The sequence below is a fragment of the Sphaeramia orbicularis genome, chromosome 9 (assembly GCF_902148855.1).
Source record: "Sphaeramia orbicularis chromosome 9, fSphaOr1.1, whole genome shotgun sequence".
In the NCBI taxonomy this organism is placed as follows: domain Eukaryota; kingdom Metazoa; phylum Chordata; class Actinopteri; order Kurtiformes; family Apogonidae; genus Sphaeramia; species Sphaeramia orbicularis.
Genome location: NC_043965.1, coordinates 30876647 through 31165004, shown reverse-complemented (window position 1 = coordinate 31165004; position 288358 = coordinate 30876647). Strand labels below are relative to the sequence as shown.

The following is a 288358-nucleotide window of genomic DNA, read 5'->3' as shown; positions in this document are numbered from 1 at the left end:
GTCACTTAGACATTGATTGCTCCCATAATGTCCGGCTTATCAACAATGGGCTAATGACAATTATCAGAAAGAGACCAGGAAGGTAAAACAACTGTGTGTATTCTTAGACATTTGATTGCTCATTGTGATAAATTGTTTGAAAATTATTATAACCTAATATTTTACGCAAATCTGTTGGATTCATGTGTTCAGAGCTGTGCTGACTTGGAATTCACTACAATAAGATTAGACTGCCTGAAGAGTTTTAACTTCATAAAATCATATAAAAAAAGTAATGATATTTAGGATTTTACACAATTGACGAACAGCTCTGCAGAGGCACAAATATGAACTCAAAGCTGAGGTGTATGGGTTTTATATGCATAATATATGTCCAATCGCACCATATACACTAATTAATTACTAATATGATGACTCTATAACGTCAGTTCCTGAGTCGAGGTTTGGCCTAAAACTTTATGTGTTACTTTCAATCTGTGTGAAGGAATTTTCTCGTTGTCCTGTGAGCTTCAGAATATTCACTCCCCATTGCTTTTGCAGCCTGATGCTGGCAGATTAGACCTGGAATTACAAGAAGAGTTGTCCCCACATAAACTTTAATGACAGTAAATCACAGAGCCAAGCCAAATGGGCACTTACTAGCCAAGGGGAAGTTATTGGCTGCGATATGGAAGCAATTGCTTTCTCCTGTTGTGATGTGAATGTGTATCAGTGTTGTCAATAGCATCATATTTTAACTAGAAGGACACTTGGTAGAGAACATAGCTCTGCCGAGGCCCTGTAATTTGGGCCAAGACCTATTTTGCAATGTAAAAAAAAAAAAAAAAAGAAGAAGCTATGTTTCTACCCTTTTCTATGCCAAAATGCAAAATGTGTTTGGTGTTCTTTGGTCCATGCCCTTTAATAAAACTGCATGAAAATAAATTGGTAGTTTTTGCATAATCTTGCTGACAGACAGACAGACAGGGGTCTTGGTAAAGGTATGAGCTGTACCAAGTGTTCTTCTAGTTACCTCTGAGAGTTCTTTTATGTTATGTTGGCTTGTTTATCAGGGTTTTTTTTGTCTGTCTGATTAAACAAAAATTACTGAAGCTTAATGGAAGGATGTGGGCTGAGGACGAGCTCTTCATGTTTAGGAAAAGATGCAGGATTCTTTTGGATTCTTACATTTTTCTACTTTTTTTATCTTTTCAGGGCTGCTTGATTAAATTATAAGACTGTTACATTAAATCACATTAACTCCTTGGCTGAGGTAATCAGTTTTTCTTGCGGCCCACATAGTGCACTAAACTAATTTAGATTTTTTTGTACTCACTCCAGCAGAAACTTCCCTTACATGTGATGTTGTTTTTGTTGCATGTGTGTGCTCTCTATCAGGTTAAAGGTTAAGATATGCATTTTACTTCATATTTGTTGTTTTTCATATTTTCTGCCAGCATACGCTTTCATCTATCAGCCCTAAGTACGAAAAAAATAAGATGATTGGTTGACCATGATCCCTTGTGCATTCATGTACAGAAGGTTTGGCCATTATTTTAGGTACTTGGCTTGTGTGTTTGGACAAATACAACCACATCTTTGTGTGTGTTTCGTGTATAATGTGCAAAAAGCTAACTACACAAGCTGTTTTGTAATGACGGTTACCCCAGTGCGCCAAGTGAGACATGTGGGGCTGAGAAATGAAGCAAGCAGTTAAAGTGAAAACAAATATTTGTTCACAGACCCTTTTTCAATTTTGTATTGAAGTGATGAATGCCAACTTTCCACATAACAAGCCAGAAATGTGGATACAGAGGGGTGTTACGTTAATCTTGGAATTGGTTTAGAATGAATGTGTAATTCTGCATAAAAGTCCTTCCCACCAACAAACTGAGGCATACACTGCCAAGAGTCTGTAGTTCAAATCAAATAACTGTATCTGGTTATCCTGTCTATTGTCATACCCCTCTCAGCCCTAATGGAATGGATGTTGAAGCCCATGTACCATTGTGAGTGTGTGAGAGAGAGGGAGGAGAGCACTGACGGAGGCAAGTTCAACTGGGGTTAATACCACAAACAAAAGTTCATTAACTATGCCTCAGCGATTCCTCATGCATTTTTAGAAAACCCACTCTTTTAGTGCAGAAAAAGTTAATGCAAGGATTTTTACTAAGCCATGGGAAAGAAGGTGCTGAACTCAGTTGGTCTTACCTCTACTTATTTTGGATCTCCTAAAAAACAAAAAACAAAAAAACAAACAAAAAAAAAACAAACATGGAACTTCAGAGCTTGTTCTAATGTTGATGAACAAACAACAACATTTGCATTATTACATGTCTTGTGCTCCTCTCTTACTATTCTGATCTCCCAGTGTCTTCTAATTGAATTCCTACTTTATCTGAGAGCAGAATCACACTTCCTTCTTGAGTTAGAGTTTCCTAGGTTGCTGCCTGTTTAGTTGTCTCCGGCGCTCCCCTGTCCTCCCCCACCATGATGGATCCCTGGCGTACAGAGGACAGGTCCGGGCTTAGATGCTGAAGAGGTAGGCTGAGAGTTACTGAGAGAAATATTTGTCATAGTTTGATGAGTTTTATAGTTTTGAAGAAGTAGCTGAGTTAGACAGTATTTAACTAAAAAAATCCAAATGTGTGAGCTATTTCAGGTTTATACGTCTGAAGGGTTAGGTTCTGACAAAACATTCCTTCACTTTGAGGTCACAAGCAGTTTCACTCGAGATGCAGTTTACTGCCTGATGTTGCATTCATTACATTCTTCAACAGGTGTGAGACACATTTGATCTCAGTATAGATTGTGACTATCTGAGTTACCGATTAACTATTTTAACATTTATTTTATTCAGTAAGACATTGGGAACACTTGCCAGGAAATATTTACTGGAAGAAAGAGGAAGAAGAAGAGGAAACCCATACAATGACTATAAATCAATAAAACAGAGCAAAGTCAGTAAATCAAACAGAAGTAGAAGATGCTCATAAGTCAGTTCTTACAAACAGTTAATTCAACTAAACTAAAACCTTTACATGTGGTATGTTTTGAAACTAACTCACAAAAGAGAAAAGGAGAAAGGATGAGTCATATTTAGAGGCCTTTTCTATGTATTTCAGGATTCAGTCATTTGTTGTCATTATATTTCTTACAAAAAAAAACCAACGAGAAATCAGCAGACTCCAAATTCCAGACAGAAAGAGTAGAAATAAATACGAAGAATTACGGAAGCCAAGAACGGCCGTGGATTTACATATTATTTTATGGTAATTATTTCGTGATAACGAATTAATTAATTCGTTATCTTAAGAAAAGAAAATTAATTTTCTTGAGATAACGAAATAAATTAATTCGTTATCTCAAGATAACAAAGATCGTTTTCTTGTGGTTACTGTAACTTACTGGTCTGTGCAGCACATGTCAGCGGCAGCCCTTGAAAGCAGTAATGTGGTACCTGCTCGCATCTCACTTCTGTATATGCTCTCTATTTTGAAATAATGAAGTAAATTAATTTGTTATCACAAGAAAACAATCTTTGTTATCTTGTGATAATGAATGAATGAATTCGTTATCATGAGGTAATGACCATAAAATCATTTGTAAATTCGCAGCCGTTCTTAGCTTCCATAAAGAACAAAAATGTAAACAGCAATAAATAAGCAACAAATAAGAAGACAATGATGATTAAATTGAATGTGTGCATGTCAGTTGAGATATTACTTATAATAGCCATCTCAGACAGGGGCTGCCTCATTAGAGCATTAGAAATTAGCGTAACACAATGGATATCATGATGAGTATGCAATAAGGACGTCATAAGCCAAGAATAGAGGGAAATGTGTTTTACAGAGGGCTTTAATACGTGTCATAATAAGGAATATATTCTATGATCATCATGTGTTATTTTATGTCCTTAATTAATATTGAAATTCATAAATACTGCTGCTGCATAATTGTTAACACTACACTGAAACTATGTTTAATTCACAACAGGTGGACCCTCTGGAGCCAGTCATTGACAATATCCAGACCACAGGGAATCAAGTTTCCTCTCTGAGCTTTTTTTAACACTGACTGTGATCATGATACAAAGGAAATTTCCAGTGCTGCATGTCGCTGTGTTGAATGAATGGTGTTGCCATGTGTGCTGTGTAAACTAGGCAGGTAGAGCCCAGATGGCAGGATCACTATTGACCACACTTTGACCCATAAGCCTACCCAAAAACAACCAACTCCAGGAATAAAAACGTAATTTCACTCTGCACAAAAGGTGCATTCAGGAGAAGTGATAGACAGTTTTGCATTGCTCATTGGTCACTTTTCTGGAAAGCCACTATAACAGAGTAGGTGAGTTATGAGGCCGGCAAGCAGCAACGACAGCTCTTTCTTTTTGGCCTGGGAGACATCACAGTCATAGTGTAATCGAAGAATACATGAGTGGACATTACGTACATTATCTTGATTGATTTTACAAAAGTCCATCGAGGCAGTGTATACATTACACACTCCTTAGATGTTGAGCTTATCCAATAACATATTAATGTTAGCTTCAGTAAAGACAGAGACATTCTATTGGTCATGCAGCAGAAATAGCAAGTCTTTGATCGGGCAGCAAGACTATCCTCGGCCAAAAACAGCTGGGGTTGTTGCATTGTGTGTGGTCTTCTTGAAAACTGCTTAGTATTTGCCCCTGTTGTATCGTCCCTTCTGGTGTTTAGGGAGTGACTTGGGTCTGTGGGATGGTATGCTGCCTCAGTCAGGCGCCGTGTGTAAATCTAGACATATTACATCAGATGATTAGATTCCTTTGGGCTTTCATTTCAGATCAGATAAACCTGTGTTTAACCTTTTACCTTCTAAGCTAAACCTCACATCCACCTGCAGCCTGTTTGTGTTTCAGTTCGAAGGAAAAAAAATGAGTCGGTACCAATAAATCCTGATCTGACATTATGAAAAACCATTGATCTCATGCTTATTAGAATGTTCATTGTGATTACAAAATAAGATGAAACTATGATTTCTATGAATAACAAACAGTAGAGGAAAAGCAGGGAGCAGCTTAGATGGATCTATAAAGGAACAGATTTGTTTTCAGGCTTGAGTAATAAGTTTCACACTGATAGTGGCTGGAAAGTACAGAGGCTTTTCTGGTGAATTTAGTCCATAATGGCTGAACAAACAGTGTTGCATTTGCGCGACTAGCATTATCAGCAGTCCAAGAGATAACAGAGGCTGTTTTTACTGGAGGAGACAATGGGAAATGAGGACTTGGGGTGGGGATGGTGGGAGTAAGGGGTGGTGGTATATGAGACCATTGTGAACTTCAAATGTCTGGGTTTCTTTACACCAGCGTGATTACACTCTCTCACCCACACCCACAGAGACCCGTGGCCTATGGGAGTTTGTGGGAACCTAACTCGGACCAATGGGAATCTTTGAGACAATTGCATTCTTCAAAGACCCATTCCCTGGAGATGCAAGGTATATACTCAAAAGAGGGTGAATAGGGATACTTGTATAATCCTATATATTTGTTTACAGTGCCTTTGAGGTTTATTTGGAACCCAGTCGTGCAGTTTGCGTTTCTTGCAAATTGGTACATGGACATTCCAGTCTTGTTCTCAGGCCCTCATGTTGTCGGTACATGACCATCCCCTGGGTCAATGCCTGCCACAGTGCAGCCACAGTTAAATCCAGTTCATGTTTTGCTGCATATCCACTACCCTTGCAGAGCTGGTAGACTATTCTCAATTAACTAATTGAAATGGATCAATTTTGATACTTGTGCTTGTTCAACAATATACACTGCCCAGACAAAAAAAAGTCACCCACACAATATTTTGGTGGAACACCTTTTGCTTTGATTACAGAACACGTTCAGTGTCACAGCATAGTTTGTGTTACACAATGCTTATGCAATGTCACAATAAATGTCACAACATTTATATCAGTCTGGAGTTTCTTTAATTTTTCACCAAGATCTTGTATTGATGATAGAAGAGTTAGATCACTTCACCTTTATGAAGTCTTATTCAGCACACCTCTCCCTCAATAGGGTCCAGATCTGGTCTCTGGCCAATCAATATGTGAGAATGGTGTGTCATCGGGGCCGGTTCTAGCCTGTTATATTAGGGCAGGCTGGTTGAAATAACACGTGGGCAACTTGGTTGGTATTTACAGATGATAGCAAAGCCCAATAATGTCCTGAAAGCTGACAATTTGAATTGCAGTCCTGACTGCACTGAAAAGACGTGGTTTGGGGGCTTATTTAAGAATATGAATCATTTTATTGATCCTCAAAGAGGAATTCAATTGTCAGGCAGCTCATCTGTGTTCATTTAGTCTTTATTATAAAATAAAAATGATTTTAAAGTCCTTCATGCATATTTCTTTTCATTGGATGAGCTTGGAAAATAAAGGAATGAAAACTAAATACTAACTAGAAAAGCACTCAGAGAGCGCAGACCTCCGCCAAGGCAGATCAGTGCCCCCCCCCGGTCACCACCAAAATTTAATCATTTGTTCCTTGTGCCAGTATGAACATTTCCTGAAATTTTCATCCAAATCCATCCATAACTTTTTGAGTTATCTTGCACACGGACAGACAGACAAACCAACACTGGCAAAAACATAACCTCCTTGGCGGAGGTAATAAAACAAATTATTCACTGTGGCCAGAATTTATACAGAAAGAAGGCAATCTACTCTTGTTCAAATTCAGACTGAAAAGTGGCACAACAGAACAACTGCACAAACAAATGAAACTTGGCCAAAAGTAAAAATAAAATTTCTAGATTATATTTTGTCATATTTCACAAATCAAAAAGGTCTTATTCAAATTCAATCTAAAAAGCGACAAATGAAAAAGAAAGCAACAAATCTTTCTTTTTTCATCTAAAACCCTGAACTTTAGACTCAAATATCAGTAGATCTGTATACATTTAAATCAACATGACAAAATTATTATAATAATGAATATAATTTAGTGACCGAGTTTGCCCCCCCCCCCCCCCCCCACACACACACACACACTCGTATTTATCTCAGTCAATCTTGGCATTGTCATCTTGGAACATGGCCGTCAGAGAAGAAAAAATCCACTGATGTCTAAACTTTGTCATTCAATGTATGAAGCAAGTCAGGTGACCTCATTTTTGGACAAATAACATTGTTGAACATAGACCTGATCACCTGAAGCAACCCCAGATAACACCACTGTCCCCACAGGCTTATACTGTAGGCACTAGGTATGATGGGTAATCACTTCTCTTACTGATGCACCCATCATTCTGGAAAGGGTCAATGTGGACTCAGACCACATGATCTTATTCCATTGAAACACATCCCAGTCTTTATGCTCTCAAACTCATGGTTGTTTAGGAAATGAGAAGCTACACACTGCATCCATAGGGTTAAACAACTTGTCGTAGCGGAAACATACTGCATATCACTGAAGTAGCCTAATTGTCCAGTGGAAGGCTCTAAGTTATTTGCTTTGTGAAATGCAATCTATGATGTAACACAAATGACAGTGTGGCTTTTTATTTAAAAAATTACAACTGAATCTATATTTTTCAGAAATGTTAAAGTGACAGAGCAAAGTCCACTCTTAACTCTACAAACAGCCTCACATTCACAGTATTATTTTTGACTGCTGAACCACCACCGACTGTTTTGTTTGTGTTCATAACTCCAGCTGAGGCAAACCATCTGGCACTCAGTGAGCAGTACTTACACATCTATCTATCCATCTGTCTATCCATCAGTCCGTCCGTCCGTCCGTCCATCTATCTATCTATCTATCTATCTATCTATCTATCTATCTATCTATCTATCTATCTATCTATCTATCTATCTATCTATCTATCTATCTATCTATCTATCTATCTATCTATCTATCTATCTATCTATCTATCTATCTATCTATCTATCTATCTATCTATCTATCTATCTATCATCAAGTTAAATAAATAAATCCTTGGATATAAAGTACAAAGCCATTAAGGTGGGGGGTGGGCTCATGGACTCCATCAGACCCATGTTATTGCAGCTGTAGTAACAGGCTTTTCGTGTATGACGATCATGACTCCTCAGAATTACATGACATTCATGGATGTGAGTTCACTATGTAACTGTTAAAAGCAACAAACTGGCACATCACCGGGGCTGTAGTGTGGCTCAGTCCCAGTGGCCATGTCTTTTTTCATAACAACTGGCATGATTACAAGACACATTAGACCTTCTAGATTAGATTGGGAAATGGTATTGTGAGGGCTCTTGAGTCTCTACATAGGCGCTCTTGAGTAGATTGGTTTGGAGGAAACAATAGTGACCATGTACGTCATTTGTTGTCAACAACTGAAGGCAGACTGAAGCCCAGACTTTTGGTTGTAGCCCAGTAACTAACATTAATGATGTGATGATGTGCTGTGTGATCTTGAAGTCAGAGAGCAGCACATATAATGGGATGAAATGTGTTGCCTCTTTTGTGGTGATGTGAATTTCTGCTGCTTTCACTCTCATGGTGGCTCTTCTTGCACTGGGTACTCAGCCCAACCTCATACTTCATTAATTCTTTCCTAGCCCGATGATCTGTGGGAAAAGGATTATTTCAAATTATCATCATTTTACCCCCTCCTCCCATCTGGTTCTGTGATTTATAATCCAGCACAGTGAAGGAAAAGCACAAGGAAATTGTTTCAATGGTTTGGTTTGACACAGTCTGATGGCTTCTAAGGGAAACAAATACATCCTTCTATCAAACAGTAGTTAATACTCAGAGACAATGATTTATTAAACCAGGTCAACCAACACAGAAACAAAATCCCTCCAGTTATTTTCTATCCCTTCTCCTAAAGCCAGTGAGTATTCTTCCATATTTCCTCTGGATCAGTCTTATCTGTCACACTGATGAAAATTGCTTAAAAATGTGGAGGCAAACATGATCTTCCAGAGAGTCACTTTCTCACAGAGGAACCAAACACACTGAAGTAATTTGTTTCCCACATAACCCAAAATAACAAATAACTACTCTTAACACTGGCTTCACTGGTTCTTTAAACTCATATAGGTCACTGTGTCACATCTGATGAAAATATTAATATTCAGCCAATGTGACACTGTGTATCCTAAAGTAGGTGTTACAGTTATGTCAATTTTATTTTATTTATATACAGAAACAAAACGTACTCAGAGGGTTTCAGCACCACACTCAATGGCAAGACATATTTCATGTTTTGATCGTATTTATAATCAGAATCTCATTTATATATGATGTTCCTCAATTCAAATGATAATTTTCAAGTAAAGAAAGCTGTGGTTTGCATCTCTCGTTTACTGTGATATACAACATTAACACCAAAAACGGTTTACTGCTGCACATCTCACTCCGTTCTTCAATAAAGAGTGAATATTAAAACTTGAAACTTTGACCTGTTGAAAGTCAAAGTTATAATGACTTACAACAAGCTGATTTTAACAAATTGCAAAATTAGCTTTTAAATTATAGTTAAATGTTGCTGTGTGATTTAAGTGGACTCAATTCTTGCTCTCTCATGACTAACTTTCTACATATTTTTTTTCTGAAAATAAGGTCCCATGTTAGTCCAGTATATAGAACAGGGCTTTGACTTTCAATGGGCCAAAATCACTAATCACAAATTTACAATCTGTACAATATACGGTACGACCCTCAGTTCGAATAAGGAAAAACTCACCCTTATAACACCTTTAACCCATAAAGACCCAGTGCTACTTTTGTGGCAGTTCTCAGATTCATTTTTCTCTAGATTTCATCTTTCTTAAGTGATTTTTCACCATTCATTATAATATTTACCTCTGTATTTTGCTTTTTTTCAAGTGAAAATCATGTATTTTCCTATATTCAATTCACTGATCATGTAGATCTACATAAAAGCTCAAATTAAAGCTGAGGGTTATTATATCAGACACAGAGAAAACGGAAGAAAAAGGGACTTCTTCAGCAAAGATATAAATAACTGAACATAAACCCAGTGTCTCCATCCACTGTCACTGATCCAACTCCATAGGTTTTGCTGATGAATCAATGTTGTAGAAGATGACAGTGTTTCCACGTTCACTACGGAGCCTTTGAACATCCAAATGGGCCATATCTGATGACCATGAAAAGATGACAAACTGCATTTTACACCAATTATTTACATGGATTGATAGGATTAGTGGATCAACAGGTTGTGTACATTTTAGATCAGTAGATGGTTTTGGTCACCCGTGTCTGTTTGGGTCTTTATGGGTTAAAGTGGTCAAGTGCTTTAAAGTGTCATGTGAACAGAAATTTCACCATTTGTACAGTAATTATATAATGTGGTCCAAGAGATCTTAAAAGTTTTTTTGTCTTTCCTTGATGGGACTTAAAATGTAGGGTATTTCCAGTTAATAACAATTTTAGCATCTTTTTTCTTTTTTATTTATTTATTTATTGCCATCACCATGGTAACACTGACATAGCAACATGGTAAAACCACTACATCCTGTTGTGGTGCCCCAGTGGCTGAGGGGTTTACCATAAACCACAACATGCCTGATTTAATTCTGGACAAGGCTCTTGTGTGTCACACATATCATTCCAAATCTGTCTCCTCCCATATTTTCTGTTATCTCTCATGTGTCAGTGTAAGTACAAGTATAAAATGCACATGAAAATGCAGGTCGCTAACAAGCCAGAAAGTCTTGACAGTGCAGAGCTACTGTAAATGTAAAAGGTCAAAGGTGAACCTGAGAGTTGATCTTTTTGGATATTTGGGTAACCCGAGGATCTGTTAAAAACCTCCCATCTGGACTCATTTTTACTATAGAAGAACATTTTAAATATATCAAATGACTCTGAAATAATTACAAGCATTAAAGTTTCACACACCTGCCAATTCTAGTACCCGTAGCCAAACCTAATTTTCCAGGCCTTATGTGTTTGGATGATTTTTTTTTAGGTTATCAAGTTGTCTAGAGTGACATATAGATGCTTTCACAATTCCAGAACAAATGTAAAACAGATGATTAACCTGCTCCAGATGTCACAGATACTGACGTTTTGTCCTGTTCACCCCTTACATCTCTGTTTAGTCTCCTCTATGGCTGCATTTTACACAGGGACTTTGAGACCAAACAACACTGGGGTATTCAGCTACAAAGGTAATATAGGACCTAACCCTAGCAGATGATGGCTTAAATCCCACTCTTGTCACGTCAGCTATGCATGCTTGCATCCTACAAGGAACACTATTTTCTTTTTCATGAACCCCCCCCCCCCACTAAAATACAGGTGGACTTTAATCATACACACGGAACATTTTTCTTTTTGACTGAAAATATTTAAAAGTTTACCCTGCACACAAATTCTTAACTGCTGTATTAATTTTCTCATGCATCCTTAATTCTCCGTTAGCCCCTGGCATCCTTTGAAATTTAATTTTAGCTCTGATAATATCTAAATGTTCTAAATGTTCAGAGAGCTAGCGAAAGCATTGTTGTTATTGATATCAGTCTGTTGAAAAGTAGTTAAAAATTAAAATAATAATAGAAAAAAACACTTTGGCCCAGTCTGCCATGAGAACATGTAATAACACTTAAAGGATTTTGTAATCAGGCTCAATGCAGGAGAACACATTATCCGCCTACTGCCATTCAGTTTGTTATTTCAATCTGGACAGCTTCGCCTGCCAGAAACCTGCGTGTTATTTTGGAGACACACATGAGATGTCAGGCTCAGGAAACACTGCTGATGCATATGACAACCCCCTTAATGCCTGCTTCAATTCACACCATCCATCTCATTTTACAGTGACTGCTCATTTGTCTTATGTTTGTCAACCTTTTCCCTCAGCCAAGCATGAAGTAGGCTTTGACTGAGCTTTCCTTTAGAGGAGCTCTGATCTGCACGTACGCAATGAAGGTTCACTGATGGGCATGGATCTATCTCATAACCTGAAGAGTTATTCGCTGAATGTATTTAAAGACCTTAAGTAATCCAGGTGAAGTATCGAACTGTATATCATTCAAGTAAGCACGACCGGATAAAAATATCGCAGTCACCTCAGCCCGGTTGGAAAAAATCAGTTTGATTATACTGATGCAGGCAAGAAAATTTACAGTACTTTATACTTTGGTTTTGAATGGTTAGAGCTCCTGTTTCTGGGTATTTTAATAGGACACATTTAGAACTAGAAAAGCACTTGGAGAGCGCAGACCTCCGCCAAGCGCAAAAATTCCCCACATAATCGGTGATACAAATCCTACATTTATTTTTTAAAATAAAATCCGCCTTCTGGATCAGATCCGGATCACCCTTTGAAATGTGATAGAGGACCCCATTGTCAATTCCTGAGTTAAATTTCATGAGTTTTGGTCAATAATTAAGCGAGATATTGGGAAACGAAAATTTTGGCCCCATTTACCACAATGTTAACGAAAATTTCAAAGTGATCCAGAATCCAGGATTTCTTCCGGATCACCCCCAAAAGTTAATCATTTCTTCCTTATCCCATTCCAACAAACCCTGAAAATTTCATCAAAATCTGTCCATAACTTTTTGAGTTATGTTGCACACTAACGGACAGACAAACAAACAGACAGACAAACAAACCCTGGCAAAAACATAACCTCCTTGGCGGAGGTAATTAATGCTCAGGCTGTCATTTTTATTATTAGATTGAAACCCTATTAATGAGTAATATTATAGGGGTGAGTGCAGGGTTTACATTATTTACTAACAATATACTGTTAAAGAGGCTATAAATAATTTCTGTAAAATTATCACTCAAGTGTTTAGAATAAAGAGCCAAAGTTGTGCCAACGATGCCAATTTATTGGATTCAGTTTCAGTTTATTGTCATTGCTATAAAAAGAGACAATGAGATGTCGTTAGACCACCCAATAGTTGGCATCACACCCTAGTGCAACCAGTGCAAAAAGATTATCCCTAAGTGATTATAGAGATACGCGCTGAATTTATTTACACTGATGGGCTGGTGGATTTATATGACCACTAGAGGGAGTCATGAGTCACTCTGCTGGTCTCCCATAGTGAGGAAAATCTAAATCATGGAGCCTGGAGGAAATGAAGGGAGTGTGATGCTGAAATCACAGCATTTCGTCTACATGGGTGAGTTTAATTATATGATTTATGTAGATATAAAGGTATTATGTAATGTTATTATGTTTGCTAAGTTCACCGTTGACTGTTGATTTGTGGTTCAGATCAGAGTGGGACAGATCTGACCTTGTTAAAACAGATCTTTAGTGGAGCTATAACACAAACTGTACAGAAAACTGAGGTGATTTGGGATTTTACTGTGTTTCTAAAAAGGGCTAAAGTAACAGAGCTATAATGTAAACTATCAGCTGACACAACATGTGATGATTATAAGACAGAGAAACTCAGTATAATTTTGACTGATTGCCAAAATAAGTGCTTATGTGTTTGTGTCTGAAGAAGAAAACTTCATACCACAATACAGAGATATGTAAACAATGAGCTTTGTACTTTATTCAGTGAGTGATACAGTCTGTGGACATACAGCATTAGGTTGTTGGTGGTTTTGTGACTTCTCCTGATGGTGGGAGGTTGGAATATTAATACGACAGAAGACATGCACAGTCAGCTTCATATTGTAACCAGTTATTAATGTAATGTTTTGTATTATATTTAAAGACTAATAATTTGCATTAAGTCAGTGTTAATTTAATCAATTCACAATTAACAAAGTGGACAGCAGAAATATAAGCAGCAGCATGGGGAAAAAAGCACCGTAAATTGAGACTGTACCAGTCTGAACGTCCATGTCACCACGGCTCCAAAAAACAAAATTACTCAGTACTCATTCAAAATCAACAGATGTTCAATCGTCCAACAAAAAAAGAATCAACTTTTCCATCTCATTTGATTTGATGGACTTTCATCTTGGAGGATAAGTCCACAATTTTGACTCCAAGGTGTTTTTTATGCCTTCTATTTCACTGATGCCTCTTTATGGGTGATTAAAAAGCTTTTCACTGGAAACTTTCTGTCGACTAAAGTTAAATTTGCTGCTGCTATTTTCTTATTCTGAAGATACAGTGTGAAAAGATTCATGCAGTATAGTAAAATAATGCTTCTTCTCATCTTAAACATTTTAAAATAGGTGTTGTTTTTTGAAAATCCTTAGTAAATACATTCTGTTTTGACTAGATATATATAATGTTCTTTGAGAAAAGAATACATTTGAAGAAGTAAAAAGGAGAGCTCAACTGGTTAAGGTTTGTTTTTAAGGTGGTGTAGAGTTTTTGATTCAGTCAGTGAAACATAAGTGTTTCAATTCAACAAAGTAATGCTGTTTACCTTGCTGTTTCTTCTACATAACCTCAGTGTTTTTCTTTTCTCTCATCATAATCACCATTCTGCAGAAAGATGCCACATACTGTTTATGACAGCTGATTTTCTAAACCAGCCATGTCACAAATGGAAAATGTGAAACCCATCATTGTGTTGAGGCAGTGCCATCAGATCCATTTTGCCATTGTTACTGCCACTCAGTGCCCTCGTGGGACACAGGGGTCAAATCCAAGGACTCTCCTGACTGCTCATTAGTGTGGTACTTTGGTCCACCAGGGGTTTGTAGTACATTTGACAAATGCAGTCTCTTGTGCCAGGTGGTGGGATGAAAGTGGTAAGGATATCTGTTTCACATACACTGCAGAGCAGGCAGCTTTTCATCTACAAAAGTGGAGTCTAAAAGCAGTATGCACTCTATTCCTTCTATAAATGAGCCATCATTGACATTTGTTATCATCTTACCTTCTCGTGTTTTAGTCATCAAACACAAATAAATTATTATGCTGCCGGCAACTCCTGCACACAATAATAGCTAATATGAAATGATCGAATACAACCTCATAATTTGATGATAAAACACGGAAATTCAATCAGAGAAATCAAACCCTTGGCAATTATCAAAGTGCTAATTTTATTTCCTGAAGACATAACTGATGATGAATAACAAGCAACTGCTCTATCTTTTTTAATACTGAATTGCAAATACGACATCTTCAATTTTATATAACACACACACAGACTCATGTTGGCAACATCATTATAACGGCCAACAACATCCTCCCTGGATGCAGATGCAAGGTTCCTATGAACAATGTTTACACAGTCATCAGCAAAACAGAATGCTTACCTTGAAGCTGCATTTATTGTTCCAGGTGATTTTATGTTTATGTTTATGTTTACGCATTTGGCAGACGCTTTTTTCCAAAGCGACTTACAGGGGAAAACCAATGTAAACACTCAAACTTAAACTCAGTGCTCCCAAAATTTCATCAGCATGTCCCCCTGCCCTCCTCTATTTGGTCAGACCACCTTTCTTTGTTTCTCACCCCCAAGTACACCCCACTCATCAGACATGTGACGCCATCAGTGACAACCATCAAAGTGTGGGGACAGACTCTGTACTACAGGACAAGTTCAAACACACAGACTGGAGCATGTTTGCTTCCCAGGCTACCTGTGGCTGTCACATGAACATTGACATATATGCTCTACTGCGCTGGATTACAACACCCCCATCGTCTGTGTTACAACACAGAAACACATCACCACACACTTAAATCAGAAACCATGGATGAACAAAGAGGTGCGGCCTAGTGCTGAAGGCCTGCAACACTGCCTTCAGATCAGGTGATGCACAGGCGTACAACAGATCAAGGGCTAATCTGAGGAAGGGGATCCTCAAGGTCAAACACAGCTACAAGCGGAGGGTAGAAGAACACCTTTCCAACTCTGACCCCAAAAGCATGTGGTAGGGCATTCAGGCCATCAGTGACTACAAGCCAGCAATTCCACCATGATGACCACCACAGACATCTCCTTCCTGAATGAGCTAAATCACTTTTATACTCAGTCCAGCAGGAGCAGTAGGGAAACACTGACCACAACCAGACTCCCTGCAGACTACCAGTCTCTCTCACTTACCCCCACAGACGTCCATGTCACACTGAACTGGATCAACTCACACAAAGCTGCTGGTCCAAATGGCATACCTGGATGGGTGCCTGGAGCAGTCCACAGGAGTCTTCATGGACATTTTCAACCTGTCCGTCACCCAACCAGTCATACCAGCATGTTTGAAATCCCCCTGCATTCTGCCAGTGCCAAAACACTCCAGCCCAAAGTGCTTGAATGACCACCATCCTGTAGCTTTCACACACATCATGATGAACTGCTTTGAGCAACTGGTCCTGGCTCACCTAAAGAACTGTCTCACACCCTGGACCCATACCAGTTTGCCTCTCCCAGTAATAGGAGTACAGCGGATGCAGCCTCCACAGGGCTGCACTCAGTGCTTACACATCTGGACAATAACAGCACATACACATTATTGATTTTACCTCTGCATTTAACATTGTCATCCGTTCCAAGCTAATCACCAAACCTGGAGGTCTGGGCATCAACACCTGCCTTTGTCACTGAATAATGGACTGTCTGACCAACAGACCTCAACATGTTAGGTCAGGACACACCCGCTCCACCTCCATCACACTCATCACAGGAGTACCACACGGCTGTGTGCTGAGCACATTCCTCTTTTCTTCTTTACCCACAACTGCAGGCCTATAAATGGATCAAATGCCATCATCAAGTGTGCAGACAACACAATGGTAATTAGCTTCATCAGCAACAATGATGAGACAGCCTACAGGGAGGATATAAAACATCTGGTCGCTTGGTACACTGATAATAATCTGCTCCTTATCACCAACAAGATGAAGAAGCTCTCATTGTGGACTTCAGGGGTGAGAGAGGAAACACACATGACATTACTGAACCTCTGCCCATCATCATTTCTGAGAGACTACCTCTATAAGATGTACTTTTTAAACCCAATCTTGTTACAGAGTTGCCGGTTAATGCAGTTAGTTGCAAAATGTTCCTCTAGCTATGGTTGTACCACTTATTTTTAAAGGCTTTTGTTTTTGGCAGTGTCTGTGCCAACAAATTTAGCATTTTTCCACTATGAATGAAATATGAGTTTATGTGATCTGAAAATCCTTGTATCTGTTTAATTGACATTTTCTACAGCATCCCTATTTTTTGCAAATGGAGTTGAAAACTGATTTGTGATTACTATTTTTAACTTATTTGCTGTGAAGCCTTTACTGATGCAGATGCCGAAACACACACATTAATATAAGAATGAGAGAGCTTCTTCTACAGATAGATAGTGAAATGGTCTTGCTTTGACAGTTTCCCTCTGGGACAGTGATCTCTGGGTCATCACAAGAAACTCTGGGAGAATCTGCTGTTGCAGAGATAGTCAGCAGTTTCTCACTGATTTGCTCAGTAATCCACTCTAATGGATACAACAGATCCCAAACAAACAAGACAAGTAAACACTGGGGAATATGCTTGAAAACAAATTATTATAAACATTGCAATTATTAATAGTAGATGATGATATCACATAAGTATAGTAGACTCTTGCTAAAACACAGTGGCCATCAGAAGAAGTGAAAATGTTCTACAAAGATGATTAGACATATAGTTCCTTCCAACTCTGTTTTTACATACCAGATTAAATGTACAACTTGAAATATAATAAACCAAAGCACCCAGCTGTCAGTGTATCTCTAAGTTACACACACTGTGGTCTACTCATCAAAAGGTAATTTCCTAATTCCTGGAAAATCTGGCATCTTATCTTCTGAAAAAGCTGAAATACTGTTTACTAACAGAGGGAAGTATTCTTGCTTAGTGTACTGTGACTGCAAGTAACTTAAAAAAAAAAAAAAAAAGAAACAGTGTAAAATGCTCCCCTCTTCTGTCTGTGAGAAGCACTCCACCCTTTACTGTAGAAAAGAGTTGCATTCCACAGGAAGTTTACATGTCGTCTCATCCCTTCATCCCTCACTCTTCCTGCCTCAACCAATCTTTGCTGATTGCTGATGGATGATAAGAGACACTGATGAGGAGGGAGACCCTATACATTTTAGTAATGTGAAACATTTTAACAGACCAAAAGCAAAGGTTTGACTTTTTTTTTAATTAACACTACATGATATTTTAACATTGTAATGTAATCAGAATTTTTCTGTCAGTTCACAGAACAGTAAGTGCCTTTCTCAAAATAATCTGCACAAACTACAACATACATTAGATTACATGTAAAAGTGTGCAATTTGCTCAAAATACTTTTTTTGTTGTTGTTGTTCATTTTATATATTTTTCATTGAACATGTGTTAAATTATTCCCAATTATCTAGACTGTTTTCTTTCTTAGCTTTTCTTTGCTTCCACTGGTTCCAGTAGTGTATGTGATTGTCCAATCATTTGTCCAATTGTGCTACAGCCACCATTTGTTGCCAAGCAAAAACAAATCTGTCTTGAGGAGTTCAAAATCAACAGCGCAGCCTCTGGATCTTCCAATAGATGGAAATGAACCTGTTGCTTTAACCAATTACGTTTCATGTTAACATCAACACTGTTGGCATTTTCACATCATGAACAGTTTGAGCTTATAGTCAGCTAGCAAATTACATCTGTAGTGACTTGCATGAGCTAGAATATGTTGGTTTAGATTTAATAGCTGTTTTCCCAACACATAGTGGCTGACAGAGGAGAAGAAATGGATTTGGTCGCAGACATACTAAAAATTACAGAGGAGTTTTGGTCATTATAATGAAGGTTATTAACATTTTTTGTTTTTGTCTAATTTTTTAATTAAATATTGATGATTGTGCTTGAGAATGTGAATGTGGTGCAGCTGTAGCTGTAGTGAAAGGAGGACTGCTGAATAGTGTTAACTGAGTTTTTCACTTTAGTAATGGCATTCAATCTCACTATGTGAGATACACGTCTGTGTGACTATTGTATTACATTTTTTGTGTAGTATTGTTGGTATATTATTGATATTAAATGGTTTATTAAGTCAGGAAGAACACCACTGAAGGCTTAGGTGTGAAATACATGGCCCACCGTTGTCAAAATATTTAGCCATGTTGTCAGTATAACCGTTTACTCCATAAGCATTTTCTAATGAGAGCTGGATTTTGGCTTTTGGGAACACTGAGTGAAAATGTCCAAGTCAGCCCTTTTATCTGCTTTGCAATGCAATTTCAAAACAAGAGTTACATATACTGAGTGGGGGAATGACTGGAAGATACAGGATATGAGTCAGACTTAACTGTATTGTAATGTGCTGTTTGTATTGCAAGACTTTTACAGCACTGCAGTACACAAAGCAAACATAGGAAGCATCCATTTGACAGGGTTAAACAGTGCAGTGCATTTATTGATCTTGGAGTTACTGTCCCTCAAGCCACAGACTTTTTGCTAATTATTTAAATTGTTAAATTTTTTAAATGAATAAATATTGTTTTTTGGGGGGACAGCTCAACAGAGAACCTGTATAATCTATTTTGAATGACATGACAGTAATAAAAATAGTGGACAAATGTTCGAAAGTAATGAGACACTGATTTTATGATGTGCACATGTGAATAGCTGAGGTAGAGGCTGAATGATTAGATTTGAGAATTTCAACTGTGATCTGAAAATGCCCCAAAGCAGCTAAAAAAAAAAACCCCAAAACAAAACAGATAACCACTGTACTTTATATACAGTGTTGGTTTCTGTATAAATGATTGCCAAAGTCATCAAGACAGGCACATTATTGGAGTTGCAGATAATTCTGTGATTGTGTCTCCCCAGCAGTGGTGACTGAACCTGGTGTGAAACATCCTTAATAAACGTCAATGTGGAAAAAAAAAAAAAAAAGAGGTGTGCATTGATTTTTATCACTCTGCCGTCTACCATCTACCCTGTAATAATGAGCAGTTAAGCTGTTGAACTGATGGATCAATACAAATATTTTGGTATGGTGATCAACAACAAACTAAATAGAGACATCAGCACATGTATTTTTAAAACAATCTTTGTCGTTTTAATATTGACCCCTTTTTTTGTTTTTTAACATTCTATTTTTGTTGTATTGAATCTGCTCTAACCTTCTCTTTTATCTGCTGGTAGGGGTCATTCTATTAAAAAGAAAACCGACTTGCAGGATATTGTGACGTGCAGCAAAATCACTGGTACATGTTTGAACAATGCTCATGACCTGTAGAGGGCAAGGTACTGGAAGAAGGTCTGATCTATCCTTCCCCTGTGCTGTGAGTTTTTGTTGACGCCAGCAGGACACAGATAGACTCCACCATGACTCAGAAAGTCATTTACACCTATTGGTTTTGGCTTTGGAAACAAAATTGTTTAATTTGGAATTTGCGCCGGTATTTGTTGTCAGTGGATGATTGTTGTATAGTTGCTATTTGTTTATTTACTGCTGGCTGTAAATGGCTGTAAAGATACCTTGTGGTAAATGATGCATAGATAAAACGTGAGCCAAAAAAACAAAACAAAACAAACAAACAAAAACAAAAAAAAAAAAAAAATATATATATATATATATATATAGATATATATATATATATGTGTGTGTGTGTGTGTGTGTGTATATATATATATATATTTTTTTTTTTTTTTTTTTTTTTTTTTTTTTTTCACGTGTATCGTGTTTGCAGTGTTCCTTAAAGTACAGAACATGTAACCAGCTCATTTCAAGTCTAAGACCAGTACAGAGCCTCATTGAGATTTCAGCTCAAAAGGCTTTGTGATTTGATTTGTTTTGATTCTTTTTTTTTTTTTCCAATATACTGTTTGACCAGCTGCCACAACTTCTATCACATATCTTGATTTGTTTCCTGTTTTGTTACCATGGCCATCAACACCATGCCCTCCTGGTCAGCACACCTGCTGTCACTGCAATCAGAAGGCTAATACAAAAGGTGCCCTTGCATTGTCTGGGGTTGACAAAACAGCTGCCCGTCACCACAGACCTGCAAGAAGAAGCACATCCCAGTGTTAAAAACATTACACACATGTTCAGTATTTTGGTCGGCGGCTGGTCAGTGTGTTTTTATGCTGTTGTTGACACACTAGCATACACAGAATTCAATTTAAGAATGCACATCCATCATCCCAGGGGCTCAGTTTTTAGAGCTGCTCACTGTTCGTGCTTACATGATTTTCTTCTGCTTGACCCATGCATGTCAAGGGGATTAGTGCGTGTGAATGATGTCTGTCTATTTTGAAGTTAACAGAGTGTGTTCCTGCCTGCTGATTCTCATGTTCCAGGTAGGACTGCATACAAAATTTGTGAAACACCCAGGTCTCAAAACAGTTTCACTGAATAGAACTCTGAAGGTTATTTCAGACGTTTCTCTAAATGGTGAAAAGCAGATCCTGTGAAAGAAAACCCTGTGTTGTTGGTTAAGGTTAACTCGCTCTATTATATCCCTAGGGAAAGTCAGAATCTCTGCATTTTACCCATCCTAATACACACACAGCCACTAGCATCAGCAATTCGCATTTGTAGATGGCACATTAGGAGCAGTGAGATGCCATTCAAGGTGCTTGGGGACCAACTTCAGACCTTCATCAACCCCATGGTCAGGGGCACTGACTGGAGAATTAACCTAAATGTACCTGTTTTTATTGATTTGAGTGGGCCAAATCAGCTGAAACTGTGACAGGCATGACCATGTTGTCCTCAGTGGTCACAGTGTCAGTATTACAGTCAAAGACACTTTAGGATCCTGCAGCATTCTGAATAGAATCAGTGAATAACTAGCTTAAATATTAAAGATAAAATATGTAAGATTTTAGGGCTATTGTTTATACCCTTTTGTCTTGGCTCAATGGATGAGGGATGGAGCAGAAGTGGTCAAGTGAGTGAAAGATGTAAATGAAGAAACGGAGCACCCTTATTGAAATAACGGGATGAAACAGAGAAATAAAGTGTTACTTTCTGATTGTTTCACAGTATTTCCATTAAAGGGTTCCTAGTAAATTTTCATTGCTAGCTATTTCAAAAGATCATGTATAATACTAGCGGTTCTGTCAGGTAATTTATGTTATAGCCCATTATCAAGTATGCATGAGTACTAGCCTAAGTCACTGCTCCGTCAGTCAGGCATGGTCACGGACATGTTGCTTCCTTCACGGGCTGTTCCAGCACCGGTAGTGATACAGACTCATTGGGTTGTCTGATTATCTGGACTGTGATGAACTAGTCACTGACCCCATGCAGCAGACACCAGTCCAAGATGACACATTATGGGCCACCGAACATTCAATCCATTCAATCCCGTTCACTGACTACTGTCTTTTTACTCGCACTCGATCACCCGGAATCAACGCGGGTACATCACTTCCAGCTGCTCCCCATAGGCTCCACCCCTGCGTGAAATTCACACAATGAAATGGTCCAGTGTGGTACATTTATGGCAATTTTTTACTGAAGTTGTGTCTCTCTTGCTTATAAGTAATACACAAAGCACAATTAACGTCCTAAGCCTGACCAGTGCAGGTACATTTTAAGTACAACACTATGGGAAGGTTCTGAGTGAATGCAGTCGAAGCACATATAGACAGGTCTATTTAAAGGGGTCATATTTTGCTAGGCCCACTTTTATTAGTCTTTGGTACATTTATTTGTGTATTTTGGGACCCTAATAGTTCAAAAAGTTTGAATTTGAACCCTCCAGTTGCCATAACGCCATAAATGTTTGTCAGCAGCAGCGGTTGTAGTCTGTACTGAAAACATATCCAAACTTCAAGCCGATTACCTAAAATGTTCAGTTGTTGGTTGTATTAACGAACACAAGTGGCTGAACAGGAAAGAGCAGCACGGTCAACACTGTGGAGGGGGTGGGGTGTGAAGTGGCTCATTTGCATTTAAAATTTAAAGGGCCAGTGCTCAAAACGACCTTTCTCATGGTATTGGTCAGAAACAGGGTTGAGGATGGGTATGTAGAGTTTAATTATTGAAGAAATCAGACCTAAGCATATTTACAGTTCATGTAGATCACAGGGAAATGTATTAAAATGCATAATTCCATTTAAAATTAAAAAGCAAAATATCACTCTTTTAACTAAATACAGGTAGAACAAAGTGTGTCTGCAGGGAAACACAACTCACACTTCTTGGCAGTCGTAAGTGAAGATTGAGGGAGATTATGTGTCTTTATTTTTAATAACATCTTACATATCATGCTTCTACCCATGATCCTCACGAAGACTAAGCCAGTCAGAAAATGAATTAATGGAAATTGTGTTTTTAATAACTGGTGGAACAGCGGCTGAAGGTGAGCTTTTTTCTGATGAAGATGTATGTGAATTACACAAAGCTACTAATTTACCTCTCTAGGGTTCTTCAGTAAATTTTGTATCAAATTAGCAGTTCCACAGTGAGAGGAATGAAAAGAGTATTAGCTTGTGTTGGCTGATGATAAAGTGTTAGAGGAAAGTATAGGCATCACAGCCAAACTTGAAATACAGAAAGGAAATCAGTTTTCTGCTCTGTTATTTTCTGTGTTCACCTCTACTGAAATATTTTCAGGGCAAAGAAGGAGGAAAATCAAATAAGAGAAGAATCACAAAAATTCTGTTATAAAAGACTCAGGTAAAGGGTCCCGACCACAATCCATGAATGATGCTGTAATATTTAGAGATGGACTAGTTATTTACATTGCAGGGAATTAACATGAAACTGTCGGTTAATTGAGGGTTACACAACAAAGAATGATGCAGAGTGTAAAGGGATTGTACTCAGGTTAAATGCCTTATTCTATGATGTGAACCATGACCTATTAAAGGACGAGATCGCCTCACTGCTTGAATATTTTCATTTTGATACTCAAGATACAGCAGTGAACAGTATTCTTTAAAAGGCCAGATTTCCTTCAGAGTGTGTCTGGTTAATCTCCAAAGTCCAGAATCTTTATATAATGTCATTTGGACCATACCAAAGGAAATCTTTACGCAGCTGACAAATGGTTACAATCATTAAAGTCTGATTCTCTCCGTTGCAAAATCCCAAGAAAGTGAAGAGTGTTTGCACAGGTATGTGATGATTGGCTTTCATTAATATGAGGATGAGATCCAGATGGGTTGTGTGTCTGCTACTGGGGTGGATGAGGACAGTCTAAGTTTCAGCTATGGGTATTTTTATATGTCCACCACAAGTAATAATCAGTCACTCTGAAAAAGAAGCTAATGCCAAAACAAACTGGCTGATATGAAGGAATCTGGCAGCCTATCTACAAACTATCATGTGATATCTGTTTTTTTTGTTGTTTTTTTTTTAAATAAACATCCATCTATAGGCATCGGTAGAAAACGCCAGCTTTTTTGATTGGGATCTTACATATGAATATGTCTCTACATGACATCCTTTTTCATCTACCTTAATGGAGTATACAGTACAAACAGATGGAGAGTCTTGATCAGAGTCTTGATTGTCTGTGGCAGGTATCTACATGAAGTGTATTCGGTTTAATGAAGTTCTACTTTAAAGAAAAAAAAAAAACCAACACCATATTTAATAGATATAAAAATCATACACTAGAAGAACTTTATTTTAGTAAGTGTTGGCAAACAGGGGTTTTGACAGGTTCAACGGTGCAGTGAACAGTAAAAAAGTATAGCAAAAAGTGCTGAGAGCAAAAAGGAATAGAAGAGAGAAAAAAATAAAAACATAAGTTGAAAACAACAATGAATAATATGATGGCCATAGCATATACTACTACTACTACTACTACTACTACTACTACTACTACGAATATATTCATTATCTGAACCCGCTTTATCCTCACTAGGGTCACGGGGGTCGCTTGGAGCCTATCCCAGCTACTTAAGGGGCGAAGGCAGGGTACACCCTGGACATTTCGCCAGTTCATCGCAGGGCTGACATATAGAGACAAACAATCACTCTTACATTCACACCTATGGGCAATTTAGATGAACCAATTAACCTATCAGTGCATGTCTTTGGATGGTGGGAGGAAGCCGAAGTACCCGGAGAGAACCCACGCAGACACGGGTAGAACATGCAAACTCCACACAGAAAGGTCCCACCCCTGTCAACTGGTGTTGGAATTGAACCCAGGACCTTCTTGCTGTGTGGCACTAGTGCTATCCACTGCACCACCATGTCACCCTACTACTACTACTACTAATAATAATAATAATAATAATAACAATAATAACAAGAAGAAGAAAAATTATACTTATCACTACAACATTATTGTTGTCAACATGTTATTATTATTACAGTATTATATAATAGTAATTATAGTAGTAGTACAAACAGTGGTACTAATTAACGTTATCATTAATATTAACAAGCAAGAAGGGTGAACTGCTGTTACTATTTTGTGTGTTATCCTTGTATGTACTGTATGTATGTATGTATGTATGTACAGTATATATGTATGTATTATCAAGAAGTCTTTTCAAGTCTCTAGAAGGTCAGATGTTTTTAATTCACTTAATAATGTTTTTCATTCATCTATGTGTTGTCACATACTGTCCTCTCTGTTTTTAACTTGTGTTTAAATGTTTCTATGTTCTTTGTTGGGCGTGTGCTTTGTGGTTATGTGGTTTTATTCTACATGTGTTTGAGAGTCACGTTGGAATTCTGATGTACGTATGAATGAACTTATATGCATGTTCATTACTGTGTTATACTGGTAATTTTTTTTAATTAATGAATTGTATACAGCATCTACTGAAACAGTCTGGAGGTTCTACGTGACATTCTACATCCAGTGATTTTCAGATTAGGTTGCTATGACTAAGGGGTAGTGTTTGTATATTGCCTGAGATAGTGGCATATTTACTACAGTCACCATCCTGGATGTAAGAACTGTGACACCCAGCTATGACAGTTAGACAATGTACAATAGAAAATAAACTGTCTGACATTACCCTAATAGCAAAAGATAATGAAAGGTCATTTCAAACACAAAAAGGCCATCTTGATGAGAACAACTACCTGGAATCAAGGAAAGATAAAGGTCAGGCTGTGTCCTGAAGTGGTTTAATTTTACTTAGCATCCTGCCAGGCTTACACTGCTCCTATAATTAAAGTATTTTCCCCACAGAGAAATCCAATATTTTTTTTCTTGCAGGCATTGATGTGATGTTGTGATAGAAGCGTGAAAATAACTTGTAACATTTTAATTGAACTGAGCAAAACATTCATGACCATTTGATTGCATGACTTGAGAAAATGCTTTGGGTTTTTTTTTTTTAAATCAAAGTTCATGAAAACACAAGTCAGTACAATTGGTCACAAGATGACACAACATATTATTAAGAGCCTTTTTCCAATCAGAGAATGAACAACTCCTCCAGCATAGCTTCAGCTCTGCTCAGTTCACAGACACCATTAGAATATGTTGTAATATCATTGGTATGCATATATGATGGTTGCCTTTTTCACTTTGCTTTTTTACTTTATCTACATCCAGACACCAAATTGTAAGGATGTTTTGGTTCTCATGGGACCACACAAAATGAGAACAAAGTATGTTTACCTTTTACTATTTCGGCCAGTAAAGAGTTAGCATATTGTAAATGAACAGAAAGGAAAGAATGCATCAGTGCTTTGTCATTTATCACCAGAGCACAAACAACACTGTAGCTTGAATAGCTTAATGGCTCAATTATTTTAGCAAAATGGTCACCACATGTTTAAATGTGTGGATACGTTCAACCCAAAGCATTAGCTGTACTAGAATAAATGATCTGTACTCTGGGAACAAATAATAATGCATGCATACATTGTCAAATAAAGGAATGAGGGCATAATATTAATCAACAGCCATGCTTTTTTTTGACCGTTTCATGGTACATTTATATTTGTTCCATTGCTCAATTATTTGTGATGCAAACACTATATATGTGAGGAAATACGGCCCCTGTGGAATTTGACCTGCCTACAGCCAATAAAAAGAACAATTTCAAACCATAAAGTACATGTCACATGTCATTGCATAACTACCTACACAGAAACATTGTGAATGTTGCTATTTAATGGCGCTTCAACACTTGGTACAGTATGCATCAGATATTTATGAGAGAAAAGTACAAAAATAAAAAAATAAAAAAGTCATAGTAGTTTCACCCATTTAGTGATGAACAGTGACCCCTGCAGGAGAGATTCCCTCATGGAATATGAACTCTATTAATCAGTGATGTATATTTTGTGGCTTTGATAATATTTTCCATTTTTTGTCAGTGTGGTGAACTTATTGAAGCATCTGTTGTACTTAAGTAGAAATGTAATGTACTTTACAAAATTCTACTTCACTGCATCTCAAAGATAAAAATTGCAAGTTTTTTTTTACTCCATATTGTTTAACAGCTTAAGAACTTATTACACTATTACAGATTTTTTATCTTTCCTATCCAGTGAAAGCCTCACATCTACAACTGACTTCGTTTCAAATGTTTGAGATAAACTGAAGTCTGTGTTTCTAAAAAAAAAAAGTAAGTGCTCTTATGCTAAATAAACACTAAAATCGCTCTTATGTTGGCTGGCAAATGCATTGTCACAACACAGAAAATTGATTTTTTTCTGCAGTTGTAGAAAGTTATTGTATATCATTTTTACAGGGCATGTCTTTTGAAAAACAATGCATTAAACAAAATAAAAATGTAAGAGTGTAACAGCAAACCACTTTGTCACTATTGTTATAAGATTTTCCTGATGATTTGACAATAAGTGATAAATATCTTCTGAAAATCTTAGGTGCTGCAGCAAAAAAAGCAGTCACTCATAAATGGCTTCAACTTGATCCACCGGTGCTGGAGGACTGGTTGAAAAGTGTTGATGAAATTCACAAAATGAAGAGATTAACATTTATGCTGAGGCTGCAAGATGAACTTTACATAATAAGATGGGGCAAATGGATTAGTTTCTTTAATAACAATTAATGTGTGGTTTGTCTCATAGTCCTGTGAAATGCCATATAAACTGCTGCTCTAAAAATTAATTGTGTAACTTGATTGCTATTTCATAACTGCAACCTAAATTATCATGACTATTAGACTGTGACTATTATATGATGACAATTGTTGTTTGTTATGTTCTCTATGACAAAATGATAAATAACTAATAAAAACTAAGTGTCAAAAAAAAGTAAGAGTGTATTAAGTAGCAAAAACTAGCTCCACCTTACACATGCACAGTTATAACATGCAACATTGGCTACACATCAATGCAGCAGTAATAACAATGAAAAAAATCATATAAAATAGTTGCTTAAACATTGACTGCAACTATTTAGTGCACAATGCATAATAGAGAATGTCAATGTCACTTCTCAAAAACTGCTAAAATACAATTACACTGGACTCTAACAATTGCTGAAACATTTTTGCTATTATTTTCTTGCTTAGATAGACTGTGGCAGCTTACACACTGTGCACCACTAATCTTTCTTATGATCAATATGCAAATTTGCGGATACAGCCACAGGAAGTTGATTTTCTTTGGCCAATCAAATCCGCGGAAGTCCAGCAGGACGGAGTATGCAGAGAGGAGCTGTTTGAAGACTCTGCCCTCAAGCATCGATACTGTTTGTAGCTACATTAGCTCAGTTATCATGTTAGTTGACCAGCTTGATACAACCTCTGGACGCGAAAAGAAGCACTGAGGACCTGATAAGTCTGTTAACAACGGACTAACAGTGGAGCCGGTCAACACAGGGATATTTTGGATGGATGATAACAGTGGAGATGTGTAATAAGCGACGTTGGACACTGGGGACCTACCTGGCTGCCAGTCTATCAACTGACAGCTGTCACCATACCTAGCTGCTTAGCTAGCTGGCTAGGTGAGCTAGCGGCTAACAAGTGTTTTTTTCTTTTTTCTTTTTTTCCCCAAGCTTGTAGACTGGCTACTTTTAAAACCAATGCTGCTCTCGGTTCAGACCGGAAAGCAGTGAGTTCTGGATGGACAGTACATCTTATTGTTTTTCCGACAATATCTGACTCCGCCTGCTGTTCAAATAATGAGCTAACTTGGAGCGTCGGCCAGCGAGGTTTGGGATATTTTGGAGTCCAGCTAGTTAGCTAGCATTAGCATAGGGTTAGCTAGCTGCATTCATTCAATTACTTAAAACCGCTTTGCGCTAGAAGAACTGCAACTGAGCTGTTTACGGCTCTAAAAGTCGATACGAAACTAATAGAATCGAGAAGTGATCGTTCTTAGGATAACATTGTGGGGAAATGAAGAAATTTTTTGATTCTCGTCGGGAGCTGGGGAGCTCCGGGCCTGGTTCGGGAGCCGGTGGAGGAGGCGCTGGTTCCGGCGGCGGTGGCAGCTTCATCGGACGAGTCTTCACCATAGGACGGTATCAAGTAACCGTCGAGGAAATTGTTGCAGAAGGTGAATTATGCTTTTTTTGTAGTGTAAACACGTCAAACAACCGCTAACCATAACTACATCTTATTGATCTTGAACACACATGAGCCACATTGTTTATGATGGACAGACAAGAGAAATAAATGAGACATTATTTAGTTCAGATTTGGCTCAAGATTACTAACATACTGGCGTAGTACTACTTTCACTGACTTTATTCATAGGTGAGACATGAGTAGTCGTCATCGGTTCAGGGACAAAGCTCATACAGTTTTAGTTTTTACTGTTGAGATCACCTGAAGTAGCTCTAAAATGTCAGCTGCTGTTTGATTTAATCTATTTACTTTACAGATTACCTTGTCCCAGGCAGACTGTGGACTCTGTGCTCACCTGTCTATGAAATTACCAGTAACATCAAACTGAAACTCAAATGTGGCAGACAGTGTGTTGATTATTCAGTTTTCAGCTTAACTTCACTTTGAATTACAGTCCTGTTCACCTGAAGGCTGGGAGGACATGGTGCGACCAGACTAATGCTGTGCTGAGTCACCTGGGTTTATGTTTACTGAGGGAGTGACACATTAAGTATGAAGTGTGGATGAACATGGTCTCATTGATCAGCTGGTTTGCCACATACTCAAAACATGACAGTTTATTAGGGTGGTGCAAATGTACAAAAAATCTGGTTGCATTTAGATTTTTTTTTTCCTATGAGCACAACTTTGTCTTTGTAAGCAAAGCCATTTCACCAAAATACTTTTGCCTTTGTCATGGAGGCTACAGGTTTCCCGTGGTCATTTGTCTTTGCAAGAGTCTGATATGCTCTGTTAGCTAAGAGCACATGTTGATTAATAATATATGAAAAACACTGATTAATTCATGAAGACTATGGATGGGCACCATCTGTTTGGCCACATTGGCTTCATGAATGACTTCGACATCTAACCTCATTCCTATCATGATAGGGATTTGGTGAACTTGTTTATTTCAGTCCTGTCATTATACCTGTGAGAGTAACACTAGTAGTTTATTTACTTATCAGTTCTCAAAAGTCTTTGGGCCACATGCCGATATTCCCTTGAAAAAGACAACCACTAATCGATACACCTTATACACAAGATTTATGCAGATATTAACTAAATTCCACAAGATTATAAATCTCTTAAAAATTGGCAGTTGGAATGTTTTCCTACAGGTCATATTTTCTTACCACAGCAGTCGACTCACTACATGCAATGTGATTCCCCCATTGTGGCTACGCCTATTTATTCAGATGGTTTTAGTTTTAGTTCAGGCTATTGGTTTCTATGTGTTGGTAGGTTGTTCCATTTGGAGAAGGTTTTTCTTTTCTCTGCCTGCTGTCTGCTCTGTCATTGTCCCCTTTAACTTGAGTAACAGAGTTTCCATAGTATACACACAACAGCAATGTGAGTGTTGCTGACTGTTGTATTTTTTTAAGATGAATACTCTAGAGGTACATGCTTGTCCATTTTCTTTTTGCAGTTGTGTATTTTGTGTTGGGTGTATATTGAGAAATAAAGAAACACAACTGCCCAGAAGGAGTTTGTTCTGTGTTGATATAGAGTTACAGCTCATAATATGTAACCTTTCTGGGGGCATGACGCACACTGTATTTATGTTAATGTTTCAGTGCAACTTGTCATGGTAGTTTTTGCTATTCTGTAAATTGGCTTAGAGTCTGGTTTTGACCAACTCTATATATAAAGTGTCACGAGATAGCTTTTTTTGTGGTGATCTGGCGCTATATAAATAAAATTTGATTGATTGAGTGATTTGATTGGTTTTCCCCTGTAAGTCGCTTTGGAAAAAAGCATCTGCCAAATGCATAAACATAAACATGAGGCCATACCATAGATACATACACATGTATCTTTGTCTACATGACATGGACCTCAGGTGAATTTACTAGTAAACAGAAGTTGGGCATTTTCTAAACACAGACTCAAATAAGCTACCATTGCAGTTCTAATCTTGCAGCAAGTATGTTTGTAAACAGTGTAGTAGGGCATGTGCGATGGTGCAAAGCCAGGACGGTAGTTATATAAGTTCCATTAAGATGATGACAAATTGTCTTTATAACCTTCCTGTGTGCTTTTCATAGCAGTGCCTGAAGGTGTTTTGTGTGCTTTTCCTTGAGCATGTGCACTATGCACGAGCTACTAGTGTGGAATAATCCTCACTATGAGTTACGTCAAGGGGCAGCAACTATTTGTAGCTGTACTTAATGTTATTTGGTCTCTCTCTACTAAGAGCGTAGACCACTGCTATGTGTTGCTCAAGAGAGCTGCTAATCCTTCTAATTTACAAGCATCTTAGATTAGACTAGGTGAGACAGCAGGGATTCCGATGTGTGAACTCTGTGGACCTACACACTTCCAGTAAACACTCACACAAGTGCTTCTCCAATATCACGTCTGTTGTTGCAGTGACGTTTTGCAGACTTTAACAGGTCATGCTGAATTTCCAGTCACAGGAAGTGTCAGTCATGACGTATGTGAGAATGTTCTGTGTTATTGCCCATGGTGATGTAGGACACAGCACCTAAGACACACATTAGTTGTTTCATTGGTTTATTTTGGTGTATAATATTTTTTTCCATCATTGATTCTTTCTCATAGGTCGCTGTAATGTATCTTAAGGCAACCCTAATCAAACACCAACCACAGTGATCACATGACTCTGTTTTTGGATTAGCATGCCAGCTGGATGAGTCAGCCCAGTGCATGGCATTAACACAAGCTGTCAAAGCAAAACTGAAGAGCAGAAAAGCTGCAGAATTCAGATCTCTGTTGTGAAAACTGTATCTAAGGAGACAATTGGAAGCTGACGCCAATCAATATCCACAAATTAATGATGTCAACAGACTTGGCTTGATCACACAGTTGTGAAAAATGTGACGTTTGAGTTTTAAGTATGAATTCTTTCACAGCATGGCGTACATCTCTGCAGTTGATGTGGATTTCAGGTGCAAATGGAATAACGCAGTCATCTTGTGGTTTTCTTGTTTGTCAGCAACATTGAGACTAAAGGTGGGATGATGAATTCTCTCACTTCCTGTATCCTGTGACAGATTCATCCACTTCTTGCATCCTTCCCTTCAGCACATCTGCTGAGTCACATAGTGCTGTTTCAAGCTCATCTCAACAGTCTGCCAGGCAGCTTTTCTTTGCACATTTAGTCTCTCCAAGTACACTTCAACTGCCGCTTAACTATGATTACATGAATATCTTGGCAGAACAAATTCCTTCAGTCAATCTTGGTAACTGCCATAACTGAAAAAAGTTGTCAGACATCAGGATAAGGTCACATAGATGCAATAGATGTTTGGCTTGAAGAGACTCTCAGAAAAGATTAGATTAAGTTGTTTAATTTTGTTGTCACAATCAATTGTTTTTGAGATACAGTACATCTGAGCAGTTCTTGAATAACCTAAAGGGAAATCTTGTTACATCAAAACCTGAATTAGACTTTTATTGAAAGTAAAATTAATGACTAAAGACCAAAGAATGGCAGAATGGTGTCTGCAGTTGTTACAATTGTTAGATGCTCAGACATACAGTTGGACAGTTCATTTTGAGACATATAAATCAGGCGGTGTTCACTGATGTCGTAGATTTTCAAAAAAACATGTTGATTTTCTTTTCTTTGTCCTTTTCTGTCTTGCGTTGCAGGAGGTTTTGCCATTGTTTTTTTGGTGCGGACTCATCAAGGGGTCCGTTGTGCTCTAAAAAGGATGTATGTCAACAATGAACATGATCTGCAGGTCTGCAAGCTTGAAATCCAGATAATGGTGAGTAAGATGGATCAGTGACTGACTGATGATTATAGTTGAATTACTAGAAATAGTCTAGTAGTAGTAGTAGTAGTAGTATTTTCAGAAACATGTGGATATTGTAACATAACGGCATTCTAAAGATACATTAAACAGTACACATGGCATACTTCCTTAATTTCCTGAACTATGCAGTTTAAAAAAAAATGACATGTAAGAAGCAATATGCACTTATACTGATCTGAATTTACCCTTTACCTAAACATGCGGGAAGCTAAGGAAAGAAGTTGAGTATTTAGAAATAACTTATGTATGTTACAAACTCCCTTTCCCATTCATTTCCTACAAAGAGTCTTTACTGGCAGTGAAGTCAAACAGTTCCAGGGGCCACACCCTGAGTGGCATGACTATCACTGGATTGTTATCATCATTACTTCCCCCAATGTCGTCATGATGATAACAGTACTTCTTGGCAGAAAGTCTGGATGTCTCTATTTCAGATAAAAATAAACTGTAAAGTTACAAGAATGTATGTTTTTGGTGTTTTTACAGGGCTAACAGTTGAAACTTATGTCTACAGTTGTTTACTGTTATTCCACTCTGTATTTGTTTACACAGAGGGACCTAGTGGGCAACAAAAACATAGTTGGTTTCCTGGACTCAAGCATAACAGCAGTTGGTGCTGGTGATGTGTGGGAGGTCTTAATCTTAATGGACTTCTGTCGAGGTAAATCTGCCTGCCCTTTTATTTTCTGGTCTTTTCTGCTTCTCACAACATCCAGCTCCGTTCAAGCACAAATATTTAGCCGTTAGCAATCACAGCATTGTTGTAATTGTATTGCCTCTGAAGCTTCTGGAGAATACAGCAGTTTCTTACATAAATGTAATGATGATTGAAGAAAAGATTGCAACAGCAGACTCTAAGATGTCATAATTCTGTTTTTTAGGGGGACAGGTAGTTAATTTAATGAACCAGCGGCTACAGACAGGTTTCACTGAGGCTGAGGTGTTACAAATATTCTGCGACACATGTGAGGCTGTTGCTCGTCTTCACCAATGCAAAACTCCAATCATTCATCGAGACCTCAAGGCAAGTGTCTTGTTAATTTTCACACACTAAAACTGGCTGGGTTGTGTATTATCACTTAGTTCACATTGTAGCTGTTCTGACCATTTTCATCTTCCCTCCTTCCTGTAGGTGGAAAATATTCTTCTACATGACCGGGGACACTATGTGCTCTGTGACTTTGGAAGTGCCACCAATCGCTTCCAAAACCCCCAAACAGAAGGAGTACCGGCTGTGGAGGAGGAAATCAAAAAGTGAGTTTAGTTTTGGACACTTCATACATGAATTAAAACCAGAAACTAATTATTGTCTTTTAATTATCACCAGGTACACTACTCTGTCATATCGTGCCCCAGAGATGGTCAACCTTTATGGTGGAAAGGTCATCACAACAAAAGCAGACATTTGGGTAAAACTGACTGTCATTATTTCTGTGAGATCATGAAGGCTCTTTTGTAACATGTTGCCCTGTGATAATGGAAGTTGCATAAAAAGCGTGGTTATCTGTTGTCTGTACAGGCCATGGGTTGTTTACTCTATAAACTGTGCTACTTCACGCTTCCTTTCGGGGAGAGCCAAGTAGCCATCTGTGACGGTAGCTTCACTATCCCAGACAACTCTCGCTACTCCCAGGAAATGCACTGTCTCATCAGTGAGTAGTCTTTTTTGTAACGCATGTGCATCCTGTGTCTGTTTATTTACATGTGATGTGATCTTGATATCCCTTGTTCATTTAATTCTCAGGATACATGCTCGAACCTGATCCAGATAGGAGGCCAGACATCTATCAAGTATCTTACTTTGCCTTTAAACTGGCCCGACGAGAATGTCCAGTCCCAAATGTACATGTAAGTCACTGCAGCGAGAAATGTAGGAATTCTAAAAAGAAAATATGCAGCCAGATGTGAGTTTAATGTTAAATACTCTGCATGTTTTAAATAGATGGAGTCTTATTGTGTTTCTCACATAGGGTAGTTTCACTTGTCTTCTTGCCTTCGACATAAACTGCAATCTAGAACATAATGATAGTGTACAGAAGATATGCCTCGTCACCTTTGCCAGTTGGCCTCCCTCCATTCCTCATGCCCTTTTCCAATATGTTTACATAGAAGCTCAGCACTTTATCTTCTAATTCTGCCAATTCTGACCTCACCTCTTGCATATGATTATATATAAGTGGGCAATTGAGGTGAGTCCATGGAAACAAATAACTGATGGTGGTGTTAAGTGTCAGAGAATGTTTTGTAAGATGTTTAAACTCTTCCTTCCAATCCTGTATCTTCTTATTGTAGAATTCATCCATTCCTGCAAAACTTCCAGAGCCTATCAGAGCCAGTGAAGCTGTGGCCAAAAAGAGTCAAACCAAAGCAAGGTGAGTGACAAGAGAAGCAAAGCATTTGAGTGTTGTTCTCCCAATCTTGACTGAGTAGTCACTGTTCTCTTTGCCTTTCATCAGACTAACAGACCCCATTCCTACCACGGAAACCTCAATTGCACCCCGGCAACGGCCCAAGGCTGGCCAAGCTCAGCCCCAGCCAATATCAGGAATTCTTCCTATCCAGCCTGCTCTCACGCCACGCAAAAGGCCCAATGTGGCCCCTGGAGCAGGTATAAGTTATATGTGTTGTGTTTGTGCATGTGCAGTCTTAGTGAGGCAGTAGAAGCTGGTCATTTACAGTGACTGTAATGTGGAAAACCACACATTCACATGTCTTGTATCTAGTCATAATAAACTGTTCAGTAGTTTGAATTTAATCCCTACAGAGACCTTGAGTTCATTGTGGTTCAATTACCCTGTCCCTAAACAGGTACTTAATTGTTTATGATCCACTCTTACAGAGACACTGACAGTATCATCTGACGTCTGTGAAGAGAGGAAAAAAATGAATGGCATTAATGGCTGGAGCGTGCTCTCGTGTTTAAGTTATCATTCTTTCTTTTATTTGTTTATTTGATGAGGACAATGCATATTAATGAACACTCAGTACAAAAAACATTACTTTGTGTAAATTTTCCATTCGTAGTCCTCAACATTTAAAGACCGACTAAACAAACAACACAATACAGTATATACAACACATTATTACATATAACTGAGTACAAGTGATATATAAGTGTTTATCATACAATACATTGTTAATAGAATAAATACAGTATAAAACTACCAAGAAGAATAATTATTGAGATGGAAATTAAATGCTGATCAGACATCACTTGTGTTCACAGGTTTGATTAGATTTTAACCTTTTTTTTTTTTTTAATGTAGAACAGGTGGAGATTTGCCAAATAGTTGTTGGAAGACTATTCCAGCTCTTATTGCCTGTAACAGAGATGGTGTTTTGTCCTGTTTTTGCTCATCTGGATGGCACCTCACTGTCCCCTCTAGAGATGGATCTTGTACTCACATTAGCAGTTCATTTGAATGTTGCGGTGTTGAAAAACATTTAGATGTGATATATTATATTTCTTTGTTGTCCTTCGTGTTGACGTCAGCTGTTTTTCTCTTTTTACTCCCCTCCAGCTGTTGGTATCGGTGTCCCACCTCCAGCTGCAGCTGCTGTCCAACCCGTCCAGCCGGCTTCTGCTGCACAGGCTGCACCACAGCAAGCTCAGACCCCCAACATGCAGCCACAGGCTACACCGCAGCATCAGCAGCTCCTCATGAAGCAGCAGCAGGCCACAACCTTCTTAAGCCCCCAGAGTAACCAGCAGGTAGGCATTCTTGCAGGACAAGAAGGGAGATGTGTTATTTGGCTGCTTTTGTATATTTGAAACTCATACAGGGTTGGTTACAGATGTTGCACAGTACTGTTATGGACAGTGGCCAAAGTCAGTGTTTTGGATTCACTTTATTTTTTGCTTTAACATTATAATTTATCGTCCCTTTGGAACAACAGAGTTAGCAATGCACTGAGAGCCTAAATGTTTGATGTCAAATGATGGATTAGTTTTTATCTCAATATTTGCAGGTAGAGTCTGTGAGTTTTTTTCTTATGATAGTGCATGCAAGCTTTAATAAGCTGGTATTGACCTGTAGTCTTAAACATACCAACATGTGCTGTGACTCTGGTCAGTTGCATATTTGTTTGGTATCTTTTTACTTTGTTCACTTTGATTTTGTCTAATCAAGTGTTTAAATAAATACAGGTCAGAGTGTATAAATCCATAAATCGGAATCAGAATCTCTTTATTGTCATTGTACTATGAGCAGTGATATATCTGAGTCAAGGTGTTTTTTGACAACCTGTTGGTGTCTAATTTAACCCATAAAATCTCAGTGCTACTTTTATGGCAGTTCCCAAATGAATTTTTCTCTCTACTTAACATTTCTTAAATGATGTATCACCATTTATTAGAATACTATCCTTTTTAATTTGCTTTTTTTTCCAATGAAAATTGGGCATTTTTTTATATTTAATTTACTGATCATTTAGATGTTTATAAACGCCATGGGTTTTACTGATGAATCAATGTTGTAGAAGATGACGGTGTTTCCACATTCACTATGGAGCCTCTGAACGACCAACTGGGTCATAACTGATGACCATGAAAAGATGAAAAACTTCATTTTACACTAGTTATTTACATGTATTGATAGGAGTAGGGGATCAACAGGTATTAAACAGTTTAGATCAGTGGATGATTTTGGTCGACGGTGAATGTTTGGGTCTTTATGGGTTAAAGAAATTATATTAAAACTGCTTAAGTTGTTACTGCAAAGACATGTACAGAAAGTCTTTTATACATGGGGGCTTAAAAAGTCTTAAAAGTCTTGAACTTACAAATCTGCATTTGATACCTTAAAAAAGTCTTTAAAAGGTATTAAATTTCATATGGTAGGTCTTAAGTTATATTGCCATAAACTTGTTTCTTGTATTGTGTTTAAATGTGTCTGGGAAATGTCCAAGCTGCAAAGAAAGTAATGTTAGTCTACTCAGTTCCAACCTGATAATTTATATAGAAATTAGGAACCAATTATCTCTAACTTTGCAGCACCTGGTGAGAAATGACTCAGAACGGTGGGAATTAAGGCCTTGGAGTAAATAAAAGCATTTACCTAAATTCTAGGAGTCACAAATTTTTGCCAGTATGGCCGTGAAATGGGCATTCAATTCTGTTCTAGGTAGTCTTAAAAAGGTCTTAAAAAGTCTTAAATTGAACTTGTAGAAACCTGTATGAACCCTGTTATCCCTATTCGATTATGCATGCAAGCCCTGTTCTTAAAGAAGAGTGTTATATGTTATAGCAGCACTTACCCTTTCCATCCTTTGTCTCAGTCAGTCACAGTCTTTCTCTTCCATTGTGTGTCTACTACCTTTGTGTGTCGTTTAAAAAGGTGTAAAATAAATCAGGATGCATGTGCTATTAAAAACAGCTGCACTCGTCCAAGAGAATTAAATCATGACAAACAAACTAGGGTTCCTTGGATTTTCTCACAGTTGGATATGTGGTATTCACATATAGCATCTTGTGATACAGACCCTCCACCATCACAAAACTGCTTCTCAGGCACCTACTCTCCTGCAGTCCAAAGCTAAGACTGTTCTTCCAGTTGTCCATGAATCAGCAGCTCTGCATCTGACCCTCATCTCTGAATCTGCAGCCATTGGTCCAGGAGCTGACCAAGAGGTTGTGGTAACATCCTACTCGAGCTGCTGTTTGCTGTTCTTTGGGACGTGGTTGATTGCTGACTGCTCTCAAAATGAAATCACCACCAGATTTCTACTTTATTTCTACTTCTTGGGCTATAGAAAATTATCTGTGGTCTCTCAAAATATAGTCAATGAGGAAATGGGAGTGTCATTCTGAAATTTTCTTTCTTCAATGCTGTCTATATTTTCAAGCTACTGTTCATAAAGCCACTGTATACTTAATGCATTAACCAAATCATTTAGTGCCAATCACACTCATCACTGCTCATTTCTGCTGTCACTGATTTCCTCAAACTTGGTTATAGGGGTAACTGCAGTTTTCTCCTTTTGTCGAGAGTTGTGTTTTTAGAGGGATTTATAACCACTTTGTTTTGGTTTTTTTTTTGTTTTTTCAATGAATCAAGCTTGCTTCTTTTTTGTATTAATCTATCATATTGGTTTGTTACTTTTTATGTACTAAACAGATGTGTTACCCATGTTTTTCCTAAAAAAAAAATCTCACTATTCTCTCTTTCTCCCTACAGTCAACAGGTCATAACGTGCACAAAGTTGGCTCCTTGACACCCCCATCCTCACCAAAGATGGCCCCTAAGAGTGGCCACAGACGTATCCTGAGTGATGTCACTCACAGCGCTGTTTTTGGGGTCCCTGTGAGCAAGTCCACGCAGCTACTTCAAGCAGCCGCAGCTGAAGCCAGCCTCAACAAGTCCAAGTGAGCAGAATGTGCTACCTTTAGTGATCTGAGGATGAACAGTACTTTCATGACACTGAGGGCACTTAGAAAGGCAATAGACAGTTCATTCATATCATACAACTGCAAAGGAGAATAAACAGCATCTCAGAGAATCCATCTGAGGAGGAACCACTTAATTCAGGCTGTTTCTACTGATCATTTTCATTCATTGCGCACCTGCAACCTGAACAGAATTCAGGAAAAGCTTAGGCTCACTTCACTTTTATCCCTATGTAAGCAGTTAGCTATTTTATGTCTAGCTGTTCTTGTTTAAGCTAATTAATTTGGCTCATATTTTAACTGCTTTCAGTGTACTGAACTATATTGTAAAGGAGTCCTCTAGTTCAAGATAAAGTAAAGGTTTAAATGCTTCATTGAATTTGCATCCATCAGGAGGGCAGTATCCCCAGGCCAAACACAGATGATCAGATTTCCCTATGTACTCTTAACTCTGCCCATGTTAACACTTGTCAATCCTTTAGGTCAGCCAGCACTACTCCCTCTGGTTCCCCCTGTTCATCCCAGCAAAGTGTGTATCATCCAGCGGAGGGTGATGCGGCAGCAGCCCATACTGCAACCAACAGTCAGCCCAGCTGGAACCCTTTTGGGGATGATAATTTCTCTAAGCTAACAGCAGAGGAGCTGCTCAACAAAGACTTTGCAAAGCTTGCAGAGAGTAAGATTAACTTACCCACTGCATATTTGTGCTTCTGTTAATAGCAGATACAGTGTTTGTATGACGTAAAATTATTTTCTGCCTTTCTGTTTGTGCACAGCTGCTACACCAGGAGAGAAGTTGACAGGCTCAAGTGAAAATCTAATTCCAGGGCTCCAAGCTTTTCCAGGTAGTTCCTCTCATATTTTGGCAAACTATTTTTCAAAGGAGGCTTATACTCATAGAGTTAATTAGCTCTTGTCTATTTCCATACACCCATGTTGGATCGTACATTATGAGCTCAACATTTCTCTTTGTGTCGACATGCGAAATTCTGTGTAAATAGTTCAGCAACTTTCCTGTATTATGTCCACCTCATGTGCTGTTGTCTTGATGTGTTGTCCAAAGTATGTTGTGTGTATTTTTTTTTTTTTTTACTCATTTTCACCTTCTTACATCCCATTCACTTTCCTCTTGTGGTCTTCACACTCTCTTGAATCTCTTTTATTTTATTCCCTCTGCAATGTAAAGTTGAGAGATCTGCTGACATTCTGGGTGCAGGTTCAGCGTTGTTGACTGTCCCGGATCCTTTTAATACCCTCTCCCTCTCTGACACCCCAGGTAATTTGTTTTTTGTCGTAATGCATCTTGAGAGCAGTGCTTTTGATTCTGTCAGCCCTGGGCTCTTCAACACATGCACGCTTAGGGCTTAGGAGATATTTCTTGAATTTACTGAAGTGATTTCCTGGATATCATACTTCCCAAAGGACTAGGGTTAGTTAATGACTGCTAGTTTTGTGTGATTTGGGTTTGTACAAGGTGCTATCTTGTTGACATAGTAGGCAGGCAGCCTGACAGTGGCCCCTTGTCACTTGCCATGAATAGGGGACATAGCTGCAGCTAGATCACATCTCATTTGCTGATCTGTGCTTTGGCTGTTGCTTAGTAACATGAAGGACAACTTCTTCTTTGTTAATTGGATTGCCTCACTGCTGCAGGAGCTTGCTTACCAATGGCTCTAAGAACGAGGGGAAAGTTAAGTGTGGTGTCTTGTTAAAATGATGAGCCAGCCTTTTATGTTCTTCTCAGCCTTTAATCTTTTTTGAAACGTGTTTCTTACTATGTCATCTCCTTTGTGTCGCTGCTGTTTCAGGCCTGAACTGAGAGGATAAAAATGTTGAGGCTATTACATAACCAGGGTGTGGTTAATCTCATCTACCCAGCCTAAGCTGCCGGACTCTCTGTATCTCCACTCATGTGTACTACACACTCAAACACTTTCTGAGCCCATTCAGAGTTCATGTTTTACCAGCTGATTTTACAGCTGCATTTTGGATAAGGATGCTTTTATTAGAATTAAGTAAAGGTATATAATATGCTACAGTATAGATAGTGTTTAAAGAATCACATTTGTTCTCTACTCTATTAACTTCATAAAGATGACTTAACTTTTTGACATTTAGGGATTTGTAAAAAAAAAAAAAAGATTGTAAAGAAGATTTTTATCAGTATTGGCCTCTTTCCTCTAGTGAAGGGAGCAAAAGGTCACATCTGCTGTGCCATTTTCTGAGCCAACACATTCCTCCTCTAAGACCCCCACCCCTTTTTACCCCATAGCAGTTTCCTGTAAGTATGACCTGCAGTTAAAAACATTTCAATTTATCATTACAGCATGGGCCACAATAGCCTCAACTAATGAGTAATTAATTTACTAATACTGAATTGCAAGTCTTAAATATTGCGTATGATGAAGATTCTGTGTCAAAGTGCACTGTGTCAATTTAATCCTAGATGAGTTGAGATGTTTGGTATGTGGACCAACAATGCAGTTGGATGATCTGTGGCACTGTGAAGAACTTACTCACTGGTTTGTCTGTTCACTGAAATGTTTGCAGTTGACTATGTACTCACAGTAAAGTGTGTTCAAAAATTCACGTTTTCATCTAGTCTTACTTTGCATAATGCTAATGAAAAGCTTGTTGAGTTTTGTCCTTTACGTGATTTACATTTCACTTCACTAACTCATTGTGGAGTGTACAGCCTCAGTAGAGAATGCTTTGCTGTATTTTCCATTAAGTATTGCAGTTTTATTGACCCTTTAAGAAATATGTAGTTTTCTTTATATACAAAAAAATTTAAATGCCCAGATAATGGTTTTTATTGTCATTATCATGTCATCTTCTTTTTTTTCCTTTGTTTTCTATAATCAAAAAGAGTTGAGGTTACAAAATAAGTACGCAAAAATACTCCACTGTAACCCAAACATTTTACAATGTACAAATACTACTTAACTCTGCCTTAACATAATACTTATACAAAAATTACGATGACAATTCTTTTTTTTTTTTTTTTTTTAATTCTTTTTCAGCCTGGATGCCTTAAAAATTCAACAAAACATATTTAAACACATTTGGTCATTTTAACATTACTATTACTTCATAAGTGTAGAATTTTGCATTACTTATTTTATACATTTATTAAAGTATAAAATTTCCCACTATATATTGTCATGTAGTGATGTTTTCTCTACATTTCCATTTCTGTCTGCTGGCTTTTTACTTGCGTGCAAAATCCTTCATCACCCTTTTCTTTCTTTCGCTATCTGTCCATTTCCTCTGCATCTTCTCTCTCTGGCTCACTCACAGAGAAGCTGATTGAGGGACTGAAATCCCCTGAACCCTCTTTACTGCTCCCTGACCTCTTAACCCTGGCTGACCCCTTCAATAATTCTGCAGACAGCTCCACCAATGGTACCTGCTCTGGTCTTGTCCCTTGCCTTGCTCTGTCTGTGCTACATCTGTTTTGTTTTGTATTGTTTTAATTGATGCCATCCTTTCCCTTTTTCTATCACATGGTCGTTAGGTTTAAAGCCTTGCAATTAACCATTTTGTTTTATAAAACCATTCTTTCCTCATTTTGTCTGTATAGCAAAGGCAGAGGTGTGTGTGGACTCACTGATTCCTGGTTTGGAAGCACCCCAGGCTCAGCGACATGCAGGGCAGCCAGAGCTCATCTCTGCCAGCATACCAGGTTAGCATCCTGGACCACTGAGGAGAAAATCAGTCTTTAAAGAAATGAAAGCATATTTTCAGCCTCTTGATCAGTGTTGCATGTTTTTGTTAGGAGTCCACCAGTATGTTGTTTTCATGGCCAAGAATAATTATTGGTTATCAAGGCAGTGCAGACAACTACTGGCAAACTCAAAATGTTAATAAACAAAAGAAAATAGTTCCCAATGTTTTATAAAGTAAATTGAATAAAACTAGTAAAAAAAAATGTAATTTGGAATGAAGTCTCAGTTTAGCAGTGCCAGACTCTTGTGCAGGAAAGCTGTGACAACAGATGGATAAAGGAGGCTGCATCAGACCCAAAGTACAACATTTCTGCTTTTATTACATTAGATAGCAGATTTTAAAAAACGAAAATCATAAAAATGCAGAGACAAGACGCTCAGCTTGACCAGTCATTGGACTCCTTCAGGGGAAGTGTAGTGATAATCTCATGAACTGTCACTAACAAAATTCTGCTCCCTAAACTAACAATTTCACTTTGACCCTCTTGTCCTTTTGACTTTCCTTCATCCTGTCTCAGACTCTCTCACTGGGGATGACTCTCTGCTGGGCTGTGATCTCTTATCTCATACTCCTTCTCATGGAAACCAGTCTGTCTCTGCTCTACCTTCCTCCTGCTCCTCTGCTCCTCCTGGCTCTGGATCCTGTCTGGAGGAGCTACCACCTGGTCAGACGGCATCTGGTAAGACCCTCCCCTTTGCAGCCTTATGTCTGCTCTGTGTCTGGGCCAGTAATACAACCATAGACCACAGAGTGTCCCCCATACCAGGACGACAACTGTGTGATATGAAAAATTGGACACATTGAATAAGCTGCAGCAGACCCTTTACTCATTTGTAAAAGAGCCAAAAGCCACTTAAAATGCATGGCTTTGAACTACTGTGACTGCTCTGGTTCCATCTGTTTTGAATCTACCTGCATCCTCCTTTCTTTTTTGCTCTTTTCTTTGCCTGAGCTGACTTCTTTTCCCCCTCCTTCCATCACTCCTTCACATCCTCTTCCTCCACTGCAGACTCTGCTTTCCTCATCTCGTGTGGGGAGAAGGGCAATGATGACGAGTTTGACCCTATTCCTGTGCTCATCTCCAAAAACTCAAATCAAGGTAAGAGTAACAGAAAACCGAGATGAGCACTCACACCTGCTGAAAGCCAGACTATGAGCCACCCCTCCTCAGCTCACACCAGTGCTAATAAATTGCGTAACCCTTCATTAGAAGTAACTGTAGCTTGTGCTGTGACTGCTGATCTGAGACTTCTTGTATGGGTGTCTTTGTCACGTTAAGGCTTTTCATCCCATCAAGCTCTCACATTAGCAAGCGTTTTTTTTTTTTTGTTTGTTTGGTTTTTTTTGTGGCCTAATGTTATACTGCCAGTGAACCTCCGCTCCCCAGGTGTTTGGCTCTTTGTAGTTTATCTTCAGAGTTAGACTGGCAGTCCCTTACTCTCTCCCTATAATGATGCAGCTGTATAAAGATGATCCCTGCTCACTTTCTGCCTGTTTGTTTCTCTCTTTCTGCCCCTGTTCATGCATCTCTCTGCTCTGCCATCACCCCCCCATCCACATCAAACCCTCGCTCTTAATTTTTCCATACAATCTTTGTTAATACTACTTATTCTTTTGCTTTCCACAATCTCCCACGGCTCTTCCATGTCCATCTCTATCTCTCTCTCTCTCTTTCTTTCTTTCTTTCTGGCACGTTTCAGGTGGTCACTCGCGCAGCAACAGTGGCAGTTCAGAGTCCAGCATCCCCAACTTGGCCCGCTCCCTTCTGCTGGTGGATCAGCTCATCGACCTCTAGAGGGGGTGGGAGAGGTCGAAGGGGCAGTGTGCAATCCTATCAATCCTAACGGGGTGGGGGGAGGGGTAAAGATGGGGGAAGCGGGGCACTTAATGTAGCACCTTATGAAGTGAAACAGATGAGCCAGTATAGATTGGTTTAGTCCCTTTTTGTGCCTCCTTGGCCTCAACTCCATCTCTAGTTGCCTGATCAGCTGGTTTCATTTTCGTCTGCTGGCTTTTAACATTCCCATGCTGTTTAAGAAAAAGAGAAAAGAAAAAAAAAAAAAAAAACATCGATGCCTGAACATATCGTCTGCTTCTGTCCCAGCTACACCATGGTCTCATGCTTTTCTCATACTTGCATTGATATCCCCCGTCGCGTGCACTACCATGGTGACTGTCACGCACATTTGAAGCTGCTTGACCACAGCTGCATTGTGTTCACTTTGTGTATCTGTTCAGGGTTGAAGCTTTATTGAAATAAGCCACTGTTAGGCATGCTCATTTGTGTCAGGGGTCTGACCTACGAGTGAGACGTGAAAAGAAATCTGTGGACCTACTAGATAATTTGATGCACTTTCTTATTTATGAAAGCTTTGAACATGTAATATCAGCAAACGTTGGCTCTGAGTGATCCTTCGAGGGCTGTTTGCACTGATCAGACCAACATAAACCAAGACTGACCAGTACAAACATATACGTAACCTAGTCTAGAGTAGGATTTTGAGTTGTGCTAGAGGAACTGGCTGTTTTTCAGATTTGTGTGGAGGAAATCACAGTGGATACATAAGATCTGCGCTGCTTTAGAAAGTCTTATCAATGTTTTCCTCCTCTGAGAAAGAGAAGTAATCCTGTTTCTAACTGACATGTGCAGTTGTTTTTTTATCAGTTCATCTACGTGCATGGTATTCTTTTACGTGTAAATCTGAAATTGTAACAGAAAATCCCTTAACTGGTGCAGGATTTTATTTGTGTTGGATTATCTTCATCTGTGTTCAGACTATTTTTGGTATGTTTGCGATTTATTTTACACCTTTTTGCTTGTAGGTTCATGAACCTACTTTCATATCTTGAACCTTCTGTCAAGAAAAGCACAGCAGAAACAAAAGTGAATGAAATTATGTGACCTGTAGCTGTGCCTAAGATAAGGGATATATTTTATTATTATGTTGTTTGCCACGTGTCGGCCTGCTCAGTGAAGATAAGTCGTACACCACTGTTTGAAAGAGGGGATCTCACTATAAATTTTCCCCCTGTGTCTGTGGACTGACTTTACAAAGCTTTACAATGAATCATTTTGTTGTGAACAAGTGTGGCACACATTCTCCCTTTCCCACTGGCATCCTCTGTCTTATCAAGTTAACCCATTCCTACTGCATACCTTTAGGCCAATGTGACATTCATTTCAGGCCGAGGAAACACTCCTTTCTCTGTACATAAAATCACTGTTAGGATTCCCTCATTTTGCTTTCGTCTGCAATTGTAAAAGTAGATTTTTCGTGTGTGATATATAAAGGCATTTCATCTATCATGGTATGAGTAAATGTGACTATTGATAGTGCTTTAGACTGAATGTATGAACTGAGTATTATTGTGAAATATGTAAAATTTATAAGATTATATAGATGAAATAATATTTGTGTATGAAGCTGTATTTAAGAGTGCTAAGATGTTCACCTTTGTTGTGTTTAAAGTCCTTTTGTCGAATCTTTCCATTCATCTCAAGCTTTCACATAGTCTAGTGCTTTTGCCATCAGTGTCACATTAAACTACATGAAACTAAGTGCTTATTACTAACCTGACTAGGGCAGACGTTCACAACTGGGATAGATTTCACCCTCGTCAAACTCAAACCAGAGCTCATGACGGAGTTTACCTCCTGATATCTCTACAGCACCTTCCTCCTCTGATAAGTGTTGTGCACAGAGTCCACAGCTGCTACAACTGGCTTCGCATTATGTTTTTAATGAAAAAATCTCATTTAGTATTACCTCTGTATTTGGGTTGCCGCTAACCAGGGAAAAATCCATTTCATAGGTGTGCTGTAAATCTGTTCAGACATATCATCTCAGATGCTGTATATAAAGTACTGCCAGTCCAGTCATATACATACAGAGCAGTGTTATCTGAAAATGTCTCCATTATTACAAATAAAACTTTTTTTTAATCTAATGCACAAAACAAAACTGCACATTTCCATTATGCCACCACATGGTAATTCCTAAACATTTCTCTTTTTTGTTCTTAATTTGATCCTCCAAGTACTGCATACTGTAAAAAAAAATATAGCCTGTAGACATCAATAATACTGTAAGAATTAGTCTGGGTAAATAAATCTGCTTTTTTTTCATTCTCCATCTAATATTTGGTTAAATTGTTTGCTATTTTGTGGTTAATCTATGCAATTCTCCGATGATGCTTAATGTTCTTACCAGACACTACAGTGCTATATCCTGTAGGGTTCTAGCCTTGGCCGTAGAGTTTTACTTGTGTGTTGCTGTGTGAAACCATTTTAATTATTGTGCTGGTTGGGTTGAAATGGTGACAGGTTTAACAATGAACTTTGATTATATCAAAATTGTTGACACGAGTTGGGCAGCAGATGTCAAATCATTATCGAGTGTGTACTTATATTTTTATGAATTAAGGTTAAAAAGTGATACAATGAATAAAACTCATAAATGTGAATGTAACTTAAGTCTCTTTGGTCATATTATTTGGGTTTTATATGAAAGAGAGGAAGTGCTTGCCTTCTTTTTTTTTTTACTTATTACCTTGAGGAAAACACCTTTGAACCAATTTTTTGTAGTTTTGTAGTGGCAGCCTATTAGTATTCTAACCAAGTTATTCAGGCTTTTATTTCTGTCTTTCACCTCTCATCTGTTTCTGCTCATGTAAAATTTTATTAATCTGAACTGATACCACAAGGCCGCAATCTCTGATCATGTAGTTTGGCGTCTGAACGGTGTTTTTTTTTTTTCTTGTTTTGGTGCCTTTAGTTTGATTTTACAGCTGCTATTTCTCATTGTAACATGAGCAATCTCTCCATTTGGTGTTTTGTTTTGGTCAGTTGACAGATGATCTGTAATAAATCTGTCCGTTAACTCTGTACTGAATGATACTGAAAGGGAACTGGGCTGTGGTAGACTCAGATAGGCCTTAGTGAGTGCTTAGTAATGGCTAATGGCTGCAACTAACATCTTCCTGAGAGCTACCTGTTAACAGCTGCTGTCGACTCTGCTGAGGTAAGACTGATGTGTCTGATCATCTGTGCAAACCTGTCTGTCTAACTACTCCTCCCTCTGCTGTGAAGGCCCTTTGCCCTTGTTTCCACAGACCTACTGACTTGATCTGAACTCCTCCTACTTTTACAAAATAGATCCTGACTCAGTTACACCTGACAATGTTTATCCCAAACATGAGACATTGTTTGTGGAGGCTGAGGAAAGATGCAGCTGCACTGAAACCGATTTGTGGAAACAAGGTTTTTTGTTGATGTTGTAATGGTAGAGCTGGCTAGTTTTGTATGTCTTATGTTGTTCAGAGTAGTATGTGTTTGTACTGTTACTGTTATAGTCCTGTGCTGGTTCTTCAGTGTTGGGTTTATTGTTGTCGATACTTCAGTGGCTACAATACAGTAGATCCAGTGGTCATACAGTATGTTGTGTAAATGAGGTCTGAATATCAGCTAGAGAGGCAGGACTTAACATGGCAATGATTCAAGTAGGGCAAAGCTTTCTTTGACAAAATTTACACTTGGACTTGTTTTTGTTTGTGTCTCATGTTTTCCTCTTTCTCTGCTCTCTCATCCAGATCTCCAAGGGGAAAGTAATGGCTACTCTGTTCTTGTTGAGGGACAAGAGAATGAACCTTCAGATTCTCAAACAACTGAAGGCTGCGTGCACTCCAGCGATGAAGATGAGGAGAAGGAACCGAAGAAGGAAGGTCAAGATGACAGAGGAGCCCTTGAGAGTCATGTAGCGGCCCATGACTGCAGCGGCTCCAGACCTCTGCTGCTAGACTCCGAGGAAGAAGAACAAGAAGAGCAGTTAGGCCTCTGCTCAACAGCACACTCCAGCGCACAACTTCCTGCTAATTTTCATCAACCTCCTGCAAGCTGCGTAGCTCAGAATCATTCCCAGCATGCACTTGAATCAACAAAGGGGGCCGACGTCGCTGCAGATGTCTTCTCAAAAGCCCCCTTTCGGATTGCACAAGAAGATGTAAGTGATGTTTTCGCCAATGCTCCATTTCCACGTGCCCCCCCTGCAGCTCAGCAGCCCCTCGATGTATTTGCTCAGGCTCCATTTGGAAAAAGAAAGGAGGCTACAGGAGTGGCCGGCGTGCCTGCTCACCCCAAGACCTCGTACCCTCATGCAGCTGTTGCCCCTGAGCAAGGCGTCTTGGGTAATGTTGCCCCGCAGCCGTTCCGCCCACAAGCTCTGGCCAAATATTCCCGACACTTTGAAGGGACCCTTCCCCAACAGCCTGTCGCGGCTCATAGAGTCATATCAAATGTTAGCAGGCAAGCAGCTGTGGGATCTGTCCCTGTTGGACCTTTACACTCATGGACCTCAGAAGTGGGCGCTATAGACCCTTTTGTCTCTGCACCCTTTCACCTCAAAGCTCCGCAAGAAAAGCCCTGAATGACTCGGAAGTGAGAGTAGGAGGGCTTCGGCGCAGCTGATTTATGCAAACTGTATCAGGCATCCTGCATGCTGTCACCAGCGCTGCAGCTGGACTGCAGGCCTGCATGGATCTCATTCTCAACTGGCTCCACTTAGTTATGATAGTGCAAGGTCATCTTCACACTTGAATGACAACTGACATCATTCCCAGAGTCTTAGTTTCTTTTTTTTTCTTGTCATGTCGTCGTCCTTCATCTTTATGGTACGTTCAAACACAGCTCATGTGGTGGTCAAGCATTTGAGTGTTTTCTTGCCTACCTCACACTTTTTTTTTTTTTGTTAGTGATAAAATGTCACTTAGTGAGGGATTTTTTTCTGCCACTTGGTCAGGTTTATTTCCTCTACTTTTGAGCTTTACTGTGAAACTGATCTGCCTTGACGACATCTCATTCCCTTCAATTAGTTCTATATTTTGTTTACTAGAAAGGGTAGATTCAACTTCACAGAAACTTAAAAGTGGAAGAGACTAGCAATATTACTTCCCTTCGGTTTAATACAAGCCCTTGTTCCTGCTTAATGCTGTTGTGAAATATGTTTCAGAGAAACTCATCTCTATCTACATCAGATGGAAGGTTTTCTAAACTGCCTTACTGTAATGTGTTCAATGACTACTGCTTTAGACAATTGTGCCTGATAGTTGTTTTTAAGCAGATGCTGGATAATGATGCACAGGACTTTCAAGGATGAAATTTAACTGTTTTTGTTTCCATCCAAAATGTTTGTCTTTTTGTTTTGCATATTATGTTTGTTGGGCACTTCTGTGTCTAAGACAAAAAAAAAAATCTGCATTTATTCCATGCAGTGTACGAACCTTATATAGATGTTAGACATAGAAGGACATTATAGAAGCTCCTATTTTATACACATGTAGAAGATCCACTTTCCATTATTTGTATTTGATTTATAATTTGACATGTTTAAAGCCTTACACTCTTGCAGTACTTCCATTCATCACGTCAGACAGCATTCATTGTATCACTTTTGCCTTTTGCCCTCCAATAAACTGCTGCATTTATATCATTTTATAGCGCTTGCATTTAGCACCAAATACTCTGCTGTCTGCAATATGCACAAACCACCACCAACACACCAACATTTCTGTGCAATTTAATGCATCTCTGTTGTAAACCTTACATGTTCACATTGTAAACTTCACACAAACTGTGACTCAAGCAACTGAACAACTGAAGTGAAAAATCCTACAAATTCAATAATGCTTTCCTGCAGTCACATAAGAATGTCTACTAGCACTTAGTTTAGCAGTTCCATTAGGGATTGTGACAATAGTATCTTAAAATACAGATCATGAATGTTCACTGATTGATGACATTCCTTTTGACTTTATTTCCATCATCATTTGGAAATATTTTGTTGTGTGCTTTGTAAAATCATGGAACAGTTTAGGTTCCCACCATGGCACTTTTAAGAAAGGGGATCAAACCTTTTTCAATCCAAAGTTCAATTCATGTATTCCTATGTTGCAATATTTTTTTTTTTTCTCTTTGAATTGTACAATCTTTTTTTTTTTTTTTTTTTTTTTTTCTTTAAATGTTCACTTTCCTCACCTAATGTGTAAAAATGAAGGTTGCACATTGTCACTGACACAGAGTCGGGGTTCTCTAAGAATGTGTTGTGAATTTAACACAGCTGTAAAATGTACTTCAACCAGTATAGGAACTCTATGGAGGATTTTGACATCTGATGATACTGTGGGACAAAAAAAGCACTCGAAATACTTGTCATGCTGCAAAGCCTGCCTTTAAAGTCTATATTGTAAGTCATGAAAACGATTAAATGAATGTAAATCAAAGTGTTTTTTTGCAATTATTTCTATTGAATATTCAGCTGCAGGGCATAAGTTCATTTACATAAACACTGATTTATTGCGCATTAGTGTACATACTTGCACTGAACTCTTTCACTCAAATATTTTTATGTTCTATACATTCAGAAGTTGGTAGTTCTTATATATCTGACTATATCATGGAACACCTAACAGTAAGTAGTAATATAATAATAAATATAGTAATGTATAATATAAATAATAATATAGTAAGACATAATATAGTAATATAAATATAGTAGCTAAAATTGGATCCAGCTGAAAATTTCTACAACATGGAATTGCTGGTTGCATAGGTAACTAACTTGATCATAATTTATATTTCGTAATTAGCTAAATTATCTGCATGATGAGTACTAGTTTGGTATTTTGTAAATGGTGTGAATATTCAGAACTGAAGATATTGCTTCCTATCAGTGGTTTATGGATTGATACTGTAATAAAAAATATATATATTTTCAGCATAAGTCAGTGTCATGTAATGGCTGCAAAAAGTGTTACACATTCGTCTAAGCGCTTTTGTTTAGGGTGTTATCTATATCTGGTATTAGTTGATTTAATTAGGTTTGTGGATAACGAGGACAATTGACTCCACATTCAACTTTTTTTTTTTTTTTCTATCAACAGTTGAACCACAGAACATCCTTTATTTTTAAGGCTTTTACCTCTGCTTAGAAAACAGTTACTACCAATGCAATTGTATTACACAAAATAGTGATATAAAAATTGTAAATTATGACAATGAAAACTCGGCTGATGAAAACCAGACGTATTACATTATTTAAAGCTTGTAGATATAAAATTATTGCAAACAATAAATGTCATCTTGCACTGTGAAGAAATGAAACTGGGTATTTATTCATTTATCCGCTAGAGGGCGCATAACAGGAACAGACTAGATGTCAGACGCAGCTACACACGAAGAAGAAGAAGAAGTGGAGCGAAGAAAAAAATGGCGGCACCGTGTGGTCATTATCGGGGCTTATAAATCCGCGCTATTGTCTTCAAAGTATGCTTTAGAAGCGGTCATTGTTACAGTATGTATACTATTATTCTGCACATGGTATATATGAAAAATTATTAACGTTGTAAAACGTTTTTATTGGTTATTTCTGTTTTAATTACGCGCTAATTGAAGCTATAGAATGCTAGCTCGTTAGCTCGTGTGTTTTGTCTGTTTTTATAGCGAGGTCCTCTCACCTGAATGTCGTTTTACGATCATTTGTCTTGGACAGGGAACCTGAGGTGTGTTACCTTTTCCTGACGACGATGGCCACTCAAAGAGTGTTACCTCAGAGCAAAGAGACTCTGCTGCAAAACTACAACAAGCGACTGAAAGATGACATCAGGTCCATCCTGGATAACTTCACCGAGATTATCAAAACAGCAAAGGTACAGACTTTTCTAACTACTACTACTGTTTATCTACTTAGTTACTCTATGTAGTTACATCAGCCTTGTTTTACTCACTGCCCCTGTCGGTTTTATTTGTATTACAAGTCAGGATGCATCAATGTAGCTAAGATATAGGCACGGAACCAGGTGGTTGTGGTTCCGTCCTGAACATGTGTAGCATATTGCAGGAGTTTCAGTAATTACGTGATTAATGAAAACGTTATTTTAAAACAGTATGATACCGCTTTCAGGTAAACAGTTCTTCGTGGATGTAAAGTTCTTGGCTAATAGCCAATGCTGATGTTGTGTATATCATTCATTTAGCCAGATACAGTTTTCATTGAGGTTAAAACTCTTTTTGAAGAATTTGGCCATGAGAGCAGTAAATAGATCTATTAAATCAAGAAACAACTTTCACACACTTCAGATAACTAAAATACCTATAAATATCTAGTTATACATATTAAAAGATCAAGATAAATTAAGCATGACTTCAAGTACGACTTAAGCGCAAATGTTACTTTCTGTTTCTTTATTTTGTCTTTATTTATTCCCCCCTTAACAAAGTAACGTTCATTATCTAAATATAAAAATAGTATCACATTATATTTGAATGAAAATGGATTCAGATATATGTATGTATGATAAGAACTTTAATGTAACACAACAGATAAATATCTCCCACATGTAAAGGCATGTTATATGCCAGTACAAATACTGGCTAATATCAGCAAAAATCAGCTAATACCGACATCCAGATGGTATATCTGTGCATCCCAACTTCTTCAAATTCATTAGTTTTGTATATCAATCACAAATAATTATTCTGTTATTTCCACAGCAGTTGTTAGAAAATTCTGAGGGAAAGGGATCCATGTGGCAAAAGCTTGAGAAGAATAAGAATAAAGTGAAAGTAAATCACAAGTAGAGGTCGACCAATATGTTTTTTTCCAGGGCCTATGCTGATTCTGATTAGTAATCATGAAGGCCGATAACTAATATTTGGAGCCGATATATGTTTGCTGTAAAAATGAAAGTCTTGGTATCAAAAATTTGACTCATACAAACATCAACACTTAACTTTGTTTAAATGCTGTTCCGCATGTTTATTTTTCATTGAACAAAACTAAATTGGGGAATTCCCAGGCTCAGCAGCATATCGTAAATTCAACTGAAAATAAAGAAATAACTCTATACTTTTTACAAGTAAATAAAGTCATCATGCAGTTCATTATAACTGAAATGTTCTCACTTAAATTTAAGAAAAAGAAAGGAAAGGCTAAGCTTAACAGCCCTCCAATAACCAACCTGAAATTATTGCAGGTTTTTACTCTCTCTCAGACACACCTTTCAACTATCATGAACTATTTCCCTATCATTATGATTACCGGGCAGTCTCATAGTGATACAGGCAGAAGAGGTGGGGGTACTCAAAGCTAAGTTACAGGGTAAAAGCTAGTTGCTAAGCGTTCCCTTCACAGTGTTTTTACTTATTGCGTTCATATATTGGAACTTTCAGTAACATTATTTGGAGCCATGGGTTAAGATGTTTATTACAACTTTGGCAAAATCTGCTGCCTGAACTTACCTTCACATAAGCCTGTACACCTGACTCGTAGCGGCTTCTCCCCTGTGTGTTTGCTCAGTTTTCACACACACACACACACACACCCACACACACCAACACGCACACAAAGAGAGCTTCCACTGCTGATCGGCATGTGCCATGTAACGAATCAGATGGTGCAGTAGGAGGGACAATGCGAACAACACAGAGAAGTGAGAGCAGACTGGAGCTGCATCAGAGCCAAAATAACTCTGTTTTACACTTGACCCATCATATCGGCTGTCGAACACTTTAAAAAGCCAATAATGATAATGGTCAAAATGATGAATTTTGAAGCTGGTAATCGGCCAGGCTGATAATCGGTCAACCCCTTATCACAAGTGTATTTGTTCATTATGAAAAGACCCCACTGGTGTTTCTTTAAGAGCTAGAGGTGGCACAAACTTTGGCGAAGGAGGCCACCTCATTATTTTCTGTGTAGTTAAAAGCTTGGATTCAATATCAACATCATACACTTTGTTTTTCTCTGCCAGTGGTGGAACATAAGCAGGTACTTTCACTCGTACACATGAACAGAAAGTAAAGTTAGAATTAAAAACCTTTGACTTTACTTTAACTTCACTACATTTATCTGTCAGCTTTAGTTGTAACAAAACTTTTAATTAGCTGGAAATTGACTCATCACAATGCTGAAAAGTTTGGCTTTTTACAGACATGTGGCTGTTCCACTGCAGTAATGCTAGAAACATAGGAAAATCTTATGTAATATGATGCATTGGTGGAGATTACACGATTAGTAGTATGTGAAGTACTTAAAATGTACTTAATTATAAACATGGACAGTAGGAAAATGGAACATGCACATTAATGCAACAGTAATATGAATCCAAAAACACAAATAGGGATGTTTTACGACTCGCCATTAGAATGTTTTTACTTCTAGTATTTTAAATACATGATCATATTTACATACATTTACTTAGAAAGGTTTTGATTGCAGAGTTGAGTGTTTTCACAGTGTTATTAGTCCTTGTAGTGACATAAAGGATCTGAATATTTGTCAATCCCAGTGTCATATTAATATTGTAATATTGCTTCTTTCGTCTAGATAGAAGATGAGACGCAGGTATCTCGACCGACCCAAGCAGAGCAGGACCATTATGAGATGCACGTTAGAGCAGCTAACATTGTAAGTATTTAAGACACACTGTTGTTTTCTTGATTTAAAAAAGTAGGCACCCATTGCAGATATTCTGTAAAATTTTTGGACGAAAAGATTCCTTCAGAGTACAACTGTCCTTGTCCTTCATTTCTAAATAAATCCTCCCTCTGTCATGTTGTTACTCTGGCAGGTGCGTGCTGGTGAGTCACTGATGAAGCTGGTGTCCGATCTGAAACAGTTCCTGATTCTGAACGACTTTCCCTCCGTGAACGACGCCATCAGCCTCCAGAACCAGCAGCTGCGATCACTGCAAGAGGAGTGCGACAAGAAACTCACATCGCTTCGTGATGAGATCGCCATTGACCTGTATGAGCTAGAGGAAGAATATTACTCCTCCAGGTACAAGTAGGCTCATACTTGCCCCCATCCCACCGCCCCTCTGGTGTCCCATGCCCAGCACCATGTACTGTCTCACCCTTTACTTTCACCAGAGAACCAGAGGACAGGTTTAGCTCTGCCATTTTCTAAACCTGACAGCTTAATGGCTAAATTTCTCTCATCTTCATTTGTACATTCAAACTATACCATTCATCAAAATAATTCATTGCTGATGATCATTTTAATATTGATGGATTCACACCATAAGCAATGGAGCTCTCTTGACCGAGTCCCTCAGGCCAGTCAGTGACTTATTTTTTAAATCTTTATAAGAGATATGACCTTTTTTCTGCTTATGATTCAAGTCCGACTTGTCCAAGGTAGAAAGGACTTTGGCTTTAAGCAAATTCTGGATCAATGAATATCAATCTTGCGACTGTTGTCAGCTGTTGAACTAGTTTGTGGGACATTCAGTGCACTTTACAGACATAGCAGGTGACAGGGATGTATTTTATATAATGTAGAATCAAAGACACTGATTTATTGGTGATCAGATGTTTGTTTCCCCGGTCGACAGCTTGCAACAGGCTTGAATTGTGTTTATTGTATTTTTACATGTTTTTACATATATACTGGTACATAAGAGATGTAGTTGGATAAAAATGAAAGGTAATAGTTTTAATTTCTTCCTAGATTACATAGCTGTACTTTGGAATGCAGTTGAAGCACTTAGTATAGCAGACAGTCAGTTTTATCTTTAACTGATTTGAAAATGTTTATTTAGAAATGTTAGGATGTTTGACTGCAAAGCCTTTTATGGAAAGTTTTCAAAATATCCAGGAAAATATCTGAACATATATTTTATAAATATATCCCTAATTCCTCATTATTTATATTTGTCTATTTAGCCACTAATAAAAATTGAAGCCTTATGTATGTTTGACAATAGATTTAATGGATAATAGGAACATCATGTCCATTTCGACACATGGCGTAATTTCTCGAGGACGATGATTTTTCTGTAAAAACAAACTCTTTTTGATTCCGTCCTTAAGACCACCAGCAGCTCAAGCTGTAACTGTGCAAACAGTGTCAATTCAGAATAATGAATAAAATAGACAAATCACTGTAGTAGTGTTGTCTGGTTTTTCAGTTATAAAGTGCTGAGAAGTGTCTCTGTCCTGTTTGGAGCATGCTGGGTGTGAGCCTTCTTTCCTCACTGCACTTGCTCTGCTTTCTCCTCCATCAGCCACTAACCGCACTTACTGAACAAATCCCTAGATCATACATCTGACTAGTGTCTAGTTAATATAAAGCTATTTTATGTGTTGATCCAGGGTTCGCGTTTCCAGTGCTTTTGTGCAACTTTCATGCTCATCTGTTCTATTGTATGTGTGTCTTAATGTGTTCTTCTATGTGTATGACTGTGCTTATTCTGACTTGCCGCTCTCGTCTGCTCCTCTCCTTCTGTGCTACGCTGTGATTCTTTGCATCCTTCTGGTTTCTGCTCTGCAAAGCTACAGTCTGTGGGACAGCACTGATCTGCCCTTGTGCGAGGCCTACCGGCGACAGGACAGCTGGGCCTCTCCAGGCAGCAGCTGCAGTTCTACACCAGGTGACCGAGAGGACGTGGATGGGCCTCCCTCACAGGAGACAAACCCTCAACACCATCTTAACGGACACAGTGCAGCATCGATAGAAAAACCCTGAGGAAACTAAATGCTGATCGAACCACTTCTGCCCTATTTGGACTGTAGTAGTACAGCTAATCTAGTTTCCCATTTTGCATTGTGAAATATTGCAGATCACATACTGAATCAACTAAAGACTAAAGCACTGGTATTTCATGACTTTCAATTTGCATAAAGATATAAAGAAGAAAACAAGAACTAGTTTGGACAAGAATCTGCGGAATAATTCACAAAAATGATTTATTTAAAACTTACAGAAATTACATTCCCTCCTTTGTTTTCATACTTAACATGGATGTAGACTTTTACACTGACCAATGCTGAGGGCATTTTTGTAACATTAAAAGTTTTATTTTGTTGGACTAAAATTGAATATGTATTGTATTGCATTTGTAAAAGTGTCATTTTTTACTTTGTTTTTTTACTCAAGTAACAAGTTAAACTTGATTGATGTAATACTTTAAAAAATAAGGTCATGAAAACAGTTCTACAGCTGAAGGGTGAAATGGGAAACATGTATTACTCAAGTCTCAAACAAGACATTTTTTACCAGTTCATACATTTTTTTCCTACTGTCAAACCATTTCTACTGTCAGTGTCCCCCATCATTACATTACAAATGTACTGTAGACAAATAACCACATGGAGCTACATACAGTATTTACAAAGTACAACACTTTCTCCTGAGTTCTCTCATTAAATGTATTTTGGTCAGTCCACAACTTATTTTATGTCGCATATGGAGTAATTCATTCTGAAAAAACGGAAAACATCCAGCAGCTCAGTATCGTCGATTCATCTTCTTAAACTTCTCATAATGATAGTCATCAGTGGCCTTTTCATTGTTTGGACGTTTGCGGAAGTTAGGTGGTGATGATGCTGTGGATATACAGCATAAAAAGTTAGAAACTGTACATTATAATTACTGGTAATATTTTTTATTAGAGAAAGCCTTATGCTAACAGTATTGTGCAGTCTAATGGTTGTACCGTGACCCGCTACACTTGACAGAGCAGACAGTGACTAGTGGTTACAGTCTTACCTTCTGGACCTGGTTTTTCAGTGTCACCAACACGCAGTGGCCGTGCTTTAGGCTCTTCTCTGTGTCTGTGGTGCCTTTGTGGCGCATTCACATCCTCATGATAGACTAAGAGAAGAGATTTGTCTCATTAGCAAACTTTTAAAATGCAACATTTGATTATGTGCCACCACGTAAAATCCAGAATTTATTGATGGACAGAACTTACAGCGGTTGTGTTGAACATAGTTGACAGCAATGTTGGTGGGTACAAATGAAGTACCGTGATCTTTCTTCTTGTTCCTTTGTTCTGCCAGTAGCTTGGCTTTTGCCTCCTCTGTCTGAATAATGTTCTTGATTTTTGCACTGGAAGGGAAACCACAGAAACAAGTCAGAAATGGTTCATCTTTTCTGCAAACCCCTTGTATCATAGCTTCGTCTGGCATGTTTTCAGATTATAAGGGGGGAAAAATGTATTAATTTGATCAATTAATGGTTATATTTACATACTCAATGCCCAGATCGACCTCAGGGATCCCACTCAGCATCTGATTGGACAACATTTCCTCTGTTTTCTTGGCAGAGTTGACTCTGATATTCTCCGGCAGCTCATACAGATGATCTTCAGCATTCTTCACCTTAACTCTCTGTTCCTCAGCTTCCACCAAACCCTTCTTCTTTTTCAGCTCTGTCTCAATATATTTCATCCTGTGAAGATAGAAAATTATTAAACCAGACATGTATGAAGCACTTTATGAGTACCTGTGTCTATAATTAAATATTCTGAACTTCTATGAATTCATTATCCACTGATCTTTTGGATTTCAGTGGCCCCCTCCAGCACTCTCTGAATGCCAGAGAGAAAATAAGCATGTTAAAAGTAAAAAAGCACACATACATGTCTGCATCCTCATCTCTTCTGTTTGTCTCAGCCGAGAAGGAGGTACCAAGGTTGAGGTCTGTCTCATCTTCTGTCCTGCAAGTAGAGCAGAGGTAATAAAGGTCATATTAAAGTATTCACATTACCATTTTTGTAATTACGACCGAATGCATGCAAAATATGTTAACTACACTGCACCAAATCTCATGTAATCAGTTACAGATTTACTTACATGTCTCTGTTCCTGTCTTTAACTTTCTTCATGTCTACAACACCTCCAGTCTTAAGTTTAAAGGGGTCATTCTAGGAGAGAAATGCAAGTTAATAACACCACAAGAGAAAAATACGGCTTGCTTTAAACAAGTAGTACGATTTATAAAAGGTGACTTACATCAATTTCAGCCTCTGGTGGCAGTTTCTCCCCTACCAACAAGGCGGTCACACTAAACAAGGATAAGTATTAAATATGTATATACACATTTACAGTAAATATGAATATTCATAAGTTAAGTGCCATACTGTTTTTGCACTTAATTTCTTAATATCATACTATTTTACCTGACTCCGCTCTGTCTTTTACGCAAACTCTGTAACTCTTTAGCCTCTTCCAGTTTTGACCTACAAAACAAACAGACATACAAATTACCAATTTAATTAGACCAATAAAACCAAATACCATCGATCCCGCCAGTTAACGCTCGAAGTGTGTTGTGTTTTTCTTTTCCATACCCACGCTAAGCTAACGATACCAGACTCTTTAGTTACCTGACTTCTTCGGTTATTTCATTCTCCTCCTCGTCTGATGAGTCCTTTCTCCTCCTAAAATTTTTTCCACTCGGCATTTTTGGTACTTTTTAACTCCTTAATTGTTGTTGCAACAAAAGCAGACGTGAGAGATGTCCAAACACCGGGGGACAACTTTCACAAACGTACAATAATAGTACGACACTTCCGCTATTACGACTGTGTTACGCGATTTTCGGTCCCTTTTAGGTTATCAAAACAAACATGGCGACTTACAGACAGGTCGGCAGGTTGTTGGGTATTTCAGCAAGACTTTTGCGTCCGTAAGTTTGTCTATTGTACTATTGTGACAATATTACACACAGTCTTTTTGCATCTTAATGAATGTGAGAATGGTGGACTTTAAAACGCCGAAGGCCGTTGACGTTTAATATAAGCAGCTAATGATAGTTAGCCAATTTAGTTTGTGACGCAGAACTAACGGAGCTGTCAGAGCAGCGGCGTGGTTGAGCAGTGCAACAGTAAAACATCAAACTAAAGCGATTAATAACTACATCCATACTGAATGCAGTAAAAAAATTAAATTAATGACCGATGTCACTCCTACAGGTCACATCCGCCGTGAGTCTCTGTGGATGCATGTGTTATCCTGGTAGCTTTTTGGTCTCCCTCTATAATTCCATAATAAAATTTTATTAGTATGCTAACTGTAACGGCACTAGACATGTTGTTACTTAGTGGTAGTGAATAAAAATCTGTGTAACAAGAAGTCCGAAAATGCTGTGTCATTGTTTATTGAGCTATTGATTTTTGCATCCTGGGCCTGGCCAAGCGAAAGTGAACATCAGGGTCAATGTCTTAAATTTTTGATTACTCAACTCATGTTTCTGGGTTAATATTACTGCTGCAGTAATGTAGATGTTGCATTTGACTGCTGTAGATGTTCACCTCAGATTCACCCCATTTTAACTACATACAGGTTGAGTGGTTTAATGTACCCCATTACATCATATTCCATAAGCTCATCAAATGTTTGTAGTGTCTTTGTCCTCTGAGAGCCATGTTTCAAAGAAGTCAACTTTTAATCGAAAACGGGCTTCTTTTCAGCTTTTTGACAATGTATTGTTCAGCTTAAGCAAGAGAGTTGTTAAAGAATTAACATAATTCAATTAGGAGAATTTTCTCAAACCATAAAGACCACTCAATCCTTTGTTTTTTAACACATTTTAAAAATCAACACATTTGTTGTTAAATGGTTTTACCAGAAGGAAAGTGGATGGAAAACTGTAATCTGAAAAAAGTAATAGTAAAAAAGTTGTCAGATAGATGTAGCGGGGGTCCAACACAAATGTATAATATATTGCTTAAGATGTATCAGTGTAAATTTGCATAAACTGGTAATCAAGTAAACTACAAGTGTATCATGTTTGTTCTTAAGCACGGGACCCCTTCCTACTTATCACCACTGTAATAACTCAGATTACATCATTATAGGAAAAGCAGCAATTGTCACATCAGGAATTAACATTGCAGGGAAGATTTTTACACTAGTCTTTGAAAAACCTACTTTTTTTCCCAAAGTGATATTCATATTTTATTCTAGTATAATGGCGGAAACACCATTGACTTGTTTTTCTTGGTAGTTCTCGGTTCAGCTGGACTGGTTTGGCTCTTTTGAAAACGTTTTGTCTCGCATCCAAGAGACTTCTTCAGTTCTGAACTGAAATGTTTTCAAACCAGTCCAGTTGAACTGAGAAGAACTACTGAGAAGAATGACAACCTGGGCAAATGAGAGTCCGCGCAGACATTGACTTGTTTATGCACTAATGTCCTACTTGTTAGCAACAACAAATTTAAGTGTTACTGATATATTTTTTTTTTAATCTGTTTTTAATATGTGCTGTCTCAGGCTGGGTAATAATGGACACATGGGCGCTGGATTGCATTGGCCTTCACATAACACAGGAATCACAAGCAGTTGGCCACAAAACCCCCACCTGGTTGTTCCTGGTTGGTATTCCTGCAGAAATTATGCTGATTTTAGCTAGGAAAAAAATGTGATGCAATGTTTATTTTTCCATTCTTTCTCTTACATTGTGTCTTGACAGGACGAACCATGTTTGTGCAAACACAGGACACACCAAATCCAAACAGCCTGAAGTTTATTCCTGGTCGCATCGTTCTTGAATCAGGAACTATGAATTTTGCTGGCCCTCGTGATGCATTCTGCTCTCCTTTAGCCAGGTATATTATTCCTTAAATACAAGGCTACAGTGTAGAGAGTAATGGAAAGTTCTTACAATTGATATAATTGAGGTTTGGCTATGTTTACTATTACGGACACAAATGGAATGTAGATATTTTTACTACACCTTTAGTCAAGCTTGTGTTTGCAAAGCACCCATTAAGATTTTTTTGCTTGTCGCATGAGCATTGTACAGGGTGTTTGCACAGGTTTTGAAAGTCTTAAAAAGTACAGAATTTTAAAATGCTGTTTTTAAGACCTTGAAAAGTTTTGAATTTTGGATGAAAGTCTTAATGAAGTATGGGAAAAAGTTTTTCTTATAGTCTAATTTTAGTGTATGCCCAAAGGCACATAATCTTGTAAAATAAGAAATACATGAGGAAAACATATAAAAAAAACTTGATATGATTTTGCTAACCGGTCGGTACTGGAATGATTCTAGTGAAACTTGCTTGTGTGATATTCATGCACTTTTGTGATTTTCATATGTTTTGAAACCGTTTCTGTCAGTAAAACATAATTTACTGTGAATTATGCATTAATTCATTCATACATTTATTGAAATGAACTTTTCTACCACACACAACAGGTACAATCTCAACCAAAAAAGTAGGCATGCAAGTATAAAAGTACACAATGTCAAGGTCTTGGGGGAAAAAAATAGCAGTTTTGACAAAGTCTGGAATTTTTATTTGGATAAAGAGCAAGGACGCTCTGCGATGAACTGGCGACTTGTCCAGGGTTTACCCCGCCTTCACCCCTATGTAGCTGGGATAGGCTCCAAGTGACCCCCGTGACCCTAGTGAGGATAAAGCGGGTTCAGAAAATGAATGAATGAATGAACAAAGAGCAAGGACCCTGTTGTAAGAACAAACAAAAAGCTTGTCTTCACAAATAAAGTCCATCACTTTTGAAACAATGATAGACTAGCAAGACTTAGATTTACTTAAATCTTCAGCTGTCGGTAACCTTAAAGTAGAGCATACTTGGTCTTAGTTAGTTTCAGCTGTTGCTTTAGGTAAAACAATGATACTGTTCAACAAAGCAAATTTTAAAAGATCAAATGTTAATTTTTCCTATATTTAGGAGAATATAAACCATAGTGTAACTGTATACACATTCATAGACGACATTAAGTCATAAATAACTTTTTATGTCACTTAAATGTGACACCTGCATCACACCTGTAATATTATACTTTTCTAAAATAGTATATACGTAGAGCATGTATTTAGTTTCTAATGGGTACATTGATATTTTGTACATATTCATTTAATACAGAGTGTACATTACTGTTTGTTTGTGCTTTTTTTGTTTTTAGACAGCTCTTTAGGATTGATGGTGTCAAGAGTGTCTTCTTAGGCCCTGACTTTATCACAATAACAAAGGTAAATATAGTTCATAAAGAAATGCAGTGTTAAAAATCATAATGTTAATATTGTTGAAGAATTGTTGTCTTTCTCTTCCTATTTAGTCTGATGATAATATGGAATGGAAGGTAATCAAGCCTGATGTGTTTGCGGCCATTATGGACTTTTTTACATCAGGGCTTCCTGTGGTGAATGAGGACAGTAAACCTAGTGCAGATACAGGTAAGAATTCAGGCTTTGAAATGATAGAACAAATGTCTGTGAATGCTAAGGTATCTACACATCTCATTTCAGCACCATCAGACGATGATGACGAAGTAGTTGCTATGATCAAAGAGTTGCTGGACACTCGAATAAGGTAGCTCCTTCTTGTAGATACTCTTTATTTGCTGTTTTTGCATTTGCATGTTTTCCACAGTATTATGTTCTGTTTCCCCAGGCCCACAGTGCAGGAGGATGGAGGTGATGTAGTTTATCGGGGGTTTGAGGATGGCATTGTTAAACTGAAACTACAGGGCTCCTGCACCAGTTGTCCCAGTTCCATTGTTACACTGAAGAATGGTATTCAAAACATGCTGCAGTTTTACGTCCCTGAGGTTGAATCTGTGGAAGAGGTTTGTGTTTTTACTGGACGCTGTAAATATACTGCAGGATTATGTTCAAGTGGTGTAGAATTGTCAGTGATGAGACACAAATCATTTTTGAATCCCATTTTAAACTATGCCACCGTTTACAGATAAGATGTTTGTCAATTTAAAAGATATTTGTACAAGCCAAGAAAGCTGCAGTTCATGGCCAAAGCAGAAAATAAACATCTAGTTTTGTGTTAAATAGATTAATGGACTGAGTCTCTCGTCGCATGTGATACATGTCACCAATACCAAAATGGCTGCTGCTTTTCCAATTTAGTCTTTGAGAACCTAATGAAAAAGTCTTAGATGAGGTCAAAATCCGTTCATGTTCAAGTTGCAGAAATCTCTGAATATCACCTCCATGACTTTTGAGTAGTAGTGTTCTATTTCAGTATTTTCACTGTGGGATAGTTCAGTTTTACCACAAACTACAACTTTATTTACTTTTAAAGGGATCTCACAAGTAAATTATTGCATAATACAGACGGGATCAAAAAATTACTTCTCTCTCGCCATTGACAGTAACATCGTTTCTTCATAAGGTTCCATGGGGGGCAGCTGGAGGGACCCAGACTTTGGTTCTATATTTATTACCTCCGCCAAGGAGGTTATGTTTTTGCCAGGGTCTGTCTGTCTGTTTGTTTGTCTGTCTGTTAGTGTGCAACATAACTCAAAAAGTTATGGACAGATTTTGATGAAATTTTCAGGGTTTGTTGGAAATGGGATAAGGAAGAAATGATTAAATTTTGGTGGTGATCGGGGGTGGGGGGGCCCACGGGGGGGGCCACTGATCAGCCTTGGCGGAGGTCTGCGCTCTCCGAGTGCTTCTAGTTGGAAATGTATTGCTACAACATTTTTCTTGTTAACAGTTATCAAAGTGCAAAATGTTTAAAAGTTATCACTTCTAACTTCTATACTACAACTGTGACTACTAACTAAATTACAACTAGAAGCACTCGGAGAGCGCAGACCTCCGCCAAGGCTGATCAGTGGCCCCCCCCGCGGGCCCCCCCACGCCAAGGAGGTTATGTTTTTGCCAGGGTTTGTTTGTTTGTTTGTTTGTCTGTCTGTTTGTGTGTCCGTTAGTGTGCAACATAACTCAAAAAGTTATGGACAGATTTTGATGAAATTTTCAGGGTTTGTTGGAAATGGGCCCCCCCGTGGGCCCCCCCACCCCCGATCACCACCAAAATTTAATCATTTCTTCCTTATCCCATTTCCAACCAACCCTGAAAATTTCATCAAAATCTGTCCATAACTTTTTGAGTTATGTTGCACACTAACGGACAGACAAACAGACAGACAGACAGACAAACAAACAAACAAACAAACAAACAAACCCTGGCAAAAACATAACCTCCTTGGCGGAGGTAAAAATAAAATATAAAACAATATCATTGCCCCTAGAAAATATCATTTACCAGTTTTGTGCTTTTTCTTCCACAGGTGAAGGACGAAGAAGAGGAGGCTGCTCAAGTTTAAATTATAGTGTAACCAGAACCACATTTACACATTCCTCCTCCCCTACCCCCCACCTACACTTCTTTTAATACAAACCATTGTTGCAATATGAGTGGCTGGATAATGTGTATCATAGTTGTGTTGGGGAAGTCACAAACAAGCCAAATGCTATGCAGATACAATGATTGATTTCTAACGGTTTTATGTGTACTCCCAACAGTATTTCAGTAGATTGGAGCATATGAACAGATGAAGGCTTGTAAGACCGATGTTTGCAGAATGCAATAATTTGTGATTAGCATTTGATACTGTTACATAAACCCAAAATTATACACAAAACAGCTTTTAGGTGTAAACATACTGTATGTATGTAAATAATGTGTAATTAAATATTTTATTAAAGTGTGTGCATGTCTCTGTTTACTACTTTTGTGTGTGAAGCACTTTCCCTGATTAATAAAAATACATCAGTCATTTCTGCAACATTGATTGACCATTAAAACCCATATACTGTAGTTGGACAAATATCACTGTTTGTAGGCACTTTATATTTATTTATTATTATTTGTTTTTTTTCCCACTTTTTTTTTTTTGGTTCTACTATAACCACTTAAGTTCCTCCAGGCGGTTATTTACATGGTCAGTCAAAAGGTCAGTAAAGTCAGTAGAAAGGCAAATACATAATTTTCACAGGAAAATGTAAAGTATAATGCAATAAATGGTGATGAATCATATAGTAAAGGTTAGATGTGAGAAAAATTCAACTAAAAGTAATCATATAGTTACATGACTGATTATATGCTGAAATTAAGACTAACCAGTGAGGACAAATATACTTGTCCTTTCAGGATAAATCAATTGAGGAAGTGACAAGCTTAAAGTGAGATAAGTTTTGAAGTATTACGCATAAGATATTTAAGAGTGGACGTTATGGGATTTGTTCATTTTCTGTTGACTAGTGATAAAAATGTGGGTGTATAATGCTGGAGGATCCTGTGTAAATATTTCCAGTACGTTATACATTCATTCACGGTTGGCATGGAGCACAGAGCGGTCATTGTCCGGTCCTTCTGGTATTTTTCGTGGGTCAGACTGGGAGTATCGGAGCAGGATGTACTGGCTGCTCTTATAGGTCTTACCCACGGATCTGCATCCTGATGCCACGTCAGAACTGCCTGCGTCTGTAGGCGCAACATGACTGACAGGCGCCTCGGCCAATCAGCTGGCGCTACGGAGTACGGCAGTTGGCTCTGATTCAGTGAAATCAGAGGAGGGGGGCGAAGCTTATTTGACAGGCGTTCCCCGGCTACCCGAGTAGCTGAAGCTGGCAGTCAAGCAGTAGACATGTGTGGTGAGTACTGAACTAAATACGCATTTACAGGACCCAGCGGGGAAAATGCCTTAATCTACATTACCGGAAGAGCAAAGAACGCATATCCGAATGATAGTTAGCATCATTAGTTTCAGTTTGAGGGCGTAAATCATTTGAAATTAGCTAAAGGTGGCTATCCATAGTTAGCGAACATGGGCTACTGCTGCTGATGCTGTTAGCTAGGTACCTGTAAATTAGCCAGATATGAATTCTGCTGTACATGCTGTATGTGTTATCTGTGATTTAAAGTATCTACCGACCAGTCTGTCTCTTAAAGGCGGCTGTCAGAGTAGCTCTATTACCGGGTATCTTTCCGCTAACGTCAGATAGCTAACCAAATGTGGTTTAAGGTGACACTACGCCCACTGCGTACGATAACTTTAAACCTTTCCTGTTGTTTGTTGACCGAAATATTGCGCTAGCACCGAGACCACATTCATGCGACGTTCTCAGGATTAGACAACGTCATGCTTCCATATACTTGTTAAAAAAAAAAAAAAAAAAAAAAAAAAAAAATGGGAACAGCAGTACAGTAACTACTGCCTATGCTGCGTCGTCATTAACGTCATTAACGGGAAACTTTCCTCAACAGATTACTTATTATATGTCGCCTTTGGAGATCTAGTTAATGTGTTTTTTAGGATCACATTTTCTACCTTCCTCTCTGACACTTGTACTGTTTCTCATCACCGTCACTACAATCTCTGACGACACCCACAAGACCAGATAGACTAGTTTAACTCTATTCTAATTACAGATAACAAAGACAAACTACTTTCTAATTATATCACAGCAGTGTATGGCTTTCAGACTGATGTTCAAACTAGTCTGATCAACTGTGAGGCTCTTGTTATTTTAGCCTCTTGCTGCAGCTCTCTCTGGCATTTTGGCCCCAACTCCATCACCTGCTCCCTTGAATGAATGCTCTGTTGAATCTTACTTTATTTTTGCATCTATCGCTCAAGGCTTTGCTGTGTTAGAGCTAGATTGTATGTCCTCCTTTGGCTATTTAAGGTCATGTTCTCAGTGAGTTATTGGCTAAATTGGAATTAGGCTTTTTGTAAATGCCAAATATTTGTCGACAGAACTATTGCTTTTTAGTGGTTTTTGTACATAAAATGCTTAACTGTTAATTTATGTCAGCCTGTCACTGCACCACTTTAGTCTGATGGTCGATTGTGTAATAATGTGTAATTGTGCATAGTCAAACAAATCTTGGTGTAATTTACTCAGTGACAGTGTAAATATAATAAATATAGAGCTGAGAGCTAGTTATATTTGGTTTTAGTTGTGTAAGAGGATCCCCTCCCAGACAAAGTGCTAACTGAAAATGAGGCTAGAGGTATCACTTTGTGAAATGCTAGCTCTGTATCTGCAGTACTCTGTTCCTAAATGTGAAAGGGCTAGGTCTGTAGATTCTAAAATGTTAAACTGTACCTTGATTTTTCCATTGCTGTTGCCTGTATATGTATTTTTAGCTACTTCCTCAGGCACTACAGGTTTTTATGTCTTGTTTTGAGTAGGTTTTATGTCATCTTTGTTCCATTTCAGGCATTTGTTGTACTTGTATGTGAGGGGTAGTCAATTAAAAAATGGCTTTTTAGAGATTTTTTTAAACTCTATTTTACACAACAAATTGACAGGACTTAAATTTCGCATAATGAAAGTGTTGAAGAAAATCTTATCACTTTTTTTTGTCCTCCCTAGGAATCTTTGCCTATCTCAACTACCATGTGCCAAGGACTCGCCGGGAGATCCTTGAGATCCTTCTCAAAGGCCTGCGACGTCTGGAGTACCGTGGCTATGATTCAGCTGGTGAGGGGATTGAGTTGTTGGTTATCATGTCTCTTTCCTGATAAACGGTTGTTACTGCCACTTCACTGTTCGCCTAAACAAAACCTTTCTGAAAACAATTCTGATAGTCTTCCAACAGCTTAGATTTTTTTTCTATTCCAAGGAAATGCCCATATCTGTCCATACACAAATCCCCTCTGTCTCCCTGAAAGAGTTTTGTTTGGTTTTGTATGCTTGTTCCTTTCTGTATTTGTTTTTTGTTGACTTAAACTGTGACTCAAAGGACAGTGAGTGATGAATATTGTGCAAATACTAAAGCAGTGATTGGTACTATTGGACTATATGAATAGCAATGCTCCACTAATAGTGAAATATTTAACAGGCATTATCATGTTAAGTAACACTTCACTGCACTAATGGAGCTAATTTACTATATGTTAATTCATTTACATTTCATTAGGACTCCAGAGAACTATGCAGTTCTAGCTTTAATGGAGCAGCAGTGTTTAATCATTATCTTCTAACCTCAAATTAATTTGACAATATTTTTCTCTTGTTAGGTGTGGGGATTGATGGTGGTAATGGCAAAGAGTGGGAATCAAATGCCAAATCTATCCAACTGATCAAGCAGCGAGGAAAAGTGAAGGCTCTTGATGAGGAGATTCATAGTGAGAAGTCATTTAAACATCACAAGGCATTTTTGATAGCTTGTCATGTGTTTTGTGGTACCGTTAAAATGGTAATTTTGTTGTTTTGTTTTGGCCTACAGAACAGCAGGATATTGATCTGGATGTGGACTTCGACGTTCACCTTGGCATTGCACATACTCGCTGGGCCACCCATGGTGTGCCAAGCCCAGTCAACAGCCATCCACAAAGATCTGATAAGAACAATGGTAAGTTGTGTTGGCACTGGATCATTATGGGATGTGCTGGTCCAGGGTAAAGGAATACAATATTTAAATAGAAAACCATTTAAGTTGTTGGTATCTTAAGGTGGTTATTGTTCTTTGCAGAGTTTATTGTCATTCACAATGGAATTGTCACCAACTACAAAGACCTGAGGAAATTCCTGGTGAGCAGATGTTGCTCATTGTTTTCTCTGTGAAACTTTTATGGCAGTGTCTCATACTTGACAGGACTTGTCCACTTGCACCATTTCCACAGGAGAGCAAAGGCTATGACTATGAGTCTGAGACTGATACAGAGAGCATCGCTAAGTTGGTGAAGTACATGTACGACAACAGAGAGAGTGACGACATCAGTTTTGCAACATTGGTGGAACGGGTGACCCAGCAGCTGGTAAAAGCCTACTCATGTGCACCACTGCTCCTAAGGTTATTAGTGGACAAAAGATCTATCTCATATGTTTGATCTTCTACCCGACAGGAAGGAGCTTTTGCTCTGGTCTTCAAGAGTGTCCATTACCCTGGTGAAGCAGTTGGCACAAGGTACGCAGAAACTACCTTACTCTTGTTGTTGTAGAGCTAATATTTTTGACTGGTAAAACATCTTTAAACATCATTACCAACATTGAAATATCCTAATCAGTGTTTCAATTCTGCTGTGGTTTGAGATACTAGTATATTGTGTTCTCATGCTTTTTGTGTTTGTTTATTTCCAGGAGGGGAAGCCCTTTGCTGATTGGAGTGCGGAGTGATCACAAGCTGTCCTCAGATCATATTCCAGTGCTGTACCGCTCCTGTAAGTGGAAAATATCCAATTTTTTAAAAGTTATTATTTCTAATTTGTCACTATATGGTCAGCTCAATGTGACTGAGGTCTGGTTTATTTCAATTAACAGCCACTAAAGATAAGAAAAGCTGCAGTGCTCTACCAAGGACAGACCAGGACACTTGCTTGTTCCCAGTGGATGAGAAAGCAGTGGAGTACTACTTTGCCTCAGATGCCAGGTAAGCATGATTCTGTGTTGTCGTGCTGCCCTGTGTTGTTTCCTGAATATTGAAGTTTAGTTTCAGTTTGTTCCTCTTGTCTATGAATTGTAACAATATGATGTGGTCTGTTTGGTCATGGCAGTGCAGTGATTGAACACACAAACCAGGTGATCTTCCTGGAGGACGATGACGTGGCCGCCGTGACGGAGGGACGGCTGTCCATCCACAGGATAAAGCGCACAGCCGGAGACTACCCAGCCCGTGCCATCCAGACTCTGCAGATGGAGCTTCAGCAGATTATGAAGGGTGAGTGGTAGGTCGGGCTGTAGTTTGCCTTTGTCCTCTTCACATGTTCTCCCTTCACCACATTTCGATATAAATCACTGGTCTCGTGCCTTGTAATTGTGTGCAAAGCCATGTTATTATTGCATAAATCTCAACAGGAGATTGTATGGTTTGGACAGCTTTTAACCTGCTGCCTTGAGGCCATGCTTTTCATCATTCAGATAGCTGCAACTTTATAGGATCGTTCATACCCTCAGGGAAACCACTGTCAGTCTTGTTATGCTGTAACTGCAGGACTTTTTACTCAATCCCCCCTCACATTACCTCTGTTTAAGGCTGTCACAATCATTTAATTTCAATCAGTGACACTAATTCTGTATTGGGTACCATTTAACCATAGAAGAATGATGGGAATGCAACTAGATGAGGGCCATTCAAAAGTCAAAAATTGGAAAATGGCACATAAATGGTGATGGGACTATGGAGTTTCTGTTGGCTACTCATGAAATGATTATGACTATTAAAAAGAATTCTAGATAGATAGATAGATCTACCTATCCTATAACAAACCTTACAAACCCTCAGTTCAGTTCATGCAGAGCACCAATGTTGTATCAACAGGATTGTGACATCATTATTATTTTAGCCTTAAAATTGTGTCTCATCACCCTCATTGAATTTTAATCTTTCAAAATATACCCTATTTTGAGCCTGCAGCGGAGTGAATGGTGAACGTGACTACCAGTTGTGAGGAAAAAACCTGTGAGTGTTTTCACAGGGATTTTACTCCAGAGTACACACATACTCAACCACACTGTCCAAAACTTTCATCTTCCTGCCTGGTCTGTTTGTCTGTTAGACCAACAACAGGCAGACACACGCATGTGCTTTGTCCAGAGTTTTGTCTTTCAGACTGCAGTCCCTGTAAAAGTATAGCGGTAAATAAGAGAAGAATGAAACAGTTGTTGAGAGTTTAATTCTAAAATTGTTCAACTAGCACATGCTCTACAATACGTATAAACATCATAAAACAAGATAAGAGGAAAATAAATTTTAAAAAATGTAGCAGAGGAATCTCTGCAGGTACATACACCATCACACACCGGGTCGGAAGTAATGATTGCAAGGGATTATTATTGTATAATTATATGAGTGAATTTTTGTTTATACATCACATTTGCTCTCAATGGGCTTCTGTTGCAACCTTTGTTAAGACTTTTGAGACTTGTTGATTATACAGTTTTCATACTTTTTGTATATAGATACAATAAAAAATAATGCTCCCAAATTATGTGAAATTATATATTTTATTTTTGATTGAAAATAGAAAATTCCTCGTGGGAAGACCCCCAACTAACTAAACTTAAAACCCTTTCACCCACACAGCACCTATGCCCTCACAAAACCTTGCAAAAATGCTGGACTTTATGTTTACTCTTGTTGTTAATGCTCTTTAAAATGCAAACGAAGACCACAAAAAAATCTGTCTGACAGAGTTCTCCATTGACTCCACAGTAATCCAGCAGAGGGCAGTGGTAAACTGTTGTTGGCTGGATTCAACATTCCTTTGTGGTCCTGTCATTACTCAGCCTCTCTCCCCGTCTCTCTTTCTGGAGCCATTCTGCTGAATAACCTAATTCGTATGACCCAAATTGCTGTCAGGAGCAGAGTGGGGCGGGGGGGGGGGCTTGCATATTTTGCTGTCACAGTATGTTGATATAAAAACATTATCTCCTTGTTGTCTAATGTTTTATTTACTTTAAAAGATGAAGACCCCAGTAAATCAAAAATATGTGAATAATGTAACAAAACTTACCAATCGACTGTAACTCCCAATGTTTTCAGGAAAGCCTGGTTATCAGTTAAAGTCAGGAAAGACTTTTCTTACTCCTTCAGGAGCTTGTGGTTTGCATTTTCAGCAGCTTAATGTGTGTCAACAAGATGTTTTCAGAAGGCTTCATGTGGGCTCACACTTTATAAAAAGTCCGTCCCCTGTGTTCTCAAGATGCATTTACGTTTTTTATTAGTCTTGGAAATGGTCCTGTGATTCTTTATCCTTCCATTACAGGCAACTACAGTTCTTTCATGCAGAAAGAGATCTTTGAGCAGCCGGAGTCTGTAGTCAACACCATGAGAGGAAGAGTCAACTTTGACAACAACACAGGTTGGAGAGGGTTCTCAGTGGAGTGCCAAGAGTCTTTGCTTTCCAAAAAAATAGCAGTAGACCTTATTTTTCCTCTCTGCATTTTGCTCAAACATGTTCAGTTGTCTTCATCTCGACATTTCTAAATGCAAAAACACAGTGATTTTAAATGCTTATACATAGCTGTATGGGGAAAAAAGTTTTAAACACAGGGCTCTAAAATTTGATCTATTTTTGCTCGCTGCATTTAAATGAATAAAAAAATAAATATAAGTTACATTTGTTAAATCACAAAATAAGCAAGACTCCCTTGTGTGTAGTGTTATGGTCAAACTTTTTTTTCCAGTGCTCTTTGTGTCTGTTTTTTTAAATGAAGTGAAAATGAAGCAGTGACTGATTTGCTGTTCGGTCTGTTTTGCAGTGACACTGGGTGGACTGAAGGACCACATCAAAGAGATCCAGAGATGTCGGCGCCTTATCCTAATTGCTTGTGGCACCAGTTATCATGCCGGTGTAGCAGTAAGTAGCTTCTAATCGAGTGCTGCTTCTTTAGTGCAACGAACATCGTGGAAACACATCTGGTGTGTTATGTGACGTCTGTATTGTGGACACAGGTGGAAGCGTTGTGTGCATTCCCTGCTCTCATTTGAACTGGCTTGTGTTACCGACTGATGCTAAGCAGTGCTCTGTTGCTCTCCCAGACTCGCCAAGTCCTAGAGGAGCTAACAGAGCTGCCTGTCATGGTGGAGCTGGCCAGCGACTTCCTAGACAGGAACACTCCAGTATTCCGAGACGACGTCTGCTTCTTTATCAGCCAGTCAGGTGGGAAGGCCGATCTCTGCTGGACTTAAATCAGTTCACATTCCCTATTCATCTTCCACGTTCCATTCTCTTAAAATATTCTACTTCTTCCTGATTTATTTTTAATGCAACTGTCAAGTCAGACTTTTGCCGCATTGAGTTTTCTCTACCTAAACAACTGTTTCACATCAGCAATATCCTAACAAACTAATAAATCAACACCATGATTCATGTTGTAACTGTTGCATAGCACAAACTCTTATGTTTTCAATTAACATCAAACCTCTAGGGGAGACTGCTGACAGCCTCATGGCTCTGCGCTACTGTAAGGAGAGAGGAGCTCTGACTGTGGGCATCACCAACACAGTGGGCAGCTCCATCTCCAGAGAGACCGACTGTGGAGTTCACATCAATGCAGGCCCAGAGGTCGGAGTAGCAAGCACCAAGGTGAGTCCACTCACTTTGGGTTCAAGTAACCCTCCACTCATAAATTGACAGTCTTTTCATGCAGAATTAAAGTTTGAGGTTTGTACATAATAAACAGCATCTGTGACATCACACATATTTTGGACCCAGTTGGAATTCATTTGCAACTTTAACAAATGCACTGTAGAAACCTGCTGCAGTTTTGAATGCCATTGAACGTCCTGGGTGAAGACCATAGAAGAATCATACAGAATGTTATAATATGTTAGAAAAGGAATGGTTTCAATCTTTGAGGTTTGATGGGATTTCTGCATCTATCACACACTATCTGAAAGACCCCCAGTGATTGACATGGTGTAATGGAAAATGGCATACAGGATGTTACATTTGGTTAATTTTGTAACCCTGTGATGCTGACCTTGATACGATACACCATTTTGTTGCATCATCTCATTAAATGAACTCTACACCCACTGACACTGAATGAAACCCAGATGAAAACTCCATTGTGTGTCTGGTTCCGCCTCTTGGAAGCTGACACTTTTTTCCACTCTGAACCCACGGAGAGTCGAAGAAGCCTGATATTCTCATCCCAACTCATGTAAAGTCGGGCTCCACGATCCCCTCCCCCACTCCACCTATCGTAACCAAAAGGATTTGCCAGTTGGGATTTGGAACAAAGCAGAGAAGTAGAGGAGCCCCAGTCCCAGTAAGTGAGCACAGAGTGAAGAGGGAGAGGGAATGAAGCAGGTCCCTCCCTGGCCCGACCCTTGGTCTTGGCTCAGCGTCTCCTGAGCTGCTCCAAAGCCCGAGAGCACGCCTCAGAGACGCCATCATTTACTGCCTGCCTGGCTGGCTGGGCCACACACCCACACCCAGCACAACCAAATGCTGCAGAATGTGGCTCATCAACTCAATGGAGAACATGTATCACACCCAACTGCAAACTTACTTGCCCTAAATTAATCCACGTGTCCATTTTTTAGTTTGTGTAATGCTAATTTGAGTTTTTTTGTAACTGGAAGAGAAAATACACCTCTCTCCAACTTCTATGATCACTATCACGGTTTATGGAATTTTTTTTTCCTTTTCCAAAGCTTGAGTCCAAATATTTGGTGCTATCCTTTCATCGCCTTTTATAAATTACAGTACCTATTGGAACTTTACAAGGTCCATATTTGTTTTACTAGCAGGATAACAGTTGGCATGTTCTCCAAAAAACACACTTCATGGTGCACTATAGAGTTGATGACGTTAACCCAGAAAAATACCACAGTTTACTCTGTGGATTAAACATGTTGCCACATCTTAGCTGAGTTCTGAGGCAATGTGGTTAGCGTGCTGTCAGGAGAAAAAACAACAGTGTAAAGGTTTTACAGTTATTTTCTTGGCCCTACACACTGGCATTTCAGAGTCCAGAGGGTCCTGTGAAATGACTTGGCTTCATTTGAACACTGATTAAATCTCCCAAATGGGCATGGAAGACCTCCTAACATGCCTGAAGATGAAGAAACAGAAAGAGAGTGGGCGGCAGTGACGGCAGGCATCGAGTCTCACATGTGCCTGTGGCTGTCAGCAGCAGTGACATTTTCATAATGATCTGAGAATAGGCTCTCTGATGGGATGCTGTGTTTTCCAGGATGAGCAGCACTAGCTTGACTGAGCTGCATGCATTTTAATGCTGCTTGGCATGTACTTAAACCACGGTCTCCCTCAAGTTCTCATCTGGTGCAGATTATTAGTTGGAGACAAAGTTCACTGCTCTATGGTTTTAGTTTGTGTTGCAAAATAGAAAACCAATCAATCCTAAAATATTCGTGTCACGTTAATGGAGTATCGTGACAGTTTTCTCAGTGATGCACATGGTATCCAGGTGGAAACAGTGTATTGCTGTTTTCTTTATGATAAAGATCAAATGAAACAAACTGACTTAAGTAATGAGATTTAAATTTCTGCTTGTGATCTAACACAGATGATGTCCCTTGTTATCATTATTTCCTGTTTAGCTTCATCACCTCTCTACAGTGCTGCTAACATTAATAACGCATATGCTCTTGTGTGCTCTGCAGGCCTACACCAGCCAGTTTGTGGCCCTGATCATGTTTGCACTGTTGATGTGTGATGACAGGATTTCCATGCAGCCCAGACGCCGCGAGATAATCCAGGGCCTGAGGGTGCTTCCAGGTAAAATTCAAGACAGAAGTATTCTGCTTCAGCCAGGGAAATCCTGATCACGTTAGATTAGAACGTATAGGAATAGGGGGTGAATTACACTGCAATCAAAGATCAAGTACATCCGAGGCCTGTTTTCTTTTGGTTGTTTGTTCAAACAATCTCTTGGAAGAAGAAGCACAGTGATGAGAGAGAGAGATCACAAGAAAATGGAGGAAGGAGGGGGAGTCAAGGGAGCTGCTGGCTGTAGTCCCTCGCATGCTTCTCAGGATCTAAAGCATATGATGGCAGGTCCCTAATGGTAAACTAATGAGCAATGTCTGGCCAGTCTGCTGCTCCCTACCCAAAATTATGAGGCTATCCAGTGCAGGTTCCAGCATGTGACAGCAGGAGAATGTTTACACACTATTTTAAAGCCTGGTTCCTCCAGAATATCTAGGTCTAAAAAAAAAAAAAAAAACTTTCACATGTTCATTATTTTTCATGTTTATTAGATCTGATTAAGGAGGTCCTCAGTTTGGATGATGAGATCCAGAAGTTGGCAACAGAGCTATACCAGCAGAAGAGTGTACTGATCATGGGCAGAGGCTACCATTATGCTACCTGTCTGGAAGGAGCTCTGGTAAGAAAAAAAAAAAGCATTCCTCTAAATGCTTCCATGATTCATCTCTCCATTCTAAATAATTTGATAAACCTGCTCTTCATTTTTCTTGTGCAGAAAATCAAGGAAATCACGTACATGCACTCGGAGGGCATCCTGGCTGGAGAGCTAAAGCACGGTCCACTGGCCCTTGTGGATAAACTGATGCCGGTTATCATGATAATCATGAGAGACCACACCTACATCAAATGTCAGAATGCCCTGCAGCAGGTTGTTGCCCGACAGGTAAGATCTGTGCACACACTCAGAGTTCGGGAGTAACTAAACCCAGAGTTTTGGCTCAAGTGCCTGGAATGTGCAGGGCTGAGAGGGGAGCTAAGACATAGTCAGCCACACACAGATAATTCATTTTTCCTCTGAAACAGAGATGTGGAAATGTTGCCATGTTTGACAGCTCAACAGTCCCCTGTCAGATCCATTCCAGCACAAGCCAGTAGGTTATCTAGGTCAGCAAACACCTGATTAAAACCACAAATTAACCTTCTAAATGAACAGCTCAAAGAAAAGTGGCTTTAAGATCTAGTTACTCTTAAACCAGATTCTAAATGTTATTATGATTGAGGCTAATGTCACTACAGCACCAAAAAAATGCCACATTTGCCTTGATAAATTAAATCAACAATCTATTAATGCATTAGGATGCACTCAGTATGCACAGTGGAGATGAGATTAATTAGATTTTATATTGTGTCTTTTGCTTCATGTAAAATGTTTGAAACTCTGAACAGTTGGTGACCAAAGCACATGTCATATGTTAGGTCAGTCTTTGACAGTCCTGTCTCTGCCACACCTTTGATCCTTCACCTCAATAAATATAAGGGAGGGGTGGGTGTGTAGCATGACATCACCACTGCTCGTAATCTGTAGCAGATGTGGATTTAAGAGGTGTGAAAGTTAATTGAGCAGGAGAAAAGTATCTTTGTCTCTTTTTTTTTTTTTTTTTTTTGTGTGTGTGCAGTTTTTTCAACTAATGACTGGGTTTAGGCTCTCATTGACAGATGATGTGCTTAAGGTTTAAAGTGTTCTGATGACTTCTAGGGCCGTCCCATTGTAATCTGCGACAAAGATGATTACGAGACCATCAGGAATTCCAGCCGCACCATCAAAGTGCCTCACTGCGTGGACTGCCTGCAGGGCATCCTGAGCGTCATCCCTCTGCAGCTGCTGTCCTTCCACCTGGCTGTCCTCCGAGGTTATGATGTGAGTACTTAACTTAATGCTCTTACTGATATTGATCATCAATTAGTGATAATCCTTGGGTGTACTGCCAGGTGAGATTTATAACTTCATTTTATTTCAGGAACCAACATTATACTGCTCTTTCTTCAAGTCCAGCATTTCCCCTTTTGTCCATCTGTATATATTAAATCCCATATGTAAGATTTAGTGGGATTTAGGAGAACCTAATACCAAAAATGGAATGTAATATTCATAATTATGTTTTTCATTAGAGTATAATCACATGAAAATGAGCATTGTGTTTTCATTACCTTAAAATGAGCTGGTCATATCTACAGAAGGAACATGTCAGGTTTGTTGAGTCTGTCATTCTGCACTGCCATGTTTTGCAGAATCTCTAGACTTCAGCTATGCAAGAGACACCCAGTGAATTATCAAGTCCTTTTGTGGCTTTTGCATCCACTGTAGTCATGTGTGGAGTTATTCAGTTGCTTGCAAGATTCTACTTCACGCCAGATGCCACTAAATATCACACACTGAACTTTTAAACCTTAATATAAGCACTGTTTTACATTTATTGTACACAAAGAAAAGCATAATGTTTACAGCTTTGAGAAGAATTTCAAAGTTGAGAAACTGCAAACTGAAGATAAGGGTGATGGCTTTTTACAAGCAGTGTAGTTTAGGCCCAGTTGTCTGGCACTGTACTCTTGGACTGCTTTGTAGGCAGATGCACAGAGGCCTACTGCCAAAACTAAACAAGTAGTGTTTATATGTGCAGATCACATCCCACAGAATATTGAGCTCAAAGTAATTCTGTGATCAGGACAAGACTGTCTGGGACTGCCACGTCAAAAAGATTTCATAGATGTAAAACTTGATTTGTTCATTTCAGTGCAGTCAAAAAGCTATGTCTGCACTAATTATAAAGTATTAATATAATCACCAATCCGCATTTGTAGGATTATTGTTTAACTTTCTAGTTTTAGAGGTAGTTTACTATTAAACATCGGTCAGTCTTGACACTGATCTCTGACATCGTTAATGACATATTTGCATTACATCTTAAAACTGTAGCCAATGCCGATGCTACTTCAAAAGCTCTTCACTTCAGAGGGACGTCCTGACAGCAGCACCCAGTCAGCCCTGCCAAAGTGCAATGTTGATCTGACAGAGAAGCAAACATTTATGTGGACACAAATCCATTGCACGCCTACTCTCCAGTTTTCTGCTGTTGTTTTTTTTTTAAGTACAGCCAAGTATGTCAAGTCTTGGTAATGGGAAGGGTTCTGGACAATGATTTGAGAATTGTAAGAGCAGCAGGTTTTTGTTAAGATTTTGTCAAACCCCACTTGAAAGTTTGTCAGTTTGGTGTATGTCAACAGCAGAAGCTCTGTGTTACTTCTCGTCCGTTCATTAGCTGTCATTTGTCATACGGTAAATGGGCTCCTGTCTTTGAATACAGGTGGATTGTCCAAGAAACCTGGCCAAGTCTGTGACAGTGGAGTGAATCGCACCATTCATCACCCAATGAAAGCGTGGCGGGCACATATTCAAACACACGTACAGACAGCAGGGGAGCGTCTGTGTGAAGATACCAAGAGAAGACAAAGTCCTGTTTATGTGTCTTGTGTCATGGCTCTGTTAAGGCAATCTTTTCCTCAGCAGTTGTGTGTATCACTGTTGCATATTATCTGTATCTCACTGTCTGGTTTCTCAGAAATGTTAGGGATTATCTTTTTTTTTTTTTTTTTTTTTTTTTTTTTTTTTATTATTTTGTGTGTAGTGGCAAGGTCTGGGCTGACACTAACATACTGTATACCTGTACGAACTGACACACGTCTCTAGTACTGAGCTACAATCATTTGAATTATTCACATCTAAGCTCAAAATACACGAGTCTACTTTGTATGTTTATGTGAGCTGATTAGTCGCACTGGGAGCTTTTTGGAGCTGATTTTAACTGTTGATAGAGGTTTGGTTTTAAATGCCTTACTGGCTCATTTTTCTTTAGTGCAATGATTTCTAGTGTAGATATTTTTCTTTGGCAGCTAATCTTTAGAAGTGTCTTTACTCTACAGCTGAAGTAAATGACAGTCTTAAATCATTCCAAGACCAAATCACTTCTTCATAACTGCAGCATCATAAAGCATTTTATCTGCAGTGTTTTTGTCTGCCTCTCCTTTGGACTTTCCTCTAAGTGAAGACCATTTACGAAAGTAGCATCTGAAGTGAGTGATCGAGGGATCACAGCAAAGCTGATGAATATTGTACACTATTGTAAATGTGTTTTTGCGTAGCTTGTTTCAAGGTACAAAATGTGCTAAACACACTGTTTGCATTACACACTCTGGCTTTGGTTAACAAGAAAACATCTTGTTTACTGAAAATCTACACCAGAGTATGGAGACTATCATCATCCTTTGCCTTTTACTTTTTTTGTTTTGGCCTCTGTTGCCTGAAGAAAGAGACCTTATTGCTAAAATCTGATCTGAACAGATAATGAACTGAAGCTAATTCAGTAGATGAGATGAAGTTACCAAATGTACATGAAGTAGAAACTGCACAGACTTGTCAGCCCACATCTTGCCACCCTGTTTGCTATATTTGCAATACTGGGACCATTTCTAGGTATATTTTCTGTCTTTAATATTTTGTTTTGTTTTTTTATATATATATATTTTATATTTTGAGGTTACTCTGACTTAAAATGTGAATGTTACACTCAATTTAAATTATCCTGTCAAACCAAAAAAATCTCTGCAATGGCTTTGGCAGTTGTAAACCAAAACATATTGTATATGTTAATCCTATGTTAAATTTATTTGTCACCAAACATTTCTGATGCTGGTAGATTGTCTGGAGTCATATGCCAGCCATGGGTGTTTGTGTGTTCCAACATGTTTAAAAGCCAAGGAAAGGGTGATGCTGTACACATAGGGTTGTGTAGTGAAGAAACGGAGCTGCTTGTTTTTCTTTTTATATAAATATATAATCTGTTACATGTTTTAGGTTTATATTTATCTTGCTTTTCAAAATTAAGCTTTCACATTTACCTTCTTTTCCCTGACGTTGCACCTATCCTGAGCCAGTCTAAGGGTTGAAAACTGGACAATGTTGCAGGTACTTTTGTAACTTACATCAAGTTGTGATTTCATAAGTTAAAGCATTGATATGGATGCTGCACTGTAATCTTAGAAACACCCGAAAAGCTGATGGGATACTGAGGGAATGGGAATTGTTAGCAGAAATGATGCAATAAAGTGTCAGTACTTCTCTTTTTACGTGTCTGAGCTCATTTGATCAGCAACTGCAATAATACATGTTTCACTGAAAAACAGAGATGTGCAAACACACTGATAGTATTACATATTGTCAACAAATTATTCATTTTATTAATGTTAAAAAGCAACATTTGGAATGACAAAAACAGCACCTATAAACCGGTTGGTAATTTTAAAAAAAATCCTAACAACCATGGTTTAACCCAGGACTTATCACATATACATCAGACTCAGAGGCTGCTTAGGAGTGATGACAGATCCCAAAGGATGCAGAGTCCATGTGCAGAGAAATCAGTCCCAGCCTGTGAGGTGGACAATACAGTTTGGATATATCCACACAAAGTCATGATGGCGGAGACAGTTGGTCTAATTTTCCTGCACAGAGCTGACAGAGTCAATCGTCCCAGATGGATGAGAGCCAGGACGATCATCAAAACACATAACAGATATCTCCAGAGTGCAGGCACCATATGAAACACTGATGAAAGCCACTTCACAGATCTCCCTCCTCTGCAGCAGTAGTGTGTTGAAAGCCAGGAGAAGCAGCTTTGGCATCTGTGTTTGTCCAGTTCCTCATGTGAGAAAAGTAGCCTCACCAACATCAGCCTGAAAAATGCATTCAGCCTCACCATGGCTGAGAGGTAAAAGGCTAAAGTGTTTGTGACAGCGAGTGCACTTTTAAGAAGGATCTCATTGCACTGTGTAACCACAACAACTGTTTCACATGCAGCTGTGGAGTAATAACTGAGAAGGGCCACGGCTCTTAAAAATGACAGAATCCATTCTCCAGCAACACGGCACATTGAGGGCAGTTTTTCTTCACACTGAAATATTTCAGGTGGCACAAGTCCTTCACCAGCACATACAATCTAACGCCTCACAGCAGCTTTAATCACAGTCTGATTGTGAATAACCATTAACAGGTGTGACTTGGAGCCAGTTAGGCTCAACATGACTGATTCTGGATGGCAGTTTGTGACATTTATTGCAGCATGGACCTCATTCACGACAAAACAGGTGTAGTGAATAAAATTAACAATGACTCTGTTGTGTTAAAGGATAAGAGTCCAGTGAGTATGTCTTACTCATTGTGCCTGGTGGACACATTTTCCAACACTGGTTCTGTTAAGGCAATCTTCTCAACCAGTTGTGTAATCTGTCTATTTTCACAGAAACCCTTAGGGATAGCTTCATATTACTGGTGGGTGTGTGAACCAGTTACATACTTCCTTTCAAATATATATGAAATAATGTCTTTTGTGCTTTTATTTCACCTGTTTTTTTGTTTGTTTTTTGTTTTTTTGACAGGTTCAAATACAGTTTTAACCCATAAAAACCCAGTATATATTATTTGTGCCGGTTACCAAATGGATTTTTCTCTCCATTTAACCTATCCAAAGAGATTTATCACCATTTCGTATAGTATTATCCTCTGCATTTTGTATTTTTTTCAGTGAAAATCATCTGCTTTTCTATATTTAATTCATTGATCATTTAGATGTTCACAAAACCTCAGAGTAAATTCAAAGGTTATTGTATAAAACAGAAAAAAAGAAGAAAAAAGATATTTTCAGTAAAATATCTCATTTATTGAACATAAAAACAAGTGTGTCCATCCACTGTCATTGATCCAATTCCATGGGTTTTACTGGTGAATCAATGTTGTAGAAGATAAGTGTTTCCATTTTCACTACAGAGCCTCTGAACGTCCAAATGGGTCATATCTGATGACCATGAAAAGATGATAAACTGTATTTTACACCAATTATTTACATGTATTGATAGGATTAGTGGATCAACAGGTATTAAACAGTTTAGATCAGTAGATGTTTGGATCTTCATGGGTTAAGCTGCAAGTAGCTCTTATGGTTGTTTTAAGACATAAATAAAAACATTTTTTGTCTAATCTGACGTTGTCAGATATCTTAGTGTAAACCCTATAACTAAACACATCCAGATTCTAAAATGTCTCCACTAAATGTATGCAAATGATAATTTATGTCTGATTTTTTTGTTTTGTCCTGTTTAAAATGTTGCATAATTTCCATAAATGCATTTGTCAAAACACACTTAATTTAACCAGCATTGATGGTTATATAGGACAGATCTACAAAATATTTCTAATTTGTTAATGTGTTTATAGTTGTGTATGTTAAACATCTGGGCTGTAATGGTTTAGACAAAGTGGAAACAAAATCTGGCAAATCCTTGACACATCTTGCAGTTTTGCAGTTGAGTTTTGCTGACATGAGAAACTCAGAGCAAACAGCCAAGTATAAAATATCCTCTTTGCAGTCTGTCAACTCAGAATGACAAACGAAGCAGAGTCCTAATTAAAGTCATGTTTATGTTTTTCAGAAAGTCAGAAGCTGCAAGTCATAATTCCTCTGCTGTCCTGTCCACTGTCCCCAAATTATGCCACGAACGATTAGCACCAGCACGCCTTTCCTGCAGCCTGTCCACATTTCCTGAGGATTAGATGGTGTCTCATATTTTCCTAGATAGATCACTTCATTCGTGAATGTGACATAATGCAACATATGAACATCTGGATGTAGTTAACTACGCTCTGCATATCTTTTCTCTTTTTTTCCATCACAGGCAGTGACTGTACTTGTTGCAAAGCACTGTCCACTGTGTGAACTCACTGAACACAGTGGCAGAGAATAAAAATAGAGCACTCAATCAGGGCACATTTTCATATATTTGATTTTGCTGCATGTGAAGGGCATAGAAGATGAAGTTTGGACAGGGGGAGTACTGGCTGTTGAGATTTAGAGATGAAAAGTAGCTTAAAGAATCACTTTCAAGGGCCACCTGTCAATGTTTTTGAAGGCTGTTGGAGAAACTTGTTGAATAATGTTTCATATTAATAATGAAAAATGTATCTCCACCCAATTTCATTCTCTTATGTTAACTTTCTGTTAAAAAGACAGATATAGGTGTCCACACACCACTGTATAATGGTGAAGGTATACATTGTGCTGTCTGGATGATATACTATAATTTTCCCCATGTGATATGATTTCCAAATGCTACAGATGGGTTTGCAATCTGCTCCACATTCTGCTGAGACTCATTTGATTACCATCAAAGAACAGCCATACATTTACATTACATTTAATCTACACTGAACTTTATATAACCCATACACATCATGCTTTCATCATCTCATCTTCTGTGCTTTCAGGTATTGTATGCTAAAAACAGTTTACTTTGTTAAAGTTAGTAAGACTGCAGTCTTAGGTGTGTCCATTGACATTTACTGTACATAGGGAGGGATGTTACAGTCGGGTGGCTGTGCTTCAACCGCTCATTACATTCAGTGGAACAAAAACCACCAGTACTGGTCTACAGAGATGCAGAAAAAAAGTGAAATTGATAAGAAAATGGTACAAGCCTGAATGTCTGACCACTGCAGTGACAGAGTCTGGTGGCTCTCTTATGCTGTGGGGGCCGTTCGCTGACATGGTTTGATTGTACTTGTCCTCCAGAGGAAAGGGACACTTCAAATGGATACAAAAATTGTTCTGAATGATTAATTTTACCCTGAAACATTCCTGTCTTGGTGGGATTGATCTTATATGTGACACAGCTTCAATCCACAAGGCACAAGGGCTAACTGAAGATTTAATGAGTAGGAAAATGATGTTGGCCTTCACAGTCTCCAGATCTCAACCCAGTTGAGCACTTTTGGGAGATTTTCTAATGATGTGTTAGACAGTGTTCTCTGTTACCAATATTAAAAAATCAGATGAGGGAATATCTTTTGGAAGACGGGTGACCATTCCTTCTGTAAAATTCACAGACTGCAGAATAAAAGCCAAAGCACTTCAGTGCTGACCTGTTTTCTTCAATTTTGCAACCCATCCATATGTCAAAATGATTATTTACAGAAAAGCCATGCACAAAGCTCTTCCCTGATTCTGACTTTATTTTTTTATTTTGTTTGATTTTTTTTTTTTTTTTTTTTTTTTTTTTTTTACAAAATCATCATAAAGCATGTATGTAACAAAGACAACTGCAGTCATGATGGTCGCATCAGTTTTAGTAATTTTAGTGTCTTCTTCCCAATTTGTTTACCAGATGTGCAAATAAAGTAAGCTAAAACTGACTCATCTTAGACTGCTTCCTATAGCAAACATTTCAAGGACAAAAGTTGCACAATATTATTTCATATTCTGCATTATTGTTACACATTGCATTACATGTACATTACAAAGACATTTGCTGGATGTGTGCTTGTCAGCAATGATGGTTTTTGTAACCAAAAAAGTAGCACTTAGAAAATGTAGTCAACTATTTAGCAATTAAAATACAAATAGAGAATGTATTTATGTTGCATAAAACAATGTAGACATGTAAAATCATATAAAAATGGTCTTCAACACTATGGCATGCAATTGATCAACATTCATGAGTACAAAAACAGGGATCACACACCTCAAAATCATAGCTTTTGCTGTGTTTAGAACATATGAAATGTGCATTTTTAAAAAATTTCTTAACAGGATAGATAGAAACCTTCAGCATTAGAATAATTTTTGATCATTTTCTCACGGTGATAACTATCCTCCGTATTGGGGGCTTTAAACAGATCCAAGTCGCTGTTCCTCTACGTGGTCAGGATTCATTCAGGTTTTATCCAGACTTGTGTGGTCATGAGGAGGACAGTGGGGCCTGAAGCAGCTCCAGGACAATGACGAAATATGTTTTTGTACTGGCCTACATGACCACATCTATAGGGAATGTCTGTGAAATTCAAGCATCAGAGCAATTGCACTGTTGGGCTAGATGCATACAAAAGTCAATGTAGACAAATAGCTGAAAATCAGGTCCTCGCTGATCCACTTCATTTAGTCAGGCTACAGCCCACTGTGGACGAGGCACTCACATGTCCTCGCTTGTAAGTTCAATCAAGGATGGTCATGCGCTGATCATTGTTTTAACCTTTTTCAACCCTGCGCGGCTCTCTCCCGTCTGCTGACAGATTTCTACTGGCCAGGACGAGGCGGAGGGCGTGCAGGGGGAGGGGCTCGTCCGGGAGGGGGTCCCTGGGGTGGAGGGGGCAAGGGGCTGGTCGGAGAAGCTGGGGGTGGTGGGGTTGTGGGTGGTGCAGGTATAAGTAGGGTGGTCGGTGGAAGAGCACGAGTGGGAGGTGGGGTGTAAGGGGGAGGTGTAACAGGAGGGGAGGGGCTACTGGAGGTGGGGGGAGGAGTGGGAGGAAGAGGTGGAAGGGTGGAGGAGAACGACAGGGTGGATGGGGAGCTGCTGGGAGTCGGAGGAAGAGTGCCCTGTGGAGCAGGAGGACTCTTACTGGGGGGGTTGTAGATGGGTGAGGGATGGTGGTTGTAGTTGGGGTAGCGAGGAGGCGGAGACTTGATGCGGGTGAAGTTCATGCATCTGCCCTGAAATTAAACATAAAGCAGGCAGTTATTAGCATCAAGTGAACAATGAACTTTGTAGCAAAAACAAAGAAACTTTCAGGTAAAATCCATTTTGTTTCATCCTGATGTTATGGGTTTATTGTCTATAAAAATACAAGAGCTTTGGATAACATGGGACCTTTAATAGATAGTGATACTGTAAATAATAAGTGCAGTCTTATAGCTCCTATAAATGAAGGTTTTACTCTTATCATCATATTCATTAAATATCAGTTTTCCAAAACAATACATGGAAGACTTCTCCATAACTCCTCTGTCCTGGTGGTTTGTCATCAAGGGGGCATAACCTTAGGTTTTTGGAGACTAGGGTCATCCAAGTCATCCCATCACCAAAAACAGTCCCCACCTGCATTTAACTAAGCAAATAGGTAAGATCCTACTGTGGTTATTAATAAGTTCTTTAACCCTAACTGATGCAGTGAGTAGCTTCCCATTTCTTAAACAACCATCAGAGTCTCAAAGCATAAAGACTGGACTGTATTTCAATGAAAAAAGTGCATGTGGTCTGATGAGTCCAGATTGAGGGTGTTCCGCCGTGAGAAGAGTAAGAGAGGCAGATGAAGTGATTACCCATCATGCCTACTGTCTACTGTACAAGCCTGTGGGGGCAGTGTTACGATCTGTGAATGCCTCAGTTGGTCAGATCTAGGTCCAGGAATGTTACATGTCTATAAAAATAATAGAAACAATGCCAGTATTAGAGTGTGGTAAGAGTGTATGTTTATCTTATTGTCACTTTTCATGACATGTCCAAACCATCATCGGTGTTTACATCTACATCTCCATGGTTCATCCACTGTATCCACCACATTGCCAGTCATTACTCTCTAACCATGAGAAACAAGTTTTCTTTAAAGACCAGCATTCACTTAACACTAAATATAACTTAGTACCTTAAAAAGTAAGTTAAGTTAATGCAAACTCTACTAACATTAGTCAGTTTATGCAAATAAAAATAATAATGATAAAATTATGCACACGGTTTATGGCCATGTCCACAACAAACAGTCAAAGGTGTTGTTAAACATGATGTTGCATATTATGCATTTCTGATAAATGAACTACTTGCACAGTTGAAATTGGAAGACAGTATGAACCTTTACCAGACGAATGATAAAACTATTTATACTCAAATCAAACTAATTACAATTCAACTGAAATCAAAAACCAAAATGAAAGACTAACTAACAACTAAAGATAAAAATATTAAAACTATAATAATGCTGGGTACAATGGTTTTGTTGTTCCACTTACATAAAATAGATGGATTTGAATATAAAACAGATTGTTGATCCATCATGATCTCTGCTCAAACTTAATTATAAGACTATGTATTTATGTATTCAGTGGTATTTTAACCTGATAATAAAGCAGTGCACAGTGTAGCTGCGGGGCCGTACGCCAGCAGCAGTGGAAAAGAAACTACTTGGCCATCGACTCAACTTGGCTGCACATCCACACCAACATATAAACTATATATTTAAAATGTTTTTGGCATTTTTGTAACATGAAGTAGGATGTAGTGTCTAATTTGTCATTTATATTCTGAAAACTATACAGAATGTCAGTTACCGTGTTTGTTTTTACATGTATTTAATTATTATGATAAAATTTCAATTGTACAAACACTGACTCCCAGATTTAATAACGGGTTTTATTTCTCTACTGAGGTGCAGTAGTTAACCTGCCTCCATCCATCTACATTCAACCCACAGTGAGGTCATTCTGTCTGTCATATTCTAGACGGGTTACACCCCTGGAGCAGCTGCTCCGAGGGGATCAGGGAGTTTCAACGGCCTGATAAAGGATGACAGCACCACATAACCTTCTCATTAACCAGCATGAAAACGATCTCTGAAACAAAACCATGCAAATCAAAGCATTTCAGTTATGACTAAAATGTGAAAAGAAACCCATCTTGTATTTTCAGCCTCTGCCTGAACACTAACTTTTAAAAATCTGTACTTTAATCATCATATTACTCACAACTGGATGAAGTACAGTATATAATATGGACTTAAAGAGTCACATACTGAGTCATTAACTACTGTACTGTGGCCTGTGGTGGTTTTTATTAAAAACATACCCGCATTTAAAGGATCAAAAATGTGACACTGTACAAGAACCCGATGTGTTTTTTGTTTTGTTTTTTTCAGATGGTGGGTTAGAGCCTGTGGGATTAAATGACCCCCTCCCTCCCACCACTCTGTTCATTTAAGGGAAGTTATAAAAGCAGGGCTTTAACAAGACACTTCTAATTGCAACCAGAACAAGGTTGTTTACTACCAATCATCAAGGATACTCCAGCCCAATCTGTTTCTGCACTAATGAAAAGGCTTTTAGTGAAATGAACTCACTTGTACATTTCTAATTATGGAGCTGTGTTTGCTCTACTCTACTTCCTCTATTAAAAACATAATTAAATCTTCTGAATATAATTCTGGATATTGTTTTGTCTTTACATAAACTATTGACCTTATAAAGGATAGACTGATTATTGTATGTTTTAATAAGTTTTGGAATGAGTTAACACACCTTTCAAAGATCATCTTCATCTTTTGCGCAGTCATAAAACCCATCACATAAAATACATGATAACAAATGAAACCTTTTACAAACTGACAGAGTTTCAGTTTATTGTGCAAAACCTATGCATTGATCGATAATTTAACAGTAATAAGTAAAATTCTAATAAAAATGTACACAGACACTGCAGTAATCTACACATACAGAGATCTCTGTAACTTAATCATTTTGTTTCAGAATATACTTCACTGCATATTATGATAAAATTGAAACACTAGTTTTTAGAGGTGTGTTTCTACCTCTTTCACAAAGCCTTAATAAATGACATGATACCTCTGGAAACTGGACCTTGTACGGTTTCCCCTCCTAAAATAGCAACATGTGAGATGATGGCATCATCCTCTTGATTCAGATGTATATTTTATTAAATCAATGGGACGGCAACACAGCTGTTAGCCACACTGTACAGCTTTGTGAAATGAAATGGACCAGCTCATGCTCACGGTATATGTAAAGATACTGTTTGCCAATCTATACAGCTGACGTTAACTTAAAGGTGCACTGTGTAACACTCATGTGCCTCCGTTTACATGAAGTACGTGTTGGGGAACGTCTTGTGTTGGTGTTAGTGCTGCACTGATGCTGCAGTAGAGGAGCACAAAGGAGGAAATAAAGAACAAGAACAAGCAAATTCTGCTAATGTCTGACACATCATCTATTTTTACATCTTATGTAAGAATGTATATAGTCTGTAAATTATTACTAAGGGTTGTTGTTGGTTTTTTTGCATTTTATGCTGCATTCATTCACAATTTCTTTTCCCTATATTTTGTCCTGATGCTGCTTTAACTAGTGAATTGCCCTGTTGTAGGAGTCTTATCTTATCTTATCTTATCTTATCTTATCTTATCTTATCTTATCTTATCTTATCTATATACCCATTTATTATAACTTCTTTTTTTTAATGAGGCACCAGTTAGGCTACAGAAGTGGCTTTATTCGTTCATTTAACTCAAATAAAATGACTACTTTCCATAGTTAGTGTTTTACCTGCAGTAGATCACTAAATACTGTTTGATCTCCTGATCCATTTCCATGAGTGCATTGTTTCATTTCTTGCTCAGCTGTGTGTTATAAGTGTTATAAGTGTGTCATAAATCATTGTTTTCTTTACCTTCTCCTGAGCTAGACAGCACAAATAAGGGGCTGAAAAATGAAACATGAAGTGTGCGGATGTGAAATACCACATAAAAGCCGTATACTTTATCAGTGGAATCCATTATGATCAGGTTTGGCTGATGCAGTGGGAGCTAATATTAATTAACTGATATGAATTAACACCAACTTTTCTCCTCAAACATGCAGGAGTTGTTTCTTTACTCATTCCCATCATCCAGTTTCTCTGCTCTTTATCATCACATGGAAAGTGGAAGAATGACAACTGGATGTGTTTTATGGACTCAGGGACACAGAACTGCAGCTGATTAAATACAGAGGAATGAACCAAACTGATCCCAGAAGTATGTCAGAGCTTTACAACCGGATAAGCTGCTAAATGGATGGAAACAGCTCAGATCATTTTTTAAAGTGCTGTATGTTACGATGAATTCAAATATTAAAAATATAGATAGGATCATGAAGAAACATAAAGTAAACGCTCTGTGAATTCTATGCATCAGGACAGAGCAGAAGAAGATAAAGATGATCGAATTCAAAGAAAAATATACTTTCATTTTCTCAACTGTATTTATATTTCTTAACATATTTTACATGTTGCACCATTAATATACACTAAATAGTAACAAAAAGAAAAATTAATTCTACAAGGTCAAAGTAGTGAATTTTAAAGATCTGCTCTAACTTTGAGCTTAGTTCCTGCCATTAGATCAACAGCTTTATTTCTCATTTGAGGTAAATAAAAGCATTATATAAAATCTTGTTATCTCATCAGAGAAGATATGTTTTTATGTCTTATTTGTAAGTAGAATTACACAAAAGTCACAGCACTGATTTTCATGTGACATGGTGGAAGGGTAGGACATGGACCATTTTATTTGCTAGCCCTGTTCTCAAGTTTAATGCTAAAAAAGTAAATCTTGTGTCTCCCTGGTACCCAATCTTACAATAATGCATTATGCAAGACATCCACATAACATCTAGATTTTTGTTGACTCTGCTCTTAATAAAGTGTCAAGTTTGAGAGAAGACAGTGCATCTAAGAATGGCATCTGTTATGAAATGCTCTGAAAGAAGAAATGAATGGATGGACCCAGTGAAATGGGCCAGAAGCGTAATTATTAACACAAGAATAATAATACAGGGGTTGGACAAAATAATGGAAACACCTTCACCTCAAGATGATAATGCCCCAATCCATACAGCTAGAAATGTTAAAGAACGGCATGAGGAACATTCTAATGAAGTTGAGCATCTCGTATGACCGGCACAGTCCCCAGACCTCAACATTATTGAGCATTTATGGTCAGTTTTAGAGATTCAAGTAAGACGTCGATTTCCACTGCCATCGTCTCTGAAAGAGTTGGAGGGTATTCTAACTGAAGAATGGCTTAAAATTCCTTTGGAAACAATTCACAAGTTGTATGAATCAATACCTCGGAGAATTGAGGCTGTAATTGCCGCAAAAGGCAGACCTACACCATATTAAATTATATTTTGTTGATGTTTTAAGGTGTTTCCATTATTTTGTCCAACCCCTGTATATTAGAATAAAAGGAAATATGTTTATTTTAAACAGCAGTAAAATGTGTTAAAGGGGTCATATTTTGCTAAACCCACTTTTATTTGTACATTTATTTGTGTATTTGGACCCTAATAGTTCATAAAGTTTGAATTTGAACCCTCCAGGTGCTGCGAAACTATCTTTATATTCATTCCGGCAAAAATTGAGTGGATTTCTACAACCTGTTTTAATTCCTGCTTAGTTTGTTACGTCTATAACTAGTTATGTCACAACATTTGCACATAAAGGGTGGGGAAGCAAAATTTACAATATTTTGAGGCAGGGATTGAAAGACAGTGTATGACCAATTAGTTTATTGAAAGTCATGAGAATTTATTTGCCACAAGAAAATTTACAGAATAGAAAATGTTTTTATTCTATGTGTCCTCCTTCTTTCTCAATAACTGCCTTCACACGCTTCCTGAAACTTGTGCAAGTGTTCCTCAAATATTGGGGTGACAACTTCTCCCATTCTTCTTTAATAGTATCTTCCAGACTTTCTCGCAATAGTTTTGCTCATAGTCATTCTCCTCTTTACATTATAAACAGTCTTTATGGACACTCCAACTATTTTTGAAATCTCCTTTGGTGTGACGAGTGCATTCAGCAAATCACACACTCTTTGACGTTTGCTTTCCTGATTACTCATATGGGCAAAAGTTTCTGAAAAGGTATGGATAATAGTGTTAGGTATGATTATGACACCAATATATGTTTGGTTTCAAAACAATTGACGTAGTGCCTGCTGAGAAAAAACAACTAAATGTTCATTGTAAATTTTGCTTCCCCACCCTGTATAAGGTCAAAACTTCCGACAAACATTCCTCTGAGTACGACATAATTGTTTGTCAGCAGCAGTGGTTGTAGTCCATACTGAAAATATGTCCAAACTTTGAGCCGATTACCTAAAATGTTCAACTGTTGGTTGAACGGGACAGAGCAGCACAGCCAACAGCCTGGAGGGGGTGGGGCATGAAGTGGCTCATGTGCATTTAAAGGGCCAGTGCTCAAAACGACCTTTCTGGTGTCATTACTCAGAGTTTAATAAACAAAGAATTCAGACCAAAGCATAGCATGTACAGTTTATGTAGACCACAGGGAAATGTTTTAAAATGCATAATTCCGTTTAAAAAAAAAAAAAAAAGCAAAATATCACTCATGTAAGTCCATATTTTACTGAAAATCCTATGTAAATTTTATGCTTAACCAAAAATGCGTGTTTTACATTTGTTGACGAATTTTATAGAATGTTTCGAGAGTGATGTGACGTGTGCAGAGCAGTTGGACAGACAGTTCATAAAGAATGGGAGCATTCAGTTTTCCCATGTGATTTGATGCATTTAAGACTTTTTCTGTCATTAAAAGTTTATAAACCTGATTATATCTCCTGTCATCATAATCATACTACCATGCTTATAATTCATATATGTTTTTTTTTTTTTTTTATGTACAGAAGGAGGCCACTACATCAAGTTTGGGAAACATGAAACAAAGAGTGTTACTGGGAGTCACTGGGAGTGATTCTTAGGTTTTTTCCCCTGACTTTTTCTTACACCATAGGGCATTTGATTGAATTACAGAATTGCGGAGGTACGCACTCTATCTAGTGCCCTTCAATTTGTATGAAGAATTCCCAGTGTCATTTTTTCAACATTTCTTTCACCCACAGACTACATTTGCTGCCAAAAGAAGAGGTCAGCATGCTGTTATCCCCCCAGTACAGCTGGCCTTTGAGGAATTACATTTGCCTTTTGATAATGACTTCTGCAGACTTCTTTACATTGCAAGTCACTGTAGCCAGACACTGCAGTCAAAATCCCAACTCACCGCAATTTTTCCCATGAGTCTCTGTGCACACTTCATTACTCACAGCTGGTCCATTTTCTCAGTTTTTTTTTAGACACAAAAAGAATCTCTTACTTTGCCAAACAACAAAGTATAGCCAAGACCTTACGTCAGTTGGTAGAAATCAGGCTGAATAAAAGTTCACATTTATTGCCTACCTGTGGCGCTTTAGATTCTTACCTTGTCTCCTGGATGAGGTCTCATTACAGACACGCGATCGTATCCTTTCCTTAAAAGTACCCACAATGCATCCAATTTGCTCTATGAAAACAGAGAACAGAGACAAGAAATCAGACTTTAAAAGCTCTGACAATGATTCTATAGGGAAAACTACTGCTTCGACTAGTTACTTGCTCAGGTTTCTGGTCTATAGGAGGACTATAGCATCACATAACTGCTCCTCACTCTAGCCACGATTCTATAGACTATAATAGACTAATTGCATTACCCATTTCAAAGTGACAAACTCAGATGGTTTCAGTTCATTGTTCAGTGACTCTTCATAGTTTTAAACAGAGCAAATATTTTGAGAATAAGGGCAGAAAATGCAGCTGTTTTTCCTCAAAAAACTGCTGGCTGTGCAGCTCTGCTCCCTGGAGGTCAGTCCAGCAAAAGTCTGGTTTCTATTAGCAATCCCCTGCTGACTGGGAAAACTTCAGTATGACTCCTTTAACCCCATGCAGGCCCAGGAGGAAGGGACTGTGTGCCAGTAGTCACTGAAGTGTTATTACCTTAACACATCTCCTGATTCTTTCACTATGATATTTTAATAACACTGTTACTTACATATACTGTCATTTGTAACAAATGGTGAAATTATGTTTCATCAAAAGTAGAAACCTTTTTGATTATAACCCACAACTTGATTAGGACCAAATTTACAGCATACTTACCTTTAATAATGGTGTACAAATACATATTTGTAGGTAACAGCTAGGTGACCTATTGCTTTAATGTCACCACTTTATACTGTATAGTAGTACATACTATATTTTCTTCAGCTAGAAAGTGCTTCAAACAGAAATACGTACCCTCTTATTCCCTAAATTTGTTCCTTTGTACCTGTAATGTACATATTGTACATGTATTTCTTTATTTCTCATTCACAGCTTATTTATCTTATGTTCTAGTTGAAACTTTCTGCTCATGTCAGTTTGTCTTTTTCATTGTCAGTATTAAGCATCTGTGGACCGAACACATTCCCTTCCTCATTCCAAACACATTTCCTCTAGGTTGGTTGTTTGGTCTCATACCTTGATGGGTGAGTACCACTTGCGTGGCCCGGGGGGTTTATGCATGCCATTGTTGAGAACTCGTGTGGGGGCAAACACATACTCCTGCTCTGGCATCTTTACTTTGGCGTTTTTGGCCTTTTCCAGCTTTGCTCCCTCCTCAGTGGAGCCTTTCTCACCCCAGCGAACCTAAAAATTGAGAGATGCAGCTTTGTCAGTGCGCCAGGCAGTAACTAATATCTGTGACTGTGAGTGTAAATGCTCCAAATGATGTTAGGTGTAATCAAAGTGATTTCATTTCAGCTGTCATGGTCACACAAACACATTTAATTAAAGATTATGGAACTGTTACAATCTCACACCCACATGTCTGATAGGTTAGCAAGTTCATTTTAGGTCATTTTAGCTAGTAAATAACACAACACACACCTAGTATGAGTCAAGATTTAGAATATCTTACCTCCATCCTTTTGATTCCCCCAACTCCTCTTCCTCCATAATAAGAAGCATCAACTGTCGGCCATTTCTTCTTAGGGGCTTCAAAGTCTTCATCATCCTATAATGGAGCCAAATTACACAGGCATTACGAGTGCAATTCAACAGCGTTTCCTTTTGAACATTAAGGAGAAATACTATTGTTTTGGCTAAATGTCCACACAACACATTCATATTTAGGTATTCACTTTCAGGTCATCGTGTAGGTAACTCAGGAGCAGCTTGTGTACTGGCTGACCTACATAACACATTCCAACCTACAATGCCCCCTCTGCGCTGCATGGTAGATCAGAGGAAATTACAAAGCCCACCAGCCAATTTGTGGTGTTACAGCTCTTTGATACACCCTGTCTGACTAATAATCCTCCATAGAAAACCATAATGAATCCTGGAAGTTATCTTTGAGGTCATGGTTGCCACTGGAGTTTGTTTTCAAATAAAATTACTGCTTAAACATCATTTTTAATTTAATTGGTGTAAATTAATGATCTGATCTGCAGTGGTGTGCTTACTGTTATTGCACTGTAAACCTCTAAATGTTTTTGGGCACACAAAACATATTCTTTTACATAAATTCAATGTTCAAATTAATGTGAAATAATGTCAAATTCCAAATGATCATCCAGGAGGAAAAAAGAGCAGCCAAGGAAGTAATTGAAAATACATGAATCATACTTTTGAACACAAACAATCTTCTTTAAACTAACAGTGAAGGGAAAAACAGTAAAAGTCAGAATTTCACTGTTGTTGTTAGAGGGCGTTAACTCTCTGCACGCTTGATGAATTAGCCTACTAAAGGAGAGAAATTACAGTTTCATGCCAGAGAATGAGTGAATGGTGCTCCATGGTCATTGAGGATTTGTTTTTAGCCATAAGAAACAGATCAAGCGTTGATGGTGGAGCTCTTACCGAACTCTCCTCCACAGGTGGCGGTGGGGGCTCGTGGATGATCTGTGAAGAAAACATACACACGGCATGAGAAGAGAAGTCGCAAACACATGTATCAAAAATGTTTTTGCACAATATTCATGTCGCAGCAATGTGTTTTTTAGGTTACACAACAACACATGGCTGAGGAATTGTTTTTTTCCTCTGAGTCTCTACAACTTACAAGAGCAATGCGCTGACCTAGAAATCTGCTCTCCAGATTTTTGGACTGAGGTTGTCGATTAGGAGGAGAGAAGAGAAGACTAACACACTTATAAATACTGTATTCTTTTCCCTTGAACAGCTAGTTACACAATATATGAAGCAACAAAGCTCTTAGAAATGAACTAAAATCTGCAACACTGCTTTGCTCTTAGAGTATTTTTTTTAATAAAAGCACACATACTTGTTCTACTTTCTGTTGTTTTGCTCTTGTGCCTTAGCCATTTCAACCCACATGTGTCACCACAAGAGCTGTCAAATGTGGCTTTTTTAACCAGTGTAATAAAGACAGCTTCATCTACATTAAATGCACTCTGCAAATTAAGTGATCCTGATTCTTATTGGAGAAATTCTTCCATGCTTCTCTAAATCCTGGAACGCAACATGATTCCCCATGGTAACACAGCATCGCTTTCCGAAACATAGCTGCACAGACCTCATTTGCAACCAAATGGACATGAACAGAAAACTAAAAGGAGGCACAGCCATGTTGTAAAAGTTGACATCTTTCTTTGGCGATTCTCAACGTTCCCGTTTCCAGCAGTGGAAACTTTGGAGTGAATTTAGAAGAGACACCACGGTCTTCATATGAAAAGAGAAATACAGATTTTGACAGCGACTGGCCAGTAACAAGCATTTGCTGCAATGTTGTGATGCTGGCAGTTTATCCGTTGTGTAAATAATGGCACAGGCTTGTTTTTCCAAACGCATTTCCTCTGTCTACTGTATCCAGAGCAGATGGCTGTCATAAAAAAAGTCAAAGTTATCTTGCTTCTACCATCTCTCAGAGTTAAAATGACAACAACCCAAAATATTTAACTTACGTGAGTTTTAGTTTCCACATCAAAAACTGGAAATTTAAATTATTCACTCCCATTACCAAACGGATAGCATGTTAAGTTTTACCAACACATCTTCCAATAAATACACCAACGTCATACTGAGAGGTGCTTCAGAGGTCACATGGTCTGACCCTTGGAAAGACAAATTATTTCAACAGCAGCATAATTACTTAAACACACATTTACCCAGTGGCCTTGACCTCTTCTGGTCCTGGACTAAGTTCAGCTGCAGGGATCCAAAAGGGTAATATACCCTTATTGACCCTAACCTTCTCACCAGGGGAATGTTGTTTAGGTTAATAAGATGCCTTCAAGGGCGTTAGCCAGACAAGACAGACCTGGAAAAGTCATTTCTCTGTGTCATATTGTCCACAAACAGTATCACTTCATTCCAAAAATATTTGAAGCCATGTACAGTTTAAAAAGAGCAGACCAGTAGCTATCAGTAAAGCAGGAAAGTGCAAGGTTGTTATTACTGCATTAGTGTTTTAGAGAACTCACCACAGTGCAGCAGAGGGGCCAGAACCACCAGAGGAGGGCCAAGATCAGCAGCAGCATCAAGATGAGCAGAGCTATGGCCAGAATGGTCCCATCAGACTGTGACAGAGACAGACACGTCAACACAATCCGTCTGTATATGCAGATGTAAACCACTTAATGCCTGTGCAGGAAAGAAGACCTCTTTGTTTTTATCATGCATGTTCAGGCCCAGTCAGTTTCAGGGTTGCATTTGTCATTTATGCATTGCACTTGTTTGTATTGCTTGTATTGTTTTGTTATCCACTGTTTGTTTGAGTGTGTATGTTTCCATAATGATGCATTCATTATATTGCACTCACGCAGCCCACAGTGGTGATAGTAACCGAACTGGAGATGAAACTGAGCCCTTCATTCATACTGACATAAAGATTTGCTGCCCTGGAAAATGAAAAACACAAACGTTTTAGATATCACTTGATGTGGTGCAGAGCAGAAGGAGTCATGTTTAACCTCATATTTATCTAAAACAAGTATTTGACTCACATTCCCTCATCTTGAAGCACTGGTGCAGGACAAAGTAGGTATGTATCCTCCACTATCAAAGGCTTCACCACTAGAGAAGAAAAAACAGCAAATGCATCAGCCAAATATTCCAGTCTGGTCTCATGATAACAGTCCAGAGTATCAACTGACTCTAGGTTTCACCCAAAAATCATGACCTGAAGTATGTTGTACTTTTTGTCATTATTTGATCTCAATGGGATTTATTATTGCACTGTTTGACGCAACTCAACTATAATTCAATAAGTACTGAAAATGAGGGAATCATACACATGTTGACAGAAGTTGAATGAGGTAACATGTGACATTGTGACTTCATTGACAAAGTTTCTCAGAACTTTCCTTCTTTAAACAAGTGCTTTTTGTTGGTTTCTGCCTCAAGACATCTGTATCTCTCAAAGAAAACCAACACAAACCATTTAACTACAGTTTTTGTTTTTGAGGCAAATGTAGGTCCTTTTCTAGTCCAGCTGGCTTTTAGGAAAGCGGCTCCAACAAGCATCGTCGCCCAAGCCAGTCTATTTATTCTGGCAGTGGGAGAGCATACCCCAGGACTGAGGAAATCAACACAGGAGCCGCATGGGTCGCGGCTGCTCCTCTCAAAAAATGCTGTGTAGGATGAAGGCGAGGGGGGAGATTGACGCTGACAAATACAGCACACGCCAACACAAACCGAACCCACCCACCCCCTCCCTCTTGCACTCAGAATGGACCTTCTATTATTAAAGCATATCACTGAAAGTCTTCTGCAGCAAAAACAGGAACAAAAAAGTCCAGCAAACAATGGTTGAAACCTGCCTCACTACAGTCATCACATCTCCTACAGTTAAATCCCTTGAGTCTAAAATTCCTGGCAAACATCCCAAGTTCATGTCAGGATGTTTTATTGGAGTGTTTACTCCCGAAGCATAGAGAGAGGTCATGTTTTATTGCAGGGTGCAGATAAGATACCCGCAGGTTCAACTTTAACCGGTAAATTATGCAGAATTATATCTTAAGATGATGCCAGATGTAGTCTATTCACTGAACGGGTCAATATGTAATAGATTAAGGGGAATTAGCAGCAAAAATCATTCTTTTTTTTTTGTCTGTATTTGTCTCTGTATTTGTTCTTTGATTGTCATTTAGTATTAACTCCGTATCAGTTTACCCGTTTGATGTATGTTTGTCCCTTGGCTGTTTATTGTAAAGCGTCTTTGAGTACTTAGAAAAGCGCTATATAAAACCACTGTATTATTTTTTTATTTTTATTTTTTTTAATTATTATTATTATTTTAGCTTATTATACTTACAAAATACTGTAAATAAGGTCTTCTTCTGGGGTTAACCATTAGTTGCAACATCTGTCAGTTAAACAATGGATAGTCAAGGATAAAACCTGCCAAATCCCAATGTGCTTGACTGTATTTGCTGCTACTTTTTCCAAGAGATTTATCCTCAGACATTCATTCATCTGCTCAACACATGTAGTTACATATCACTGCTTTCCTTTTTACCATTTCACTATATTTGCAAAAAAAAAAATCCAGAGGGCTGCACCAGAGAAGACAAAGGAAATTAAGATGTATCATATGAGATGTGGTTTTCCTTATCCAGTTGCATACAGTACGTATCTGCCGGCAAACTAAGTGTGGCCTAATTATTTTTTGTTTAGAGTTCAACCCTGATGTGTGGTAAATAAGTTCCAGAGGATTGCATGTAAACAATTTAAAGAGTTGATGATCTGGAGAAGGAGAAGACAAGTATAATGGAATTGACATCAGGAGATAATTTTACTCAAATGGTTTCCATGTCTGCAGGAAGTTGTATAATGCACGACCAATTATGATTCTGAGAAATTGTTAACATTTGATTAATACCGAGTGGACCTCATTGAATAATTCAAAGATTGCTCTGTTGACAACATTACCAACATACCCATCATTAGAGTAAATAAAGTATTTTCTCTAAGTAGGTCGATGCCAAACAAATACAATAGTGGCTACGTTGATGTGAATGCTCAAAACAAACCACTTATCACCATACAAAAAGACAGATCATACAAGGAGAAAAAGATGACAATGACAGTGCATTATTAGTATATCCTCCTGAGACCCAACAATGTATTTTTGTCCTCTGTAAGGGGACAAGAGATTCACAGGTTTACTAAAAAAAAAAATAAAAAAAAGCACTGTCCACTGCAACAGATATTTACATTAAAAAAATAAAAATAAAAAAAATAATGAAAAATGTATCTGAAAAAATTGTTGTATCACGCTGTTTCCAAACAGGGCAATTATTTAAAGTAAAAAAGCCAAGTCTTTTACTGTCTAGGGTCTCAGGAGGATATGACAGATACTCTAAAAGGATGGAAGATAAACATCACCGCTTCTCATTTACAGGCGTTTAGGCATTTTGTTTGTGCTTCAGTGCTGGATAATATCCTGCTTTGTAATTTTACCAGCACCTCCTCCAGCTTCTGTGGCGTGCATAGTGTATCGGAAGTGGTTTTAACAAGTCTTACAGTAAGGCACTATAAAGACCGCAGGGAAACTGAATGTATCCTGAAGGGTTTTTCCTCCTCCTGCCTCGTGTGTGGTATACTACTTCTCCTTTATCTCTCTTTTTTGACCTTTTATTTCTTTTTTTTTTTACTGTGTTCTTTGAAATTAAGCACATGTTACCAGTAACACCAGCTTGTTCCATCAAACATGCTTCCAGCTGCGTGGATGACTTGGTGTTCAGCTTAGTCAGGTGTAATTTAGACTAATTTCACAGTTTGCTCGCTCATCTGTTTATCCCAGCAGATTCTTTTGCAAATTAGCTGACCGATCCACGTTGAAGTTTAGACTAAAGCATTCAATAAAGTCAATGCTTGTGGTGATCGACTTAAGCTATGTTTAGATTTACTCACTCTTAGTAACGGTGTCGTTGATGCGGAAGCTGCACAGGACTTTATCAACATTGCGGGCATGAAGGAATCCATTTCCTCTCACCACCACCTGAAAGGACTCTATATGAGGAGAAAAGAAACACAATGTCATCTCAAGAGATTAATAGAACCTTTAAATTAGGTTGATTTGTCATTAAAAAGTAAATACATCAGTACAGCTCTTCTCTGTGACCACTTTTGGGCTGTCAGTATAGTCTTTTGTTTACAGAAGGACTTAAAGTACTTTGTGGATATGATGTTCTGATGTTCTACTGCATCTAATACTCATTTTACAGTTCTTCCCCATTAAAAACTAGAACCATACATAAAACAGTGCATTATGAGTCCTTAGTACAAATACTAGGTACATATATTTGCACCAAAATGATGGAACTATTGTTGGCAAAGCGTAATTTTCCCATTATTTAGGAAACGCAATAGATCAGGGTTATTATAGTTAATGAAAACTAAGATTAAAGCTAAAATTAGCAGTGAAAAAAACCTAAAAGTTTCAAAACCATGAAAACAACATAAAAACTGTAATGAATGATGCAACTACTATAAAACAACAGAGCTGCGGGTAAAATCAGTTTCATTCTGTTTTCTTTCTCAATGTGAACTGTTGTTCTTACATCACTTGTCCTAATGACTCAGAAAAGGCCAGCTGCATTTTCACTATTTTACTATTTCTAAGTCATGTTTGATGTCATCATTCTGCTTCCATAAATCCAGCTTTCCTCATAACACTAAAACTAAATTAAAACTAGTCAATTCATCAAAGTCAAACTACTTACAAACTCGAAAGCTAACTAAAACTAAAACGGCAGATGTTTTAATCTTACCTCCTGCACAGATACTGGAGGGCTCTGCAGCAAGGATTTCAATACAGGACTTCTTCAGGATCTGGGCAGATGAAGACAAAAGCATCATTGTTTGAGTTTGTCTTAGGAGATGACTCAGTTCTGTTCATTTTCACAGTAACTTCTTTATTTAATCCATTTTCCCCTGCATGAATGGCCAGTTTCATGCATAGTAATGACTTGATACAATCATTTTGTAACCTGGTGCCCCCTCAAGGTGCTGCTAAGCTTGTGTTTTTCAGGTGTACTGTATCTATACCAGCTGCACACCAGGCACATAGCTGCTGTTATCCTCAAGAAGAAGAAAAAAGCTGATTTACAACCCACTGTCCAGCTCACATGAGTAAAAAGCAACAGCTTTCTTTTTGCTGTTAATCGGCTCCAGATGACAGTGAGACAGACAGATGGCTGACTGACCTTTAACTCTGCCCAACATAGCCTTCTATCAGAGTGTCAACAGTCACGACAAACTTGATTTTAATGATTTGAGTTTGAAGATACCCAAATAGAAGTCAACACCGTGTTAAGAGATACAGCATATACTTTGATGGTGTTTGGCCAGACATCAGCCGCACTGATCAAAAACAGTAAAGTCACAGTCACAGCAGGTTTTCCTGGAATTCTGTCTCCATGGATGGAAAAGTTTATCGTGCCTTAAACCACTTTGTCTTGTTTCCTGTGTGCTATTTGATCATTTTGTTGATGGATTAAAGAAGAAGTAACTGAGATGGGATAGATTTCATGAATTCCATTTCTACAAGATGATTTCCTTTGGGTTTTCAGCACTGAATGTTACAAAAGTTAAAGGTCCCTTGCAGTAGATTGTGATTATATTCAAAATAAATGCACTCCAGTGCATGTGTGATTAAATACTTACAGAATCAATAACAGTTTGCAAAGCCTCAAATCCATCATTGACAGGGAAGACGTGGTCCTTACTGTCTGCGATCTTTGCCAGCTGAGGAGCACAAAAGGTGCAGCACGGGTTAACGTAATCAGTTACAACTGCACAATCACAGATTCAACCCAGTCTACTTGGTCACTTTCTCTTCAAATTTCTGACTTGTAATTACCTAAACCTGTGGTCAATTTTGCTTAGAAACTAGTTACATGTAACAACATTACATATACAAGATAAATGTCATACAATATAATCGTTGAGGAAAAATACGTCATTAAACTACAGTTACTGATCAAATGTTGCAGATTACAAAAGTTGCCTCATCCAGATGTCTTGATTTAGGTGAAAATATATGTAGAATGTAACATTGTTCTATTGCTTTCCATTATTTGGTCATGTAGGAGGGCCTTCTTGTGACAGATGTCCAGACAGCCTAGGTCAACACCAGCAAACACCATGACCATCATCAATTGTCCAGTTTAAAGCATTTGTTAGAAAATTAATCATAAAGTAATCAGTTGTAATATGTACTTTTCTGGATGAAGTAATTAACCCCATAAAGACCCAGCGTCACTATTGTGGAAGTTCCCAAATCAATTTTTCTCTATATTCAACCTTTCTTAAATGATTTATCATCATTTATTATAATATTATCCACTGTATTTTGCATTGTTTAGTGGAAATCATGTATTTTCCTGTATTTAATTTCCTGATCATGTAGATGTTCATAAAAGCTCAGACTAAAGTTGAGGATATTATATTAAAAAACAAAGAAAACGGAAAATGTGACTTTTTAAGCAAAGATATAAGTATCTCCATCCACTGTCATTGATCCAACTCCATAGGTTTTACTGGTGAATCAGTATTGTAGAAAATGACGGTGTTTCCACATTCACTACGGAGCCTCTGAACATCCAAATGAGTCATATCTGATGACCATGAAAAGATGACAAACTGTATTTTACTCCAATTATTTCAATGTATTGATAGGATTAGTGGATCAACAGGTATTAACCAGTTTAGATCAGTAGATGGTTTGGGTCACCAGTTGCTCTTTGGGTCTTTATGGGTTAAAATAGTTACAGCACTTATATTTAGCAACACAACATTTTAAAAGCAACTCTGGATGCAGCCTGTGCTATAAACATATTGTAGATTTAGGGGTTAAAAAATAGTTTTGACTAATAAGGGCTCAACAGCACAATTGTTTTATTTGCTGAAACATAAAATATTGGTTTTAATGTTTTAATTTCAAATCTTAGTATTCATCATGGGATGTTGAGGCTTAAACTCTGTGAAAAACACACCTGTGTTTCATTGAAGTCCTTCACCCCCACACAGTAAACTGAGGCACCCAGACTCCGGGAGCGGTTGGCCTGTCAGGTATGCACAGATTCACAGCAAAAACAGGAAGAAGCTCAACACCTGGCATCAATTACACCTCTGCTTTTCACAGCACCATCCAAAACACAGTCAAAAAAGATTTTATTTTTCTGGGTTCTAACAAGGCTTTACAAGAAGATGGGCAACACCATGTTCATGCTGAAGAAAATTATGTTAAACAAAACAATAGAAATGTCAGGCAGATGCATGAATGCAAAGCAGAACACTAAAAACACTTGTTCTTTAATGTCCTAGTAATCAAGTGAATGGAAACAGATCCTGGTGTTAATGCCAAATGACAGCTGCCAAAAGGTAAGGTGTTAAACTACTGGGGACGTCAGTCACATTTCATCCCGGACGTCAACATGTGTCTGAGGCCATTCGAAGCTAATGAAAGAGCCTCGGCCTCTCACACACCTTCACCTACTGAGGACCGAATAAATCACCAGGGCCTATTGAAGTAGGATGTATAATCCCTGACCCCATTTTCTCACTAAAAAAAGGGTTGATATATTGGGTGGCAGTGTTTGATCTGGTCCATCACGTGTGCAGTCACATATTTCATCTGGTTATAATTTGTGCAACCCATTTAACCTCCTCCTCACGCTCGCTCACCTCTCTCTCAGCGTAGTAAAATAGATCCTCGTGCAGCTCTCCATCTGTGAGTGCTATGATGACACTGGCAGTGCGATAACCTGCAAATCGAACACGTTTGGTCACACCTGGTACAGATTTCACAGTAGTAATAACAGCATTACCATTGTGGAGTTACAGGATACAAGATCTAATATGCTTCACTGATAAATTATTGGGTAATTTAGCTGTCTCAAAGATAATTACAGGTCAAAGAGGCTAAATTTCCAAAATGCCACTCAATGCAAATAACCACCTACAAGAGACAGATTTATTCCTTTTCTGTTCTGGTAACAAGTAGCTGATGAAATAAAAGAATGACCCACACACCTTCAGTGTTTCCGTAGTATATCTGCTCACTGGCCTGCAAAAAAAGCACTAGAGTAAGACAAAGGACTGACTATGACAGGGTTTATTTTATAAGGATAATATAATTAGGTGTGTATTTTAAAAATTAGTCATTATCATATTTTATAAGATAGAAACTCGTGGGGAAACTGTGAGTATTTAAATTGGAAGAGTGATATGTCATAAGAAAAAAAGTGATGTGACATGAAGAAGAATGTTGTGTCACTAAAGCATTTACAAAATGGATCTGGAAGAACACCCTGTGCCTCAGATACTCATGATCCAGATTACATTTAGTACTAGTTAAATCACAAACATAAATCTAGTGTTTCAGTTGCATGCATTTAATAAATCATCCTGTTCCTACTGTGAAGACAACAAGCATTAAAGACACCAGAGAAATACTGCAGATGCCATTCGGTGTCATGCAGGTTACTCACCCGCAGGATGCCCTCATGCATGAAGGTGTCTCCTCCTGGATGAACCATCTGCAGCTCCTCCAGGCCTTTGCGAATACGTTCCCTAAACAGACACACAAAAGATGTCATGGCCTGCATTGCTGAGAATCTAGTCTAATTGAAAGTGTTATTTTGTCATGTTAATTTGTGGACACACTTTTGACCAAAAACAGACTCTACAAGGTGTGGCAACAGAATAATACATTCCATGAGGCCAATTTTACAGAAAATAGCAATGTGTAACAGATGAATGAGATAAAGCAGTATTGGTTAGTATTGGCTCAAAAAATTGTCACGGAGATCGACAGGAAATGAGCCCTTTTGAGGAATAAGATATGAAGGAAGCAGTGAAACAATGAAAAGGTTTTGTGGCTGTCGAAACACTCTGCTGAGGAAAGATTAGACATCCTATGCAGTCTGCAATGTGTCAGAACCACATGATGAAATATTAGTCGTACAACGCAACACATAGATCACAGGGAGGGAAAGTATCTGTCTGGATTTTCTTCTTGGTCATAAAATTCAGATGGATCACAACTGTGTGTGACCTGTGTCCAAATCTGGTATTACATTCACTGCTTTCAGCTGGATGACAGAAAAGCAGAGGATTAAAAGCTGGTTTGAGGGGATATGCACCCACCTGTCTTCTGTCAGGCTCATTAAGATTCTTCCCTCAGTGGAGAAAACAATGAAGGACATCCGCAACTGTGGGCTGATGCAAAAAAAAAAAAAAAACACACTCCAGTGGATCAGTAATCACTTCATTTCACCTCAGACGTACAACAACATCTTTACATTTATGTGCAATCTCTGTAAATCATTTTTTGCCCCATGAAACACTTTTTTACCTTATGAATTTATGAGCTAGATGTTCAACAAAGTTGTAGATTTCAGTCCAGTGATTCTGCACACTCCCCGATCTGCAAAAAGAAAAATGAATGTCATGTGGTGATCTGTTTTTTCAACAATCCAAACCTGATGAACTCATCTGTGTGTTACTGCTTGTAGTACCTCAAAGTAAAGTCTCTTCTCCAGGAAAATATTGAATAAAAGCTGGTTTAGGCTGACAAGTAGCAATGATGTCACACTCCTCACATTTCTGTTTACAACTTTAAATGCAAACATATTTCTGTACTGGAGTGAGATTAATGATCTCATGATAGAAACTGATCACTATTTGACTTTCTTTCAAGGCCTTTAATAGCACTATAAAAGGACTATACCATGTGGAGGAATCAGGTATAGTAAAGGATAGGTATGAAGTCAGGCCATCTCTGCATCCACTCTACAAGTCAGAAAACTGATTTCTGGAAATCTGAGGAACCTACAGTGTTTTATACAGGGTGGGGAAGCAAAATTTACAATATTTTGAGGCAGGGATTGAAAGACAGTGTATGACCAATTAGTTTATTGAAAGTCATGAGAATTTATTTGCCACAAGAAAATTTACAGAATAGAAAATGTTTTTATTCTATGTGTCCTCCTTCTTTCTCAATAACTGCCTTCACACGCTTCCTGAAACTTGCGCAAGTGTTCCTCAAATATTCGGGTGACAACTTCTCCCATTCTTCTTTAATAGTATCTTTCAGACTTTCTCATAATAGTTTTGCTCATAGTCATTCTCTTCTTTCCATTATAAACAGTCTTTATGGACACTCCAACTATTTTTGAAATCTCCTTTGGTGTGACGAGTGCATTCAGCAAATCACACACTCTTTGACGTTTGCTTTCCTGATTACTCATATGGGCAAAAGTTTCTGAAAAGGTATAGATAATAGTGTTAGGTATGATTATGACATCAATATATGTTTGGTTTCAAAACAATTGACTTAGTACCTGCTGAGAAAAAACAACTAAATGTTCATTGTAAATTTTGCTTCCCCACCCTGTATATGGCTAAACTAGTACTGTAATCTTCTACAATGTTAGAGAATCTGGCAACTTGATCTAGCTGTTAATGGTCTAACCAGTTAAATATGCCACAGTGTCATATGTTAACTCCTTGTAACATGTTAAATTACAATCTTCTCTTTAGTGTTGTTTTCCTTTCATTTCTGGTTGCTGTATTTATATACCATACAATAAACTGATAAAAAAAAAAAAAAGTAACAAATCACAACTGGGCCAGTATAGAAGTCTCTGATTTTATTCCTTGCTTTTATCCACATGTTTTATTAGAGTGTAGAGCATCAGCCAAAAAACCCTCTGTATTCTGAAAGATAAAGATTTATGAGAAGCATCTTGCATGTATTTTGATTGTTACTTTTATTACTACTGATGATACAAATATCCGTATTTCTACTTTGCTTTTATAACCCTACAAGTCCCTTCAACATTTCTCGAAACACCTATTTTTCCATTGTTACCATGACACACGTCCCGGCACAAACAGTGCGGCCAACTGTCTAAAGACAGTGGAACATCTGGAGTTAATGGAGCAAAGGCAGTGCAGAGAAGAGAAGAGAGACTAGAGATCAGGCAGATGCTGCAAGAGGACAGTGAGGGCAGGTGGAGGACATCAGCGCTGATGTCACAAGATACATTCCCAGAAAAGAAGACGACAATAAAAGACTCAGCTAATGAACTGAATTGATGTCACCAATAAACGCTGTCAGGTCACGCATGTAATATAAATCTGTGCCGTAAAACATGGCTGCCTTTAACAATTACTCTCAATTACACACAATTGCCTAATTTCCCTTCAGCAGTTTGCCTGGAGTTGGCACTGACATGCATTATAGGAAAACTGGAAAATCCATCACCATCTCTGGAGGGAGGGACTCAGTTTCAGTGACGTTACAGAGGAGAGATGGCAGAGTCTCACCCTTCAACTCAATCTTTGAGATAAGAACCACAGTGAGTTCAATAGGTTGGATTAATATATTTGCTGTTGCATTAGTTGGATCAGGATTGCAGGAAAAGTAATAAAAAACATCACTTTAAGCCAGGTTTGGAAAAGACAAATGATATATTATAGTGCTCCGAGGAGTCCAAATTCAACATTCTTTTTTTAATCTTTGAATATGTTGAGATAGAGGCCACACTTGCAATAATTCTGAGAAAATAAAAGTAAACAGAGCTAAAAGAAAAAATCTAAGATCTAAGAGATGTGGGAATTACAGCCAAGCAAGTGTTTATCATGGCAGCCATTTGTCAGTGTCAAATCAATTATGAGCATATTAAGCTAAAATAGATGAAGTTTTCCCATTAGTGTGTGTTTAGGCCATTTAGGTTTTGTAAAACTCATCAGGTAAACACTGTAGTCTTTCCGTAAGCCTGAAAGTCTGTTTTCACTTTACTGATGAGACTGTTCACTTTCTTTTTTGCCAAATTTGCAAAACAAGACAAATAAAGATTAACTTAAAAATGCATCAAGTTTAAAAATGCTGATAATAAGAACTCAGCAACAACCACATCATTCACTCACTCAAAATGTCATTAATTTCATTAACTGTTCCTTTGAACATTTGCTTATGTGGCAAAACTGAAATAAAACAGACAGAGATCACATGAACCAAGTTGAATAAACATGGAAGCTGTCTCTAAATCAGTTCCAGTCAATGCTAGTGACTTGGCATTTCAGGAAGAGCCAATATCCTGTGCACAGACACACAGTATTAAGAGTTTAAGAGGAAAACAGAGGATGTAATGGTGCTAAAATGTATGCACTCATGACAGGAAACTGAAATGCACTTTGTGATGCATCGTAGGGTAGGAAATTGCCCACCAGCAGTGTGTAAATATCAGACACAAAGTGTTTACAGGCTGCAGCTGACTGATAAATGAGGCAACCCCCAAAACACCACTGATGTTTACCATCTGCAGACAGAACACTATGCCACAAGGAAATGAAACGTCTACAGCTACTATACATCCAGGTTTCTAGTACATGACATGACACTAGGGGGCGTTGTAATAAAAACAGGTATGATGATATTTAGAAAACATTTGTGAGAGCTTTGTCAGAAAGAAAACCAGTTCCTATAAATTAAAGTATATCTCCTTTGTCATTCTTTTCTTACAGTAGGTATTTAATGCAATCTGCATAAGTTTCATTCACAATGCATGATCACCAAATTCTAATGAAATCATCAAATAATATATTCCTCTTATTTGATCAAGTATAATAACCAATGCATATACAGTAAGCTTCATTATGCATGACTTTTACTCATACACAGGCCTGTTTCTTGTCTCTGAAAGTAACTGCGTGTGCCAGGTAACTCACTTGTCCAAAACAAAGTAGAGATCAAATCCTCCAAAGCATGAGGACGACCCAGCCTGCCGTCGGTCCTGGTTTGGTCCTGCATTCCCAGCAGTAAAAACAACCAGCAAAGCACCAAGTACCACAGCAATCCAAAAGTTCCGACTCCAGCAAGAATGCATTATTCCAACAGATGAGAAGATAAATAACACCACACTACAAAAGCAGCTTGAACAGATTCTTTTTCTTTAAAAAAAAAAAAAAAAAAATTAAAAAAAAAAAAAAAAAAAAAGGTCCTTTAGCATTAGTTATAATCCAAAGGAGACAGTGAGTAATTCAGAGATGCAAATGAGAAGAAGGCATGGCTTGTGTGGTGGGACCCTCTCATCACTTGGTCCAAGAGAGTTTGCACCAAGATGCGAGGAGCTCCCACAACCTCCTTTACCACTGATCCTAATTCATCACAAGGCCATGCAACAGACAGATCCTCAGAGCCTGGAGGTCTAACTTTGCAAAACTCTTCTTGTGTTTTCAGCTCTCTCTCTCTCTCTCTCTCTCTCTCTCTCTCTCTCTCTCTCTCTCTCTCTCTCTAGCTCTCTCTCTCTCTCTCTTTGGAGAAGGTGTTGAAGACAATGGAAAAAACCGTAATCCTTAGGTTTGATTCGCCCCCTAGTGGTGACGAGTGGTTGTTGTTGAACCACCAGACTATTACTAACATGAATTTAGTGACCGGAGGTGGTAAAGATACACACATCGTTTATTCAGAAGTCTGTGGGGGAAAAAAGGCTGTAGAAAAAGTACAAGCACTGATTTCTTTACTTATTTTCTTATGTTAAATAAACAAAGACATTTCCATCAGCTCTGTCTGCACAAAGCTGATTGAACCTCAGATTATATTAATACTGTATGCATACTGTTAAATCGTTCTAACTCCAAATTAAAGAACAATTTGCTCACGATGATGGACACTATCTTTGCAACGTAAACAAATCAGTTTTTAGCATCTGAAAAAATAATATTCCTTGGTTTGGGGTAAGGTAGATCTAATTCCAGATCTGTGTTCAGATTAAAACATACAGGATCCCAGGCCACTTTCAGTGATTTGCAGCAGTGTGGGGGGGGGGATTAGATCGTCTACCCTTTAAAGTTTGCACATTCTCAAATATTATGATGAAATATTTGCAGAAAAATCTTTGTGTTTCAAAAGTTGTGGCTGTGTCAGACAGACGAACAAACTTTTTTTATTATTAATTTTTACTGTTCTGAAAAAATTGCAAAAATAAATTATTGGTTTCAACATGTCATGACCTGGATGTGTATCAAGGGGCATTATCTCACTGCAACATCCAGTTTTGACCTCAGAAGAACAGTGCACATGTGGAAAGGAGCAATACTTGACAGAGTTCGAGGACATAGGAGTGATTCTTAATGCAATATTACCACAAATGCATGGAGTGTCGAAAACATTTTCCCACCACTGCATGTTCTCAATCAGAATAAATAGGCAGATGGGTGATTTTTTTTCCCCTATATAATAAAGTACAAATACACAAAGCCATAACAAATACAATTTCAAGTAAATATTGAAAGCTATTTATCAAGTCAACATAAATTTGAAATAATCCTCAAAGACCGAAACAGCTCCCTGTAACCAAAAATATCTACTGATCTATAATTTTTTAATAACTTTTGGATCACCAATCCTATCCATGCATTTAAATAATTCAGGTAGAATGTAGTTTCTCAGCTCTTCAGTGCCATCAGATAAGGCACAGAGACTGCATAGTGAACATGAAAACACGGCACTTTCTGCAACATTGATTCACCAGTAGAAACCACGAAGACAGTGGCTGTAGATGCTAGTTTTCACATTTAATCATTCAGATTATGATTTTGTTGAAAATCTGTCTGATACAACCTTTGGACTAAGTCTGAGTTTTTTCTGATCAACATGGTAAATAAATTTAATATATAAATGCCTGATTTTATCCAGAAAAATGCAAATATTACAATAAATGGCAATAAATCATTTAGGAAAGGTTAAATGTAGTGGAAAAACTGAATTTGAAAGTCGTCACAAAAATAGTTGTTCTTTTAGTGTTAATGCCTTTTCTGTATTTGTACAAATGTGACATTTTTAAAGTCAAGGAAAACATGAACCTAAAGTGTAACACCCACATTTCAGTTATGTACATATTCTCATAAACTCATGTAAACAATAATCCTGAGCCCCTGCACTGAAACATTGAACACAAACCACCCACAATGCAATGTGAACATACACACAGTACTCTACAATATCAAACAACCATACAGTTATAACACATTTACAGTATTAAGGGGGAGGATGCATCTAATCTGAGCAAAAGTAGAATTTAGTCATGAAGGCCTCACATCTTCATTCTTACTGGTTAGTCTGAGGGTCTGGAGAGGCTTAGCAGGTGAAAGGGCGGGGTCAGTAAATGTGACCCAGCTGAGATGGAGGTATGATCAAGAGGACTGAATGAAATAGGATGAAATTGTGATATAACAGCAACAGAACTCACAACTCCATGAAACCTCAAAGAAAAAGACAGAAAAACAAATAATCATCTGAAAACTCAAAGCTTGTAATTTTGTTCTGACATCTTTGTCCAGTGATGGAATACTTCTAAAAAATTTTTAGGATGTTCACGTGGTTTTGACTGAACTACAGTGGATTCTTTTTCTCCAACACAATTTAAAATTTACAGTTTGGAAGTAGAAAAAGTAAACATCATGATTTGTATTTCTTTAATTTCCTGTTCCAACTGTGAGCCCTCACAGTGACAACTCAGCAAAGACCTGAATGGCTGATGCAGTACTCCATCCCCCAGGGCAAAGGAAAAATATTTCTGGAAAAAAAAAAAAAAAGCACAATAATGTTGATATTCTTGATTATCTATTCATTTGCAACACAGTGATATTGACAGAGACAGTACAGTACTGTGTCATTTACATGGCCTCGGCTAAATACAAATAAAATATCTAAATATTTTCATCAGGGGCTTTAAGCTGTAAATTAATTACTTTGCATCTTATCTGGACAAACTAAAATATTATTAGGTTTATATTATTAGGTTCACTGACACAGTGAGCAGAATATGGGTAAAATACCTGCAATCACACAGTTCACAGTAGAGGAATGTGGTACAGACTGTATTCAAAACTTAAAAGTATCAGAGTGTGAAAGTGGAAAAAACACAAGTGTGAAATGTATTTGTTTCTTCTCAGTACACGAGTCCATCATTTTCCTATGGAAATGTAAATGTCACATAATGTGTTGTTGTCATCCCTCTTGTGCACAATGTATTCACAAGCCACCGGGTCAAACACGGACACACAGTCGTCCGGAAAATCTCTTGGTGTGGCATACCTGTAGAGGAAACAGTCACATGTAGATACACTAGTGACAAACAAATGCATTCTCCGATTAATGAATACATACCCTGTACAACATCCAGAGCAGGTACAGTCCATGCATTTGCTGTTTCTCCATGACGATCCTACTTCATGTATTGTACCATCAGCATCATCTACACAATGAGTCATACCTATGGATGAAGAAGAAATGATAAACATTTAATAGTCCATCTGTAATAATATCCTGTGTAAGTTTAATATACTGGTGTTTGTATGTTACCTAGTTTTACTTCTTTTCGATAACAAAAAGCATGTGCCGAAGCTGCAAGTGCACACAGCAGCAAAGCAAGAATGAAGTATTTCTGCACAAAAAGAGAAAATTAAAGTTATTTAATCATGTGAACCAAACATACAGTTGTTACGAATCTGTCCAAATGAATGTAACAAAAGACAACACACCCATTTCCCTAAACAAAGAAAATGACCAAATTTGAATAAATGTAACTCAAATTGCAGTATATAGATGGCAGATATTTGTCATGTAAAGCATGTTTGGATGAGTGAGGTCTGAGTGGGTGAATCTAATAAAACCAAGTAACAAACCAAACAATACCATCGAGTTAGCCATGATGTCCGTAGGATGATCAGTCAGAGAGAACACACCTGCTCAAGTGGCCTTTTTATAATCTAAAGCCACAGCCTTAAGAGGTGTGGCCAAAGACCACGAACCTCTGATAGAGAAACAAACCATTTACCCATCAAACCACTCACTTATTTCCCTCCCACTCAGTAACTTTAGTATCCAAAGAAGCAAATTAAGATCAGGAGGAACAGAAGAACAGCTGAACGCTGTTTTCATCATCTCTCCTTTCAGGATGATATGCAGTACACTGTGCATGTTTAATCTTCAGCTTTTTTTTAATATCTCACACTGCTACACAAAACGAATCACTCAGCAAACAACTAATAAATACAGTTTTGTAATATTAAAACTTACCATAGTGGCAGCAAGTCTTGTTGGATATGAGAGTAGAAAAGGAAAAAAACAATCTGTATTTGCAAAACTGTGTTTTAAACAGTGTGTTGGCATGGATCTCTGGAAATGGGGAGGGGCTGCTACTGAATTTCAGCTTATACTAAAAGGGGTCTCCTCCATAACCAACTGAACAGAAAGGGTTATTAGCTTAAAATGTAAGTCCTACAGTGGACATAGTGGGATACTTTCTAAATTTTTGGATGGAATTTTATGTGGATTCTATCAGAAAGTAGCCATAATTGTATTCTTTCTTCAATTTTGTTTTCCAAAGTATTCTCACACTACCTTGTATTTTATATTTATTTTATAGAGATATACTGTCGCTGCAGAGGGACTGATACTGACCAATCCTTTGCAGCCTGAGCAGTTCCTCTAGATCAGGGGTCACCAACCTTGGTCCTCCAGATCCACTATCCTGCATGTTTTAGATGTATCCCTCTTCCAACACACCTGATTCAAATGGTAAGTCTATCATCAATCTCTGCAGAAGCCTGATGACCATCAAGTGTGCTGGAAGAGGGAAACATCTAAAACATGCAGGATAACAGATCTCGAGAACTAGGTTTGGTGACCTTTTATCTAGATGCATTGGCTACAAAATGGAAAGGTTTATGATATGAAAAAAATCAAAAGTTACAAGGTCCAATGGATATTGTGAAGAAATGTGGCTGAATAATCAAGACATGGAAGTCAAGGGTAACGCCCCCATTTCAGCTACACACATAATTTTCTCATAAAACACAATAACCCTTAGCCGCTGCACTGATCACAGAATACAAAACATTGAACATAAACCACCCACAATGCAATGTGAGTGCACACACAGCACACTAGAACATATTTGCAATATAAAGGGGGAGGATACATATAATCTGAGCAGAAGTAGAACTTAGTCGTGAAGTCCTCACATCTTTATTCTTACTGAGGGTCTTGAGAGGCTTAGCAGGTGAAAGGGGCAAGGTCAATAAATATTGGGTGTGACCCAGCTGAGGTGGAGGTATGACCAACAGGGGTGAATGAAACAAGATGAACTTGTGATATAACAGCACTCACAACTCTATGAAACCTCAACGAAGACAGAAAATAAGTAACAGTTCTGAAAATTTGTATAATTCTTCCGACCTCATTTTTCAGCAATGAATCCAGGCCATTTACTTGGTTTTGGCTGAACTACACTGGATTCTTTTTCCCCAGCACAATTTAAAACTTAGTATAGAAGCAGGTAACCTCAACATGATTTACATTTCTTTAATGTCTTGTTCCAACTATGAGCCCTCAAAGTGACAACTCTGCAAAGCTCTGATGGGGATAGAGTACTGCATCCCCAAGTGTGAAGAGAAAACAATTCTGGACAAAGAAAATGCACAATGACGTTGAGATTCTTGATTATCCGTTTATTTGCAATGCAGTGATAGTCACAGAGACAGTACAGTACTGTTTCATTTACATGGCTTCTGCTAAATACATACAAAATATCTGAAGAACCTTTTCATCAGGGGCTTTAGGCTGTAAATTATTTTACATCTTCAGTATTTTATCTGGACAAACTACAACAATCAAGTCCACTGACACAGTGAGCAGAATATGGGTAAAATACCTGCAACCACACAGTTCACAGTAGAGGAATGTGGCACAGACTGTACTCAAAACTTATTAGTATCATAGTGTGAAAGTTGGGGGGGGGGGGACAAAAAAAACACAAGTGTGAAATTTATTTGTTTCTTCTCAGTGCATGAGTCCATCATTTTCCTACAGCACTGTAAATGTCACATAATTTGGTCTTGTCATCCTTCTTGTGTACGATGTATTTGCAAGCCACCGGGTCAAACACGGACACACAGTCGTCTGAAAAATCTCTTGGTGTGGCATACCTGCAGAGGAAACAGTCACATGTAGATACACCAGTGACACACAAATGCATTCTCCGATTAATGAATACATACCCTGTACAACATCCAGAGCAGGTACAGTCCATGCATTTGCTGTTTCTCCATGACGATCCTACTTCATGTATTGTACCATCAGCATCATCTACACAATGAGTCATACCTATGGATGAAGAAGAAATGATAAACATTTAATAGTCCATCTGTAATAGTATCCTGTGTAAGTTTAATAAACTGGTGTTTGTATGTTACCTGGTTTTACTTCTTTTTGATAACAAAAAGCATGTGCCAAAGCTGCAAGTGCACACAGCAGCAAAGCAAGACTGAAGTATTTCTGCACAAAAAGAGAAAATTAAAGTTATTTAAACGTGAACCAAACATACTGTTGTTACAAATCTGACTTAATAAATGTCACAAAAGACAACACACCCATTTCCCTAAACAAAGAAAATGACCAAATTTGAATAAATGTAACTCAAATTGCAGTATATAGATGACAGATATTAGTCATATAAAGCATGTTTGGATGAGTGAGGTCTGAGTGGGTGAATCTAATAAAACCAAGTAACAAACCAAACAATACCATGGAGTTGGCCATGATGTCCGTAGGATGATCAGTCAGAGAGAACACACCTGCTCAAGTGGCCTTTTTATAATCTAAAGCCACAGCCTTAAGAGGTGTGGCCAAAGACCACAAACCTCTGATAGAGAAACAAACCATTTACCCATCAAACCACTCACTTATTTCCCTCCCACTCAGTAACTTTAGTATCCAAAGAAGCAAATTAAGATCAGGAGGAACAGAAGAACTGAACACTGTTTTCATAATTTCTCCTTTCAGGATGATATGCAGTACACTGTGCATGTTTAATCTTCAGCTTTTTTTAATATCTCACACTGCTACACAAAACGAATCATTCAGCAAACAACTAATAAATACAGTTTTGTAATATTAAAACTTACCATAGTGGCAGCAAGTCTTGTTGGATATGAGAGTAGAAAAGGAAAAAATATGTTTTGCCAAACTGTGTTTTAAACAGTGTGTTGGCATGGATCTTTGGAAATGGGGAGGGGCTGCTGCTGAATTTCAGCTTATTTTCCAAAGTATTCTCAGATTACCTTGTATTTTATATTTATCTTATAGAGATATACTGTTGCTGCAGAGGGACTGATACTGACCAATCCTCTGCAGCCTGAGCAGTTCCTCTAGATCAGGGGTCACCAACCTTGGTCCTCCCGATCCACTATCTTGCATGTTTTAGATGTATCGCTCTTCCAACACATCCGATTCAAATGGTAAGCCTATCATCAATCTCTGCAGAAGCCTGACGACCATCAAGTGTGCTGGAAGAGGGAAACATCTAAAACAGGCAGGATAGTAGATTGAAAACCAGGTTTGGTGATCCCTTATCTAGATGCATTGGCTACAAAATGGAAAGGTTTATGATATGAAAAAAATCAAAAGTTACAAGGTTCAGTGGATATTGTGAAGAAATGTGACTGAATAATCAAAACAGGGAAGTAAAGGGTAACGCCCCCATTTCAGCTACACACATAATTTTCTCATAAAACACAATAACCCTTAGCCGCTGCACTGATCACAGAATATGAAACATTGAACATAAACCACCCACAATGCAATGTGAGCGCATACACAGTACGCTACAACCAGACAGTTACAGCATATTTAGAATATAAAGGGGGAGGATACATATAATCTGAGCAGAAGTAGAACTTAGTCAAGATGTCCTCACATCTTTTTTCTTACTGGTTAGCCTAAAGAGGCTTAGCAGGTGAAAGGGCGGAGTCAATAAATATTGGGTGTGACCCAGCTGAGGTGGAGGTATGACCAACAAAGGTGAATGAAACAGGATGAAAATGTGATATAACAGCAACAGAACTCACAACTCAATGAAACCTCAAAGATGACAGAAAAATAAGTAATTAACAGTTCTGAAAATTTGTATTTTTCTTCTGACTTCATTTTTCAGCAATGAATCCAGGCCATTTACTTGGTTTTGGCTGAACTACACTGGATTCTTTTTCCCCAGCACAATTTAAAACTTAGTTTAGAAGCAGGTAACCTCAACATGATTTACATTTCTTTAATGTCTTGTTCCAACTATGAGCCCTCAAAGTGACAACTCTGCAAAGCTCTGATGGGGATAGAGTACTGCATCCCCAAGTGTGAAGAGAAAATTCTGGACAAAGAAAATGCACAATGACGTTGAGATTCTTCTTGATTATCCATTTATTTGCAATGCCGTGGTATTCAGAGACAATACAGTACTGTTTCATTTACATGGCTTCTGCTAAATACATACAAAATATCTGAAGAACCTTTTCATCAGGGGCTTTAGGCTGTAAATTATTTTACATCTTCAGTATTTTATCTGGACAAACTACAACAATCAAGTCCACTGACACAGTGAGCAGAATATGGGTAAAATACCTGCAACCACACAGTTCACAGTAGAGGAATGTGGCACAGACTGTACTCAAAACTTATTACAATCATAGTGTGAAAGTGGAAACAAAACAAGTGAAATTTTTTCGTTTCTTCTCAGTGCATGAGTCCATCATTTTCCTATAGAAATGTAAGTGTAAACGTCACATAATTTGGTCTTGTCATCCTTCTTGTGTACGATGTATTTGCAAGCCACCGGGTCAAACACAGACACACAGTCTTCTGGAAAATCTCTTGGTGTGCCATACCTGTAGAGGAAACAGTCACATGTGGATACACCAGTGACACACAAATGCATTCTCCGATTCATAAATACATACCTTAAACAACATTCAGAGCAGGTACAGTCCATGCATTTGCTGTTTCTCCATGACGATCCTACTTCATGTATTGTACCATCAGCATCATCTACACAATGAGTCATACCTATGGATGAAGAAGAAATGATAAACATTTAATAGTCCATCTGTAATAGTATCCTGTGTAAGTTTAATAAACTGGTGTTTGTATGTTACCTAGTTTTACCTCTTTTTGATAACAAAAAGCATTTGCCGAAGCTGCAAGTGCACACAGCAGCAAAGCAAGACTGAAGTATTTCTGCACAAAAAGAGAAAATTAAAGTTATTTAAACATGAACCAAACATACAGTTGTTACGAATCTGGCTCAATGAATGTAACAAAAGACAACACACCCATTTCCCTAAACAAAGAAAATGACCAAATTTGAATAAATGTAACTGAAATTGCAGTATATAGATGGCAGATATTAGTCATGTAAAGCATGTTTGGATGAGTGAGGTCTGAGTGGGTGAATCTAATAAAACCAAGTAACAAACCAAACAATACCATGGAGTTGGCCATGATGTCCGTAGGATGATCAGTCAGAGAGAACACACCTGCTCAAGTGGCCTTTTTATAATCTAAAGCCACAGCCTTAAGAGGTGTGGCCAAAGACCATGAACCTCTGATAGAGAAACAAACCATTTACCCATCAAACCACTCACTTATTTCCCTCCCACTCAGTAACTTTAGTATCCAAAGAAGCAAATTAAGATCAGGAGGAACAGAAGAACAGCTGAACGCTGTTTTCATCATCTCTCCTTTCAGGATGATATGCAGTACACTGTGCATGTTTAATCTTCAGCTTTTTTTCAATATCTCACACTGCTACACAAAACGAATCATTCAGCAAACAACTAATAAATACAGTTTTGTAATATTAAAACTTACCATAGTGGCAGCAAGTCTTGTTGGATATGAGAGTAAAAAAAGGAAAAAACAATCTATATTTTTCAAAACTCTGTGTTTTAAACAGCGTCTTTGCATGGTCCTTTGGAAATGGGGAGGGGCTGCTGCTGAATTTCAGCCAACAGAACTTACAATGCTATGAAACCTCAAAGAAGAAAGAGACAGAAAATTAACTAATAACTCTGAAAATTTGTATTTTTTTCCAACTTCCTTTTTCAGTGATGGAACACTTCCAAAATTTTACACTGTTTACTTGGTTTTGACTGAACAAAACTGGATTCTTTCCCCCCCAACGCAATTTAAAATTTAAACTATGGAAGCAGATAAACTCAGTAAACAACATGATTTATATTTAATTTCTTGTTTAAACTATGAGCCCTCAAAGTGAGAACTCAGCAAAGCTCTGACTGGCTGATGTAGTATCTCCCAGTTCAAAGAGAAAACAATTCTGGACAAAACAAAATGCACAATAATGTTGAGATTCTTGATTATCCGTTTATTTGCAATGCCATGGTATTCAGAGACAGTACAGTACTGTGTCATTTGCATGGCCTCTGCTAAATACAAATAAAATATCTGAAGAACCTTTCCATCAGGGGCTTTAAGCTGTAAATTATTTTACATCTTCAGTATTTTATCTGGACAAACTAAAACTATCAAGTCCACTGACACAGTGAGCAGAATATGGGTAAAATACCTGCAACCACACAGTTCACAGTAGAGAAAAGTGGTACAGACTGTACTCAAAACTTATTACTATCATAGTGTGAAAGTGGAAAAAAAACAAGTGTGAAATTTATTTATTTGTTTCTTCTGAGTGCACGAGTCCATCATTTTCCTACAGCACTGTAAATGTCACATAATGTGTTGTTGTCATCCTTCTTGTGCACGATGTATTCACAAGCCACCGGGTCAAACACGGACACACAGTCTTCTGGAAAATCTCTTGGTGTGGCATACCTGTAGAGGAAACAGTCACATGTAGGTACGCCAGTGATAAATGTAACCAGCAATTAATAAATACATACCCTGTACAACATTCAGAGCAGGTACAGTCCATGCATTTGCTGTTTCTCCATGACGATCCTACTTCATGTATTGTACCATCAGCATCATCTACACAATGAGTCATACCTATGGATGAAGAAGAAATGATAAACATTTAATAGTCCATCTGTAATAATATCCTGTGTAAGTTTAATATACTGGTGTTTGTGTGTTACCTGGTTTTGCTAGTTTTTGATAACAAGAAGCATGTGCCGAAGCTGCAAGGGCACACAGCAGCAAAGCAAGAATGGAGTATTTCTGCACAAAAAGAGAAAATTAAAGTTATTTTAACATGTGAACTAAACATACAGTTGTTACAAATCTGTCCAGATGAATGTAACAAAAGACGACACACCCATTTCCCTAAACAAAGAAAATTACTTAACTTAGTTATTTAACTTATTGAAATTCAAATTGCAGTATGTAGATGGCAGATATTAGTAGTGTAATGGATGTTTGGGTGAGTGAGGTCTGTGTGTGTATTGAACAAAACCAAGTAACAACTCAAACAATACCATTATCCTGCCCACGTCATCAGCGGACTGATCAGATAGATCAAACCACACCCTTAAGAGGTGTGGCCAAACAACAGACTGCCCACAGTCATGAACTCCAGCACCCCCCAGCAAGTTAGACCCAAGGGAACTATGAATACATTACCAACATACATACTATCATTAACCTCTATCACAGAAACAAACCATTTACCCATCAAACCACTCACTCATTTCATTCCTACTCCCACTTAGTATCTGAAGAAGCAAATTAAGAGGAAGAGGAACAGAAGAACAACTGAACAGCGTTTTCTTAAACTCCCCTGCACATCCCTCCCCACTGGGACGAGGACAATAGGGTTTCAGTATGTTAACATGACATAAATGTGTGGACGTTTGTTGGCTGGGGGGTCAAATAATTCAGATCCAAAACCTTCAGAGAAGGGACCAAAATCTTACCTGAAAAGGGGAATCCAGGACAGAGAACAAGGCTAGAACCTCAGACCATAAACAGTGTGACCAAACACAAGATCATTTGGGCTAAAACCAGTACTCTCCTGTGTAACTTCATGACCAGCTAACATTAGCCACGGGAGACCTTCTTCCCAGTCACAACCAAATTCCACACAATAAGGCTGTAGCAGTGATTTGAGGGTCTGGTGGATGCGTTTGAGAGCTCCCTGACTTTCAGGATGATATGCAGTACGCTGTGCAGGTTTAGTCCTCAGCTTTTTTTAATATCTCACACTGGTTAACAAAACTTGAATTATTTGACAAATAACTAATGAATACAGCTTTGTAATATTAAAACTTACCATAGTGGCAGCAGGTCTTGTTGGATATGAGAGTAAAAAAGGAAAAAACAATCTGTATTTGCAAAACTCTGTGTTTTAAATAGTATGTTTGCAAGGACCTTTGGACCTGAGGAGGGGCTGCTGCTTAATTTCAACCAATACTGAAAGGGGTCATCTTCTGGTAACAAAACCAAACAAACAAAAATGATTATTAGCCTAAAATGAAAGTCCTACAGAGGACATAGTGGGGAACTTTCAAAATTTTTGGATGGAATTTTATGTGTATTCTGTCAGAGAGTAGCCATAATTATATTCTTTCTTCAGTTTTATTTTCCAAACTATTCTCAGACTAACTTTTATTTTATGTTTATTTTAAAGAGATATACGTTCACTGCAGAGGGAGTGATACTGACCAATCCTCTACAGCCTATGTAGTTCCTTCTGATGCATTGGCTACAAAATGGATAGATTTATAATATGAAAAAATGAAAAAATTACAAGCTCCAGTGGATATTGCAAGGAAATGTGACTGAATAGTCAAAACATGGAAGTAAAGGGTAATGCCCCCATTTCAGCTACACACAACATTCTCATAAACTCATGTAAACAATAACTCTGAACCCCGGCACTTATCACAGAATATGAAACACTGAACATAAACCACCCACAACGCAATGTGGGTGCATACACAACAATCTACAACATCCAACAACCAGACAGTTACAACATATTTACAGTATAAAGGGAGAGGATGCATATAATCTGAGCAGAAGTAGAACTTAGTCGTGAAGTCCTCACATCTTTATTCTTACTGGTTAGTCTGAGGGTCTGGAGAGGCTTAGCAGGTGAAAGGGGCGAGGTCAATAAATCTTGGGTGTGACTCAGCTGAGATGGAGGCAGGGCCGGACTGAGACTCATTTTCAGCCCTGGAGTTTCATACCTCAGACCGGCCCACTTTAGATCACGACCAATTATTATTAAAATCATGTAATTATGACCTTACATGTTAGGTCTACACACTGTTCTGCAAAGCCTGAGACAAACAGAGCAGTAGAGACAGATTTTTTTCACAGTAAGTCAGCCACTTGCAGTTTGTTCCATCTTTTCTATTAAAAAACTTTTGGTATAGTGATATTAGGGGTTTGACGAGGATGATAAGAAAAAAATGTCTGTATATCCTATGACTGAGGGCAAGCAAAGTAATCAAAGTTAACAACAGACTCATCTTCATTTGTCTCATTTGTGCCAAGTGGTTCAGGGTTGTGCTGCTGAGCTGCTCCTCTGTCATCAGTAGACTCTGCTCTCCCTTTCACACTTCCTCCAGTTTCCCTAGACTTGCCTGCACCTGTATCACAATAAAAAATAATATCTACAGACATTTTGACTTACTTAACCAATTAAGATATTTACATTGGCAAAATATGCTGGCTTATTTGATATTACTTTATGCTATTGCCTTTCAATTGTGGGCTTTGTGTATTTACTGTCTCACTTTTAATAATAAAAAATAAAATAGGTCAGGGCTATCATTTGGGTATAGAAAGTGGTTTTACTGGAACTAATGCTTGTTCACACAGTCTGCTCCAACAGCTCACCTTTTCCTTCCATCCTGACAGGAACAATCCCCTCATCACTACTGGCTCCTGGCTCTGCTTCTGACACTAAAGCACATTTTAAAAATGCTCATAATTCTCAGCACAAATCTGACATGTCAGTTTCATTCATGTAGTGCTGATTCATCTAGCATCTCAGAGCACCTTTCATATTGAACAGGCCTACACCATGCTCTTCATTGGAGCCTATTTATTCTAATAATCTTCCCTCTCTGAGCAGTCCTACCTGCCCACTCTGGACTTGTGGGCTCATGGCTGGTGTCTGCTGCTGGATGTTCTTTCTGACTCTGAGGAGCTACAAGACAAAGTTTTCCAGTTATGTGGCATCATACTATTATTTAAAATGCATAACGTTATGTTCCACGCCACAGTGCCACACAATTCACTGACTCGATAATTAACTAACTTGAAAGGTGGTTTACCCGGTTCATTGTCCTTATTAGTTGTTTCCAACCGGGAGGTCGTTTTTGTGAAAAAGTTGCAGATTTTGTCACATTTGGCTGCGTTTGCTTCCAGAGCTTTCCTCTTTTTAATTCTTGCCTTCTCTGCACCACCCTTGTTCTTTCTATTATCCATGTTTCAAACAGCAAACACAGCTGACCGCCGACAGCCTACAGAGCACAGATCGTATATGCTCCACAGTACAGAGCTACTAACTGTATGCAAGGACAGATTACGTCAGGTCACGGCGCGTCTGCAAACAAGAGGAAGAAAAAAACAAAAACAGTTTGCTAGTAGAGGGGGTGGCGGCCCAGTAACAGCAGCAGCAGCTTACGTGATTAACACAGTGCTATGACTGACCACCCCCGCAAAAAAAAAAAAAAAAAGATAAATAAAATATTAAATATATATTTACAGTGAACTCCGGCCCTCGCTGCCTAAATATTTATACCGGCCCACCGGGAATTGTCCCGGTCCTCCCGATTAGCCAGTCCGGGCCTGGGTGGAGGTATGACCAACAGGGGCGAATGAAACAGGATGAACTTGTGTTATAACAGCACTCACAACTCAGTGAAACCTCAAAGAAGAAAAAGACAGAATAATAACTAATGAACAGATCTGAAAACTCTGAATCTTTTTGGTATTTTTGTTCTGACTCCGTTTTTTAGTGTAGAAATGCTTATAAAATATTTTGCAGTTTTCTTGGATTTGACTGAACTACACTGGACTCCCCACACACCACCACCACCACCCAAAAAAAAAATAGTAAAATACTAATAACTAAAAAGACTAATGAATAATGAACTTTTCTGAAAACACAGATTTTTTTTTTCTGACTTCTATTTTTAGTGAACCCATACCATACCAACTTTATTTATAAAGCACTTTAAGAAGTTTACAGCAGGCCAAAGTGCTGTACACAAATCATAAAACAAGAAATTAAATAAGTAAATAAGTAAGTAAAAACAGTGATAACACAGGTTGCAAAGCGAACAAGAAAATACAACCATCACAAAAACAAAAACAATTTAAAATCTGATTAAAAACAGCATAAGAAATGTAAAAAAGAAACATTTCACTCATTGATTAAAAGCCAATGAGAAAAAGTATGTTTTTAGATGTGATTTACAGACAGGCAGAAACTGAGCCTGTCTAACATCTAAGGGCAAGTGGTTCCACAACTTTGGGGCAACAACAGAAAAAGCTCGGTCCCCACGGAGCTTCTTTTTAGTTCTTGGAACCACAAGCTGCAGCTGATCTGCTGACCAGAGAACACGAGAGGGGGCGTAGGGGTGGATGAGGTCAGACAGGTAGGAGGGGGCAAGGCCATTCAAACATTTAAAAGCAAATAAAAGAATTTTAAAATCAACTCTAAAACACACTGGTAACCCATGGAGTGAAGCTAAAACTGATGAGATATGTTCATGTTTCCGTGTCCTTGTTAAAAGCTGAGCTGCAGCATTTTGAACAAGCTACAGTTGGGAAAGTGAATTTCACTGAACCTGGTATAAAGTGCATTACAATAGTCAAGTCTAGCAGTTGCAAAAGCATGGATCACAGTTTCAAACATATCCCCAGGCAGAACTGATTTTACTTTTGCGAGCTGTCTTAAGTGAAAGAAACCAGACTTGACCACACCACTAATCAGTCCCTCCAGGATTTCATGGGATTTATTTTTTTTTATTGTTACAGCCTAAAATGGCTGATTTTGCGGCAGCTTTTCCAAAAAATTGCTGTGAAAGTTGTGATGATTTGAGGCTTCTTTTATTAAAGTCACAGGAACATGGGCATTTGCAAATTACCTAGAATAGTCTTTTTTTGAGTTTTTAGCCTTAAAAAGCACCAGGAAGCAATGATTTTAAACAAAAAAAGGCTTTTTTCATGCATTCATTTATTTGATTTGAGCAGCCAATGAGAGCGTAGCGTCACAGAATGCCAGCCAATCAGAGCGGAGCGTCACAGAATGTCAGCCAATGAGAGTGGAGAATCACAGAACGTCAGCTAAAGAGAGCGCACCGTCATGGAACGCCAGCCAATGAGAACGCAGCGTCACAGAACATCAGCCACTGAGAGCGCAGCGTCACAGAACGTCAGCCAATGAGAGTGGAGCGTCACACAATGTCAGCCAATGAGAGCGGAGCATCACAGAACATCAGCCAATGAGAGTGGAGCGTCACAGAACGCCACCCAATGAGAGCGCAGCGTCACGGAACGTCAGCCAATGAGAGCGCAGCGTCACGGAACGTCAGCCAATGAGAGTGCAGCGTCACAGAACGCCAGCCAATAAGAGCGCAGCGTCACAGAACGCCAGCCAATGAGAGCGCAGCATCACAGAGAGCCAGCCAATAAGAGCGCAGCATCACAGAAAATCAACCAATCAGAGCGTTGCATCACAGAACGCCAGCCAATCAGAGCACAGCGCCATGGAACGTCAGCCAATGAGAGTGCAGCGTCACAGAACATCAGCCAATGAGAGCGGAGTGTCACAGAACACCAGCCAATGAGAGCGTAGCGTCATAGGACGTCAGCCAATGAAAGCGTAGCGTCACAGAACGCCAGCCAATGAGAGCGCAGCGTCACAAAACGCCAGCCAATGAGAGCGCAGCGTCACAAAACGCCAGCCAATGAGAGCAGAGCGTCACAGAACGCCAGCCAATGAGAGCGTAGCATCACAGGACGTCAGCCAATGAAAGCTCAGCGTCACAGAACGCCAGCCAATGAGAGCAGAACGTCACAGAATGCCAGCCAATGAGAGTGCAGCATCACAGAACATCTGCCAATGACAGTGGAGCGTCACAGAACACCAGCCAATGAGAGCGCAGCGTCACAAAACGCCAGCCAATGAGAGCGCAGCGTCACAGAACATCAGCCAATGAGAACGCAGCGTCACAGAAAATCAACCAATCAGAGCGTTGTGTCACAGAACGCCAGCCAATCAGAGCACAGCATCACAGAACGCAAGCCAATGAGAGTGGAGTGTCAAAGAACGCCAGTCAATGAGAGCGCAGCGTCACAAAATGCCAGCCAATGAGAGCGCAGCATCTCAGAACGTCAACCAATGAGAGCGTAGCGTCACAGAACGCCAGCCAATCAGAGCGCAGCGTCACAGAACATCAGCCAATCAGAGCGCAGCATCACAGAACGTCAGCCAATGAGAGAACAGCGTCACAGAACGTCAGCCAATGAGAGCAGAGCGTCACAGAACAACAGCCAATGAGAGTGCAGCGTCACAGAATGCCAGCCAATGAGAGCACAGCATCACAGAACATCAGCCAATGAGAGCGCATTGTCACGGAACATCAGCCAATGAGAGCGAAGCGTCACACAACATCAGCCAATGAGAGCACAGCGTCACAGAATGCCAGCCAATGAGAGTGCAGCTTCATGGATTGTCAGCCAATGAGAGCGTAGCGTCAAAGAACACCAGCCAATCAGAGCAGAGCATCACAGACCGTCAGCCAATGAGAGTGCAGCGTCACAGAATGCCAACCAATGAGAGCGCAGCATCACAGAACATCAGCCAATGAGAGTGCAGCTTCATGGAACACCAGCCAATGAGAGCATAGCGTCAAAGAATGCCAGCCAATCAGAGCATAGCGTCAAAGAACGCCAGCCAATCAGAGCGGAGCGTCACAGAACGTCAGCCAATGAGAGCGCAGTGTCACAGAACGCCAGCCAATGAGAGCGCAGCATCACAGAATGCAAGCTAATGAGAGCGTAGCATCACAGAATGCAAGCTAATGAGAGCATAGCATCACAGAACGTCAACCAATCAAAGTGGAGCGTCACAGACCGTCAGCCAATGAGAGCACAGTGTCACAGAACGTCAGCCAATGAGAACGCAGCGTTGCAGAACATCAGCTGATCAGAGCGAAGCGTCACAGAACGTCAACCAATCAGAGCATAGCATCACAGAACTCCAGCTAATGAGAGCATAGGGTCACACAACCTGAGAGCCTGATCCTTAGTTTTTCTCTTTCCTGTTTTGCTGTTACACAGTTATAGCAAACATTTTTTTGTAATAAATAACTTATATACACAAATGCAATGTAGAACAACATCACTTTCATCCAAATACATGCAGTACGTTATTAATCAGTCCCTCTAGGATTTCGTGGGATTTTTTTTTTTTTTTTTTTTTTTTATTGCGGCCTAAAAAGCCTGATTTTGCGGCAGCTTTTCCAAAAAATTGCAGAGAAAGTTGTGATGATTTGAGACTTCTTTTAATAAAGTCACAGGAACAACAAATTACCTGGAACAGTCTTTTTTGAGTTTTTAGCCTTAAAAAGCACCAGGAAGCAATGATTTTAAACAAACAGGCTTTTTTTTTTCATTCATTCATTTATTTCTTTTGAGCAGAAGAAAAATTTAAAAAATTTTTGTGAACAAGGAACTAATATCAGAGCAAATACATTAATGAAGATGATCAAGACAAAATAACAATTGCCATGTACACTAGTAATAACAAAATAAATTCAATATGTACTGCTCAAAAAGGAGTGGGAAGAAGAAAACTTATTAAATCTCACCCCCATCTCACATTTATACAACACAACACATGACTTTTGCTTCCTTAATGATATAGTAGTGTATTTAGGGTTAGGGTTAGATGGGTTACATGCACACACACACACACACACACACCTACACACACACACACACACACACACAGACAGGTACACAGGGCAGGCAGACTTGGGTTGCTTTCTAACACATAAGAGTAAACATTAATATTAACACCAAGTTTAATGACTATTTTCATTTATGAGCTCGTTTTTCAACTCCACACCCAGACTTGCGCTCGCACTCCCTCATGCACACACACACACACACACACACACACACACACACACATGCAATATACAGAAAGGAAAGCATGCCTCCACAGGTTCTTTCTTCTTCTCTTCTATTGCCTTACAGAGTATATCTGCGCTAACCTTGACCCTTTCAGCTCCTGCTGTTGTTCTGGATCCAATAGCCTCTGTCACTGGGACTTGTCTCGTCTTTCCTCTTCCAGTTTCAGCCGTTCTCCTGCATGTTTTGTGGTTGAAAAGTGTCTGTGGAGCAGCCACTTTTGTTCGTGTTCCACCACAATATTGCAGGCAGTGCAGAGCAGTATACTTCTGCTTTTGTGTAACACATCTGGAAACTGACTTGCACGAACTTTGGCAGTGATATTTGTCGGTAAATATGAGTGTTTTGAATCGCACATGTCTTCATCTTCTCAACCGTCAACAAGGAAGTGAACATGATGACGTACATGTGATGCAGACAGGGGTGGGCAAAAGGGGGATAAGGTGATTAGTCAAATTTGCGGAAAATTCGCGGTGATTGGACGAAATTGCAGCGCCACACAGAATTCACAGTGATTGGTTGAATTTGCGTTAATAGTTGTAATCACAACATCGCAAATTCCTGGAGGGACTGACTAATTTGTCGCTCGAGTTTAAGATCGGGGTCCATTTTAACACCTAGATTTGACATGACCGGCTTAACCAAATGTGATAAAGAACCCTGGTTGACAGGAGCAGTGATGAATACTTCTAAAATCTTTTAAACAGTTTACTTGGTTTTGACTGAACAACCCTGGATCCCCCCCGACACAATTTAAAATTTACAGTTTTGAAGGAGATAAACTCAAGAAACAACATGATTTATATTTAATTTCTTGTTTCAACTATGAGCCCTCAAAGTGAGAACTCAGCAAAGCTCTGATTGGCTGATGCTGTATCTCCCAGTTGAAAGAGAAAACAATTCTGGACAAAGAAAATGCACAATAATGTTGAGATTTTTCTTGATTATCTCTTTATTTGCAATGCAGTGATATTCACAGAGACAGTACAGTACTGTGTCATTTACATGGCCTCTGCTAAATACATACAAAATATCTGAAGAACCTTTCCATCAGGGGCTTTAAGCTGTAAATTATTTTACATCTTCAGTATTTTATCTGGACAAACTAAAACTATCAGGTCCACTGACACAGTGAGCAGAATATGGGTAAAATACCTGCAACCACATAGTTCACAGTAGAGAAAAGTGGTACAGACTGTACTCAAAACTTATTTGAATCATAGTGTGAAAGTGGGAAAAAAAAACAAGTGTGGAATTAATTTTTTTGTTTCTTCTGGGTGCACGAGTCCATCATTATAGTACAGAAACGTAAATGTCACATAATGTGTTGTTGTCATCCTTCTTGTGCACGATGTATTTGCAAGCCACCGGGTCAAACACGGACACACAGTCTTCTGGAAATTGTCTCGGTATGGCAAACCTGCAGAGGAAACAGTCACATGTAGATACACCAGTGATAACTGTAATTGGCAATTAATAAATACATACGTTGTACAACATCCAGAGCAGGTACAGTCCATGCATTTGCTGTTTCTCCATGACGATCCTACTTCATGTATTGTACCATCAGCATCATCTACACAATGAGTCATACCTATGGATGAAGAAGAAATGATAAACATTTAATAGTCCATCTGTAATAGTATCCTGTGTAAGTTTAATATACTGGTGTTTGTATGTTACCTGGTTTTCCTATTTTTTGATAACAAGAAGCATGTGCCGAAGCTGCAAGGGCACACAGCAGCAAAGCAAGAATGAAGTATTTCTGCACAAAAAAATAAAATGAAAGTTATTTTAACATGTGAACCAAACATACAGTTCTTACAAATCTGGCTCAATGAATGTAAAAAAAACAACACACCCATTTCCCTAAACAAAGAAAATTACTTAACTTAGTCATTTATCTGAATGAAAGTCAAAATGCAGTATGTAGATGGCAGATATTAGTAGTGTAATGGATGTTTGGGTGAATGAGGTCTGTGTATGTATTGAACAAAACTAAGTAACTAACCGAGCAATACCATTATGCTGCCCACGTCATCAGCGGACTGATCAGACAGATCAAACCACACCCTTAAGAGGTGAGGCCAAACAACAGACTGCCCACAGTCATGAACTCCAGCACCCCCCAACAAGTTAGACCCAAGGGGACTATGAATACATTATAGGGTTTCAGTATGTTAACATGACATAAATGAGTGGACATTTGTTGGCCAGGGCATCACATAATTCAGATCCAAAACCTTCAGAGTACGGACCAGAATTTTACCTGAAAAGGGGAATCCAGGACAGGGAACAGGGCTAAAACCTCAGACTACAAACAATGTGACCAAACACAAGATCATTTGGGCTAAAACCAGCACTCTCCTGTGTTACTTCATGACCAGCTAACATTAGCCATGGGAGACCTTCTTCCCAGTCACAACCAAGTTCCACACAATAAGGCTGTAGCAGTGATTTAAGGGTCTGGTGAATGCGTTTGAGAGCTCCCTGACTTTCAGGATGATATGCAGCACACTGTGCATGTCTAATCCTCAGCTTTTTATCTCACCCTGGTTAACAAAACTTGAATCATTCAGCAAATAACTAATAAATACAGCTTTGTAATATTAAAACTTACCATAGTGGTAGCACGTCTTGTTGGACATGAAAAAAAAAAGAAAAAACAATCTGTATTTGCAAAACTCTGTGTTTTAAATAGTGTGTTTGCATGGACCTTTGGACCTGAGGAGGGGCTGTTGCTTAATTTCAGCTAATACTGAAAGGGGTCATCTTCTGACAACAAAACCAAACAAACAGAAAGGGTTTTAGCCTAAAATGAAAGTCCTACAGAGGACATAGTGGGGTACTTTCAAAATTTTTTGGATGGAATTTATATGTATTTTAAGTGTATTCTATCAGAAAGTAGCCATAATTGTATTTTTTCTTCAATTTTATTTTCTAAAGTATTCTCAGACTAACTTTTATTTTATGTTTGTTTTATAGAGATATATTGAGAGGGAGCCTAATCTTCTGTAGCCTATGCAGTTCCTCTAGAGCAGGGGTCTCAAACATGTGGTCTGGGGGCCAAATGCGGCCCACCAGAGGTTCCATTCCAGCCCGTGGGATGAATTTGCAAAGTGCAAAAATTCAACAGTCAACGCTGTCGAAGTCATTTTAGTTCAGGTACAGACCAATATGATCTACAGTAAAATAACAGCATAATAACCTCCAAAAAATAATGACTCCATATTTTCTTCTCGGTTTGATGTGGAAAAAAATATTACACTATGCCTAAAAATAATGACAACTTCAAATTTTTTTCTTTGTTTTAAGTGCAAAAAATAACTTTAAATTATGAAAATACTTACATTTACAAACTATCCTGAAAAAATAAAATGTGAATAACCTGAACAAATATAAACCTGAAATGTCTAACGAAAATTAAGCACAATTTTAACAGTTTTCTGCCTGTTACTAAGTGTTTAGTGTCTTTGTAGATCCGATCCATAATGCACGTGTAAAAATGATAAGTTGAGGCTGAATATAGTTAAAATTTCACTTATTTTTCTTAAGAAATTTCAGTTTTTCAGGTTATTCACATCTTTTTTTGTGTGGATAGTTTATAAAAGTAAGTATTTTCATAATTTAATGAGGGTTTTTGCACTAAAACAAAGACAAAAATTTGGAGCTGTCATTATTTATAGGTTATTATGCAATTATTTTACTGGTCCGGCCCATCAGAGAACAAATTGGGCAGAGGGTGGCCCCTGAAAGAAAATGAGTTTGAGACCCCTGCTCTAGTCTAGTTGCATGGCCACAAAATGGATTGCTTTATGAAATGAAAAAAATTACAATGTACAAGCTCCAATGGATATGATGTGTAAATGTGAATAATAAGAATCGGTGGATCTACAAGGCAAAAAGGGAAGGCAGGTTTTCCACCACTGTCCAACAAAACAAGCCACCATTGTATCAATAAACTTCTCAACCCATTGAAATGAACAATAAACTGACCAAAAGCGATTCAAAAGGTGTTCTACTTGTATTCTACCCCACTTCATCTGAGAGGCAACAATTTTATATATTTGTATTTATAATTTTTCCCAAAGTTACTGCTTGATCTTGGCTTTTCACCCCAAAAACTTTGTGCAAATAAAGACCAAAGAGGAAATCTATATTAACAATTGTCATTCAAAAACAGACCAGAGGAGCCCAAATTACTTTACTGCGAGACTTTTGCAGTTCAAATAAAATGCATTCCCTCAGAAATGATCTTTGTGTTAAATGTAGTGTCATGTTGTCAGTAGCTGTGGACTGTAATTTGCTCTGGTTATGTAATTCAGTGACGCGCCACCAACCGGGTTGCCAGTTCCGTCAAAAACACCGTTCGATTCTCCTCGTTGTCTTCGAAGGGGGGATTTTAAGAAAATATGGCAACAAATTGCTAAACAAAAGGAAGTGAGGCTCACACGAACTAAATGTTTGTGTTTTGTTTAACGTTAAATATGCGAAGAAAAACGATTTAGTTTGGTCTCATCTCTTAGTTTAGCTCATCACGGCAAACATGGAGTAATATAAGGAAAGGTGAGCAGCCCACGCAGCGACAGTGTTGCATAGATAGCATTTAGCTAGTTATGCTAACGGAGGCGTGCTAGGCCAGCCCACAGCCCAGCCGCCGCCTGTCGTTTTACACCGAACTAACACTAATGCGGATACACATTAAGCTTTTAATTACAAAGGTTGCACCCTATATCATCCGAACAACACCGTCTCTTATGATGTACAAAGAAAAAAAATGAGTAGGAGGTTAGATCTTCTTGATGTAAACGACGTTGTAGCATACGGCGCTATGGGGTGGTGCACTGGACAAAGCACCTGCGTCTTAAACAGGCTAAATCTGCAAACAGGAATTATTTTACGTATCACATAACCAGCATGTTTTCTGAATTGATGTATTAGTCGTTAGTTCGTTCAAATTGCCAAGTCAGTGTTTGTTCTGCATCCCATTTGTCGGATGCATCGCCTCAGAGTACATTCCGTCATTGTAAACATTTGTATAAACTGTGCTGTAGATTTAATGTAATATTTAATTAAGTTAAATGTAGTTTAGATGCTTCAGAAAGAGTGGATATGCAATAGTTGAGTTTTATATTTATATATTCAACTTAAAACTTAAAAAGTACCAAGCAGCATCATATGTCTAACAAAACTAGACATCTTGACCTAAACACGACAGCTGCATTAAAATTTCAGGGAAAAAAACACTGTGCTCTAGAGCTAGAACATTAAGAAGTCAATACTTTGCTTCTGCATGCAAGTGTACCTAAATTATATTATACATACAGTACTTAGAACTTCACACACTGCATAGTGTTAAGTATCAGTAACCACTCTTTCTTCATGTGTAAAATCAGTAGTGTTTCTATGTGATAAGAAGTTTGTGAGTGTGGTGTTTTCTGATAATGATTTTCTTCCTCTTCCTACCAGTGTAGCCAGATTCCTTAGACGCTGAGACCTTCCAAGGGCCCTTCAGGGCCCAGGAAGAGCATGCATCGTGGTGGGGAGAAGGACTTTCAGATATCAGCAAGAAAGATGGGCACATCCTTGCTCTTCCAGCTGTCAGCTCATGAGCGAGAGCTGGATTTGGTTTTTCTGGATCATAGCTATGCAAAACCATGGAATGCCCACCCAGATGCCAGCAGTGCCAGACCCACAAGAACTCTGTTTGTTACCCCTCGTCGCCAGCCAGAAGCTTCATCGTGAGTCAACAAGCTACTAATCATGAGCTGTGAATTATATTACACCACTGTATACAGCGTGGTTCCCACAACTGATATTCATACTCTCAGTATTAGACTCCTGTTTGTCCCTGCTCTAACATGTTTTTTGCTTTCTGCAGAGATTCTGATGGATTAATTGATGTGGAAACCATCACACCCACACCTGTTCCTCTATATGATAATTATAAAGCTCTTAGTGTGATGAAGGAATGTGAACGCCATGTCCTGTTTGCTCGCACCGTAGCAGAAAGCCCCCCACCCCCAGACGATTGGGAAGAACACGTTAACAAGTAATACAGCCTATTGATGGATTCACTGTCATTATTTATTATTACAGCAATGTGGTAATCTAGAATGGTAGTCATGACTGACACTATCTCAGTTGTGGTGAATTGTTTTGACACTTGTTCTGCTCATTTTGTTTTAGGACAGGATGGTCAGTGACTCAGAACAAATTGTTCAACAAAGTCCTCAAAGCTCTGCAAGCTGAGAGACTGGCCCGTCTGGCCAATGAAAATGTGAGTTCTTGATTTGTATAAGAATGTGCTTTTTTTTTTTTTTTTTTTTTTTTTTTTGTAACATTATTTTATCTGTATTCATCTTTGAAGAACATTTACACATTGAAAGGCTTACTCATTTTATGTAAGCATAACATGAATCACAACAGCAGTTTGTTCAATTTCAGAGATTAATTGATGTAATGAACAATGATTAAATTTGGGATTACTGAAAGGCCTGGTTTCTTGATGCACTCTCTTCTCTGTCCATTAGGCTGCCAATGAGCCCATTTTGCGCAGAATAGCCGTGGACAAGTGTGCCAGGAAGGTACGACATGCATTAGCCAGTGTAAATTGGGACACCAAACTGACACAGTGGTTACACACCACCATGATTGAATCCTTGAGTCTCGCCATGCTGGCTGCTTATTTGGATATACTGCAGACTCTCAAAAGCAAGGTATGTTTAAATATACTCATCACTAAGCTTTGTTGAACGCTCTGTTGTCATCAGTCAATGGTTGTTATTGCTTCAATAACAGTCTATTGATGTGGGCACATTGGATGTCATTTATTTATTTATTTTTAGTTTCTTGAGTTAGTATCTGTCCATTACTGTATAGACAATGTCATCCTGTAGGGGTTTATTATGCAGTGGCTGCACATTATCCCTCTTTACATTATCTCTGCAATCTATCTCTGGGATTCCATATTAATTTTTTCTCCCTCTGTGTGTCTGGAAAGTTGCCTTCGCTGATTGACAGGATGTTGCTAACCACAACCAAGAGTGGTGCGCCAAGCGCTGAGGCCCTGTCATTGTTATTAAAACGTCCTTGGGACCCAGCTGTTGGAGTATTGTCTCAAAATAAACCGGTAACACTATTATACATTTCACTTTCACTTTTCCAATACATAACATTTTGAAATAGCTTTTTGGCTGGTTCATCATGGTGCAAATATTACATACAAAGGTCTGTTTACGTTAAATGTTTCAGAGCAAGCTTCCTGGATCCCCTCTTATCCTAATTGCACCATCAAGCCCGACTAACCCTGCCCTCTCTACTTCACGGCGAATGAGATTCTGGCAGTCGCAGCTCTCCTGCCTGGGAAAGGTTTGAACTCTACTGAATAGGAGAATTCAGGTTTTTATTGTCCTAGAATTGTTTCTTTGAGCTATTTTTTTGTGTTAGGTTATTCCTGTGCACACCCATGTAAACAGTGGAGCCAATATTGGCATTACTCAGTGTCTGGAGCACATGCTGGGCACCGTCAGAGCCAAGGTTATGGAGGTAGGAATGTGTTTTAACTGATTAATTTGACTGTAGTTGCAGAGTGAAAGTGATTTAAGTCTAAAAAAATAATGTTCTACCATCTTGCGATAAGGATCTGTGTTTAGTTGTTTTTCTTAACCCTTTTTAAACCACATAAATATTTTGACTTTATATTACTTCCTACATTTGTTGTCTGTAGAGTTGAATCAAAATAATAAAAACAAACAGGAAGACAACACCACAGAGATGTTCATAGTGACACACACAGGCCGTTTGTCCCAAGAATAATACCTTGTGTCACTTAGTCCAGGCTCATTATTTTGTTTGAAATTATATATTTTGATTCTGTTAAACAGTATTTTAATTCCTCAATACAGAATGAAAGTGGGACTTTTGATTACAAGGACAAGACTTTGTTCTTGGGTGCTTGAACAGAATTCTGAATACATTATTAAATGCTACTTGAAATGTTGTCCTTAATACAAAAAAAAAAGCTGATTCTGCCTGTGTATTTTGTATAAGAAGCACATGCTGTTTTATTGATTAATTATTGTGCATCTAACCACCAGGTGCACAGTCACTTCCCCCACAAACCCATTATTCTGGTCGGTTGGAATGCTGGGGCTCTCATTGCTTGTCATGTAAGGCTTATTTCAGCACATCACATTCTTATTTAACAGCAACCCCTACACAAAACTGTTCTTCTTTAAGCACAGTCTGATTGATTGTTATTCTCTGCAGGTATCCCTCATGGAGTATCTTACTGCTGTGGTGTGCCTTGGCTTCCCCTTACTAACAGTTAACGGCCCGAGGGGGGTAAGGCTTAAAGCTCTTCCATCTTTATGCATTGTACCACTCATGTAAGTATTCGTTTTGTTATTTTAACCAAACATGTTGTAATGGATGTTTTTGTTTTTTCCCCAGGATGTTGATGATCCCCTTCTGGACATGAAGACCCCAGTGTTGTTTGTGGTCGGTCAGAGTGCTCTGCAGTGTAGCATCGAAGGCATGGAGGAGTTCAGAGAGAAGCTTAGGGCAGACAACAGCATGGTGGTGGTGGGAGGAGCTGACGACAACCTCAGGTTAGTTACAACTCCTGATGGTGGGGTTTAAAGAGGAAAAATGTTTTATTTGTTTATAGCGCAGTATAAAGATTTCATCAGTAATGGTTTATCTGTCACCAGAATCAATTCAGCAAAGATGAGGTCTGAGGGGCTAACGCAGACCATGGTGGACCGCTGCATTCAGGTTGGTCTTTGTCCTCGAACGAATTTCATGGTCTTCTTTGGGATGTTACAGAGCTGATAAGTTGTCTTCATCCTCCCCCTCTGTTCTACAGGATGAGATTGCTGATTTTTTGTCTGGAGTCCTTACTCGGGCAGAGGGCCATGGCCATGGCTCCGGGGAGATGAGGGACATGGACACAGAGAAGAAGAAAAGGCCTCGACGAGAGCTCCCCTTTGACATGGATCGAGGACGACCTTCTTCCCCTGCACTAAGAGTTCCCATATCCCCCTCAGGGTCAGAGGTGAGTTAATACAGTAACTTTCTTTTATGGGGTAACTTTACAACTATCTCTTAAAAACTTTAGATTAGTGGTTCTCAACCGGGGGGGAGTGGACACTCTAACGGGGGGGCTCAAGCACAAGATGGGAGGGGGAAAAAAAAAAAATCACGGACTCACTGGCTATTAGTACATAGGAGATGCAGCAGATTCACCCCATGTCGAAATGCAAACGGTTGGACTATTACAGTGTTTCTCAACAGGGGGCGGTACCCCCGTGTAAAGACCCCGTGTAAACTCCAACGTATAACAGAGGCACATACTCCATCCCCTCTTACGGCTTGAGATCCGTCATGTAATAGAGGCATATGTTTATAAATATGGTTATATTAATCTATAAACATATTTTGAGACTGATATTAGAAATAATTATTTGAATTTTAAAGACAAGTTTTTGTAAATTCAAGGTTAAAATCTGCCAAGTGGCTTTTAGACTAAGGCCATTCAGAAGTTTCCCAGTCGTGGCAATGATCCCCACCAGCTTTTTTGTTAAGAAGAGAGAACTGTTAATTTTTCTTGGGTCTTAAAACTTTGTCTGCAATGAGGTTGTGAGATTGCTGAAATTAAACTTGCTTTGTAATCAAAAGAGTAGTTTAAAATATATTCTTCTGTTTTAAATCATTAATGGCAGACTTGAAAGTAGGTCAAACCTTTAATTTTCCACTAACATTTAAAGATGATGAACGTAAAACCAAACAAGAATGAAAGAGACAAAATGGAAAAAACTGTAACAGGTTTTCATTTTTACTGATGAAGTTTTGAAATAATTTTATTATTCGGGAGTGTGGGAGGGATTTTTTGGGTGGGGGGGGGTGCACTCAGCTTTTTCTAGAAGTACGGGGTCAGGTCTCCAGGGACAGAATGCTGGGAGTCACTTGGTTGTGATGTTCAGTTGTTCCATGGCTCAGAGGGATGAATCCGCATTCATCAGTTCCTCTTCTTCTTTGTAGGATTTGTCTAGTGTCTGCAGCAGTCCCACTTCAAGTCCAAAGCCCAAGACATCCGGTCTGTCTCCAGCTCAGAAGTCCAGTCTTATCACAGCCACACAGCTCCTCAAGACTCACATGCAGCGCTCTGGGACAGTCCTTACTCATAAGCAGGCCCAAGGTTAGTTTACCAACACTTGAAACTCAGGATTCTCTGAAAGACATACTGTTCTCCACATTCGCCTGCATTTCTCGGTACCTGTGCATACACAGCTTTCACGTTCACTCCAGTTGTTTGTGTAAACTTGATACAATGAGTCATTCACCTCGAGTGACTTTTGTAAAGGCCATGTTAGGTTAGCAAACAGAGTGGTATGTGTGATGATGTGAGGATTAAATGATTGTAAATAAAATATTTGAGAGATTATCACGTCACGACATCTGATGGGGCAAGATGGAGCGTGACTGTAATGCTCTCCTCTCATCTTCTGTCTCTTCTCCTCCTACAACTTTCCTTTCTGGCTTTTTTCCAATTCATTCCAGCTCAGTTTGCTGCTTTTATGAAACAAAATGTGCTTGTGAGGAAAAATCTTCCTCCTGGCACCTCTCCTTGTATTTTTGGTAAGTGTCTATCCCTGATCTTCACTCTTCCCTCTGTCTATTTTCACTCTTCTTTATTTCCCTTGCCCTATTTTTTTTTTTTACATTAAAACACCGAAATACTACACTGACTCCTTACTAAGCTCACCTTATTGTGCTTTAAAATATACATGTCTCAAACCATGAAGAGATTTTTTATTGTGGAACATTTTTCACACCTAGTTTACATTATAAACACTACTAGGTTGCGTCAGAATTAAAAAATGTAAAAACCACCGGCTGGTTTACATAAACATCACTCCTGGTTCAGGTCACTTGAGTAGCCTCATAAACATGTTTGTGTGGTTTTTTTGTGGGGCAGTGCCAGTATCCAGTGATCAGATGGAGGGCCTGGACAGAGACGATGTGAGGCCACATGGCAAGAGAAGGCAAACGCCGAGCCCCACACCAAGCAAAGCCTCGAAAAGAGCCAAGATCAAGGTCACCATAGTTTCCCAAAGTGAATCAGCAGGTGGGACCATCAGTCCAACCGCACAAGAAGGTAAACAAAATACCACTGTTTGTTCATTTGTGACTCTTAAAGCAGATAGTTTATATGTAGGTTGGGAGAGAAATATTGCGACAACTTGCTTAGGCTTTTGGAACATAAGGCTTTTGTTGGCTTGATAGAAGCAGTAGTGGGCAGACAAGATGATGAAAATCTGAGGTTTTGAGCCCACCTTTCTACACGTACAAAAATTAAATATTGAGATGAATACTAATGTTGGTTTTGCCATGCACTGTGGCTCCAGTAAAAGTATTTTTAAAGGCAAAATTCCTTAAAAAAACAGACAAGAAGTGACTTCTTACCAGTGTTCCTTTGAGAATTACAATTGATTATCTATCTATCTGTCTGTCTGTCTGTCTGTCTGTCTGTCTGATTTTGGTTACTTTCTTTACTTAGAGGATTTATTATGTTTAGTGTTTGTCATTTGTGTGTTATGAGGAAACTTTTTGATTTGTAGAAAATGAAAATGGTAGCATAAACAAATGCATGACATGAAATGTGATTAACATATATTATTCTCTACCAAATGTCTCATATTGTGCAGTATAATTGGATTTTTCTGCACTATGAACGTCTAATACAAGGAAACCCAAGTTGGATTTCCTTTTAGTCATTGTATTTTTTGGTCATATTTCAGTTAAAATATTTTTTACAGCTAGCTTTTGGTTTACTTCCAGTTTTTATTAACTATAAAGACCCTACTTGTGCTTGTATTTATCTCTGGGGGGGTTATCCCCAAGGAGGATATTAATACATCTTTGTTTTAGGCGGAATATCTGACTGGTCCTAATGAGGTAGTGTCTTCCCTCCACAGTGAGTGTTTCTGGGAAGCCTCTTACTGTGACAGTCGGACAGTCTGTAGCAGGAGCCAAGGAGCTGTCTGGACTTCTCACAGGCCAGCGGTAAGTTAGCTGTTCCTGCTACATCCAATATAGATTGCTAAACCCCTAACCATGCCAACACCCACTCCCACCCTCACCCTATTGGACAAAAGTGTGTTTGGTGCAGAGGGATTGATGAATGGTGCAGTCAGCGTTTGGGAGGCAAGTGATGGCTGCAACAGCACTTTGGGGTAGCTCCTCAGTAGACCGGTGGTTATGTGTGTCACTGCAGGTCTGGTAGTCTCTCAGAGGTGTCTAGTGCCCTGTCCCCAGGCTCCAGCTCTTTCAACAACGTGCAGCCTTGCATGGTGTCAGGGTCCTCCACACCAGTCCAGGCGCAAGCTCCGGCTTCTGCCCAAGGTATCTTTGTCCTGTCTTGCTCTGCACGCCTGTTTGTACTCCCAGCTAACCTCAGTGCAGCAGCCAGGTTACACAGCAGCTTTGTTTGAAACACTGGATGAGGACAGTGTTAGGAAACAGGTATAGACAAACATCATCATTGATCACCTCTTGCGCCATCGCTGTCTGTCTGTTCCGAACCTTACCGACTGGACATGACTTTCAGTTGTGATTGTGTGTGTCCATCTAGTTTGGATTGATGTGGGATGGTTGGGAGGGGGTTTGGGCAGTTTGTAATAGTACAACTTGTTTTTGTCCATATTGCTTCTCTTGGCACTAATTTCACCCAAATAGTAGACTTCACTGACTCACTGCTTTTATGTTTGGTCTGCAGCTCCTTCCGCCAGCAGTCTGCTACAAGGCCTAAGTTTCAGTCTTCAGGAGATCGTCACCAAAGCTCCTAGCTTACCTTCCACAGCCGCCAACACTGGAAGCACCCAGGTATTTGAAAATGTTAATGCCCTTAAAGCATTGCTCAGTTCCACTCTCCACACTAAAGACAGTTGAACACTAAGCTGTTTTGGGGTCTCCGAAACCGAAGTATTGGTATTAAATGATGTATTGAAAATGATGTAGTATTGACGATGCACTGATTAAAGTGACTCTGCCATTTATGTAGCTAAATATACTTTCCTCAAGCTCTGGTAGTAAAATTGACATCCCAAGATGTCTTCATTTCCCGATACACATCTGGGTCCACAGATTGTTGCTCTCAGATTATTTCTCCACTTACATAAATACCATTGTTGTATTGGTGCAATTCTTAGTTTAGCTTCAGTCTTTACCAGTACAGCTGCAAAGATCGATGGTTCACCCTCATGGCTTTTTCTATATTCACAATTAAGTAGCTGGTACAGTTGTGCAGTTTTCATGCATTAAACTAGATGTCAAATTATTAAATTCCCATAATGTGATTTACTTATGGCTTATAAAATATTTGCAACACAGATGAAAATAGTTTCAGGGTTTAGTGATTAGGCCTCAAGGCATCTTCACAGAAATAAGTGACCTGTGTCTGCAGCTGTCGTGCTCGACTGTGTGAGTTTGTGAGGGTTTGAACCAACATTAAAAGGAAGAATAGAAGACACCACTGTCTAAGCACATTTTTTGAAATGTCTGGGCCTTCATTAAAAGGAAAAATTGAAACCACCCGTTCAGTGTGTATTTGCCAGTTGCTGCTATAAATTGTTTGCAGGCTTGTGACTGAAAAAATAACTACAAACATGCAATAAATAACCACAACATCAAGTAAGCAAATGCTGTCACTTAATGGCAAACTACCCATGTGGATATCTTCACTTCAACATCAGTGCTTATTTTGTGTATGTTTTGGAGGGGGCAGGACAGGTACAGTTAGAAGTCAGTGTTTATTGTGAACTACGGGAAGTCCTTCACAAAAGTTTATGCACAGTGGGATCAAAGTCTACATCACTTGTTGATGCACTTGGCAGTTGGACTGTGGAAACGTCAATGTTAACCCTTACCTAAAGGCCAAAAGCATCCACTGATATAAAATGTTGAATAATGTTTTGAACCACTAATCCTATCAATACATTGAAATAATTCAGGTAAATAATTCAGTTTCATTTTTCAGCTGCATCAGATATGATTCATTTGGATGTTTAGATGCTCCATAGGGAATGTGGAAACATCTTCATCTTCTATGACACTGACCCAGTAAAACCCATGTAGTTTGTCAAATGACAGTGGAGACATTTTGTTTTTATGTTAATATGTTTTCCTGAAAAAGTCACCTTTTTCTTCAGTTTTCTATATCGTTTACAACCTTTGAGTTTACTCTGTGCTTTTATGAACATCTACATAAATGTTGGATATGTAGAAAAATTGCTGATTTTCACTGAAAAAAAAGCAAAACGTAGGGGATAATATTTGAATGCTGATAAATCACTTGGGAAAAGTAGAGAAAAAAAATTTCAGAAGTCGCCACAAAAACTGTTCTTTAAGGGTTAAGATGCCACGAGGTTTGGGATTAAGTTTATGAGTACATAACAAACAACTGTAGAAAAAGTTCACCATTTTTATGGTTTATTGTTTACTGTAATTGGTTTACTACTTTTAATGTTTCTGCATTTCACATGAACAGATTAACACATGCAGGTAAATTTTTTGTAAAACAGGAAAATGTTGAAACTGTAACTGAGACGTCCACAGATGTCAGACTTTAAATTTAGTTCAGTCAGTCTATGATGGGACATTGAAGTATTTGTTTGTCTTCTTTTCCTCCACCCTCAGGCGGTTTGTGGCAAACCCCAGGGTCAGGTCCTCAGCTCCATCAGTACCAGCAGCAGTACTCTGCTCCGGGCTGTGCCTGTGGTCACCGCAGGGGGAGTGGCTAAAACCACCGCCATCCACCAGCTCCTTACCAACGGTGGGCTGGCCAAACTCGCCAGCAGCTTACCCGGCCTGGCACACATCACCAACCAGACCTCTGGTATGTCTCGAAATGCCAAAACACGACGGCCACGTTGAATACCCAGAGTTCATTGAGGCTTTATTTTGGAAACACATATTCAGGACGTCTGTAGGCCAGGGAGGATTACGGCACTACAGGACCATAGAGGACAGCACTGTAGATGTGTGTGTAGATAGTTTGGCTCGAGGAATCTGACTGGAATTCAGATTTGCAGCTGTAAAGCATCTGAGAGCAGATTACGACATGTGTACGACATGTTTTGTATTAAAGAGCATGATATTTAACAGCCATGTGGGAAATGGAAGGTCAGAGAGTTGAGTTTTCCCATCTTATTCTTGACATTTGTGTTTATGTTTGAGAAATGGATGCAAATGTAAATGTATTACACATTTTTATAGACAATAGTGAATGAAGTTAGGTGATGTGAATAAACCAGTACTGGAACAAAGAAGGTTCAGACTGCTTATGTGGGTTAGCTGTGTCAAAGCTGTCCTTTTGTCTGTTTTCATTCTGTTTGCTTCTTCATGTAATTACATTTTGTAAACCTTTCATGAAATCACCTGAAGATAATATACCATACATGAGTTACATGGAGATGTGTAGAGAAAACGGTAACATTCACACATGACATTACTCATGCTTTGTTCCTGTTGCTGCAATAAAGACTAGAATCAAACTCATGTTTTCATTGCTCCTGTATTTTTTTATTTTGTTTTTATTTCATCTTTTCAGCTATGAATCAAGGTCCTTCACCTTTCCCTGAATCTATTCTCCAGATTTCTTTTACGTCTTCCGCCCATTGCTCAACATCCTGTTTTTGATTTGCTAAATATTTGGAAACGTCCCATCATCACATGCGCAATGTGTTTTATGTCTAAGTCAGATTCATATGAACACTATGTGAGAGTTACATGAGCTGTTAGTGCTGAGCAGTTTTGTTTGTGTGTTGTCAGTAGGGCAGAAAGCCCCCACTTCTATAACAGTGACCCTCCGCGGTGGACAGCCCAGTAGAGTGGGATCACTCAGCCAGACTGGTGAGGCTGTGACACCAACTCGCACCCATGAGCCCAAGGTGTGTCATTTAATGTAACGGTTCATTGACACGTTTTTTTATGTTTTAAATCTTATATGAGAGATGATTATTTTATTAATTATTGTATTTAATTAGTACAGTTTTTGCCCTTTTCACACAACCAATATTTTTACACATAGAAGTAAATATGTGCATCTCATTGTCTTTATTACCACGGCAACCACTGAAAGGTATTATTTGAGCGACCTTCCTGATGCATACTTACAGACTATTACCATAGGGGTGTTGTAGTTTATAAAAATGAATCATGAATATTTAATAACCATTAGTGTAATGATCTTCAGTTAATGATAATATTTAGAAAGTTAATGGGCATTTTAAGTTGCAGCTAAGTGGCCACTGAATTGTACATTTGCTGCTTTCTACATGTACTAAACAAAGGCAGACTCTGTTTAATACATAGGTCCTTATAGTGTAAAGTTATATGGCTATGTTCACACTCATGCCAATAGTGTCCCAAATCTAATCATCTTGTGCTCCTATGTGACTCGGATCTGTTTTTGATGATGGTGTGAACAGCACATGTCACATGGGCCACTTCCATATGTCATCCTTAATACGATGCTTATCTGATCTTTTGCAATGCAGTCTCAGCCTGAATAATCTGATTAAAATTCATCACAACTTTACACTGGAGAAAATTACTGAGATTGTGTAAAATAGTTCAAATGAGTTCAGCCTTATACATATACAGCAGTGAAATGCAACATATATATGAATGCAGCAGTAAAATTAATCCAGAAACACATAGAATAGTAACAGTAACAGCAAGAGTAGCCATTTTACTGCCTAATTAATAGTATTTACATTTACATAGGATTTAAATGAGATTTTAAATGCATGACATTTACTTGTAATGGAGTATTTTCTTGATCCGAACACTTACCACCACATGTGTGCATTCGTCTCAGTTTAGGACTATGATCAGTTCACACTAGAATCAGATGTTGACCACATTTTAAGAAATTAGTGGGAACAGCCAAACAAAAAATTCAGATCTGACCAGTTAATCTGAACTGAACGGTAAGGGTGGTTGTGTGAATGTAGCCTGTGACTAAAGTTATGGTGTGTGTTTTTTCTCTGAATTTGTTAAAATTTATGCAGTGTTTTTTCAGAATCTCTGCTATATGATACAGTACATAATAGAATACATTTTTAAAACTTGCTAAAATGAGAAAAATGGCTTTCACTGATAAAATTATTTAAATCTAACTATTAGATGCTTGATTTACAAATTTGATCTGATAAGGCTAAACCTGTCTACATTATTGCTGATGAAGTGCACACTAAGCTTATTTTGCAGTCAGATGTGAAGCCTGAGATTTGCATATAATTACAGTAACTGTACTTTAATTACACTGAAGTGAATGCAAACAGGTTTGTTGATTTATTTTTACTGTGCCTTTTTACAGCAGTAAGACATTTCAGGTTCTGTGGTGAAATGTGATGTTCCTGATCCTCTTGGAAACTACAGCCTGCTGATGAGACCAAACTGTCGCTGCAAGGATAAACACAACCCTGCAGTGTGCAGATGACCTGCCTTACATCCTCCAGAGGTCTCCCCTGCCCTCAAAGCTGCAGAAGACCAGGCAGTCACCGGCGGCTGTGGCTGAGGCGTTGTACGAGCTGCTGTGATACGCAGCGTGTCAGTACTCACTGCAGAGGGGTCTTCATGCCCGAGTCTTCCCTCCTTTTACACCTTTAACTTGAACGAGCAAAGGCAGATATACAACATAATCTCATGTGAGCCTCCAGGGAGGATTTTATGTCATGAAGATAAACTGCAGCATGCTGGGACTGTGACAGAACCCTTTTATAACCTACAAAAGGACAGATTTGCAGCTCTGGCTGTGCTGACTGTGCCTACTACCTACTAAAACTACAGAAAACCGTATCGCTATTTTCTGATTAGTAATAATGAAATCCCTTTGTTGCTGTTCTTTTTATAATTATATTCACATTACATCAATTCATCATAAGAATTGCTTTTTGTGTTGCACTTTTCTGTGCAAAAGTCATGAATGGCAGCATAATCTAAGATATGTTAAAGATCTACATTGCAATATTTATTAAGTCAATATTGATCTTTTTTGTGACTTCATAACTGAGTGCACCTATGAAGGATGTTCAACTGTGTTTTTGTGTCACTTAACTCCTCAATGTTGTTCCATAGTCTAAACTAAATTTTCCATTTCATTACATCCAAAGTGTTATGTGAAAATGAGAAATTGTAAACACTTTTTGCCACTTACTGACACAGTAAAAAAGCATGAAGACACTTAGTTGTTGCCTGTTCTGTAATGTAAATATTTGGCCCAGTGTGTTCAACAGCTATAATGTTGAGCAATCTTAGTATTTCCTCCGAAGCCCCTCTTGTTCAAAATACAATGATGGAGCTTACTCTCCTGCATGATAGTTATACTGCTGTGTTTACAGCAACAGCATAAATACAGCCCACTCATCTCAGCAGACATCCTGTCTTAAATTCCGCTCATAAGCAGCAGCCAGATAAGATAAGGAGAGTGCGTCTCCCCCTCTTATATAAGCCTGGGTTTGTACGTAATAAACAGGGATATCATAACTGATGCCAGTCACAGAACAACAGATCTGCTGGCATCCTTTGTCCTGCATTGTGATTTACTTGAACTCAAAATGCAATATTCTAACATTTTGAGACATGTCTCCAATTTTTTCAGCTGTAGGCTATAATTATCAAAAATTACAATTTAAAAAAATCTTTGAAACAGTTTAATTTACAGGTATTATGTGGGCCTAGAATATACACCATTTTCACTTTCTGAAATAACCAACAAAAATATTGAGCTTTTCGACGACATTCTTATTTAGAGAGCCACTTCATAGTCTCCCATCAGCAGAAGTGGACGCTCGAGCAATTTTATAGAAGTCTCTCCATTTGACCCCTGATGAGGACACGAACACTACAGAACATTGTTTGGTTAATTCACTCTGAAAAAATTGTTTGATTTAGGAGATGGAGCAGAGAAATGGAAAATTAAATGGATCCAATATTCTAAAATTTCTTAAGCAATTATAAGTAAACAGTGACTGAGATGGCTCTATCAGCTTTAGCCCATTCTGAACAGATTTCTGTAAATACAAGTAATATCATTTGACCCCATGCCCCAATTGTTCACAACAAACTCTTAATAATGTCTTTTTGTGACTTTGCTGCAGTGTCTATATTGTCTGTTGTTCTGTGCATGAATGAATACATTATTTACACTGTTTCTTCCACTCTATCTGTATTGTCTGTATTTATACTGTCCTTTGCCCATATGAGCTGAATGCTGCCAAATGAATCGACCGATTCCAGATGAATAAAGGTGCCTGATCCAGTTCTTCAGTGTTTTTACCTCTGTGCGTTTGGCTTCATCTGCTCCTCACTGGTGTTCCCGAATCTCCTCAACAGGTGGCGCTCTCATCACTTCTATTGGCCCTGACTCTTTACATGTGAGTAAAGCCTATTGGAAAAAGGTCAAGCACAGTTTGGATGTTTGTGTGCGTGTGTGTGTGTGTGCGTGAGTGTGCGTGAGTGGGCGGCTGGACTCCAGTGCGCACGTGTCAGTAATTGTGCGTCGTGCGTAAAAAGTGCCTGTCTATGCAAATGAAGGTGGAGGATGTTTAACTTTAATTAAAATGTGGACATAGGGTTTTTGTTGAGTAAATAAGAGCAGAATAATGTCATGGAAGTGTAATTTAATATAAGTGTGCGCACTTTAACAAACAAGAACTGGGGACTTTTTTAATAGCCAAAGGGCCAAATGTAACAGCCGATTAAATATTCAGCTTAATCCGCAGTTGATCAATATTCAATATAGTCTCAAAGAAAGAAAAGACCTTAAATGCTGTTGATAGACCACCTAGAGAGCAATAAGAATACACACGGGCAGCATCACGGAGCACACGGGTGAAAAATCACCGCCCCTGTGGAGCTGCCATATCATCAAAGTTTCTCCGGCAGGACTCTGTTCTCTCTCGCCCGGAGCTCCGGCTGGAAGACAGAAATCACTGCCCCCAGTGCCAAGAAGACACCGGAGAGAGGCTGGAATTAAACCCGCCCTCCGGAGGGATCTCGTTTCCCCCCAAAACCTCCCATTTTCTGACTCTCTCTCTTTCTCTCTCTCTCTCTCTCTCTTTCTCTCTCTCTCTCTGTTTTCCTCTCTAGTCCCTCTCTCTTCCTTTTTACCTTTATCCCTCGCCTTTCGCCGTTTCCCCCCACCACAATCATGGATCTCACGGCGAGATGTTTGTTTCTTCTATCCTGTCTCGGCGTGATATTGGCGATTGATTTGGACGCGATTGATCCAGACTACTATGTGGAGCCCACTGCCACATCAGAGGCCATCGACTATAAGGATCCCTGTAAAGCTGGTGAGATTTTTCCCCCCCTCTTCTTTGTAACACGTTGAAATTTACCTTATTTACGTGAAGGTAGAAACATGCCACGAATGTGTTTGTGGAGCTTGCAGAGATCGGCTGGAGAAAGGCTTTTGGAGAGATGACAGTAGTGGATGTAGTTTGGAAAAGGCTTGGAAGAACATTATGTGCATTTGTTTTGTTCAGACTGACATAGTTTGTTGCAGTTTCAAACATCTGAAACATAGTCGCCTAGGATAACCCAGCTCCGACACACACACACTCACACATACACGCACACACACATACACACACACACACACATACACACACAGAAACATAATGAGTCCAAGCATTGTGAGAATGGAACTAAAATAGGAGGAGTGTGTGAATGCATTTTCTACAGATAGCCTATAAAAAGTTTTGGCTTAAGTGCTTGTTGAAAAGTTGCAGCCTGCAGTTTGCGGCAAATGCACTTTTATTCTGTATGTTATGCTCATGCAAATCCATCAGGCTGTCTGTTTAGTGTGTGTGTGTGTGTGTGTGTGTGTGTGTGTGTGTGTGTGTTATTAGAAAGGCTGACATGATAAGAAAAGACAGGATTTGTGCTTTTTTGGATTTTTAGACTTCTGCTCCCTTTCTGGTCGTTTCTTGTCACTGCACAAATAGTCTTTTTTGTTTTTTTTCACCGGCTGTTCACACGGCCACTAAAACAAAGTGGAGGAGGGGAGCAATGTACAGTGAAGCTTAGAAATATGCACATAATTCTGTTCTGCACTGTCTTATGGTTCAAAGTATTCAAATCTCAGCCTCTTTTTGATTGTGGTTAGATCTGCACATTTTGTCTTATTTATTTGATTTGGCCAAAGCAGATTTCACTTGTCATTGTAATCTCTCTTTTTTTTTTTTTTTTTTTTTTTTTTTTTTTTTTTGTACTGTGAACTCACTGTCTTGCCAAATCCCTTTGGGGGAGTTTGAACAGATTGTGTTTTCCATCTGGTGAAAGTATTCAGGTTACAGATAGAGAGAGTTGGCTTCAGTCAAAATGACCTCTAAAGTCCTGAAGTGCTTACTGATTTGGCATTTGACTGTTTCGAAAGTGGCATCAGACTTCAAAACTCATCACACTCTTCTGACTCTCACACATGTTCCTATCTGATTTCTACATCAGAGAAAGACAGTGTGAGCCTGAATATTATGCTTTAGGGCTGTTGCAGGTTTACATAAACATCCCTATAAGGTCAGACTCCAGATGAACCATGTCCCACCTACTGACGAATCATAGGTTGTTTCCTGTGTTTACTTCACTGTTTACTCTGAGTTTGTGAAACCTTTTAAAAGTTGACATGATATTAGTCACTAAAGTGGTCATACCAGATTGTTTGGCCTGAGTAGTATGGATTTACCGAACATTGACGCAGATTTCGACAAAGTGACGAAAGCGTTGATGATTCTGCGTTTACATCTCCAGTCATTTGTTTTTTACGCTGTTTTCGAGAAATCTTTGTTACTTGATGGAGATCTGCCAGCGGGGATGAAACAAATTGTTGATGTCCAACTCCAGTGGATGTTTGTCTCATTGAGGAGGATGTTATTAGTAATCCACTCTAAAGTCTCATCTGAATAGAGTGCAGTTTTGTTTATGGTTTCCTCTGCGAACGTCTGCAGACAGGTGGTTGTGAAATGGTCACACGTACAAACTCCCACTCTCTCCCTCTTTCAACACCTGCTTTACTCTTTCCTAATAAACAACAAAATGTACTCTCAGCTCTACTTTTTACTCCTTATCCATCTGATCTCAGTTAATACAAATGAAACAAATCTTTTTTCTTTATAGATACTGGTGTAGAGTGGATCAGGCTTGGATTTCTTTGTCTGTATCCCCTTTTTTTTTTTTTCCAAGCGCATCTCTGCACCAAGTTTATCTGATCGCTTTCTGTGGCCTCTATGTCAGCGTTTTATGTCATGCTGCTTCCGCTCAGGAAAATGCTTACAGCTGCGTGAAGTTTGTAATGCAATAATGCCCTGTGAGAAGTGCATTTAACGCTTGTCCTCGCTGTCCTTGCTTAACATGGTTCTTATTGGTCAAGATCCTGACGAACTAAGTGGATGATCATGTGTGAAATTGTTTTCCTGTTGTCCTTTGGAAAATTAACACAGCCATGAATGATTACAGTTCAGGAGGTTTTGGATCATTAAGCGTACACTGTGAAGGTTGTACTGCTCCAAGAGTGTGAAATTTTACCTGTGATGGTTGGTCAGATGGTTAATTTACCAAAACCTGACCTTTTGCCACCCCCAAATGTTACTGAAAGTGCACTGTACATTCTTACAGTAATTCAGTCTAAATGTTTACACAGGTAATGTTTTTACCTGTTTCAATACATTCACTTTGAAGAAGGAAAACTCCTGACATTACTTTACACGAGAGAAATGTGCATTAATTGAAGCTACCAGTGCAATACCACTGAAGTAATGCCATGTATTTAGGAGTCAACCAGTGGAAAATTCCTTAGTTTGCAGAACTCCAAACTTGGCAGCATCCCAGGAAGTCATTTAAGACTCTAACAACCCACTGAGATTAGATCCACTCATTTTGAAAATGAAAAATGGATGAGAACCAGTCACGCTCATTGTCTCCTCTGCTTAAATGATCATCATGAAAACAGTGACTTGTTCAAGCAGACGGCTTAATCTTATAAAAACTGCTGTGACAGTGTTGCCTGTCTGTGCAGCCCATTGTGCACGTCAGAGCTTTGGAGACATTCTTTAGCTTTTCAGTTCCTGTTTTGCTGTGGCCTCAGCTGCAGACAGGGCAACCTGAACATCCCCCTCTTCTCCTGTCTTCTCTTATGCAAGTGGTTTTCTCGTCTCCCTGGGCCCCCGGTGCTCAGCTCTGACTGGCTCAAACACTTCACACAGACTGTAGGTCATTCACCTCATGCCAAGGGAAAGCCGACGGGAAGGTGGAGGGCAGGCCGGCCACACAGTGCCGCACCGGCCCAGGTGAGGTGAGTGCAGGCCATTCATGAAGGGGCCGTGTAGATTATTCACATTCTACTTTCACCCTCTGAAGAATTTGTTGCCATCAACAGAGACTTATGTCATTCCTCTGGTGAACTGTCACCCCGAAGCTATAATTAAAACACCTGGACATTTTTCATAACGGTATTTCAGATCCTGAAACTTTGCACTTGTAAAATGTAGTTGTTGCTCAAAAATCCCACCCACCGTTGCTTTAAAAGGAACAGTAAGTTAGTTTTGTTTCTTATCCCTTTTGGAAAACCTCTTTGTGTCTGTGGCAACTGTCAGATAAATATAATCACAGCGGAAAAGATCTACAGTTGAAGCCAACAAATCGCTACATAACAACAGCAAACAACCACATTATAATTACTCATTTTGTGGTCATATATTTATATGCATCTGTACAAAATACATTTCCTGACCTGGTTTTATGTGAATTGGCTCCATGCTCAGAACTGTAAAGCCTGTATTTATTTGATCTTTTTTTTCTTTACACCAGAGTCTTTAAAAACCGCAGCTCAAAACAGATGCAACTCGTTGTCTAACTTCATCCCTAAATGCTCTTGAAATGTGATGGGTCTGTCTCTTGAACTTCAGGATTGGGCCTTTAAGCAACACTTAAGCAGATGCTTTTCTTTTATTATGGAATGCAGCCTCAATAGCCAAGCCCACATGGGGCGTTTTTTGTTTTTTTACATTACAGGACCCCTGCTACTTCCCTCTCTGCAGGGTTCAGGTGATTAGGGAGCCGATCTATTGGCATGATCTTGGTGCATTAGTTGAAACAATACGTTGTTGTCAGAGCTAAGTAATAACTAATCTTGCATTACATTAATACCAAGTCTGGGTACGGAGCCTAAGTAACAACAAATGCTGCAGGAGAACTCATTGAAATGGCTCAAAGGATGCCCAATTAGTCAGTGGTAATGAGCAGTCACCTCTTCAGTATTCATTGTTTCTGTTCATCTGCTGTTTTTCTGTACCTGTAGTGAATACTTCCACTGTTTTCTTTTGCTGCAGATAGCTATTATTTATGGAAAGTGTTGACGGTTGAAGCTATCTTCCAGATTTAGTGCACCCACAAACCCATTTAAACTTTACTTTGTACATCTGTTCTGCTCACACACCACACTGGACGCCTTTGTTAGTCTGCTGTCTAAACCAGAAATGTGAAATCAAATTGGTCAAAAGAAGTTTTGTCAAAGGTGAAATCCCTGCAGCGTTGCGATAAGCTTCTCAAAAACTGTGTATCTGTGACATTAAAAAAGACAAATGGCTTGCAAGCTGATAAGTCATTAGACGGGTTCGACTGACAGTGGGGTATATCAGTAATCAGTAGCAGGGATGAGCAGAGAAATCCAATCTGCTAATGGGCTTGATGGAGTGTGAAATGTTAAAGAGGAGGCAGTCTCTTGCTGTGTGCCCTTTGCTGTTGAAGCCGCTCTCATTTTGTCAATAAGATTGAAGCTGCACTGCTGACAGTAACTCTGTCTTGATTTGAGCTGTGGCTTATTAGACTTCAGGCTTTTATTTGAGAATAATTACCTGAATCTCACGCTGAGACTTTTCTGGTGCCTTTCTTCTAATTATATCTTCGCTGCCTTTGTTATCTTACCTTCGGATCAAATTGCAGAGGTAGTAAATGTTAAGGTAAGCATTTGCTAAAGAAATAAAACAGAAGTGATGAGTGAGGTACCATATTTGCACAACAATAGGAATGGCATAATGCTATTCATCATTCCTCACTGTGTAGTTAAGCATATGTTTATTTCAGTATTGATGCACAAGCTTAACTACTTCTTCCTTTGCAGAGATAATCTCACAGTATCAAGGGAGACAACACTGGCCTGCATTTACAGAATGAAACCTGAAAAGTGATACTTACACTGTCATCAGATGGCAATCACCTTAACGCAATACACAATTGGCTTCTTTTGGAATTCAAATGCAGTGTTTGTTACTAAACACAGGCTGTGAAAGGCGGTGCCAAGGTATTGTGATGCATTCCAGGCTTACATACTGTATTGGCCAGGCCTTCTCATCCCTCATTAAGGGGTCTGGTTTGAAAGACCTAAAGCTTAAATGTCTCTATAAGTACACTGAGGAGTATAGCATAGTCTCACACTGGAGCCTGGATTCTAAATATAGGCTGGTGTTAGTATCTGTATAGGCTTAGTATTGATGTTTGTGCAGGTTTCAGTGGCAGATGTCACGGTCTGGTATTCACGGAAGGAGATTTATGGGAATAGTCCTAGAGTATTTGACACCACAGAGGTTGAGGCGAGGGCATTACACGAATCAATGGGATTAATTTGATTGAGATCTCACGTGTAATCTGACTGGATGCACTGATTGATGGGGGCAGTCTGAGATGAGAAGGATTATGATTAAGATTACCTAAAAAATTCAATGATAGGGGGAGGTGGACTTTGTCACATATTTAGCTGCATAATTGTATGTCAAACGCATTCTTAATTGTACATAAAATGTTTTTTTAGTTGACCCTGAAAGATATTACTGAACTGTTCTGTACACATATTAGTATTATATCTGCAGCTGTTGTCATTTAGGTAATGAATATTAGTTGGAAAGAGCTATAGCACTGTACTCCATGGTGATCACTTGCCATCTGCCACATTCACTGTGCTGTAATCTACAGTATAACACACATCTCTCTCTGTTTGTTATTCATAGCATTACAGTGCTCTGTATCTAGATGAGTTTATCACCTTTCTGCATAGCCTGTCCTCAATCCCAGCCCAGAGTTGTGTACAAAGGAGTCCTAAAACCATGTGTCTGTGGATAATTAAAGCCAGGAGACAGGGGGATTAATTCACAATCCCTGCGAGTCTTTCCATAAACCTGCAACAGCGTCTCCAGGACGACTGCTGTGCCCGAGGGAAATGAGTCCTAATGCCGCCGGGTCGTGCATTTGCTCACTTCAATCTCCACTGTTGTCTGAGAACAATGACACTCTGGATTAACCAGCCTGTCTCCAGCACCGTGGTGGATGATTGGGACTCAGCCATGGGCAGAGAGCATGGCCCTCACTGAACTTCAGGGGGGTGGGAGCAAGTCTATACCTCATTATATGGTCACGGCCTGCACACAATACTGCTAATGCGGTGCAAATTGACACAACATGTAAAAAGAAAAAAGTGCTCTTGAGTTTTGTAATTTCCTCAAGTCAGAATTCAGGGAAGAATGTTGTTATAGAATTGTCTTGCATACTTTTGTCAGTGCTTATGGTCTTTTATGACAGCAACTTCAAATTAATTGCTTAGGAACGTCTGTTCTTTTCAGCGCTCAGTCACTTCTGGGAATCAAATAAAAAATGAGAAGATAAAAGACAAAATGTCTGTCTGTAGTCAGTCTATACAGTGGAACATCTGGTAGCTTCCTGCTATCAGTGGTGTTTTTGGCAATGGCTGTCAAGACGAGAGCTGATTGCGAGTCGTCTGTTTTGTGTCTCAACGATTTGGCTAAAGTGAATTAGTGCTTTTTGCGAGCACAAATTAGAGGATCCTTTGACCTCTGGAATTTAAACCTGTCTTCTGTACATGTCCTGTCTTGCCAGCACTAATCTACACCTTTTGTTATTGCTGTCATTAACCTCTAATCCTAAACACACATGTCATTCTGCTGTGCATCCTCCACAACCTGCAGAGGCGAGGACTGGCCAGCATCTAGCAAAGCCAACTCCAGATTGTTTCAATAATACTCCTCTGGTGAAAAGGGACATGAGCCAAGAGGGTTTTTCTCTTTGTTTCTATTGTGCTGCTCAATCCTTTCTCCCTTGTCTCAGACCTCTGTCAAACTTTTGTGAGTGCGTGAGATAAAAGGCTCTGTTGTGGATGTTTTTGTTGTATGTTAAAGGACAAAAGAAATCTGTGACTGGCTTAAATCTAAATAAAAATGAGAATTTTTCCCATGTGTGTGTTGTATCATGGCTGTCATATAGAAGATTTACAGATGCAAACTTTTAACAAACATAACCACTGTAAACCCCCACCATTAAGTCTACAGTTTAGTGGTTCTCTCTGCTTCTTACCCCTCAGGGTTGGTCTCCCTTCCACCACACAAACCTCCAAACACACATCCAGAAGGCTGTCATTTTCTTTCTGCTCCACATCTGCCTTCCCCATTCAGCGCTGCGGCGTGGGCAGAGGGGAAATGCCTCCTTCCTCTCTTCCATCTCTTCCGCTCTCGCTGTCGTCTCTCCTGTTCAGACGTTGCTTACAGCAATACCCGTTCACCTCCTCTCCCCCATCACCTCAAACATATCCACCCCCCCCAGCCTCCAGCCCCCACCCCTAACACCCCTAAGGTCCTGCATACAAGCTGGCCATAAATTCTGAAAACGTGCTGGTGTTAAAGGCCTGTAAAACTGAGCACCCAGTCTTTTGCAGAGAGGACTCCTACCTTATGCTCTACAGAAATGGGGCATTTAGCAAGGAATCCCATAAAGCACATTCCTCATAAAGTGGGACTGTTTGGTTATTTTCCCTATCCTTGGCCTCATTAAAAAGCTATTACTTGTTCAAGGTGCCCTATATTGCTCCATCGAGGCAGTGTCAGTGTCTCACTGTATCATATCTGATAGCGCTCATTAACTATCCAAGGACGCCAAAGTACAAAGTGGGAGTTTTGGTCGAATCTGGATTGAACTTGGCTGAACCAAGGTTTCTGAGTTCATATTCTCCATTCATTTCATGAGTCATGGACAATATCTTGTTTACATTGCTTTGCTATAATTTGGAGTTGAGACAAGGCCGCCTTCGTGTTATCCAAACAGAAACACTGCTCTGTTCACAACTTTATTTTGGTCTCACTGCAAGGAAAAAGTAAACATAACAAGAAAGGAGTGGAGCATATATATTTTTATACATGTGTGTGTTACACGCTCTAGGTTGTCCATAAGAGCTTTGACTGGGCCTTCATGCAGCCTACTCAGTCTGAGCAGCCGGAAAAGCTCCAGGCTACTGGGCGGTACAAACTGATGCTCAAGATTGGAGTTGCCTTACAGTTGTCTGACATGTGCCATTTCTGTTTGTCTGTTTTCAGCTGCCTTTCTGGGAGACATTGCTTTAGATGAGGAGGACCTGCGATCTTTCAGAGTGGACAGAGTAATCGATTTGGCTCAAAGAACCGTGCACACTTTTAACCACACAGGTACAGAGCTGCAATCACCTCTTGTATTATAATCACTAGGAACAAATTAATGCAGAGTCCTTATTCTCATTTGTGAGTTCTTACCATAAAATCCCTCTTAGTATCAGATGTTGCAAATTAGCATCTGCAGTAATTACTACGATACTTGCATGGCCATGCCCCTATTAAATCAGCCTCAAATAAATGAATAATTATACACAAGCAGGTTTTTCCGTCCTAGTGCTACAGTTGTCAAAGCAGCACCTGTTCCCTGTAAATGCTCATGTGTACAACAATCATGTTATCACTACACATTGCTGTGCCTGTATCACCATGTTCAACAGTAATTGTGGGGCTTTGTTAGGTTTAATGTTGTCCTTAAAATCAAAAAGCAGTATTTAACCAACAGCTGTGAGTCACCACAGAGAAGTAGACTTCAGAATCCTATAAAGTATAGGTGAACATGAACCAACAAGTGTGTGCCTGCTGCTGTCTGTGCAGAACTTACGTACATGTTTGGGAAAGGTAACGTTTTGTAAGCTGAAAAATGCCTCTTAACTACTTTTTAAATGTCCATGGGATAAGACTGATTTTGGGGGCTAAGTAGTGAATCATGCAGATAAGAGGAAACCGCCTCACTGTGTTTACAGGCTTATCTCTACTCTGGAGCAGGTTAGTTACTGCAGGTCTGATTGTTAAAGTGGGAAAATGTCTAGTCAGTTTAATAAACAGAAGTTAACAAGAAGAAGAAGCTGATTAGCATCATGAGGAAGAGTAATGCTTGACTTTAAAACACTCAAAGTTCCAAACTTAACCCCAGGTGGATGCACATTATCCTAAAACAAATCACCTAGCTACTTTATGAAACAAGTAATCATGATCTTTGCTGATTCTGCTGCTCTTACCGAAGTCAAATTGGACTTAAATAAGGTAGCAGGGATGCCTACCATACGTGCTGAAGATAAAATACAGCAAAATATTGACAAAACCCTTCCCTTTTTAACCATGAATGAAGGACATCGATTTAATCATTTTTTGTATTTAACACATCTCCCACAAGTTTTGTCAGCACTCCTTCTTATCACTTAACCAAGCAGATTTGGCTGTTATCAGACTTTTCCTCAACACATGCACAAGTGTATGTGCTAATTGATCTTGCCAGGCTCCAAGGATTTACTCTGGGAGACTGAAATTCAACAGAACACATTGCTCCAACAAATTAAAAAAAACTTGCTACGAATTGTGCATGCTGCATGTTAATCAAATTTAGTGGGATTTATTGTGGAATACAGTGATCAAAGCAAGCTCCCACTAAATAATAGGGCACAAGCATCTGTGTACTCTGAGGATTTTTCTGGTTTTCATTAAAGGTAACACAGCACTGACTGATTGAATTAACTTGGGACCCTCCCCCAAAGAAGGTGAATTAATTATAAGTGTCAGTTTGACAGTCAGTTAAAGAGCATGAATACTCCACGGTGACACTTCTGTCTGCTTTCATTTGTACCTGAAGTTACCGTTCTTACAGATAACTATAACTTTCAAGACAAAAAAAAAAGTGTTCTACATTTTCTTTAACATTTATGAGTCACACTCACTTTGTACCAACACTTTCTGTAAATACAATTACACATGAAAAAGTCATTGTCGATGCAAGATGCCTTTTGTGATTGTATTTCAGTAAGTTTGTCTGCCTGGCAGAGCAGCTGACTGTGCTATATGTAGTTCACTTATGGATTATTTCTTAATATAATCATCACTTTAGCTCCAGCTCCGTCTCCATGGTTACCCTGCATTTATCTGTGTTTGACTGACATGAAATGGGAAATTAAATTAAAAGAAGAAAGAATTCCATTCAGCGAATATGTGGCAATGTTATTAGACTAAGCTCTTTGAGGAATTAAATGGCAATTTTCCTAATAAGAAATAATAATTAGAGGATTAAATGATATCAAACTGCGTTCTTTAGTTTTAGGCTAAAAAAGACAAGCAGAGAGTGCAGTGTGATTATTTTCCTATAAGACTTTTTTTTAATAAATCCCTGCTTGGCCAGAGGATGTACTGAATGATGTCTGCTTTTCTTTTTGTTTCTTAATGTAAAATTCTCAGGTTCAACTAATCAGAGTAGTCAGACTAGACAAGGTTCACGGCGCAGGAAAAGGGCCGCCACCTCCAGACCTGAGCGTGTTTGGCCTGAAGGTGTTATTCCATATGTCATCAGTGGAAACTTTAGTGGTAAGTAACACTGACCTACACATTGCTTTGCTGAGGAAAAGCCTTATTTGTGCTCTTTGATCAACAGTTCATTAACCTTTTGGGTATCGTGTAATGTTCAGCCTAAAGTAATTATTTATATCTTTTCAAGATTATTTCTGGTCAAAACTATTACTAAACTCCTATTGCTGAATGAGTTAAAATTGCAAAAAAACAACATGTTGGTCATGCCTTACTCAACCGTTTATCCTGTTTTTGGTTTAAAAAAAAAAAAAGAGGATGCTTGTGTAGGAAGTAAATGTGTTGAGGCATCATTTTCTCAAACTAATTCCTAAAAATTCTTCAAAAATGTATCTAGTAGCAGTGGTGGTTTTGTGTAGTAACTGCAAGGTCATGAAACTAGGAGTACATTAGTGTTGTTTACAAGGTGAAAAAGTATTATTTGTCATGCTATAACTTTTTGTCCTGAAGCTGCCCTCCGTTCCCCTTTGTCCATTTCATCTTTGTTTTTCTACAAAAGCTCAGTGTGTTTGTCTCTACTCATCTTGCTCTTACTGTTGTCCTATTCAGGCAGTCAGCGGGCGATATTCCGCCAGGCCATGCGGCACTGGGAGAAACACACCTGTGTGACCTTTATCGAGAGGACGCAGGAGGAGAGCTATATTGTCTTCACCTACCGACCGTGTGGGTGAGTCAGTGGGTTTGTAGCTCCGTACGAAGAAACCGAACAATGATCAGCCTGTACTGAGCGTCTTTTTTCTACAGCTAATTATTGAGCACCTAAGTAGTTTTCCTCACCTCCTGCTCAGCGGCCTTTCACTATTGTTCATCTTCTGTGTTTCCAGTCTCTGTGTGAGCTGTTATTTCAGCCCCCTACTAGTTCTGAAAGAGACAGCCATTCAGTGGCCAGGAATGTTTCCTGTGCCTCATCATCGCACTACATCAGTCACTAACCACTTGTGTTGTACGTGGTGTTTGGAATTGCACCCAAGGGGGAGACTTCCTTAGCCTTTCCATAACCCTGTTTAACCTTCTCCACTGAGGTTACGCTTGGTGTCCACTCAGCGTTTCTCCCTGAACACATGCTCAGAGAAAAGTGCCTGTTGTGGCTCTTGTTGTTGCTAAGCGACAATTGACATCCAGCTTGAGTGTTCAGAACTAATTTTTTTAATGATCAAATATTTTTAATTAAAGCACTTGGCGCTGTTGTGAACACAAACCAGTGGGACCTATTCATTTGAGTTTCCAAGAAAAAGTGGCCAGAGCTGATCTGGGATGTATTAGAATGACTGACGGGGAAAACGAAAACTTAAAATCTTATGTTTCCATGTTTTAAAGGTCCAATAACTAATACATGTGCATGTTTTCTGGTCATTCGTTGGCATTAGCTGAGTCCATTTCTGAGCTAGAGTTAGATACAGTGAGCATAAACATAACTCTTTGGATTTTTTCTAAAAAATCCAACCTGAGGCAATCAGAAAGTTATCATTTTTAAAATTTGCTATGATCCATCAACCCTGGAAACAAAATATCTATTAGTAAATTAGCAGTTCTTCAGCTCAGTTACCTTTTAACTTGGAGACATTATGTCATACACACAATGCACCTCTGCCTCTGATACTGACTATTTAATGCTTCACAGAAAGTGGATGCAGCTCATGAAACTGAACTTTTTTCCTGCCAACTGTTGATAGCCATTTTTAGCCCAGTTACTGGCCTCAGGAGCAACAGGGATGACATTATCCACGCAGGCGGCAGCGGTTAACAGTGGGAACGCTTGACTCTGCTGCATATTCAGAGGCCCCCATCTGTCCTGTGCAAAGTTCAAGGCGTGTCTCAGGAGAGCCTGGCTGGGCTCACAGTAATTAGAGAGCGGCTGTCTGGCCCACAGGGCCGTGATGTGTGTGCCCGTCCTCCAGACTCCCACACTGAACCTTTCATGTCACGCTGAGATGGAGCGCTGCAGCCAGCCAGCTTCCACCATCATTCTCAGCATTTGCATTGGCAGACAGATGAATGAATGTCACTCCTGTATGTGTGGATGACGGGTCACTTCATACGGTTCTCCTGTAAAACAGAACATAGTTTGTTAAGATAATGTTCTCGTTAAAAGCTCCATTACTTTCACACAGCGCACACTGAAATAAAGGAGCTATTAGATATTACAGAGCCAGACACATTCTTCCTTCCCCTTCAGGGGACATGACTTTTTTGGCAACCATCTGTAATTTCCACTTGCTCATTAGTGATTTCTGTTAATTTGCTCCAAGTCACTGTATTACTGTCTTAAACACTACCTCTCTTTGTGTTTGTGGCTGCTGATTCACAGGTGCTGCTCCTATGTGGGTCGTCGTGGAGGGGGACCCCAGGCCATATCCATTGGCAAAAACTGTGACAAGTTTGGAATTGTGGTGCATGAATTGGGTCATGTGATCGGCTTCTGGCACGAACACACTCGACCTGACAGGGACGAACACGTCAGTATTATCAGAGACAACATCCAACCAGGTACGAGTCTGGAGCCCTGGTCTTACAGCAGTCCCTTAATAATAATGTAGGAGCAACACAGCATGAGAGAAAATAATAAAAGTCACATGTTTTTACTCACAATGAATCTTGGCAGAAAGGAAAAAGGAGGAATAAATAAACACTAGTGTTGTGAGACTTCATTTTAGCCTTTGCTTTTCCCTTTCAGGATGTGGTCAGCACATGTAAACACTACATCTCTGACACTACTACAGTTAATATGTTATATATGAAGTTTTTAAAAAGTTTTGCAGGTGCCTCATTTGTACCTGTAGGTTCACTGTATAATAAATATATAAATGTAGTGTAAGACAGAGTACAACTGGATTCACCTTTGACATACATGCGTACATGGGGTGCACAGTATGAGTAAGCTTCATATTTCATCTGTGCTTTCTCCCTTTTTCCTTTCACAGGACAGGAGTATAACTTTTTAAAGATGGAGCCGGGGGAGGTGGATTCTTTGGGAGAGGTCTATGACTTCGACAGTATCATGCACTACGCCAGGAATACTTTCTCAAGGTACGAACCGAGCCAAGTTCCACTCCATACACTCCAGACATGCAAACTAGTCTTCGATCAAGTCAGGTGGAGCGTTTTCCGAGTTGGCTGCAGCCTTTTAACCCATCATCTTGTTTTCCATTCCTGCTCAGTGTTTTATGACTCTATAGATCTGAAATGTGCTCTATGTCTGAGTACTGCTGAGTAATGTGGCTTAGTTGCCAAAGAATTACATGGAATGCATTAAATTTAATGCTTAATACTTGACTACAAATAAATAACTAGACACATAGTCATCAAGAACCAATGTGAAAAAGATTACTGTTAATATCTAGATGACATATTACTTTCTTGCCTGAGTTTAGGTGATAGAAGCTGTTTTTTCAGAGGGTAGAAGTTACTCCTACATATGCTTCTCTTTAAAAATCAGCACTCTCCTTCAGTTTAAGTTTCTTTTGGCTGAAGTATTTTTTATAACAATCAATGCTCACATTGCATGGGGCTTTAGGGAGACCGGAGGAGCACTAATGTGATTTATGTAATATTTGGACAGGATTATATTGCCTATTGCTATACTGGGATTACAGAGAGTCAAAAAATAATACACTTGGTGCATTAAGTAACTTGTAACCAGCAATCTGACGTATCCTTTTCCATTTAGATTCTTCCTTTTTAGATCAGGAGTGGATTAGAGTAGGGCTTTCCATTTCTCATTTAGCTGAACTGTTGCTTCTTGGGTTTAACCTGTTCTGGCATCCACACCACTATATTGTTTCATGGTCTTTGTGTGTTTTGCAGCGTTAGCAGAATGCCAACAAGAGCACAAGCAATGGGCAGTGATTTAAAATGATTAAAATCCAGAGTCTCTAAAAACTTTAATCGACGTATATTTATTTTCTTTACACTGAAAGCCAAATCTTTGTAGCCATAGTGAAAGTGTTTGGCCGGGCTGAGCCAGCTCCTACCCACAGCCTGTTCAAATTATGGTTCCCCCTCTTTGTTCCCACTGCTTTAGTGGCAGCAGCAGCCTCTGTAAAGCAGCACTGGTCCTGGGGCTGAGATAGCCCAGCAACAGTAGCCCTGCGTCATCACAACATTCTTCTTGTAAAAGTTCTGCTTTCATACCACAAATCACCTCATTATGCTGCTGTGCTGCTTTGATGATTAGTGGCGTTACAGCCTCCTAAGGCTCGTGGATTTATTTGTGTGCTGTCTGCTGTAGCACCTTCATGGCACTCAGGTGTTATAATGGATGTTTTGCTATAAAATGTCCTCTGCAGTCCAAGCACAATCAGGTTCACCTCTAATAGTCAAACACATGTGCTAAGCGATAAAGTAGGAAGGATTTAATTGTGAAAAGTTGTGTAAAATGTTTGGGGTGTTTAATTAGAGAAATGGATTATATATTCATGCTTCTGTGTTTACTTGTGTATGATCACCTGAATGTAAGAATGGTTGCGTTTTCGTTAACTTAGAATGCAGAGCTCCGAATATTATTTATTTTTTCTTTTTTTTTTTCCACATCGTCTATAGTTTTTATCCCTTCAAACAAAAAGCCCAGAATAGACAAACATAGAGCTGTTTCTAAAAAAGAGCCTTTCACCTTTTCAACAGCCACCATAAGGGGAGGTTGAAGCAAGGGATATTCGGTTGATTGCAATTTGCCACTTCAACACTATATTCCATTAAATATTGCACACTGAATGTTTATTAGCTGATGTTTCCCTTGCATATGACGTGACAATGTCTAAGGTTCTCGTGTTCCCATTGGTGTTTATAACTACAAACTGGTTGCATAAAGAACCTCCTGTTTGTAGAGGCAGTGCTCTAGATTTGTCATATTTAAAGCTGTCGCCAGGTGACTTCATTCTTCACTCCCTGTCGGATGCTGCAGGAAACCTGTCCAGATGTTGTGTTGTCAGTCAGCTCTACACAACTGTGTCACAGTGTCAGAAAGGATGTTACTAGAAAAAGCTCCATGACGAATGCTGGTCAGTCTGGGCTCTCACTAGTCATCATAGGCTGTGGTAAATTTGAAGTGTTATTTACCATCTGGGTAGCTGCAAAGCCAAAATAGACCTCTCGGGAGAAGTTGACTCAGATACAGCTTCTGAGTCATCATTGTAATTGCAAATGCATAACTACACTTCATGCAAAGTGGCTTTTTGACAACTTATACATATACATAAAATTAATTTGCACCCTGTGACAAGTTTTACATTACCTTATGTAAATATTGCTGGTAATCCTCCTCCCATGTGCAAGATCTGACATCAGTTTTGTGTATGAAACCTGTATTTTGACTATCTGTTGTATGGCAAAGATAAACAAAGTGGGGGATTCTTAAAGACAGCTGCAGTCACTCAGCCATGCAATGTTTTAAAGATGGCAGAATTAGTTTTGAAAGCCTGTGTGCAATGTGATCTCTGGGCACAGGTGAGTCAAAACAAAAAAAAAGTGACCAGGCTATGGTCATTACCACTTCACTCTGATACGAGAACCAGCTGTTGGCCGACCGTTTGCTCATACTTGGCCCTCTTTTCTTGCTGTGTTTATATGTTTTACTTATTTCGTATGTACCTGACAAACTCTCCCATGTCCTACTTTTTTCTCTCAGCGTATGGTTTCTCCTGAAATCAACAGCCACGCTCTTGTGGCAAACAGATTCTGGGAAGTAGAGAGGGAATCTTTGTCTAAACAGAGGCTCTGGCTGGGTGTAGGCCAATGTACAGAAATGCCCGTCTAGCCCTGTGTATCTAAACTGTAGGTCGAGAATGTGTTTCACGTAGATTTAGGTTAATAGCTCTGCCCGATAAAGGTCGTCTGTTTATTTAGTTTTCCTTACAGCTGTTAAAAAGGAAAGGACGAGTATAGAATAACATCTTGCATCGGACTGCAAATATGGGTGAATAATTACTGTGAAAACTTGCTTTGTATCAATAGCCTTTTCTGTCCAGTAAGCTTTTGGGTCTAGAGGATTATTTGGTGACCTGAACAAAGTCCACTGAGGTAGATAAATTGTTGTTTGCATTAAAAAACAAAAAGGACAGTTTATCTCATTTTGGATTTCATTCAGAACACTTCAACACAGAACATTCATTTAAGGGCTGTCACTCCAGGTCAAGATTCAGACTTAACCCCGTAATCTTGTAAATAGATGGTACAGCTTGCTTCACAATAGCCCAGTCCTCAGCCTTGAAGTCAGTTTATGCTGGGTAATCCACCCTGTTCTGCTTCCTCTCCACCTCTGACTCCGTTGCTGCCCTAATTCTTGGAACTCTGTTCATCAATAAGACTCTGTAGACATGAGACAGAGATGGCTGCTGCTGCTGGGGAATGTTTCACAGAGCAGTATTAGCAGACAAGGGGCTCCTGTTAGCTTTTCACAAGTCATTCCATGCACTTTTTCTAGAGCGCTGATTGGGTGATTTACCTGTGCCAGTGTCTTTTTTGCTACACCATTATTAGCTTGCGTGTTTGCTCAGTGTTTTACAGTAAATCACCGTGGGAAGCCGGGGCCTTTGCTGTGCGTTGTTCAGAAGATTTCATGGCTTGCCTTGATGTTTTGCTGTGTCTCCTGGGGACGAGCAGGGCTGATCCCTGTGCTTTTTGTCTGGGGTGTGTTACCCGACCCACAACTCTGCCTGCCCCCTTCCATGCCCCAGAGATATTTTTCAGGACTGGTGCATGGAGCGGTGCCAACTCAAATAGAGACCTGCCAGTGTGCCCTTTGTCTGCTCTGACACCGGCTGGAGTGGCGTATTTCACCGACCGCCAGCATACGGGCTCCTGGAAGCTCACAGACAGACAGGCAGGCAGGCAGAGTCTAAACTGTTAGCTCAGGCTGCTCTGTTTGCACATGCCTGGCGTTGATAGGCATGTCACCATGGGAACGGCCAGGGAGCCAGGCCGTTGCTCGCCAATACTTAGAGAAAATGGAGATGATAAACTAGCAAAGTGTCAAGTGAGACAGCAGTGTGAAAAGAGTCTTTCTGAACTAACAATCATGTTCTGCCATTATTTTAAAGGTACTTCAGTCTGCTCTTCTTCTGATGTTAAAGCGTGACACTTGTCATTTTGGACTTTAAAATCAAACATTAAATCTGGCCTTTGTCCTGTCACTGCTTGTACAATTTGTGTTGTTTATTTTAATCGGTCAGTATCTCCAGAGAATGGCTCTTGCTCTGTGTTCGGGTCCATCTGTATGGCAGACGTGTAAAGAATGATGTCAGTGTTGACCTCAGTAACCAACATTGTGACCTCAACCTCAAAGGAAAACTGTGAGACTTCACGTGTCCATCTGTTTTATTCTAGTGTGCAAAGTTAATACTGAGATTATAATAACTTAATGTTGAAGCTAAACTTATAGTCATATGTTTTTATGAAATATGTGGAGCGTGTGGCAAAAGTATGTAGGTCATGTCATGCAGTACCACTGCATGACATAAACAAGCAAGATAACCTCAGTCTTTAAAGAAAACATGTCAGAAGTGATGGGTCAAGCGGAACATCCTGCACATCCTGGTTGTCTATTAAAGGAGTAAGTTTATTAATGGATGCTTGTACTTTTTTTCCCATTATAAACTCAGTGTCATTAATAATAATCCTCCTATGTCCATTGCTGTATGTATGCTCATACTGAAGTCGACCTCTGCCATTTCCATCAGATCAATCTTTTACCATTAAATTATTAACTGGAATAAATTAGTTTCCCAATTGGTAAATCTCAGACATTTTGTGGCATTTGCATATTTGCCACGTTTGCATCTGTCTAAATGGTACTTCAGAGGGAATAAGCTCTCTTCACCCTTCTTTTCTGATTCTTGGATTAGCTGTATTTTTCATTAAACAGCCTCCATCATTTTGGATAAACGGAGTCTGGCAGTGCCCATTTTCATCATGGCATTGGAAAGTCTTCATCTTCTATAATGCGTTAATAATCATGTTGACAGTGATTAAATTTTACTGATACATAATAAGTCACTTAATCCTTAAGCAAACATGTTTTGTGGTGTGTGTGTGTGTGTGTGTGCATGCTGGAATAGTTAGCGGGATTGTACGTATACAGTCTGGGTTTCATGTGGGATTAACATCAGTCACTCTTTCTGAATTACAGAGGCATCTTCCTGGACACCATCCTGCCACGCTACGATGTGAATGGAGTGCGACCACCCATTGGCCAGAGAACCAGACTTAGCAAAGGGGATATCGCACAGGCACGCAAACTCTACAAATGCTCCAGTAAGACCAAAAATGACACATCCTGTCTGCTATGGGTTTTTCCTGTCTATTTTTGCATGTGTACGCAACATAGCAAGAGGTCTGTAGCTCCTCCTGCCCAGATGCAGTTTACACTGTGTGGAAATAGTCGAGCATCTACTATTGATGTGGTGTGGCTCCCTGTCTACAGCGTTCGAGTCTCTCGAGCTGGGAGGAGTGTAAACACTACCCAGGGACAGGAAGTTTGACATCGCTCTTTCCCAGATAGAAGCAAAAGAACAGCTGGTCTTGAGAATACAATGATTTTTGAGAATTAATACCATAGCTGCACGTTGCACTTAAAAAGTAAACTGTACAGCTATACACTAAAGAGAGTTACATAAGCCTAGTACTTTTCAGACCCACTCACTTTGTTTATGCTTTCAGAGAGGAAGGAGAGGATTTAATGCTGTTGAACAAATAGAATTTAGAGCATTAACAGATGTATATTGAGAGCAGCCTTCTGCTGAATAGATTTGATGTCAGACACTTAATTGTAGGTCTGGAAAGGATAGCTGAACTGTCAGTCTTATATTAAAACTCAATGAATAAATATAGTGATGGTCTCCAGCCAGTGCGGTTTTAATGTAGGACTGGGAGTTTTAACAGTAATCTGCTCTATATGGGTCTGTACAAGCCTTTGGTTTCTTTATTCACGACAATTGTTTTCTCGTGAGAGAGAAGCAGACTGGATGATGTGGCGCACACTGTGGGGGATGAGGTAGTGAGTCTCTCCACGTGTTCTTGGAAAAAAAAAACCTTAAAGAGCCATGGATCTCCCTTTCATGCAGCATTCCTGGGAGTGTTTGTCATCCTTAGTGTGTGCCTGAGTGCTTGTTAATGGTGTAGTATTGGCAGCCTTCTGCCAAGCATTATTACGCACAACTCGTGGCTCAGGGCTCCTTGTTTTATTGCTTACACACAAACCTCGGGGGAAGCAATGAATGTAAACAGTTTGGGGAGATGTTTTCCTTACTCCTGCTAAATGCAGCCCAAGGTAAAGATAACACCAGTGTAATAATGAATGCAGACACAGCGCTCAGGTTGGACAAACCAAGATAATTGCCCTCGCTATAATTTCCTCTCCATCTTCATTTAACATATCTTTCCCTCACTTGGCTTGAGCCTCCTTCAGTCATCCATCAGGCTGGGTATTGTGTCTTGCACACTTAGTTTTGCCAGTCAAACTAAGAGTGGTTTTTCAGTGACAACACGTACATAATGCATCAGATCCTCCAGAGGCCTTGGTTATTTATAGTGTGCCAGGTTTATTTTCAGAGGGTGCTCAGAGAAAGTGTCTCTCACACTCTATTCCTTTGTGTGATCATCATCTGGAGTAGGTGGGGGAAGGTAGAGGTGAGGCGCAGGGTTGTGGGTGAATATTATCAGCAGATGTGCCTTTGAACATAAAAGAGCTGCCCTTTACCTCACATTCAGTGTTATAATTCTAGCATCAAGCATCTGCCTTTGCAGCAAGGTTCCAGGGGATTTACTTCAGAGCTGTATGGTTTGATTTCATGGCTTAGGTGTTTGGAGCAGATGCTAATTGGCAGTGCCTAATGCTCATGGCTCAAGCCTTACACGTGGGTCTGTTTGTGTTTGTCTCTGCGGTCAGGATGTGGGGACAGTCTGCAGGACAGCAGCGGGAACTTCTCCTCTCCTGGCTTCCCCAATGGATACTCAGCCTACATGCACTGCATCTGGAGAATATCAGTCACACCAGGAGAAAAGGTACGATGAGCATATGGAAACTGTCACATCAACTTTGAAACAACTGTCTGTTTATACAAATGGAGCTATGATCTCTCCGTTACTGTTATTTAGTTAAGCATTAGTGTAGCGTGATCATTGCTTGTCAATAATCATATCCTCTTTGTTGGTTTAAGATCATATTGAACTTCACCTCCATGGATCTGTACAGGAGTCACCTGTGTTGGTATGATCATGTGGAGATCCGAGATGGATACTGGAGGAAGGCACCTCTCAAAGGTCAGTTTTATAACAGAATACTATCAGAGTTATTACAGTTAAAAAAAATTACAACTCACTCTTAATTGATTAAATTGATAAAAATATAAAACTGACTCATAAAAAACTAAACAAAAATTCTATTTAACAAAATTACACAAAGCGGAATGATGTAGATTGATTTATGGTGTACAAAAAAGAGACTTTTAACAATCAATGCTTGTCATATTTATTCATGCATTCATGCATTCTTTCATTGTACTGTTTTTTTACCTCAGTAAATCAAGCATGGACTCACAAGACCTGGAGAAAAAAAAACAAAAGAAATCAAATAAAAGCTCCATGAAATGAAAATAAAAACTAATTCCAAAAACTGACTTAAACTAAACATCAATCAAAAACCATTTGAAAGAAAAAAGAATAAGGAAAAAAAATCATGCCCATTTGAAAACTATGATAACTGAGAATACTATAGATAGTATTCATCATTTATCAAGTTTTGGACGCTTTGAATTTTATAAACTATATATTATTCTTATTTATTATGATTATTATTTCTTCTTCTTTTATCCCCGTTTGTGATGTTTATAAACTACAAGGACTGAACAGATTGTTCACCTGAATCTCAACACTTGACTCAACTTTTCAAAGTGCACAATGTTCAGGAACTTCTAAGTAGAAAATAGATCTGTTGAGAAATTCAGGATATTGAAGGTGCCATGATCTCCAATCTAATCTTGATGTGTGTTTTCACCTGTGACCCAGGTCGTTTCTGCGGTGATAAGCTGCCCGAGCCAATCATCTCCACCGACAGCCGGTTGTGGATTGAGTTCCGCAGCAGCAGTAACTGGGTGGGAAAAGGTTTCTCAGCAGTTTATGAGGGTAAGCACCTACTCTCGACCTCCCTGCACTCTATTCCCGCACGTCGCTCAGCTGACTGAATGCATGGCCAGTCACATATCCAACAATGTGCCTAGGAGCTGCAGTAATATCCACAGTTTTTGGCTCCCTCTTTGCTGATGTGTCAGGCACTTTACGCCGCATTAATCAGATTTTGGCCGGGCTTCACATTGAGCTCCATTGTTTCCAGACTGTGCAAAGGGATGGTGTGTGTGTATGTGTGTGTGTATGTGTGTGTGTGTATGCGTGTGTGTATGCGTGTGTGTGTGTGTGGGAGCGGGTGGTGGAGGCATTTCTGCTAATCCACATTGCGTAAATCAGAACAGTGAGTGCACATGTTTTTTCAAAGGCATGTGCTGATGATATTGCTATCGAGGGAGCTCAGTTTTTGTTTTTATTGTTTTTACTGTCACTTGCAGCCATCTGTGGTGGGGAGGTGAAAAAAGACAATGGCCAGATCCAGTCCCCCAACTACCCTGATGACTACAGGCCTAACAAAGTGTGTGTTTGGAAGATTACCGTTGCACAGGGCTACCACGTAGGCCTTACTTTCCAGTCTTTTGAGGTAAAATACTAGTCTCATCTAATAAAGCGCATACACACTCCCTGTACGTACATGTTCCTTAAATATCTATCACTAGTTCAGCAATTTCAGCCTAACATCAGTCCCTTTTCCTCTACAGATTGAGAGACATGATAGTTGTGCCTATGACTACCTGGAGGTCCGAGATGGAAACTCAGAGAACAGCCCTTTGCTGGGCCGCTTCTGTGGCTATGATAAGCCAGATGATATTAAAACCAGCTCCAACCAGCTGTGGATGAAATTTGTTTCAGATGGCTCTGTCAACAAGGCCGGCTTTGCTGCCAACTTCTTCAAAGGTCAGAGCTTAAGGGTTGTGAACTTCTTTAAGGAAAGCCAAATTCTGTGTACTTGCCATGTTCCAGCACTGTGGTTTTTTTCTGCTATTAGCATAAAAATAATTGCTTTGATCGTGACTGTACAGTTGCTCTCTGTGCAGCTCATGCTCTGCTGTTGTTTTGGTTGGTTTTCTCTTGTACACCATCGGGCCAGGGGGCCAGTGAAAAGGGTCCTAACATATCTTTGTGTTTTCAGAGATGGATGAGTGCTCCAAGCCGGACAACGGTCGCTGTGAGCAACGCTGTGTCAACACACTGGGCAGCTACAAGTGCGCCTGTGACCCAGGCTATGAGCTGGCTGCTGACAAGCGCAGCTGTGAGGGTAAGTACAGGGAGAAAAGTCAGCAGCACAGCTCAACATGTAATTTACATGTTAAAGCATTACACCCAAATACAGTAAGTACAGTCATTTCAGAAGGACAGAAAACATGCCAGCATTAATGCCTCGGCTGGGATGATACTGTCTTTTAGAGATTTGAGTCACAGCAATACAAGCATTATTTTTATCCTAAATGTTATGTTTAAGATCTAATTACTAGTATACACAAAGTACAGTATTTGCTTGACCAATAAACCCATTTCCACCCCTAGAGGAAGATTGAGGTCACTGCATCTTTACCACTTTTTTCAGTAGTTTTCCAACAAACTGCAACATAATTATGTACAGTACAGTGTGATTTCACTGACAATCTGAGCTGTGTAGGGAAGTGTGTCATTGCACTGCATGACCAGATGTTTTATTTTCAACATTCCTCAAATGTGTCATGCGTAAAGATAAACAGATTATTTAAACTTGTATTGTCATTAATCTGGCATTACAATTTGCACCACAATGATCCTGACTGTAATATTGTAATACTGTAAGCAAGGTGATATACTGATTGTCACTGAATTTAAAAAAGGAAAAAAAAAACAACACCACAAAATCTGAATAAAAAACTGAAGTAATGCATTCAAGTTCAGTGTCATCCAGCATTTTTGGGTTTAAACATGGCACAAAATACACTTGCTTCTAAACCATTAATTAAATATCAGTACAGTGTTATTCAGGATCAATAAATTACCATGATAGTATGGGGATACTCAAGTGAACTCTTATTTTCCTGCACCCCAGTTGGCATCAGGAATTGGTAACAGCAGTTGTTGTGACATTTTGTTTATTGCATAACTAATGCAAAGCTGAGCAAGGCTCAAGGTCAGACAGTAATCTGCTTTATCCAGGACACAGAAATGTTATTTTAACAGGCTCTCACTTCAGCCTAAAACCTTTACCCGCTATGATTTGCAACATACAGAAACACTTTGTGTATGTGACATGTGGGGATTTTATTTATTCCCCCCCCCCCCCCCCCCCCCCCCCGTATTAGTGTAAGTGACTTCTTCTATTTCCATGTTGTGTTTTAATTCAGCTGCTTGTGGAGGCTTCATCACAAAGCTGAATGGTTCGATCACCAGCCCGGGGTGGCCCAGAGAGTACCCGCCAAACAAGAACTGCATCTGGCAGCTGGTTGCCCCCACACAGTACCGCATCACTCTGCTCTTTGACGTCTTCGAGACTGAGGGCAATGACGTGAGCACTGGGGTTATTTTCAGTCAGCACGGGGTGGGTTTGTTCTGTTTTTCTGTGTTTTCCCTCTTATCATTGCACTTCATCTCTGAAGCTCTCCTGCCCTTCTCGTGTTTCATAATTAAAAACAAATAAAACCTCCCAGCATCTTCACATGCTCTGTTTTTCTGCTTCAGGTTTGTAAGTACGACTACGTGGAGGTCCGCAGTGGGCTCTCAGCGGATTCAAGGCTACATGGGAAGTTCTGTGGGGCTGAGAAACCTGAAGCTATTACCTCTCAGTACAACAACATGCGCATTGAGTTCAAATCAGACAACACAGTCTCCAAAAAGGGCTTTAAGGCACAGTTCTTTTCTGGTAAGTCGACTGGCCGTGCTCTGCAGAGCATCACAAGTCTTTGACTCAGTCACTCAAAGCTTTTTCAGTCAGGGTTTAAAAGAAGCAGTCACCAAGGTTGTGTCCTCTGTGCTTCCTCAGACAAAGACGAGTGCTCTAAGGAGAACGGTGGCTGTCAGCATGAGTGCGTCAACACATTTGGGAGCTACAGCTGTCAGTGCCGGAGTGGTTTTGTGCTGCATGAGAACAAACATGACTGCAAAGAAGGTATTTCACCTTAAACGTTCTGCTCCTTGACAGTTGTACACTCATTCCTGGTCCTTCCTTATTCCTCCTCGGTAAGAGTAACTATATGGGATTCTGGGCGAATGCTTTCTACTATCAAAAAGAGTCGCAGTAGTCAGTGTTGACTCAGTGATGTCTTGTTGCAGCTGGATGCGATCACACTGTGAATAGTGTGAGTGGTGTCATCACCAGCCCCAATTGGCCGGATAAATACCCCAGCAAGAAGGCATGCACCTGGGCACTCACCACCACTCCAGGTCACCGTATCAAAATAGTATGTGTCATTTCCTCCTGCTCTCTGTATCATTTAACCTGTCAATCATGTATTTATGTGTTGCTCTTGCGGTGTAGCGGAAATGCTGAATCCATGAAGAACATCTGTGTTTGCTGTACTGATGTCAGAAACTGTTATATCGTTTCTAACGATGATGTGTGGCTCCCCCTTCTGTTATTTTCCATATTTTTGGCTGACATCTCTGAAATATAGATAAAAGACGATTTGTATTAACCATCAATTTACCAAATGAAAACCTATCATATATCAATGTATTGTGCAAAAAAACAAAAGGACATACTCTACTCTCTTTTATTTCTTGATGTTTAGTTTGTCCTCATGCCGAGATATGTACTTTTCCTTCAGGCAAAACATGTGTTTAGCAAAACTTATCTTTACCTCCTAAAGCCACAAATGATTCTTGAATCACTTACATCTTTAAAAGTATTTAGTAGTTTTAAAATTTGATTTCATTATTGAATATTTTTCAGCAAAAATAACATTTTCATCTCATTATTAATTGTACTCACCGCCCTGTTTGTCCTCAGGCCTTCAATGAAATCGACATGGAGGCCCACCTGGAGTGTGCTTATGATCACATTGAGATCTATGATGGACGTGATGGAAAAGCTCCAAGTCTTGGTCGCTTCTGTGGAACCAAGAAGCCTCCTCCCATCACGTCTAGTGGCAACAAGCTGTTCATTCGCTTTTTCTCTGATAACTCTGTGCAGAAGAAAGGCTTTGAGGCCTCCCATACTGCAGGTAAGATTATATATTTAATTTTCAAACACTAGTTTCCCAGTCTACTTAAAAACTAAAATCTTTCTGTAAGTTTTTGGGGCATTAATTTTACTTCTCAAATGTCAAGCTTTGGAAATTTGTAGATTTTCACTTTAGGCCACAGTTCACCATCCTGTCTTGAATGATTATAACTTATTTTAGGAGCATCATTAGCAAATTTTTATATCTCTACGTTATCAAACCACAAATGAGCCAGAGGCCAGATACAGCATTTCTCATGAAACCACAAATTAGAAGATCAGCGTGTTCCATATTAGTGTTGGCTGCAGTTAACTTTGCTATTCTCTTCAGAGTGTGGAGGTCGCTTAAAGGCCGAAGTGAAGACCAAAGATCTGTTCTCCCACGCCCAGTTTGGGGACAATAACTACCCCGGAGCCTCTGACTGTCAGTGGGTGATTTCAGCAGAGAAAGGCTATGGTGTGGAGCTCATCTTCCAGACCTTTGAGATCGAGGAGGAGGCAGACTGCGGCTATGACTATATGGAGTTATTTGACGGCGCTGACACCAAATCTCCACGGCTGGGACGTTACTGTGGCTCAGGGGTAGGTTGATATTTCACAAAGCTGCAGCTCTCTGAATTACTCTTCCATGACAAACACAACTGTCAAGCCTCCACTTTTCATGTCTGAAATTTCTGCTTAAGGGAATGACAGCAGGAGTGTTCAGACTATTGTTTTGGAATTAGCGCTCCTGTTGTGTATCCTTTGCCAGCGGTTTGTAAAAGGGTGACTTTGTCAGCTGCCCCGGGGCTTTTAATTCTACTCCATACTTCGGCTTTAATCACTTTGTTAAGTTGATGTGTTCCTCGGAGTTTGGAAGTGTTGCTGTGGAAGCGGTTGTAGGTCAGTACAAGCCGACACTCCCTATGCGCCAATAGCCTATCAGAGTCTCCAGCAGTGGGTTGTAACTGAGAATTAATCAGCCAATGTTGAGGCTGCAGCCTGAGTCTGGAACAATGAGGCCAGCAGGGAATAGAAACGCAAGTTTTCTCAGGTCAGAGAACAGCTTGATTTCATTTACACACTTCAATAATAAGCTCTGGCCTTTTACTCCAGCCTGTTCCTATGAATCATTCGCTGGAGGGGACATAACATCTTCAGTACCTCAGGGGAGCGGCTCCTCAATCAAGTTTCCTTTTATAAAACAGGTTGAAATAAACTGACACAATTCAGTCCAAAGTAGGGTGAAAACTCATTACAGCGCAGAGAGGCTTACTTTTAGCCCAAGGACGTTTCTCAGTTAAATACTAGACTACATTTTTTCTGCATTTACAATACTGTTTGTCAGTTTTTTTCTTTTTGGGGGTTTTTAAATCCCTTTCCTCATAAACCAGGTCTTATGGAGAATTGAGGAAACATTATGGGTTATGAATGGAGGCTTTAATCAACACTCCAGAGTTTCACAGTTGGTTGCACAGGCTCTGTCTTCTCGGATGTTGCGGCTCTTCATTGTATCCACAGGGCAGCAGCCTGAGCACCTTAACCGACTAATTATAATTTTCAGTCTCCACTATTATATTCTAAATTAATATTTTTTGTCCTCTCAGTATTCTAACAAATAGACCAGTTAAATAATGCATATTTTTTGTGCTCACAAAATTCTTTTTCTTTTAACTGAGAATGTTTTATTGTTCCCACAGCAGCAGCCAAAGTCCAGTCCTGACTCTGGATCCTTACTTGGCCTCTGGCTGTTAAAAGAGTAGTTTGAAGCCATACATCATGGTCACTGCTTTTACTTTACTTAGAGCATGTGAGAAGTCTTAGTTTTAATTAAGTGTAGTCAGAGAAGCAGAAAATGACAGCTGTAAATGAATCTGCTGTTTTGTTCTTTTTGTCAGCCTCCAGAGGAGATCTACTCGGCTGGTGACTCTATTGTGATCAAGTTCCGCTCTGATGATACAATCAACAAAAAAGGATTTCACGTCCGCTACACCAGCACCAAGTTCCAGGACACACTGCATTCACGCAAGTGACCAGCGGGGGCCGGAAGGGGCCGCGCGGGGCAAAGGGGCAAACGGAGGGGCCCCCAAGGGAGGCGCCAGCCTGACGCTCGGAAACCTTCGGCCACCAAGATGAATCAGACACGACAGAACAGCCGCAAGACCACCAACCGCACCTCAGCTCCTAGGGGCTCTAGCTCCCCCCACAGACTGTGAGGAGTAAAGCCATTCTGCAGTACACCTTGTTTTTACCTTTTTATGGTTAGGATTGGGATGAGAGGATGAATGTCCGCCTTAGGTGGACAGTAGGGGAAAATGTATTGACCCAGTCCCCTCCAGATATTTTTTGGTTTGTTTCTTTTTTTAAAGTGTGCCTCCCAATGAGAGGCACCGTGGAAAACAGTGGATTCTCAGGACCTGTAGGAAGGCAGGCATCAGCTGGACAGATCTCTGCTTTTGTCGGGCCAGCCCACCACATCCAGGGGGAGGAGAGGAAGAGGAGGAGTATGGGAATGTCTCCTGCACTCCTCAAGAATTGCTCTCCTCTCCTCACACTCTCATCCCTTTGGTTCAAGGATTCCTATCCATAAGAGGATTCGAAGGACTTGACTTGAGATTTTGATACTGTATGTCAGTCAGTTGCATGTAATTACAAGGAAAGAAGGAAACTGTACAGTGACAACACCAGCATTTGTAATTGGCATTGTCCTGGCAGCCAGTGGCAAGATTCTCGTTGTTACCGTTAACAAGGAAATTAAGGAAGCAGTTATCTTATTAAAGGACTAATAAATGAAATGTGGTCCATGTCTTCTGGTTGGTAATTGCTTGCCTATTGACTGGCTTTTACTGTACCTCCATGTATAAAATAATGTGTATGATCTTTCAAAGGGAACATGTGCTTTTCTCAGCTCAAACCAGTTAGCACTTTACAGTGAATTGTTCCAAAATCATGAGCTTATGAATTTTTGTGAAATGCAATGCCAGTTCACTTATTTTTAAATGCATTTTATCTCTCTTATTCTTCATTGTTTTTTAATTGCTCCATTCAGTTCCTCAGGCATACTTGAACATTGTGTGTGCCCTGTAACATGGGGTAATAAAGATATGACTTATGTTTCAGTGTTGATTTACAGTTCTGATGTAAAATAATTTCTCTCCAGAGAAAATGCCTTTTCTTGGTACAATGAAGTATTTCTCAAGAACCAAATGAGCCTGGGTATTTATTGTCATAGTAGTTACATTAATAATGTAAAAATGGAAAGGTACTGTTGAAATTAGCCCTATAATTGCCTTCTAATGTATAGCCATTGGTCTATGTTGAATATACTATGTTGCTCACTCATTCCTTTTCTCCATTTATTTCTCACTTATCATATGTGGGTCTGCAGTAGTCTGCCACATCTGTTTAATGTCTGTCCTTTGCTTATTACAAAAACTGACAGAAAAACAGTTCTTCATATAAGTGAAACCATGTCCTTGCAGTGCACCGAGTGAGTTTAGTTGCATCAGTACACAGCCGTATTTTAACTGCATAAGCTTGAGTCCTTTCGCAGGCCTTGGTTGGAGGCAACCCAGGACATGTGAGTAGGAGGAGAAGCACAGAACCGAAGACTTAAATGGCACACACTGATCTGTGCTTGAAAAAAGGTTTTAGAAGAATGTTCTGACACCCAGCAAACACAAAAACACCAAACAAAGTCAAATATAAATACCCCTCATTCATCTTAGGAGGGATTCACTATTTATAGATGGTGCTTGTCATTTCAGACAAAGAAAACAATTCTTCTCACACCTTGCTAAATATTCATTGCTCTACATGTAACATTTCTCCCCTCAGTAATTATCCCATTACTATTCTGTTGTGCTTTTTCATAGAAATACAAGATGCAGAGCTTGTTGCACAGAAAAGTGCCACACTGGCATGAAGGTAAATTGCTATATTTAACCCAACAAAGGCTGCAAAATAGATGTAGATGTAGTGACCACGGTGTGATGTTGTGAAAGGTAAAGATTTCTCACAAAAGAATATTGAAGTATTTTTGGATTTTTAAATAAAATATTTAGACATTGCAGAAAGATCATCCTTATTTTTTGTAACCACACAAATATACTGATCAAGAGTTAACTTAAGATTATTCATATTTAGATCACTAGTATTTTGGATTTTCAGATCATTTATTATGAGCAAGTATTAATCAGAATACATTCACTATTTGTATGTGACTGAAATGTGTTCATCCTCATTTCATGCTGAGACTGAAACTACAGATTTAATTGGATGCAGAGGACTCTTCACCCAGAAAACATTAACAGAAACTTCCCTTTGCTGGTTGAGAGAAATGTAGTGCCTTTGTCGCATATGGGAATTTTGTAGGTGTTTAAATAGATCAGAAAAAGAAACCATAACTGATCACAATTCAGCTCTACTCCTTTATGTACTGTCTTCAACTTGTGAACATTTGTAAGGAGATATGATGCTGTGATGGGTTTGTGAATAAAAGAATCTATATAAATGTAATGAAAGTTAGCCTGATAAAGTTACTGTATTAACAGTTCTCACCATGGTGTTTACATACATGTCAACATAATAAATTTGATGGTGCTACTTTAGCAAAATAATGAAAGTAGTCATCTTAAGGTTCTCCTGCCTTTGTTTACATCTTTTCCTTTTTGTTGCATTCAGATGAGCAGGAGGGCCACTGTATGTAGAACAATGGCGTGCATGAAACATTGATGCGATGCAATTCAATGTTAAATTTGAGCCATTTCATATGAATAATTAACTACATCCACCCGGATATGTGATGCTCTCTACTGTGGCTCTCCCAGTAATTATGTGACTGTAAGCAAACAGTGACAGGTCTTCAGTGCGCTGCACCGCTGAGTTACATAACAATGCAGAAGAAAACAGTGCTGAGCTTTCAGAAGAAAACACCCCAGGCTTTCTGCACCTGCTTTATTTGACATTCACAAGTAACAACACAAAACAAAAATTTACTGCTCTTGCGGCATTTCAGTCAGTCCCTGTCTCTAACCATTAGTATGTTAACGTGGTTTGACAAATGGCCTAAACCTTCTCTGTGGGGCAGACCGCAACCAACGTCGATAGGTGTTTGAGTGGTACTCTAAACTGTGTGAGAGCAGAGTGGGTTACAGTGAGTGGCTTCAAGTGTGGTGGAGGGCATGTAGAGGGTACACCTGAGGAGCTGACAAGTGGTCTCTTTCATTTGGCACTGATAACAAAAATAGAGACCATGAAGAACTTTCCGATCCAAGATATAAACATGTGATGGTCAGAAAAGCGAGCAATTTTGTGGTAAGAATTGGCAAACACAGAACAAGTGTGTGCTGGCAGCATCAAAATTTCTGATCACAACTTGTGAGAGCAGCATACCAAAACATTTACATCACATATTAAACAGAAAAGTGCACAGTATAAATCTCAATACAGCTTTAAATCCAGCCACACGCGGACATCAGAACCTGCTTTACAGATGTGGCTGAAAAACATCACATCCAATCCACGAGAACACAAAAAGGAAACGAAAATCATGTTTCACAAGATGGCAATGAGTCATGTGAACCAGTAACACTAATCTTCACAGACGTCGAAGAGCAACACTCTGCCAATGTGCACAACGGGCAGGTCACAGAACAGTCAGCAGCACTTCAGGACTCAATAACTTACACTGATGAAGACTGTGACTCAGCCAGTGTTTCCCAACAGTTACTCAGTCTGTGCTATCTCCACCGCGGGGTAGAGGTGAAATCAGATGAAAAAATTCCCCTACTGATTCATCATCTCTACACAGAAGGGTCTGCTCATAACAATGAGTCACATAGTAATTTACAGTGATTTTAGAAGAGGTACAGCCCAGGTGGGTATTTCTCTCCAATAATTACAATCAATACAAGTTCAAAAGAATCTAAATTTATGATGAATATAGATAACAGCTTCTGTTTATGGTATTAAATCTGACATCTTTGTGCTGTTTCGTACAAGGTCATTTTACTGACCCCAAGATTAAGGAGGAAAATACAGTGCTTACATTGGTGTCTCATGGTTTTGCTTGTGGAGGAAACCCTCTGCCTGACATCAGTGTTTGAATGTTTGAGCTGTGTTTATGTGCTGATTGTTTGCCAGGCTAACGTCCCCAGCTGTCCCCCCACCCACCACAGACCCGCTACCAAAGCTGTAGCCAACGCCACAACCAGACTGGCCTTCAACACAGCGCCGGGGGGTCTGTTGAAGTTGGCCGGAGCCAAACACGCCAACATGGCCACAGTCACGGTGAGGGTGAACAAAATGGAAACGGCGGTGTTAATAGCCACTATCTGGCCAAACTTGGCAAAAGGCACAATGACACAGAAGAAGAGAGGTACTGTGGAGATCACTGTGGTGACGGCGCTGGACACTATGGCAACGCCCACATGGTTCACTGCCTCCACAGTCCGCCTCTGCCTCTTCGCCTCAGGTTCCTGCAGAAAAAAAAAAAAAACAGACACTGATGGAATGAGCCGCTCCTCTTTATTTACCTGCCTTCAGGGCCATTCTTGTCTTATTAAATCCAAACAGTTGGCCATGAGGTATTTAAACAAGTGTGAACAGATACATGAAAGTGTAAACAGGAGACAAGATGTGGAAGTGTTTCATATCTCACGGTCTCGTACCAAGCCTTGACCAAGCGAAGAGGCCAGGGTCTCTCCAGCCAGCAGGTATCCCTCCACCAGGTGCAGGCAGTAGTCGACTGAAGAGCCCACGAGTATTGACAGAGAAATGGCCTCCACTGCTCCCATCTCCCAGCCCAGCCAGTACATTACTGCCACCACCAGACAGATCACACCTGTCAAGTCAAAAGCTCAGAATTACACATAAAACCTACACAGGTTCATTCATATATTCATTCATTTCCAATAACTGCTTAATCCTCTGTGGGGTCATCCTGGACAAGTCACCATTTCACATGAGGGCTGGCATACAGAGACAGACCATTTGCTCTCAGATTCACACCTTGGAGCCACAAAGAGTCAATTTACTTAATTAATTAAGAGTTAATTAAGGTGCGTGTCTCTGGATTGTGGGAAGAAACCAGAGAAGAGCAAGAATCCACACAGTGGAATAGCTCCCACAAATTTACCCTGCAGGGTCTTCACCACACAAGTAGGAAATAAATTAAAGGAAATAAGTAAATAGGAAGCCAGAATCCACCAGAGAACCCATGCAGACATGGGGAAAACATACAGTGAGACCCCAGCCCGCTGATGCTCCACATTACCTCCTAATCTACTGAATTTTACAAAAAAACCTGCATAAGTAATCTATGCAGGTTACACTGCATAATTCAGGAGACTAGGAACAAAGTGGTTCTCATATACACAGAGAAAAGGTTCTGAAAAATACAAATGTAGTTTTCTCTAAATAATGAATATAGTGCACAAGCCTATGTGAAGTACAATTTCACATGACAAACTTCCTTGTGCATTCAGGAACATTATTATTATTATCCTTAGAGAACAGGAGGGTTTAATGCGACTCCAGAGGACAACAGAATATGTTATGTGAGCGAAACTGAAAGCGAGGTTCATTTTTTGTTTTACTGCCCTGTCTACAAGGACATAAGGGATGCACTAAAATATCCTCCCTTTATGATGATTTCTTTTGGCTAGATGATTATGAAATACCTGAGTTGCACTTCAGGAAGGGAACCTTATTGGAGCTGTAAAAGATCTTATGGTATTTTAATGAAATGTAGTGAAATGTGAAATGCTTTGACCATGCTGCTACTTTGTTTTGGTGTCTCATAAAACCTTGAGGGTTAGACAGTTTGCAGGACATAAATAAAGAATAAAATCAAACATAATGAGCCTCATGGGAAGACATAGAACTCTATATAAAATGTGTACATAGTATTAAAACATTTTGTTCATGACTCTCTACTATTGAGTCGGACTATATTTATATTTTACCTAAAATGGTCACAAGAACTGGGAGCAACAGCAGTGGATGTGCAGTAAATACAGACACGGCTGCTACACAGATGGCCAGGGACAGCAGAAGACTCCAGAGGGCACTCTCCACACCTGAAAAGAGATCAGAGAGGCCTTTATTAGCATGCTGCTACCCTCATTTACTTTTGCTGATTAATCCCTCTTGTCAGGCTGAAGTTGAGTGAGACTATGCTGGTAATTTGTGGAAAAAAAAACTCTCTTGGACCTGCATGCCACTTGCCACTTCTCACCTATAATTTCCATGAAGATCTGTTTCCAGTGCTCACAGGTCTGGAAACCTCTTTGCAGAGCAGAGGACTGTGGCAGGGAGGCAAGTTGCTCCTGAATGAAGTTTTCCCACTGAAGGAAGTCAGAGTAAGTCTGAAAGGAGGATTTTCCCTTGTATGTGGTCTTAAGAGAACAGAGATAGAGAATTAGGGATGTCAGCGGCTGAAAGAGTACTCAGAGTGTGCTGCTCTTTGAAGCAGGGACATGAAAAAGCAGAAAGATGAAGCGACTTACAGATTCAAAGGCCATGGACAGCCAGCGGACCTTGCCTCCATGCATTCCCACTGCTCCGTGAGAGAGCTGCCCTGGGAGCAGGTTGGGTTCAGGGAGAGAATGACACTCAGGGTGGAGGAGGGGCAAAATGGAGGACAGTTTGTTACCTGAAAAAATTAGGAGATAAAGTCAGTATATTTCAAGCTCTTTAATCTCATATACTGTAAGATATTAATTTATAATAGTTCATGTTTTAGTTCTTCTCTCTTGTTCAGGATTTGGACTACGTTGTTATTTATACTAACACAATTTAACAGGCTTCTGCATGAATAATCATTCTTTGAGTTGTTCAAAATTGCAAACAGAGTTACCGGTTACCTGAAGGCAGGCACTGTGCTCCTCCTGGCTTCACAAGCTGTTTGTTCGCACTAATAGCTTTACAGATTTTGCAAAGATGCCCCATTTCCTGGAAAATATCAAACTGTGGATCCAATATAATGCTGCCCTTTGGGGAGGATTAAAAAAAGGCATCAACACCATAGTAATACAATTTAAAGATCAGACTTTGCTTGAGTTCTGTCTGAGTTCAAAAATATTCCTGCACAGGTGAGCCTCACCAGATCTCCAATAACATGGTTGTCCCTGTGCACAGTTCGGTTGACTCCTAAGATTCCAAACACCACAAACACCATCGCACCAGTGTCGACCAGAGGACGCACTGCTGGGCGGCCACACGCACCACCACTACATGGGTTGAAGCCAAATGTTTTGGATGGTTTTACTTTGGGAGGTGATGAGGGATCTGTGTAAATAGAAGCAAAGATTCATTCACATAGAGTGAAAATATCTGTACAAATGTAGTACTGTGCATTTAAACAGAAGTGGAAAAACACAAGTGAAACTTGAAGAGAAACTTGTGAAGCACAGCAGTATTTTAAAGAAGTCTTATCTTATTTCATTTCCTTTTTTTTTAGACTCAGTAGGAAAGTCAATAACTTGAAGACATTTTGCAGCACATATTTAATGTGACAATGGTTTTCCTGATGGGCTAACAAATTTTTATGTCTTTATGTTAATGAAATTTTATGACATTTGCTTGCTCACCACTGGGAAGAGGAGTATAAAAGGCTCCCTGTGTGGGTCCATCAGGCCCAGAACTGATGCTGCAGCCAGGAGGGTGGACACACACTCGGCTGGGATGAGGTCGCAGCCGGCGCTGGGCAAAGTACAGCCTCCTAAGAGGAGAGAGCCAAACTGAAATGTCAGATTCTCTACTAAAACAACATGACAGTCCAATTAAGTTGTGTTCTGCTTTGTGATTTTTCATTTGCCGTTTCACCTGCTGTGCTGCTGCTGAGACAATGCTACATAAAAGGAAAACTCTCGTGCCCAGCCGTGGCGAGGGTCACATGAGCCAGACGTGATCATCCAGCTAGGGTACGGATGGTACGCACTCGAAACACACACTGTGATTCGGGTGGTATAATTGCTGCAGGGCTGACTATAAGCCTGTTAAGATAAAACAAGATTAGTTATAAGCCCTTTAATGGCACATATCACAGTTGAGAGACACAACACCATGATTAATTATAAAAGCACACTTCTCTGCTTCCTGACCTGAAATGATGACACTTCTTCATGCTCTGTGCTGCACGTTTTCCATGGAGAGGGAGTGCTGGCATTAAGGGAAAAGCGGTAAAGAGTTGTAGAGGTTCCAAGCTCCAGCTTTGATATGTACACTGTCAGCAAAGAGCCTAAAACAGTCCAATGTGTAATATCTCAGCATAACAAAACAGGCTTAAAGTAATTTTGAGATTTGGCAATACTTCATATTTAGGTACACGTTTTCACCTTTAACGTGTTGCTTATTAGCATACATTTTAGTAGATAATGGTCCTTTATTAGTTATTATAAAGCACGGTCTTATTCTGTATGAGCATATTCATGTACTCATGTACTCATGTACTGACTAATGGTTTCCCTTAAAAAAACTCATTATTACTGTGTATTGATAGTAAGAAAGGAAGTTGTACTTGAATTATGGTCTTAATATGCTTATAACAAGCTAGTGCTACAACAACTGCATTTATAAATCGGTATTTTACCTTAATGTCACCCAAAGCACATTATAATGTATTACATTCTTCCATTCACATACATAATCACACACTAGTTGAACAGCTGCTGGGAACACCTTGGGTTCAGTGTCTTGGCCAAGGATAGTTCAACAAGTGGATAAGAGTCACTGATCCGCCTTGGGCATTATAATAATAATGATAATAATAATGGATTAGATTTCTATAGCGCTTTACATTCTTGATCCATTATTCATTCGCTCTCACATTCACACTCTGGTGGGGCTAAACTACACCTGTAGTCACAGCTGCAGGCTGATGGAAGCGTGGCTGCCATTCCGCACCTCCGATCACCCCCGAACATTCATGCACATTCATTCACCAGTGTGAGTAACAGTGGAAGCAAGGTGGGTGAAGTATCTTGCCCAAGGACAAAATGGCACATCACTAGGACAGAGTGGGATTAGAACCGCCAACCCTTTGGTTATTGGACGACCCCCTGTACCTGCTGGGCCACAACCACTTTATAAACACCACTTTATCACTCATATATCACAAGACATAAAAGTAAAAGTGTTAATAGTAGCCAAATAACTCTGAAAATAGTGAAGGTGAATGAGTTTTCGGCTAGAACTTGCATATGAATTGGAAAAACAGAAAGACTTAATTTACGGTCATTTATTAACACGTTATTTCTGTTTTTTACATAAGGATAGTCCATATTTATTATAAAGGGAAAATTAATATTTAAGGACCAAGTTCAACAAATTCCTTACTTAGACTCAATATGCAGTAGGTAGGAGGCTACAGAGGAAAAGCTGTTAGTGCATGGCCTCATAGTATAGGAATATGAGAGTACAGTATAAGATGCTAATAAGTGCTTTATAATGACTAATAAAGAGCCAGTATGCTGCTACTATATGTTATGTTCATGGTGAAAATGGTTACATTAATATGAGGTGGTTCAGAGATGTTTTTATCAACAGAATGCTTCACCTGTTCGGTTGGTGCTTGAAATTGGTTTCAGGTTCCGAGGAAAACCGGAGGTTGGCGTGCCAATGGTTTGCTGGTGAGTAGAAAACCAAGGTGCTGATGAGGAAGTGTGGACGTTCAAAGGGTGGGGTTTCTCCATGAACACACCTGCATGACACAACATATGGTTTCAGGTCTTTGTTCTGGACAGAGCTTAACCAGTGAGTAGTTTTCCATCAGACCCACCTGAGCACATGGGGCAGGAGATGCCTTGGCCGCTGAGGTTGCTCCTCAGAGCCAGAAGGGTCTGGAGGTTTGTGTCACGGCGGAAAAGTAGGGGAGCATGAGTGGCCGGCCTCAGGAGACAGCAGCAGCCAGCAGATAAGAGCAGAACCAGGAGGAAGACACCTGGGCCGGCACAAAGACAATGATAAACAATGGCAAAGAGGAGGGGTCTGGGGTCTGATGAAGCAGATAGAGAGGCTGATCAGGCAGATCAGGAGCAAGTAAGGACAGATCAATTACAGTCACACCACAAGTGAGTGTATGAATACTTCATGAGAGGTGCTAGTGCTTCCTCTAACTGACTGAATACCTCTTAGAACTAACTGAGATTACTGCATTTGGTCAATAGGTGTTATTTAACCTTTGCACCACACCTCAGGGAGGTTTTAGGCTTGTTGGTCTTTTTGGCTGTGTTAATACAGAGTGCAATTTCTAAAGTTCCACCTGAGCTCCTGCAATAACTCTATAATAAACTGTGCAGCTAAAGCAATAACACTCAGTTCTATAGGGACAAAAATGTCCCCATTTAAAATCATTAAAACTGCAATTTTTCATCTCACAGCCATTACAGCATGAAATCATGCATTCCATTTTATCAGGCTTTCAATCCAGATCACCAGAGCTGGCTTCAAAATTGTAGTTTTTACTGCTCTCCATCAGACTGAGCTATTTCCTCATGTTTGCCCCACAGGGCACACACATGCTTTTTCCGCTGTTGTGGAGGACTGCAGGCTATTATCTGCAACTAAATTATGTCTGTGTTGATTTGGATTTGGAAAGCAGGACATGCATCTGTATAGGAGAAATTTGTTTATACGTGTTTGTGCAGTTAGAGAAATATAGATGATACATATATTGGCTTCCAAGCAAACAAGCTTTTTTAACTGAAACTGCATCAACATCAGTGATGTTGCTAATCAGTGATATCACTCTTCCTCCTAGACTTTAATGTGCCTTCAGTCATTTTTGGAAAATTCTTATGAAATAGGAATGATTTGAATTAAATATTTAAACGGTTACATGTCTAAAAAGAAATAATTTTTTTTTAGTGATGATGAGAAATAAACTGAAAATCATCCAATAATTTACATCTTTGGCACAAACATTCTTCTCTTTTAACATGAGGAACATGAAACATTAAGTTACCTTCACATCCACATCAGAGATCAAGAGTTTTGCCTGACAATGTCTAAAACAACTAACCAAATTTCCCCCTGATCCCTGAAGCTTCATGTGACTTTTATCACACTTGCCTTCAGTTTCTAATCAGTCTTACCCAGAAGAGCTTTTCGTTGCTCCACAGCTGGCTCTGCCACTAAATACTTGAGGGCCCACTGGAGATTGGTGCTCACCACACCCACATGCTGCTGCCCTGGAGGGGACAGAGGTGTCTCCACTGACAGGGACAGGATGGCTGCATCGCTGTCTGTGTCACAGAAGCCTGGCCAAGACAAAGACAGCAGCTTAGTGGTGCCTACACTCATTCTGTTCCCCATTCTCCCCCCATCACTCATTCAATGCTAGGCAGATAATAATCTCACCTGGCTCCATTTCCACTGACAGAAGTGGCACATCATCATCCTCATCTGACAAAGGGCCGTGGCTCGCTGACAGGCCTGAAAACAACTTCCAACTTCAGAGTGAAGAGGCAGTTTAGGGAGAGAGACAGCTGAGGGGATTACATCTCGCTCGTGTTGTCACACAGCACGCACAAATAACACCTCACACAAAAGTAAGGAAATAATGCCTCACCAACTCAACCAGGCGTATCCGTGAGGTTCCAAACACTGGGTCCAGATACACAGAGCAGCTGGCATCAAGACAGAAACCCAAAGCCAGCAGCAGCTGACAATGAGGGCCATGAATAGGCCGAAGTCATGCACGGCTGGAATCTAAGTGTCAGTTAAGCAAAGCACAGTATAAAGGACCTTGAAACATTCAATTTGTGCTTATCGCAGGAAAATGGCTGCATGCTGACAGAGACACTTCTATTCATCCATAGCAGGGAAGCCATTTATACCTTGTGTGCAGATCCTATTAACAGTACCTGAGAGAAAGTATTAGCGGCGTAGGCAGCTGCAGTCGTGAAGGACGTGAGGAAAGTAGCTCGGCCAGCTGTTTTAATTGTGTAGATCATGCGTTGCTGTGGCTGAAGCAGATGAGAGGCCTGTCTGAAGGTGCTGATGAATACAAAGACATCGTCCACACCTGGGTGAAGACGAGAGAACAGAAAATATGATAAATGTGCTGCAAATTGGGTTTTCCCAAACATAATGAGTAAAACCAGCTTTTTCCTTCTTACCTATACCGATAATAACAAAGGCTGCCACTCCGTTGAGTATGCCTAGGTACCTCACACCAAATACAACATGGTACAGGAAAAGAGCCATAAAGCAGCTCAATCCAATACTGGCCAGGCCGAAAAAAGTAAGAAATACTAGAGAAAGACAAGAAAAACAACAGGCATACCAAATAACTGACTCTGCTAAAGAAACTAAAGATATGGACATCTTCAATGAATTACAGTGTGCCATACTGTACCAGAGAAGGAGGTGAGGACATAGACCAGCACAGTGATGCAGGCTCCGCTGACGACAGCCAGCATCATGTCATTGTGGAAGGTGTGTCTCACCTCATTATCAAACAGCTCCGTTCCCCCATACAGCACCTTCAGCTGGCTGAGACAAGGGAAAGGGATAAGTCACATGTATAGATTAGTGCACCAATGTGTGCTAAATACACTAAGTCTTTTAAAGCAAAGTAATGGACAGAATAAATAGCTTAATGAAAGGGAAAGTTTGAGTAATCATTTTAACCTGGTTGACTGATTGGCCAGGATATCAGCATACTGAACCACAAAGTTTTTAAAGCGAGTCCTCTGTTCTTCGCCTCGGTCCTGCAGAGAGTAGTAGGATGGAAGCGGAGCACCGAAGTGGATCTCACTACGTAAAAGTGACGAGGAGAGATGCTCGGGGGACAGACTTTCATCCACATACCAGTAGAACTGTGGGTGGGTGATGGCCAGACTCAGAGAACCTGAAAATACATAGAGGGTAAAGCAGATCTGTTAGGTGTACTCTCAAATGTGAACTTTGAAAATTCAGGTTTTTATACATTTTTCTCTATGAACTCACCTTGAATGTCAGCCAAATCTGGGCCCATGCCGTCATAGTATATTTTCCCTCCTCTCTCACTGGGATAGAGGTAAGACAGGAGTGAACTGGGAGGGGAGCAATAAGATGGTCCCAGTGGCAGATCTCTCAACACCTCTAGAGGCTTCCAGCAGAACTGATGAAATTGTGGGTGCTGCATGAGCAGACGCTCCACATGGTGAATTGTTTCCAGACGTTCTGGTGTAAAGATGTTGCGATCACCCTTCCCTTGTGCAACAAACACCAGCTCAATCCTCCACAAAGCCTGGCTCTGGATGTAGTAATTGGGAGCAAACCTACGTTTCCTGATAAAAGTCAAATTTCTATCCCATGATCTTTCCTCGTCCTCTTTTGTTCTGTGATTCAAGCCCTTGTGCTTTTCCACTGCCTGACCCAAATCAGACACAGTCCTTTTATCTCTGTTCACTGCAGTTTCCCTCCTCTGATCATTTGCTGCTTGTAAAGGGTCATTTTGTGGATCTGTGGACCTCAAGTCCTCATTATCTGTCTTGTTGAATAGTCCCTGTCTGGACAGCTTCTCTAGCAGAAGCTCCCGCAGGGCTGCAGATTCACTGTTATCTAAGTCTCGCCTACGTCTGTCCCAGGACCCTAGCTGAGTCTTCACAGCGATGGTGAGGGCGTCAAAGCGTTCTGCAGAGAAGTGACTGTGAACCTCAAAGGCACTGTAGGAGAGGTCTATGTCCAGCGGAGGGCAGTAGAGGACCATGTAGGCAAACAGGGCACATGGTAACAGGATAACTACTCCTAAGACCACTCCACTGGCCCAGGGCTGCGTGTATACCCACCCTACTGCCCTCCACACCCCACACACCCCTGAGGCCCCACAGAAACAACTGTGTCCTCCTCCATCTTCTTCCTCATGGTCTTCCTCCTCCTCTTCTTCCTCCTCCTCTTCAACTCCTCTCCAGTTTGTCTGAAATAGCAGTGGCTCATCTTCCACGTCCATGACGACACCTGTCAGGGACACAAAATAGCACTTGATCATCACTCACTTAAAGCAATAGATTTTCTTCTCTCAGGCAGGAGAACATATGCACAAAATAGATGTTTGAACTGTAAAAGGCTGACATTTCAGACAAAGCAAAGGACGAAGTAACTTCCAAAGTTGAAGTCTGCAAGCAAGGACGTGAAAATTAAGTCTGTCCGCAAACAGCTGTCGACAGAGGGCTTCTATTGGCAGCTCACAGGAGTCATGGAGAAAATTGAGGAGGGGAGACCTTTTTTCTCTAGGGTTTAGAGAAGAAAATGGTTGGCTAAGTCCTGCTTTAAGATGCTGATCACAAGAGCTTGGGGGTGAGACAGGCTAAAAGCTGTGATTTAATTCTTCTTTCTGTCAGCGAGTGCAAAGCATTATCACCCAGAGAGAGTTTGCTGGTGGCTTTCTACATATCAGCAAGCAACCGAGCTTTGTCTGTTCTGCACCAAATTAAATCATCTCACTTGTCTAATTACTGACAAGAAGAGCAAGTGGGATATTAGAAAGAGGTGTGGGACAACAGAAAGTTTACCATCTGTGATAGGCACACTTTGACTGTCAATAGGTGTCAATAGGTGCTTCTTTTTCTGTCCTCTTAACACAAGCTACTGCAGACAGTTTGCATTCAGGTAGCACGAAGCCTGCTAACTGCAGCAATTTATCTAGTCTCTATAGAAGAGTGTTTTAAGGTCAGCCAGGTAAGACAGTGAATCTTAATTACATGTAAAAGATAGCTGTGCTCCATAGAAGAAGTGAAAATCCATCATAAAAAACCAGAATGTATTTGGTATTTGTAAAACTTACTGTATTTGGACGATAGAAAGCAGAGAACTCCTCAAAAGTTAAACCTTGAAGCTAAAACTTAACAAGAAGCATCACAATTCATGTGATTTCTATCTGATCCTTAAACTTGAATAAACCATATTATACTTGTGTTAAAGGAGCAAAATACCACAACAACTTATTCATCAGATAGCTGCCTGTCTATCAGTTTCATGGCCGCATCATAACAGCTTTAGCTAAGTTTCTCACTTTTAGAAGTAGAACATTATGTTCTCATATATGGACTGAAATGTCCACAAGCGAACAATGTATTTTAAGTGGTTTTTGCTTTTATGAAACAGATAAGAAAGGCTATTGAGTAGAAAAGCTAGTGCTTGACTGTTTCTAATACTCTGTGAAAATAAGAGTCTATTTTGGGCCAAATTTTTAATCTGCAAAACACTTCCATTATTAACTGTCATATTTCTGCACAATGATACCAGTGGTATCAGCCCACGCACCATGAATGCAAACTTTCAGCACCTTCACAGAACAAATTTATTACTGGTGTGTAGATGTCCTTAATGTGTGATCTAGCAATAATACAAGTTAGTGCCACTCAGAGAATGAAATATGTAATCTCAAGAAAATCTTCAAATTATTTTCTCATTACCGAGTCATATTTTTCCAATATAAGAAGTAAAATAATGTATTCCATTTTTCAGGGGTAATTTGAAGCCAGTATTTGATGAGTATGTGCACCCAGCATGGGCTGTGTGCATTGCTTTTTTTTTAATCTTTGCATTCCTGTTAAAATAATATAACTAATTATGTGACCGATTTCTAAGAAGGATTTGGGTTATTACTGTGCTCCTACTGTAATTTCAATGAGATACAGTGAATAAGTGTCATTATTAGATTACAGTAATCATGTTAATCTCTCCCTCTCCAGCCTGTTTTGATTATAGTCTTCTCATCAACAGAGGATGTGAAGACACAACACAGGCAGGCAATGAAATATGAAGAGAGAAACTGGGGAGATGGAAAGACAAGAAAGAGAAAAGCCAGAGGAGAGAGTGAGGATGTACTCCACAGTAGTCACCCTTCAAACAAATGACCAGACCCTCAAGATCTGTAAAAAGAAGAAATCCTGCTTTCTGCTGCTTAATATTCATTGCAAACTCTAAATGAAAGGAATGTCTGCAATTCTCTACAGTTCCCTTTCCGTGTCTGTCTCCACATCAAAACAGGCTGATTAGTAGTGCTGGTGTCTAAGTCTGACAGTTCGAGGAACTCATTAAAGAGTGATAGGGAGAATCAGTCTCAATTCGACATTAAGGCATGGCTCTGCGCTTCACGCCATCCATCGCCAACTGTGTACCTCACAACAGAAGGCATGGACATACAGTGATGGAAAAATAACTACATTGATGCATGGCCTCAGGGACGCATCCTTTTCTCTCTCCTTGATGAGTCTGACGCTTCGTCACATCCAAGAACATCGCACCTCGTGTACAATAATTATGAGCAGTGTGCAGCTGCAAAGCACTGCGAGCTGTGCAGAGCTGGTATAACTAATGTGTTTACAAGCTGCCAGAATTGTTCAACACTGCTATTTTTCTGCAAAGATTAGAAGCACACAGTCGATTTAAACCCTGCGCAGGTGTGGATTAAAAATAGACTGTAATTTGGCACCCTGCTTCTGGTATTTATTGGAATAAAAGTTGTCTCCCTTATGAATATGACTATGAAGCAGTGTTCCTTTATTTGTTCAAGACTCGAAACTGAAACAGATTAATGCACAGAGTGGGTGAAAATAAACTGAATTCACCACCTTTTTGCCGGGTTTAGGGGGTAAAAAGCTGTATTATATGAAAGATAAAACTGCACTTATAATATGTTTAAGGTGTGTGGCTCTGCAAGTAAGAATTAACATTTTTACTTGATTTTCAAAACAAGTAGTTACATTATACCTGACTATTTATTGGAGACATATTAGCTTTATTGAATGCAATGTACTGTAGAGCGCAAAGGTGTATCGGGGCTGTCTTGTGTCGTCTTCAGACAATTGCGAGCAAAAAAAGAGGGTGAACCATAAACTCTAGCAGACCAGATCTGACATGCTCATGAATTTTTCTTCTGTAATAAAAATCTTGAGGGGCTGTATGAGCGATTTTAACCTTTTCTGCATATCTGGATTATGTCAGAGGTGAAGTGGGAGCTCAAAGAAATCCCACTATGCTGTGAGCCTAAACCTTTCACCCACAGTCATTTGTCTCAACATCCCTCTTCTCTCCTTTCAGTCTCCATCACTCACTCTGTTGCCCTTTTCCCCCGTCTAAATCTTGCTGTCTTTTCTTTATATCTCAATCTGGTCACAAAGGTGAGAGATTTGGAACCTTCATTGCTGACAGCATCTAAAAATAACCTTCCACCCTCTTCGTTTTGTCTATTCTCCATCTCATCCAATATGAATATCACATGCTACCTACCTACATTTATGCGAGTGTAAACTCAGCCAGCATACTACCTCATTTAAAGGAGCATTGATTTCACCACTACTGCTCTATGAATATATTCCTTATGCATGAGTGCTCAGCAGTATGTTTATAGAGGGCACGCTTCTGTTCTTTATGCTCTGTGGGTCCAAAGTCCACGGCTCAACTCAAACTCTCAAGATCCATTTGCACCTAACAATAGTTCATTTTTCCATTGTCGAGGAATTGATGCCACAGTGAAGAAAACGCAAAGCTCTCTGCACGCTGCATGAGGCATACTGAGGATGAGCCAAGCAATTTTCCTCTGAATAAAACAGAAAAAATAAACCGATCTTAGCACTATGTTGAAGATAGTTCTACTTTGGCAGCAAAAAACAAAAGCAAAACACACATTATATAATGAACCTTATTTCCCACAACTTATTTGTCTCAGAGTTACTCTGATAAACAATACTTGTACACCACTGTGCTTGCAAGCAGATAGGATGAGATTTTATTGATTTGTTAAACCATCGTTTGACTTTCCTTTTCATTTTCTGTGTAACTGCACAGTTGAATGGCTGAGGTAATTTTACTAGGAAAACAGAAAAAATAAAATAAATAAATAAATAAATGCATCCTTCTCAAAGAATATGTCTGCAACACTGAGGAGATTCTTACCTGAGTCTGATGAGACAAGAATTACAGGTGGAGTGTTCAGGCCTTCTGGGTCCACTTGTGATGTGATAAACTTGTGCTCTGCAGTTTCATCTCGTCCATGCTCTAGTGTGGACAATAAGGAAAATTTACTGCTTTATTATGATAGTTATTAACTCATCATAGGAAAGACATCAAGGGGACCCTAACAAGAGGAAGGCATATACAAATCCAATTCCCCCCAACACACACTCAATAGGAATCCTCTAATAGCAGTATCTAATAATGTGCTGTTTTCTTCTCCTTTTATGCACCCCGGTCCTTTCTCTCTTGCTCCCTCCCCTCCTCTCTTACCCGGTTGTCCAGGCGACAGAGTCAGTGAGAGACATTTCTTCCCAGAAGCTCCCCTCTCTCTCCCATGGCTTTGTTCAGCTTGCTCTGCTGAATGGCTCAACAGCAGAGAAAAGACGAGGAGGGAAGCACAGCCCGAAAGCTTCTGCACATCACTGACAGAAAGCAAAAGAGCCTGTAGGGATTTTATGGTAGAGTAAAATCATGCTTTTCACTGCCTCCACTGTTATTTTAAATGGATATATATGGTTGAAATCATGCAGTTTGTATTGATACTGCAGTCAAGCTCCCTCCCATCCAGTGAAAGATGGTATGGTCTAGTCTAGTCTCAGTTGGTGGGGAGGTGGGGTGTGTTATAAGAGGGCGATCACAATAACTGGCTACAGTGGGAGACAAAGTGCAGGCAATTTAAAATAATCACCTGAAATAAGAGATTATTTGGTTGTGGTTCATTTTCATTTTCAAATATCAGATGAAGTACAGCTTGATTTCTGTGTATATACCACTTCTAATAATTAATGGGCTTTGTACATTTGGAACTGATTTGACTTGGCATGTTTGTACTGATGTGCCAATTATGCTTCTGCTGGCCTGCAGCGTTTCCAAGACTGCCTTTACTCTGTCTCATCCAACATTAATGACCAGCACTCTAGTCTTACTGCCACATGCAACTCATCCATTACCTTACTCCTTTCTTCAAGTTTAACTGGGAATGCCTTGACATCAAAGGGTGATGATCCATCATCTAAATGGGACCCAATAAATCTGATGTTGAAGTTCATCCTATGTACAGTTGCTCTCTATAAAGCTGCTGGTGCAGTGTGGAGTCTAACAGGGAAGACTGAGTGTGTGTGACACTGTGTGTGACACTGTGTGTGTGTGTGTGTGTGTGTGTGTGTGTGTGTGGGTGTGTGTGTGTGTGTGTGTGCACCCTTCAGGCCACATCCTGCTGTTGTAGCTCTGACAAACTCATCTGACCGACAGACTTTTTCAGCCACTTGAAATCAATAAAGGAGAGCACAGTGAGTCTAATTACATCTATTGCTGTGGCACTGCCAAAGACAAACATATCTTGTGAAAACTGATCAATTGTTATAAACGCATGTCATCAATAAAACCCAATCACACATAGCACATTGTCCTTGGTTGGGGTTTAATAAATCCCTCCAATCTCAATAGACTTCATTCAGGAAACAAGTATCACAAACATTGGCAGGCAAGAACTCAGAGGCAGTTGACACATGATAATATACATTTAAATACAAAACTTACATAGACCATTCATTCGTACTTTCACACATGCAAACATAGAGGGCTTTCAGAAAGACAGATGCAGAAGTTATGTTCACTCTCTGATCACAGAAAAAAAAAATCGGAGTTACTAATTCTTCGTCTTCCTAAGGCAGGCCTTAAGGAAAAAGCCTCATTTTATATTAAACCATTTACTTTGTCTCTCGGTAGGGAACATATTAGAAGAGGTAAAACAATTTAGATATTATACCATTAAATGATTATGGGCACAAAATGAACATGTAAGATTACTGCTCATTCAGGGACTGAGTATGATATATTACAACATGGGGAAATGAAAAAACTTGCATGCAGGAGGCTTCTCCAAACAGATCTCTCACTGCCCGGGGTAATTTGTCTTCATGAAAGTTACTGATATCATCTTGCTTTTACTATTAAAAGTGGAAAACAGCTCATTTGTGGTCTGAGAGGGTAAACAGAATCTACATATCAGTTAAATTCAACATATAGATATAAAATCTGACAAATTATGCTAGAAATCTGTTGTGGTAAAGTTAACTTTGCTCACTTTCAATCACACAAAGTCATTATTGTTGACTAAATTTAATGATAAACATTCACCTACACTATAGCTATCCATATGTAATCTCCTAAAAACCACAACCAGAAGGAATGTCTGTTTTGTAGATGTTTGTTCACTTCAATAATAACCACACACAGACCTGAAAGAGTATAAATAAGATATGTGCTGTATAGGTGACTGTGGAAAAATAAGTTGGCATTGATTAGTATAACACATGGAAAAACAGTCTGCATTTCAGTTCTGAAATTGACCAGGTTCTGTCTTCAGTGTTGCATTGCAGTCTACATCGATTGAGCTGGATTTTCACTTCTTTTCATCTCTGGTGAGTGAGTGTTGCTCCAACAGAAAACGAATGTAGACAGACACATATATTCTGTATTTTTAGCACCTGCAGGGACTTACATGAGGCCCAGTTTGTGGAAAATGTGGACTTTGACCGATAATGTACCCTGAAGAACAACTTAAATAGCCCATATTATATTTCACATTTTACATTTACAGCAACAATCTTGAGACCCAACAAACATTTACTCACCAAATGATGTAAAATATTTTGTTCACAGCTGTCTCCTTCACATCTTGCCCAAGTTTACAATAACTGCAGAAACACTTTTGGACTAAGTGTTTAATTATTTACTGTCACTACGCAATGTTCACAGTGAAACAGTTCACAGCCGCAGTGTAATAATAATGGGCAGTAGGTGACAGGTGAAAGATCTTAATGTGCTATGGTCATTGGTCTATGAGATAACAGTGGCACTGCCACATATACACACACACAAATTCTCTCTCAGTCATTCTGCTGCAGACTCACATACACTCATACTCTCAGCAGTCCTGTGACAAGGGAACTGTCGTTTCCTCTGGCTACCACAGATGGGTCTCCCGGATCTCAGAGATGATATTATTGGCTTTTTTAAGAGCCTGAGAAAGGAAAAGGAGACAGTCATTTAAGCACTGGCCTTAAAATAGAAGATAAAAGAAAAAGAAGGACTTGGTGTTCCTGACGCTCAGAACCTATTGAAAGAACAAAAGCATTAGCCAATTTTACCTCAAGCATCTGAGCAACTTCAGTCCTCTGCTGTGCCGTGTCCTGTGACTCAATGAGCAACTCCTGCAGTAGTGGCTGTTTGTAAAGTTGACCCACCAGCTCACTCTGCAGATGCTCTTTCACAAAGTTCACCAAGAAGTGCATCACTGTCTTTGGCACACTGCAGACACACAGCCCCAAGAAAGAGTTAGAAAATTCAGCATCGATAACAACTCAGCTTGACAAAAGCAACAGAAGGGAAACTGGGAGAGGAAGCACTCCCCCCAGGGGGTGTGGACTTCTTCCAGTCGAACCTGTCTTGGATGCTTTTGCGGACGATGAGGAAGTAGCACTTGATGAGACGCTGGATGACCTCGCAGTCCCTCTGTTCTCTTGCACTCAGCTTGCGGGACACAGGCACCGCCTGGCAGAGAGGGGCAGAGTGAATCGTTGATAGTGTGCAATGAATTCACGACTAGGTGTGCTGTCCCACTGCTAATCCCCCCACTCACTGTGTCAAGAAGGTTAATGGCCTGGCCTTTGCTGGGGCTGCTGAAACCTGGAGCCAGGGTTTTCTCTTCCCCAGTCTTCTCATTCTTCCAGCGTTTCCCACCATCAAGTGCCTCTGCCTGACAGTGAGAAATCCAAAGGGTCAAAGCAATTTTGTCAGAGCCTGAAATTTCACAACAAACTTGAATGTCTGGATGTGAAACGTAATGGCTGTGGTTTTGCAGAACAGTGTCTGCTGTTTGCCGGAGTAGAATAAATGATAATGTGAGTACCTGCTGTAGGGACAAATAACTACCTGCTGACTGTTGACAGATGCTGAGACCTGTGCAGCATCTGTGAAGTCTGGATGCTTTGTGTTGATATAAGCAAGTTCTATTGCCACTAAATTGTGAACCTAAAAAAGAGGAACAAGAATAGGAGTTCTTCAGCCGAATAAATGAAAGATTGTTGGTCATTATAATTAGAGAGAGGGATCATCTCAGCTAAGCTGTGGATTACCATTTCATTAGTGATCGGCAAGCGCTTCCTCAGTAATCCTGTAACAACTTCCACAATGGAATCATGAAGTTTCGGAAATCGTAGAAGTTCCTATAAACAAAGACAAACTTTTCTAATGTTCTAGTGTTGTAATTATTAATCCACTTTTCTTCAGGGAGTCAATGAAATATAAATTATGCTCATATCTTCAGGCTAACCTGTGTGCTAAAAGAAGAGCAGTGCTGGATGATCCTCTGTAGTTCTTCATGGACAAGCTCTACACAGCGTAAACTGGGCTCCTCCAGCCGCTTAATTTGCCGCTTCACCAACAACTCAAAAGACACCTCAGGCACAAAAAGCGCTGGCCGTGGTCCCTACAGGGGATAAAAAACACATATACACATACTCTGCTCTTTACCTGTGGTTTCTCTAAATGAGAGAGCTTGACTAGAATTTATATTAAACAAAATACATGAGTAGAAGTGAGGAGAATCTTACTGTGGCATTGCGGATCGCAGTCAGGATATCAAGCTCAGTCAGCCCTCCAAGGGGGTCGATGGACTGCAATGTCCGGCCAAAGGTTTCATGGAATATGTAACAGATCCGAGCACCCCCACAGCTGTTGAAGAGATGTGTTCAGCTGTGACACCAATGCTTTTTTCAGGGCTGTATGTCAGCAATGTTAATTGCACCAAAATGAAATGCAGTCGACCAAGAAAGGTCAATATTAGCTTCTAACGTATTAGCATGAATTAATCGCTTGGTGGTAAGAGAGCTGGAGTGAAGGTGCCAAAAGAAGATGCTGAAACTAATTTAATTGACAACTGCATTACCCCAAGGACATTAACCATTCTGACACCGTGACACTATGTTCCAATGTTAAATGCTGAGTTCTGCAACAAAAATTAATAATTATATGCACTAGTTCTACCTGAATTAGATGTATTAAAACACTGGAAAATTAAGCAAAGGCCAATGTCCTTAAAATGTACTTACTATGCTTTGTACAGTGCAGATCTAGAGTAAAATCAGACTCACAGTTCTGAGGTTTGGATGTGCCTTGCTGTCCCCTCTATGGTGTTGCAATAATCGCTGGCAAACTTGGTGACAATCTGCAGCAGTGTGGCACTGTGGTCCTCTACGGGCTGACCATAGCTGTGAAGCCGTGCCTGGTACTGGGCACTCAGTACGGTCACTCGGGTTTTGAGTTCTGGTAGGCAGTCCCGGATGTGGTGCATGAGCAATCTACTGAGAGTCTTGGCCAAATAACGTGAACCAGCCCGCGAGGCAAGCGAAGGGTAGTGACGTTGCAGGAAAGCCTGCTCATCCCGCGTTGAGTCCTCCAAGCTCTTCTGAGTATTGATGTCATGCTGGCTCCTAAAAGGATAAATTAAGGGACGGAGAGTAAGAGAGAATAAGCAACTTACATACATCTACCAAGCAGAACATGTAATGTAGTCAGAGAATCAGGGTAATGAGAACAACATACCACCCTGCTGAAGTGTAATGTAAAAATATTTCATGGCCGAAATGACTAAAAATATGATTCTTTGTCAAATTTACAAACCTGTTAACCACCCCAATTATTCCAAGCCTGACTGGAATGACACGACCTAGAAGAACCTCTAAAGCATCTGTGCCCGCATCCATCAGGTCCAGCTTACTGACCACCAACAGCGTTCGACGACCTGGCAGACAGACAAGTGTAGTATGAGATCTAAAGTATTTCATTACCATGGGAATTCCTTTAACATTTAGTTTTACATTTCTTTAAATTTATAAAGATATGAGAAAACTGAAAAGAAGCAAGTTTCTGATGAGACAGGATCTAAGCCAACAAGAGAACATTTGGTCCCAGATACCTACATCACAAGCTGTACACACTCACTGATGGACACAGTGCTGTTGTCAAATGATTAGGCCAAACTCCCTTACAGCTATTACTGGCATATTCTCATTTCTTATCAATCTGTTCTTCACAGTGCACAAAAAAGTAACATTAATTTTTAAGCAACTGTTACCAGCAGGCAACAATTGATGAAATGACTTGAGTGTAATGTGTTTCTCATCAATAACAATGAATAATTTAAAATACATTTTGACTTGAAGCATATTATGCAATAAGCATCAATGAGAACAGATGAAATGGAACTGAAATAGGACTACAAGAGACTGAGTGTAAAATATCCTACCATCTGGATCAACCTCACGAGCCAATTTCAGCGCATCAGATGTAGCCAAGTCAGAGTTGGCAGGGGACACTGCGAGGATGAGGGAGTTTGGATTGGAGATGAAAGATAAGATCATCTCCTGTACTTGAGCTTCAATGTCCTCCGGCTGGTCCCCAACAGGAACCTGAATGCAACAATAAGCAGTCAGTGTTATAGTAGGCAGTGCACAGATGTTGTGCTGCTGGGATTCTGTAATGATTGCACCATCACTTAGTGTGGCAATGTTTGTACACATTAAAAAATAAATAAACATCTTTCAAGTGGCTGAGTTTACCTTAGTAATTCCAGGTAAATCAACCAGAGTGAGATTTAGGACCTTGGGGGAGAAAATCTTCAAATATATGGGCTCAGGGCTGATTCCCTGAAAGAGGAAAATACATGAATCCAATAGAAAAACAGCATATTTTAGGCACCACCAAGTCACATCATTAGTCTTTTCTCACCTTGTTTTCTCCTGAACTGCGATCAGTCTCTGTTTCTATTTCTCGCCGGATTTCTTGGAAATCTGTGAAAATCTTTATAAAGAGGTGACGGAATGATGTATCATCTAAAACATAAACCACATAATGCAGGACAAAGGTGGCATATCATCTTAACCTCTCAGATAAATGTACCTGGTTCTTGCAATGAAGAAATGTACCCCATTCTTCAGCTTTGACACCTGAACAAACACATAAGAGTGTCTATAAGTCATTTCATATAGACATGCCAAAGTTATAAAATGATAATGAAATTAGGGTTTATGGAAGACAATGTGTATTTTGAAAAGAATATAGATTGAAGTAGGTCATGACAGATGAAGACCAGACTGACAAAAATGTACAAAGAAAAAGAAATAATGAGGTGAAACAAAGAAATATCCATGCAGACCAACTATACAGAGACCTGGGTAGCTGATTTGGGCATTTTGTTTTACCCCATTTCCTGAAAAAAGTAGTAAAGAAGAAGAAAGACAACATGTTAGAAAGGAGAAGCCAAGATTCTATGAAGAGTAGTTAGAGGTTCAAACAGTGAGTGAAGGTGCCATATGTGATGGCCCCTAGACCTCAAGACAGGGATCTGGGGAGCGGCTTGTTAGGAATGATGGCTGGGGCCTGTGTTGTTGTGATTGTACGTCTATATAAGACTCATTTGAGATTAACTGCGCCTCACCTGCAAAAAGGATCAGAGCTGGGGGCAGCAGGGAGACTAGTTAAAAGTCTGTTGATGAGTTGGACAGTTCACTATCTTCAGTTTGCAGATGCCTCTCATGGACTGGAGATATGGTATTTGCTATCTGAGACTATGGGGTTTTCATCAGCTATAGATAGATTTTGTCCTTTGTGACAAAGATCCAAATTTATCAAAAGAATGTGTGAAAACTCATGAAAAAAACTGTCATTCAGAACAATCCCTTTCCTAGAGGCATTTTAAATCTATCCAGTCAAAAGATCGACAAAATTACAGCAACAGTTATAAATGAAAACAGTTTCATCGCTATCTCAAACATACAGATAGTCATTCCTTACATGAAATAAATCACAACTGACCAAATCTGTGGAGATCTGGCTTATTTCAAACCAGCCTTCTATAACTGTCGGAACAGTCACTTTCTCTCTCCTCCATAACAGTAGTTGGGCTTGGGTTGAAAAGTCAACATATATTATGACCTGTGTTTCCCAAAGCATGTACTCTTGACCTGGATGGAATCCATCATAAGGTCAAGGAAATACAGGAAAGAGAATCCATAATGACTGAGGAAAAAGAAAACTGCACAAGACAGCACTTACACTAAGCTACATAATTATGTGACTGTGGATGTTATTGACGGATGATGCTTCACTATAGATGTTGCTGCAAGAGGGGATTGAGGAAGAGCATTATCTTGTTTTCTTTTGTGAAGGATGTTCCACTGCATCCTGCGATAAGGAGATACATTAAGAAGCACCAAAGCACCTTTCTGTTAAATTGAAAGATTTATTGAAAGATTCAATTAGGGATGTTCCTATGCAAAAAAAAAAAAAAAAAAAGATATATTTGACAACCTGTCCCGGGTGGACTTTTTTGTTATACACCTGAACATATTCATACATCCATACATTGCACACCTAAGTAAAATATTAATAGGAAATTTAGCTATAGGGAATGTAACATTTGAGATGTTCATTCGTTTCTGAAGGAGTCCCAAAAGTAAATGTAAAAGTAAATGTATGGATTTTTCTTTTAATAAATGAGTTTTACTTTTAGTAATTCGGGTCATGTGAAGTGTCCTCATTTTGTTCTTCCTTTGAGCTGAACTCAACATTCTAGACTATAATCTGTTCCAATAATTATTAATGAGAACTTATTCAAAAATATTAATGAACAGATTAAATATGTAGGTACCATTTTCAATCTTCAGTCTCTCTTCCAGAGGAGCAACATGAACAAGCTGCAACACCAGAGGTCGTCTTGTCACTATTCCTGATCCTCGAGGTAAGAAATCCCGTCCAACCAGACTCTCCAACACAGAGCTTTTTCCACTGCTCTGTTAAGACACATAGAAAGGCAATCTAGCAATAGTTCTGAGGCCTTCTACAGTATAAGTAGTTGTTTGTTTGTTTGTTTGTTTGTTTGTTTGTTTTCATTTTAACATACCTGAGATCCAACAACGACTATTTGAGGCAGCTGTACAACCTCTGCACCCACTGTGAGGAAAACCTCCTGAAGCCGGTTGATGGTGGGAATCAGAGTTTCCATCCTTCCAATAAACTGGGGGCACTTAGTACACAACATACAGCAAACAGAGTCAAACAGAGTGGCCTGAACTAAACCATGCAGTGACTGCAATAATGATATAACTAGAAAGCTAAAGTTAGCTGTATTTTCCTCTGATAAACAGAAACACTGACTGGACTCGATTAAATTTCTGTAGACAGTAAACAAGATATAAAACGTTTTAGCTGTTTGACGAGGATACAGGAAAGTGGTCCTGATGAGAGGGGTGTAACCCCCAGCCAGAGCAGCAACACTTGGCTGAATCCAAAAGATGACAACGCCAAAATAAGATCCTATCTTAAGCACTGGCTGTTGGCGATTAATCAACGTAAAGTGCAAGAAATAGAGTAGAAACACAGGCCAAGAGGCTCCTTCTTAATACTAGCTAATGTTAGCTAGCAAAGCTAACTGTAAGTAAAGGCAGGAAATAAGAGATGTGCTAGCTTTGCAGCAAGGCTAACTTGCACGCTAAAGCACCCGAAGCCTTCGTTCTTATCTTACCGATTTTTAACAAAAATATTCGTCTTTATCCAGCGTGTCTGGCGTTCATACTTTAAAGAAATAACCGAACATCAATTTACCAAAGCAATTGTCCAAAATAATCTGCTAGAGATAACCGTCAATTTACCATATACCATGGGCGGTACTCTGCACACTTTGGATCATTGTGATTGGCTTTAAAATACGGATCATGAGCGTACACAACACCTGATTGGCTAATGCGTAAAAGCGCTACAGCTTAGTCCCACCCCTGAAAGTCTCTGAATATCCACATCCTGCTAATTATGGCTACATCTACATTTCCTATACAAAATTACACATATTACATATTATACTAATATTACCGAAACTTCTAAAATAAAAAATGAAATAATAACATGACACAAACACCAGTCTTTGTTTTTGTGTTTTAATGTCTGTATAAACATGATATTTACAAATCATACAATGACCATCAGTTAGTTATGGGATAAAACATGTATTAACTTTTGCACATATTGTTAACAGAAAACACCCAGTCATCATCCAACACAGACATTACTAATAAATATACTCCAGTAGAAGTTAGTTTCCCTTGGGAGCAACAGCAGCTGGAGATCATGTGAAACAAACGGCATAAATGGGTTCTTTTGTATTCAAATAGTCATCAGGTCTTGTGTCATTACTGCATAATCAATGACGTGGACCAATTCAGGAGGCAGATTTTCTTATCCAAGCTTGCAGGTCCTGGATAAGACAGCCCTATAGCTGAGATAATCAACAGTCTGCATTATCCATGTTCACCCAGCCACTGAATAAGCACACACCAGGGGCTCTCTGCAAGAAAAATGATACTGTATTTTTCTAAACACTGTATGCATCTCCGAGCACTGAGCACCTTTCCAAAGACCATCACAAAAAGCAACTTCCAGCTGAGTGTTTATTCTTAGTCCATATATGATGTGTCCATGCCTTCGCCGTCAGGGTGAAGCAGTCTTCCAGCCAAGCGCTCAATGTCATCAAGGCTAAGTTGTCGAAGTGAACGTTCATAGTCCTTGGAAGAAAAGAAAAAAAAAAAGTGTGTAGAAGCAAAAGATTAACAATGTTATCAGAAATAACTTTTATTGTAATGATATTAAAAGCATGGAGTAGAGAGGAAAGACAGCCATCTTCAATTTCTTTAATTAAAAGTAATTTCTCTAACCACAGAAATCCCCTCAGTGTTGGCTGCTATGAATGACAACACACAATCTAAACCAAATAAAGTAATTACGGTTTACAACCCATCTGGTCTGCTGAGCAGAACAGAAGCCAGCATAACAATATAAAGTTCAATGGCAGCTGAGGAAAAAATTCAAATTAATACAATTTTGCATCAATCTCAAGCTGCAAATTACAGTGACACACGAGCACCACATTAACACTTAAAAACATGAGGGCCACTTGATACTTTTATGAATAACTTTGTCTGAGAAGTCTTGTGACAATGCTCTAACCATTCCTTAGTAAGCTCTTGAATAAATATAGAAAAAAAGCTTTGTAAGAAACAAGCTGAGAGTTAAACCCTATAACTACAATATATCTGAAAATTTAATCAATGAAGAGTGCATAATTTCAGTCAATGTTGCTTAATTATTGAACTACAATGTGTCACTGGACCACTCAAATCATATTAATTCATTCTGTCAATTAATGTTCCACTCTTAGACATGACTTTATAAACAACACAGAATGTGTAGGGTTGGTGCGTATTAGAGGTCCACTATTACTAAAAATTGTCTGACTGTTGAGCTGAACATCTATGTCAATGTAATAATACCACAATAAAGAAATTAACATCTGTTTTATCAAGGGATATGGTTTTCTGTTTATGAGCAAGGGAGGGAGTACATTCAGCATTTGTAAAAAATGATCAAACATTCAGTTCAGTAGTTTCCCTTTTGAATAAGTGTCTATTGTAGATACAAATGAATATTGTTGTATAGTTGAGGGCTAAGGTCTAACCACATTAACAATACAGACTGTGGAGGATAAGAATTAGTTAATCTCCTCACCAGTTCATTAATGACACATAACTGGGATAAACTTTGAAAGGTAGGCACTTTTCACACATTTCAGGTTTCAAAATTCCATGAGCACCAACACATCAAAATAATTACAAAAGAATATATAACATAATATTATATAAATTAAATCAAACAAATATCCACGTGTCAAAGGAATGAGAAAAAATGGACAACAGGGAACAAAGCTGCATTTCAATACCTTAATAAGCTGCTCATGGACTTTAGCTGCGTCTGCAGGACTGAAATGTCTTGCAAGGACAGTAGAGACAGTCTGCCATACTCCTGGTTGTGCACTGCTGCTACTGCTGCTGCTGGCAGCTGTTCCTGAGGCTCCGGTCCTCTCACCCACCGGACGGATTACTAGATTCAGTTTAGCCTCTGGCCCAATGGAATAATCACTCAATCTGTGTTCATCTGAAGGAAGTAATATAGAGTGAAGTCATTAAAAATGTAAAGCTTTGAATTATGTAGATAATAAGTTGCCATATGAAGCAAAGAAAATTATCTTCATTCCATTATGAAAGATCAGTAAAGCAGCAACAGCGGGCAACTAACCTCTTAAATATGCAGGACTGAGAAGTATAGATTGTTCAAGCCCATTACCATCAAACTCTACAACACTTCAATGTGATGATTTATCAACAGATGATTGCACATTACCTGTTAATTCATTCTAAGGTCTTTTGTTTGGGTTTCATTCTTTCTTTTTACTAAGATTATGAAGAAAGGGAATTTCTCCCTGGGGATGAATAAAGTTCACCTTTATCTGTAATGTAGCTCTGCAAAACTGTTCTGTACCTGCAAGTGCTTTGCCTTTGTAGAGTAACCTCTGTTGATTTGCTGGTATGTTGAGACGTTCTGACACAAGCTCTTTCACTGTGGACACCTTTTCATCTTCAGTCACCTGGAGAATCAGAGACATGATAATGTGTTCTCAATAGATAATGTGTTCTCAATAGATGATCAAGGCCCATATGAAAAGCCTTTGTCTTATTCACTGGATCTTTCAGTCTTGTTTGCAGACTCTTAAGTGACACTGTCCTTTGGTAATAAGCACTGCATACATAGCCAATAATGGACATGTTTGAGTGTGGGCAGGGCATTAAAGAAACATGACATGATCACCAGAGAATTTTAAACGCATAAGACATAGAGTGAGTAGTCTTTCACATACTATTATAGTATGTCCAGAAATAATTTCTTACTTCATACACATTGCAAAAATCTGTGTTTTGTTAAGCTGTTTTAATTAATACACACTAGAGCTAAACCCGGACAAATTTATTGACACTGCACGTATATACAGTACCAAGATATACAGATGGAGCAGATATTCGTACACAGAGGCGACCTTCAATAGCTCGGGTTTACTGACACCACCTTCAACTTACTGTTATTGGAACGTAAACAAAACCGTAGTACTGTAATCAAAACAAAAACGTGATCCTAAGATAATGCTTTCTTGCATCTTACATACAGCTTACAACTTCTTTCAACACGAACCACCAAGCAAAGATTAACCAAGTCCAGCACTCGACCATTCTGCTTTAAAATGATGATGAAAGGGTGACTCATTAAGATGTGGAAAAAGTAATTCTTTAAGGAAGTGGCGAACCGTTAACAAGAATGCTAGCTAGGTTACTGCATGGACGAGCTAATGCAGATAAGATGTGCCCTAACAACCACTTCGTTTATGTGAAAGTCAGTCGTTTTTGAAAGGGTAAAAAGCTTTAGAGTAATTCGTAAAGACATTTTACTCTAAAGAAACGGCATGTGACAAAGACCCTGCCTTACATCTGATGTTGCGATTATGCTAGCGTCAGTGAGATAGCATTTAGCTCAATGCTAACACCAGCTGGATTGGCGGTGCTTACCTGTACGCTGCATTCTTTACCTTGAAGAGGTTTTACGGTAAGGATCATTTTGATTATACCGCTAACAAAACAACACACAACAATACGTTTAAAGATTAAATAGCACAACCCAGCCAGTAATGTCACTTAGCTATCTCAGAATAGGCACAAGACTTCTTCTGACGACGGACCATCTTCTTCTTCTACGGATTCTGTTGCCGTCAGCGAAGACTAGCGCCGCTCAGTGGCAGGAGGAATGAACTACGACGACCTAAAATTAAATACATTACAGTAGAAATAGATCAACACAAGGGCTGTTTAATGAAACTTAACATTTTATAAGTAGACAGCTGTAGACTCTATTTTGTTCAATTTAAGCCCTTAGCAACATATTTCATATACAAGAACTATTGAATGGACTAAAATAGAATATTACAGACCACTAGACTTCATTGCAAAATTTCTTCTTATTTCCCCTGAAATCATAATAGTTGTTTGTATATAGATAATGTAATAATTAAAAAAAGAAATGTAGGAATAAAAAAGCCTAGAAAGTTTGTTTGTTTGGGAACAAACTGATTGAACAAGTCATGAAAAATACGCACCTGTATGAGATGACAGAATCATGCCATTGGTATCCCAGTTTGGTGGGCTTAAATATTTAGACTAAAAGCAGTATTTTAAAATATAAAATTAAAATATGACCTACTTAAAGTCAATTACCATACCGGTTGGTGTCTGCTTGTTTAGTCATATATAGCCTAATTTTATACAGCCTATGTTTTAGCTTATTGTTAGTGGTGAACTATGCACAGTTTGTTGGATTTAACTGAAAAAAAAAAATCCAAACGCAAGTCAATTTTAGCGTTATTTTGTTGATTTGCGTCTATCGTGATAATGTTTATGTCGTTGAAAAAAAGTGTCTAAAAAGCATAGGCAGAGGCAAAAAATAAAATAAAATAAAACAAAACCCTGGTCAATGTATTAATCCGTTTTGCTTCCTTCAGTCAGTGACATCTTGGGCGTAAAATGAATAATGTGCAGCAGCTCCCAGCGTCGGGAGCGTGTCCCCAAGCATCTAATACCCCAAAGACCCTCTGACCCAATTGGGATCCGGTCCGTGCATTTCTCATCTCACCCTCCCGGCTGTTCCTCACACACTCTCGGTCATGTGATTGCCTGCTGTCGGTGCCCAGCCCTGACCAGCCCTGAGCAAGAGAGGAGCATCCTTCAGTTGGGCGGGTATTGAGAGGAGATCTGCACCTGTCGAATAAACTGTCTGCTGCCAAACCGGGACAAACCTATTTAGGACAAGTGAGAAAGATCTCCAGACTGTCAGAAAGGCTGAGGTAAGTGACCTCTGTGAGTGATGACAAATGAAACACGGTGATGTTTTTTTTTTTTTTTTTTTTTTTTTTTGCAGAAAACAGCATGCATCTGGGTTTTCCTTTAGTCCATTATTAACTGGGACGTTGTCGGTCTTTAACTCATGTATTATAAAAACTGCATCAGCTAATGGGAGTAACCTTAAGAGGTGCACCTGCGACCCAGAATGAAAAATCCATATCATATTTCTGCAGAGATAAAAGTGTGCGACTGAGACTCAACACTTTGTAATGATCATATTATGGTCTGATCTTCTTTGCAATTTACTCTACTTTGCTTTTTTTTCCTTCTTCTTCTGTTTGATCTGTAACCTATGTATATGCATGTTACAGTTCTACACATAGTTCAGCAGATTAAAACATAAAGTTGTTGTAAATGAAACAACAGAAAATGTGGTGTTTATCAAACATTTATGGAGATAAACACAGAGGCATACAACATTCTCTCCTTTGTTTTGCTTATTTTATTTAATCTTTACTTGATCAGGCAGTCTCATTAATATTGCAATCTCTTCTACAAGAGAGACCTGAGCATAAAAACACAAATAGCACCTTTGAATACTAATGACATGCATTCAGGTAAAAGTCGTGACAGATTTTTCTCCAGGTACATTACTCATATAAACACACTAATCTAAATAAGCACAGAAGGAAATAACATATTTTTAAAAAGTTACTTGTAGCTGCAATGCAACTCTACTTGTCATAAAGTGTTTAACCCATAAAAACCCAAACATCCACCAGTGACCAAAAGCATCTATTGATCTAAAATGTTTAAAACCTGTTAAACCATTAATTTAAATCAATACATGACAATGATTTGCATAGAAAGCAGTTTGTCATCTTTTCATGGTCATCAGATATGACCCATTTGGACGTTCAGAGGCTCCGTAGTGAACGTGGAAACACTGTCATCTTCTACAACATTGATTCACCAGTAAAACTCATGGAGTTGGATCAATGACAGTGGATGGACACACTTGATTTCTATTCAGTTAATGATATATTTTGCTGAAAAAGTTACTTTTTCTAAAGATTTCTCTGTTTTGATATAATAATCTTTGAGTTTACTTTGAGTTTTCGTGAACATCTAAATTAAATATAGGAAAAGACATGATTTACAGTGAAACATGCAAAATACTGAGGAAAATATTAAAATAAATGGTGATAAATCATGTAAGAAAGGTTAAATACGAAGAAAAATTCATTTGGGATCTGACACAAAAGTAGCTGGGTCTTTTTTGGCTTAAAGAGACATGAATACTTGGATGCAATTGTGTAGTTTAGTTTAGTTGATTTATTTTATTTATAAAAAAGAAAAAGAAGAAAGAAAGGCACAGAAAAAAGAAAATCTGCTTTTGCATTTCAGCAGAATGCCCACATTATGAATGAAAAGGAGCAGAAAGAAGATCTATCTTGTGTTTTCTGCCCTTATTTAACAAAATACCTGTATGTTTACAATAGTAACTACATACAGAAGTGTGAAATCAGTCTTAGAACAATAAATTATGAATTACAAAGCTGTAATTTATCATTTATCACTCAACATCATTCAAATCATCATTACATTCAACACAGACGCAACCACCAAATTAATTTCCTGTTTCATAATCATGTGTGCAGGTAATGGGTACACTGCGTGACCTCCAGTTTGCTCTGCAACTAAAGATTGAGGAGCTCCGACAGAGGGACACACTGATTGATGAGTTAGAACTGGAGCTGGACACCAAGGATGAACTCATTCGGAGACTTCAGGAAGAACTGGACCGCTACAGAGCCACTGTCTCGGTCTCGGGTTCCTCTGCAGCCAGTGCCGGTACAGCCAACACAGCACTGCTATAATGTCACATTTCAACAGGTTGCTTGAGCATTAAATCCATAAAAACCTTAATTTGATGGTGTGTTTTTCAACAGCATGCTCTGCTTTAGATGAGGAGAACCAGAGAACCAAGAGGAAGACGGTCATTTCTGAGCCTTTCACTCTGGACCCAGTTACTTTGGCTATGGTTTCTCAAAGAAGCTGTGACAAAAGCCAGGAGTACGGGCACACAATGTTTCCACATCTCCCAGGGAACACAAATTGTTCCCTGAAATGTTCAACGCTTGCTAAGTAGTGCCTGCAGGACTGACTCAATAAATATTTCCAATCTGTCTGGCTGCACATGACACTGTATTCAAGACTTTATAAAAATTGCTCTTAAATGACACTTTTCTGTCCTGCCTTCATGCCCTCAGGTCTCAGCGGCTGATTCAAGCAGCATTTTTAAAGAATGACTTATTGAAAAACCTTGGCGTTGGAGAAATCAGAGCCATCATCAGCTGTATGTATTCCACCAGCATCAATCAAGGCTGTTATGTCATTCAAGAGGGAACCAATGGAGCGCAGGCCTACGTTTTAGAAGGTAAATCATTCTGCTTGAGCAGCCGCTGACATTAATCAGTCCTTATGATATGTATCAGCACTTCCTTGAGATGTCAAACACTGGAATAAGTCAGATATGAATTTTATCAAATCAATTTCCTCACCACTGCCTCGTTTTGCGATTAGATAGTAATCTGACTCTGCTCTCACACACAATGATGTGAGGGTTTCATGTTTGCAAAGGGGAAAAGGAGGCATTTTAGGGAACAACAAGTGACCCACATGGGTGTTTTTGTCTTCAAATGTCATCTTGATGCAAGAGATAGTATAAGAGAGGCTTGTAAAGTGCAGGGGTGTTTGATTGTCCTCAGGAATTTTGCCTGTGGTAATAATGTGACAGCAAAGGAAGAGTGTTTACAGTCACAGAAAAAATTATTAGACCAACAAAAGTCATCACAATGGTTATGCAATCAAGTACTAACTCCTGTGTGTATCATGTGACTAAAACAGACAGAAAAGAAAACATGGAATGCCTAAAAGCACTGTTTTTGGGAGTACAATGCCATAGCTATTGATGTAAGGACTGAAGTGATTTTGGTTATTATCAAGAAAATATGGAAAATGGCTAGATATCAGCTCTGAAATTAAACTCTTATGAGCTATTTTTGTTGTTATCATTATATTGGTCCAAACAAATGTACCTTTAGTTGTACCAGGCATTAAAATGAACAAGAAACTGAAGAAAACAAAGGTGGTCCAATTTGTTTTTTTTCCACAACTGTATGTATTTGGCGAGTTAAAAACATTGTTACCCTCTTTGTTTCAGAAATGATTGTGTCTCGGTTTCCACGCAGAAAACCTCAGTCAAACAATTGTACATTAGATTTCCATGTAAAAAAAAAAGACATAAACATACTTGTAATGTATTATGGGTACTCTGTCTTTTTTCACTTTCATTATAGAGGGGAGGCTGGATGTGAAAAAGGACAGACTGACGCTGGTCACAATTGAACCAGGAGATGTATTTGGAGAGCTGGCACTCTTGTACAACTGCACCCACAACTACTCTGTCTCAGGTATCAAAGTTTTATGTTTTGTTTTTGTTGGTATTACTTCAGGAGATATTCCACCCAAACCCCCATGATTCTTCCTCATTGGTCTGGGTATAAGTAATTCAAGCAGATTTCTGGCAGTGGTCTCAGACAGAAAACGTCTGATGAATGTGAAATCAAAGACCTTTTGAGATCTTAGACAACACAACGCTTCAAACAGTTTTCTCAGAGATGTGGGGAATTTAAAGCATCTTCTACTTAAGTGCATAACCCATCTGTCTTATACTCTCTTCTCATCACTACACCATTTATACAACTCAGGAGTAATAATTCGTGATAATCCTTGGAAAATAACAAGTGTGCTAGAATTTCCTTCTAGCATTTAATCACAGCTTCCTCGGAGGAAATTTTCTCAGCCATCTCTACTCGCATCTGACCCGATTTTGCGAATAAATAGACTGCGGATACGACTGGGATCAGTTTAAATTGAAAAAAAAAAAAAAAAATCAGTGTATGTTGCCGTGTTTAGTCCCAAACCGTTCGTTTTCCTTTTACACAGCTTTCTTTATCTTGCATACCTGTCACCCTTTCCAATTTACTGTTTGACACAATGTGCTTTTCTCTGCGGTAACAGAGCTCGGCTCAGGCTGTTGTCCATTTCTGTCGGTCCATCCCTTGGATCTGTTCTGCGACCAATGTGCTTATCACCTTCCTGACCTGATTTCTCTTTTTTTCCGCTTTTATTGTTGCTATTTTAAGCTTTCACTCAGGCTTTTGCTCTTGTGGTCAGTTCAAGGTGGCTGAGGATATAACAGAAAATATTAGAAAATAATCCTTATTATGGTATTTTTCACAGCTTGTGGGTTGAAATAAAATGCAGGGGCTGTAAATTGAATTTCATATAGTGCCTAGTTGAAGGCCAGTGGTGCATATCCAAATGAGGAAATTGAGATATAAGAGCTGCTCTGTGTTATCAGACGGTGGATCTAATTAGACCGTCTAAAGGACACTTACTTCCGTTTGCAGGAAGCTTCAGTGAATCAGTCAGTATGGGTCATTATTAATTTACAACACTGTCCTTCACGCTCTATGATAAAGAATGGGAGTAAGAATAGGTTAGGAAATCAGGTTAAATTTATAATACAAGTGCCCCTCAGTAAGAAAAATAAGCATTTCTTATCTTATTCTACATGGACAACATTATTCATACAGAACTGCCCTGGTTTACTGCCTGCTCTTTTCCCAGAAGGCAGACCCGGTCCTGTCAAATCTCAAACCATGTACAGTAATTTACTATCAGCAAGGACAGGATTGAATTATTGTGGTTTTAGTGTTTGGTCTTTATTACATTTTTCAGTTTGGTTTTTGATTTCAGTCCAGTTGAGGTTAGTTTTACTCATGCAGAAGTATTGTGATTTTGAAGAACTAGCTTTAGTTTAGTTTTTGTTTAATTTCGGTATTAGTTTTAGTTTGTCAAGTCTCATGGCAAAAGCTTTGATTCGTAGAAGCCAAAAATGGTAGGATGACAGAATGCGTGAGATCAAATATGATTTACAAAAGCCCCGTATTATCAGAAGCCAATTTCTGAACTATTATCATTGGGGGAAAATGAAGGAATTAAGCTGATTTTATTTACTATCATATGTCGTTTTAGCTTCTATTTCACTGTTAATCGTAGTTTCAATTTATATATTTTTATTCCACTGATAATTTGAGCTTTATTTCCTGTGCTTTGGCTCACACTGTGCGTCCACATCCATCACAGAAGGAGCATATCCTTGAAAGCCTGTTCAATACCGACTGTACATCTTGGTTAGGTTTCCATCTGAGCTCTGCCGTCACTTTCATAACCTTTGTCACTTCCACTGCCTCCTTCTTTTGATCTGCAGCTCAAATGGACAGCAAGCTGTGGGTTATTGACCGCAAGACTTACCAGACCGTACTTATGCAGAGCGGTCTCAACAGCCTTTCTCATTCAATGGAGCTGCTGAGCAGGTAAACATCAAGCCAATACATTTGATTTGACACAGACCAGACTTGAGCTGCTTTGTATTCTGGCACCTTTAAAACAATATCACAAAGGCCATGCTGTTCTTTTCCACCACGTTGCTGCTAAAAGTGCTTCCCCTTTCACATTGCATTCTTATAGTATGTGTATTGAATATCCTGAGTTACTTAAAAGCTAAGGAAAGATTAAATCAAACCCCTTTAAGGCTGCTCCTGTGGATGACTTCTTATCTACTTTCTTTGTACCTGTTTGTCTGCAGCGTTCCCTTCCTGCAGTCATTACCAGAGGATGTCATGATGAAACTGTCTGATCTCACTGAAGAGGTGCAGATTAAGTGCTTGAAATCAAACGTACAACACTGTGCAACCATCAAACAGAATCTAGCAAATAGATTATGTGTACAGACAGACGGTCCATGTGTAAACATCCATGTTTACACGCGAACCGTCTGCATTTTCATTCCCAGCTCTTTCGTTGGTGTAGGTAGTATAATGCCATCAAATAGAATCCTTCATTTTTGTAGCTCACATCTCTGTATCTGTTTGCTTCTATTTCTTCTTGTTTTCTTTTTATCCTTTCTTTTCCATTTTCCTACTATTTGCTTCTGTGCTGCGTAGACACACTACACTGAAGGCGACTACGTCATCCGACAAGGGGCCACAGGAGACACCTTTTATATCATTAGCAAAGGCCAGGTAAACCTTTTTTATGGCTGCTGCACAGATTCAATGAGGCTTTCAGACCGAGATGGAGAAAAAAAAAAATTCATGATGGACGACAAAATGTCAAAGGAGCTTCTGAAATTGCTGTATGATGGCCATAATTGACTTTGGCACTTTTCTACATTGCTCTCTCAGATTACCCACTCTTCATGACATCTGTGTGATTTTCTAGGTGAAAGTGACAGAAAAGAAGCCGAGCCATGAAGAGGAGACAATCCTGTTGAAGCTGTCAGAGAGACAGTGGTTCGGAGAAAAAGCTCTATGGGGGTAAAAAAAGATTGTACTTACATTAGGCTGAAAAGCAGCTTTTATGACACTACTACATAACAATAGTCTCATTTGTGCCAACATAATATCAGTGTCTTTATTCATTATTTCCTTTGTTTCTTTATAGTGCGTGATTTGTATTGTCGGTATTAAACCTTTCTTATCCAAACTGACTCTGTCATTAGAGAGGATATCCGGACTGTGAATGTGATAGCTGCAGGGGACGTTACATGTTTGGTGATAGACAGCGAGTAAGTGAATACACTGAGGGAAAAAAAATTCTCTTATTCTCTTGGATTCCTCATCTTGTTATTTGGAGAAAATATATGCTTCTGTTTTCCAGAACCTTCAAAGAAATTATGGGTGGGTTGGTATTTGACTGCAGTCATGAGGTGCAGCAAAGCAATACATCCAAATCCAAGTGAGGAGCTCTGTAATTTAGATTTGTCTAGATATTGACTCTTCACCTGTAGAAATTGCAAGGTATCAGCTCACTTATGTTTTTTTCCCTTTGCGAACAGGTCCGACAAACCTGCTGAGCTCCCTCCGTGCTCCACATTAAATGATTTCCAGATTCTGTGCACTCTTGGGGATGGAGAGTTCAGTCACGTAGATCTGGTAAGTGCTGACCTTTGAGCGGCTTAGACATGCGGAATGCACATCTCCTGTGCTGTTAAAATTCCATGTTTCTATAATGTAATCTATTGATTTTCACTCCTGCAAGGTGCAACTAAAGAGCAACATCAAGTGTCATTTTGCCATGAGGGTTCTGAAAAAGAAGATGATTGTCAACAATGGTCAACGAGAGCATGTTCTGAGAGAACTGCATGTGTTAATGGAGACCCACAGCTCATTCATAGTCAGGTGTCTGTCTTTCAGCAGCTCAGATGTCATTAGGATTGTTTTGATTATATAGCATGTACGTGATCTATAGAAGACTGTGACATGTTTCTTTGCCTCTTGTTAATTTCAGGCTACATAAAGCTTTCAGAGATGCCGAGAACCTGTACATGTTGACAGAGGCTTGTCTCGGCGGTGATTTTTGTATTCTGCTCAGAGATAGGTAAGTGCTTTTGAACTAATGTAATGTAATGTAATATTAATGTCATGTTTAGATCCACATCATTGTGTTTTCAGCAGGTGTTTCATGTGATTTTTGAGCTGACTGACACCTGATATAAATACCACACACTTACTGTGAATCTCCCACTTTTCCTGCATTTTATTTCAGAGGATTCTTGGATGAATACAGCACCCGATTCTACACAGGTTGTGTAGTCGAGGCTTTGACCTTTCTTCACTGTCAAGGTGTCATCTACAGAGACGTCAAGCCTGAAAATGTTGTTCTGGATGAGCATGGTTATGCCAAACTGGTACTTTTGACTGTTTGGACTGTTAATCTGAACGTGACAACCCTCAGTCAGAAAAAGTTGGGACAGAGGACAGTAGAAAAGACTGAAATTAAAACAGTTATTAGTAAATTATCTCACTAGTATTAGAACATTATCTGATGTTTCACCTCATGAAATATATGGCTTTTGATTCTTGCAAGACATTTACAAAAGTCGGGAAAGTAAAGTTTTTAACACATTTCTTTTGACAACACTTAAAAGACAGAAGACAACAAGAGATTAAGATTTGCAGGTGAAAATTTGTCCCAAGACAACAAAAAACTTTCAAACTTCTTGTCTGCTACTAGAGAAAAAAAAACATCAGATACTCACTAAATCAGGCATGATGATTGCAAGTCTGACATCCAAATTCCTGAAGCAAGTCAGCATTTTCAGTTACCTGAACATGTAAAAAATAAACCTAATTTTTCCAGTCTTACATTAGTACCTTTTATTATGCATTTACAAACTCAAGTTAATATGTACTAAATTTGCTTGTCTTTGATGAACATTAAGTCCAGTGAAGAGTAAATCTAAGTTGCACAGCATATCAGATTGTTCAGGAACGTTTCAGACACTGTCACTTGTACTTGTGGGTTGTGACAGTTTCCTACTGTAGGAATCAACTGTAATCACCACAGTTGAATTGTGTATATTGAAGCCCCTTGGAACCTGCTTTCCATTTCAGAAGTATCTGGATGAAATCATTTCCTTGTTCATCACTCAAACTGGGTGGAAAAAATTAAGATGCGAGAGGAGGAAATAGATTTTGATCGACATTCTGCATGCTATATACACTGTTGATCATAATTCGGGGCTCTATGTTTGATCAGAAAATTTTGTATCACTTGTGCAAAAGAATTTCAGCGTCTTTGAGTACTTAGAAAAGGGCTATATAAAACCAATGTATTATTTATTATTATTAATTTAAGAGAGTTTTGAGGGACATAAGAGATCACCAATGAGTTCTCCAAAGAAAAATCCACCACTCTGGACTAGGCCAAATTTGTCTTTCAGGTGCTGAAATGATCTGAATTTGGATCACATAGAATTTCTAAAACTAAAATGCAGATGTGATATACAGCTAATGGATATATATATATATATATATATATATATATATATGTAGACTCGAGTATAACTAAAAATCACGACATGCTGAAGAGTTTCTGATTTCAGATTTGACATATTTTAGATAAAATCAGGTATTTTTCTCCTGATAATAAAATTATTTTAACTAGTGTAATGACTGTATTTATATATTGCCTTTAAAAACAAAGTGCTTTGACAGACAAGCTGAAGTGTAACAGCACGTCTTTGCTGTTGGATTTTACATTTCAAGATGTGCCACATATTTTCCATTAGGGATGAGCTGGAGCTGCAGGCGCTTTAGGCCAGTTGAGCAACAGCACCCTCCTCTTCCTCAGCCAGGCCTTTGTAATGTGTGAAGAGTGTGGTTTGCATTTTTTGTTGAAATATGCATGGATATCCCTGGAAAAGTTTTTGTCTGGGAGGCAATATGTGTTACTCCAAAATGTCAGTGTACAAATGCATTAATGGTGCATCACAGAGCTGCAAATGAGCTTTGCCAAGGGGCACTGACACAAACCTAGACCATGATTCCTGGACAGTCGGGATGGTCATTCTCATTTTTGGTCTGGAGCACACAGCATCCATTTCTTCCAAAACAATATCTGGAATACCAATGAATTTGACCACAGTACATTTTTCCACTGAGTTATGGTTCTTTTCTGATGCCTCAGAGCCCAGAAAAGACAACAATTCAGGACACAGTAAAGGTTTTTGTGGCACTGGTGGCTGTAATGTCCTATACGTCTTATATGGGGAAAGGTTTATCACAGTTGTCCTGAGTTCATGTGTGAATGACACGGAGTCATCTGAAGGATCAGAGGTCGTGGTGTTTGGCTTGGACTTACAATCTTGCCCTTCATGCACTGAAATATATTTAGATTCTTTGAAACTTTTCATTCTGTTCTTCACTGTTGTGACAGGAGAAATATGCAGATCACTTCCTATCACTCTTTGAGGAACATTGCATTTAAACATTCCAATAGTTTTCTTACATGTTTACTGAGTAGGGCTCTGGATGGGGCTTTTGGACCAAATCATGAGCATATAATCACCTGTTTACATCACCTATCTCCAATCACATTGCTATTAACATAGTTCAACTCATCCCTAGGTATAATTTACCCCTGTCCCAACTTTTTCCAGAATTTGTTGCAGCCTGAATGTCAAGAATAGAATTAAATTTACAAATGAAATGAATCCGACCAGATTAAACATGCAATATGTTGTCTTCAATGATGTACAAGTCAATGTATTTTCCATACCACTGATTTTTTTTATTTATTTGGTAATCTATAACCTGTAAATCATGAGGTATCTGCCTTTTGTAGATTGGCTCTGGTTGTGTTAAGAAGGTTGAGGTGGGTAAGAAAACCTGGACATTTTGTGGCACTCCAGGCTACATGGCCCCTGAAGTCATCTTAAACCAAGGACACACTATATCTGCAGATTTATGGTCACTGGGTATTTTTGTGTTTGAGCTTCTGACTGGTAGGTATGTCTACATTTTTTACAATCTTACATTTTAAACCCATTTCCCAGTTGAAGGCAATCATCCTAGTGATTTGTTCATTTTTCTGTCCGCAGTCTCCCATTCTGCGGCCCTGAACCATTGAAGATTCTGACTGCAACCATCCGTGGCATTGATCAGATCGACTTTCCAAAAACCATCAGCAAAAGTGCTTCAAGTCTTATAAAGAAATTGTGCAGGTATGGTTATTTAATTTTTTTCCGACAATAGAAACATTAATACGGCTATATTTCCCCTCTAACACATTCAGACAGGAGCAAATTAAGAGAGAATGCTGCAATATTGAACATGACATTTGCAGTAGGGATTTGTAACACCACCCTTGAAATGTTATTTATTTATTATTTCCTTTTCCGTCAAAAAGGAACAACCCCTCAGAGAGACTGGGCTGTCAAAGAAATGGGGCCAAGGACATCCAGAAGCACAAGTAAGAAACAGATTTATCACACCGAAGGAAAGCAGCGAGGCATGTGTGTGGAAACATGGTTTTATAGGATGTGGTAATTTATTTTTATTCAGGTGGTTTGAAGGTTTCGACTGGGATGGGCTCTGTAGGGGCATGTTAAACCCACCAATCATTCCCAAAGTAAGTAAACTAGTTTTAGGCCTTTTCAGAAAAGTATATCTTTTTTTTCAGTCATTAAAAAGACACTTAGTTATTTTCTTGTTTTTTTTTTATTTTTTTTTTTTTACATGTTTCAGGTAAAGCTTCCTTTGGATAACATGTCATGCAGCCATTATCCAGAGGACTCAGTGGAACTTTGCACGAGCTGGGATGACTTCTGATCTGAAAATATGTCAAACAGTCGTCAGTTTTACTTCCACTTAGATGTATCTATATTTTCAGATGTAAATATTTTCCACTTGATCAGTTATAACAAATATTTATGATAATTAAACCTTGCCTCCTATGGTGTTGACTGTTTTTTAATAGTAGAACTGGAAACTAAATATACTGTAGGAGAGTTCAGTCAGTTCATTGATGTCACTGCAGTTGAATGCAACAACTTAATAAACAGATGTTTTGCCACTTTTGGTTTTGTGAACTCTTTTTTTCTTACACTCTGTATATAAATGCACGAAAAATGTTTTGTTGGGTCATTAAAATTTATGCGAATAATTAAGGTTTGACGTCAGAGTCACAAGTGCTGGGGTGAAGATGCAGAAAGAACAGCAGGAAGTTGAGTTTTGACTCCAAAATAAAAAATGAATGACTGAGACGGTCTGTGAAATGAAGAGAAACTTTGCCCGTATTAATATCAGCCTACCATTATAGCAACATTTAAGAATGAGGATATACAGAAAATAAAAGCAAAAATAAAAATAAATGGAGAAGAATTAATTATAAGGGAAAACAGAAGGATGAGGCCAAAGTGAGTACAGTTTTATTATTATGTTACTCAGGAAAAACATTATTATTCAATTTGATGCTTAAAATTTTGGGGGGAAAAAAATAAGTAGGGCTTTTGTTGTGGTGTAGTAGAAATACTGTTTTGAATGAACTCATCTTTGGCTGCGTCTTTACGTACAACATGTGTTTTATTTGAGAATCACTTTACATAGAGCAGGGGTGTCAGACTCATTTTAGTTCAGGGGCCATATTCAGCCCAATTTGATCTCAAGTGGGCCAGACCAGTTAAACAATAACAGTGAAAAAAGTAAAATTAAATTCTGATAATGTTAACATCTACAAAAATCTGAGTAACATGAACAACTGGAAACGTCTTAAGAAAAACAACTGCAATTTTAACAATATTCTGCCTCAGATTATCAGTTTATCATTTACACATGTGCGTTACAACTTACATTAAATACACAAAACATTTAGTAACAGGTATAATATTGGTAAAATTGCATTTACTTATCTTAGGACACTTCAGGTTTTTCACTTTTTTTTGTAAAATAACAGTTTTTTAATATAAACATTTTCATGTAATTTTACTTTTTTACACTAAAACAAAGATAAAATTTGCTCTTTTCATTATTTATAGGTTTAATATGATAGTATTTTACTGGTCTGACCCACTTCAGATCTAATTGGTCTGTATTTGGAATCTGAATTAAAATGATTTTGACATCCTCGATTGTTAGTATCTTCAGTGTAATTTTTGTATTGTACAAATCCATCCTATGGGCCACAGTGGACCCTCTGGTGGGCCAGATTTGGCCCCCGGGCCGCATGTTTGACACCTGTGACATAGCGGGTCAAATGGGTTTTATTGTGAAGTTTCGGACAGGAAACACACACACTTCAATGTGTTGGACTTGTCGGGTGGGTTCTAAAACTTCCATGGGTCTGTACAACTAACTTAGGAGCGCAGCCTGAAGAAAAGTTGGGCCCTGCGCGTCATCCAGGTAAGAGCTTTTTCCGCTCATGTTTGCGTTTGGATCGTTCCAACTCGATACCAAAATAGACAACATCTGCGAAGGATTACTCTGTGTTCTCAAACTGAGTAAAGTTTGGCTCCAGTCCGCTGAGTTTCCCTCCTGAGCTCAGGGTTTGGTGTAGACTGCGACTGCTGAACGCATCTCAGTGTCTGGAGCTGCACTGTTTCATCCTGTGGCTGAAGAAACTTTGCACTGAATGTGGAAAAACAAGCCACGAAAGCACTGTGGGTCCGGATGCAGAGTTTGTTTGGCGTGATGCTTCTTGGGAACCATCTGCGTGTCCACTTGGCAGCCGCTGCTCCGGTTCATCCGCACCGTGGTGCACGCATGGCGCACAGGAGCCGCACGGAATATAGCGCATATGTTACCTGAGGGTCTGGAGCAGGGCTGTCACACTCATTTTAGGTCAGATTCAGCCCAATTTGATCTGCAGTGGGCCGAACCAGTCAAATAATAACATAATAACCCTTTCATGCATGAATTGTGAGAACCGTAATCAAGATTTTTTTTTTTCCTGAGTGTTTTTATTCCTCTTTAGGCATGAAAAAAACCAAAAAAACAATGTGATTGAATTTTTATTTTTTTTAAATCAACCTGTTTTTCATGGAGTTACAAAAATGTCCACTCAGCTACACCATGAATTTTATTCTTGAAGCAAAGAAACATGTATTTAAAACCCAATATCATAAAGTGATATGAAAACAGTGAAATGAAACCATGTTTAATGCAGCTAATCTGATGTTTTCTCACATTTTAACATATTCTAATACTAGTTATTACTCACTTCATGGAGATAATATGCAAAAAATAAATATTAACAATTGATTTCCACTCAAGAACCAATCAAGAACAGCAAAATTACAATAATGGTATGAATTGCAGTTTATGAGATGACGCATAAGTGTCCACTGTGTTGGTTGATATGGAACTAAAACAACAAAACTCATGAATATACAAGAGTAAAGCTGTAGAGTAACTGTCCACTGTAGTGACCACTATGCATGAAGGGGATAATATATAAATAATGTCAACTCCAAACTTTTCTCTATGTTTAGAGCGAAAAAAGTAAATTTACATTATGAAAAGGTTTACATCTACAAACTATCCTTTCAAAAGATGTGAATAACATGAACAAACTGAAAAAATAAGTGTAACTTTAACAATGTTCTGCCTCAGTTTATCATTTACACATGTACATTAGAACTTACAGATCACAGTGTGTAGGAGCTATTTTGTCAGTTTAGTTTTTTATTTAAAGTTAATTTACCTTTTTTGTTTACTAACTTAGTATTTTTTTTGCTAATTGTTTATTTTTTGTTTGTTTAATTTTTTTTTGTTTTAATGGTTATTGTTTTCATTCTTTGGTATTTAGCACCTTTTTGTTTTCTGTTTTCTTATTGGTTTAGACCGTGGGCACCCGGGTATAAATAAGGAGCACAAAACTAGACCAGCATGCACCTGGGTGGGCCTATGGTTTTTTGCCAAACACACAGACGATCAGACAGGATGAGCAGGAGAGACATCACAAAAGGCCTTATTTGTTGTTTGCCTGCGAAATCTTGAAAATAAACCATTTGAACTACATCTATGATATGGACATTGTGTTTTGACTGCGTAAACCACAAACCCATGGTGCATCTAGTGGTTATTTGAGTTATGTTACAGTCTTAAGTTCAGTCACCTTTAAGTTGATTTAATTTTGATGACAAATAGCTGCTACACAGTGGATCTACAAACACACAAAACATTTAGTTATAAGTAGAATATTGTTAAAATTGTACTTACTTCTTTTAAGACATTTCAGATGATTCACATTTTTTGTAAAATTATACTTTGTATTAGTGTAAATACATGAAAATATTTACATTTACAAAGAGAAAAAATTGGAGTTGTCATCATTTATATGTTATTATGATAGTATTTGACTGGTCCTGCCCACTTGAGATTGAATTGGTCTGAATGTGGAACCTGAACTAAAATGATTGTTAATATTTTAGTGTAATTTTTGCATTTCACAGATTCATCTCAGGGGCCGGACTGGACCCTTTGGCAGGCCGTATTTGGCCCCCGGGCCGCATGTTTGACACCTGTGGTCTGGAGGATGGGGTTACATTTAGTCACTGTGCTTCAAAGAAGTCCAAACTCAATAGAAGTTTGATTGAACACTGTTATCAATAATAAAAAACATGAATTAGCAGTATCTGATAAGGTTAGATCTGTGTCCAAAACAAACTTGTGTGAGTGTTTCCTCTTTTTTCCATCCCAACTTTGCATTTCCTGCTCAATACAAAGTGTAACACACACACATTCACAGCCTTTACAAGAGTCTGTCATTGTTTTAATAGATTTGTCACACCAGTCTGAACTGTTAAGCTGAGGGAAGACGGCCATTAGTACAACAAACCCAGTGTGACCCTGAATGAACCAGGTGTTATACAAGCTGCAGAGGAGGAGTATTGGACTGATGGAGTCACCTCATCCTGCAGATGCATCTGAACCAGGATGTAGAGGACACTGTATCTCTTCAGTTAGGTCCACAGATGGCATCCATGTCTCTGAATTTAGTACATTTTCTAAGTAACAAGTATTCTTTATGATATTCCCTAAAGATTTCCTCAGGATTCATCTAAAGGCTATGTACAGAATGTTATTTTTCTTATTTTTTTATCCTATGTAGTGAATTTGGAATCACAGTTTGCTGTGGCTGAATGTGCAAACAGTTTTTATTGTCTGAATTAAAGCTCCTCGCTTCTCAGCTGGCTCAGGTTTACCTATAAATGAAGCAGAAGATGCACAGATTAGTTTTGGTATTGGGCTCGTTGTAAACATTTGCTGTTTGATCCTTTCATTGTAAAATAAGACCTGCTGTAGGTATTTAAATTGGAAGAGTGTGGGATATTTCAGTCCATTTCTAAGAGTTGCACTTGTTTTGTTTTGGGTAAAGTTTGTCTCTGTCAGATTTTCTTTTGGTCATGTTTCATTCATTATTTTAAGAATTTAGAAAGGATGAGATCTGTTATGCTGTTAGAAGGACAGTGTGAAGGTTAGTGGTCTGAAGCTTTGCCTCAGAGGATAACATTTGGAAGGAGAGGTGTTCAGATGGATGAACACTGTACTTGAATAGATCGTGTCTACATAATACACAGACATCAGAATGGGAAGGTACATTATCTATGAATAGAGCCTCTGTTCAGACCTTTATTGTTCTGTCTCTCTACTCTGGATGGAAGCCATAATAATAGAGTCTAGTAAGAATATGAGGTTTTGCATAGACTTTTGTGCATCAGTGAGATATTTTTGGTTTAATTAAAAAGATTCCTAACACATTCTAATAATTTCTCACATATTTTTCAAGACATTCATAATTATATGTTTAGGCACTCAGTGATCAGGTAGTATGTACACACAAAATATTTACACTGGAAGTTTCAGGTTGGAATCTAGATTGCTTTTTATTCATGCTTTATTTGTACTGTACGCTCATATATTTTGGGTGCACTTAGTTAAGCTCAGCACTATGGTATTTGGTCCCTCATCCGTGCTGGAGATAATTACTATGGTTGGAAAACCAGCACTAAACATCGCGTTTCTTGCATTCTTGTGCCTGAAACACCATATGTTCATCATGGTTTTGCTATGTGTGTGATATTTTTTTTCTTTCTATTTTGTCTCAGTGTTTTGTTTTTTTTTTCTATCTTTCTGTGTGTGTGTGTGTGTTTTTTTTCTCCTGGCATGTCTACATATCTTGGAGCATGCAACATGTTAGAAGTTGTCCAGTTGGCCAAATGCCATCTAACTCTCATCCAAGACTTTGACAGTTACAGTGCCGGGTGCAGTAGATCACATTTGTATTCCTTGCTGCACAGAGATGGAGGATCTACCTTAGAGGACATGGCAATATATAATTAATCTGATTAAATTTCTGCTTTCTGAAAGTTGTAGAAAATTAATAAATCACACAATTGAGATCCATTCTTTCTGGTGTGCTTGGCAAAAACACGACCTGTGTGTAGTCTCCCTCACAAGAACTACCTTTTGTTATCGTTTTTAATATTGCACATCAATGCTATTTTAGAACAGAAAGTGACTGTTGATTTTTATTTTTTTAAATTTTTTTTAAGTCATGCACACAAACATAAATTAAAATCTTGGCTCTTGTGTCAAAAGTATTGCCCAGCCCTATCACTAAAACACTGTAATTCTCTAGTGTCCTAAGAGGTGAGGCGCTAGAAAAGCTAAATGTGGAAGGTATCCCCTCTCACAGTGATGTTTGAACCAAACGCTTATTAAATGAAACTGAAAACTGGAGTGAAATAATGTTGCTTTGTCAGTGTAATTCCTGGTTGGTTTCAGATGAATTTGAGACTTGATGCCTCCAAGGTGAAGTAAAGGTTGTGCAGGAGGCTCGGTCTTTTTCTTCTTTTCTTCCTCTCCACAAGAAAAACCCCATTGTGACCAAGTGTGTGTCTGTGTTCTTTACGCTTCATTTGGGAATCACAGCCGGAAAACACCCGTGTGTTTCATTCTTTCACTTTTGCTCGTTCTCCCTGCTGCCCGGTCGGCCTCACGTGTCCCCCTTTAACTCTCCCCATCCCTCCTCGGACCACTCGCTTCTCAGGGCACATGGGAAGTGCTTGGAGTTCATTGCTGGTGCTGCTGGTTACTGGGGTGGGCAGAGAATGCTCTTTCTCCCCCGAAACCCCCCCCCCCCCCCCCCCCCCCCCCCTTCCCCATCCCACCTCCTGTAGTTTTCTGGGTCACGGGGGGATGCATTCCCTAGCATCGCTCCCATCACCACAGAGCTCTGTAGGCTACTGTACTCAGTCTCCCCATGCTCTTCATGCATCTATTCTCTAGAGGAATGTTGGTTTTGCTTGTTTTTATTGGGATAATTTTAGCAAATTATATGGCTTCTGGCTGTGTTAAGAAACAAATAATACATGTAACTGAAGGATGACAAAACAGAATCCTTAAGGGCATTTGTTTCTAATTCTGTTTAAAAGGAGCAGTTTATAAAATAATGTACTATTTTAACATAATGTTGTCATTATTTTTGACATATGCTCATTTTAAAGTCTTTGCTCTGTCTTAGTTTGATTAGTAAATTGAACTGAAGTACCAGAGCAGATGGTACGTCCCCTAATGTTCTTCTGATTTCAAAGAACTTATACTGAAAAGAATCAAAAACCTTTATATCTTTCCACTGCTAATGTGCTGTAACAGAGCTACTGTTCCTTCATTTTGGACTAATAGCAGCACCACCACGGTTTCATCTTCTACCTGTCAAATTACTTATGTTAATGAAAAGTGAAAGCTATTTTTTTTCTGTGGCAACATGAGCTACACCTCTGCCATGTTGGACTGGAAACCCCTGAGTTTCCCATCTTTGCTTCCATAGTCTTTGTTGAAATTGTTATGTGGTTGAGCTTTCAGAACTGACAAGTAACTTTTCATTCATTCATTCATCCATTTTCCAAACCACTTAACCTTCATCAGGGTTGTGAAAATGCTGGAGCTTATTTTACTGGACAAAAAATCTTAGCCCAAACAAGGCAACCGTTCCTTTTGTTTTTATTAACTCGATCATTGATTTATGAGTTATTTAACTCCTAAATAATTTGCATCAGACAGCTCTGACTGTTTGAATGATTGGCCTAAATTAGTGTTCATGTTGCATACCAGGTGGGTTTCAAAACCAGTTTTTGGTTTCTGTTATTGTTTCCATTTCTCTTTTTTTATTTTGTGATACATTGGCGCTCTAAATAACTGCCATGCTATCGGCTCGGCCTCTGCCTGTCAGAGGTAGTAAATGTGTACAGACATGTTTTCTGCCTCAGGGTATCTGCTACATGCCTGCCGTCTCCTGTGAAACTGCACCCTGCCACTTTACAGTATTTCTGAAAGGTTTCACAGTTGGGCATCAGCGTATTTTTATATTGCTGTGATTTTTGTTTGTTGGATCAAACATAATTTGCATTGAAGCTTATATTTAATCTGTGCTTTCTGCTCAAACATCACTCGACCTGACTTTGTGTGATCACTCACAAACAGGTCTTTGTCGTGTGGACACAGTCAAGCCAGTCAGGTTTTCCAAAACTAGAAGAAACAAGCTCAGGCTGTGAAGGTGCATTTATGTGTGCTCGTTTTTTCTTTTCTTTTTTTTTTTTTTTTTCTTGTCTACCATTTCTTTTGCCTCTCTTTGTTCTTCCAGGGAGTAAAAGCTGGGAACACAATGGTCCCTGTCTACCCATGATAATGGCCATTATAAATAGGAGAGAGAGAGCGGAGGGAGCAGTGAAGACAAAGAAAGGCATACAGGAAGTTCTCTTCGCAGTGAGCTGTCATTTTACCTCCAGCAAGGAGGTTTTGTTTTCATTACCATTAGTTAGTTTGTCTCTCAAAACAACTGCTGTGGTGGTTTTCATGAAACTTGGTGGAAGGGTTGGGCCTCGGCCATGGATGAACACATTAAATAATAGTAGAGCCAGGATGTATTTTTTGATATTCAACCCTTTAACAACGGCAGTCTCTCCGGTGCCGCATTTTACAGCAAAAAATTATTGTAACTCCTGAACCGTTTGCACTATCCATAAAATTCAAATGACATCGGAAAGCTGAGATCCTGAGCTTTCTGACACTATCTAACACTTTATGGTAGGAAGGTGGAACCATTTCAGAGATTTCCACACAGGCTAAAAAATGCCTGGAAATAACAAAAAATATGATATGGATACTGAATGTTCAAAACCAAAAAGCATGTTTGAGCAGATGTAAAATAGTTGAAAGTGTATTTTTGTAAACTCAAAAAGTTTCGTAATGGACATTTATAGTTGTTTCTGATAATAAAAATGCAAAAAACTTCAAGTCAGTTTTTTTTTCTGTTTTACTAAACACACTGTTTTAAGCATTTATTATTTATAATAATGATAATTGATGGCCAGATATTGAAAGTTAAGTTCTTCTTGAAAACAAAAGTGGAAAAGAACTGGCAAAAAGGACATTTTCTGACACTTTTATTGCAAAGAAAACATGAAGACACCCAGGCAGCCTCTTATAATGTTAGACTTAAAAGGGTTAAAATGAATTCTAGGACTACAGGGCTTTGTTTCTTTCTAGTTTTTGATGTAATGCATGTAATAAAGTGCATTATATTCCATTCACTGAAATGGCTGTAGGGATGTTACTACCTGCTCTGTTTCTTCAGCAGGTGTAAACAAAGTGCTTCAGTTCCCATAAATTGATGCTTGAAGTAGATAATAAATTCCCTGAGGAACAGCGTGGCATCATTTTTGCCCATGAAGGGAAGCAGTGCAGGACTGGCCTGGTTAAGGAGGAGGGAGGGGGGATGATATCACTCTTTATTCCCTCTCCTATTGGGTGGTGGGGGGAGAAAGTGGGTGAGAGGTTGAGGGGTGTTCAGGGAGAGCAATGGATGTGGGAAAGCAGAGATTTATTAAGTGAATTCCTTGCCTGGTGGAAGATGTAGTGGTTTGTTGCAGGAGGTTGAAGTGTGCACTCTGAGGGTTTTTTTTTTTTTTTTTTTTGTGAGTGAACGCTGTCAGAGTTGGCTTTGTGGTTGTGGATCATTCTCCATTTGCTTCCCCCTCTTTCATTCATTTTTTTTTTTGAGTATGAACAATAAAATCTCTGGCAGGGAACAGGGGGGCTGGACTTGGAGGCTTTCCCCCACCCTATCTCACCATCAGCCTCCCACTACTACAGCACCCAGACGCTCTCTCCCTGTTGGATAAAGGGTGGCACAACATGACTCGCAGTAACCTCTTTGCCTGTTTCTGTTAAGCCAATCATTATTACTTCCTGGTGTGTCTCCACTCCCCCTGAAACCCTCCTATACAGCTCAAGCCTTTTCTTCTCCTCTCCACTCGCTGGGCTGTGCCAAGTCTGTGGCCCACTGTGGTTTAGGCTCTTAACCGGACTCTGAGTCTGGTGTTTTACAGTGTCAGAAGCAGAACAGTGCTTTTAGTTTACAGTTTCTTTTGGTTTTGTTGCATTGCTTAGCTGAACTGAGTTGAACAGAAGATGCTTGTTGTGTACAAATTTTTTTTTTTTGGCAATATGAAATATAGTGCTTAACTTTGTAAATTTAGGGTAGCCGGACATGATAACTTTACAGTACAAGTATTTCTTTCTTTTTTTTTTTCCAAAGAAATGAACCTTTAAAGACCTAGATTTGTTCTTGTGACGCCTTGCAACTGAATTTATCTCTTCACTTAACCTTTGTAAATAATTTATCACCATTTCTTTTGTTATTTTGCAGGTATTTCTTTATCTAAATGTTCATAAAACCAAGTTAATTCAACGGATTTTGTATAAAAACAGGGACAACTGAAGAAAAAGTGACTTTTCCAGCAGAATGTCATTTACTGAAAGTAAAAAATAGGCTTCTACAGCACTTGCAATTTGTCAAACTACATGGATGATTGCTGCTGTTTTTATTTGTGAATAAATGTTACAGAAGATGATAGTGTTGCTATGTTCACTACAGAGTCTCTAAGCATCCAAAAAAAGCTTAAGCTGATGCAGCCAAAAACCTGAGAAACTGCATTTTACCTGAATTATTTAAATGCATTGATACGATTAGGAGATCAACAGTTGTAGAGTAAATAAATAAAATGAAGTTGACCGCTAAATATAAGGTATGGACCAGTTGAACCAGTTGTATGAGGGTTTCTGACTTCTGTGTTTTCAAATCTTATGTGAATATATAGTACATAGGTTACCATATATATATTGAATTTCAGTTTCTAACCTAGTTGACATATTTTATAAAATACAACCATGTGTTGTAAATATCATCTTCCAGCCCATTTAATGAAAACCTGATCTTTTCCTAATCTTGGTGTATCATCACTTCTCTTACCCAGTTTACACAAGGAGGGGCCTCTGCTGATTTCCAGTCGAGTAGAATTAATCTATATGGCAAAAGGCACACAAAGGTTATCACATTTTTGTATGAGTTTTCCTTACTTCAGGGATAGAATACAGTCTTTTTTTTGTCATTGCACAAGGGCAGTGAAATTGGATGCAATCCTTGGTGCAAAAATACAAGAGATAAAAGTCTTAAAATGAATAGAAAAATAGGTCAATAATAGTAAACACTAAAGTACATCACACACATACACACACAGTTCCTTTCCCACTGCTCTTCTGAAATATCTAACCCTAACTCCTCCTGCTATATAAGGCGGGTGCTGAAATAGCTTTTAATATATGACTGATATTCCCTCTTTAATAAGTGGATTGTGAAGAAAAACTCAATACGTAGATGACTGTTCAGGAATATAAGGAAGTTTCAGTTGAAATTTTCTAATGTTTAGAATCCTATAAATACAATACTGCTAATGTAAGGACAATTTTATGTTATTGTAAATGTGTACTCCTGACAGTACTCTGTGTATCATGTTATCACTTTTTACTGACTAATGAAGCCCAAAAAGAGTGATATTAACCAATAAAAAAGGCCTTTTTCATTCTACTAATTTTCAAATAAACACAGATGGACTTGTAAGTCTGTGAGTCATTTCAACACTAATGATACTAATTTGCATCACACAAAAATAAGCACAAATTAGAAAAAAAAGAAAGTATAAAATGACTACTCTATCACACCAAATGTATCAGAATAAACAGGGAAAACGAGGACAAAAGGGATGTTTTTGCTCGAAAAGTGGATTTATGTTTCTAAAATAGTGGTCTATTCTGCTCTGTGTTTATGGTTTTGCTCTCTATAGGACAATGAAATGCTTGTGATGTGACTGCACCATATAATTTTCTTGAGTTTCACTACATCCATCTTCCTCTCCCTCTCAGAGCTATGCATTTTCAGGAGTGGTTACGGTCACTTCGCTCCAGTGTTGGACTCAAAGCGCCTGAATCAGACGATTTGAGGAGTCTCCTGCCGTCGCTGCCTCTGTCCAACTTCTCGCTGTCCTCCTTCTCCCTGTCGCCCTCCTCTCTGCTCGGCTTAGGAGCCCTAGCTTCTCTCACCGCCTACTATCTGGTGACCCGTCCTCGACCCATGCGTCCTCCTTGTGATCTACAAGCCCAGTCTGTGGCAGTCAATGTGAGTAAAAGCCCCGGTCATCATCCCACTGCTTTGACTTCCTGGTGTTCATCATTCATCATCTGTTAACTGTGTTTATTGTAGGGAGAACCGAGCTGCAGACGATCGGCTCTCCTTGAGGATGACTCTCTGCTGGAGTTTTACTACCAGGACACCAGGACAGCCTATGATATGTTTCAGAGAGGCCTGAGGATTGCAGGTGATGAGTGATGACAAAACATTTCCTTTAATTTCATCATCAGTGAAAAGATTAAAAATGACGTGTAAATGAAATCCATTTTGGTACACTTGTCAGTGAACACATTTTCATGCAAAAAATACCACTTTTTAGACTTATTCTAAAAAAGATAAAATTCCTCGTAAGATATTTACACAGCCAATGAAACTGAATGTTCTGCTAATATTCCTGTTGGCATGTAGCCCTGTATACCAGCATTAAAAATAGGGTCCCACATGTCTTAAAGGAGTGATATTTTGCTTTTTTAAATGGAATTATGCATTTTAAAACATTTCCCTGTGGTCTACATAAACTGTAAATGCTATGCTTGGGTTTGAATTCTTCATTAATTAAACTCCACAGGTCCATCTACAACCCTATTTCTGAGTAATGACACCAGAAAGGTCGTTTTGAGCCACTTCACGCCCCGCCCCCTCCAGGTTGTTGACCGTGCTTTCTGTCCTGTTCAGCCACTTGTGTTCATTAATACAACCAACAACTGAACATTTTAGGTAATCGGCTTGAAGTTTGGACATATTTTCAGTTTTTACTACAACCACTGCTGTTGACAAACAAATATGGCGCACTTGGAGAGATGTTGGTCAGAAGTCTTTACCTTATATGTGCAAATGTTGTGATGTAACTAGTTAAAGACGTAACAAATTAAGAAGGAATTGTAGAAATCCACTTGATTTTTGCCGGAATGAATATAAGGATAGCTTTGCAGCACCTGGAGGGTTCAAATTCAACCTTTTTGAACTATTAGGGTCCAAATACACAAATAAATGTACCAAAGACTAACAAAAGTGGGTTTAGCAAAATATGACCCCTTTAAAGGAGTTGCATGTAATATTGATTATCAACAGCAGAGGGAAGTCATGTTTTAGAAGACTGTATCACTCACTGAGTCAAGTATAAAGATCATTAGTTACACACATCTGTCTTATGGTATCATCAAGTTTTCCTCTTTAAACTAAAATTCACAGCCAGCGATTTTGACAGTTAGTCAAAAGAACACTGTGTCTTAAATTTTCACCTGTTGCATCAGCTGATAGTTTACATTATATCTCTGTTAGCCACAGTAAAAACACAAATTACCTCCATTTTTAGTGCAGTTTGTGTAAAACTGTATTTGAAACAAGGTCAGAGCTGTCACAGTTTAGTTTGAAATGGGATCAACAATGAACTTAGCAAAGATAATAACATCACAGAATAATTTATACCTTCATAAACCTCATAATCCAACTCACCTGTGCAGAAGAAACACTGCCATTTCAGCATCAAACTCCATTCCATTCATTTAGAGCTATGTCCAGTAGTGAAAACAACAGTGCTTCTAATTTTTATCACTTTGTCACTTTCTTTGATTCTAAAAGTTGTTTCTTAGCGGCTCTCATCACATAAATCCAATGCACCATCAGTATAAATACATTCAGTATCTACAATTCATTATATTGGCATCTTTGGCATAACTTCAGAACTCTTTACTCAAAACACTAATGATATTTTAGGGTCATTTTTAACATTTATATTAAAAAAAGTAGAGATACTACATATTGCTGCTTTAAACAGAAAATGCTCCATTCACAAAGAGGGCTCATTCATAATAATCAGAACATACTGTTTATATGACAACTGCAATTCAGATTGTAATAACTGGAACATACTCACTGTTATATCTTATATATTATAAGAAACTAGTATGTATATCAGCCTGGCCAAGCGAAAGTGAACATCAGGGTCAATTTCTTTTTTCTTTAAAACAATATTTTTGATTACTCAGCATTAAAGACAGATATTTCTAGTTTCTAAAACAGTGTTTATTTAATTTGTACCTCAATTACAGCTGGATATATAAGAAAATGTATGAGAATACAGTGTAAATTAAGAACAGTAGAGGTTGTAAATGCATGTATACAGCATAAATTTAGAATGTAAATATCAATGTGTAAATAAATATGTTCAAAATATATGCTTGTGTCTAATTTTATATTTTATAATAATCAAAAACTATAATGATTTTGAATGTTATTTATTATAGAAACAAACTACAGAAAGATGTGTATTAAATATATTAATGAAACATGTGTAGCCAAAGACTGATAATTATATCAGTATCTTAATAAAATCTTTAATCATTATTATGGTGCATCACACTGAACAAACACCTCACTCTGTTATTTTTTTTGGATTCTCACTCCGTTACCATGAATTAATGTCTTTTAAAACTAAAATAAAAAGGATATCAGTTTCATTTTTGGATATAATGTACTCTCATATTAATCTCATATTTGCACTTTCATTAAGGAACAGCACTTTTTGGCATTTTTTCCAAACCTTGAATAACTGCTGTATATTTTTCCTCACTCCGTTACTTTGTCAATGATGATAAATTAATGTTTTTATTAAATATCTAGTTATTATTCCTTAATGGCATGTTAAAGTACTGGCTTAGACCTACAATTTCAGTTACTATGGTTGCTGCTAAATTAATTTTTTTTAAACATATGGAATGATTAGTATCGCTGCACAGTGCTTTCTCACTCCGTTACTCACTTAGCCAAGCCCGTACATCTGGTATTAGAGTTTGTCATTTTCGAAAACACTGGGGACACGGCACTTCTAATGTCTTTCAAGCTGATGTTAATTGTTAATTGTGAGTAATGTTTTATTCTTATTTATTCAGGTAATTCCATTGTTTTTAGTAATATTGCATATGTAGGTGAGTTTTGCAGTTTGAGATACTTTCTGACCCCAGTTCCAGCTGTATCAGAAAGCAACTGTTTTGTTAGTGTGCTGCAGAACTTAAGTGAAAATGTTTGACCTGATGGACCGTGTTGTTTTGCGTCCTTCAGGAAGTGGCCCGTGTCTAGGCTACAGGAAGCCCGGGCAGCCCTACCAGTGGATCTCCTACACCGAGGTCAGACAAATGTAGATTCTTCCCCCACCATAAATAACATTTCTATGGTTACTGCTGTTTGTTGACTCGGTGTCTCTGACCCATCAGGTGGCTGAACAGGCACAGGTTCTGGGCTCTGGGCTGTTGGCTAAAGGCTGTCAGCCAAACCCCAATCAGTTTGTGGGGATTTTTGCACAGAACAGACCAGAGGTATGTACTCGCCCTGTTGGGTAGTATTACATTTGCTTAAAAACAGAGATATTTTCTACTCTCAAACCTCAAGACTAGCAGGTTTAAAGTGGGATTTCGCTTGGGTAGATCCTAATATAGTCTTTATTCACTGCAAAAATCAAAAGCGTATTTTTCTCATTTCTTGTCAAAATATCTCATCACACTTAAAATAAGACATAATCACCAAGACAATTGATTCCAGTTGAATTGAATAGATTTTTTTCTGCTTGAATTAAGCAAAAAAATCTTGAATTAAGCGAAAAAAAATCTGCCAATGGAACAAGTGAAAATTATATTGTTAAGATTTGTTGAAATAAGATTTTCAAGATCTGTTATTTAAAAATAAGTCCTTATATCACACTGAAAAGTTGCTCTTTAGGTGATTATGTCTTATTTTAAGTGTGATGAGATATTTTGACTAGGAATGAGAAAAATACACTTGGTAAGATTTAGATTTTTGCAGTGTTTGTATGGATGACCAAAATTCTGCACAACTCTGCCCTCTGAGCCAAGAATGACATTTTTTATTTTGGCCAGAAGAAGGTAATGTAGTCATGTAATTTCCCGAGTCTGTCAGCAGGAATATACAATCATTTACAAAACTGATTTTCAACAAATTTGATAGAATATACTGACTGAGGATAAACCCACCTTACATTGTGGAGTAGAATTTGGGGAAGATTCTGGAATTGTATTAATTGCTTTTTATGCCTTAGCAAATGAAGCAGAATATGTTGTATTTACCATGTCTGTACCCCGTCATCTTTTAATTTCTGGAGAATAACACAGAAAGTATAAAATTTAACAATTTATTATTATGATTTGGGGTGGATCCCTTTGGTATTTAGCAACCAGTGAACTTCAGGGGGTTACTAGAGTAAATAGTAATGGAGAAAAAACTGGAAAACCACAATTTTTTTCTCTAGACGTGTTGCATTTTATGAATTATGTGCTGGAGTGGTGATTTTTGAACTAGAAATCCTTTCATTTTTTCCCCCAGTAAACTACTTGTCTCCTCTGTCTTCAGCAGGAAAACTGAAAGGAAAATTAGCTGACATTAGTAAAAAAGTACCACTTTTTGGTTTCCATTTGCTTCCCCCTCCTCATATTTTCCACCATCTCTGCAGGCTACATGATGCCAGTAATCCAATCAGGCCTTTTTTCCCCAGTTTTGACCATATTTGTTATATATTCTACATGGTAATGATATTCTATGTACATTCATTCATTCATTTCATGTTTATGTAATAAATATTAGCATCTTATTTATTGATTACTGTGTACTTTAGGATTGAGAAACTGGTAAAAACTCCCTTGAAAGTAATTGGAAACAAAGATTACCAGTCCCTCCAAGCAATATATGAACAGACAGTTGTTCATCAGGCTCACAGAATCGTTAAAGACCCATCCCATATCCTCCACCCAGAATATGAGCTATTACCCTCAGGGAAACGCTATAGAGCACGCAGGTACAAAACCAACCGTTACAAACTCTCTTTTCTCCCAACATCCATAGCACTGTTAAATAAGAAACCAGCTTTGATCAATGGGCCCTGAGTCCTCTGTCTTTCATTTAACCTTGCCTGAGGTCTGGTTTTTAAAACTACCCATGTTCTTACTATTTATGTGTTTCAATGCTTTTTAAATTTTTATGCTTTAATGAATGAAATTACTCCCACCCTTTTTAAATTAACTTGTGGTATCAATTATATTTATTCTATCTACTGTATCCTGAAGGGAAGGGTGCGATATATGGACTAGGTATAATACATTATGATGATTATGCTGACTTCAAGATTTTGTGACTGACTTGTTTTGTGACTGTATGCTTCCAAATGTGAATGCAGTGATGTGTAGCACTGTTGTCAAAAACAAATTTCCTGTATGGGACAATAAAGTTTATCTTGATCCTGATCCTGTATTTTGTGCTTGGACATCTATGATCTTTATGGCCCAAACCAGCAATGTAATCTGATATTCCTGTAACTTTTATGCAAACCCAAAATTAATTTGGCTTTTGCTACTGTTAATGTATCCACATTTTTCTCATAATGGACATGGTATTTTTAACTTGTGTTGCAAAAACAGACAAACAGAAGCATAGGATTGTGGGGCCTTTGCTGAGATGTGTTCTAAGTGCTGTTCTATTTATAAGCTTTGAATGTAAAAATAGCAGTGATCTATTATTAGCGGTTTATAATATTATTTGTATGATAATTGCAGTTGTCAGTGTGTTGATTCATATTGAGAGCAGAGTGTTGGTGGTGGATTTGGGTCTCTAGGGCAGCTAATATTGGAGCAGTCTACTCCCAAACTCATTTTTTTAGTGTATCTATAAAACAAGGCTGCTGACTGCATTCCACTGAACCCTGAGTTTTTTTATTAAACAGTCGAGTGGCAGAGTGATGTTTTATTTTGAAGATGGATGTTTGCTCTGTAAATATGAAATGCACTGTAATGAAGATCATAAGGTCTCAACAGGTGACAGACAAATGGTAAAGTCTGGATTTGAGCTGAACGGTGTGTCTCTGTCTCCCTCTGCTGGTGACAGTGGATCATCTCAGAGCTGGCCTGCTACACCTACTCCATGGCTGTAGTTCCTCTGTATGAAACACTGGGGCTGGAGGCGATGGTCCATATACTCAACCTGGGTGAGTACACCTTTAGATATGGTGAAAGGACAGCTTCACACCATAAATAAAGATAGCACTGTTGTTTGTCTACAGGTGTATGACATTTAATCCACCTCTTTTGAATACTACAGGGTGTATCAAAAAAATATATACATTTTGAAAAATTACCCCCAGTTCCGCATTTGATAATTTGGAATTTAAAGAAAATTCCAAAAATTATCAAATGTCGAACTGGGGGTAATTTTTCAAAATGTATCGTTTTTTTTTTTGAGACAGCCTGTACAATACTTTTTTTTTTTTTTTTTGTAATATAGGCTATAAGACCATAGAAATGTGTTATTAATTAATTAATTAATAGATGTCTAGTTGGTGAAAAATGTTTCTTAAATATTAAGTTGAATTTTGAATGAAATTTGTTTGCATACAATTATAATGTTATTCACTGTAATTGTTATCGTAGTCTGATTACAAATGGGTTAAACCACAATTAATTTGCTAAAAAAGCTTATATGTAGAATGCTGGCATTACAAATGCGTTATGTAATTGGGTGTATTTGTAGACAAAGTGGGTCAGAAAAACTGCTCAGACAAATGTGAACATTTGTCATCACCCTGGCATATAATATGGAGGGATATAATGGTCAACATCTCCATCTGTCTGCCTGTCATCATTTTGTTTGTGGTGTATAACTGGAAACACATTCAGAATTTTTCCTCTAAACATAATTTATGAGTTATGTGTTGGAATGGTCCCTTTTCCCATTCTGTCTGTTGTTCATTCATCTTGTCACTATCGTGTGCTTTCAGATGGCAAGGGGATTAGGTTTCTTATATCCACTGCTAGGCAAAAAAAAATGAATTAGACACTATAATATTTCACTGGTCGCCTTTAGCTTTGGCTATGGCATTGTTTGAGTAAGCTAATGCAACATCACAACATTTATCTTCATCAAAAGTTGCATTATATTGTATTGATGATAGAGGAGACAGACCACTGTGTTCAGTCTTCTCCGGTTCATCCCAATGATTCTCAGTGGGATTCGGGTCTGGACTCCGCGGTGGCCAATCCATGTGTGAAAATTAGATCTCCCTCCTACTCTCGGAACTACTTTTTTTTTCAATTTGATCTTGATGAATCCTGGCATTGGGGAGACAAAAAAAATCCACTGATGTTCTAACTTGGTCATTCAGTATTTTCAACTAACCTAATTTTTTGGCCACATAATGTAACACTGCCACCACAGGCTTGTACTGTAGGCACTAGGCATGATGGGTAATCGCTTCATCTGCCTTTTTTCTCACCCTGATGCGTCCATAAGATCACATGTCCTCTGTCCATGGTCATTCACGATTTTTCTGACTACATTTGTTCCCCACTATCCCATCAGGTTTTAATAAAGTGTTGGACAGTTCCCAATTTTAAGCTTTAGTTTAACAGTTTAGCAGTTTTCTTTGCTTGATTCAGACTAGTAATTAGTCCCTACATCACATTACAATACATCTCCACAACCATGGGATACAGTTGGTCTCCTGACATGAGAAGTTGCTCACTGTGCTAGTCATGAGTCATAAGTCATAAGTCACAGTAGAAACATTAATCACCACAGAAATTATCTGATGAAAGGCTCCTATCTATTTGCTTAGTTACATCCAGGTGGTGTAAGGTGGTGTTATTGACAGATTCAAGGTGCCATTTTCTGAAACTACTCAACTTTTCTACAATCGGAAACTACACTAATATTACTGTCATACATCTTTGGATTTTATGGGACCAGAGGGGACACGCCATCCTCTGACAGCACTTGTTAGTAAACTAATCCAAAAAGGAATCACAATTAAAACAGTACTTAAAATAGTTGTATTTACACTAGTTTTAACAGGTCAACTACAAATCTTCAAACTGGTCCTGTTAATGTCTAATGACTCACTTTGGGTTGAACTGTTCCTTGTGGGTTTTAGCTGAAATCTCTCTGGTGATCTGTGACCGGGAGGAGAAGGCGGCGTCTCTTTTAGAGAACAAGGAGAAAGGCGTGACTCCAAAGCTCTCCTGCCTGGTTGTCTTTAACGATTTCAGTGATGCTTTCCTAGAGAGGGCGAAGAATTGCGGGGTGGAGGTTTTGACACTGGCACAGCTCATGGTGAGCAGGATGAAAGCACACATCACTGTCATACAGGTCCTTTAATTGAGTCCTGAGTCATGATGCTGATATTTAAATTGATGTGAACAACTCCTCTTTGTCCACATCTTAGGACCTGGGAAGACAGAACCGCAGAGATCCTGTGGTGAGTTTACAGACTCTCAGCTGCTGTATCACTGCATCAGACCAGGTCCAGTAAATACCTAATCCCCCTCTAAACGCTGGGATGACAGCTTTATTGTTGCTCTGTCATATAAGATGTCATTAGAATTCACTTGTAAACAGTGGAGGAAGCCTGTTGTCATATTCTCATATTTTATTGCCTGCTGCAGCCGCCCCAGCCTCAGGATCTGGCTGTGGTTTGCTTCACCAGTGGAACCACAGGTACTGTCTGATCTTATAAGTCTCTCCATAATTATGCTTCACCCAGATCATTAGAGAAGTGTCCTTCAGTGCCCACTAATAACCTCTCTTTAAGGCACCGCTGTAGTTTCCTTATGCTGCTCAGGGCACTGCTGTAATGTCTTGTTTATTCTTCCAGGAAAACCCAAGGGAGCCATGATCACCCACGGCAACATCGCCTCCAACACTTCCTCTGTCATTAAGATCCTGGAGGTCTGTCTACACTTCCACCTCCTTGTCTAATTGAGAACAGCCTCACAGCTACCACCACTTCCCTTCTGCTTATGTCTCTGTTTGCCTTTTTCAAAACTGTCCTTCTCCCCGCTGTGTCTAATGGCATGATTAATTGGCTGTTTGATTGCCCTCGTCGCTGTGAGGTACTTTAACTAATTGCCCTTGTATAAAGATTCTGCTATCTAACTGCCGTTGAAAAAGCCATACAGCATGTTTGATTGCCCGCACAGTTTCACCGTATGCTGCTGCGTGAACTTTATCTCTCCCTGGTGCTTTGCTCATTTTACTCTCATTTCTCTCAGGGTTCGTTTGTTATCCGACAAGAGGATGTGTCGATCTCTTATCTGCCACTCGCCCATATGTTTGAGCGGATGATTCAGGTAGTCTGGAGATCCCTTCACAGACTTTTGTTAAGGGGTGCGTTTGTGTGTGAGCCCTAAACTAAATACATTTGTGTCTCAGGTTTCTATGTTCTGCCATGGGGCCAGAGTAGGGTTCTACCAAGGCGACATTTCTCTTCTCATGGATGACATTAAAACTCTCAAACCTACTTTCTTTCCCGTCGTGCCTCGTTTACTCAATCGCATCTACGACAAGGTCAGTGAACACAAGTAGGCCGTGTCATTTACAGCTGCGAGGTTACTTTGACCCGAAGTTGGTGATGTTTTGTATGCTTTCACGTACAGATCCTTGGCTCCGTAACCTCTCCGTTGCGACGGGCTTTGCTTCATTACGCTGTGAGGAGGAAGCAGGCAGAGCTGAGCAGCGGCGTCGTTCGTAACAACAGTCTATGGGACAAACTGGTGTTCAACAGGATCCAGGTCAGCTACTGTAAAAAAGCAGATTTTCCTACATTGACTGAATTTTAAATAATTTATTTGGTTTGGAAGAATTTTTTTCCAAAACAACCCTCAAGATCACGGCCGATTTCTGAGCTCACCCCCTTTTAAAACATTCTAATTTTTGCTTTGTTTTTGTGATATTTTTGTCCTCATTAACAGTATGGAGTAGCTATCACACACTGATACATGTACACAAGCATCCCAGTCAACAAATTTGTATCCAAACTTTACAAGAGAAACTATTCCAGCAATCGGTGCCAAAAGCACGCCACAACATATTGGTCTTGTGGGAGTGAATCGAAGAAACACACACACACACACTTACACACACACTTAAACACACAGGCAAAAAAGAAATCATGAAGCAACGGAAAGATTTTGGCTTGATGCATTAAAGGCAGATTGGATAGTATGCTTTTTATCATTTATTTTGGACTCAAATTGTGTTATTTTAACAATTTTTAAATTATTCTGCATGTGTTTCAGGCCAATTTAGGAGGTAATCTCCGCTTTGCCCTGACTGCCTCAGCGCCCATCTCCCCCACTGTGCTGTCCTTCCTCAGAGCCACGCTCGGCTGTCTGATCTTCGAGGGTTATGGCCAGACAGAGTGCACAGCGGGCTGCACCTTCTCCATGCCAGGTGACTGGAGTGCAGGTAAGATGCTGTCTGACTCTGCTCTTCTGCTTATTTGTCTGGTTTGGAGACTCTGGTGCTAACTGGTTTGTGTCTGTTTTTTTAGGCCACGTTGGCGCTCCCTTACCCTGTGCTATGGTAAAGGTGGTCGACATCCCTGACATGAACTATTACGCCAAGAACGGAGAGGGAGAGGTGAGATTGGCGTCTTTGATAAGTCATTAAATACTACATTAAATCTGAATTTTACACCCTGGTACTAGTTACTTATTTGATTCTCCTTATTTTTCCCCTGTCACCAGTCATATCTTATAGGCATAGATGTGCAAGGTGTCAAACATATGGCTCTTGAGCCAAAGAGGGCCCACCAAAGAGTTCAGTCTAGCCCAGGGGATGAATTTGGGAAATACAAAAATTACATAGAAGATATTAACAGTCAAGGGTGTCACTGAGATCATAAAGTTAAATAATACACATTTCTGTTCCAGGTGCCCGTTACCAAATATTTTGTTCCCTTGTAGATCCACTGAGATCTGAAAGTTGTACTGCACATGTGTAAATGATAAGCTGAGGCATAATATTGTTAAAATTCTCTTAATGTTCAGATTCTTCGTATTGTTCACATTTTCATAATTACATCTTTCATCATGTTTTTTTTTTGCACTAAAACAAAGAGAACAATTTGGAGTAATCATTACTTATAGGTTATTATGCTGCTAGTGCACTGACCCGTGGGGATCCATGATTTTTAGATGTGGTAGTTTTGATGCTGTGTATTCATGCATGCTGTACCGTATTTGTCCAGCAGTCACCGCCAAAGCATTCTGGGGATAGCAACATGATTATAAGGCTATTGTATTCCAAAATTACTAATATCTCCCAAAAATATTGGTCCTATCAACTTGCCGTTTTTGCTACTGTCTTGCTTGACCAAAAATACATAAGAATGCCAAACTGCAGCAGTCAGCTCTTTCCAGATTTTGTGTGATTCCCCAGACACACACTCAGAGGTCACTTGGCTTTTATAATATAGATTATTTTCCTGGTTTGAGATCAAATTGGGCTGTATGTGGCCCCTGAACTAAAATGAGTTTGACACCCCTGTCATAAAGTGTTACTGTTAATGTTCATTTTATAAAGAATTAACTGAAGCCTCTGTTTCAAATGTGTTTTGGGGGAAAAAATTATATAACTAACCTAGACAAAAATGAGACCAACCCTGGAATCAGTAACCACTGTTGCAGTAGGATCAGACCCAGTTAGAGTCATGTGGTGTGTTGGCTAATGTGGCATCTCCTCTCATTCAGAATTAGGGGCTTCTAGAAGAAATATTCTTGTGTTTCTGTTAATGTTAAACCAAAAGGGTTTGTTTAAAAGCAACAAATGATACCAGAGACAACCTACACAGAGAAAATTGGCCATAACAGCAGTTAAAAATACATGTAATTGATTGCGAATTGCAAACTCTGTGATTTAGCACAAGAATAGTATTTAGCTTTGGCTGAAGTTTGTTACACGTTGTGCAAAAAAATTATCAAATTAACTTAGATTAAAAGGCATTAGTCATATTGGAGGTTAGAAAACATGAAGCGGCTGTAAAAAGCCACCAGCAAACACCTGCCATCAAACAATATTACTCTGCATTTGCATCAGGAGCAGCATGACCCATTCTGCACCAACAACACAAATAGATCTTAAACTTTCATAAAGGTCTTAAAAATGTCTTATTTATTTAACTTGTTGAAACTTGCAGAAACCCTGAGAGATGTTTTCATGCAGTATGTATTAGTAGCCTGCTGATGAAACTCATGGTTTTGTTGGGTTTTTTTTTTTTTTTTTTTAGATCTGCATCCAAGGCCCCAGTGTGTTCAGGGGCTACCTGAAGGACCCAGAGAGGACGGCTGAGGCTTTGGACAGTGACGGGTGGCTGCACAGTGGGGACGTGGGCCAGTGGCTTCCAGTGAGATGACACTCATCGCACTTTCTGTCTATAGGCGAAAAATCTCTCCTTTTCATCCCGGCAAGTGAGCAAATGTACGTTTATATTATGTCTTCTGCTAGAACGGGACACTACGCATCATTGACAGGAAGAAGCACATCTTTAAGTTGTCCCAGGGAGAATACATCGCTCCGGAGAAAATAGAAAACGTCTACATGCGCTGTGTTCCTGTACTGCAGGTGTTTGTGCATGGAGATAGTTTACAGGTAAGATGCATGTGCATTAGCATCATCTGTGGTTTACATACACAAAAACACCTTGGTACAAGTTACTTATTTGATTCTCCTCATTTTTCCCTGTCACCAGTCATATCTTATAGGCATAGTCGTGCCTGACCCTGAGGTGTTTGTTGACTGGGCTAAAGAACGAGGATTTGTGGGATCTTATGAGGAGCTGTGCCAGAACCCTGTATGTCACAACCCCTTATTTTAAAGCTTTATTACATTTTATTAATGTGCATACATATCGGATAAAATGAGGGTGTTCATCTTCTAACAGGATTTAAAGATTGCAGTGTTAGAAGACATGAAATCTGTTGGCAAAGAAGCAGGGCTAAAGTCCTTTGAGCAAGTGAGTAATGTTTCTGTGTTTCTATGACTCATTTCATTGAACTTTGACTTCCAATATTAAATTAAATAAGGAACTTCTATAAGTACACACCTACAAATTCGCATTACTTGACCCTTAAAGACCTAGAACTATTCTTGTGGTGACATGCAAATGAATTTTTATCTACATTTAACCTTTCCTAAATGATTTATCGCCATTTGTTAGAATGGAACTCTGCATTTTACAGTTTTCAGTCAAAATTGGCTATTTTTCACCATTTACTATGTAGCTGTTCATGAGTAAATTCAAAGGTTATTGTATTGAGTCAGAGAAAACTGAACAAAAAGCAACTTATTCAGCAAAACGTATCATTAACTGAACATAAAAAGTAAGCATCTAGGCCAGTTATTTGTTAAACTACACGGGTTTTATGTTGCAGAAGACGATGGTGCGCCTATGTTCACTACATAGCCTCTGAACATCCAAGTGGGTCATATCTGACGCCACTGAAAAGCTGAGAAACTGTATTTTACCTTAATTATTAAAGTGTATTGATAAGGTTAGTGGTTAAAAAGTTACGTAACATTTTCAATCAGCAGATGCTTCTGGTCATCGGTGGCTGTTTAGGTCTTTGAGGGTTAGCTTTTTTTTAACCTGTGCCATATTCTCACTCTTACCTCTACCCTGTCTCCTTTCAGGTGAAAGATATTTACTTGCATTCTGAGACGTTCAGCATTGCCAATGGTCTTCTCACGCCAACCCTGAAAAGTAGACGTGCTGATATCCGCAGAGTTTTTCAGGAACAGATCTCAAATATGTACCGTAAGACGGCCATTTAAAGGACTCCACTCCAGGGTTATAACTGAGGTCCAATGAGGGAAAAAACAAATAAGACCTGGGTGAAGAAAGTTCAAAAATACATACGTCCAACTGTGCCTAATCCAAAACATACAATTGGATATATTTTGGTATATTGGTATTTTGCTTCAAAGACGTTTTAGTTGACCTGTTGTTATCCACACGTTTTAATGCTTCTCATTAAAAAAAGGAGACACTGAATGGGACCAAAACCCTGTTTAGGAAGGCAGAGTTTTTGTTTTTTTTTCTCATCACACTGATGTCTTTGTCACTAATTCAGAAATGTGGTGAGTTGTTTTTACTGGTGAACAGGTTGTTGTGTTAGAGGTAAGACTCACCTAAGATAGGAAACACAACTTTCTTTCTGAAGCAAAGACCTTTAAAAGGGACACATGACAGTTGTTTCTCATAGTATTTGCATTAACTCTAGGTATTTTACTGATGGTGGGTCCTTACGTTGCCTTAACTATTCAGAAATGTCCTTGTTTTTAGCTCGGTGGTCATGATTTTTCCTAATGGCTTCTAAATGTTTTCATGAACCAACGTGGAAATAATCCTTCAGCTGAAGTTAAAGTTTTTTAAACGACGTGAAAAATAGCTATATTGTGAATACAGCTTGTATTGAGGTTTATTGTGAGGACACTACAGACTAACTCCAGTATCGATGAAATGAACAGAAATAAAGATTAGTAACTGGTATCTGTTGTGTGATTATTTTGTTTAACACTTCTAGTTCTGCGAAGCAAACGTCTCACATGTTCCTGTCTGACAGTTATGTTGTGTGTACACCAACTAAACTCATTAAAGCAGCAGTAATAAACAGACATAACAGTACTTAGCTTGCGATGCATATTACACACATGGTTGCTGTTCTCATAAGTCATTTATTTCATTACTACACACTGACAATAGCTGTCGTGTAACATGGTATTAATAAATCTAAATTTAACCCACATAAATGTTAGAGTAAAAATCAACCCAAACTACAACTTTAAAAAACCTTCATTATTTAGAAAAACAACTTCATTAGTACAGTTATTCACATGAAACTGGAAAACTTGAGCACACAGACAATTCAAGAGAGCATCTGTTTCCAGAATTTCAAGATTAAAATGGTAAGAATAAATAGTCTTCTTGATATGACACATTGTATAGAAGCTCTTGAGGAGCGTACATTTAATCTTACCCTCTCACGTAGATCTTGTTTAGTGTTTATCCGAATGCAGTGGAATCTGACAAAGATGAAAACAAAGTAGAGCACTAACAGTATGATTTGGTCCAAAATCAAAATCCTACAGTGGAGAGGTACAAGACTTTGACAAATGGGCCAACAATGTGAGGTTTTAAGACAAAATCTTAACCAACAATAGAACAAAGGATGACAACGGGAATAAAAGGAGGAGGACTTGTGCCATGCTTGATACCATCCACTAGATGGAGCACCAGCCTTCATTTTGGACTGATTTCACTTCTGGCGAACCTATTCAGCATTGTTGCACAGGCACTATCTCACTTCACATGAGTTACTTTTCCTACTACATCCAAAGTCAGGACACTGTAGGCACATTTTGCACAGGTTATGTTACCAAGATCATTGTAAACCCTAAAACAAAAACCCCCAAACCACATGGCACAGAGCTTAGTGATAACCAGCAAAGGCCAAAATACAGAAATAACCTACAATGCATTACATAACATTCAACCGGTTGGAATTCTAAAAAATTATGTTTGACTGAAGAGAGGAGGTTAACAGAAACATTTTCTATTGTGGAAACAGATGCTTATAGACAGCTCTGAAACAAGAAGTGTAACCCTGTTAATTAGCTTTGAGGATAACCGTTTCAGTCTTTCGCGAAAAATTAAACACAAAGATGTATTGGCTTATAATGTTGCACTTGGCTGATGGCTTAGTTAATGTGGCATTTCATCTGCTCTTGAGCTGTGGAGAGTCTTTGTACAGAGAATGAAACATGGGAGTGTAGTGCAAGAAGAATGGGAGAGGGGGTCTGCAAGGAAACAAACTGATAATCACGTTAAGGCCACTGCTGTCCATTTGAACTGTGTGGAGGAGCCTGAAAAGAGTGCAATCCATTCAGAGAGGCATGAAAGGAGCCCTTCCCGATGCTCAGCTTTCCTCCCTCAGTCGTCAGCGACAATGGACAGAGCACGCAACTCACTGAGCTTGGCCTCAGTCTCCCTCTCCCTCTGCTCATCCGTCAACCCTGCCTGGTCGATCTGGTCTGTTAACTCACTGAAGATCTTGTACATTTCAGTGAAATACACCACCTGCAGAGCAAAGAGCAAACAGAATTAAACCTAGTTTGAAACAGCAGAAATCAGTCCTGTCTGTCCTCTCATGGATCTCGACGGGCTAAAGCAACACACCTGAAAAGAAGTACAGTCTGAGTTTATATCAGAACTCAGCGCCACTCACAAAATCTAACCTCACTTTTACTTACACAAGTCTGTAGCTGCTGGTCTCATACCTCCTCAACCCTCCTAATGAGAAGTGATTCATGAGGAGAAGAGGGAGCCCACAGATATCAAACAACTCCGACAAAGCCCCAAAACCCAGCACTTCGCTGGGTACTGACCCTGCTTTTCTCTCCCAATCTGAACAAGAGATAGAGAGTGTTCACTGAAAGCTTTCTTGACACTTCCCACCCCTGCTTCTTCCCCTTAGTTCATGAGTCAGGCTCCCTAGAGAGTTGCTTTGATGATTAATAGACTTTAATCACATTACAAGACTCTAGAAGAGTAGGCAGAGAATGAAAGTACTGGGAAATACAACCCCTTGAAACCCACACACATCTCAATATTTATTCATGCAGCCATGAATACAACACCATGCTCTTAAGGGGGCATCGCTGAGTGAGCTGCGACTAAATGTGTGTCTTATTGAAGGCCCAATGAGTAAGAATGACCATGATAATAGCACAGTCAACTTGGAAATTATACTAAATATAGTCTCATGTACAAATATTTTTTTCTTGTTGTGTCCTGAGAATTCACATTGTCAGCCAAACGGAAAAAAGTATAGTTTCTAAACAACCTTATAAGTCTTTTTAAGTGCTCAGCCTGAGAGACCTCTGTATGTTTATAACAATATTTGCCACCTAAACCACATGAGTGGGCAATAAGTATTGGGTTACTGCTGTTTGTGGGGGTAAAGCGGATATTTTTTTTTCCAAAAGTGGCTTGTTGAAAGAGCCATCGGAAATGTCCATATGACCAGTGATGATAATGTACACCAGATCAGTGTCTGAGTACCCGCCTTACCAAAGACACACTGCTATTACAATTAGTCGGGTCACCACGAGAAATAAACGTTGCCTCACACAACTGTGACCACCTACTCTACTAGGAGCCTGTGGGCAAAAAAATGCTTTAATTTACATGACTTTTGTCTGGCATTTTAACATATATTCCCAGTTGTTTAATATTTATAGAGAAGGACTCTATAAATATGACTTTTGTGACCTCTTAGTTTCCAAAAACAATGAATAATTTAAGACCCGTTCCTATCACCTAAGTCTTTAAATACTGCGTGACCACTGTTTCAAGAGACAAAAGAAATCAACTGGAGAAAAAGGGTAAGTGCTTTTTAAGATGCACACACAGCAGTGAATGCAAAATTCATTTTTTTTTTAAAACAACACAATGTCTCAATTCAGCAACATCTGTACAGGTGGACTGCCAGGTCATGCTGAGTGTCCCACAGACAGTCACTGGACAGGCCTCATGGTAGGAAAACTGAAGGCTCACAACAAAGGCAGCTTTTGTGTCTTTCTTGCTGCCGCTGGGAGCTGAGCAGCAACAGCCGCTGGGAGAGAAGAAGGGAGTGGAGGATGAAACTGAGCACATGCAGAGAGTCTGTGGATGAGGTCCACTGGTCCACTGGCCACCCACGTGTTGCTCTGTGTGTGTGTAAACATGTGTACACACTCATTCATGTGTGTGACTGCATGAATAAAGATAACGTGCACCAAAAAAGAAAAAAGCTCAAGTGCGATTAATAAGAGCTCTTGCAGGGAAACTGTAAAAAGAAGACTTAACCTCCAGAAGAACAGACCCACCCTGGGATTTTTGGAGTGATTGCACATGTTTTGTTTGCAATGTTTTGCCTGGTTTTTATTATTTATCAGCTTTAAGTACAAAGTACATCATAAAACACCATAATTGTCATTAAGTCTGGGATAATCTAGTTTACTAATTAGGAGTGTTCCAGTGACTGTCCCAAAGAGGAAATGACATGTCCAAGCAGGCCTGGGGTGGGGGGTGGGGGGGGGACATCATGGCGCTAAGTCAAAGATGCCCAGCTGTGTTAAGAGAAGCAGGAGCTTCAGGTTGGAGGAGCCAGACAGATGAGGCCTTCCTGAGCTAAACACAGTAGTGTGGGCCGTCACTGGGGTTTAATCACATTAGGACTGCGTGGAAGGAGACAGACTGCCAGGATTATACACTCCCTTCCATCAGACACTCTATCCACTGTTTAACCAACACAAAGAGGGCGTAACAGCACACTGTGGGGTGGGTGGGTGGGTGTGCGTGTGCTTCATTGTATCTGGGAATCACTAACCTGTGCCCGGATGAGTGCCTCAAAGCTGGGCTGGAAGTAGTCAATGCGGCTGTGGTAGAACTTGGGCATCTCATCCAACAGCTGCTTGTTCTTGGCCTCAAAATCCTCCCTGACCGGCCTGAGCTCCTCTCTGGCCTGGGGTGTGGAACGAGGAGAGCGGAAAACAGAAGAACAGGTTACCAGCGATCACGATCACCTCTAACTTAACAAGAATTTCTTTCAATCAGTTCGTGTTGTTATTGAGACAACACATTACAAGCCGTCTGCAAAAACAGATACCAGGTGTTGTATGTTATAAGAAAAACAAAAAGCTGTTAGTTTGTTTCAGTGTTAAAACATTTGAGCCATCATTACTGTCCTTTTTTTATTGTTCAGAAAGATATTTGCCTAATTCCCACGGAGAAGCAGTGCAAAAAAAAGGCTGTAATCACGACCACAGTGAGGAGGAGTGGGTAATGTGGGCAGACTTGGCTGTGAGTGGACTCCAGCACCACTGATCTGTGTGTGAATGTATTAGTGGGTAGCCTACTGTAGGCATGGAGTTATGGAATGCACAATGAATATGTGTGAGAATTTTTATTGAAGAGAAGGGAGGAGATGCTATATTGAATTGGCAACATATTGTTAATGTGTTGGATTATGGTATGGTCTCTCCGCCTTAGTATTCTTTACACATGTCAGTCAAAATGGCACACTAGTGTTTTGTCAGGATCATTTCTTTGAGTGCACAGGGACTCAAAGGGCAGCGATGTAGGGGCCTCTTCAAGGCTTTGTTCCCCTGACAGTGCTTTTCTCAATGTGTGTGGGTGGCTCACCATGTGAGGATGTGTTAGAGGCAACAGCATAGGCAACACTGCAGTGCTATCTGTGAATGTGAGCTCTTCTGTAGTGGCCTCATGGTGTGTATGTCTATGTGTGTGTCTACAATTCTCAATTACGTGCCTGTAGATGTGCAGCAGTGCCTTTTTGAAAAGGCACTACTTGAGAGCCTGGTTGCTTGCGTGGGTGAAGGAGCGCACATGTACAGTATGCATGTGCTCAACTATTTTTGTTCATATCCAGTCAGCATTTGTGTCTTTTTCCACCTATTGCACTCAATTCACAATACGCGCAACATGTAAGAGCAAACGAACTCTGCTCCTCTGCAGATAGAGGGAGAATTCAAGTGGTCCAACACGTGCATCAATGCAAGCTTTAAACCCACATTACCTGATGTAGTTTGACCATGACGGGCCCGGTTTTCTCTTTCTCTTCATATTTCTCCACTTTGGATTGCAACCGTTTGTAGTCCTGCAGCGTCTGTTCCCGCCGCTTCACTGCCATGTTGAGGCTGGGGAAGACACCGCTGTACCTGCAAAATAGTGCATCGTATAAGACATTTGACTATTCCAGCAGGACACTAAACACAGCACAAAAGAAATTAATCACAATGGCCAAATACATATCACAATAAAAAGGAAAAAAAAAATCTCTAACGGAATTTTCCAGGAGCAAGTAAAATGGAAATGTTTAAATAGCTTTTCTAGTTCTGTGAAATTTGCAGACAGCTTTGTGTATTGCATCCTATCTTAATAAAAGTCATTATGAATTAATAAAATCCCTCTCCAGAACATCTTATTGTAGAGGTACTCTCAAACCCCAGAGGACAGCTCTGCATTAAGCTTTTTCTAATCTATTATCTAATTACTGTAGTTCAAAATGGCACGATACAATTCATTTTGTGACAATTATCATATTCCAAATGAAAATATATTCTTGCAGCGAGAATCCTAGTCTTCAGCACTAAAAATAGGAAAACACTCATCTGTAACTTAGCAACAGGAGTCTGAGCTTCATCCTGGGACTTGTTGCACTGGTTTTGTGGCGGCTTTTAATGGGAAGCAGGAATATTGTATACACTAAATATTAAACCTTTTCAGAAATGTTTCATCAAGATGTAAATGTCTGTGTGACTCTGAACATCTAAACTACATATTAACTGGGTTTGAGCGAACATAATTAATACGTCTCATGTTGTAACGGCCAAATGTTCCTTTAAATTCTTACTAAATTAGATTAAAGACAAACAGTGTGATAAATGAGATGTCAGCATAAAGAGAAAATAAGACAACTACATGAGTGATTTTTAAAATCCCAGCAGTCATAAAAAACAGCAAATCAAACTAATAAAGGCTACATCATGAAACAGATTCTTGCCTTTCAAACATGAAAACAGAGCTGTGACAGTGTTTTAATAAACAGGCCACATGATTATTCTCACAGGTGTCTGCTACATGTGAGTCAGTAAAAAACAAATCGTAATCAAGAGTAAGATATAGCTTTTTTTGAATGACTCATTTAAAGCATTTCATCAACTGTGTAGGCACACTACTACACTAGTTACATGCTCCTCTGCCCATAGCATTATTAGCCACAGAAATGTGTGGGCTACATGATTTACGTTCCTCTCCATACCAACCCTTGCCCTGCTCGGCACAACAGATGAGGGATCCATCAAGAACCTGTGGATTGATTGTGAAATCCCAGATTATGACTGTGTCTGCACCCTACTAGAAGACGGCGGAGGTAGAAAGTGACGTGACCTGAGGCTCAGACTCAGACAAGTAGGAATTGTTTTCGACAGGAAGTTAAGCAAGGAGTGGTCTTGTAGCATTTGAGTGACATCACGGAGCCGAGCTCAGCCCAACCCCACGGCCCACGCTCTACCGCTATTTATAAAATACCACTTTGGCCCAGTTTATGGCAGGGGTGGATGCCGATCCTCAAGTCTACTATCTGCTCCAGTGTACACATACTTCAAGTGCCAAGGGATTATGTAACTGCCCTCTAGGCATGACTGCTCTCCAGAGTGATTCTATTGGCTAGTGACAAAGCAGCAGCAAACCGGCTTTCAGATGACACAAAAGCTGATCGCATTCTCACCGGTGCACCTGACACCACCGCGCGATATCCTCATGACACACTGATGGCCTGCTGTTTGTACTCTAAAGTGAGACAAGGCTGCCAGCAATGACTACGTTTCAGAGCTGAGACTGAAGGGCCGCTACTCTCCCGACGCTGAAAGAAGAGGGAGACTTACAAACAAAGCCAAGAGCCTGTTAACCCATTACAGTCAGTTTCCCGAAGTTACAATGACTCAGCTGTGTTAAAGGCTTCCACCTCAGAACAGTGGCCCATCTTGAAGGTGACTGTGACTGTACATACTTCGTAATGATAGTCTGGCCTAAAACTGTCTCGGCACTGGACAATTCCCTCGATGTCCGGCCTTGGTTGGTCAGTTAGTGGTCAGTTTTGTCTGGATGAAGCCTTTTGTTGGCTTAGGGCTGCACAGGGGCCACAAGGGCACACCACTGTCCCATGTGACAGGTCAGGGTGTGGTGAAAAGGCTGGATGGAAATAGTATCTGGACTGAGGAGTGTGTTTATGAGATGCTGCCAATCCACAGACAGGCCAGTCTGACCCAGCAGCCAAGCCCAAGTCTGGTCTAGACTCCCTCAGTCTTGTCGGCTGCCTGTCCCTCTGCACCATCACCATCACATAACTCATAGTGCAAAAAAGACTGAAAACCACTAAAAATATGGGAAAAGGAATTGTGTATTGTGCAAATTACCACCTCCAATGTGTCATGGTCTCAGATGAAGACTTAAAGAATGTCAGACAGGGCTGCACCATGTGACAAGTTTTGTTGAATAAGCGTGCTGCAAAATAACTACCACCCGCTGTATAAAGGGTTTAAGAGCAATGGGTCATGGGAACTTGTACGTGTGTGACGTACGTATTTGCAGAAACTCTTTGTCCCAACGGGAAAGTTTGATCTGCCACAACTTGTCTTGTGTTTTGTTGTTCAAAACTAAGACGCAACTTGGATACATGACAGACCAGATAAGAGGAAAAAAACAAGATTAAAAAAAAAGATGTACAGTCAAAAATGCCTACAGCAATTATGATTACAGTAATCAAGCACTTCTAGATCAATTCCTTTGCAAAGAGTGTTTAGTTTGTTTGTAGTAATTAAGTCATCTGTATAGTGTCCTTACTTTCATATACACACACACAAAACATGACAGAAAAATGAAAAATTTCCTCAATGAAAGATACGGTTTCCTTGAAATTTGCCACAAATAAGCCAACAAAATCCAGCAGCAAATCTTTGTGTTCTTCAGTCTTTTTGTGTAATCTTATTCAGCAACTATTATTCATTATTCAGTCATTAATGATGGGGACAGATCATGAATGAACATGGAGAAAGCATGGATTTTAAGATGCCTGTGTCATGTGGGCTGAGAATGCTGAGCCTGACTTACTGCCCCACTGATGGGCTTTTGGTGAAGGGAAAAAAAAAAATAGTGAGGACAATTTTAAAGTTTTCATAGCACGGTTTGAGAAATTTATAACATGAAACAATAAACTGTATGCTGCGGAGAAAACAATCAGGCTGATGCTCTTCATGTCACACTTTTGAACTTTTGCACACTTGAAAAACTGTCCAAATTACTTAACTTGGAAAATATCTGGACTTTCTTACAGTAACAACAATTATATCAACAGAACCAGTATGGCTCTGTTTATCATCACCAATAAAACTGAGTATTAGACTTGAAGACAGGTGACAAGTTGAAAGTTTTGCTGCAGTAATCATAATCGTCATCATAAAGTCATCACTAAAGTGAGGCTCAGGGCCTTAGACATCTGCAAGAAGATACAACATGTTTTACCAGTCTATGGAGACATATATGTTTTTCACTGGAGTTGACCGCTGGGGAAACAGGATGAAACACAAGGATGCAAGACAGCTGGACAAACTGGGGAAAAAGTTGGCTTAGGGATATGAAGATGGACTCACTGGGGACTGTGGTGGAGATGTACTTGTGGAGGCCGTCGTGGACTATTCAGGTTATCCTCTTCACCGTACTACCCAGAGAAACGGCTGCAATAGCTGGAGTCACCTCACTAAACTGTGCTCCAGGACTGAGCATTACAGAAGATCCTTCATCCCCATTACCATCACTATTAACGTACAAAAAGCTTTACAGATGACTTGCAGACAGAATAGTTGAACTGCTCTGACTTGACTTGCTATACATGTTTCTATGTTGCTACTATGATTATTCTATAGTGTATAACTGACTTGATTTATTTTTTGTTTTCTTTTGAGCTTAAGGACAAAATAATTCTGATTACTACAAATGTAATACAATACTTTCAAAAAAGAAAAAAAAAAAACAAAACATCACACACATCAGCCCCAGAGCATGGTCCGAACAGTCATCACCAGGCGATAAAACCTGCTCCACAACTCTTCCTCAGAGTAAGAGGGGTGAAGGTAGCTTGTCCAGTCATAACTCCAATCAGGGGCAAAGGTCTCAAAACAGGCTTGACTTCTGTCTCACCCCAAAGAGCAACGGAGCAGAGAGGGTTACGTTAGGAGGCCTAGATAACACAAATGCCTCAATGCCCACGCACTCCCCTCCCCTCACATAAATACAGTGATGTCATTCAGTGACCCCGCTGAGTGGATGAAATTCACGTCTGGGCCTGAGAGACAAACGAGAGCCAGGGGGAGCAGAGGGGGTGCTGCCTCTTTTACTTTGTTTACTGTACGTTTTAGCACACTAAGTATGAAGGCAGGATGCCAAGTACATACACACAAAACCCATTCAAGGTCTTCCATTAACATTAATGTTCTCCTTTTTAAATCTTCTCTAATTCTCTTTATGATGACACAAGATCACCAACAGAGTATTCTGAGACCAAGTAAACAATGAAAAATCTTCATTAGTGAAGGACTAATGGAATCTTAATGGATGCTGAAAGTATATTCGCTTTTGTGTCTTGGTTTTCTATAGACGACACTTTGATAAACTAATAGTGCTGTATTTTTCAGGAGAAAGTTAATAAGTGGTCACTTCAGCCTAGCTTCAAAAGTCTGTTACGAACTTCCTCTGCTCCATTTAAGTCATGTAAATGCCAAACTTTATGGTCTGGAATACCCCCCCATGTATGTTTGTGTCAGAGTGTGCACTGTCCTGAGACAGTTCTCCTCCTCAACCAATCCCCGGCTCTGGGCCCAGGAAGCTGGGCCCTTTGCCATATTCTGAGCCTGCCCACACGTCCGCCTGCCGCCCACCAGGAAGAGGAAATTAGAACCATTCCATCCTGTCATTGCTCCGACACAAGAGCACACAAGGAAGACAGGGCTTAACACACATGCACACTAAACCTGCCTCAGCCTATTCACGTCTTATAGAAGAATGTTCTAACATTGGATATTAAAATAAAAGTGACCCAACAGGATAATCAGATGAAAGTTCGATACAAACTTGTGATAGAAACACATGCACATGCTCCCTTACAAAGCACATGTTTAATCTCCAGGGAGGAGCCAGGAGGAGGAAGAAAACCTTAACAAGCGCTCCGGAAGACGGGTGGGACAATCCAACCACTCCCTTCAGTCCCTCTGCTTTGCATGTGCGTGGATGTGTGTGTGTGCATGGTTGAAAAAGTCAGGTTTAAGGAATGGAATTGCACTCAGATGGGGGCGAGTATTAGGAAAGAGAACCAAATAAACTTTCTTCCAGACACACTACAGCCACAGCTCCACCGCTCACTCCCTGGTTCATTTTTACAGTCTGTATTACTACACTGCAGGCCTTCCTGTTGTGTGAAGAGTCGGGTCAAATAAAACAATTTGTGGCACCGGAATTGTTCTGCCCTGAGAGCAACTCAGGAAGAGTAAGTCACAAAACACTCTTTACAATACTTTCCTGTGATTTTTTAATGCATCTGTTATTTACTGTATGATCCAATGTTTAAAAAACCCCAGCTCCACCACACAAGCAAAAACCTTGGAATATACAGCATAATCTCCAAAAAGTGATCTGAAAATAAACACTTACTTTTTTAGAGGGTCGATGACTGTCTTCTGGATCTGGTTGACCTGTAGTGAAATGAACAATTGTTAACACAACAACAAGAGCCTCTATATCAAGGGAAATGCTACCATAAGTTGTTTTTCATTGTCAGATTGAGTTACATCAAGATTGAAGTCAAACAAAATAGCTTCAACATCTCTCCCTCATTAGCAAAGTAATGCCGTGACACAAACATCAACAATTGTGTATATTTCAAACAGAGCACTCAAGAAAAAAAGGGGACGGGAGGGGAGAAAAAAGGGGGGGCTTGCAGAGAAACTTTCGTGACGTTGACTCTTTTATTATACACAAGCCCCGAGGAGAAAACCCTGAATATTCATTGAGCTTGCGATACAAAAGGATGGAACTGTCAAGGGACGGACATGAAAGCAAAACCCAACTGATTTCAAATCCTGTGAAGGGTGGGCTGCCTTACAAGATGAAAGTTCTTTACAAACAAACATTTTAACAATAACAGTTTATATTTTCCTTCATTCTCCTTCTGGTTGCCAGAACCGACAGGGGAAGGAAGGAGGGGGTAAGGGGGGGGGGGGGGGGGGGGGTGTTAAATGGAAGTAAACGAACATCTCATCTTGAGGCCTCCAGCCCGGGCTCCAAGTCTCTTCGACAGAAGTTAGAGCACAATTAATAAAGTTTCCAGCGTCATTTACATTGCAGATTCAAAATGACTGTTAGTACTAGATCTTCAAGCATGACAGAATACTACGTTAAACAGCCAAACAAGTATTGTGCAAAGCATCACTAAAAACAGCACAGGAGATTCTTAAGCTGCAAGATGTGAAATGACAGCTGCATGAGAACAGTGAGCAGCTCCACTAATCATATGTTCACTTGCTATTGGAAGGACAGTCAATCACACAAGAACGAGCAAACGAGATCGCATCTGTGCTTTGTGAAAAATGCCCTGACCATCTACAAGAACATACAGCAACACTCACTGCTTCACACAGGCAGACTTCCAAGTACAAAATGGTTGATTGTGGTTTGAGGGAAAACAGAGAACCAATAACAAATAAGTACATGGGAATTCACATTTTCTTTGTTTTACATATTCACACCACCACCACCACCACCACCACCCCTCCCCGACTCGAGCTGCGCTACTGCTTCTAAGGTGAGAGCATGCAGCGAGGAGGGAGAATAACAGCGGCAGATTTGCTTAAGCATGCTGGTGCCCTCTACCCTCTGCCCCTTCCCACAGTGAGGGGGGGAGGGGGGGCAGAGCTATTCCTTGGAGGCCCCGCAGAGCCTGAGGCCGGCGCTCAAGCAGCAGTCTCCATCAGTGAGTCACGGGGCAGAGGCCATCCCGGCACACAGGCCTCCCAAAAATACACACAGATCGCAGAGGAAATCAATATCCCTCCAAACGGAGCATCCTCTACTGCGCTGCCGCCATCTACACTGGGGCTCAGCTTCAGCAGCAGTGTGCCGGCGGGGCTGTGCGCCCTCCTCAGCCCCAGAAATAAACACACAGACCTGGGCCACTGCTGCCTTCATTATCGCTGCACGTTTTATCTGCTGGCTCTCTCACTTGCAGGCCCTGCGGCACAGCATCTTGTCTCAACGCGGAGAAGAGCAAAGGGTGGATGCTTTTGTGTCTGTTTTGTTGGAGCAATAGGGTTTGCTGCTGGTGCCGTCAGAATCAACAGTCAGCTTAAGGGAGAAGCTGGAGAAGAGTTCTACTGTGCTGTGCTGGATTCTAAACACTTAGCAAACCTGAGGTGATATTCCACATAGCGGGCTGAGCAAAAAGTGCTCAAAATCGCTATTTTGCCTTCAGCTCACTATTAGCCACTTTACAAAGGAGCCACACCACCCAGCCCATACCTGGAACTGAACACTATGTTAAGGCAAGAATTTTTATTTAGTAAGACTGAAAGAGAAGTGCAGAGAAAATCAGGTGTGACCTGGCTGTCAAAATCCACTCTAGATCAAAGTGTGTTAAAAAAGTACAACCACGTCAATACAGCTGGTGACTGTTGTCCTCCACTGAGTGAGAAGCAGCGCTGAGATCAAAGTGCCTGGCTGAATCACTGTCAAACACATCCAGTCACAGAGCCAAACAGGAAAACGGCACTTTGTGGAGCCAGAATACAGCTCTACTACTATGCACTACAGTTGCAACTTGTGCTTTCTGCTACTAGAGACTGTTTACAATGTGAAAAATCACATCACATGAAAATGAGAGATAACCAAGATGCTGAGGCTACTGTACTGACGGGCGCTGTGCAGGATCCAGTGAAACAAAATTGATATTCTATAAAATCTAAAGAATGTGAAAGTTACTCTCTCCTGAAAACCGTCAAACTGGCAGGAGCACTCTCCTGGGCACTCAACCAAGCCAAGTCCTGGAACATACGCACCCCGGGTCACAAACCCACACGCTCAGTCCAACCCACATTCTACTCTGTCTAGTCACTCAAAATGGCTCCTGTAAAATTTGATGAGCTGTGAGCAGAGCCTGTCTGAAAGACTGGTATGTTAATGCTGAAGAAGAAGAAAGCAAGGAAACAAAAGTGACTGCTATAGCTGCATATACGCCACCCTACACATTCTGCCTAATTCAATGCAGGAACTTAAATTTTCTGTGTGACATTTAAATAAATAGAAATGGAAATTACTGAACCTTTTTTAAAGCAAAAAGACAAATTCTGCATTATATTTAGACTGAGATTTACTCAACATGCATTAACAGCATTTCATTTTGATAATGATGCAGACGGTTGTTGTTTTTTTTTGCTACATCTACTGGTTTGATTTTTGTATTAGTATACTGAAATATATCTAATTCATATGGTCTAACTGAAAATATTAATCTGATCTTCTCATGCTCAAATCCACAAGGTGTGCTGCTACTCCTGAGTTACTGCACAACACTTTTTCACCATAGAACCAAAATAATTTTTTTTTTTTTTCACAAAAGAATCCATTTCTTTCAACCTTGTTAGTTCATTGTTGAGGAAAAGGTTATGAAATCATTCTGGTTCACAACAAAATGTGAAGGAAAGGGGAATATTTTTAAGGCAGTAAATGTGAAAAGCCCAGAACACATAACAGCAGGGCAATGAGTCAAGAAAACACAGATGGAAGAGAGTCAGTCGGTATATGCCTTAGTGTGATCTCCTGTGTTCTCCTGTATTTTTTCCCTCTTTAAAAGTCTACCCTTCACAGTGAAGCGCCTTAAGGATCTACACATGCGGTGCCACTATGATTCACATTATAAATACCTGTGGCGATGATTCTAATCAAAAACTGAAGTGCACCCAGCAAATAATCTGAGGAGGCCTGACAGCCAAACAAGAGATTTTTATAAAGTACAGCTATGGAAGAGCAGGCGAGAGCACAATGCATTTGCTTAGAGTTATGAAAAGAAATGTCTGCATATCGACATTTTCCCTCAAGGACAAAACATACAAGAGTGAAGAGTACAAGCATTAAGACAAATGTGCTCCAAATCAACAAATATCAAAACCTAAAGAACAACAATGTGTGACAAGCACAGTAATGTCGGGAAAAGGAAGTAGCCACACACTAGTGGACTATTCTATCTAGCAATGCAATCCTGGAGGAAGTTCACAGTTAACACAGACTTTCTGCAGCCACCTTTTAGGACTAAAGGGGGTGAAAATGTGATGTTGAATTGATGCCAAATTTTTTTTGCTTTAATAATATCAACAGTACAATACATGGTTTTGCTACATGAGCTGTGAAATGCTGTTGTGGGGCATATTTTCCAGCGAGAAAAGGCCTTTCCATTGTATGAGTTATTTTGGACACCAGTGAGTCACAAATGCATCAATTTTCACAGCTGATAACCAGTAGCCTGAGCTTATAGAGGATGATGCCACAGATGCTTTTTAAAAACAGCAGAAGGAAAAACATACGGATAGTTTTAACTCCATGGGCAACACAATATTGACAAATACAAAAACACGCATTCTCAACAAAAACTTGTCTAGTTTCCTACTTTGTATGTCTGAAGAAGACATTTCCCCCGATACCAATCTAACAGTGTAGAACTAAGAAAACAAAGCAGAGAAAGCCAGGAAAAAAGTAGAACAGTAATGCAATAATTTGAATTATGTGAAAGACTGCACAAAGGAGTCTTAACCTTCTCCTGGTTGAAGGCATCCATTCTTCTCATAGCTGTATCTAAAGCAGTCATGGACTCCAGAAATGCCTGGTCCTGCTCACACAGAGGGTTACTGAGCAGGTCTGCAGAGATCTTCACTGCTGCTTTGGACATGGCTGAAAAATAAACACAGATGTCACTGTTAAAACATCACTGAATATATGTGCATATGATGATAATGACAACGTAAAGTGTTCAATTACTTGTCAATCTGGCATTGGCTTTCATTTCTTCTTGATTCATGGGGTGGGTTGTTGTAGACTATACTAAGGCTTTGAACCTTATATTTGTGTGTGTGGGTGTCTATGTGTGATAGGGTCTTTAAAACAGAGCTTCTGGGAGAGAATTAAAGAGCACAAGTAGAACAGCACAGTGCTGCCCCCATTATAAAAATTGTGAGGGGTGGCAGGGCTGCCTGTCTTGATGAATATTCACCACAGCACCAAGAATCTTAGCAATGTTTCTACACTGACACTACCAATTACTGTTAATCTGCACTTATGCCACGTTGTTTAGACACAGAGCACATATCAGATTATGGCTTCACTGTCACAATAAATGAGCAGCACGGAGGAGACGCAAGCTGACAGGAAAGGCTGTGGTGACAATGGCCTTCATCGTGATCTGGAACAGTCACTGGTCGTTTTTCACATCGCCTTGGGATTCTTTCAAGACCAATTTTCAACCAATCAATTATGGCAGTCTGTCGTTTCTACATCTGTCTCCATTTGATTTGACCTTCTTTGAAAGGCCCGAAACAGAAGTGTTTTTATAGGGTCATAAAAATCAAAAGGTGGCCAGAGGGCAGTAATTTTATTATCTGTATTGGTAAGGTGCAAATTATTGATGTTCACAGCAGTTATAACTACTTGAGGCTGACAACAAGAGGAACAATTTCTGAGTGTGAAAAGCTCAGTTAGCTGTACCACTGCTTTCTGTCGCTCAGCCTAATTGATGCTGTGATCTGGAGCAGCCGTTAAAAGATATTATCGTCCCTCCTCAGCAGCTAATTGTCAGTGAGTTCAATAGAGCTTTAAGTATCAGCACCCTTGGCTTGGTAAATGCTGGCTGGTACAGAAAGCAGCTTTGGTACAGCAGTGCTGACATGCAGAGTGGGTCCAGTTCTTTGTTTGGTAGCATTTGGTGGAGACGGGACCTGCGCAACAGATGGAATCCATTAACGATAATGAGGGCCTGACAGCTATGACACTTTGATGATGCACACATCCATATTCCAGAGCACAAAGGAGAGGAAATGAAGAAGCCTCTCAATCCTCCATCCATCCCTGCTCCACCACCCCCACACCTGACTACTTACCACAGGCCATGTCTACTGCCACTTCCCAAATACACAACTCCAAAACCATTGACCAAGCAAATAAAAAGTCGAGTAAACATGGTTTCTGTGGCCGAAAAATGAATAAAGACGGTACGCAAACAAATCCCTTACTAAACACTGATACATTCATGAATCCAAAATATACACATGCTATTGTGGCCTTTAAAGAGGATTAAAGCAGGGGCCTGCATTCTGTTGCCTCATTTGTGTAGAGATGTAGAGCACCACCAAACAATCTGAGGCAAACCAAGAGTCTTTCTAGTCCTGAAAAACCTGCCAAGCAACATCAAGTACGCTGGTGAACAACTGAGTGAGATCAATGGTATAACCAACGGTAACATACAGACTGTTGGCAGAACACACCTAAATCAGCCTCGGTGCTTTTCTTCATGTCCTTGTGAAGTTTTTTCGTCTGATCCTCCAACCTGTAGGACAAAAAAAAAAAAAAAAAGAATGATCATCAGCCAGCGTCTGGTCTAGTAATATAATAAAGCAAAAACAATAGGCTGAACATGTGTAACGATGTGATCTGTTACAACGGGAGAGTAAGAGTGAGACAAAAAACATGAACAGTTATATCACAAAATAATAACGCTAATAATAATCAATATCTAACTCATTATTCAAGACGGGCAGACATAGACAAAAGAACAGCCAAACCAAAAACCTAGAGAAAGAAATTAGTACATTAAAATATACTTCAAGAGGGAATTACACATTTCACTGATTCCACATAAAATGTTATTACAACATCCGTAAGCTAATTAACAATACAGGGAATACTTCTTGCTACTGTCACTACATTTGCACTCAAAAGCATTAATGTCTTCAATCATTGCACTGCACATATCCCATTGATGGGTGTTAAAAAAAATGGCAATTACCAGACTGGAGGCTGAAAACACATGCCATTCATTATATCAATTAAGGCAAACGAGGGGTTTAGAATCTCCCCTGAGACCGCTGTCACATCACCTCTACTGATTTGATAGAAAAAAAAAAAAAAAAAAAAACAGGAGGGAAGGAGTGAGGTTTCATTTCCATCTTCTCTTTAAGGTATTATAAAAACAACAAAGACAACTGCAATACCAAAGCACTGTTTTAGAAGCAACACAAAAACTAAAAAATGTGAGTTGTGTTCCTTTTAACATCAATAGAGGGTTCTGAGAGTTTTTACAGTCTGTAGAAAATTATTTTCTATCATAACTTGTCCATTACATGCTTTTGTTTCGCTTGTCGTTTTTTAGGGTTTTACACTGAATCGCCACAGTCCAGATGGAGGTTGTTCCAAAAATGTCATTTGCAATAAATGATGTAACTCCATCCTTTATTGTTCACACCAGAGGAAAAAAACATTCTGTCAGAACAATCTCCACAGTAACTTCTTGTGTCCTTTTCACCATTTAGATGTAACTGGGTCTTATAAGCCATCTTTCCTGCAAAAAAATAATTAAACAAGCACATGCTACTGACATAAAACAATATTTAGCAAAATTCAGAAAAAGCCATTTTCTGTAAAGGTTTGGTACACAATAGTTTGGGCCGTCGTGTCCTCAGACAATCACATGTCAAGAGCCTTGTAAAGTCGACTGAACCCACAACATTTTCCATGAAGCTATTATGATATTTTTATGAGTCATACCTGCAAATTGCCTCTGACAGATGTTAAACACATCTGGAAGTACTGATAGGTAGTCAGTTTTACAATAAAGGATTTCAGACTGCAGCAAATACAAGTGTTTTACATTCACAAACTGAAACCTGTCTGGTAAATTACTGACACACATGCACTCTAAGGTAATTAAAGGACGCAAATAACAGTAAAATTCTGCCAGTCATGGAGACAGGGTTGCAACATAGTGGGTGAAAGCATCTCAATATGTAAACAAACCAGGAGACCAAGGCTTATAAACTCAAGTGTGTTCCTGAGTTGCCTGTCTGTGCATGTGAAAAACATGTGCCAGATAGTGCCTCCTACTTTAAAATGTGTTGCACAATCCTGTTGCATCCTCCCTACTCTGGCAGTCAGGTGAACCAAGAGCCTCCTTCGGAAAGGTGCTAACAGAGCAGTCGTATGGAACAGCTGCTGCGCTTTGCTCCAATGCAGCTGCAATCCTCTAGACACTATTGCATTTCATATGACTTTCATGTATAAACCATATGTATGTATGTCACTGGATTACAAGCAGTCACCCAAGTACATTTGACTATTTACACCAGAGTTTTCCTTATAGTACAAATTCAAATACATGCTAATTATTACAGTTTAAGTTTTCATTCACATTTAACCTAGCCACTATAATATAAATAAAATGACAAAAGTCACAGCCTTTTCAGAACATGAACTCTGCTTTTTGTGGTATGGCAGTTATGCTTATTTGTATGAGGTATTTATTGTTCCTATTACAATAAACCCAGCTGTGTTATGTTTATTTTCTGTGGTGGATGACCTCGGACCAAAGTCAACAGTAGCATTACTAATTTACTCACATTTCTTAGTTGTATGGTGGCAATCTCCATTTTCTGAATCAAACAGCTTTTTAGTAGCAAAGCTCTTGTGTGGGTTTTATTGCTATTTATGTAATCAATTTAACTGCATCTGAAATTCAATGCACTTTTTTTGTGGTGAATCTATATTAATTTGGTCCTTTTTTTAATTTAAAAAGCCAAAAAGACGCAAGCAATCATGATTAATAATTGAATTTATCATTAGAAATGTACAGAATTTATTAATTTATTTTTTAATCAACACGTATAATATCACTAAAAAAGTTTTCATTGAATGGACAGATTGTAAAACTATTAATTTTGATGTAGGCCTGTGACTTGTATTTGGGTAACAGATGCTCCCAGATGCGCTGATATGGATCTCCAGGGTGTGGAATCTAAATGTCTGTACATGTCTGCTGCTGTGACTCATCTATAAGGTCTATTGGCACCACACCTGTTTGATAAAGGGCCCTCCTACTCAAAAAGACCTGAGAGTAAAATGGTGCTCCCACTCAAACTGCAAAGCGCTCAGGGAGTTCCTTTAACCCGAGCCACACAGTGAAAGGAGGCATGGATACACTCGTCTTTCTGGGATTAGGTCTCATAGGTTCACCAGTTCAGTTTGGTGAAGGCTAGTTGAAAAGTAACTATTAACACTTCATAATAGGCCTACACTGGTTTTATTTTAATTACTGAGGGATTTTCTTATTTTAAGAAGCTAAAAATGAAAACATTGTATGAAAGGAAAGCATTTCACAGGTTTACAAAAAACCCTACATTTAACAATAATTGATTCAATTAAATTAATTTATACTTTTAAACTCAGTTTCAGAGTTTGATGTGAATTGAAATGATGTGAACAGTGAGTTCATAGTTCTTTTCCTATTTTGACTGTTATGCATCTGGGACCGTGGTACATTTCACAATAAAAATACAAATTCTCATACTAATACTTTATGGGAGATCTGTAACTGTTTTATGCTCTTTAAGCTGGACATCTTACATGCATACTGCTATGACTATTAAACAAATTTATTTTACCATTCAAGTGTGTTCTAATAATATTTTTATTCCTAATGCGATAACAGATACGAAAAAATAAAAATAATTTTTAAAAAATCATCATAGAGCACAGTTACAGCAATGATTGACCTGAATATTTAAAATGCAAACGTACTTTTGGAGTTTGTCATATTCTCGCTCGAAGTCTCTTTCAACCTAAAAAAAAATAAAAAAATAAATTAAAATCTGCAATTTGATTATTAAATGCAAATCCACTGTCAATCATACTGCACACACATACAACCTTTCACATACTTTAGAGATGAATCATACTTGTATTTCCACTTAAGCTAATGTTCAGACTGATTTAAGGGTTTACGATTTAATGCATACACCAAAGACAAGTGCTGGCTCTAGAAGTACAGCACATAACATGCTCTACTCTTTACTATGACCTTAGTTATTCCACAGGAAAAGGGTAACTTTGGAAACACAAGCGCGGGTTACTAAAATTAAAACGCAGGTAAAGTACTTTGTAACATTAAGCTCCCAAGCCTCAAACTGTCTAATACCAAGTCTCTGGAACATGCCAAATGGGTTACATGGGCAGCATGACTTCCTGTCTTGCGGTTCTGTGGGCCCCTGGATTTAAACATAGTGGCCAAAACAACGAGGGAGGCAGTTGACACTTTGTCACCAGTGGATCATCTAACTGGGCTGCCTCTAACCCACTCCCTGGTTTTTGCCTTGGATGGCACAGGAAGCTGGAAACCCAGTCTGACAGTGACTGCTGGGGCACAGAACCATTACTGTGGAAGTGGTTTTCTCCAGCAAGGAGAACACCCACTCACTGTCAATTCAAGGTAACCACCTCTGCCCCCTTGTATGGCCCAGACAAATTGGTGACCATCAGGTTCTGTGGCTGTGGAAGCCTGATGACATTACAGACTACTATTCCACATTTATATGCCCTTAGAGATTAATTTGCTACAGCTAAATCCTCAGACACCGATGACATTTCTACAATAAATAATTTTGTTTTAAAAAATTACCGTTTTAGAGACAATCTGCTTCTTTGGTTGCCCAATCTTGAACGGAATCCTGAAATCACAAAAGAAAGAAAAACACATGACAAAAAGCAAATGGCACATAATGGCTTATTAAATAGGTGAAATGCTGGTTTCATGAAGAGTGACCAGAGGTTGGCACAGGTCTAATAGTGTACAAGTGCTTCTTTCAGACCCCTGACACAGACAGTCTGAAGCCGTTGATCCTTGTGGCTAGAGTGTGCAGTCCAAGCCATGTATATTAACTTCATATCATCACAGAACACATCTGGCTCCCATTGCAGGCGGATATCACTAAACAGAAGTGGTTGTCCCTTCTTCTCTGTGTGGCTTTTCTGCACGACCCTGGCTGGCAATCAAAAACAGATGGGCTGGTACAATGTATATCAGAATGCTTATTACAGGAGGCCAGGCAGGTTTTTAATATTACATCCAAACTGGTACAATCTAAAAAGCAACTGGTGTTCAAAACCAGACAAACAACTTGAGACCACAGCTACAGAAAAGCACAGCAGGAGGTCTGCGGTACCTGTAGTACATGCCCCTAATTTTCAGAATGAAATGCAAACTTTTCTATACTGTTCAAAGACAGAAAAGAAATACAATTCCCAACTACAGTTTTTGCAAAAGCAAAGAAACACTTCTTGTTAGTTAAAACACAATCTTTTATCCCCATTTCAAAACCTTCCTGTGCCTTAAAAAGTTGCTGCCGAGCCTCAGTGTGCTTTGGGAATCAACGAGACAGAAAACACTGCCTTGCAAATGCACATGGCTGCAGGTTGTCATTGATGTCACACTAATAGCCTGAAATCTAAGCTATATGATGGACAGTTGGCGCTGACAGGCAGGGTGAGGCAGCAGGTGCGTCAAAAGAAAGGTGTGTAGACTAATGAGATGGAAAAGAGAGGGTGTGATGTGGGGCCTCATCGTACAAACCAGGGAATGCAACTGATATGTGGGGAAGATCCTTTTGATGACAGCTCAATTGAAAACTCAACATGGTCAAATAAGAGAGGATTAATATGGTAAGGGGGAAAAAAGGAAAAAAATAGTGACTCCTGTACCTACTTTGTCTTTGCTTTTGCTGGCTCGCTGCGCTTACATCAGGCGCCAATTATTCTGACATGGTTTCCTTTAAAAATTCAATTAACATTTGATTCATTTCTATCTTGATTGATCAATGCTGCCTAAAAACATCTAGTTTATTTTGGCCCGATAAAAGAGTTTCACCCATTGTGTCATCAATTGCGTGAGCCAACATGGAAAATACCCACAGAAATTATGCAGCGCCAACGTGTGTGACTCACCTTTCTCTGATTACCTGAGTGCGTAGATTAACGTCACATTAGGTAAGCAAACACATGATTTAATAGGATTCGCTACAACTGAGAGGATTTCCTTTTTTTTAAAAACTACATTGATAATAAATAACATCATAGCTCTTCGTTTCCAAGGAGCCAAGTGTCAACAAAATCAGTACAGATGGACAAAGACATGTCTGCCTCTTACATCATTTCAGTCCAATACAACACGTACCAACCAATCACCATTAAAAATTTCTGGTGTTAACTATATAACCCATTAACTCTTTCCATCAGCATTGTTGAGTGTCTGCTTGGGGTGAAAAGACATGTACCCCTTTTATAGTGTCTCTATTCAGGCAAAAAGCTTATAACAGTGCGACAATACAGTGAATTTAGTTGTATATTAACACATTATACAGTATGTGACATGCCATTGATACCATGCAGCACAGATCATTCCATTTGGATAATGCACAAAAGCATTTGACAATATAATATGATTTGTGTTAGATGGGTGTGTCAGGGTGAAACTCGTGACATCTGAAAACCTGACTGAGTATGAAAATTGCATTGTCTCAAACTGCCATCTATTAATCATGAAACACAGAGTATATTTAAAGGTCTTAACGTTTGCCAATTTTGCTACATTTGGAACACAATACAGGTTTTGTTTCGTGATGGCATCTAGAGAGCCCAAGTTGAAGTACGGTACATTATTTTTCCTGAAATGCAGCTACAGATATAGTTAAAAATAATCAGTCCTTCATGGTACAGATTCAGAATATAGTCTCTTCTACAGAGAGCCAAAGGAAAAAATGGTCGTCCTTTCAACTGTTCATGAGAACTGGCAAACGCACAGAGTGAAGTGTGCTTTTGGGAGGGAGAGGGAAAATGCAGCAGGCAAACAGAGGAAGAGAATGAGAAACGAGGGAGGCTGGTAGTCACTGTGAGAATCATTTCTAACGTTTCTTCACACAGTAATATTTCTGTAGGCGCTGTCACATTTAGCAACACTGGTAAGTCAGGCCCTGTGAACCCGGAACTAGTGTCTGGCATGGCAGAGACCCAGCCACAAGCCAGCTGAAGACAGAAAACTTATGTGTTATACCAGCTGAAGACCAAATTTTTATGAAAACAAATCTAAACCTTATGATAGCAGGCGTGGGTTGTTCAGCTGAATACTAGCTTTTGTGCCAAATCTTTTGGATAATTTGATGAACATAACATTATCTACTGTCATTATAGACTTAAAGTACATGCTATAGTACTTATACAGTACTTTAATATTAGCGTATTAAATAAACAGAAGAAACAGCTTAATAAGGCAGCCAGTCACCTCACATTCACAGCAACTTGTGCAGTTGGTTAGACTCAATTACTGCTGCTTTTCAGGACCAGATACATAAAGAAATGAACAAAACAAAACAAAAAATGCTGTGACACATTCACTTGGTCAGCTTGCATTTACAGAGCTATCTGATCTTTGCTTTAATAGGCTACACGTCACCACCATCCAGTAAGCACGTAGGCATGAACAAAGACATAACAGTCTCCTCTATCTGGGACACATTATGCACCAACTGGAAGAACCAATGGCTTTTCACTAAAACTCCAAATGTGTATGCCATTAGAGCGATAGTGCATCATTCGACCTTGGATATTCACCATGGAGCACAGAAGGCTGGTTGAAAATGTTGGGAAGTGGAATTGTTCTGATTGTGACCCCAAAGTCAAACCTCTCGCGTCATACAAGCAAGTGTGCAGACTCTAGTGGAATGCATCAGTCAGCAGAGCCCATAAAGGACTCTTTTCACTGGTGCTGCACCCCATTCTTGACCTTGTGTTTGGCAGTGCGTGCTGGTAGAAGCGTCACTTGCCAGCTATTGACGGTGACTGAATCAAGCGACACTGTCTTGCTTGCTTTACTGCCCTCCCTGAAAGTGACGCTAAGAATGCATAACGTATTATAAAGGGAGTTAACATACACGTATACGTCTTTGCTGACAGAAACAGTTTGTTATGATATGCATTCATTTTTCTACATTTCCTCCTGAACTGAATTCAGGAATTGTGAGAAACAAGCCTTTAATTTATTCAGACTCGAAAACTCTTAAACAGCTGTATGCATTTCAACTCTATGACCATCCCATTTTCTGAAAAAATAAATAACAGTCTCTGGTGAACCCTGAGAGATGGTGAAATTCAAAACATGCTTTCAAAAGAACAAGACAGAATTCAACAGTCTTGGATGCTTCCTTGCAAATGCTGGCTTTGAAAAAAAAAAAAAAAAAAATGCAGAGAAACAAGCAAGCTGCATCGCTTGCAAAGCCCTGAAGCCTAACATTTTGATACAGATACACCAGTGGGCTAAATGCATTTTAATGTCCATTACTTAACATATAGTTTTGTCAATAAGCAGGAAGTTCTAAGCACCCAAAGCTAAAATCCTCCCATACCAAAGCCACCTTTTGGTGCCACACACTGTGATCTATGGAAGACAATTTAACACGCCAGCCCACAAGTGACACATACGATTCATGGTGCAATGGTTGCTCACTGAAAAATCTTGCAGAAAATAGTATGCAGCAGTTTCAATCTTGCCAGTTAAAGTTACAAACCTGTTGCCAAAATTATATACCAAAGTCTGAAATGGAAGAAAGTATATTCAACTGAATCTCTCTTAAATGTATCAAATGGACATTTTAACAATTTAACAATAAGTAGATATTAAGGACAACAAGGAAACCATACCTGACAAATAAACACCAATATGTAAAGATTTTTGGTCACTTTTCTGTATTTTCTAAGGGAACTCATCTTGGTTAGCTAAGTGTCTTTAACTACCATTGATTAATTAATGAGTAGGGATGTACTGATGTCAGATGAACATTGTGCCTCACTGACTGACATCAGTCTAACAGCAAAACTTGAAAAAAGATGACAATCATCAATGACACTGGCTGATATTTATCTGCTGTGTTTTACTAAAGGTTGTTTCATAAATCTGAATGATTGAATCTGGGCAAATTTACAGGTAATGTGATGAAAGTCTGAAAGTCTTTATAACAGCACAGTCATTCATTTATACGAAGTATTTCTTTGCTGCTCTGGTACAAAAGGGTGAATAAATAACAACGCAAACAAAATACACTGTTATTGGAATCAGAGAAGTTCTTCATTTAGTGTTGTAACACTGTTATCTCATAAGTTCTTTGGTTTCTCATTTAAATCAAATCTATAAAGTGTCTACATGTCAGGATAACTTTTCACAATGCAAGTCAGTCTGGTTTGCTGCGGAGTCTCTTGCAGATTCAGTTGCCCAAAGTAGACTAAAGAAACAACCTGTTCAAAAAGACAGTTTGGATGGATCTTTCATACAGTATGATCCTTATCATACAGTAATAATGGATCTCTGGTACACATCAGGTTCATAATCCACAGACCTAAGATCTGTGCAAGCAATAGCATAAAGATTCATTATGACCCAGTCTATTGACGGGGTTTGCTGTGAGTCATCTATGACACAACTTCTGTTGTACTGTTTCCAGTGCTTAAACTATAGCTAACACTTAGCATGATTCCCGGACTTTCAGGTAAGTATTTCCATTCCATTCATTCCCAAACAAGACAAAATTCTCTTATCACCAAACAAAACACAATGTTTCCAGTATTTCAGCTGATCTTTTCGATATGCTAACATGCTACTCACCATAAACACAGGATCAGACCATTTAAAAAGCTCCCCTGTTGACCCTCATGATGACCCAGCTAACTTCACACTGATCTTACAAACAGACTTTTTTAATCGTCTATGCTTTACAAACACTCCAAGCTTTCTTTAAAGCAGTCATAACCTTATACAAATACTTAATTTTGCCTTTGTAAGTGTTTTTTTTCTGTTTAGCAACTAAATCAAGTAGCATTACCTCCTAGTCGCATTAGCACAAACATCGTAACGATCCCTGTACAGTACCACGACTTTCTCATATTCAACAACTGTTTAACGAGTCAAAATGTTTCCTTTATACGAACCAATCTCACATTACATGTGCGCAGGAAACTGAATGTGCGCTTGGAAAGTTTTATTCGTGACACGTTAACAAGCTAGCGCCAAGTCCAGCTCATATTTAGCAGTTAGCGTTAGCGTGAATGCTGTCTGGGTAGCGTTTCCAGGAAATAGCCGAAGCCATCTGTCTAAGAACATTAACAATGTTTATCATTTCAGTTGATACTTCCAATCTAACACTGTGACTTTACGACGCAGTAAGAATACATACCAGCTCATTTTGAATGGAGCTTTATCGGGCTTTCATTTAGTAGTTTTATTTTCTTCAGAGGACCTCATTCCCTTCTAGTCAATAGTCCACCCTTAAACAGGAAGTCCGGAGCTTAGTCGCTACTGTTTCCTCTAAGGAAGTTCTATGACAGGTTCATTCGTGACTGTAAATTATAGTAATTGTCGTATTCTGTTAATACTATAATAGCAGATGTTTGCATTTCGCATATTTTACACTGATTATATGTAAAGGAGGCATTTTCTGTTTTATTGTGTGTTTGACGTGCACCTTATATGCGGTGGTGTAGAGACCAAAGTGAACTGAGGGCAAGTGATATTTTTCTTTATTCAAGTACTTACATAGAAATAACAATTGCATTACAACAAACTGAATTGCCAGGTAAACAGGGGAGCACATCTCCCCATCACAAGGATATAGTAAAATTCATTTCAATATTCAGCTCATCATAAAATGACCTTATTATAAGGTAATAAAAACATGAAATAGGCTAAAGACATCAACAACATTCTAAACAAGACCCCTTGTTTTCTTGAAAAATAAAATAAAATAAAATAAAATAAAGCAACCAACAAAACAGTTATCCCAGTGTGTGTTTCCAATTGTCCATCATCTTGAATTGTTGTTAGGTTTATCCCATTTCATCCAATGTGACTTTTATTTTCATGCATAATAAAGAAATTGAGCACCGCCCACAGCGTCTAAGGGCAGTACTATGGAACATTTCCGTGCACATGCAAACATGAGGATATACTGTAATGAAAAGGAAACACAACACAACAGAAAACAGTGAGTATAGACTCCATCTGAACACCATAGTGTCACTGCTGAAGACAACAAATTCCCTGAAGCCACCCTATAGTCCATAAGATGACACGAGTAGCCTGTAATATCTACATGTTATTTAAATATCTTTAAAGGTGAGATTTTTTTTGTCCTGTAATTTTTAATTGGCATGAATGAGTCCAAGTCTATTGCCTTGCCCAAGGCCAACTTCACAGAGACTAAATCAAACAGTTAGACACAAACATTAGTACAAGGCTGCCTTCAACTGCGAGCAGACAGAGGTCACATTTATGATTTGTTGCTCCTGTGGAGTTCTCATCACATATTGTTTTTGATCAGCCAACCCTGCAACCCAGTTTGGCACAAAGATGGCTGCTGATGTTGGCTCAGATCCAACATAGAGCAGAGAACGAGGATGAGGCAAATTCCAATTTCAGAGCTTTCAGCCACCCACTTTTGGACAATAAAACATAAAAACATATATTATTCTTGGAGAAACAATATTAAGAAATAACTGTTTCTGACTTTTTTTTAACAGGTCATTGACATGTATTGATAGCATTCACACATACCCATACAATGTAGGCTTATTGTTCTGCAGAACATGGTGCTTGTATTGTTCAACTGCCAAACTGTATTGAGAAGGCTGGATTACATTTTGTAAAATCTATCTGTCTATTACAAAATGTTACAAAACAAAAGTGACAAACACAGTCAGGGGATATGAGCGATGAAATATCGAGTTTGCAAAGTCGTAATTACATGGCTTCATTTAGACATGGAAATAGTTTGGTGTCGTCTCCGCCTTACTCTGCATCATTCCTTAACACAAAGCAACATAAACACAGTTTTCTCTCAGAGGAGCCACATTCAATATACTATAATTAAAAACATCCATTCTCACTAGCAAGTGTCAAATCAAGAGCACACAGGAGCATTTTTGGTCAAATAAATTCAAAATAATCCAGAGTCTACAATGATTATAATCTCACATCAAATTATTGTTGATACAGCTATATGACATTTAAGATAAACATATTGTGTTTTCTATGTATTTCTGATCACTTGTTATGTTTCCAAGCTCCAGGAGCCTATGTGCTACAGTTTTTCATCAGAGCCATTACTCATCACAAGATTTAACCTTACAAAATCCACGTCTGACTCTCCAGATCAGAAATTGGACATATTATTTTATTTTTCAGTCTGAAAAAGGTTACCGTTTTAAGGAGCTATTAAGTCTGGCTGTTAATTTAATTGCATTTTATTGGAATGACCACATAAAACATACAGTTGTTGATGACCATCCATAAATTAACATATTTATGTAATACAGAAGTATTGATTTACAATTAGATGTTACAGAGTGTGTGAATCTCAAAAAGTGCAAGGAGGTCTGTTCATTTAACCATGTAGATGAGTTGAGAAAGGAGTCTCTGAGGCCAAATTAATTGGAAAATAAGTGGATACTTGCCAGGAAGCTCAGCAGTGAAAAACTGGTTGTTACAGGAAAGGGAAAGCATGGGCTTGGAAGCTCATTTTGAAGCGGCTTTTCTGAACTTTTCTACTGGCCTTTGCATTATTGAGTCGATATTTTCTTTTAGTCTAATCGCTGTGTCCACTGAATGGTACAGTATTTATTTCCGGCTGATGTTTTTTTTTTATTCTCAGTCTCAAATGCAGCACACACTCTAACAGTCAAAGAGCATTAGTTTATAACTAGAAACACTGTCTGTTTAATTAAATTGAGAGAAGAGTGTTTCTTGTATCTGATATTTCATCAATAAAATTGATCAAGTAAGGATTCTAATGAAATAAGAAACTGTATCACCACACTGACCCGGTCATTACCCTCCCAGGCAAACATTATGGCAATGTAACTAATCAAAATTATTTATTTGTTTAAAGAACCGTGATGTTAGTTTTTTATGCCTATATCATGTTGCTTAATAACTGTATTTGTTCATATCTAATTTATTCCTCACATTTAATTTTTCATATGCAGTATTATTTAGGGTTTTTTTGTTATCATTTTATTAATGTAAGCAATGTATTTTGAAGTTGACAAAAACACTTTAATAGGATTTGTTGTACCTTTATGCATCATCGAACCATAAAGACATATAAATGTCTCCTGTTCTTACAAGGTGAAAATTTCTTAGAAAAGGCAATTTCCCTATGGTCACTGAATTGTATCAAATGTGATTATTGTTGTGCATTTGTCATTTTGGTCATGCAGTAAAAAGTAGAGTAAAAGGATGCAAAGGACAAAACAAGTAGGACCAATATCAATAAGGAATCAGAATCAGAGGTGAAATACGTTGGCACTGCCCTGCAATGTACTGCATGCTTTTAGACAAACCAATTGTGAAGTCACCTACCCATGTGAGAATAACCAGTTTGTCACCCTGAAAGTTCCTGTGACTGAATGAACACAGATTATGTTCAAATCTAACAGTGCTGATACAGTAGGGAAGATGTGCTGATTGAAATAATTGAAATAAATGATTACAACTAAAATGGAGATATACAAAATATAAAAAAAAAAAAAATCTTTTCATTTATTCAGAGAACACATTAGTGCTTTCTCAAACCAGTTACCACTTTAAAGTGTACAGATGGCGCAAGTGCTTTTTTTGTCAATGGAAGATAACACACTGTATTTGGCACTATTATAGTGCTCCAAAATGTTTGCAATGACCTATGACAACAAAATATTCTGTATTATAACTACATTACTAAAAGCTTTACATGTTCTGCACAAGCATTCAGTCAATTGAAAGTTCTTGTTTATGCAGACATTTGTATTTACATAGAGTGCATGTAGGCATGCACATATATGCACAATTTAATACTGAGTTATGGTGCATTTGACATTTGAGTACAAAAGTGAAACTTCTACTGTAGCTACCTGCATACATATTTGTATACTGTACAAAAAACAACAACCCCTTAGTTAACAACTCAGCTCTCAGTCTCTCAGTATTTTAAAAGGTGTAAACATGTATGTGGATTTTTTTTTTTCTTACCATATGCTGCTGCGTCTTTTAGTGACTTCAACTATGTCCACATACTGTGAAGCACAAAGGGCCTCAATTATCTCTGCTTTCTTCTTTTTTAATATTTGCTTTCATATAGTGCTGATTTGCAACCCAGTGTCATATTTTTAAGTAGTTCAGTCTGTCTAAATGTGCTCTCAGTTAATTTGATTTATGGTGGGATATGTCATGAATATATTGCATATAACTGCACAAGTGGAAAAAAAAAAACAGTGTTGGGGAAATTTTTTTTTGAAACAAGCCATGAAAATTATTTTCTGTTAACGCCACATAAAGCCACCATATAAAAGGCAACAAAAACTACACAGTGTCTCAAAGTGACTACAAATAAGTAAATACTGGAAAAGGCATGAATTGCTGCTGCAGGCATATCTGTTTTACAAGCACAGGTAAAACGACAAGACGTGTTTGCTGTGAGTCTTCCACAGAGTTGTGACCCATTCAGTCATTAGCTAGATTTAGCCAAATTGTGCAGGTAAATCTAAATGTGAGAAACAGTGAATCTGATCTTTCCTTTAGCTGAACATGTGTGCTAAGCTGATATCACTGGTGTTTGGCAAATATCAGGCACAATAATAAGAACAAGGTTGGCTGTATTACCACAATACATTTGGCACATTCTTTGAGAAAACAACATTCAAATAGAAAGGAAAAACACTACACCTCAACAAAAACAACAGAAAGACAGTCAAGTGCCACTAATAAGGTATCCATGACAGTACACAAATATAACCAATTGCACTTTTAAACAGCCTAATAAAATTAATGCATACATCCCAGACAACTCACCATTTAACTAAGCTCCACTGTAATTTTGTCTGTTTCAATCCCTATGATGGGCTCTGGCATCCTTCCAATTAAAAAATTATCAGAAAAATTTACAAAAGTGTATCCTCCCCTAAACTTACAGATACACTGTGACCTTTTGGACAAAGTGTGCCAAGGTGCCTGTCTTTGTGCTGGCACTGTGTTACAGTAGCTGAGGCTCTGAGTTGCTTGAAAGAGAAGGGTGTAACAGCCTTTCCCCTCGTACTTAAACTAAAGGCATCCATCTCAAAAATAGAAGGATTAACTCAAAAGAGCAGGGGATGTAAAAGAGAGGAAAAGAGTCACCTATTTATTTCATAGTAGATGTGATCCCTTCTTCTTAAGTCTCTTTATGGGGCATTGTGAGGGTCCAGTCCAAGTGCACATAGTGATGATGGTCATGATGTTCCCACTGTTGGCCCCCCACAGGAGCTGGGTGGCGAGCTGTGGCTCCCAGCTGCCCCAGCGCTTTTGTCAGCTGGCTTCTTGTCCTTCTGTTTCAGGTGAACCTTAGCGTGTCTCTTACGCTCGTCACTTCTGGCAAACTTGCGTCCACAGAACTCACAGGAGAAGGGTTTCTCTCCCGTGTGCGTGCGGATGTGCGTGGTCAGGTGGTCACTCCGGCTGAAGGAGCGCATGCATATTCGGCACTGGAAGGGTTTGTGACCTGTGTGGATGCGGAGGTGACGTGTGAGCTCGTCTGAACGTGAGAAGCGTCTGTCACAGTTCTCTGCCGGGCAGGCGTGCGGCCGTTCGTGGACAGGTGTTTTACTGGGACGGTTAGGGTACTTCCGTGGTCGAATGGGTTTGAGTGTCAGAGTCTGTGGCGGTGGGTGGTGTTGAGGTGGGTGCTGCTGCCCGCCGATGAAACCTGGGTGAATCTGCTGCTTGTCTTTGAATGCTCTGATGGTCTCCAGGGGTGTGATGGGTGGAGGGTTGACTCGGATAGGGTCCATGGTCTGGAAGGGCTTGTGTTCCATCACACCAACCTCCCCCTGATGATGGAAAAGGTTGTAGTCAGGGATCATGGAGAAGAGGCTGCCATCCATGGAGGCTTTGGATGTGGAATGATAGTCATTGCCAGGGTAGGCTAGGGCTGTGCTGGTGGCAGGGCTGTGGTGGAAGGAGACCTGATCCTGGTACAGGTCACTGCAGGTGGAATAGGCAGGCAGCGGCGGACCGTATACCTGCTCCATATCTGACGTCTGTCCGCCCATGCTGGCTGCGGAGGAAGATGTCTGCGTCGTTACCGTGCCGGGTGATGGAGAAACGCCCAGAATTCCTGCACTGACTAGACTGATGATATTGTTATCAGAGCACCAGCCAGAGCCACCGATGCCACCTGACGGAGGGGTGTCAAAGGCAAACTTCCCCAGGTAGGTGACAGTCTGCCCGCTGCGGTTGGACTGGAAGCTGGATCCATATTGAATTTCTGAAGTTCCTTTCTCACTTCCCATGCCCAGATCCATGATATTATCTAGATAAAAGCATATAAAAAACTATCAGGAAAAAATCAATCACATGCTTGCTCAAACATGAATATGGAACACAATCAGTTGAGAAGAAAAGCCTGCAAAAGTGAGAATGTGGCACAAGTTGTGAAAAAAGTATAGAAAATTTACTTTGTCAAGCTCTATGGACTTGCTTGATTTTAGTGACAGTCCTGGATTAGCCCAAAAGTCAGATTCTTTGCATGTCTCTGTAATAGTCTACCAACAAGAGATCAAAAATAAAAGAAGTCCAATACAGTTCATAAAGAACTGTGAACGCTGTCAGACCTGTAAGTTAAGTGACTGACTGCTGCATCTGAGACAGTGGTGTCTCTCTCTCTCTCAGATCCCACAAGCTCTCATAAATCAAGACCTAAACACCCCCTTTGATCCAGTCATTGTGTCCCTCAGGAGGACAGCCAAACTGAATGGCAAGATCTGATTTCTTTACAGCAGGGAGGCTTATAAGGCAGACGCCACATCTATCACATCTATCACGCTCAAGGATTCAAAACACATTTGCAGCATAGAACATCTGCACATAATGGGGGAAAAAATTAAGTGTTTCCTATCCAGTCTAGGCGTGAGTGAGCTTAACCACAATTTAATACATTTCTTGATATTTTTAATCTACACTGTCTTAGACTTCACACCAAATACACACATGTGAACACACACACACACACACACATGCAGAGACACACATACAAACACACACACTGTCAGACAGACATCTAACTCATTCCAAAGATGCTTTAAAAACCATTAAATGTAGATATAGTTAATGAAAATGTGTTTATATGTTCTGAAGGCTAAATGTGAGACATTTGAAAATGATAATTTCTTAAACAGAACTTTAAAAAGAAATCTTTTCCATTCTCTGGAAAAAAAATCATACACAAATGTATATTCGGTCCAAGTAATTACAGCCCACTGGAATTTGGCAAATGGCAAATTCTAATGAAACAAACAGAAACAAATTACCTGTATTATACAATTTAACACATGAAGTACGAGAGTACTTGTAGCATAATTTTGCTTTAGATATGGCATTAAGAAAACTAGGCTGAGATGTTATTATTGCATTTCACTCTAAATATTTAGTCATTTTAGGTAATATGAACAAAGTGATATGCTGCAAGAATGAGAATAAGGAAAAAAAAGATAACTGTTTTGTTACAGGTCAGAAGTGAGGGATACAGCACACACCTGCTACACCTGTATCTTCATTATAGAGAGGAACAAGTTATTTTATATATAAGTTAATATCACAAATCACAAATTTAACCGAAGGGGCTTTACAATATGTACATATACCTAAGACCCTCAATGCGGGTAAAGAAAAACTCAGCAAAGAAAACCCTTTAATTAACAAGGGGGAAAAAACTTTGGCCAAGAGGATGTGTTATTGTTAATTCCCAAAAATAACATACATGCAAAAATTACATTTATTACCAATTAATTTTACATTATGCAACTGGAATTTCTTCAAAAAATCAGGCATTGTTAAAAACAGAAACACACACACACACACACACACCTGTGCATTAAAAACGCTTTCCGTTTGTGTCAAAAAAATCCCCTACCTTTAAAAAACACGTTTTATTTCAGCTTTATCACAGAAAAATGTCAGATGTGTGTTTGGTCAGCATCTCGTGTATTTAAATCACTGCACTTAATTTCAGATTTAAGAGCAGCCTATTATTTCAGTCCTGACGCTGGTAATATTTCTAACACACACTTTCTGGCGCACGTTGAGGGAAATTATTTCAGACCAAATTCAGACTTCATTTATAGACAAAAAGACCTGATAATAGGTTAAGAAAGATTACCTGAAGTTCGGGGGGTTGGGGATTGGAATTTAGAATTTCTGTCACTAGAACATACTCATTTAGATCAAGGAAGTATAGATTTAGTATTTTTTCCCCCCGTGAATCATTGACCCATCGCCCCAGAAGGTGAAGCAGTGCAGTCAGGGATTGATTTAATGCCAATCTGCGACAATTAACCCAACTAACAAGTCATTTTATGCAGGCGCCTGAATTGATCACAAATACAGGTTAATCTGAAATGTGCAATAAAGCAATTAATAGACCGGGCCTCGCAATGTAGTAAATAAAAGGGGGTCCACGGGCCTGGCGTGTAAACATGTTTCATATTGGGAAAAGCTGCCACACACGCCTACTAATACCCAATCTGTGACATGTTAAAAGAGTTGTGAATGAAAGTCATTGTCCAAAGTGCTTGGACCGTCTTTGCTGGTGAATATTACATCAATAAATCACTTGCGGTTATTTTTTTTTCCGACCACATCAATTAATTTCACACGATTTCCTTGTAACACAAACACTTGAGTGTTAATCAATACCCTATTGCGGTTTAGAGGACTCAGCGTCAAACAGCCTTTTCTACAAGCGTTCCATACCAAAATATATTTCCTCAATCACGCCTCAGATTTGAAGACTGAAAAATCATTTGAATTAAAGCTGATTTGCACAAGGTTAATGGAACCTCATCGCAAAGGACACGGGAATATAAAAAGTTTTATGATGAGTCCAGTTGCGTTTGGAAAGCACATAATATCGGCATTCCCTGCCCAGATATCGCGGAGAAAATTAAAATTAAATTCCACTAACTATATGTTTGGAAGTGAGATATTCTTAAAGTGTGTATAATTCCTAGTGGACAGTGTTAAATCTGACTCTGAAAAAGTATCCAGAACGGGCATCTGCTCTTTGTGCGCCACAGCCAGAGCGCAAACAGGTGCTCCAAGCGGCTCTAGACAACTGTTGCCTTTACGCGCACATCACAGTTTCACCCACTTTAACAATACACAAAGAAAAGTAGGTAGAGAACAGAAAAAATAAATAATAAAAAAAAAAATCTTACCTGTGTTCATCTGCGAGTAGTGGTTAATAGATTCCGTATTGGTAAAAATATTCATAGACGTCGGGATGTCCTCTTCTGGGTAGAGACTGTCAGGGATCGTGTTTATTAAACTGCTCATGGTAAGAGGGAGCTTGTCCGCTAGTTTCCCTGTCATAGCAGTTATATACAGTCCGACATTTATAAAAAGGACAACGCGCAGGTATCCAAGTAATTACACGGACAGCGGGTGTTCTCAAAGTGGAAAACACAGGTGTGGATCAAGCGCAGGGATGGATCCTTGTTGCTGTAGCTATCCAAGTATCCCGCGGAGGACGAGCAGCGCCGGTATCTCCTCCTGTGTGATCACAAGCTATTGTTGTTATTAATCTGATCACTGTGGAAGCTGATGGGCTGCTTGTGGGGGAATTTGAAGTCTGTGAATCAATGGAGGAGGTGGTGGTGTTGGTTGCACAAGAGCGGCTCTACTTGCTCTATTGGAGCTAGATAGGGGACTCCAGTCCGCCTGTATTAAATAGGGGGATGGAACATTTGTGTGACGTAGATGACCATATATGGACAGAGCTCTCAGTGCCAGGTTCTCCGCGCGTCAGTCTGTGGAAACTACAGTGGAGGCAAAGGCTCCGATAGATAGCTACAAAGTTTACAACATCTCCATGCCACTTCCAGCTGCGTCCTTCTTCTGCTCCTGTCCTTTGTGGGAAACATGTACATTTGCATTGGAAAGATAATTCTGCACTATTTTGTACACTGTGAGCTTTAAGAGTTTGCAGAAATGCACCACAGCCCAAATACACTCCTTTGTTATTTACTAATCATTTAAATTGCTTTTTTTTTGGTGATATATATATATATATATATATATATATATATATATATATATATATATATATATATATATTACCAATTATAATTTGAGGCTGTTTTCTGGGTTTTTAATGATCTATCCAAAATAAGACGCACAAAAGTTTATGATTTGGGTCTCAGTTTTGGTGAATAGATTTTCTACCGCTGAATACTGGTTTAAAACTCCTGCCATGCTGCAACACTGTCTTAGAAAAACAGCCCAACTGACGCAGAGTTAATCGCTTGTAAATATTGCAGCGCTTTGTAAATCCAAAGACTTGCTTTGACTTGGAGCCCAAGTGACCGCTTAACTGGAAACTCCAAATAAGGCAGTGTCCGGCCCCGCCCCTACATATCTGTATTTGGACATGTGAGTTCCGGGTGAAGTAGTAGTGGAAAAGTGATCGGAAGCCGCAGACGTTCACAGAGATGACAGTGGACAAAGCGTCATGGATCACTTTTCTTCAGATTGCCAAATGGTGAAAAATACCCTGCATATTTCTAGTGATATTTATACATAAACATCCCCTTACACTTTGGTTTCTCGAGATGGAAAATAAAGATCTACTTATTAATGTGTTTATTTTTGGCATGGACGTTGTTTTCAAGCTCAAACAGAATAAAACACACACGGGCATTTGCAAAATTCACACAAAATCTTGAATGAAATGTCAGTGCCTGAATATTCAGACCTGAGAAATTAATAGTACCTCAATGAACCACAAGTGTAAACAGAGTGTGTGGGAGAATAAGTCTGAATCATGCTCAGTGTTTAGGGGGCTTACACAAACAGAGCAGCTAGTGATCTTATGGTGTGTCTCATTACCAAAGGCAGGGCCTCCATGTGTATCCTTTCAGAGCAGTCATAGGCTTTTGCCAGTCTTCATCCACTTCTATCTTTTTGGAGAAAAGGAGAAAACAGAGATCCTGGTGAATGTGATTCCAAATTCTACATCATACATTTTCCATCACTTTTTGTCAACTTAATCATCTACCTCATACTGACTCATGCCCTAAAAGTCTGTGTATCTAATTTAGTACACTGTGGAGGTGCCAAGAGATGCAAATGTTATTTATCCTGCATACAAACTCTATATAGGGATGATGCTAAAGTTGTATGTTGTATGTGGAGTAGCCTGTATCCATTCAAAGTCCTTAAAATAGTCATTTTATAGGACGTAGATATGTGACCATATGCAATGCTTATGATGGAGCAATCTGACTGAAAGCTTGACTTCATATTGTGTTAAGAAGGAATGTACAATAGAGATTTGTGATTGAGGTTTAAATTATTTGTTAAAAAAAAAAAAAAAAAAAAAAGTTCTGAGAAGGTTTTCAGAATCCACTGTGGATAAGACTCATACTTTTAATAAGGCAGTGGTAACTAGTCAGACAATGTGAGTAGTTGAATGGTTATCAGCTTAATGAATGGATTCATTAATTCAATGTTCTTGTCTGAGAAAACTCTTACAAGACAATGTTACATATATACAAAATCAACAAAGATCGACAATATATTATAATGCAGAACAATACCAGATATTGTGGCTTCATGAATGACTGTTTAAAATTCAACATCAGTATTACTTTAGAAGGGAGTATTTATTGCAGGGTCACTGCATCACATTGCCTGCTGTTTCTATCGTCCATCCCATGGTGTTGCACAGGTTTATCAATGCAGTGGGGCGTCCATGGGAAATGCTGCATATGTTTATGAATGCAAACTAAAGAGAGAATGCCCTCTGGTCATGTTGAGAACTCACTGTACCCATAGTGTCTGTTCTGGGGGCGCGTTTGTGTGGCTCTGTGGTTGGAAAGTTGGCCAGCCCAGCTGGAACACCTACCTGTTGCAGACTTATTTCCTCGACTGTGAGCTGTGTCTCATGCTGCCGGCCTCCAGTGTTTGTCAATGGCTTACAGGGTTAGATCTCTGTGATTGTAGTGTCCTGACTCCTTTGCATATGGGGATTCCATGGCAGCACAGGCTCATTTTAAAACACAGTGGAAAACTGACAGGCTCTATGGATGTATAGTCAAATTAGTTTAGTTTTTTCCAAGCTTCATGGGAGAAAGCTAAAACTGTTGTTCCTTGCTGTTACTGAAAGTGCTGGAAAGATGACATGCTATCAGTTACAGCATCTTAATGTCTTATCATCCTTTATCTTACACTTTATTTTAAACCAAAGGGAGGCTTTTGTTATTACCATTAGCAGTGGCTAATCTCCACTACTCATATGCCAATGACACCAGAACTATAGCTGCCTTTTGTCCACAAATGTCATTAACTTGAGACAGGCTGAATGTGTATTCTAGGGTTCACAGTACAAACATCTGCTATAAATAAATATAAACAAATCGTAAATAAAGAAGCTTCTAGTTTCACTTTCCATCGTGACATCATAGGGGCCATATGCAAAGCATTTAGTTTCCTATTTCAGCTTTTTCAAGCTCTGGCTGAATATCCTAATCCTGAGCTTCTCTTTTTGTGTACGAGTGTTATTTTTCAGTTATTAGGAAGAATAAAACCATGCAGTTCAGACAGAAGATTAATACTGATACATTAGCAAAAATCTTAGAGGTCAAAAGGAGCATTTTAAAATTCTGCTTGTCTTGTCGATGAATGCAGACCAGCTTTTGATACCGTTTACAAGCATAGATGTCCATGTGAATTGGTTTCAGAGGCAAAATTCAAATCTCCAGGTGGTGTGAACCACACTGAATCTCTGCAGTCAGACTTACAGACCAATACCAGTCTGCTGAGGTCATACATACAGTAAAAATGTGCAAAGTGGTCAGCAGATCATACAGTTAACATGCATGGAAAAGATGTCACACTCAAATGCAAGTAATGAACTGCAATGAACTGTAATGAACTGGAGAAATCCTCTAGTGAAATCAATCTCTTGCTTTTCTTGAGAGCAGAAAGAAAAGAATGGAGACTCAAGTCATCATGCATATTAGATCACTTTGTGCCGGTTAGGCAATTGAATTGATTATACAAATTCCACTTAATTAATGTAAGTTTGAATAAATTAAGAAAATATTAAATGTTTTTCCTATATCATCAAGGGATGTGAGATTTTTTTTTTTTTTCCCAGTGAATTCAATATACTGAGTGCGGTTCAACTACAGCTGTCAGTTTTTTTCTTAATCATTATATTTCAACTCTCCTGACATTTGGAATAAAAATAAACATATTCACGGATGCAGAGTGGCAAAACCCAGCTGTTTTGGCAGGATATCTCCAAGATATAAAGGAAAAAAAAAACGCACAGTGTATTTGGAAGTACAAATCTTGGCATTTCAATGGTGTTCTGATGGATTCAAGTAGGTGGTTTTGGAAGAATGCTCTCCTATTTGGCATGATACACAATGAGTGTGGAACTAGACACATCTTGCCAATTGTTAAAAATGTTATTTCATAAGTCAAATAAGATGGGTAAATCAAGGTCAAGAGCAATATTCCAGTAGACGGATACTTAACAATTGTTCAGTTCCAATGGACTCTCTGACAATCTGTGCGCTTCAGTGCATTGTTTTGGTTGTTTTGTTTGTGGACCTGGCTGCTTTGACAGCTGAGGCGGCGAAGCAAACAAAGCAGATG

The 288358-nt window shown here is 39.1% G+C and overlaps 15 protein-coding genes across 44 annotated transcripts; 8 read left to right on the top strand and 7 right to left on the bottom strand.

The window, feature by feature from the left end:
- Positions 1–28404: 28404 nt before the first annotated feature.
- On the top strand, positions 28405–51514 carry LOC115426400 (AP2-associated protein kinase 1). Of its 10 annotated transcripts, XM_030144510.1 has the most exons (21): positions 28409–29291; positions 32960–33078; positions 33679–33787; positions 34008–34150; positions 34259–34380; positions 34454–34535; positions 34646–34778; positions 34871–34974; positions 35419–35498; positions 35583–35734; positions 36648–36838; positions 38606–38755; positions 39303–39490; positions 39994–40187; positions 40288–40356; positions 40698–40787; positions 42812–42916; positions 43095–43196; positions 43758–43919; positions 44250–44339; positions 44941–47709. In XM_030144510.1, the coding sequence occupies exons 1-21, from the start codon at positions 29132–29134 to the stop codon at positions 45033–45035; spliced, it is 2640 nt and encodes an 879-aa protein (XP_030000370.1). In that variant the 5' UTR covers positions 28409–29131; the 3' UTR covers positions 45036–47709. The 10 variants fall into 10 exon arrangements, with proteins under 10 accessions (XP_030000362.1, XP_030000366.1, XP_030000363.1 ...); XM_030144502.1 differs by lacking the exons at positions 44250–44339; positions 44941–47709 and adding an exon at positions 48830–51514 and having other exon boundaries at positions 28405–29291; XM_030144506.1 differs by lacking the exons at positions 38606–38755; positions 44250–44339; positions 44941–47709 and adding an exon at positions 48830–51514 and having other exon boundaries at positions 28406–29291.
- A 900-nt stretch (positions 51515–52414) lies between these two features.
- On the top strand, positions 52415–58106 carry med22 (mediator complex subunit 22). Of its 6 annotated transcripts, none has more exons than XM_030143152.1 (5): positions 52415–52556; positions 52783–52939; positions 55618–55698; positions 55862–56070; positions 57573–58106. In XM_030143152.1, the coding sequence occupies exons 1-5, from the start codon at positions 52447–52449 to the stop codon at positions 57757–57759; spliced, it is 744 nt and encodes a 247-aa protein (XP_029999012.1). In that variant the 5' UTR covers positions 52415–52446; the 3' UTR covers positions 57760–58106. The 6 variants fall into 6 exon arrangements, with proteins under 6 accessions (XP_029999012.1, XP_029999011.1, XP_029999014.1 ...); XM_030143151.1 differs by having other exon boundaries at positions 57567–58106; XM_030143154.1 differs by having other exon boundaries at positions 52444–52584; positions 57567–58106.
- A 99-nt stretch (positions 58107–58205) lies between these two features.
- Positions 58206–60573, bottom strand: c9h9orf78 (chromosome 9 C9orf78 homolog). Its single transcript, XM_030143149.1, has 9 exons — positions 60404–60573; positions 60197–60256; positions 60030–60081; positions 59871–59941; positions 59657–59734; positions 59269–59466; positions 58988–59124; positions 58783–58887; positions 58206–58619 (listed from the first exon to the last, which is right to left on the bottom strand). The coding sequence occupies exons 1-9, from the start codon at positions 60478–60480 to the stop codon at positions 58522–58524; spliced, it is 876 nt and encodes a 291-aa protein (XP_029999009.1). The 5' UTR covers positions 60481–60573; the 3' UTR covers positions 58206–58521.
- Positions 60574–60576: 3 nt separating this feature from the next.
- On the top strand, positions 60577–66497 carry nfu1 (NFU1 iron-sulfur cluster scaffold homolog (S. cerevisiae)). The gene is made up of 8 exons (XM_030143150.1): positions 60577–60705; positions 62292–62392; positions 62491–62626; positions 63949–64015; positions 64102–64219; positions 64292–64355; positions 64437–64611; positions 66076–66497. The coding sequence occupies exons 1-8, from the start codon at positions 60647–60649 to the stop codon at positions 66109–66111; spliced, it is 756 nt and encodes a 251-aa protein (XP_029999010.1). The 5' UTR covers positions 60577–60646; the 3' UTR covers positions 66112–66497.
- Positions 66498–67349: 852 nt separating this feature from the next.
- On the top strand, positions 67350–82099 carry gfpt1 (glutamine--fructose-6-phosphate transaminase 1). Its single transcript, XM_030143573.1, has 19 exons — positions 67350–67441; positions 69170–69277; positions 69817–69924; positions 70026–70151; positions 70272–70330; positions 70423–70557; positions 70645–70706; positions 70880–70959; positions 71060–71168; positions 71293–71456; positions 73504–73599; positions 74000–74097; positions 74280–74400; positions 74669–74826; positions 76875–76989; positions 77472–77599; positions 77696–77863; positions 78677–78838; positions 80283–82099. Exons 1-19 carry the CDS (start codon positions 67435–67437, stop codon positions 80325–80327), a joined length of 2049 nt encoding a protein of 682 aa, XP_029999433.1. The 5' UTR covers positions 67350–67434; the 3' UTR covers positions 80328–82099.
- Positions 82100–86597: 4498 nt separating this feature from the next.
- On the bottom strand, positions 86598–111609 carry antxr1a (ANTXR cell adhesion molecule 1a). The gene is made up of 18 exons (XM_030143674.1): positions 111141–111609; positions 107761–107832; positions 107553–107624; positions 106895–106976; positions 106437–106470; positions 106089–106168; positions 105398–105466; positions 104067–104147; positions 103172–103232; positions 102312–102410; positions 99401–99470; positions 99217–99295; positions 98879–98974; positions 97296–97337; positions 96352–96447; positions 95913–96080; positions 94840–94920; positions 86598–87509 (listed from the first exon to the last, which is right to left on the bottom strand). Exons 1-18 carry the CDS (start codon positions 111296–111298, stop codon positions 87096–87098), a joined length of 1854 nt encoding a protein of 617 aa, XP_029999534.1. The 5' UTR covers positions 111299–111609; the 3' UTR covers positions 86598–87095.
- A 23168-nt stretch (positions 111610–134777) lies between these two features.
- Positions 134778–149709, top strand: kansl3 (KAT8 regulatory NSL complex subunit 3). Of its 9 annotated transcripts, none has more exons than XM_030143659.1 (22): positions 134778–134943; positions 135852–136118; positions 136259–136429; positions 136567–136657; positions 136911–137096; positions 137381–137509; positions 137632–137748; positions 137827–137925; positions 138477–138548; positions 138649–138723; positions 138832–138989; positions 139092–139155; positions 139247–139435; positions 140422–140578; positions 140941–141018; positions 141359–141538; positions 142359–142446; positions 142658–142785; positions 143159–143265; positions 145078–145276; positions 146212–146330; positions 147761–149709. In XM_030143659.1, exons 2-22 carry the CDS (start codon positions 135907–135909, stop codon positions 147767–147769), a joined length of 2628 nt encoding a protein of 875 aa, XP_029999519.1. In that variant the 5' UTR covers positions 134778–134943; positions 135852–135906; the 3' UTR covers positions 147770–149709. The 9 variants fall into 9 exon arrangements, with proteins under 9 accessions (XP_029999519.1, XP_029999522.1, XP_029999523.1 ...); XM_030143662.1 differs by having other exon boundaries at positions 135847–136118; positions 146215–146330; XM_030143663.1 differs by having other exon boundaries at positions 135847–136118; positions 147767–149709.
- A 633-nt stretch (positions 149710–150342) lies between these two features.
- bmp1a (bone morphogenetic protein 1a) lies at positions 150343–180953 on the top strand. Its single transcript, XM_030143657.1, has 20 exons — positions 150343–150743; positions 158820–158927; positions 161016–161141; positions 161691–161808; positions 163450–163628; positions 164063–164168; positions 169264–169388; positions 171022–171137; positions 171293–171395; positions 172140–172256; positions 172694–172839; positions 172958–173153; positions 173389–173514; positions 174602–174762; positions 174936–175116; positions 175237–175362; positions 175527–175654; positions 176203–176416; positions 176747–176997; positions 178293–180953. The coding sequence occupies exons 1-20, from the start codon at positions 150599–150601 to the stop codon at positions 178425–178427; spliced, it is 2907 nt and encodes a 968-aa protein (XP_029999517.1). The 5' UTR covers positions 150343–150598; the 3' UTR covers positions 178428–180953.
- Positions 180954–181336: 383 nt separating this feature from the next.
- On the bottom strand, positions 181337–197634 carry disp3 (dispatched RND transporter family member 3). The gene is made up of 22 exons (XM_030143656.1): positions 196615–197634; positions 196285–196386; positions 191350–192342; positions 191032–191251; positions 190757–190893; positions 190518–190652; positions 190263–190423; positions 189968–190107; positions 189757–189848; positions 189492–189656; positions 188177–188338; positions 187955–188098; positions 186501–186637; positions 186223–186392; positions 185988–186118; positions 185501–185685; positions 185262–185388; positions 184905–185050; positions 184634–184793; positions 184362–184475; positions 183066–183238; positions 181337–182873 (listed from the first exon to the last, which is right to left on the bottom strand). Exons 3-22 carry the CDS (start codon positions 192332–192334, stop codon positions 182517–182519), a joined length of 4041 nt encoding a protein of 1346 aa, XP_029999516.1. The 5' UTR covers positions 192335–192342; positions 196285–196386; positions 196615–197634; the 3' UTR covers positions 181337–182516.
- Positions 197635–197746: 112 nt separating this feature from the next.
- Positions 197747–206077, bottom strand: LOC115425854 (dynamin-1-like protein). Of its 5 annotated transcripts, none has more exons than XM_030143668.1 (18): positions 205931–206077; positions 205310–205448; positions 205058–205199; positions 203579–203617; positions 203308–203354; positions 203137–203208; positions 202968–203054; positions 202655–202817; positions 202030–202150; positions 201501–201839; positions 200961–201081; positions 200681–200836; positions 200484–200573; positions 200281–200379; positions 199988–200104; positions 199790–199899; positions 199497–199656; positions 197747–199369 (listed from the first exon to the last, which is right to left on the bottom strand). In XM_030143668.1, the coding sequence occupies exons 2-18, from the start codon at positions 205445–205447 to the stop codon at positions 199313–199315; spliced, it is 2058 nt and encodes a 685-aa protein (XP_029999528.1). In that variant the 5' UTR covers position 205448; positions 205931–206077; the 3' UTR covers positions 197747–199312. The 5 variants fall into 5 exon arrangements, with proteins under 5 accessions (XP_029999528.1, XP_029999529.1, XP_029999530.1 ...); XM_030143669.1 differs by having other exon boundaries at positions 205310–205436; XM_030143670.1 differs by having other exon boundaries at positions 205310–205432.
- Positions 206078–206323: 246 nt separating this feature from the next.
- On the bottom strand, positions 206324–210047 carry ubl4a (ubiquitin like 4A). The gene is made up of 4 exons (XM_030144288.1): positions 209850–210047; positions 208774–208879; positions 208175–208389; positions 206324–206963 (listed from the first exon to the last, which is right to left on the bottom strand). Exons 1-4 carry the CDS (start codon positions 209895–209897, stop codon positions 206856–206858), a joined length of 477 nt encoding a protein of 158 aa, XP_030000148.1. The 5' UTR covers positions 209898–210047; the 3' UTR covers positions 206324–206855.
- A 797-nt stretch (positions 210048–210844) lies between these two features.
- prkg1l (protein kinase cGMP-dependent 1, like) lies at positions 210845–222785 on the top strand. 2 transcript variants are annotated; one of them, XM_030142482.1, is made up of 20 exons: positions 210846–211177; positions 212837–213029; positions 213128–213251; positions 213449–213615; positions 214538–214651; positions 216517–216622; positions 216895–216958; positions 217253–217330; positions 217530–217624; positions 217810–217875; positions 217968–218045; positions 218146–218242; positions 218349–218488; positions 218598–218687; positions 218856–218997; positions 221436–221599; positions 221692–221814; positions 222000–222062; positions 222155–222221; positions 222338–222785. In XM_030142482.1, exons 2-20 carry the CDS (start codon positions 212840–212842, stop codon positions 222419–222421), a joined length of 2052 nt encoding a protein of 683 aa, XP_029998342.1. In that variant the 5' UTR covers positions 210846–211177; positions 212837–212839; the 3' UTR covers positions 222422–222785. The 2 variants fall into 2 exon arrangements, 1 of the variants encoding a protein (XP_029998342.1); XR_003936191.1 differs by lacking the exons at positions 222155–222221; positions 222338–222785 and having other exon boundaries at positions 210845–211177; positions 221436–221595; positions 222000–222061.
- Positions 222786–223899: 1114 nt separating this feature from the next.
- On the top strand, positions 223900–248442 carry acsl2 (acyl-CoA synthetase long chain family member 2). 3 transcript variants are annotated; one of them, XM_030142919.1, is made up of 20 exons: positions 223900–223990; positions 233855–234107; positions 234192–234306; positions 237180–237244; positions 237332–237433; positions 240006–240105; positions 242047–242225; positions 242338–242370; positions 242558–242609; positions 242767–242840; positions 243164–243241; positions 243324–243458; positions 243548–243682; positions 244190–244358; positions 244444–244532; positions 246181–246297; positions 246399–246542; positions 246643–246744; positions 246835–246906; positions 247584–248442. In XM_030142919.1, exons 2-20 carry the CDS (start codon positions 233859–233861, stop codon positions 247722–247724), a joined length of 2151 nt encoding a protein of 716 aa, XP_029998779.1. In that variant the 5' UTR covers positions 223900–223990; positions 233855–233858; the 3' UTR covers positions 247725–248442. The 3 variants fall into 3 exon arrangements, with proteins under 3 accessions (XP_029998779.1, XP_029998780.1, XP_029998778.1); XM_030142920.1 differs by having other exon boundaries at positions 223965–223983; positions 233849–234107; XM_030142918.1 differs by lacking the exon at positions 223900–223990 and adding an exon at positions 226644–226669.
- A 165-nt stretch (positions 248443–248607) lies between these two features.
- bin3 (bridging integrator 3) lies at positions 248608–274988 on the bottom strand. Its single transcript, XM_030142921.1, has 9 exons — positions 274866–274988; positions 269270–269318; positions 268393–268433; positions 265089–265150; positions 263366–263502; positions 259219–259259; positions 253532–253673; positions 252323–252457; positions 248608–250029 (listed from the first exon to the last, which is right to left on the bottom strand). Exons 1-9 carry the CDS (start codon positions 274871–274873, stop codon positions 249883–249885), a joined length of 762 nt encoding a protein of 253 aa, XP_029998781.1. The 5' UTR covers positions 274874–274988; the 3' UTR covers positions 248608–249882.
- A 203-nt stretch (positions 274989–275191) lies between these two features.
- egr3 (early growth response 3) lies at positions 275192–284398 on the bottom strand. The gene is made up of 2 exons (XM_030144430.1): positions 283912–284398; positions 275192–281009 (listed from the first exon to the last, which is right to left on the bottom strand). Exons 1-2 carry the CDS (start codon positions 284063–284065, stop codon positions 279931–279933), a joined length of 1233 nt encoding a protein of 410 aa, XP_030000290.1. The 5' UTR covers positions 284066–284398; the 3' UTR covers positions 275192–279930.
- Positions 284399–288358: the final 3960 nt, after the last annotated feature.

Coding starts and splice junctions, on each gene's coding strand:
- nfu1 (XM_030143150.1), top strand. CDS start 60,647: ATGGCGACTTACAGACAGGTCGGCAGGTTGTTGGGTATTTCAGCAAGA. Junction 60,706..62,291: donor TCAGCAAGACTTTTGCGTCC/GTAAGTTTGTCT, acceptor GTGCTGTCTCAG/GCTGGGTAATAATGGACACA. Junction 62,393..62,490: donor CCCCCACCTGGTTGTTCCTG/GTTGGTATTCCT, acceptor GTGTCTTGACAG/GACGAACCATGTTTGTGCAA.
- antxr1a (XM_030143674.1), bottom strand. CDS start 111,298: ATGCATTCTTGCTGGAGTCGGAACTTTTGGATTGCTGTGGTACTTGGT. Junction 98,975..99,216: donor CTATCACCACTGTGGGCTGC/GTGAGTGCAATA, acceptor TCTCTGTCACAG/TCTGATGGGACCATTCTGGC. Junction 96,081..96,351: donor GGGGAATCAAAAGGATGGAG/GTAAGATATTCT, acceptor CTCAATTTTTAG/GTTCGCTGGGGTGAGAAAGG.
- kansl3 (XM_030143659.1), top strand. CDS start 135,907: ATGCATCGTGGTGGGGAGAAGGACTTTCAGATATCAGCAAGAAAGATG. Junction 137,510..137,631: donor TATTGTCTCAAAATAAACCG/GTAACACTATTA, acceptor TAAATGTTTCAG/AGCAAGCTTCCTGGATCCCC. Junction 138,990..139,091: donor GGAGCTGACGACAACCTCAG/GTTAGTTACAAC, acceptor ATCTGTCACCAG/AATCAATTCAGCAAAGATGA.
- med22 (XM_030143151.1), top strand. CDS start 52,447: ATGTCAGACGCAGCTACACACGAAGAAGAAGAAGAAGTGGAGCGAAGA. Junction 52,940..55,617: donor AGATTATCAAAACAGCAAAG/GTACAGACTTTT, acceptor TCTTTCGTCTAG/ATAGAAGATGAGACGCAGGT. Junction 55,699..55,861: donor ACGTTAGAGCAGCTAACATT/GTAAGTATTTAA, acceptor TTACTCTGGCAG/GTGCGTGCTGGTGAGTCACT.
- acsl2 (XM_030142918.1), top strand. Junction 242,226..242,337: donor TGACACTGGCACAGCTCATG/GTGAGCAGGATG, acceptor TCCACATCTTAG/GACCTGGGAAGACAGAACCG. Junction 246,543..246,642: donor TGCATGGAGATAGTTTACAG/GTAAGATGCATG, acceptor CCCTGTCACCAG/TCATATCTTATAGGCATAGT.
- disp3 (XM_030143656.1), bottom strand. CDS start 192,334: ATGGACGTGGAAGATGAGCCACTGCTATTTCAGACAAACTGGAGAGGA. Junction 188,339..189,491: donor GCAACGAAAAGCTCTTCTGG/GTAAGACTGATT, acceptor GTGCCGGCCCAG/GTGTCTTCCTCCTGGTTCTG. Junction 183,239..184,361: donor AGTTCTTGTGACCATTTTAG/GTAAAATATAAA, acceptor TTGACTTGACAG/GTGTGATCTGTCTGGTGGTG.
- bin3 (XM_030142921.1), bottom strand. Junction 263,503..265,088: donor AAGCACCGAGGCTGATTTAG/GTGTGTTCTGCC, acceptor TTTATTTTTCAG/CCATGTCCAAAGCAGCAGTG. Junction 250,030..252,322: donor AGGCACTCATCCGGGCACAG/GTTAGTGATTCC, acceptor TTTGCTCTGCAG/GTGGTGTATTTCACTGAAAT.
- LOC115426400 (XM_030144502.1), top strand. CDS start 29,132: ATGAAGAAATTTTTTGATTCTCGTCGGGAGCTGGGGAGCTCCGGGCCT. Junction 33,079..33,678: donor AGCTTGAAATCCAGATAATG/GTGAGTAAGATG, acceptor TTGTTTACACAG/AGGGACCTAGTGGGCAACAA. Junction 35,499..35,582: donor AAGAGTCAAACCAAAGCAAG/GTGAGTGACAAG, acceptor GCCTTTCATCAG/ACTAACAGACCCCATTCCTA.
- bmp1a (XM_030143657.1), top strand. CDS start 150,599: ATGGATCTCACGGCGAGATGTTTGTTTCTTCTATCCTGTCTCGGCGTG. Junction 173,154..173,388: donor TGCTGCCAACTTCTTCAAAG/GTCAGAGCTTAA, acceptor TTGTGTTTTCAG/AGATGGATGAGTGCTCCAAG. Junction 175,363..175,526: donor CAAACATGACTGCAAAGAAG/GTATTTCACCTT, acceptor GTCTTGTTGCAG/CTGGATGCGATCACACTGTG.
- prkg1l (XM_030142482.1), top strand. CDS start 212,840: ATGGGTACACTGCGTGACCTCCAGTTTGCTCTGCAACTAAAGATTGAG. Junction 217,625..217,809: donor GGAGAAAAAGCTCTATGGGG/GTAAAAAAAGAT, acceptor CTCTGTCATTAG/AGAGGATATCCGGACTGTGA. Junction 217,876..217,967: donor TGTTTGGTGATAGACAGCGA/GTAAGTGAATAC, acceptor TCTGTTTTCCAG/AACCTTCAAAGAAATTATGG.
- ubl4a (XM_030144288.1), bottom strand. CDS start 209,897: ATGATCCTTACCGTAAAACCTCTTCAAGGTAAAGAATGCAGCGTACAG. Junction 208,880..209,849: donor GTAAAGAATGCAGCGTACAG/GTAAGCACCGCC, acceptor CTGATTCTCCAG/GTGACTGAAGATGAAAAGGT. Junction 206,964..208,174: donor TCCATGAGCAGCTTATTAAG/GTATTGAAATGC, acceptor TTTTCTTCCAAG/GACTATGAACGTTCACTTCG.
- gfpt1 (XM_030143573.1), top strand. Junction 70,331..70,422: donor AAGACCTGAGGAAATTCCTG/GTGAGCAGATGT, acceptor CCATTTCCACAG/GAGAGCAAAGGCTATGACTA. Junction 77,864..78,676: donor AGCAGGTTGTTGCCCGACAG/GTAAGATCTGTG, acceptor GATGACTTCTAG/GGCCGTCCCATTGTAATCTG.
- c9h9orf78 (XM_030143149.1), bottom strand. CDS start 60,480: ATGCCGAGTGGAAAAAATTTTAGGAGGAGAAAGGACTCATCAGACGAG. Junction 60,082..60,196: donor AAAAGACAGAGCGGAGTCAG/GTAAAATAGTAT, acceptor ATCCTTGTTTAG/TGTGACCGCCTTGTTGGTAG. Junction 59,125..59,268: donor GAGGTCGATCTGGGCATTGA/GTATGTAAATAT, acceptor TTTCCCTTCCAG/TGCAAAAATCAAGAACATTA.
- LOC115425854 (XM_030143668.1), bottom strand. CDS start 205,447: ATGTTGTGTACTAAGTGCCCCCAGTTTATTGGAAGGATGGAAACTCTG. Junction 200,837..200,960: donor CTGCGATCCGCAATGCCACA/GTAAGATTCTCC, acceptor TATCCCCTGTAG/GGACCACGGCCAGCGCTTTT. Junction 200,380..200,483: donor TGCCGATCACTAATGAAATG/GTAATCCACAGC, acceptor CCTCTTTTTTAG/GTTCACAATTTAGTGGCAAT.
- egr3 (XM_030144430.1), bottom strand. CDS start 284,065: ATGACAGGGAAACTAGCGGACAAGCTCCCTCTTACCATGAGCAGTTTA. Junction 281,010..283,911: donor CTACTCGCAGATGAACACAG/GTAAGATTTTTT, acceptor GCTTTTATCTAG/ATAATATCATGGATCTGGGC.